At 45.3% G+C, this 288,358-nt stretch overlaps 2 protein-coding genes and 3 pseudogenes across 4 annotated transcripts in view; 1 reads left to right on the top strand and 4 right to left on the bottom strand.

The window, feature by feature from the left end:
• The first annotated feature begins 34,264 nt into the window (after nucleotides 1–34,264).
• On the top strand, nucleotides 34,265–133,407 carry LOC139274808 (augurin-like). Its single transcript, XM_070891500.1, has 5 exons — nucleotides 34,265–34,350; nucleotides 88,888–89,008; nucleotides 120,879–120,926; nucleotides 127,529–127,680; nucleotides 133,237–133,407. The coding sequence occupies exons 2-5, from the start codon at nucleotides 88,939–88,941 to the stop codon at nucleotides 133,405–133,407; spliced, it is 441 nt and encodes a 146-aa protein (XP_070747601.1). The 5' UTR covers nucleotides 34,265–34,350; nucleotides 88,888–88,938.
• Nucleotides 133,408–204,684: 71,277 nt separating this feature from the next.
• On the bottom strand, nucleotides 204,685–204,917 carry LOC139275375 (U2 spliceosomal RNA; annotated as a pseudogene).
• Nucleotides 204,918–205,047: 130 nt separating this feature from the next.
• Nucleotides 205,048–205,283, bottom strand: LOC139275356 (U2 spliceosomal RNA; annotated as a pseudogene).
• A 142-nt stretch (nucleotides 205,284–205,425) lies between these two features.
• On the bottom strand, nucleotides 205,426–205,656 carry LOC139275412 (U2 spliceosomal RNA; annotated as a pseudogene).
• Nucleotides 205,657–209,459: 3,803 nt separating this feature from the next.
• Nucleotides 209,460–288,358, bottom strand: part of uxs1 (UDP-glucuronate decarboxylase 1) — a 142,902-nt gene continuing 64,003 nt past the window's right edge. For 2 of the 3 annotated variants that reach the window (XM_070892116.1, XM_070892115.1), the window contains exons 7-15: nucleotides 275,852–275,956; nucleotides 274,005–274,064; nucleotides 263,186–263,307; nucleotides 261,926–262,045; nucleotides 243,400–243,443; nucleotides 235,249–235,309; nucleotides 226,034–226,091; nucleotides 223,462–223,565; nucleotides 209,460–211,501 (exon numbers count right to left, since the gene is read on the bottom strand). In XM_070892116.1, the coding sequence (XP_070748217.1) occupies nucleotides 211,370–211,501; nucleotides 223,462–223,565; nucleotides 226,034–226,091; nucleotides 235,249–235,309; nucleotides 243,400–243,443; nucleotides 261,926–262,045; nucleotides 263,186–263,307; nucleotides 274,005–274,064; nucleotides 275,852–275,956 (806 nt within the window). In that variant the 3' untranslated portion in view covers nucleotides 209,460–211,369. Of the gene's footprint in view, nucleotides 211,502–223,461; nucleotides 223,566–226,033; nucleotides 226,092–235,248; nucleotides 235,310–243,399; nucleotides 243,444–261,925; nucleotides 262,046–263,185; nucleotides 263,308–274,004; nucleotides 274,065–275,851; nucleotides 275,957–283,678; nucleotides 283,962–288,358 lie in introns of those variants that run through there. The other variant, XM_070892118.1, reaches the window with a different exon arrangement.

A 288,358-nucleotide genomic window follows, 5' to 3' on the forward strand; every position in this document is an offset into this window, starting at 1 on the left:
AGATGACAGGAGGGAAGACATTCACCAAGTTGGACCTGACCTTGGCCTACATGACGCAGGAGCTGGCGGAATCTTCGAAAGGCCTCACCTGCATCAACACGCACAAAGGTCTGTTCATCTACAATAGATGCCCGTTTGGGATTCGATTGGCCGCAACTATTTTTCAAAGGAACATGGAGAGTCTGCTAAAGTCTATTCCGCGCACCATGGTTTTCCAGGACGACATAGTGATCACAGGTCGGGACACTATCGAACACTTGCAGAACATAGAAGAGGTTCTAAGTCGCCTAGGTCGTGTAGGACTCAGGGTGAAACACTCGAAGTGTGTTTTCCTGGCACCAGAGGTCGAGTTCTTAGGGAGAAGAATCGTGGCAGAATGCATCAGACCCACCGATGCCAAGACGGAAGCCATCAAGAATGTGACGGAGCTGTGGTCATTCCTGGGACTCTTCAATTATTTTGGCAATTTCCTACCCGGGTTAAGCACCTTGCTGGAACCTCTACATGTGTTGCTACGCAAAGGAGATGACTGGGTATGGGGGAAATCACAAGAGACTGCTTTTGAGAAAGCCAGAAATCTGTTAGGTTCCAACAAACTGCTTGTTCTGTATGACCCATGTAAATGTTTAGTGCTAGCTTGCGATGCGTCTTCTTACCTGGTCGGGTGTGTGTTACAACAAGCAAATGAATCGGGAACATTGCAACCGGTCGCTTATGCGTCCTGGAGTTTCTCCAAGGCCGAAAGGGCCGACAGAATGATTGAAAAAGAAGCTCTGGCATGTGTTTACGGGGTGAAGAAAATGCACCAGTATCTGTTTGGGCTTAAGTTTGAGTTAGAAACTGACCATAAGCAGCTCATATTGCTATTCTCAGAGAGCGAAGGTATTAATACCAATTCCTCTGCTCGCATCCAAAGATGGGCGCTCACGCTGTCTGCATATAACTATGTAATTCGTCACAGGCCAGGCACAGGGAACTGCGCTGATGCTCTCAGTCGGCTACCATTGCCCACCACCGGGGTAGAAATGGCACAGCCTGCAGACTTGCTCTAGGTGATGGATGCATTTGAAAATGAAAAGTTACCCGTTGCGGCCCGCCAGTTCAGGACCTGGTCCAGCCAGGATCCTTTACTGTCACTTGTAAAAAAACTGTGTCCACCATGGAGCTGGTCCAGTGTCCCAGCGGAGATGCATGAAGAGAGCAAGCCGTTCCAGCGGCGCAAAGACGAAATGTCCATACGGGCGGACTGTCTTTTGTGGGGTAATCGCGTGGTTTTGTCTAAGAAAGTCAGGAAAACATTCATACATGACCTACACAGTACCCACCCAGGCATAGTAATGATGAAAGCTATAGCCAGATCTCACGTGTGGTAGCCCGGCATCGATTCAGATTTGGAGTCTTGCGTGCGCCAATGTAACACTTGCACTCAACTGAGCAATGCACCCAGGGAGGCACCACTAAGTTTGTGGTCATGGCCCTCCAAACCGTGGTCTAGGATCCACGTTGACTTCGCTGGCCCGTTTCTAGGCAAAATGTTTTTGGTTGTTGTGGATGCTTATTCAAAATGGATTGAGTGTGTAATAATGTCTGTAAGCACGTTCACCGTCACCATTGAAAGCCTACGAGCCATGTTAGCCATGTACGGCCTGCTGATGTCCTTGTTAGCGACAATGGACTGTGCTTCACCAGTGCTGAATTCAAGGAATTCATGACCCGCAATGGGATCAAGCACGTCACATCTGCCCTGTTCAAACCCGCATCCAAAGGCCAGGCAGAACGGGCAGTCCAAATCATCAAACAAAGCTTGAAATGCATGTCGGAAGGCTCCCTGCAGACCCGACTGTCCCGAGTCCTGCTCAGCTACCGCACAAGACCCCACTTGCTCATTGGGGTTCCCCCTGCCGAACTGCTCATGAAAAGGGCACTCAAAACAAGTCTCTCTAGTCCACCCTGATCTCCATGATAATGTCGAGGACAGGCGGCATCAACAAAGCATGCACCATGATCGCGCAAATTTGTCACGCGATATTGAAGTCAATGACCCTGTGTTTGTACTCAACTATGGACATGGTCCCAAATGGCTTGCTGGCGCTGTCGTAGGCAAAGAAGGGAGTAGGGTGTTTGAGGTCAAACTTGCAAATGGACTAACTTGCAGAAAGCATTTAGACCAAACCTGTTGTGCATCTGTAAAGCATGCACTCCCATGTTCTGCCACCAGGGAGCGCATCTCCTGAAGTCCCAAGAGATCCCAGCATCCCTTGGGAGCACTGTATATAAGCCGGCCCCAAAGGCCTGTTACTCACTCTGGAGTGTCTTAATAAAGACTGAGGTCACTGTTACTTTAACCTCCCTGTGTGCAGTCTCATCTGTGTTAGGAACACAACAACTGGCGACGAGTACACAAATCCAACGCAAAGATGCAGCAAACTGTGGGCATCCTGGAGAAGTTCTCGGAGGGTGAGGACTGGTAAGCCTATGTCGAACGGCTAGACCAGTACTTTGTAGCCAACGAACTGGACGGAGAAGGAAGCGCTGCAAAAAGGTCCTCCTCACGGTCTGCGGGGCACCGACCTACAGCCTCATGAAGAATCTTCTGGCTCCGGTGAAACCCACAGATAAGTCATATGAGGAGCTGTGTACACTGGTTCAGGAGCATCTTAACCCGAGGGAGAGCGTGCTGATGGCGAGGTATCAGTTCTATATACGTACTAGCGATCTGAAGGTCAGGAAGTGGCGAGCTACATCGCCAAGCTAAGGCGACTTGCAGGACAATGTGAGTTTGATGGCTATTGGAGCAAATGCTCAGAGGATTTTTTGTACTGGGCATTGGCCACAAGACCATCCTGCGAAAACTTTTGACTGTGGAGACACCGACCCTCAGTAAGACCATTGCGATAGCACAGGCGTTTATGTTCACCAGTGATAACACCAAACAAATCTCTCAGCACACAAGTGCTAGCAATGTTCATAAATTAACTGGAACAGTGTTTGCGAGCAGAAATGTACAGAGCAGAACCCACGAGTCTGCAACTGCCAGCAGGCCTCAGGTGACCCAGATGACTCAGAGTCTGCAACAAAGGATGAATGCAAGGCAATTCACACCTTGTTGGCGTTGTGGAGGCTTCCATTCAGCCTATTCATGCCGCTTCAAAGGGTATGTTTGCAAGAGCTGTGGAACAATGGGGCACCTCCAACGAGCTTGCAGACGAGCTACAAGCTCTGCAAAACCTGCTAACCACTATGTGGCAGAGGAAGATTGGTCCATGGTGGATCAAAGCAATTTTGAGCCTCAGAGAGAGGAGGCAGATGCCGAAGTACACGGGGTGCACACATTTTTGACAAAATGTCCACCGATAATGCTAAACGTAAAATTGAATGGTTTACCCGTAGTCATGGAACTGGACACTGGCGCTAGCCAATCCATCATGAGTAAAAAGATGTTTGAGAGACTATGGCACTCGGACCAGCCCTGAGCCCCATCCACACAAAACTGAGAACGTACACCAAAGAGCTTGTTACTGTCCTGGGCAGCGCCATAGTCAAGGTCACCTACGAGGGCACAGTGCATGAACTGCCACTCTGGATTGTTCCGGACGATGACCCCACACTGCTTGGAAGGAGCTGGCTGGGCAAAATCTGCTGGAACTGGGATGACATCCGAGCACTATCACATGTCGATGAGGCCTCATGTACCCAGGTTCTCAACAAATTTCCTTCCCTTTTTGAGCCAGGCATTGGAAACTTTTCCGGGGCGAAGGTGCGGATCCACTTGGTCCCAGAGGCACGACCCATTCACTACAAAGCGCGAGCGGTACCTCACATGATGAGGGAGAGAGTGGAAATCGAGCTGGACAGGCTGCAAAGTGAAGGCATCATCTCCCCAGTGGAATTCAGCAAGTGGGCCAGCCCGATTGTTCCAGTACTCAAACGTGATGGCACGGTCAGGATTTGCGGCGATTATAAAGTAACTATTAATCGTTTCTCGCTACAGGACCAATACCCGCTACCTATGGCAGACGACCTATTTGCGACGCTGGCAGGAGACAAGACGTTTGCCAAGCTCGACCCGACTTCGACCTACATGACGCCGGAGCTGGAGCAGTCTTCGAAGGGCCTCACCTGCATCAACACGCAGAAGGGACTGTTCATCTACAACAGATGACCGTTTGGAATTCGGTCGGCTGCAGCGATCTTCCAGAGAAACATGGAGAGCCTTATCAAGTCGGTACCACGCACGGTAGTTTTTCAGGACGACTTTTGGTCACGGGTCGGGACACCGTCGAGCACCTACAAAACCTGGAGGAGGTCCTCCAGCGACTGGATCCAGCGTAGGGCTGTGGCTGAAGAGTTCGAAAGGCACCTTCATGGCAACAGGAGTGGAGTTTTTGGTGAGAAAGATTGCGGCGGATGGCATTCGGCCCACAGACGCCAAGACAGAGACTATCAGGAACGCGCCCAGGCCACAGAATGTTACGGAGCTGCTGGGACTCCTCAACTATTTTGGTAACGTCCTACCGGGGTTAAGCACCCTCTTAGAGCCCCTACATGTGTTATTGCGTAAAGGTGAGAACTGGGTATGGGGAAAAATCCAAGTAATTGCTTTTGAGAAAGCCAGAAACATTTTATGCTCTAACAAGCTGCTTGTATTGTATAAGACGCGTGCTAGCATGTTATGCTACGTCGTATGGAGTCGGGTGTGTATTACAACAAGCTAACGTTGCGGGGAAGTTGCAATCTGTCGCCTATGCTTCCAGGAGCTTGTCTAAGGCCGAGAGGGCCTATAGCATGATTGAGAAAGAGGCATTAGCATGTGTGTTCGGGGTAAAGAAAATGCATCGGTACCTGTTTGGCTTCAAATTTGAGCTGGAAACTGATCACAAGCTCCTCATATCCCTGTTCACTGAAAACAAGGGGATAAATACTAATGCCTCAGCCCGCATACGAAGGTGGGCACTCGCGCTATCAGCATATAACTATACCATCCGCCACAGGCCAGGCACCGAGAACTGTGCGAATGCTTTCAGTCGGCTACCATTGCCCACCACGGGGGTGGAAATGGCGCAGCCTGCAAACTTGTTGATGGTGGCACAGCCTGCAGACTTGTTGATGGTCATAGAAGTGTTTGAAAATGATAAATCACCTGTCACGGCCCGCCAGATTAGGACTTGGACCAGCCAAGATCCTCTGCTGTCCCTAGTACAAAACTGTGTACTGCATGGGAGCTGGGCCAGCATCCCCGTTGAAATGCAAGAGCTAATCAAGACGTTCCAGCGGTGAAAAGACGAGCTGTCCATTCAGGCAGACTGCCTGTTGTGGGGTAACTGCGTAGTGCTACCCAAAAAGGGTAGGGAGACGTTCATCTCGGATCTCCACAGTACACACCCGGGTATAGTAATAATGAAAGCGATAGCCAGATCCCACGTGTGGTGGCCCGGTATCGACTCTGACTTCGAGTCCTGTGTACGGCAATGCAGCGTATGTGCTCAGTTGAGCAATGTGCCCAGAGACGCACCACTAAGTTTGTGATCCTGGCCCTCCAGACCATAGTCGAGGATCCATGTCGACTATGCGGGCCCGTTTCTCGGTAAAATGTTCCTGGTGGTGGTGGATGCTTTTTCAAAATGGATTGAACGTGAAATAATGTCGGGAAGCACCGCCACCGCCACCATTGAAAGCCTGAGGGCCATGTTTGCCACCCACGGCCTGCCTGACATACTGGTCAGTGACAACGGGCCATGTTTCACCAGTACCAATTTAAAGAATTCATGAACCGCAATGGGATCAAACATGTCACCTCGGTCCCGTTCAAACCAGCCTCCAATGGGCAGGCAGAGCGGGCAATACAAACAATCAAACAGAGCCTCAAACGTTTCACAGAAGGCTCACTACAAACCCGCCTGTCCCGAGTACTGCTCAGCTACCGCATGAGACCTCACTTGCTCACGGGTGCCCCCGGTTGAGCTACTCATGAAAAGGACGCTTAAAACCAGACTCTCGCTGGTTCACCCCAACCTGCATGATCAGGTAGAGAGCAGGCGGCAGCAACAAAATGTAAACGATGATCGCGCCACTGTGTCACGGGAAATTGATCTGAATGACCCTGTGTATGTGCTAAACTATGGACATGGTCCCAAATGGATCGCGAGCACGGTGATAGCTAAAGAAGGGAGTAGGGTGTTTGTAGTCAAACTCGACATTGGACAAATTTGCAGAAAGCACCTGGACCAAACGAGGCTGCGGTTCACAGACTGCCCTGAACAACCCACAGCAGACAACACCTTTTTCGAGCCCACAACACACACCCAAAGGATCAACGACACCACGCCGGACCAGGAAATTGAACCTATCACGCCCAACAGCCCAGCAAGGCCAGGATCACCCAACAGCTCTGCAGGGCCAACAACACGCCAGCCCAGCGAGGGCACAGCCAACACACCAGAACAGACATTTGTACCGAGGCGGTCCACCAGGGAAAGAAAGGCTCCCGACCGCCTCACCTTGTAAATAGTTTTCACTTTGACTTTGCGGGGAGTGATGTTGTGTATCTGTAAAGCATGCACTCCCATGTTCCGCCACCAGGGAGTGCATCCCCTGAAGTCCCAAGGGATCCCAGCATCCCTCAGGAGCACTGTATATAAGCCGGTCCCTAAGGCCTGTTTCTCACTCTGGAGTGTCTTAATAAAGACTGAGGTCACTGTTACTTTAACCTCCTTGTGGGCAGTCTCATTTGTGTTAGGAACACAACAAAACCAAACTGTGATTCACAGACAGCCACGAGCAACTTGAAGAGGACATCATCAACTTCGACCCTCCGATACACACACAAGTGGCAACCAACATCACGGCTGACCACAAAGCTGAACTCATCATCCCCAGCAGCCCAGCAAGGCCAACTGCGCAGCAGCCCAGCGAAGGCCCAACCAACTCACCTACACCTGTGTTTGTACCGAGACGATCGACTAGGGAGCGGAAAGCCCCAGATCATCTCACCCTGTAAATAAGTGTACTATTGACTTTGCGGTGGGGGGGGCAGGGAAGTGTTGTTATGTATGCAACACCTTGTAACCAGCATTCTACCACCACCTGAGGGCACATCTGTTGGAGTCCCAAGGGATCCCAGCATCCCTTTGGAGCACTGCATGTAAGCAGGCCTCCCATGCTGTGCCGGCACTCTGGAGTCAGAATAAAGAGACTAAGGTCACACTTACTCAAGTCTACAGTATTCAGTCACATTGCTTTATTTGAGACACAACAACTATGACTTGGAGTTCAGTCTCTGAATGTGCTCAGATGCAAGCATCATCCGTGTACTGTAGCTCGATAACAGTGGTTGGGACGGTCTTAGATCTAGCCTGGAGACGACGAAGTTTGAACAGGTTCCCACTGGTTCTGTAGTTTAGTTCCACTCCAGCGGGGAGCTTGTTGAGTGTGAGGTGGAGCATTGCAGTGAGGAAGATCGAGAAGAGGGTTGGTGCGATGACACAGCCCTGCTTGACCCTGGTCCGGATGTGGAATGGGTCTGTGATGGATCTATTGGTCAGGATCACGTCTTGCATGTCATCGTGGAGCAGGCGGAGGATGGCGACAAACTTTTGGGGGCAGCCAAAACGGAGGAGAACGCTCCCTCGCGATTGATAGTGTCAAAAGCCTTTGTAAATTAAAGAAGGCCATGTACAAGGGTTGGTGTTGTTCCCTGCATTTCTCTTGCAGTTGTCGCGCCGTAAAGATCATGTCAGTTGTACCCCAGTAGTGGACGAAATCCACACTGTGACTCCGTGAGGAGCTCCTCAGCTACAAGGAGAAGGCGGTTGAGGAGGATTCTAGCGATGACTTTCCCAGTGGCTGATAATGGGGAGATTCCTCTGTCGTTGCCTCAGTCGCACTTGCCCCCTTTTTTAAAGATGGTCTCTGAGATCTCCCGGCATGCTCTCCTCCTTCCAGATGAGAGAGAGATGAGGTCATGCATTCGTGCCAATAGTGCCTCTCCACCATACTTTAGTGCCTCAGCGGGTATTCCATCTGCTCCCGTTACCTTTTTGTTCTTGAACTGGCAGATGGCCTTTTCTACCTTGTGCAATGTTGGGGTGTTACTGAGGTGGTGGCGGGTAGCTTGCTGCGGGATGGAGTCGAGGACACTCGAGTCAAAGGCAGAGTCTCGGTTAAGGAGATCTTTGAAGTGCTCCTTCCAGTGGGTCATGACTGCCTCTGTGTCCTTGAAGGGTGACTCCCCGTTCTTGGCCAGCAGCAGGGTGGGGCCTTGGGTGCTTGGGTCATAGGTGGCCTTGACTGCGGTGAAGAATCTTCGCACATCACGGCTGTCGGCCAGCTGCTGAATCTCCTGCACTTTCTCACCCACCATCTATTCTTTAGGTCGTGGGTTTTTTGTTGGACCTCAACCTTAAGCCGTCTGTAATGCTGCTTTGCTGCTCCCGAGTTGGGTTGTTGTTTTAGGTTCAGAAATGCTCTGTGCTTGCAATTTATTAGCTCTTGGATCTCCTGGTCATTCTCATCAAACCAGTCCTGGTGTTTCCTGGTTGAGTGACTGGGCATTTCTTCGCAGGCACTGGTTATGGAATCCTGGAGGGCAGACTAAGCGCTGTGGGCACTCTGTGTCTCGGGGTCATCAAGGGTCGCCAGGTTAGCAGTGAAGCACTGGCTGTATAGGACTCTCTTAGCTGGGTCTTTGAGTGCCCTGGCATTGATATTTTTGTGGCCTGCTTCTGCTGCCGTCGCCACTTTGGGGCTATGTTGATGTTGATAATGGAACGGATTAGACGGTGGTCTGTCCAGCAGTCGTCAGCTCCTGTCATGGTGCGGGTGATATTGTGTTCAGTTTTGGTCTCCAAATCTGAGGAAGGACGTTCTTGCTATTGAGGGAGTGCAGCGAAGGTTCACCAGACTGATTCCAGGGATGGCAGGACTGACACATGAGGAGAGACTGGATTGACTGGGCCTGGATCCACTGGAGTTTAGAAGAATGAGAGGGGATCTCATAGAAACATATAAAATTATGACGGGACTGGACAGGTGAGAGGCAGGAAGAATGTTCCCGTTGCTGGGAAGTTCCAGAACCAGGGGTCACAGTCTAAGAATAAGGGGTAAACCATTTAGGACAGAGATGAGGAGAAACTTCTTCACTCAGAGAGTGGTTAACCTGTGGAATTCTCTACCGCAGAGAGTTGTTGAGGCCAGTTCGTTAGATGTATTCAAAATGGAGTTAGATATGGCCCTTACAGCCAAAGCGATCAAGGGGTATGGAGAGAAAGCAGGAAACGGGTATTGAGGTTGAATGATCACCCATGATCATATTGAATGGCGGTGCAGGCTTGAAGGGCCGAATGGCCTGCTCCTGCACCTAATTTCTATGTTTCTACATCCTTGCGATCCCTGGCTCGAACGATGACATAGTCGAGCAGGTGCCAGTGTTTGGAGCGAGGGTTATTAATTAGCCCCCCCCCCCCCCCTAACAAGAGAACACCAGAGATATAGTTTCAATTAATTTGACTGTTTTTTCTTCCGGCACTTCGTCCTGCTTTTTGTGACAATGGTAGCACTTGATGAATTAAATATTGTGCTCAGGAGCCTGTCACATACCATTACTTCAAAAGCAAAGTACAGTCAAGATACTTTAAGTACATTGAAAACTGATGTCATTGTGCCATGGGTACGGCATGCAAATGATGACCATTTTAAAATGCATGTTCCTATACAGAGCCTGATATAAGCGTTTCAATGCATTTTGAAATGGAATGTTGTGATCCACTCATCAATTTTAATGTATAGTAGTTTAGCTGATTTACAGAAGCAAAGATATTGACAAAATACTGTGTAGCACAATTAATAATGTACAATACATCCAAGTAGGATGAACATTTAACAGTCCATTGTTGTCCCAGCTCTGGTTGACAAACTCTTGAAATTGCTGTGTCTTGTAAAACATAAATTCAATGCACCCAAATATATATTCGGCAATGAAACCTTAAAAACTAACAGCTAGCCCTGCGATATTTACCCATCTAAATGGAAGGTGGTTTCTCTGTATGCTTAGACCTAGATTGCAGCTGATCAAAGGAAGGGAAGGAATGACGAAAATGAACATTTGAAGAAGGAAAATCAACTCGTGGAATAAGTTTTAACCAGAGGAATTCTGTTGCATATTATTTAAGCACAAAGTATTCATCCGAATTCCAAGGTAAAACATTAATATACATTTTAAAAGAATGATAATAAAATTGAACATTCTTTTTCCCTATGGCTGAGCTCATTAATCTAGTGAGTAACAGAGACATACATACTAGGAAGATTCAAAGTTTGATCTCTGTGCTGCGGTAGTTAATCTCAGCTGGGTTGTTCGGTGCTAAACTTTTCTCCAGTTAGGGAGGGAGAAATTCATCCAGTGTTCCTGCTCCTGTGAACTATTTAGTGATCCATACTGGAACCAGGCCTATTGAACATAGGACAAGGACAGGATCAAGCCTGGTTGTGATAGCTCATATGATAGAATAGCCTTCTGACACTCACTGTCAAGGCACACGTCAATAATATTCACTCGAATGAGGGAGCAGAGGGAGATGGAAACCAGTATTCCATATGAGAAGAGGAGGAAATAATTTTAACTTTTTAACATCCTTTGTGTTCTGTTGATTTGTTTTTTGAATATTTGTTTAAAGTGTGAATGCTGTTGATGCCATTGGTGCAAATGGCTTTGAGGAGTTACTGAGTAAGAGGGAGTCAATTGAATATAACAACGTTTAAAAAATATGATAAAAAGTTGGTTGAATTTACTCAAGCTCAGCAATTGATCCTGTTCCTCCAATAATATCATCCTTCATCATAGTCAATAATAAAAACACAGAGAAATGAATGTTAAAGTTAATTCTAACTCTGCAATCATTTAATTTTAAATAGGGGTCATGGTCGTATGACTCAATCTTTTGAGGAGATTGATGCATTCTTTTCCAGTAGGATAAGAAATATACTTGTATATGACTATTTTATTAGGTGGAATGTGCTATATATAAATAAGTTAATAGTACATTTGTATGCAAAGTGTAATTTGAAAGATAAAACAAAAAAGTTCACCATTGTCATGATCCCCAAACTATTCAGTTAGAAGCAGACCTACAACATGTAATCTCTGTTTATTAACTGACCGTGGAGGAGGGTAATGACAGAAGGAAGCACAAAGCTGCAAAGTAATAAAGCAGATTAGCAATACATGATTACCCAGCAGCCCATGTCAATTTAGAATGCCAAGGTACCAAAATGAAGCTCCCTCACAACTTGCAATCCCAACCACCTTCACCATAATTCAAAATTAGTAAATGCTTAGGGCAGTAAAATCTCCTGGGTCATATGATCAGCTCTGACAGTTTGGTAGTGAATTTATTAGACCTGAAGAGGTGCCAATGTGCAAAATATTGATGGAGACCACCGTTAGAAATCAGGGATGCCTAAAAATGTATAAAACTGTTACAAATGTATAAAACTGAAAAGAATGCTATGTTTAAAACATTGTTTTGAACTGGAGACGCATTGTCTATTGAAGATGCTCATAAATGCTAATGTCTTGGTACCCTGCTGAGATGTTATAGTATTTTGCACTATGGCCACCATTAACTGTGGTTTTCAAGTTAAAGCTTTAGTGTGTTCCTGTATCTTGAAGACAATTTGTGTAGAAAAGGCTTAGAATTGATGGAAATTGTAAGTTAACATAAACATGTTGCTACGTCGTAAAGACTGGTTGAGGTGACAAAGCTCTGGTTTGGACCTGTTAGTTCTTGTATTGAGGGAATAGGGACAAGATAGATGAAATGTTTTCCACAGGAATAAACGCTGGGTTAGAATAAATAGAGAGATATCAAAGGAATTCTACAGAAAAGCGACTTCGATAAGATATAAACAATGACACATGGCCAAAATTGGAAGACATGTTTGCCGTGGGTTTTTGAAACAAGGATCGAGACAAAGAACTAGAAGTCTTATTGGATATTAAGGTTTTAGGGGAACCTCTATAGGTCAAAAGGTCTTGTCAATATCCAGGGTCAGGCCCACCCCTAAAGATAGGTTAAAAGTGACCTCCCGGAAGCTTGTAGTCACAGACAGCGGAGGAGAGAGCGGATCAGAAGTCAAGCTGGTCAAACACTCTTCGAGAGTGATCCCATGCTTTACTGAAGGAATCCCTACACAGAGAAATGAGACTGCAAAGCTAAAGAGAACGTCTTACATGCGCGAGCCGTTTGTCCGATCGGAATCGGAATCAACTACCTATTACGGTTGTATGTTTTTGCTATACAGCTATTGTGTTATATTGTGTCTTAAACTCTGATTAAACACAATATATCCACAAGATTGGTTTTACAGTCAATCCTGATTATTAAAGTGAATAAAGATAGCCTTAACCTGGCATATTTCTAATACCACATCATTGGAAAAACCGAGTTTCTTCACTATAACTATCTGAGGCTCCGACCCCATATTCTCTCTCTCACCTACCACCTGCTTCCACTGCCACAACAACTCTTCTCCTATCTCAGTCCATCTTTTGCTGCAGCCCTTTTATATTCCTTTGTCAATTCCAGACTATATAACTCGATGTTCTCCTGGGAAGCCTCCTCCCATCCTCCACTATCCATAAAGTTCACCTCATCCCATATCCTATTCTGTATCAATCCCAATAGTCCATCACCTCTGTCCTCACTGACCTACCTTGGTTCTTGATTCTCTAATGCCTCAAATTAAAATTTTTATCCTTGTTTTAAATTCCTCCATTGTTTATCGTTTCTTATCTCTCTAACCTCTTCCAGCTAAATAATGCCCCCCTGAATTTCAGCCTCTTGTTCAATTCTCTTTTATGCCCTGCCTCTGGAGGCCCTGCCTTCAGCCACCCAGGTATCTTAACCCCTCTGCCTCTCCACCTCCCTCTCTTCCTTTATGACCCACCTTAAAATCCAAGCTTTTGGTCACCCTTCCTAATCTTCCCTTCTTTCGGTCAGCATCCATTTTCCTTGCACCTCTGAAGTATCTTGGAAAGTTTTTCACGATAAAGGTGCTGTATAAATGTATGGTGTTTACAGTCTTGGAGTTTCCACCAATCTTCCGCTGAAGTTACAGCAGCTGCTCGGGAGTAAGCTTGAGGAAATGTATTTTGTGTACTATGCATACAGCCTTTTGAAGTTCTCCAGCTCACCCTGTATCACATTGCAGCACCTTTTGTTACGTATTGTCCAGGTACATTAAATGTATAAGTACAATAGTGCGCCACAGAGGGCGCTGTGGTGGGAGACCTGAAAGTACCTGCAAGACAGAGTATAAAAGGCTGGCCACCACACCTGAGAGGCACTCTGGAGTTGCACAATAAAGGACTAAGGTCACAGCAGTTACTACAACACCAGACTGTGTGGAGTCAGTGATTTGAGTGCTACATACATCACACCTTTAGTATGTTATTCTGAATACAAACTTACTGAGTAGATTCATGTGGAACATTTATAAGGAGGATAAAATTATATATTCACAAATAGCACCAGGCAAGGCATCCTAATATAATGTGCTCAGGCCCTAGAAGAAAAGAGCACCAAACATTCCGGAAGTAGTGGCAGTTTCATTCAGAAAGATGAAGAAGCATAATGCTGAAAGATTCACTACACTATAAGACTGGTATGGAGCAGGAAAAGAAGATACTTAAGATATAAGCAAAAAGAATAAACATATTTTATTTTGAATATTACAAGTCAACAAAACAATTGCTCAGTAGAAAAACTGCTACAACTGTACAGGGTATTGGTGAGGCCACACCTAGAGTACTGCGTACAGTTTTGGTCTCCTTATTTAAGGAAGGACATACTTGCATTGGAGGCAGTTCAGAGAAGGTTCACTAGGTTGATTCCAGAGATGAGGGAGTTGACTTATGAAGATAGGTTGGGCCTATACTCATTGGAGTTCAGAAGGATGAGAGGTGATTTTATTGAAACATATAAGATACTGAGTGGGCTCGACAAGGTAGATTCAGAGAGGATATTTCCAATCATAGGGGAATCTAGAACTAGGGAGCATAGTTTCAGAATAAGGGGCTGCCCATTCAAAACTGAGATGAGGAGGATTGTAAATCTGTGGAATTCTCTGCCCCAGAGAGCTGTGGAGGCTGGGTCATTGAATATATTTACGGCAGCGATAGACAAATTTTTGAGCGATAAGGGAGTAAAGGGTTATGGGGAGCAGGCAGGGAAGTGGTGCTGATTCCATGATCAGATCAGCCATTATCTTATTAAATGGTGGAGCAGGCTCGAGGGGCCAAATGGCCGACTCCTGTTCCTATTTCTTATGTTCTTATTAAAATAACACAAATAAACTGTAATTATCCCCACTACAATCACTCAATTCACTGTGGTGTACAAATGCTACTGCAGTTTTCAAAGGATTTGCATCAATTGAACAATTTTGCAATGTCTCCTTCTCTAAAAACGGGTTGTCGGTGATTCCATTCCTTTCCATTCTTCCAGAATATGTTAACAGATTTAGAAAAAGATGACATAGATGTACGACAAATTCAGTTTGTAAAATTGCTTTTAACTTATATTTGATATGTTGAAATAATATAAATAACACAGGAATTTAAAAAAATCATGTCTTTCAGTTTCAAAAAAGTGTTCTTGTCCATGGAATCCTTAAAAAAAAATTATTTGACATAACCATATTACCCATAGCTGGAGCAGATTTAAATGAAAGGTAAAAATCTGATAGTGAATCATAAATGGTAGTGTAATGCCAGATGTTTATGTATGACACAATATTAGATCAACATTATAGTATTACATGCTCTGCTGTTTAGAATAATGTTAAGATTAAATATGAGGCTATGGCTGGTTTATAGCACGGTGAAATATGGCAAGCTACATTATAAAAATATAGGGCTCAAGTTTCAGACCCCCCGCTAGAACGGCGCACATCGGAGAGGCCCGCCTAATTTGTAGAACAAAAATTGCACCGAATACTTACCTCGCGATTCTCCGATAGCTGTAGGCCCATTTCTAGCTCGGCGCGCGGCACAGCAGGAACTGCTGGGGGCGGAGCTACAGCTTTGCGCCAAAAACAGTGCCAGCAGCTGCGCGCGTGCGCAGTAGCTCCTGGCCCTCCCAGCTCGTCCTGTCTCCGGGCGACGACCCTATCCATGGCCGAAGGGACATCGCCCCTATCCCCGGCCGAGTGGCCTGACACCGTTTACCTCGTCAGTGGCGGGGCCTGTCTGCCCGGCATCTCACTGGGTGCTGGACTCGCCCGAAGAGTCGGCGATGGCCCAGCATCGGCTGCGTGCGGGGCGGGGCCCTTTCAGCTCCCCACCTGTTCAGCTTCTTCTCCCCCCACCTCCCCTCCCCCCCCACGTTCAGCATCTTCTCCCCCCACCCCCCCCGTTCAGCATCTTCTCCCCCCACCCCCCCGTTCAGCATCTTCTCTCCCCCCCCCGTTCATCTTCTCCCCCCACCCCCCCCCGTTCAGCATCTTCTCTCCCCCCCCCGTTCATCTTCTCCCCCATTCATCTTCTATACCCCTTTCTTTCCCCCCTCTCTTTTCTCCCCCTGTCTTTTCTCCCCCTGTCTTTTCTCCCCCCTCTCTTTACCCCCCTCTCTCTCCCCCCCCCTCTTCTCCCCTCCTCCCTCCCCCCACGCTGTTAGAAACACAGAGAGACACTGACAGAGAGAGAGAGACACTGACAGAGACAGAGAGAGAGTCACTGGGGGCCCCCGTCCCAGCATGCTGTTGGAGGGCTCCCGGTGCTACAGTAGGTGAGTAAAAATATTTTTTTATTTATTGAATGATTTTTAATTTTTTTAAATTTTTAAAATTTTTTTTGATTGCTTTATTGATTTATTTATCATTTATTATTGATGATGGCTCTTTATTTGTAAAAGTGATGTGTTTAATGTTTGTAAACTTCCCTACCCCCGCCACCCCCCCCCATCTCTCGTTCCCTACGCCTGATTTATAAGTGTAGGCAAGGTTTCTCTGAGCGTACAAAAATCTACACTTACTCCATTCTAAGTTAGTTTGGAGTAAGTTTTCGCTGCCTAAACATGCAAAACAGGCGTAAGTGGCTGGACTTGCCCCATCCAAATGTTTCTATAAGATCAATTCTATTAGCTTCCAAATTTTGATGAAATGAAAACAAAATGTCAATAATCTGCTCGAAATAGGACTAAGCCATTGAGCCCCTCGAGCCTGTTCAGCCATTCAATGAGATCATGGCTAATCTGCGACCTAACTTCATATACCCACCTTTGCCCCATATCTCGATACCTTTGGTTAACAAAAATCTATCAATCTCAGATTTAAGATTAACAATTGATCTAACATCAATTGCTGTTTGCAGAAGAGAGTTCCAAACGTCTACCTCTATGCGTAGAAGTGTTTCTTATTTCACTACTGAAAGGTCTGGCCCTAATTTTTAACCCCCAAGTCCTAGACTCCCCAAGCAGCGGAAATAATTTCACTCCACTCTATCTGTTCCCCTTAATATCTTGAAAACTTCGATCAAATCACCCCTTAACCTGAAAATTCTAGTGAATATAATCCTAATTTGTGTAATCTCTCCTGGCAATTTAACCCTTGGATATAATTCTGGTAAACCTATGCTGCACTCCCTTCAAGGCCAATATATTCTTCCTAAGGTATGGTGCCCAGAATTCCTCACAGTACTCCAAGTGTGGTCTAACCAGGGTTTTGTACAGCTGCAGCATAACTTCTACCCCCTTGTATTCTAGTCCTCTAGATATAAAGGCCAGTATTCCATTAGCCTTTTTGATTATTTTCGGTACCTGTTCATAACATTTTAATGAACTATGTACCTGGACCGGAAGTCTCTTTGTACCGCCACTAATTTTAGTTTTTCAACATTTAGGAAGTACTCTGTTCTATTCTTTTTAGGTCCAAAGTAGATGACCTCACATTTAAATAAAAATCATCTACCAAATCCTCCAACCATATGTTGGATGTCCCATTACCACAGTCAACAGCAATTAATTACTTCAGCTATCAGCCATCTTGATGAAATAGATACTTTCTAGTATATTATTTTAGTAGCCTGTACTTAGTACCTGGAGTGTGAGACTACATTACAAGATTAATTTTGCATTCCCAGGGAGGAAGGTGGGTGTGAAAATGGAAATATCAGAGTGAAGTAGTAAAGGTTGAGCCAAAGACATTGGTTTGGTGTAGTAGAAGAACTACTCTTCATCTATTTTAAATTTGTTCCTGCATGTGGACATTGCTAGCAAGGCCAGCATTTATTGCCCATCTCTAATTGCCCTTGAAAAGATGGTGGTGAGCTGCTGCCTTGAACTGCTGCAGTCTGCGTGGTGAAGGTACTTCCATAGTGCTGTTAGGGAGGGAGTTTCAGGATTTTTGCGCAGCAACTATGAAGGAACAGCCATATATTTCCAAGTCAGGATGGTGTGTGACTTGGGGTGATAGTGTTCCCATGCGCCTGCTGCCCTTGTCCTTCCAGGAGGTAGAGGTCATGGGTTTGGGAGGTTCTGTCGAAGATGTTGTTATGTATGTAATAACTCAATAGAGTGAATACTGTAAACTCACTCAGGTGCAAACCTGGTTCAACTTTATTCAGGGCCAAAATGCCCGCATTACATGGTCGCTTCCTTTATATACCTGGCCCGCACACCACGTGCATGCAGTCCAATGACCTCCGACAGTGACGCTCCCTGGTGGTTAGTAACCTCAAGCATACATACATGACAACATCCCCCTTCAAGATCTTAGTATCAGTCTTTTTACAAGTTAGGACGGTCTGGGGCTTTCCGCTCACGAATTGATCGTCTCAGTTCAACTCCAGTTCTGGGCAAGCGTTATGACTGGAGGCTGGGTCGCCGATCTGATGGGAGTGGCAATGACTATGTCAGAGATTGAAAGTCCAGATTCATTGATGACGGCGGAGTCCTCTGATGAATGAATATAGGTTGGTTGGTCACTGATCGTATCTTCCTCAACTTGTTCCAGTTCATCCGTGTGCCGCAGCTTTATCTGATCAACATTTTCCTGCATGTTTACCCATTCTTGAGCCTAACAATAAACACTCTGTTACCCTCCTTGGCCGTAACAGTACCAGCGACCCACTTGGGATCTTGACCATAATTTAGCACGTAGAGATGTCACGTGGCACAGCAGCACGATCATGATACCACTGCTGATTTTGACATCTGTTTTCAACATGATTGTTCAAGTCAGGATGGACGAGAGAGAGTTTGGTCTTGAGACCTCTCTTCATCAATAGTTCAGCAGGGGAGACCCCGATAAGCGTGTGGGGTCTTGTCCTGTAACTAAGCAATACGCATGACAAGTGAGTCTGCAGTGAACCCTGAGTTACGTGTTTCATATTCTGCTTGATTGTTTAGACAGCACGCTCTGCTTGACCATTAGAAGCAGGTTTGAATGGTGCTGACCTCACATGTTTAATACCATTGAGTTTCATGAACTCTTGAAACTCCAGACTTGTGAAGTAAGATCTGTTGTCACTCACAACGATGTCAGGCAGACCATGAGTAGCAAACATGACACGAAGGCTCTCAATGGTAGCTGTGGATGTGCTGGATGACATGATTATACACTCTATCCACTTGGAATATGCATCCACCACAACAAAAAACATCTTACCCAGGAAAGGACCTGCAAAGTCGATGTGGATCCTCGACCATGGTTTGGATGGCCACGACCACCGACTCAGCGGAGATTCCGCTGGTACTTTGCTTAGCTGCATGCAAGTGTTGCACTGATGCACGCATGATTCCAGATCAGAGTCAATTCCAGGCCACCATACATAAAACCTGGCGATGGCTCTCATCATGACAATACCGGGATGAGTGCTGTGTAGATCATGTACATATTTCTCTCTGCCTTTCTTAGGCATAACAACACGATTACCCCACAGTAAACAATCTGACTGAATGGATAGTACGTCTTTGCGACGGTTGTAAGGTTTAGTCTCATCACACATTTCCATAGGTATAGCAGACCAATCACCACTAAGGACACAACGTTTTATAACCAAATAAAATCGGGTCCTGTCTGGTCCAGATCCTAACTTGTTGAGCAGTGACAGGGGTTCCTTCACTCTCAAAAACATCCATAACTAACAGTAGATCTGCAGGTTGTGGCGTCTCCACCTCCGGTGTGGGCAAAGGCAGACGGCTCAGTGCATCGGCACAATTCTCACTGCCAGGTCTATGGCAAATGACATAATCATAGGCAAATAATGTCAGCGCCCACCTCTGGATGCGGGACGATGCATTGGTATTGATACCTTTGTTTTCCAAAAACAATGAAATGAGTGGCTTGTGTTCCGTTTCAAGTTCAAAACGAAGACTAAACAGGTACTGATGCATCTTTTTAACCCCATGCACACAAGCGAATGCTTCTTTTTCAACCATGCTGTAGGCTCTTTCCTCCTTTGACAACAGGTTGTAGTTTACCCAACTCTCATTAGCTTGTTGAAGCACGCAGCCAACCCCATATGATGAAGCATCACAGGTCAATGCTAGATGCTTACATGGATCATAATGTACCAGCAACTTGTTAGAGCAAAGCAGATTTGTAGCTTTCTCGAAAGCTCTATCTTGAGACACACCCCAAACCCAGTTGTCGCCTTTTCTGAGCAGCATGTGCAGTGGCTCTAATAAAGTGCTCAATCTAGGTAAGAAATTACCGAAGTAGTTGAGTAGACCAAGGAACAAATGCAGCTCCATCACATTCTGAGGCCTGAGTGCATTTTTGATGGCTTTGGATTTCGAGTCCATAGACCTGATGCCATCAGCAGCAATCTTCCTCCCCAGAAATTCGAATTACGGTGCCATGAAGACGCATTCCAAACATTTCAGCCTGAGTCTCACTTTGTCCAGACGATGTAGAACCTCTTCAAAGTTGTTCAAGTGTTCAGCAGTGTCATGACCTGTGACCAGAATGTCATCTTCAAACACAATGGTTCTAGGGACAGACTTCAGTAGACTCTCCATGTTCCTCTGAAATATGGCTGCAGCTGAGCGAATTCCAAAAGGACACCTGTTGTAGATAAACAGTCTTTTCTGAGTGTTGATGCACGTAAGTTTCTTCGACGTATCAACGAACTCCTGTGTCATATAGGCCGATGTCAGATCCAGTTCAGTGAACGACTTCCCACCGACTAGCGTTGCAAACAGGCCATCAGCCTTCGGTAATGGGTACTGATCCTGTTTCGAAAATTGGTTGATCGTGACCTTGTAGTCTCCACAAATCGTGACAGTGCCATCACTCTTCAACACAGAAACAATGGGATTGGCCCATTCGTTAAATTCGACCGGTGATATGACCCCTTCACGTTGGAGGCTGTCCAACTCAATTTTGACCTTCTCTCTCATCATATACGGAATAGCCCAAGCTTTGTGATGGACGAGTCTTGCACCCGAGTCCAGGTGAATCTGCACCTTGGCTCCCATGAAATTGCCAATGCCCGGTTCAAACAGCGAGGGAAACTTGCTCAGCACTTGAGCACATGAAGTGTCATCCACCGATGACAACGCTTTGATATCGTTCCAATTCCATTTGATTTTTTTTGAGCCAATTCCTGCCGAACAGCGTTGGACCATTTCCTGGAACGATTCATAACAGTAGATCATAGAACATAGAAACATAGAAAATAGGTGCAGGAGTAGGCCATTCGGTCCTTCGAGCCTGCACCACCATTCAATATGATCATGGCTGATCATGCAACTTCAGTACTCCATTCCTGCTTTTTCTCCATACTCCTTGATCCCGTTAGCCACATCTAACTCCCTTTTGAATATATGTAACGAACTGGCCTCAACAACTTTGTGTGGTAGAGAATTCCACAGGTTCACAATTCTCTGAGTGAAGAAGTTTCTCTTCATCTCAGTCCTAAATGGCTTATCCCTTATCCTTAGACTGTGACCCCTGTTTCTGGACTTCCCCAACATTGGGAACATTTTTCCTGCATCTAACCTGTCCAATCCCGTCAGAATTTTATACGTTTCTATGAGATCCCCTCTCATTCTTCTAAATTCCAGTGAATATAAGCCTAGTCGATCCAGTCTTTCTTCATATGTCAGTCCTACCATCCCGGGAATCAGTCTGGTGAACCTTCGCTGCACTCCCTCAATAGCAAAAATGTCCTTCCTCGGATTAGGAGACCAAAACTGTACATAATATTCAAGATGTGGCCTCACCATGACCCTGTACAATGTAAGGTTCAAAAATCCACAGCCGCATTTTATTGGAACACCCTAAGGACAAGAAAACTAAAAGGGATTATCCTATACATTTTAAAATGAACATTTTTGGCCAAGTAGTGCACTATTGTTTTAACTCTATGTATTTTAAATGAACATTTTTGGCCAAGTCAAACCCTCAAACCAGGCAGGCTGGGAAACGTATGGGCGGATACAGACATTGTGGAGTCTGGCTCACAAGCGAGACAGAGGCACTGGCCAATGGGGGAAAAGTGCATTCTGGCAGGCCAATCAGGGGTTGAGTCAGGCCTGAAGCGGGGAAATCCTCAACCAATGGGACTACCCGGCTCAGTTTGAAAATATGACTCACCCATAATCAAATTATGAATGTGGACCATTATCTACCTAATTAATATGGACAATGGACAATAGCCCGGAGATCACTGTGGTAATTGACTCCCGGGACATTACAATGGACCAACAGATGTTGAGGCACCAATGTGCACTGAAACAATACCCCGGTCCTCACACCTACCTGTGACATCTTCTGATTACATTGTGGAGTCTGGCTCAAAAGCGGGCCAATGGGGGAAAAGTGCATTATGGCAGGCCAATCAGGGGTCAAGTCGGGCCTGAAGCGGGGAAATCCTCAACCAATGGGCACTACCCGGCCCAGTTTGAATAAAGTAGAAAAAGCAGCTGGAGGAGTAGGACATAGAGAACCACAGACAACAACAGAGAGGAAGCAACATACCATCGTACGGGCCCTGGACTCGACTTGTGTGCAGAATATACAACCCAACTACTGAAAGGCCCAACATCATCTCAAGAAGCTGAGCCGCACACCGAACAACGCTCCGAGGCCAACCAGCTGAAGAACCGGAGACCGAAGTAACTGGGAGAGGCAACATTCACTCCAGCTACCCTGTAAACCAACCATCCTAAGGCTAAAAAGTTAACTGTCAAAAGGGATCGTAAGTATTATCCTGGGGTTTTCTTTTCCCAACTGTCAGGTAAAAAGGGGGGTGGGGGTGGTGTTGGAACTGTCTAGTAAAGATAAAATTGTGTAAGGTTTTCGTTGTGTCCGTTTCTTCCCATAGATTTTCATAGTTTATAAGTGTGTGTCAGATATGTGTTTTGATGAAGTTTGACCTTGTTGGAAACTTACCGTGGTTAGTAAATTGGACTTACCCGGGTTTTTTTGTTCCAAGTACCACTTGTCTCTGAGTGTTTTGTTTTTCCTTGTGGAAGCTCATAATCCACCAAAATTCTGAGGTTAGAACCAGATAGGGGTGCTAGGGCACTTCGAAACTGCCAGTTTAGTGGTCAGCGAGCCATAAGCTGTTGGACCGTCCCCTGGAAGGGACAGAGAGGCCCAATACACCAACAGCCACCAAAGACCCCCATAATTGGGCAGAGCAAAAACCCCCTACAACAACTGCAGTAAGACCTCCCTGCTCCTGTACTCAAATCCTCTTGCTATGAAGGCCAACATGCCATTTGCCTTCTTCACCGCCTACTGTACTTGCATGCCAACTTTCAATGACCCATGTACCATGCACCTTCCATTTTCCTAATCTGTCACCATTCAGATAATATTCTGCCTTCCTATTTTTGCCACCAAAGTGGATAACCTCACATTTATTATACTGCATCTGTCATGCATTTACCCACTCACCTAACCTGTCCAAGTCACCCTGCATCCTCATAGCATCCTCATCACAGCTCACACCGCCACCCAGCTTAGTGTCATCTGCAAACTTGGAGATATTACATTCAATTCCTTCGTCTCAATCATTAATGTATATTGTAAATAGCTGGGGTCCCAGCACTGAACCTTGCGGTACCCCACACCTTCATACGACACCATCATACGACACCTTGACTATTACACTGCCAATCACCGGTATGAGTTCTTTGGTGTAAGTACACACTTGGTATTGACTGGACTCAGCTTAGGCTTCACAGCCTTAGTGTCCCACAGCTGGTCGAATGTCCTTTGGCTCATTATCGACTGACTTGCACCTGTGTCTAATTCCATCGATACCGGCACGCCATTTAGTTTCACATTAATCATTATCAGTTGGCTCTTTGTCAGGAACGAATACAGTCCATACACTTCCTCGGGTATCTCGGGTTGCATATCCAGGTCCGCGCTGGACTGGTTGTCATCTTCCATGTGGTGAGTAGCAGCACGCTTGCTCAGTTGTGGACACATTCGCTGAAGATGCCCCAATTTTGAACAGCCTTTACAGATGTACTGTTTAAAACGACATTGATGATGCCGATGATTTGCCCCCACAATGCCAACAGGGTGAAATCGGATTCTTACCCGTTGGCGGACTTTGAGCAGCTACAGGTTTCGCATACGCAGTCAAGTAGGTCCTGCCATAAGCAGCTCTGCCATACGACAACACAATCTTGTTTACAGTACTTGCCGTGGAGCTCCGACTCTTCGATGATATCTGCTTTAAATTATCATCTGTTGTCATCCATGCCTGGGCAATCGCGATGACCTTGCTCAAATCCAGCATCTCTGCAGCCAATAACTTCCAGAGGATCAGCTCGCAGCATGTCTCCCAACGTGCCTTCGAACTTACATGGCCCAGCAAGACGTCTTAGGTCAGCGACGAATTCCGACACATCCTGGCCCTCAGTATGAACATGCGTGTAGAATCAATAGCGTGAGATGATGAGGCCTTCTTTTGGTTTAAGATGGTCACGTATCAGAGCACACAATTTCTCATAGTCCTTTTCCGTTGGACGTGCAGGCGAGAGGAGATTCTTTATGAGACCATAGATTTTCGGACCGCAAACAGTGAGGAAAACCGCCCTGCGCCTAACTGCGTCAGTAGCTGCCTCCATTTTGTTGGCCATGAAGTACTGGTCCAGGCGATCGATAAAATCCAACCAGTCCTCTCCCTCCACAAATCTCTCCAGAATTGCAATGGTGCTCATTTTGCATGCAAGGGTTCTTGAGTTACCTCGTCGCCAAATGTTATGTATGTAATAACTCGATAGACTGAATACTGTAAACTCACTCAGGTACAAACCTGGCTTAACTTTATTCAGGCCCAAAGTGCCTGCATTACATGGTGGCTTCCTTTATATACCCAGCCCGCACACCACGTGCGTGCAACCCAATGACCGCCGACAGTGGCGACCCCTGGTGGCTAGTAACCCCAAGCATACATACATGATTGATGTCTTGGCGAGTTGCTGCAGTGCATCTTGTAGATGGTAAACACTGCAACCACGGTGCACTTGTGGTGGAGGGTATGAATGTTTAAGGTGGTGGATGGGGTGCCAATCAAGCAGGCTGCTTTGTCCTGGATGGTGTCGAGCTCCTTGAGTGTTGTTGGAGCTGCACTCATCCAGGCAAGTGGAGAGTATTCCATTACGCTCCTGAATTGTGTCTTGTAGAAGGTGGGAAGTCTTTGAGGAGTCGGGAGGTGAGTCACTCACTGCAGAATACCCAGCCTCTGACCTGCTCTTGTAGCCACAGTATTTATGTGGCTGATCCAGTTAAGTTTCTGGTCAATGATGACCCTCAGGATGTTGATGGGGCATTCAGTGATGGTAATACCATTGAATTTTAAGGGGTGATGGTTAGCTGCTCTCTTGTTGGAAATAGTTATTGCCTGGCACTTGAATGGCACGAATGTTACTTGCCACTTATCAGCCCAAGCCTTAATGTGGTCCAGGTCTTGGTGCACGCGGGCATAGACTGCTTTATTCTCTGAGGAGTTGTGAATGGAACTAAACACTGCAATCATCAATGAGCATTCCGACTTCTGACCTTATAATGGAGGGAAGGTCATTGAACCAGCTGAAGATGGTTAGGCCTCGGACACTGCCCTGAGGAACACCTGCAATGATATGCTGGGACTGAGATGATTGGCCTTCAACAACCACAACCATCTTCCTATGTGCTGGCATATATCTTACTCAGTGGGTGGTGAGGTGGGGGTCGGGGGGAAGATTTCCTCTGTGTGCTATGTAACCTCATCCAACCTCAGAACTCTGCATTCCTCCTATTCCGGCCTTTTGTCCATCCCTGATTTTCTTCGCCCCACCATTGACGGTTGTGCCTTCATCTGTTCAGGCTTCAAGTTCTGGAATTCCCTCCCTAAATAGCTCCGTCTCTCTACCTCTCTCCTTCTTTAAGATGCTTCTTAAAACCTACCTCTTTGACCAAGCTTTTGTCTGATAATCCTCCTGTGAAGTGCCTTGGGACATTTTACTACATTAAAGGCGCTATAGAAATGCTAGTTGTTGGTGCTACATCTAGCACACGAAGGAACTGTCCCACCACCACTGCAAATATCAAATGTCAAAAATAATTCCATTCATTTATCCCTTACTTTGAACAGCATACACATTTACTGGACGTTCTATAGAGTCATGGAAATTGCAGCATAGAAGGAAGTAATTGAGTCCATCGTGCCTGTACCAGTGCTAACTCTTTTCCCATGTTGTTTGATCTTCCTTTTCCAATACATCTCCAATTCCTTTTAAAATGATGTTGAAATTTTTCCCTCACTAACCATTCATGATAAACCATTCCTATTCTAATAACCTTCTGTGTGGAAAAAATTCAAGCTTTTCTTCATATCTATAACTTCTAATTTCTGGTATCATTCTATTGAAACTTGATTGTATTCTTTCCATGACTCTTCTATCCCTCCTATAACAGGGTGCCCAGAATGGCATACAGTAATCCACTGTGGGCCTAACAAACATCATGTACAAATTCAACATCACTTACTTCACATCCAATGCCCACTGTATAAAACCCAGATTCCTATTTGCATTTATTATGGCTTTTTCTACCTGCACTCCTACTCCTTGAAGATATATATATATATATCTGCACACCCACATCTCTCTGTTTCTCCACTCTGGTAAGAATCCTATGATTTAGGGTATACTTCCTTTCATAGCTCTCTTTCCCAAAATATACTATTTCATATTTATTTGCAATGAACAGCACCTACCACCTTTTTGCCCACTGTGCTAACGTATTTCTTCTTGAATTCCTTTTCAGTGGGATTACAGTAGATTGCTTCTGTTGAAGAGTTCAACACTGGTACAGACACGATGGACTCAATGACTTCCTCTATGCTGCAACTTCTATGAATCTATAATAACACCAGTAAATGTTTATGCTGTTCACAGTTTACTATGCCAGCAGTAAAACCAGGGAGAGAGGCCCTGAAGGAGGGAGGGAGAGGGTCAGTAGGAACATGCGTGTGTGCGTGTGCGCTAGTCCCATGCAGCAGAGCCTGGTCTCCAATCATCTTGGATCCCCTTATCATTGAACCAAGACCTTGCTCTGTCATGTTTGCGTGGTGTCTAGTGTTCAACGGCCACCCACATTCAAAAAATTCACGCATAGGCATCTTCAACCCTTTAAAATGAAGTTCGGGTCCTGGAACATTAGGACCCTCATGAACAACCCTAACAGCGACAGACCGGAACGTCGTACTGCTATTATTGCCGGGGAACTCAGATGCTTCGACATCGCCGCCCTGAGCGAGACACGGCGGGCAGGAGAAGGTCAGCTCAAGGAACAAGGTCGTGGATACACCTTCTTCTAGAAAGGCAAACCAGAAGAAGAACGCCGTCTCCATGGGGCTGGCTTCACCATCAAAAATGAACTAGTTTGGCATCTTAGAGATTCCCCGTATGGGATAAACGAACGTCTCATGATCCTTCGGCTCATTCTAACCCGGAATCAGCATGCTACGGTCATCGGTGGAGGTTATATAAAGTCATAGAAATTGCAGCATAGACTGGAAGCTACAGACGAGGCCAAAGAGGAATTCTACTCCAGCCTTGAACAATCCCTGTCCCGAGTCCCAATGGCGACAAGCTGATCCTCATGTCAACTTTAATGCCAGAGTTGGAAAGGACACAGAGCTCTGGAGAGGGGTGATTGGCAGGGAATGGATAGGGAAAGCCAACTCCAATGTTATCCTCCTCCTGACGAAATGCTTAGAACATGGTCTTGTCATAACCAGCATCTTGTTTCATCAGAAAGACAAGTACAAGGCCTCCTGGCAACACTGTCACTCCAGGCACTGGCATCTGCGTCCAAGCAAGGAGCTGCAAGGACGTCCGCATCACCCGTGCCATGACAGGAGCTGACAACTGCTGGACTGACCACCGCTTAATCCACTCTGTTATCTCCATCAACGGCGCCTCAAAACTGAGAGGACATCAGAAATGCTGCCACAGAAAAATCAACACTGAAGCACTCAAAGACCCTGCAAAGAAAGCTCTATTCAGCCAACACCTCACAGCCAACCTGACGACCTCCAATGAACCGGAGCTGCAGTGTGTCCATAGTGCCTGGTCTGCCCTCAAGTCCATCATAATTAGCACCTGCAAAGAGACTCTTGGTTACTCTACCAGAAAACATCAAGACTGGTCCGATGAGAACGACCAGGAGAACCAGGAGCTAATAAACCGCAAACGCAAGGCATTTTTGAATTGGAAATAACGCCATAACTCGTGAAAGAAAGCAGATCTACAGACAACTGAAGATTCAACAAAAAACTCGTAACCTAAAGAGCAGATGGTGGGTGGAAAAAGTGCAGGCGGTTCAGCAACTAGCCGACAATCACAGCGTGCGTGGATTTTTTAGCGCAGTTAAGACCACCTATGGCCCAAGCACTCAAGGTCCTATTCCACCAAGAGCCAAGAATGGAGAGGTGCTCATCAAGAACAGAGAGGCAGTCAGTGTCCGCTGGAAGGGGCACTTCGAGGGTCTCCTTAACCAAGACTCAGTTTTTGACGTGAGTGTCCTTGACTCCATCCCACAGCATGTTACCAGTCACCATCTCGGCACAATCTCAGCGCAGCATGAGGTTGAAAAGGCCATCCGACAACTGAAAAACAACAAGGCCTCAGGAGCAGATGTAATCCCCACCAAAGTAATAAAGCATGGTGGAGAAGTACTCTTGGCACGAATCCATGAACTCATCCCCCTTACATGGAAGAAGGAGAGCATGCCAGGGAATCTCAGAGACGCCATAATCGTGACCATCTTCAATAAGGTGACAAGTCTGTTTGCGGTAATTACAGTGGAGTTTGCCTGCTGCAGGGAAAATCATTGCAAGAATCCTCCTCAATCATCTCCTCTCAGTGGCTGAAGAGCTCATCCCAAAATCGCAATGCGAATTCTGTCCACTAAGAGGCTCAACGGACATGTTCTTCACCACTCGACAAATCCAAGAAAAATGTAGGGATCAACCTCTGTACGTGGCTTTCTTTGACCTCACAAAAGCCTTCGACTCTGTCAACCGTGAGGGTATAAGGAGTGTCCTTCTCAAATTCTTGAGTGACATTAATTTATTGGGGAAATTACGGTCGGAGGCTTCCTTTGTACGAACGCCTCTGACCTGAAGAAAATCTACGAAAGTACCTGGTGGTCCCGGAGGAACATAGGATTCTGGACGGAGGCCTAGATTCACTGTGCAGCACATGGGGAGATGTCTTTCAGGTATGTATGTACATGCTGGAGTCACGTGGGCCTGGACTACCAATCACTATGCAGTATTCTCATTGATAAAAATGGGAACTTGGTTTGTACGTGTTCCCATTACTATCAATGAGAATAACCCCCTAAAACACTGAAACATAGCATGATAAATAAGTAAAACACCTCACATATTTAAAATGAATTGTAATTAAATGTTTTAGAAAAAAATATATTCAAAAAAAAATTCAGATGTGTTTTAATAAGGTTAAAAATAAACTTATCTTAATGCACAGGGTTTTTAATATAAAAGAGTGTTTACATTTAATTTTTATATGATTTAAAAGTGTTATGCTGGTAAAAGTAAGCCATCATCATAGGCAGTCCCTCGGAATCGAGGAGGACTTGCTTCCACTCCCTAAGTGAATTCTTTGATGGCTGAACAGTCCGATATGAGAGCCACAGACCATGTTACAGGTGGAACAGACATTCGTCGGGGGAAGGGGTCGGTAGGGCTGGTTTGCCGCACGCTCCTTCCGATGCCTGCGCCTGGCCTCTTTATGCTCCTTGCGTCGAGACTCAAAGAACTCAACACCCTCCCGGGTGGACTTTCTCCACCTCGGGCGGTCTGCGGCCAGGGTCTCCCAGGTGTCAGTGGTGATGTCGCACTTTACCAGGGAGTCTTTAAGGGTGTCGCTATAACGTTTCCGCTGTCCTCCTTTGGCTCGTTTACCATGAAGGAGCTCCGCATAAAGCATTTGCTTCGGGAGTCTCGTATCTGGCATTCATACTATGTGGCCTGCCCAGCAAAGCTGATCGAGTGTGACCGGTGCTTCAATACTGGGGATGTTAGCCTGGTCAAGGACACTGATGTTGGTGCGCCTGTCCCCCCAGGAGATTTGCAGGATCTTGCGGAGACATCGTTGGTGATATATCTCCAGCGACCTGAGGTGCCTTCTGTACATCGTCCATGCCTCAGACCCATACAGGAGGGGCGGGTATTACTACAGCCCTGTAGACCACGAGTTTGGTGGTAGATTTGAGGGCCTGGTCTTCAAACACTCTTTTCCGCAGGCGGCCAAAGGCTGCACTGACGCACTGGAGGTGATGCTGAATCTCCGCATCAATGTCTGCCTTTGTTGATAAGAGGCTCCCGAGGTATGGGAAATGATCTACGTTGTCCAGGGCCGCGCCGTGGATCTTGATGATTGGAGGGCAGTGCTGTGTGGCGGTGACAGGCTGGTGAAGGACCATTGTTTTACAGATGCTTTCATATGCCTCAGTGAATACATTGACTATATCCTGGAGTTCAGCTTCTGAAAGTGCACAGACGCAGGCATTGTCCGCATACTGTAGCTCAACGACAGAGGTTGGAGTGATCTTGGACCTGGCCTGGATGCAGTGTAGGTGAAACAGCTTCCCACTGGTTCTGTAGTTTAATTCCACTCCAGTGGGGAGCTTGATGATTGTGAGGTGGAGCATGGCGGCGAGGACTATTGGGAAGAGGTTGGGGCGATGACGCAGCCCTGTTTGACCCCGGTCTGAACGTGGATTGCGTCTGTAATGGATCCGTTGGTAAGGATCAGGTCTGCACGGCCTGGATGTCCCCAAAAGTTTGTCAAAAGTAAGCTATGCGCCTGCTTTTACCAGGCGTAAAAATTTGAAGGATATTCGCTGGGCATGTGTTGGGCAAATAGCCCAATCACTCCCGCGCAAATGTTTTTCCTGCGGGGATGTGGAGGATCTGCCAAGAGAAATATTGACAGATTGGAAAAGCCGGTGTTCGGCGCATGCGCTGCCCGGAAAACTGGCTTTTGCGAGGCCTCACCGGGTCCGTACGCACTTTGTACGGACCCGGCGCGGACGGAATTTTTGGCCCATTGACTATTGTGCCCATGTCCAAATCATTTGTCTAAGTTGAAACAGAAAAGGTCTCAGCACATATCTCTGGGGCACATCATTACCCACACCCAAAGAGCTTCCATTTAGCCCTACTCTGCTTTCTGTGCCCACCCACCCTTCTGCCCATGGCTACATTATCTTTAATATCACGTGTCTCAATCTTTGTAACAAATCTCTAATGTGGCATCTTATCAAACATCTTCTGAAAATCCATACATACACTCTCTGATTTCTTTTTAAAAAATAATTTAAATTAGGCAATCTCTACATTCCCTTTGGAAATCAATGCTGACAGGCCCTGATTTGCCCTATATATAGGGCCCAAAATTGGTAAAAGCTAAGTTCCACCCAAGTACCGTCCAAAGTACCGCTGAGATCCTAACAGTACTTTGGGCGGAAGTTTCATGGAAAAATCTGGGAAAGGCCACCCGGCGGCAAAAATGGGACTTGTGTGCCGACTCTGGGTGGCAGCGGGTGGATAGCTCCCATTCTCGGCGGCAAATACAATCCTCAGCAAAGTACCGCCGAGGATTGAATCGGGCCCAGGGAGGGGGGAGCTGATGAGATAAAAAAAATTCAAAACATAAAAAAAAAAACAACTAGAAATCCTTCAAGGGACCCCATCCACATGAATCCCTGAAAAAAAAAGAAAAGTGGACTAACCTTTTTTTGCAGGTCTTCATACTTACCGTTGAGGTTAGACCTGCCTCCACACAGCAGTCTTTTCCCCTGCTACAGCGGAGGACTGCACGGACCAAACTGGCAGCTCGGTGGGCAGGAGGACTCTTCTGGGCGGCGCATACCGGCGGATGTCAACAGACGGTACCCAGCGGTCTTCTCTCGCCACTGGCTGGAGGCCTCTACCAAACTCGCTCAGAGGGGAGACCACCCAGAAACCAGGGAGACCATTGAGAAAACTTGGCGGCAGCAGAAGGTAAGTTCACCAATCTTGGGCCCTATAATTATCTACAGCTGAGTGAGACTAATTGGCTTAATATTTCCTGGCTGGAACAGAGGTGTAACATTTGATGTCCTACATTGTTCACATGCCTGACACGCCAAAACAAGCGCTCAACTCGGAACTCCTTCACGACAAATGAGCCAAAGGTGGGCAGAGGAAACCTTTCAAAGATACTCTCAAAACCTCCCAGATAAAGTGCAACATCCTCACCAACACCTGGGAGTCCCTGGCCAAAGACTGCCCTAAGTGGGGGAAGTGCACCCAGGAGGGCGCTGAGCACCTTGAGTCTCATCGCCGACAGCATGCAGAAATCAAGTGCAGGCAGCGGAAAGAGCGTGCGGCAAATCAGTCCCACCCACCCTTTCCCTCAATGACTGTCGGTCCCACCTGTGACAGGAATTGTGGTTCTCGTATTGGACTGTTCAGTCACCTAAGACCTCATGTTTAGTGGGGAAGCAAGTCTTCCTCGATTCTGAGAGACTGTCTATGATGATGATGACAGCCTTATGACAACATTCTTCCATTTCCAAAGGTTCATGGAAACATTATAATACATAGTATCCAGTGTCTTTTCTACTTTAAGTTCCATTAAATGTTTTAATAGTTTCCTGATTATTTAATATCCAGTGATTGGCCTCACCCCTTCTTCACTGGATGCAGAGTAACTGTGCAAAGCTATTGCCCAGCCAATCTTTTTACAACCCGGATTGCAATCATTGGCAAATTTCAATGGTGGCTTTCAAACCATCTAGATTGAAGTGTTAAACCAAACCAGAAAACACTTTTATTTTCTAATCGATATTGCTGTATATAAATTGAAAATATATTTTAATTATAACTGTTTGAAACCACATGACCTAAATAGCATTGAAATACATTGCTGCATCACTTGTGTGTAACATTCTTGTGGAGAACATTATGCATTTTTCTGCCAGTTCTAATCTTAAACAAAGAAAAAATCGTGTAGCAGAAACTTTTCTCAAGGAGACGTGCACTTTTGAATCTAGATTTTATGTTCTCCTTGAAATTAAAATACTTTACCAGAAATGTACATTATCATCAGGTGAACATATAATGTGGAGTCATTTTTTGTTCTCCTTGTCCAGTTAAGACTTTAAGATGCTCCTTAAAATGCTCTTTGACCAAGCTTTTAGTCCGATCAATTTGATCAGATCAGATCCGCTGGGCAGGCCACATCACCCACATGCCCATCACGAGACTCCCAAAGCAAGCGCTCTACTTGGAGCTTCGTCACAGCAAGCGAGCCAAAGGTGGGCAGAGGAAACGTTTCAAGGACATCCTCAAAGCCTCCTTGATAAAGTGCAACATCCACATGAGCACCTGGGAATCGCTAGTCCAAGAACACCCAAAGTGGAGGAAGAGCGTCCGGGAGGGCGCTGAGCACGTCGAGTCTCATCGCCGAGAGCAAGTAGAAACCAAGCGCAGACAGCGGAAGGAGCGTGCGTCAACTCCCCACCCTCCCTTTCCTTCAACCACTGTCTGCCCCACCTATGACAGAGACTGTGGGTTCCACATTTGACTCTTCAGCCACCTGAGAACTCATTTTAGAGTGGAAGCAAGTCATCCTCGACTCTGAAGGACTGCCTATGATGATGTTGATGATGGTGATGAGTCATCTGCTGTAATTTCTTCTTATGTGGTTCGGTGTCAAATGTATTTGTTTTGTCATAATACTGTTGTGAAGCACCTTGGGACATTTTACTACGTTAAAGGCGCTATATAAATACAAGTTGTTGTTGTTAAAGTGTGAATCGTACTCTCCCTGATGTATCTGTATTCTGCAGTCAGATGTTTCTATATTGATGAGCAATACAATTCGGATCCTATGAAGATGCAATATATGCAAGATATTCCAATTAACCCCACAAGATTGTTTAAAATGAAATTGTTATCCAGTGATAGCTTACTGACATTAATGAGCATGGTGATCTATAGGGCTGACTAAGCATTAGATTCTGCATGTTCAGTTTTCAGAGAAACTGGAGATTTTTCTGTGCAAATTGCAGCCCGCCACATGATCGAATATCCCTTTTGACCTAATCTAATGCAGTTTATGTCTGATAATGAGAAACCATTTTGTGAACAAAAGAATTAAACAATTTAAATAGCACAGCCAAGTGGCAATTGTATGTTAAATTTGAATTATCAGACAATTTGCATTAAGAGGAGTAGACTGCATGTGTTTAACTTAGTGTAGGTATCTTCATATTTGTGTCGCTGTGTGTTTGTTTATTTGAATGTTAATTAAAGACCACAGTTAAGCAAAGCTAGAAAAATTAAAAATGGGATATTTTGCTGACAATTCATATATTCAGCGAACGTTCATTTCAGACTGCAAATCTGTTACTGATTTTTGTTAATAGAAACCACTTGGTGTGTGTCAAATTCTTTATGGTACACATCACACAGACATCTGTTTGCAATCTATAGCAGCTTGAAAAGTATTCTGTTTAAATTGAAAGCATTCCCAATTCCGTCAGCCTTATTTAATGCTTATTGTCAGACTCCTAATGTAAGATTTGTTAGATGACTAATAAAAGTTCCTTTCCATATGACATCATTAGCCTAACTGATTCAGCTGTTGAATTTTTGTTCCACCTCTAGATTCAGTGCTCACTTCAGAGTCAGCTTGCTAGGCTAAGTTAGACTGCACTGTGCTAGACAGAATAAGGAACTGTCTGTTCTCTTCTGCTGCAGCTGAATATCTGTTTTTCTCCACACTTGGAAGGGGAAAGAAAAGAACGCTTGTCTTGTCAAAGGTAAACTGAATGTATTGAAAGGAAAACTTATTTTAGGGGTTTAAGGCTTCCACCTGGTCAAAGTATGACTTTTCTTCTGTTTACAATAAAACTGTAAAATTATTTTATGCTTAGCTCACAAAGGACATTATCTCTAGGAAATGAACATTGTGTTGTCTTTCTAGAAAGCTGATGGACCAGTAGAAGATTTATAAAGAATGTAATTTGTAGATGTACTATCCTAAAGTTCTTCTATTTAAGATCACCATGTACTTTTGAGCTACCTTGATGCTTTTGTAAAATTGTGTATCTTGCATTTTTTTTAAATACTTAATAATACATGCACTATTATTTGTTTAATTGTGTTTAACACTTCAACTGTTTAACAGAATATCTTTAAAGTGCACAAAGAAAATGTTTTAAGTGTTAATAAAAGCTTATTCAAATATGTTGAGAGTTCTCTTAGCTGAATTTTAACATTTTGTTTTTTTTAACCCAATACATAGATAAAAGAAACTACTGAATTAATTTTCCATGACATGTATTTAATTTCCCGAGCTGTAAACTTGCCAAGCTTAACTATTTACTTAGACATGTCGATGTTTGGATTAAGTAAATCCAAATTCTGAAGCCTTCACATCAAAATGTATAATAGAGTTGGTTGTATTGTTTGTTCTCCAATGAAATTATTTCAGTAAGCTACTCCAGGTTGAACCTCCCTTATCCGGAACCCCCGGGACCTGGCCAGTTCTGGACGAGGGGCGGTCACGTTAAATTGGATGGTACAGATACTGAGCAAGGTGATATCGGGGCTGGCTGGCTTGGGGCTGGGAGTGCGGCAGAGAGATCACAGGGAGGGGGGTGGTGGCGGTGAATCGCAGGGTCAGGCCAGCGATTGCGGAAGTCGGCGGCGAGGAAGGACTTCAATTTGTTCATGTCGGAGTTCTGCGCATGCGCCACCCAGTGGCCGGGAATGTTTCTGGATGAGGGGTTGTTCTGGATAAGGAGGTTCGACCTGTGGCACTTATTTCCTTTAGTTGCATGTTTGATTATATTTATTTTGACCTCATCTGAAGTCTGTGATACAATCCACAGTAGAGAGAATAGAATTTTCTTTTAGCATGTGGTTCACACATGTCTCTAATATAGAGCAGCAGAAGGTTAAGATGTTGCATTTATATGGTGCCTGTCAATCGGATCCACAGGATGTCCCAAAGCACTTAACAAAACCTAGCAACAGGGATAAACAAAAACAAAGAAAAAGACATTTGCTATTAATTGTTACATTTGCAGAGGTCTAGGAACAGCTTTTATGTCAATCCTCTTGTGCGAAGTTTCATGTTACCAGATAAACTAAAGAATGGGTGAAAAGATAGCAAAACATTGGGGCAAGGAAATAACATGATATAAATGTATAGGTAGATTAACTATTCAAAACAAATGTCTTCCTAATTCAGTTTATTTTAGTGTGTCCCTTTTTTTCATTTTTGCTCTTGTGATATGAAACTTGGCCAATGTAGATGATGCATGGAGAGGATGCACAGGAATCGGATGAAGGTAAACTTAACACACGGACAGTTCCTAACCTACTTAGCAAACTGATTAAAGGAAAAAACTATTTAACTCCAGCCCACTATAGAATATTTGCTGGAATGTTTGCCCTATGTTAAAACTAATGGTCCAGAAATTCCTCTGGGGTCTTCCCGCAGGCAATTACCTCCTCGCTGGAGATTTTTTACGAATTTACATGGTGGTTTAGGAGGCGCCCTGATTTCCGATGGGGAGGCCTTCTCCTCCAGCGCTGCAAAGCGGGCTCCCTTGCAGAGGGTCCCGACACACAAGATGCAGTCAATGTGTGACTGCTCAGCCAATCAGGTAAGTATTTCACAGGTTCCCATTAATAGCACTGAGACTCGCGTATCTACGAGTTCTCAGTGCTATTAATGGGAACAAAAGCAATCACACAAAATAATAAAAAACAGACCACACATATTTAAAATTAATTTGAAATTAAAGTTATTATGTCTTATAAAAATAAAATATTTTCCTGATTTTTTTTTAATAAGTTTTTTAAATTATGGTTAAAAATAAACTTACTGTAGTGGGGAGGGTTTTTAACAATAAACTATCTGTTTTTAATTTTATTTTACAATTCTTTTTGTGTGTTTTAAAACACTTGCGCCTGTAAAAGTAGGCTATGCACCTGCTTTTTCAGGCGCAAAGTTTTTGAGGACATTTGCCAGGCAAGATATGGGTAAATAGCCCAATCTTGCCCGTACAAATGTCCTCGCTCCCGATCTGGCTATGATCTGTCAAACTCCAGCTTGACAGATCGGAAAAGCCGGTTTTCAGCGCATGCACATTGCGTGCTGAAAGCCGGCTTTTCCGATGCCTTCCTGGGTCCGTAGAAACTTTGTGTGGGCCCGGGACATCGGAAACTCTGCCCCATTGTAATGTTCACATTTTATGGAGCCTTTTCCATTCCAGTAACACTAGTATGGAACAGGTACTGTAACATTGGGTGATAACATGTGCAATTCCCCATGGATTTCTGCCAATTGCATACCATATGTCATCTTTTGATCTTTTTATGAGCAAGATCCTAATTCAGCATGAAAATCTATGCGAATGATCTTGAGGATGGTGCAGGCGTGTTTCTGTGGCATACTTGTAGGGAATGCAGTAAGTTCAGATCATTTATTTGAAATGAAATTGACACTCTGGATGACACATTTGGACAGAGAAGTGACATTTAAATGGACCACTTTCTTTGGAACATAGATGAAAATGGACTTGAACTCCAAGTTTGAAACAGCTCAATTATTCATAAAGATTTTTTGCATTTTGTTTATTTTTAGAGGTTTTGTCCCAGATTGTTGCCAGCAACTGATACAATCAAAATTATAGATATGGGAGTTTTGATTGAGATTCTTCTTTTCTGGCATTCAGAGAAGAAAAGAGAATGAAAGGAGGTGTGAGAAGCTGGTTTTACTGCGTGACGGCAAGCTGGTCTTATTGACGCAGATACAACAGTTTGGAAATTTCTGAGGAATGCTGCCTTTGCAGGTTCTGTTAATAGGGAGGTAGTGACAGTTGTTTGCCAACTCGGAGCTGATCTTCAGACCATTTTCATCACGGGACTAGCACTGCAGTAGAAATAGTCTGTAATGAGATACCCATATAATCAACAGAGTCAAACACGTTATAGGTATCTTCAAGCCGTGCTTCATGTTTGTCTGGACAAACAGTGTCCAACAGTAAAACCCTGCCATGGTCTCCAAATATTATTGTAATCTGCTGCAAACTTGACCATCCAGAAAGAACTAACCATACAGCAAGTGGAGAAGGGGGAGACACAATTACAGCCAAGGACACGGCATGACACTGATGGTGAGCTTGAACATATCCCTGTTGAAACACTGTTGCAGGCAGGATCTCTTGGAGGAGACCTTCAGCCAAGAACCACATCTGCCCAGTATACTCCACACATATATAATAAAATGGCCTTTAGAAATCAGCAGCAACATTTGCCACTGCACCAACTCAATTATCAATCTCCCATACCATTCTCCTGACACTGTTAAAATAAAATACAATCAAATTGAATTTCCTGCAAGTGATTTAGTGTATATATAACTAGATTTTTTTTGTGGTGATTAGTGCATTTTGTGTGATTTTCATCCTAATCTTATGTTCCTTCTGACTCTTTCCTCATTGGCAGTAATAAGTGAGAGTCTCTTGGAATTGAGTTGGCCTTGTACTTCCTTGTGCTGCCTTGCAACTGGTGCCAGCATGTCTCATGTTGTTGTGGCTGGCTGGTGTGCCTACTTGTTGGCATGTCTTCTGTCATTTTGAGCAGGAGGGCAATATGAATTCAGCTTAGGTTGCATGCGGCTTTGCCCTGAGGTAGCAGCTTCCTATTTACTTACTCTAGCCATGCCCTCAGTGTGTCCACAAATTTGTATGGGAGCAGACCCCTAAGCAGCAAGCCTTATGTAATGGCTTTCTCTATCCAATTCCACCACCATGATGAAGCTGAACAACATGCCATTGCATTGGAGCCCAAGCCTTTGTAGGAGCCGTCTGGACATTTATGAGACATATGTAACTGGGACTCTGTCCTTGGCTGCACTGCAGATGGTTCTGGAGTTGACATGTCCATGGCTGTTAAACTGTCACAGTAGGCCATTACTAAGAATTGGAGGATGTGTATAGAAACACAGGAAAATAAACTAATAGAACTTGATGACCAATGTGATTGGAATGTAGGCTGTGATGCGGTGTATGACAAAGACACTCAACACAGGCCTGTTGTGGAGAAAATAATTGTTTAATTGCTTGATCAAGGGAGACACGGCTATACCAGTTCCTCAACTGGGTGTGTTACCAACAGTTCTCGTCGAACACTTTCGGAGGAGTTCCTTTATAGAGAATTCTTTGCAAAGTCATCATTTATATTGGTCAGTCTTTATACCATGTGACAATCTTTGCTTTGTTACAGATTGTTTTATTTTAACTTTGCTGATTGTTCCAGTTTGAACGGATACATCCTGCATCCTGCCAACAACATGAACCCACTCCCCAGGCCTAAGACCCTCGTTCTGAATAACAGGAACTTACACCATTGTTCTGGGTTGCATCTGATAATTTTGCTACATCATCAAATTGTGTTTTTGTCTTACTAACATAATACGTGCTTAACTCTTTAATCCCCACTTCAATCCCCCCTTTGGTCATATGGTTATTCTATTAACACACCGTGACCAATTATTTTACCTTACTAGACTCGTGTGTCTCCCGCCCTGATTTCGTTGATCAGGCGACAGGAATGGGACACTCACGACTCATATCAGTTATTCATGTTGGTTTGGTTCGCCTCTCCTGTTACCTACTTTCAGTAAAGGCTTCCTTTCATATTTCTGAGCGGCTTTTACCAGCGCGTTCATCCTTTTCCTCCTACATCTAAAGGACCATTCAAACAGTAACATAAGTACAACCAACATCTGCACTATCACTAATACATGTGATATAATTCTTATCCAAGGGTGTACATGAACATTAAGTCCAAAATTCCATTTGCCAACACTTTCTTTGTGTCCTTTTGCAGCTTAACAATCTTTTTCATCAGGATGATGTATTTTGTCATTGCTCACGGACACTCTTCTCCAACGCTGTCTGCTCCTCACTTAGTTTGGGAATGGGTTTTCCCTCAGGCTCTTCAAAGCCCTCATACCCCACCTTTATAGTGTCTACCACCGTTCCATTGATAGTTTCTGCTCTTAATTCGGAGTATATAATATGACCCTCTTCTCTGGTCGTGAAGCAAAAGTTGGTGATAGTGATGGGGCAGTGCGTTACTCCTCCCACAGTCATGTTAGTGGCTGTGGTGCTGACACACCATTGCCCGTTACTTCGTGGTGCTGCTGTTGTCTCGAAATCCAGTGGGGTTATGCTCAGGACGCATCCTTCTGTGTGGCCGTTTCCACAGTCATTTTGATCAAATTTGGGATGTTCTCGACACAAAACAACCTGGTTATTCTCATAACAATCTTTAATGCACACATCCTTGGTATCATCTCCCTTCTTAACGTATTGGTACAGTTTGTGGTATCTGACCCTTGTTTGGTTTCTTATTTCTCCTATATTATCAACTTTATACAGGAGGTTTCTCTTGGTCACATCAGATTGTGGTATTGACAGTACAAATCTGATTATATTCTGATGACCAGTTACACATTTAGTTTTAGGAACCCATGCATGGTTGTTTCGCCTGATTTCACAGGCATCTGTTTCCCATTTTCTCAAGATCCATTCCCTGAATACATCATTGGTTATCCAATTTTGGACCTCCCCATTTTGTAGCTGTTCTAAGTTATGTTCTACTGTACTTACTATCCATGCTCCATACCCGGCACATACTGCGGCATTTCGTCCGCTTTCACAATTGTACTTTTGTTTCGCGTTTATTAAGTTAATTGTCTTGGCATGATCCCTTAGTGTGTGGGCCACTTATAACAATTTTCATTTGGCCCCATCTCCCAATTGGGCCTGCATTTTCTCATTATCATCTCCCCTCTCCAGCAACCCTCTTGCGGTTTGGGTGAGTGTGTCAACCTGCTCTTCTACCATCTGGAGATCTATAGTGTTTGCTACTCCCACTGCATAACCCATGCCTATCATGTGATAAACATCAGGGTTTTAGACTCTGGTCCATCTAAGGCCCGCAGTGTCAGATTTTTATACTTACTTGTTTTTGACTCGCAGAAACTGGGGATCGTTAGTTAGGTCAAACTTAGAAATATCGTGATTATCCTCTGACGTACTCCAAAGTGTAACTTTTCCTTCGTGTATTTCATTACTAATCCCCCTCCGTTGGTCCCCTTTGTTATATGAGGGCACCTTGGAGTTCTCCTCTTACACAGGATCATCATTCCCCCTTCTGTATGATTGTCACAACTTGTTCCCTCTGGGACAGGTGATGGGCTACTAGTTTCTTCCTTGTCCTTGTAGAATCATAAGGGGGGTGGTGATCACATTTATATACATTCTGTTGATGAAACACATCCTGGATATTCCAGTCTTTTAGTTAGATTCTTACCATTTCTACTCCTACCGGATTGTTTGCACCATTTCTCTGGGCATGTGACCTTTCCCAGATACATTTTATTATGGCAAGTACCTCTAGTATTGCAAATATTAATCCTAGTCCCCCAAAAAGTCCATCTATCAATGCACCCCTCCTCTCCTTATATTCTTTCAGCTGGGACCAATGTTTCCATCGGCCCCCACCTTTCATATTTATACATGCACATGTGTCACCACTGATTAATACCTCATATTCTTTAACCATTACCTTCGCTCCTACCTCCGTTACTACCGGGGTTTTTGTTCCTTTATCCTCGTCTTCCTCTCCCTGCTTATCTCGCACTTCCTGTCGCATACCTTTCAACTGCCTACTCAGTTCCATCACATACTTCCTAATTCTATCGCGTAAAGGTCCTAACTCTATTCCTCCTGTAACTATTCCCTCAGGGAATTTCATTGCTCGCCCTTAGTTCGTAAGGGGTGAGTCCTGTTGTGCGGTTCGGTGTAGCACGCAGTCTCATCAATATGGTGGGCAGGAGTTCCGGCTATGCCTGTCTGGTTCCCTGGATTGCTTTACTCAGGGAGGTTTTGAGGGTTCTATTCATTGTTTCTACCATTCCTGAACTCTGGGAACAGTAGGAGATGTGGAATTTCTGCTTAATGTTCAGTATTTTACAAGTTTCCTTCATTACCTTTTCTGTGAGATAAGTCCCTTGGTCCTAATCTATCTAAATGGGAATCGCCCATCTAGGAATTACCTCTTCCGCTAGTATACTGGCTACCGTGGTTGCAGTGCAATTGCGGGTGGCGAATGCTTCCACCCACCTTGTAAACTGGTCAATAATCACCAAGCAGTACTTCCTTCCCCTGAAGTTTATTAGGGGCCCAGTAAAATCAATCTATGTTTTCCTCTGGTCTCCGTGGGTGGGGTTGGTGCACCATCCTTATTTTTATAATTTTTTCCAGATTATGTTGGGTGCATGTAACACAGTGCTGACAACGTTTAGCAACGTCATGCCCAATTCCCGGCCACCACCAATCCTGTGAGATATTGGATATCATGGCGTTATGCCCAGCATGGTTAATGTCGTGGTGTAACTCTATGATCATTTGCCGAATGCAGGAAGGGGCCAACACCTTTTCGTCCTTTCTCCACATGGAGTCTATACCAGGTGATCCTCCCTTTCTCTCCCATTCTGCTCTTTCTTCCTTATTCGTATCTGTGTGCAGTTTAACTATGTTTATGTTCTCCTCTGTGGTAATGCTACAGACTGACTCTTTTTATGTCTGCGTATGTGGCCGCTTCTCGAGCGGCAGTGTCCGCAGCCTCATTTCCACGCTGTATTTCGTCCACTACTTGTTGATGGGCCTTTTCCTTTATCACTGCTGCTTTAGTTGGTTTGCTGGCTGTGTCTAATGGTAATTTTATACGTTCATCATGTTTGATGGCCTTGTCGCCAGAGGTAACAAAACCCTCTCCTTCCCCATGCTACCATGTAGTCATGTACTACCCCAAAGGCATACCTACTATCTGTGTATATATATTTTCACTGTCTTTCCCTCTGCCAGTAATAAGGCTTCCGTCAGTGCGGTTAATTATGCTACTTTGACTGAAAGGCCTTCGTCCAGCGCTCCCTGCATCACTACCTCAAGATGCTAGTTTAATACCGCCCATCCCGTAAGTGGGTGGCCGTCGACATACCATTGGGATCCATCCACATACAATGTGAAGTCTGAGTTTTCAAGAGCTACCTTACTTACATTCCCTGGAGAATCTTCCCATTCTAATGCGTTACACTTGTGGGGCTCCCCCCTCCCCCCCCCCCCCCCCCCCCCACCACCCAGCGAGGATTCCTTCTGACGGGTTTTCCCTGTGTCTCTGACTATCTTTACTGATCCACTTTGCTCGGTGGAGATTGGAGATGGCCCGGAGCTTTCCAGTGTTCAACATTTCGCCTGTCATCACGACAGGTTCGCTGTCCTTGACTGCCCATGTGGCGCAGTCTAGTGCAGCCACACATCTGGACAAGCCCGCGACTACTGGTGATTGTTGGGTTGAATAGTAAGCTATGGGTCTCATTCTGTCCCCGATCATTTCTGTCTCTCATCAGAGAAAATGGCATTTTTAGATTCTTTCCAAACTTTTTAGTATTTCTTTTACTAACTGTTTAGTATTATTTCTTTTAAAAAGGTTTCAAACCCAAGATTTTCCAATACAACCAAAATGTTTATCAAGGAGAATATCTCAAAATCTCAATTCAAATACTGTACTGCCAATCTTTTTATTTAAATCTCTTTTACTAAACTAGAAGCTTTCACATCATTTACAATAAGATTCTACACAAAGGAAATGAGGGGGGAGCTTCCCCCAGCCAGTTGCCTCGAGAAACCCACGGAGACTTTTTAAAAAAAAGACATTACACTCTCCCTTCTCCTTTCTTTATCTCACTCATAGACTAAATTTATTATCTTTCAACCAAATGTAATCAATGATTACGTGTTTTTTTTTAAAACAAGTAATTGGGTGTCTCGGCTTGCAATAACCAAATTGAAAAGACAGCACTTTGTTACAATTCTCATTGATTCAAAATGTGACCACCCATTTTTATTTGCAGTTTTCTCTTTTGTTAAACAAACCCATCCTTTGTGCATTTCCTAGCTCCGTAACTTATCATCAAAATAAATCCACATCTGTGTTTCTAACTTAAAGTGTCATTCAATTCTCGGTACACAATTCAACTTCTTCACATTTCTTAAACTTCTCACATCTAGGACAACACTACAAAGGTTAAAAACATTCAGCTCACTGCCTGGAAAAGTGGGTGTAGCAAAAACAAAGATACAGATGCAGCATTTCTCTTTTAAAAGACTGGCTTTCAGACAACTAGAAAATTCATTAACTCTCACCTCAAATATTTTACAGTCAAGAAAACTTCCACGCAACCACTTTCATTCAACAAAGCTTATTTTTCTCTTCCTCGGCATAAAAGCTGAAGCTTCTGTGTTGGTGTTATATTCTTCTTAGATCTACCCACTCTATCTTCTATTCTTAATTTGTGCAATTCCTCTAATTGAGACCTGGCCATGGCCTTATATTGCAAACATTGACTGACCACCATCAAACCTGCTTTGCGCGTCTTTTTATTTGCCTTTCTCCCACCATCATTTTTGTTTTGCGGGGGTCTTTGGGATCCCATCCATCACTTAATATGGTAACTATCAATGTTTTATGGTCGTGGGTAAAATAACTACTTAGCGAACCTTCTGGCCCCCTAATCTAGCATATCTTTGCACGCCATCTATGTTTGGTACGTCTACCCTCTATCGGTTCATTGTCCCCTTTAACCTGGTTTCCTCAAACCTAGGGTCTGCAATTACAAACCTACGAAGCCGATCCTACTTTGATAATTACTATTGTGACTTGTTAACTACCCTCAAGTCTTTTACACCATTACAGACCTTTCTCAAGTTCAGACACCCCAGGCGACCGACACATTTCACAGCAAATTACATCAGATTTATGAGTGGTATTTAAAATATACTCACCCGTGATGATCTGCAAACATCCGTCTGTCTTTTGCCCAGGTGCGTCCTGCCAGACTATACCATTTGATGTGGCGTATGACAAAGAATCTCAACACAGGCCTGTTGTGGAGAAAAGAATTGTTTAATTGCTTGATCAAGGGAAACATGGCTACACCAGTTCCTCAACTGGGTGCGTTACCAATCGTTCTCGTCGAACACTTTAAAAATAGAGAAACATAGAAAACAGGTGCAGGAGTTGACCATTCAGCCCTTCGAGCCTGCACCACCATTCAATAAGATCATGGCTGATCATTCCCTCGGTACCCCTTTCCTGCTTTCTCTCCATATCCCTTGATCCCCTTAGCCATAAGGGTCATACCTAACTCCCTCTTGAATATATCCAATGAACTGGCATCAACAACTCTCTGCGGCAGGGAATTTCACAGGTTAACAACTCTCTGAATGAAGATGTTTCTCCTCATCTCACTCCTAAATGGCCTACCTCTTATTCTAAGACTGTGTCCCCTGGTTCTGGACTTCCCCATCATCGGCAACATTCTTCGTGCATCTAACCTGTCCAGTCCCGTCAGAATCTTGTATGTTTCTATGAGATCCCCTCTCATCCTTCTAAACTCCAATGTATAAAGGCCCAGTTGATCCAGTCCAGCCATCCCAGGAATCAGTCTGCTGAACCTTCGCTGCACTCCCTCAATAGCAAGAATGTTCTTCCTCAGATTAGGAGACCAAAACTAACACAATAGTCGAGGTGAGGCCTCACCAAGACCCTGTACAACTGCAGTAAGACCTCCCTGCCCCTATACTCAAATCCCCTAGCTATGAAGGCCAACATACCATTTGCCTGCTTCACCGCCTGCTGTACCGATATGCCAACTTTCAATGACTGATGAACCATGACACCCAGGTCTTGTTGCACCTCCCCTTTTACTAATCTGCCACCATTCAGATAATATTTTGTCTTCGCGTTTTTGCCACCAAAGTGGACAACCTCACATTTATCTACAAGGATAAATGTGAGGTTGCTCCTTTACAGAGAATTCTTTGCAAAGTCATCATTTACATTATCATTGGTCAGTCTTTCTACCGCATGACAATCTTTGCTTTGTTACAGATGGTTTAATTTTAACTTTGCTGCTTGTTCCAGTATGAACAAATGCATTTTGCATCCTGCCAACAACAGGAACCCACTCCCCAGGCCCAAGACCCTAGTTCTAAATAACAGGAACTTACACCATTGTTCTGGGTTGCACCTAATAATTTTACTACATCATCAAATTGTGTTTTTTTTCTTACTAACATAATACATGTTTAACTCTTTAATCCCCGCTTCAGGCCATAACGCAGGTGAGGACCTAGGTGACTGCATTTTGTGATGATTTGCGATTTATGAATGGTAAAAGTTGAACAGTTTATAAAAAATAAAAAGTTCAGACACAAGTTGTAGATAAGAGTTTTGATGGCAGGAGGGAAGAGGCAGTGGTTGAGGTAGGTGACATTGTGGAGCTGAAAGTGGCCTTGGTGACTGTGTGTGGGGAAGGAAACTGAGCTCAGGGCCAAGATGGTGTAAGCTCTGCACCTGTGGGCAGCCAGGGAGTGGGATGGTATTGAGGCATGGGGCAAAAGGTGTTTACTGGAGTGCAAAGGATAGCCTTGATTTTGTGGACTTTAAGCTAGCATCAAAGCCTTAATGTCAGGTAGGGACAGTTGGTAATGGTGGTAACGCCTGTGAGGGCAAACTAAAGTGTCTTCTGCATACATGTGAAAGTTAAACCAGGCATATTTCAGGCAGTGCAACAGATAGTAATGAAATTGAGAGAGAGCAGTGCTCTAAAGGGGAATTGTTGAGAGGCATTTGGGGTGAATGAAATGGTTAAGTGTTGAAGACAACGGAGAGGTCAAGGAATAATAAGGAGGGACAGCAATTCACAGTTATGTAATATGTTGTAGGTGACTTTGACGAATGAGATCTCCATGCTCTGGAGGGCTTCACACAGGGAGTGGGCGAATGTGCAGATCCACTTGATTCTCGGTACACGACCCATCAACCACAAGGCACGTGCGGTGCCATATATGATGCAAGAGAAAGTGGAGATCGAGCTAGACAGGCTGCAACAAGAGGGCATCATCGCGCCTGTGGAGTTCAACAAGTGAGCCAGTCTGATTGATCCGGTTCTCAAGGGCGATGGCACGGTCAGAATTTGCGGGGACTATAAAGTAACGATTAACTGTTTTTCGCTGCAGGACCAGTACCCGCTACCCAAGGCAGACGATCTATTTACGACGCTGGCAGGAGGAAAGACGTTCACCAAGTTGGACCTGACCTCGGCCCACATGATGCAGGAGCTGGCGGAATCTTCGAAAGGCCTCACCTGCATCAACACGCACAAAGGTCTGTTCATCTACAATAAATGCCTGTTTGGGATTCGATCGGCCACGGCAATTTTTCAAAGGAACATGGAGAGTCTGATAACGTCGGTTCTGCGCACCGTGGTTTTCCAGGACATCATATTGATCACAGGTCGGAACACCATCGAACACTTGCAGAACCTGGAAGAGGTTCTAAGTCGGCTAGATCATGTGGGACTCAGGTTGAAATGCTCGAAGTGTGTTTTCCTGGTGCCAGAGGTCGAGTTCTTAGGGAAAAGAATCTGGGTAGATGGCATCAGACCCACCGATGCCAAGACGGAGGCCATCAAGAACGTGCCGAGACCACAGAACATGACGGAGCTGCAGTCGTTCCTGGGACTCCTCAATTATTTTGGTAATTTCCTACCCGGGTTAAGCACCATGCCAGAACCTCTACACGTGTAGCTACGCAAGGGAGATGACTGGGTATGGGGGAAATCACAAGAGACAGCTTTTGAGAGACCCCGAAATCTGTTCTGTTCCAACAAACTGCTTGTCCTGTATGATCCTTGTAAACGTTTAGTGCTAGCTTGCGATGTGTCTTCGTATCGGGTCGGGTGTGTGTTACAACAAGCAAACGAATTGGGAACATTGCTTATGCATCCAGGAGCTTGTCCAAGGCCGAAAGGGCCCACAGCATGATTGAAAAAGAAGCCCTGGCATGCGCTTAAGGGGGAAAAAAATGCATCAGTATCTGTTTGGGCTTAAATTTGATTTAGAAACTGACCATAAGCCGCTCATATCGCTATTCTCAGAGAGCAAAGGTATCACTACCAATACCTCTGCTCACATCCAAAGATGGGCGCTCACGCTGTCTGCATTTAACTATATAATTCGCCACAGGCCAGGCACAGAGAACTGCGCTGATGCTCTCAGTCGGCTACCATTGCCCACCACCGGGGTGGAAATGGCACAGCCTGCAGACTTGCTCTTGGTGATGGATGCATTTAAAAATGAAAACTCACCCGTTACAGCCCGCCAGATCAGGACCTGGACCAGCCAGGATCCTTTACTGTCCCTTGAAAAAAAAACTCTGTTCTCCATGGGAGCTGGTCCAGCGTCCCAGCGGAGATGCATGAAAAGATCAAGCCATTCCAGTGGTGTAAAGATAAAATGTCCATACAGGCGGACTGTCTTTTGTGGGGTAATCGCATGGTTTTTGGCCAAGAAAGGCAGGGAAATGTTCAGACGCGACCTACACAGTACCCACCCAGGCATCGTAATGATGAAAGCTATAGCCAGAGCCCATGTGTAGTGGCCCGGCCTCAACGCATATTTGGAGTCTTGCGTGTGCCAATGCAACACTTGCTCTCAACTGAGCAATGCACCCAGGGAGGCACCGCTACGTTTGGTCATGGCCCTCCAAACCGTGGTCTAGGATCTATGTTGACTTTGCTGGCCCGTTTCTAGGCAAAATGTTCTTGGTTGTTGTGGATGCTTATTCAAAGTGGATTGAGTGTGTAATAATGTCTGTAAGCACGTCCACTGCCGCCATCGAAAGCCTACGAGCCATGTTTCCCACGCATGACCTGCTTGATGTCCTTGTCAGCGACTATGGGCCGTGTTTCACCAGTGTTGAATTCAAGGAATTCATGACCCGCAATGGGATCAAGCACGTCACATCTTCCCCGTTCAAGCCCGCATCCAACGGCCAGGCAAAATGGGCAGTCCAAATCATCAAGCAAAGCTTGAAACGTGTGTCGGAATGCTCCCTGCAGATCCGCCTGTCCCGAGTCCTGCTGAACTACCGCACAAGACCCCACTTGCTCACCAGGGTTGCCCCAGCCGAGCTGCTCATGAAAAGGGTGCTCAAAACAAGGCTCTCTCTTGTCCACCCTGATCTCCATGATCACGTCGAGGGCAGGCGACATCAACAAAGCATGTACCATGATCGCGCAAATTTGTCACGCGATATTGAAGTCAATGACCCTGTATTTGTGCTCAACTATGGACATGGTCCCAAATGGCTTGCTGGCACTGTCATAGCCAAAGAAGGGAGTCGGGTGTTTGAGGTTAAACTTGCAAATGGACTAACTTGCAGAAAGCATTTGGACCAAACTAAACTGTGATTCACAGACAGCCTGAAGAGGACACCACCAACTTCGACCCTCCAACACACACACACAAGTGGCAACCGACATCACGATTGACCACGAAGCTGAACTCTTCATCCCCAGCAGCCCAGCAAGACCAGCTGCGCAGCAGCCCAGCGAAGGCCCAACCAACTCACCTGCACCTGCATTTGTTACCGAGATGATCAACTAGGGAGCGAAAAGCCCCAGGTCGTCTCACTCTATAAATAAGTGTACTATTGTCTTTGGGAGGGAGTGATGTTATGTATGCAACCCTATGTAACCAGCATTCTACCACCACCAGAGAGCATATCTGTTGGAGTCCCAAGGGATTCCAGCATCCCTTGGGAACACTATATAAGCAGGTCTCCCATGCTGTACCAACACTCTGGAGTTAGAATAAAGAGAATAAGGTCACACTCACGTCTACAGTACTCAATCACATTACTTTATTCCGGACATAACAGTTACCCAGCTTACGGGGGCAATAAACATGAAAAATTTTACAATTCTTAAAAATGACTCTCTCCATATTCTCACCATTTGCTCCACACACTAACACCTGCAATATATCTGTCAAAATGTAACTGTATGTGGAGTTTCTCTTAACTTTCCTAGTAGTTGAAATGTATTCTAAATAGTCAGATGGCAAAGTTCCAGTCCATGCTAATTGTTTCAGATTTTGCTAACAGTAGTTGGTCCAATGTACAGCTGTTTTTGCTTGACTCGTATGCTATTTAGTTTATTAAAACAGTACTGGATTTGTGTATCAATTCAGGCCAATCTGATGTCCATTTGTAAGCTCCAAACTGGCCTGGGCCCATAACCAGTTCAGCCTTTTGCACAATGGTTTTCCCTTTATCTATCGTTGGCTGCTGGATAGGAGGGAAAAAGCTGCTGTGAGTGAGGAAAGCAGGAACAGATCAGGGAAGTGGCATCCTCTTTTTTTTTTTCTTTTTCCCTTCCTATTTGCTGACTTGTGAAATTTATGAACTGGCAGTAACTGAGTTCCCCAGAGAGTAGGAGTCAGGCAGCTGAACGTTCTGTCAATGGTGGGGCAAATAGAAGAGAGGCAGCTTGAGACCCGAGTCAGAGGAACAAGTGTGTTTCGGGAGTGTGGGGTGAAGAGAGAATATAGGGCTGGAGAAGATTGGGCTGGATGAGACCATGGAGGGAATTAAAGATAAGGGCCTAGAAATTCGATACCTGTGCGCCAGCTGTTACCGCTGGGTTGCTGCAAAGTAATGGTGGCCGCCTCACTTCCTGCTGCCTCCGGCGGAAGAGACAGCAGCCGCTATTTTGGTAAGGGCTATAGCACTGCCGTTGACACTGCTGGCCCCTGAAATGTAAATGAGCAGAAGGCGATGTTAATCGGCGAGCAACACCAACTTGACGCCGCATCTGCAAACTTTGCCGTTTTTGCTCTGGTTAACGCCAGGTCCTAAGCACACTCAGATAGGTGTACATGAAGCAGACCTGCAGAGATGCCATCAGCGCTTCTTAAAGGGACACACATATCTTTCAGGTAAGTTTGGATTTAAGCTTTTGGACTTAAATTTTTTTTTTATTGGCTTGGTGCAATAAAGTTTTTTAAGTGTGGAAAGAGTGCTGCTGGATGCTTGCAAGACTTCATATGGTAAAGGTAGGCCTCGAAGAAGTCAAAAAATGCTGGAAATACTCAACAGGTCAGGCAGCATCCGTAGAGAAAGAAACAGAGTTCACATCTCGGGTCGAGATGCTGCCTGACCTGCTAAGTATTTCCAGCAATTTCTGCTTTTATTTCAGATTTCCAACATCTGCACGGCGAGAGAAGAGGGGGCAGCAGAAGGACGGATGCAACCCAGAAAGTTCCTTTCTGGCTGGGATATCTGGGATGGAATCATCCGCCTGCGGTCCCTGGGACCACACCCCCAATTCCCCTTTCAACATTTTTTGACTTCTCTTGGCCACAATGCTGAAATAAAAGCCACCACATTGGAAAATCACCCTTGTACATTCCCTTAGTGACTGTCTTGTGCATGCCTTTGCCTATCCTACTGATGTCATGCAGTGCTACCCCAGTGACTGCAGCATAGCTGGTGGAAGGCTGCTGATTTTCAGTGGGGGACACTGTAGGATGGCCTTGCAGGATGACCTCGCGGAGCTGGTGGCTGGGAGTGTGAAATCGAGTGACGGTGTTCCTTCGCTGCCTTCACCTTCTCCTCCTATTTCTCCATCCTCGAGCAAGAGCTGCATGTTTACACCATGCGCACCTTGTGGGATGAGGGGTTAAGTGGGATGCGAGAACTAGTATAATGTATGAGGATACCAGCATTTTGTATCCTTTCGTACCGCCACTGACGAGGGCTCAGCCATCCCCCTGCCAAGGAGATGAGGTGAAGCTAGGAATTGGAGGTGTGCCTTGTGGTTGCTACTGATTGTTGGTAGGTGTGTGTGGGGAGTGGGGGGTTGTGCAATGCATAGTGCTGAAGTTGGTAGGAGATATTAGCCTGAGATCATGAAGCTTCTTTGGGCACTGGAGTCAGGTCTTGACGGACTCGGTGATATTTTTTTAATTTTATGGGATGTGCGTGTCGCTGGCAAGGCCAGCATTTATTGCCCATCCCTAATTGCCCTTGAGAAGGTGGTGGTGAGCTACCTTCTTGAACCGTTGCAGTCCATGTGGTGAGGATACTCTCATAGTGCTGTTACGGAAAGAGTTCCAGGATTTTGATACAGCAATGGTGAAGGAGCAGGTGATATACTGCCAAGTTAGGATGGAGTGTAACTTGAGGGGAACTTGCAGGTGATGGTGTTCCCATGTGCCTGCTGCCCTTATCCTTCTAGGTGGTAGAGGTTGCGGGTTTGGAAAGTGTTGCCGAAGAAACCTTGGCGGGTTGCTGCAGTGCATCTTGTGCACCGGTGGTAGAAGGAGTGAATGTTTCGGCGCAATGGCCCCGACCTGCAAGGACCATCAGCAAGTTGGGCCTTCAAAGGAGCAGACTACTTTAGGGTACAGAGCGTGCCGGAGAGCGACAGCTGTGAAGAGGGTGACTGGATTGGACATCATCAAGGTCCAGGTCGCTGATTGGAGCGTGGGCAGGTACAGCAGGAGAGGCAAGTGATCATGGAGCAATGTGGTCGGGGCCCAGGAGAGGCATGAGTTTGGGGCCCAGAAGGCAAGGACCCAGGGTCAGCAATATGTGTGCGCACTAGGTCCATGCAGCAAAGCTGGTCTCCAGTCGTCTTGATTAATCCTTACCACTGGACCAAGACCTAGCTATGTCAAGCCCATGTGGTGGCTGGTCATGCAACGGCCACCACATGTTTAAAAACATCTACCCGCAGGCATCTTCCACCCTTTAACATGTAATTCGGGACGTGGAATATTAGGTCCTTCATTGAAACACCTGTGAACTCATCCCTTTTTCACTTGGAAGCAAGTCATCCTCGATACAAGGGACCACCTATGTTCATGATGAATGTTTAAGGTGGTGGATGGGGTGCCAATCAAGCGAGCTGCTTTGTCCTTGGTATTGAGCTTCTTGCGTGATGTTTGGAGCTGCACTCATCCAGGCAAGTGGAGAGTATTCCATCACACTCCTGACTTATTCCTTGTAGATGGTGGAAAGGCTTTGGGGGAGTCAGGTGGTGAGACACTTGCTACAGAATATCCAGCCTCTGACTTGCTCTTGTTGCCACAGTATTTATGTGGCTGATCCAGTTAAGTTTCTGGTCAATGATGATCCCCAGGATGTTGTTGATGGGGGATTCAACGATGGTAATGCCGGTGAATGTCAAGGGGCAGTGGTTAAACTCTCGCTTGTTGGAGATGGGCATTGCCTGGTACTTGTGTGGCACAAATGTTAATTGCCACTTATCAGTCCAAGCCTGAATGTCGTCCAGATCTTGCTGCATGTGGGCACTGAGCACTGTGCAGTCATCAGCAAACATCCCCACTTCTGACCTTGTAACGGAGGGAAGGCCATTGATGAAGCAGCTGATGGTGGTTGGGCCAAGGACACTGCCCTGAAGAACTCCTGCAGCAATGCCCTGGGGCTGTTATGATTGCCTCCAACAACCACAGCCATCTTCATGCTTTGTATGACTGCAGCTAGTGGAGAGTTTCTCTCCTGATTCCTGTTGACTTCAGTTTTATTGGGGCTCCTTGATGCCACACTTGGTCAAATCCTATCTTGATGTCGAGGGCAGTCACTCTCAACTCACCTCTGGAATTCAGCTCTTTTGTCCATATTTGGACCAATGCTGTAATGAGGTCTGGAGCCAAGTGGTCTTGGCAGAATCCAACTGAGCATTGGTGAGCAGGTTATTGGTGAGTAAGTGTCGCTTGATAGCACTGTCAACGACACCTTCCATCACTTTTCTGATGATTGAGAGTAGACTGATGGGGTGGTAATTGGTCGGATTGGATTTGTCCTGCTTTTTGTGGACTGGACATACCTGGGCAATTTTCCACATTATTAGATAAATGCCAGTGTTGTAGCTGTACTGGAACAGCTTTACTAGAGGCGCAGCTGGTTCTGGAGCACAGGTCTTCAGCCACACAGCTGGGATGTTTTCGGGGCCCGTAGCCGTTGCTGTATCCAGTGCACTCAGCCACTTCTTGATATCACGTGGAGTGAATCAAATTGGCTGAAGACTAGATTCTGTGATCTTCATTCTGGAGGGCCTCCTGGCTCCTCGGGATAGAGGATCTCTCTTACAGTGATGTAACCCTGCAGAGTGCTGTGTGGGATACACTGTGTGTCCCTTCCCTGGCTTGTTGAGCCATTTGTGTTAATAGTGAAGCACTTTTACCATTTTTTTTTTACATCCAGAAGTTATTTCAGCTTTAAGACTTCCATTTCAGAATTATTTTTAATGTTGTTTTTTCAGAATAAAGGGTCAAACAGGACTGAGGTTGTGAACGGTCTAGTACAGTCTGCAACAATGGCTTGGGAGGGAGATTGGAATAGATGGCAAGGAACCGGCTGAAGACGATGGCTTCGATCTTCCGATTGGATGAGGAATCGGAGATAGTTGGGGAAATAGACCTGTGTGTCATTGGTATACACTTGGAAAACACTTTTTTGTTCATTAGATGTGGACGTTGCCGGCAAAGCCAGCATTTATTGCCATTGAGGATAATGGTGAATGGCTTGGTTTGTCATTTCAGATGACAGTTATGAGTCAACCACATTGCTGTGGGTCTGGAGTTACATATAGGCCAGACCAGGTAAGGACAGCAGATTTCCTTCCCTAAAGGACATTAGTGAACCTGATGGGTTTTTACAACAATCGGGTAGTTTCATGGGGCTAGAACCTCCACTTTTGAGCTTATCGCACAAAAATGGGCGTTATTTCCAGCATGGGCATTGAAAAAGGGCTTTCAGATTGCCGGCTTCTCGCCCATTCTCAAAACACCTAGTTTACATTTTTGAAAATGGCCGTTACTGCGAGCGATATCAAATGGGTGGTAACGTTAAATTTTTCTGACCTTCTGCCGTAAAGTGTGGCTGTCCTTAGCAACGGCATGGCAACTGTCGATTCCTGCAATTCAGGAGGTCAAGGGTCATCAGGACGTGCAGAAGAGGAGACAGAGAGAGCGAGGGAGCTCCGAGGCACTGAAAGCGTGTGTGGCTGTGGTGTGTGCTTGTCTGGCTGTATTGGGAGGAACGACGTAGATTCACCAGCAGCAAAAAAGCCCACTAAGCACCAAGAACATAGTTGGCACAGAGTTTTTGTCCAACAAATAACATACAAAATGGAAGGGATGGAGGAGGCCCTGGAGCTGATAGCCAGGAACACTGGTGCCAGAGGGCTTCCAGTAGTCCCGGAGCGTCGCACTGCACCCCAAGGTGACGTACCCCCATTGCCAACCACACGAGAGCCAGCAGCAACATTTTGCTTATGGCTCAGAGCACACTTCTACCTTGGGACCGTCCTCTCCCGTATCCGTCCAAGCAGTGCATCGGCCGTCACCACCACACCCCCACCCCCCCCCCCCCCCCCAATGAAGCATCGCCTGATGACCTCTTCAGCCAGGCGGCTTGGAGTCAGGAGGGTAAGGGTAAGGGGTAGAGGTGGGGAGGAGAAGCGTGGGGGGGCGGGGGGAAGGATTGGTTTGTACAGAAATATTGATGATTTCAGAATAATGTTCGGTTTAAATGTTTTTTATTTAACAAAACCTTGCAGCACATTGGCTCAGATTGCTGCATCATTACATGCTGGAAATTCCTTAACATCAAAGGGTTGAATTTAAGTGTAATTATATCAACATAAACTTTAACTGTCACCAAGGTGATGCCCACCTTTGATGTATGACCTGCACATCCAGCAGTGTGTCAGCCTTGTAAATAACACCAACGTTCTTTCAGGCAAAGTGATCATTGATGAGCTCCTGATGTAAGGCTCTTGCAGCTATCATGCCACCACGGGCCCTTTCATGCAGTCTACAGAGGGGCGGGGGCATGACTTCAATGTCAGCCTCATTGTCTGGCCTGATGTCAGCGTCCGCCTCCTCGTCCTCCTCTTCCTCTCTCTAGTGAGATAGACTGTCAGACTCATCGGGCAATTCTTGTCCCCTCCTGATAGCCAAGTTGTGTAGCATGGAGCAGACCACCACAAATTGAGCTACCTGATTAGTGTAGTATTGGAGTTCGCCTCCTGAGTGGTCCAGGCATCTGAAGCGCTGCTTCAGCACTCCAATGGTTTCCTCCGCGATATTGCGAGTTGCTCTGTGGCTCTCGTTGTATCGCCTCTCGGCCTCGGTGTGGATGTCACGCAGGGGGGTCATCAACCAGGTGGCAAGGCCATATCCTTTGTCACCAAGCATCCAGCATTGACCTTGTGGCTCATTGTTAAACAAGTCAGATACTGTGCTCCCTCGCAGGATGTGCGCATCATGGATGTTGTCCGGAAATTGAGCATTCACTGCCAGTATAATTTGCTGGTGGTCGACAACCAGCTGGACATTCAGGGAGTGGAATCCCTTGCAGTTCCTGAAAACCTCAGCATCCTGAAAAGATGCCCGCATTACGATGTGTGTACATCTATTGCTCCCTGCACCTTGGGGAAGTTTGCAATTCTGGAGAGACCTAGAGCCCTCTCACTCTGTGCCTCCCTGGTCATAGGGAAGCTGATCAAATCCCTCCTGCGTGCGTACAGGGCTTCATTGACCTGTCTAATGCAGCGATGTGTGGCATGCTAAGAAAGTCCGCAAATGTTGCCAGCTGTGGCCTGAAACAAACCCGAGGCATAGAACAACAGTGCCGTGGTGACTTTGACCTTGACAGACAGTGCAGTTCTGATGGTGCTGGCAGGCTGCAGATCTGCCCTTATCAGTTGGCATACCTCAGTGATAACCTCTTTGTGGAAGAGCAGTCTCTGAAGACAGGTGGTGTCGGGGCAAGTCGAGGTAAGAATGCTTCTCCTTGTACTTGTGGGGGTGTAACGTCTTGTCTTCCTCATCTGTCTGTCACTTCGTACATTGGGCCCATAATGCAATGCAGCGTTCCTTCGGCGATGTCGAGTCTGCTGCATGTAGTTGGTCATTCAGGGTGAGAAAGGACAGGCTCCATTGCAGTAGCTCTCTGTTTGCTCACAAACAAGGAATGTCCTGACGAGCACACCTCTTCAATTCCAAACGGTCACAGTATGGTCAAGATGTTTTTACAGATGTTCACATCAACTCCAACGACCGGCAGAGTACATCTGAACTTCGTCGAGGTTGAAGCACATCAGCCTTTTAAAGGACGCCACATGTGATCTACAACATGGCGTCCATAACACTGTGATTCGTCCCCGTTAGTTCCACTTTTTGTGGGCGGTTTTTTGAGCGAGCGATGTTGTGGACGAAATGTGTGCGAGGTGGTGAAATTGATGATGGGCAATCTCCATGGCCGCTAGTTTGGCTAAATATGTTCTTTACGACAAAAAACAGTCGCCGGGTGTTAATATTGAATCTCGGCATTAATTCCGTGCGGAAAGTAACGCTGGGTGATATTATTGCCGTTGAATTCGCCCATCCTGCTGATTCCGCCCCCAAAAAAGTGGGTACACGGTAATATTTTTTCCGGCGTTAAGTAGATGGGGAAAGTAATACTTGCCGATAAGTTTACGAAAAATGCCCGCCAGTTTCCATTTTGTGCCAAAATGGGCATTATACGTCATTTCAACAGTAAAATGGGCGTCAAGTGGGCGTTAAGCAGACAAAAAAAGTGGAGGTTCTAGCCCCAGGTCACCATTACTAATGCTAGTTTTTAAAAATTTAATTAACTAAATTTAAATTCCCCAGCTGCTATGGTGGGATTTGAGCTCATGCCTCTGGATCATTATTCCAGGCCTCTGGATTACTTGTTCAGTAACATAACCAGCATGGTGCCATACCCACCATATCTGTAGAAGATGTTGCTTAGGATCAGCATTTAGACAAGGATGAGAATGGGTCAAAGACAGATGTTTGGTGGGACTTGGAGGCGAGAGGAAGAGAAAAATAGCCATTTCTGGAGATGCTTTGGCTATATATAAGTAGGTAGAAGTGGAACAATACCAGAATATCCCATGAAGCTGGGCAACAGAGGAGAGGTATTGAAGAAAAATTAGATGGTTGATTATTGAATGCTGTGGAGAAGTCAACGGCAATGAGAAGTGATAATGCAGCAATGTCACAATTATGGAGACACAATTATGGGGAATGTCATTCATTGATTAGTGTCATTTCAGTACTATGGAAAGAAAGAACTTGCATTTATATAGCACCTTTCACAACCACAGAAGGGCGGGAAAGGGTTGGGGGGATTCAAGTGCTTTGAATTGGAAGTTACGAGATCATTGAGCCATGAACTGGGAAACAATGGCTTGTTCAAAGACCTTGGAAAGGGGATGGTGGTTAGCAATGATATCTTTCATTGTACAACTCCTTACTTTCTATTTCCTCTCTATCATCACCCCAACTCCCGCTGATCCCCCAAAATATGGACAGAGATCAGCTCGGGGGGGGGAAACTGAGATGCCATGTCCTAAAACCCTTTGTGCCCTTAGGTTACAGAGAGGTAAAGGTAGTCATGTTTCATGAGGTCAGTAAAGGTGAGTACAATGCCACACTTACCTACATCTTGATGTGCGTGTCACTTCAACCCCATCACTCTGCCTTACCGAGTCTACTCTTGCACATCACTCCTCACAGCAACCTTCCTTGCAGGTGCACCCATCCCTCACTGTCTATGCATGTACTCCCATCCCCATCTGACTATCCACCACTGACACTCACCCTCAGCCTAATGCAATCACAGAAAGTAACACCACAGAGGCAGGCTATTTAGCAACATCATGCCACTCTCTCATAGTCTCCCTCGACAGATGTAGCCCATCCATTCCTTACACTCATTCCATCACTCTCACTCAAAAGTCTCTTGTTCTTGCAGAAGAGAGCCCAGAACACCGAGACACCACTGAATGCAGCAGGGGAGGAGGCGCTGGACATAAGTGGAGTTGCGGAGCTGTTGGCGATGGGAGATGGAGACGGCTGACCTCCCAACTACCTGGTGAGAGAATTACTATCATACAGCCGCATGGCATACAACAGTCACTCATGTGACTGATGTCAGCAGCCAGTGAAATATGATAATGTGCCTAATGGTAACTTAAAACATTCTTATCTTAACACTTCTAACTCATGTCTTTTCTCTCCCACAGGTCCATCAAGTGCTCTTCCCACTGTCCAACCAGAGGAGTAAGACAACTCCTCAGAGGAAGCAGCAGTCTCTTAGGGTTCACTGTCTCACGACCCATTCGCACCCAGCAACAGCGCAGATACGCACAAATCGGTGGGTACAGCGAGACATAGAATAAAGTTCGGATATAAAAGGGGTCAGAGGGTCTAGTAAGGAGGAGGAACTGAGGGAAATCCTTATTAGTCGGGAAATTGTGTTGGGGAAATTGATGGGATTGAAGGCCGATAAATCCCCAGGGCCTGATGGACTGCATCCCAGAGTACTTAAGGAGGTGGCCTTGGAAATAGCGGATGCATTGACAGTCATTTTCCAACATTCCATTGACTCTGGATCAGTTCCTATCGAGTGGAGGGTAGCCAATGTAACCCCACTTTTTTAAAAAGGAGGGAGAGAGAAAACAGGGAATTATAGACCGGTCAGCCTGACATCGGTAGTGGGTAAAATGATGGAATCAATTATTAAGGATGTCATAGCAGCGCATTTGGAAAGAGGTGACATGATAGATCCAAGTCAGCATGGATTTGTGAAAGGGAAATTATGCTTGACAAATCTGGAATTTTTTGAGGATGTTTCCAGTAGAGTGGACAAGGGAGAACCAGTTGATGTAGTATATTTGGACTTTCAGAATGCTTTCGACAAGGTCCCACACAAGAGATTAATGTGCAAAGTTAAAGCACATGGGATTGGGGGTAGCGTGCTGACATGGATTGAGATCTGGTTGTCAGACAGGAAGCAAAGAGTAGGAGTAAATGTGGACTTTTCAGAATGGCAGGCAGTGACTAGTGGGGTACCGCAAGGTTCTGTGTTGGGGCCCCAGCTGTTTACACTGTACATTAATGATTTAGACGAGGGGATTAAATGTAGTAGCTCCAAATTTGCGGATGACACTAAGTTGGGTGGCACTTTGGTGGTAAAAACAGAGAGACAGACTATTTGAATGGTGCCAGATTAGGAAAAAGGGAGGTGCAACGAGACCTGGGTGTCATGGTACATCAGTCATTGAAGGTTGGCATGCAGGTACAGCAGGCGGTTAAGAAAGCAAATGGCATGTTGGCCTTCATAGCGAGGGGATTTGAGTACAGAGGCAGGGAGGTGTTGCTACAGTTGTACAGGGCCTTGGTGAGGCCACACCTGGAGTATTGTGTACAGTTTTGGTCTCCTAACCTGAGGAAGGACATTCTTGCTATTGAGGGAGTGCAGCGAAGGTTCGCCAGACTGATTCCCGGGATGGCGGGACTGACCTATCAAGAAAGACTGGATCAACTGGGCTTGTATTCACTGGAGTTCAGAAGATTGAGAGGGGACCTCATAGAAACGTTTAAAATTCTGTTGGGTTTAGACAGGTTAGATGCAGGAAGAATGTTCCCAATGTTGGGGAAGTCCACAACCAGGGGTCACAGTCTAAGGATAAGGGGTAAGCCATTTAGGACCGAGATGAGGAGAAAACTTCTTCACCCAGAGAGTGGTGAACCTGTGGAATTCTCTACCACAGAAAGTAGTTGAGGCCAATTCACTAAATATATTCAAAAAGGAGTTAGACGAAGTCCTTACTACTCGGGGGATCAAGGGGTATGGCGAGAAAGCAGGAATGAGGTACTGAAGTTGCATGTTCAGCCATGAACTCATTGAATGGCGGTGCAGGCTAGAAGGGCCGAATGGCCTGCTCCTGCACCTATTTTCTATGTTTCTATGTTTCTAAAGTTGTCACCTGGTGTTTCGCAGATCACAAGTGAGTAAGAGAAGATGGTGGAGATAGGGACAGCAGTGGAGACTCCTCACCAGAGGATGCAGGACACTCCACAAATTGCTCAGCTGGACGTGAATACTGAACTTCGGAGGCTATCGACAAAGAGGATGATTCTGTAGGAGAAGCAAAAACATGCAGGCGGCTTTGGCAGCTTTTCCAGCAGTGATGTGTATGATTGTAGGAAGAATGGAGGAGTCCATCTCCAACATGAGCAGCATCATGTCATAGGCGATGGCTACGATATGCGCTTCCATGGAAAGGATGGCCACTTGCATGGAGCATCAAATGCGCCAGTCAAACGAGTGCATGCTCGCTGTGAACAACAGCTTACGGACTCTGATTGCAATCATATCTAGGAAGGATACAAACTTAAACTTGGCCGTTCATCGCCCCACTGCTCTCCAGCTGCTTGCTAGCAGGGAATTGCCGGTGGCCCATGAGAAGAATGATAGCGAGAGGGGACATGGAAGTGAGGGCTCTGCTCAAAGTGCTCCCACTTCTCACCCATTGCCCCCTGTCCCCCTCAGTCAGAGCCCCACATGCTGCCTCAGATCCCGATGGCTGAGACTGCCCCTGCACAGGTGCAGGAGGAGCAGTCTTTGGCAGGGCCCTCACAGGATCCAAAACCCAGAGGATGTCTGCCAAAAATGTCTAAGCAGTCAGAGTAGGGAAGTGAGTAGCCTGCCTCTACCTCTGCTGAAGCCACATGATGCACATCATGGAAGCAGTAGAAGAAAACTGACACAATTGTAGATGCACATGGTAGTGTTCCAAAATGTTAGAGCGCTAAGTTTCATTCGTATTTATGAGCCACATAAATTAATTTATTCATATCACTTTCTCATCATGTCCATTTTTGACTGCTACCTGGGAAGTGGCCTCGTCAGTTGGAGTGAATGGTAAGACATTACTTAACCTCGAGCAATGGTTGTGAATGTGATAGGAATAGTTTGGTCATTTTAGGACAGCTTTGGTGTTCGGGGGGGCTGTGGGGGAAATGGTGGCTCAGCATCTGGGTGCACTGGTGCAAAGTATCTGAATCATGCCATGATGAGGCCATCCCTCCTGGGCTGCAATGTGTGTCGCAGCTGGTACCATCTCCACCTTAGCTTCCGCCTCCTCCTCATGTACCATCTGCTCTTCCTCCAAAGAGGCTCTGCGCCTTACTCCTCCTGCAGCTCTAATCCTCGCTGCACTTTGTTGTGCAGTACGCAGCATAAGGCAATCATTCTGGAGACACTGGCTGGTGCGTACTGAAGGGCTCCTCCAGATCTGTCCAGGCATCTGAAGTGCATCTTCAGCATCCCGACTGCTTGCTCTATTACACAGCTGGGCATTATGTGGCTTTGATTATAATGCTCCTCGTCCTCATTACTTGGCCTCCTCAAGGATGTCATCAACCACGTTTTCAATGGATAGTCTACTGCTGCTGATGTTGCTTTTGTTGTTGCTGCTGGGGCTCATCTTGGTCTAAATCTGAGATCAATCGCGAAACAGCATAAGCAGCACCCATGCTGCTTAGATGCCAGGTAAAGTGGAGATCAGAGGCACGATCCTCCAATATAGTGAGAGTGGCTTCCGAGGTTGTAGGAATCACCTGCAAACTCCTGAAAGCAAATTCTCAGCACAAATAGTGTCAGCAAGAGCTTTTTCCTTAGCCAAGGAAGCAAGTGTGAGTATTTGTGATTTTTTTTTCAACTGTCAATTGTTCCACTTGCACAATGGCCACTCAGCTCTCGCCTTGCTTTCACAGGTGAGGTTCAGGAAGCCCAGGAATCCCGTGCACAGCCAGTAAAAGCTGCAACATCAAGTTTAAAAAGCTCGTCAATGTTCTGTTAACACACTTTAAAATACTTTAATTAGGTCGCCCGCCTCTTCCGAGTGGGTCTCTGGCATGCTGAGAAACGGGGCTGAGTTAAAGGTGAAAGTCAGCAGGGTGAAGGCAGCTTCCCAACGTGCTGTCAATTTCAGTTCTTTTAACTGCCCAGCCACTCGCAAACCCACACTCTCTTCAAAGTGAAAATTCCAGCCAATGGGTCTATCCAAGTTTAGTCAAGCAGCACCAGGCAATTCATCTTGATTTCTGTACTCTACTGCAAATGAGTGTTCAATGTTAAGAATCTCTAACTGGACATTCTTTGTATATTGTTTGGACCAAGGTAACAACAAACAGGAACAGTAAGATGTCATTAATGCAGAGACAGTAAGAGTCTGTTTAGTAATGGACAGTAAAATTCCAGTTCATATAATCTATTTAACAATAATGTAAGATCCCATTTAAATTAAACATGGGGACCATGGCCCCAATATTGGTGGAAGTTTTGCCCACAGCTGCTGAGCTTCTGCCGGAAATGAAGTTTTTTTCCGGCGATTCCTCCGGTGCTGCCCACGTTCCGCCCGCCGCAAGATTGGTCCCAGTGGTTCCCCTGGCATGCCGGCCTGTCGCTCGCCCATGCCAGAGGCTGGAAATCTGACTTTTTCCTCATTTATGACTGTCTAAGTTCGCCCTTCCCCGCCTGCCAGAAGGACCGCTGGGGAAAAGCTGGTCTGAGCTGGCTGTGAGTCGGGCGGCAGGGAGAATCGTTGAGAGCTGCAGCGCTGCACTTCCCGGATATCGTTCAGATCGTTCAGATCCTGCAGCATTATCAGTGGCACATAAATAGTGAGGTGATGCACCTTAACTCGCCCAGAGCGAGTTCAGATATGTTACTCCCTATGATTCCGTTGAAGGGAAGGTGTGGTAGAGGAAGCGGCAATGAATTGCGAAAGATTGTAAAGGCTCAATGGAGATGAGTTTGGAGACCATTTCATGTGGAACCTATTTAGTGACTGATGTGACTGTGCAGATGGTATGAGCTTATGCCAGAGTTATTAAGTGAAAGTTATTAGGTGTCAATCGATGGCACATAACTGCTACTGATCCTGAGAACATCCTGACATGAGGTGTGGAAGAGGGGAAAATACATATAATGGACTGTAATGTAACTTAGAAACATAGAAAATAGGTGCAGGAGTAAGACCATTCGGCCCTTCTAGCCTGCACCGCCATTCAATGAGTTCATGGCTGAACATGCAACTTCAGTACCCCATTCCTGCTTTCTCACCTAACCCCTTGATCCCCCTAGTAGTAAGGACTTCATCTAACTCCTTTTTGAATATATTTAGTGAATTGGCCTCAACAACTTTCTGTGGTAGAGAATTCCACAGGTTCACCACTCTCTGGGTGAAGAAATTGCTCCTCATCTCGGTCCTAAATGGCTTACCCCTTATCCTTAGACTGTGTCCCCTGGTTCTGGACTTCCCCAACATTGGGAACATTCTTCCTGCATCTAACCTGTCTAACCCCGTCAGAATTTTAAACGTTTCTATGAGGTCCCCTCTCATTCTTCTGAACTCCAGTGAATACAAGCCCAGTTGATCCAGTCTTTCTTGATATATAGAAACAAATATAGTAACTGATGAATATGTCATCCCAGGGATGGCACTCCTTCATAATTGGCATCTTAAAAAGTGGCTTGACCTGCAAGCATTAACGTGTGACCTGCAAGTAGTTCAAGTGACTGACTGAATGGAAGCCTTTCTGCATTGGTTGCCCTTACGTGTTATGCTGCGATATCCTGATGACAGGATCCATTATACAGTGGAATCATATGTGGAGCGCAATATATTCCTAATGCAGCAGAACACCTGAGGGACAGCTGTGTGTTTCTCACAAGGCATCACACATCATGTGGAAATGAGACATTGACCAAGAGAGGGTGAACATTGTGACTATTTAAAAGTACATAGGTTATGTCACTTTTGTAACTAATAGAATTCACGTACATCTCCACCATCCACACCCACCCCTCTACCCGCTACCACCACCTCTCTTCTCCGCCCCCCCCCCCCTGATGTGAAGCCCATTGTCCTCTTCTTTGCCCTGCCTTCAAGATGGCGTCCCTCTCCCTCCCTGCCTCTGCTTGTGCAGGAGGGCAGCCGGATCTCTGCAGATGTGTACATCTTGAAGAGAAGGTAGAGGGTGTCACTGAAGGCACCGGCATCTCCAGCTCCTCTGGATCTGTGTGCCTTGAGGGTGTGGGGTCGAGGGCTTGCACGACCTGCCTAGAAGCCATCGCCTGCCTCATCGCCTCAGCAGACAGGATGTTGCGCTCCACAGCACTAATGAGCCGGTCCATTCAGTCAGGATGATGCTGAGTGAGAGATTCGATGCTGGCACCTATTCCAGCCATGGTCTGCAGCAGCTAGCGACCTAGGTCGACACTTGTCTTCGATAGCCGGACCATCTCATGAATTGCTGTGAGCTGTCCTGCAACCTCAGCAGCTTGTTGGGTCCTTGCAGGTGGACGCGCCTTGGTTGGGTCAGCTCCACAGCCTCTGCGCCTAGCAGCACTTGAAGGTGTTGCAACCGGTTCAAAGCCCATGAATTCTGAGCCCGACACCGAGGTTCTCCGGACAGGTGGCACACATGGCAGGAGGCTGGTGTCATCCTCTTCCAACTCCTCGGCCTCAAGGGGCTCAAACACAGGCCCTTCTCCCTCCTCTCTCTCCTGTTCTTCATTACTCTGGGTGGCGGAGTTGGGTGCAGTGGAAATGGGTGATCTTGTGATGGGCTGGAGGAATGAGCCCATGTCTTGGGATGGGAGACAACGTTGGGGTGGGAGACACTGGGGTCACACTCCTCCTTTGAGTGCCAGAGGTGGATGGCGTGCATTGATCGGTGCTGTCCGACTCATCATCTGCAAGTAGAGGGCAACATTTCAATCTACGGGAGGGCAGTGGTGGGGGAGGGTAGGTCAAGCTGACGTGAGCCATCTCATCTCACAATGAGAGAGTTCATTCTCTACATGGGCACACCAATAATGGGCGACAAACTGTGCATTAAAACGCATTTGCCTTGACATTGCAAGACCTTTCATGCCATGAGCGTTACTCACACTGGAGATTATTATACCCTTGCCATGCTCCAACACGGGATCTGCACCACCCTTTGTGGTTGCACGGTAGCGGTCACCCACCAATGTCAGGGCACACACCTTCAGGCTGCTCAACTCGATCACCTCTGCTGGGTCCTCTGCCATGGCAATGAAACTTGCTGCCTTGGAAGTTTGTTTCTTCTGCAGAAAGAAATGTTGCAGCCTTTACCCCCTTTGCTCATGCCCCCCACACACACACACACAAAAAAGGCCATAATCTTTTTCAGTTGCATGGGAGGCGTCCCATAAATGTTTACTCACTCTTGCTCATGCCACCACATCGTTCCAACGTTTCCTACAGTGGTCTCCATCTTGCTCAGTGTTGCCCATTGAGGACACGGCCTCACCAGCCTCCCTTCAGATGTGTCAGTATTGGGGTGGTGGAGGCTTACCACAACCATCCCGGGTGAGGTCTTTATACCTGCGCTCCACCTCTGATACAAACTCCTCCAGTTCCTCATCATTAAACTAGGGAGCTCTGGGCTTGGTCTTGACAGTCTATCTTGAAGCTTTTTTTCCACTCATCACTTAAGGAATGGATAATGAAATGTTTGCAGTTCTGTGTCTTCTAAACTCTCCCCTCTACAACTGGCAGGTGCAGGAGAGTGTTCACCATTTAAGCACATGCGCAGATGCCCCAGCAGCTTCAATCGTGGCAAAAATGACATCGGTGTGCTGATAGAACTATAAAAAAAAAATCTTGCACATGCGAGGTGCAGCGCATCCGAAGTGCTTCGATTCGAGAGGACTGCACCTCCCGCCCACTGATGCTGATGCCCGCAACCGCCTGCTGCTGCCCACAATACCGAGCCGAAAATGGTTCCCGGCGGGACACAGCGGCAGCGGGTGCCAAAAGGATAGGTGCTGCCCGGTGACCACTGAAAAATGAGTGGGCCTTACAGCTCATCAATATTGGGGCCATGAACGTAAAGAATATCACCATTAAAATATTTTTGAACTTTTGAATTTTGATTTTTTTTTTTGGAGTGAGTGCAGCTACAGTTTAGGTTAATTTTATTTATATTCCTCAGAGCCTTGACTGTGCGGACTTTGCCTGCAGCTGTTACGTAACACCTCAACAGGTTCCGAACTGGGTTCATTAGCATTTAATTAATGAGCCTTCTACAAAGTGCTGGATAAGAGGAACTAACATTTTCAAATGATGGCCTGGATTTATTAGTTAACAGTGATGGTGTGAATTAGAAATCTTCATTTGTTTGCAAAGTACAACAAAAATCCTTGTAATACTAGATGCAGTTACCTCTCGGTAAAATGTGATGATATATCAACAGATTAATGCTTTAATCTTTGACTGCATCTGAACCCTGATGTTTGCAATGTGATAACTATGTCAAAAAGCACAATGTGTTATTTTTACGATATGTTTCAATGCTACACCTCAACCTTATTTAATATGGCCCATTAGTGGGTAATTTCTCAACTTAAATGGTCGGTAAATAATGTGCAGCATGAGTTTGAGTTTCTGATCTGCACTACAATTGGGCAAGACTCACACTGACACCTTGAAGTTGGAAAATCGTCTCATGTATGTCCTTGAGTACTAGCCAATAAAGCTTTTACTTCAACTCTTTACTGATGAGTAATAAACTTCTGAGAAGTGGACTCATCATTTTATGACCAGTTCAAAATGGCCTGGATAATGTCTTGACAACTGCTTTAGAACATCTACTATGTGGAGAGAGAGAGACACACACAGGAGAGGACAAGAAAGTCTTCAGTGCAACTGGGTTAAAACATTTATAGCGGCAGCCTGCCAGCATTAAAACCTTTGTAGAGTTATATGATCTATTGGCAGAGACTTTACTGCACTGAGCCTGCTCTAGTCAAAGTCACCAACAACCTTTGTGATTCGGAGTGTGGTGTGTTATTCCCTTCACCCTTGACCTTTCAACTCTGTTGCACAGTGTTACATCCTCCTCTATTTCTCCTCTGTGACATTGCCTACTTGGTTCTATTCATACCTGCCCCATCAAAGCTAGGACACCTCCTATAGAGGCTTCTACTCCTGCTCCCACAGTCATCTTGGATTTACCCCAATGATTCATCCCTGGCCATTTCTTTTCTTCAACTGCATTACTGCCACTTGGCAATATTGTGGGCATGTCATTAGCTTTCCACATATATGCTGATGACATGCAGTTCTATCTTTCCCCTTGACTATCTTTTGACTCCTTCACCACCACTGTGCTATCTAACTACTTAGCCAACATTAAGTCCTGAATGAGAAATAACTCAACATTGACAAGACCAAAGGCATCCTGTTTTAGTCCTACCAAATACTTCTTCGCCACTGACCCAACTGTCTCACTTGCAGCTTTCTCAAGCTGAGCCAGATAGTGTGCAAGCTCAATGTGTTGCTTGACCCTGAGCCACTCTTCAAACCCCATACCATTTCCACCTCTGCAACATCACCAGCCTCTGCCCTTGCCTAATGCCCACAAACAATGCAAAGCTCATCCATACTTTTCTCATCACCGAGCTTAATGTTCTTGTTGGTCTCACAAGTCCCACTTTTCACAATGGAATCTTCTTTAAAACTTTTCAACGAGCATCTTGCCCCACCAAAAAAGCTTCATGGCACTCCATTACATAGAATGTTTTAGGATACAAAGCTTGCTTTCTTTGTCCATGTGCCAGGAATGAGAGCCCCAGATGCTTATAGATTTATTAGAGGAAATGATACTCAACAGACAACACATACAGTGATGCAAAGGATGTAGCTTGCTCTGGAAGACCTCATGTTAGAGTCACTGAGCTCCGTAGTCGGGTGATCAGGCCTTGAATTCCTAACTTTGCATTCCAGTACTCACATTTATCACTTAGCCGCGCCAGTCCTGCGTTCCATGAACTTTCTCCATTAGCTGAGCATTGCAGAGACTTGCTGTCTCTATGGTACCAGTGGGTGAGATCCATGACCTTCTACATCTATGGTGGGCTTAAAACACAGCATAAGTTGCCTGTCTGATTACATTTAGAGGAAATGTAACAGCAACTCCGTACATGGTTGTAAAATAGATTTATCTACTAGAACGTTAAAACTACACAAAGAACAGGCAACTGTCTTTACAACTCCAGTTTGTACCATCCATGGAAGGGCCTTCAGGGTCGAGGCTGTTTTGAACGTGTTCCAGAAGTCTGCTGCTGCAGTTTCCTGAAGCAGCCATTTATTTGCAGCAAATTACAGTCTTTATGGAAAATGGATTCCTTAATACAACTTTTCTCATCAGTGCTCCTAACGGTCTGCAAGAGCTTGCAATGCCAAGTTGCTGAAATGAGATTGTCACTTATTTATTCGTTCAGTAGATGTGGGTGCCACTGGCAAAGCAAGCATTTATTGCCCATCCGTAATTGTCTTAAGAACCATTGCAGTCCGTGTGGTGAAGGTACTCCCACAGTGTTGTTGGGGCTAACAAAACTGGCAGCAATACGGTGGAGGAGGAGTTCCTGGAGTGTATAAGGGATGGTTTTCTAGACCAATATGTCAAGGAACCAACTGGAGAGCAGGCCATCTTAAACTGTGTCTTGTGTAACGAGAGAGGATTAATTAGTAATCTGGTTGTGTGAGGTCCCTTGGGGAAGAGTGACCATAATATGGTAGAATTATTCATTAAGATGGAGAGTGACAGTGATTCAGAGACTAGGGTCCTGAACTTAAAGAAAGGAAACTTTGACGGTATGATACGTGAATTGGCTAGGATAGACTGGCGAATGATACTTAAAGGGTTGAAGGTGGATAGGCAATGGCAGACATTTAAAGATCACATGGATGAACTTCAACAATTGTACATCCCTGTCTGGCGTAAAAATAAAACTGTGAAGGTGGTTCAACCGTAGCTAACCAGGGAAATTAAGGATAGTGTTAAATCCAAGGAAGAGACATATAAATTGGCCAGAAAAAGCAGCAAACCTGAGGACTGGGAGAAATTTAGAATTCAGCAGAGGAGGACTAAGGGTTTAATTAGGAGGGGAAAATAGAGTACGAGAGTAAGCTTGCAGGGAATATAAAAACTGACTGCAAAAGCTTCTATAGATATGTGAAGAGAAAAAGATTAGTGAAAACTAATGTAGGTCCCTTGCAGTCAGAATCTGGTGAATTTATAATGGGGGGGGAAAAAGGAATTGGCAGACCAATTGAACAAATACTTTGGTTCTGTCTTCACTAAGAAAAACACGAATAACCTCCCGAAAATACTTGGGGACCAAGGGTCTAGCGTGAAGGGGGAACTGAGGGAACTCCTTATTAGTCAGGAAATGGTGTTAGAGAAAATGAAGGGACTGAAGGCCGATTAAATTCCCAGGACCTGATAGTCTGCATCCCAGAGTACTTAAGAAAGTGGCCCTAGAAATAGTAGATGCATTGGTGGTTATTTTCTAACATTCCATGGACTCTGGATCAGTTCCTATGGATTGGAGGATAGCTAATGTAACCCCACTTTTTAGAAAGGAGGGAGAGAGAAAACGGAATTATAGACCAGTTAGCCTGACATCGGTGGTGGGGAAAATGCTGGAGTCAATTATTAAAGCTTAATAGCAGCACATTTGGAAAGCAGTGACAGGATCGGTCCAATTCAGCATGGATTTATGAAAGTGAAATCATGCTTGACAAATCTTCTAGAGTTTTTTGAGGGTGTAACTAGTAGAGTGGATAAGGGAGAACCAGTAGATGTGGTGTAATTGGACTTTCAAAAGGCTTTTGACAAGGTCCCAGACAATAGATTAGTGTGCAAAATTAAGGCACATGGTATTAGGGGTAATGTATTGACATGGATAGAGAAATGGTTGGCAGACAGGAAGCAAAGAGTGGGAATAAACAGGTCCTTTTCAGAATGGCAGGCAGTGACTAGTGGGGTGCCGCAGGGTTCAGTGCTGGGACCCCAGTTATTTACAATATATATTCATGATTTAGACGAAGGAATTGAATGTAATATCTCCAAGTTTGCAGATAACACTAAGCTGGGTGGCAGTGCGAGCTGCGAGGAGGAAGCTAAGAGGCTGCAGGGGGACTTGGACAGGTTAGGTGATTGGGCAAATCCATGGCAGATACAGTATAATGTGGATAAATGTGAGTTTATCCACTTTGGTGGCAAAAACAGGAAGGCAGATTATTATCTGAATGGTGATAGATTAGTAAAGGGGGAGGTGCAACGAGACCTGGGTGTCATGGTACATCAATCATTGAAGGTAGGCATGCAGGTACATAGAAACATAGAAACATAGAAAATAGGTGCAGGAGCAGGCCATTCAGCCCTTCTAGCCTGCACCGCCATTCAATGAGTTCATGGCTGAACATGAAACTTCAGTACCCCCTTCCTGCTTTCTCGCCATAACCCTTGATCCCCCGAGTAGTAAGGACTTCATCTAACTCCCTTTTGAATATATTTAGTGAATTGGCCTCAACTACTTTCTGTGGTAGAGAATTCCACAGGTTCACCACTCTCTGGGTGAAGAAGTTTCTCCTCATCTCGGTCCTAAATGGCTTACCCCTTATCCTCAGACTGTGACCCCTGGTTCTGGACTTCCCCAACATTGGGAACATTCTTTCTGCATCTAACCTGTCTAAACCCGTCAGAATTTTAAACGTTTCTATGAGGTCCCCTCTCATTCTTCTGAACTCCAGTGAATACAATCCCAATTGATCCAATCTTTCTTGATAGGTCAGTCCCGCCATCCCGGGAATCAGTCTGGTGAACCTTCGCTGCACTCCCTCAATAGCAAGAATGTCCTTCCTCAAGTTAGGAGACCAAAACTGTACACAATACTCCAGGTGTGGCCTCACCAAGGCCCTGTACAACTGTAGCAACACCTCCCTGCCCCTGTATTCAAATCCCCTCGCTATGAAGGCCAACATGCCATTTGCTTTCTTAACCGCCTGCTGTACCTGCATGCCAACCTTCAATGACTGATGTACCATGACACCCAGGTCTCGTTGCACCTTCCCTTTTCCTAATCTGTCACCATTCAGATAATAGTCTGTCTCTCTGTTTTTACCACCAAAGTGGATAACCTCACATTTATCCACATTATACTTCATCTGCCATGCATTTGCCCACTCACCTAACCTATCCAAGTCACTCTGCAGCCTAATAGCATCCTCCTCGCAGCTCACACTGCCACCCAACTTAGTATCATCCGCAAATTTGGAGATACTGCATTTAACCCCCTCGTCTAAATCATTAATGTACAATGTAAACAGCTGGGGCCCCAGCACAGAACCTTGCGGCACTCCACTAGTCACTGCCTGCCATTCTGAAAAGTACCCGTTTACTCCTACTCTTTGCTTCCTGTCTGACAACCAGTTCTCAATCCACGTCAGCACACTACCCCCAATCCCATGTGCTTTAACTTTGCACATTAATCTCTTGTGTGGGACCTTGTCGAAAGCCTTCTGAAAGTCCAAATATACCACATCAACTGGTTCTCCCTTGTCCACTTTACTGGAAACATCCTCAAAAAATTCCAGAAGATTTGTCAAGCATGATTTCCCTTTCACAAATCCATGCTGACTTGGACCTATCATGTCACCATTTTCCAGATGCACTGCTATGACATCCTTAATAATTGATTCCATCACTTTACCCACTACTGAGGTCAGGCTGACCGGTCTATAATTCCCTGTTTTCTCTCTCCCTCCTTTTTTAAGGCGATGAAGAAGGCAAATGGCATGCTGGCCTTCAGAGCTAGGGGATTTGAGTATAGGAGCAGGGAGGTCTTGCTGCAGTTGTACAGGGCCTTGGTGAGACCACACCTTGAGTATTGTATGCAGTTTAGGTCTCCTAATCTGAGGAAGGACGTGCTTGCTATTGAGGGAGTGCAGCGAAGGTTCACCAGACTGATTCCCGGGATGGCGGGACTGACATATGAGGAAAGATTGGCTCGGCTAGGCTTATACTCACTGGAATTTAGAAGAATGAGAGTGGACCTCATAGAAACGTATAAAATTCTGACGGGACTGGACAAGTTAGATGCAGGAAGAATGTTCCCGATGTTGGGGTAGTCCAGAACCAGGGGACACAGTCTAAGGAGCGAGATGAGGAGAAACTTTTTCACCCAGGGAGTTGTGAACCTGTGGAATTCTCTGCCACAGAAAGTTGTTCAGTCCAGTTCGTTGGACATATTCAGAAGGGAGTTAGATGTGACCCTTACAGCTAAAGGGATCAGGGGGTATAGAGAGAAGGCTGGGGTGGGGTACTGAGGTTGAATGATCAGCCATGATCATATTGAATGGCGGTCCAGACTCGAAGGGCCGAATGGCCTGCTCCTGCACCTATTTTCTATGTTAGGAGGGAGTTCTAGGATTTTGATCCAGTAACAATAAAGGAACAGTGAATATTTCCAAGTCAGAATGGTATGAGATTTGGAAGGGAACTTGGAGGTGATGGTGTTCCCATGCGCCTGCTGCCCTTGTCTTTCTAAGCGGTAGAGGTTGCGGGCTTGGAAGATGCTGCCGAAGAAGCCTTACCGTAGTCCATCTTGTAGATGGTAAATACTGTAGCCACGATGTTCTGGTGGTGGAGAGAGTGAATGTTTAAGGTGGTGGATGGGGTGTCACTCAAGTGGGCTGCTTTGTCCTGGGTGGCATTGAGCTGCTTGATTGTTGTTGGAGCTGCACTCATCCAGGCAAGTGAAGAGTATTTTATCACACTCCTGATTTGTGTCTTGTAAATTGTAGAACGGTTTTGGGAAGTAAGGAGGTGGGGCACTTGCCACAGAATACCCAGCCTCTGGCCTGCTCTTGTAGCCACAGTATTTATGTGGCTGGTCCAGTTAAGTTTCTGGTCAATGGTGACCCCCAGGATGTTGATGGTGGGGGATTCAGCGATGATAATGCTGTTGAATGTCAAGGGGCAGTGGTTAAACTCTCTTTTGTTGGAGATGGCCGTTGCTTGGGTAGGATAGGCTGTTTTTTTTCTTTGGAACAGAGGAGGCTGAGTGTATAAAATTATGAGGGGCCTAGATAAAGTCCATAGGAAGGACCTGTTTCCCTTAGCAGAGGGGTCAACAACCAGGGGGCATACATTTACAGTAATTGGTAGGAGGTTTAGAGTGGATTTGAAGGGAAATTTCTTCACCCAGACTGATTCATTTTCTAAAGAGTTGCTAATGGAACTGAACACTATGTAATCATCAGCGAACATCCCCACTTCTGACCTTATGGTGAAGGAAAGTTCATTGATGAAGCAACTGATGATGATTGGGCCTAGGTTACTGCCCTTAGGAGCGCCTGCAGCGATGTCCTGGGGCTGAGATGGTTGATCTCCAACAACCACAGCCTTCTTCCTTTGTGCTAGGTATGACTCCAGCTGGTGGAGAGTTTTCCCCTTGATTCCCATTTACTTCAATTTCACTAGGGCACGTTGATGCCACATTCGGTCAAATGCTGCCTTGAAGTCGTAGCAGTCACTCTCGCCTCACCTCTGGAATTTAGTGTTTTTTTTCCATGTTTGGACCAAGACAGTAATTAGGTCTGGAGCCAAATGGTCATAGAATAGAAATTTACAGCACGGAAGGAGGTCTTTTCGGCCCATCATGTCTGCGCCGGCCGACAAAGAGCTATCCAGCCTAAGCCCACTTTCCAGCTTTTGGTCCTTAGCCCAGTAGGTTACGGCACTTCAAGTGCACATCCAAGTACTATTTAAATGTGGTGAGGGTTTTGCCTCTGCCACCCTTTCAGGCAGTCAGTTCCAGACCCCCACCACTCTCTGGGTGAAGAAATTTTCCCTCAAATCCACTCTAAAGCTCCTACAATTATTGTAAATGTATGCCCCCTGGTTGTTGACCCCTCTGCTAAGGGAAATAGATCCTTCCTATGGACTTTATCTAGGTCCCTCATAATTTTATACACTCAGCCTCCTCTGTTCCAAAGAAAAAAAAACAGCCTATCCAATCTTACATCATAGCTAAAATTCTCCAGTCCAGGCAACATCCTCTTAAATCACCTCTGTACCCTCTCTAATGCAATCAATTCTGTCCTGTAATGTGGTGACCAGAACTGCACGCAGTACTCTAGCTGTGGCCTAACTAGTCTTTCATACAGTTAGAGCATAACCTCCCTACTCTTGTATTCTATTCCTCGGCTAATAAAGGCAATTATTCTGTATGCCTTCTTAACCACCTTATCTCCTAGCCTACTACCTTCAGAGATCTGTGGACATGCATTCCAAGGTCTTTGTTCATCTACACTGTTAAGTGTTCTACCATTTAATGTGTATGCCCTTGCCTTGTTAGACCTCCCCAAATGCATTATCTCACACTTTTCCGGATTGAATTCCATTTGCCACTGTTCTGTCCACCTGACCAATTAATTGAAATCTTCCTGCAGTCTACAGCTTTCTTCTTCATTATCAACCACACAGTCGATTTTAGTATCATTTGCAAACTTCTTAATCATAGCCCCTACATTCAAGTCTAAATCATTGATAGATACCACAAAAAGCAAGGGACCTAGTATTGAGCCCTGCAGAACCCCACTGGAAACACCTTCAGTGACAAAAGCACCCATCAACCATTACCGTTTGCTTACTGTCTCTGAGCCAATTTTGGATCCAACTTGTCACTTTGCCCTGGATCCCAAAGGGCTTTTACTTTTGTGACCAGTCTGCCATGTGGGAACTTATCAAAAGCCTTGCTAAAATCCATATACACTACATCAAACAACCCTCCTTGTTACCTCCTCAGAAAATTCAATCAAGTTAGTCAGACACGACCTTCCCTTAACAAATCCATGCTGACTGGCCTTGATTAATCCATGTATTTCTAAATGAAGATATATCCTGTCCCTCAGGATTTTTTCCAATAAGTTTCCAACCACCGAGGTTAGGCTGACTGGCCTGTAATTACTCGGTCTCTCCCTTTCTCCCTTTTTAAACAAAGGTACAATGTTAGCAGTCCACCAGTTCTCTGACACCACTGCTGTAGCCAGAGAGGATTGGAAGATGATGGTCAGAGCCTCTGCTATTTCTTTTTTTGCTTTTCCTAGAAATATAGAAACATATAAAATAGGTGCAGGAGTAGGCCATTCGGCCCTTTGAGCCTGCACCACCATTCAATATGATCATGGCTGACCATGCAACTTCAGTACCCCATTTCTGCTTTCTCTCCATACCCCTTGATCCCTTTAGCCTTATGGGCCACATCTAACTCCCTTTTGAATATATCTAATGAACTGGCCTCAACAACGTTCTGTGGTAGAGAATTCCACAGGTTCACAATTCTCTGAGTGAAGAAGGTTTTCCTCATCTCGGTCCTAAATGGCATACCCATTATCCTTAGACTGTGACCCCTGGTTCTGGACTTCCCCAACATCGGGATCATTCTTCAAACATCTAACCTGTCCAAGTCACCCTGTAGCCTTTTAGCATCCTCCTCACAGCTCACACTGCCACCCAGCTTAGTGTCATCTGTAAACTTGGAGACATTACATTCAATTCCTTCATCTAAATCATTAATGTATATTGTAAATAGCTGGGGTCCCAGCACTAAACCTTGCAGTATCCCACTAGTCAATTCCTGCCATTCTGAAAAGGACCCGTTTATTCCTAATCTTTGCTTCCTGTCTGCCAACCAGTTCTCTATCCACGTCAATACATTACCCCCAATACCATGTGCTTTAATTTTGCACATTAATCTCTTGTATGAGACCTTGTCAAAAGCCTTTATGAATGTCCAAATACACCACATCCACTGGTTCTCCCTTGTCCACTCTACTAGTTACATCCTTAAAAAATTCTAGAAGATTTGTTAAGCATGATTTCACTTTCATAAATCCATGCTGACTTGGACCGATCCTGTACTGCTTTCCAAATGCGCTGCTATTACATCTTTAGTAATTGATTCCAATATTTTCCCCACTACCGATGTCAGGCTAACCAGTCTATAATTCCCTGTTTTCTCTCTCCCTCCTTCTTTTTAAAAAGTGGGATTACATTAGCTACCCTCCAATCCATAGGAACTGATCCAAAGTCTATAGAATGTTGGCAAATGCCCACCAATGCATCCACTATTTCTAGGGCCGCTTCCTTAAGTACTCTGGGATACAGACTGTCAGGCCCTGGGGATTTATAGGCCTTCAATCCCATCAATTTCCTTAACACAATTTCCTGACTAATAAGGATTTCCTTCAGTTGTTCCTTCTTGCTAGACCCTCGGTCCCCTAGTATTTCTGGAAGGTTATTTGTGTCTTCCTTAGTGAAGACAGAACCAAAGTATTTGTTCAATTGATCTGCCATTTCTTTGTTCCCCATTATAAATTCACCAGATTCTGACTGCAAGGGACCTACATTTGTCTTCACTAATCTTTTTCTCTTCACATATCTATAGAGGCTTTTGTAGTCAGTTTTTATGTTCCCTGCAAGCTTACTCTCATACTCTATTTCCCCCCTCCTAATTAAACCCTTTGTCCTCCTCTGCTGAATTCTAAATTTCTCCCAGTCCTCAGGTTTGCTGCTTTTTCTGGCCAATTTATATGTCTCTTCCTTGGATTTAACACTATCCTTAATTTCCCTTGTTAGCCACCGTTGATCCACCTTCCCTGTTTTATTTTGACGCCAGACAGGGATGTACAATTGTTGAAGTTCATCCATGTGATCTTTAAATGTCTGCCATTGCCTATCCATGGCCAACCCTTTAATTATCATTCGCCAGTCTATCCTAGCCAATTCATGTCTCATACCATTGAAGTTACCTAACAGCCTGGGATACATTTCATCCGGGTCTCAGGATATCTCCACTTTCAAAGCTGCTAAACCCCTTTATACTTCCTCTCTCACTGTTTATTTCATCTAATATTTCACACTCTTCCTCCCTGATTGCAAGGTTTGCATCGCCCCTCTCTTGTATGAAAACAGACACAAGGTATTCATAAAGAATCATATCCACATCTTCTGCCTCCACACACACATTACTTTTATGGTCTCTAATAGGCCCTATGCTTTCTTTAGTTATCCTCTTGCTCTTTATGTATTTTTAAAACATCTTTGGGTTTTCCTTGATTTTATTTGAAAATGTTTTACGATCTCTCTTTGCTTTCCTAATTACCTTTTTAATTGCACCCCTGCACTTTCTATACTTTAGAGTTTCTGCAGTATTGAGCCCTCGGTATCTGTCATAAGCCTCCCTTTTTTTTCTTTATCCTACCCTGTACTTTCCTTGACATCCAGGGGGCTCTAGGTTTGTTAGTCCCACCCTTTTTCTTTAAGGGAACATACTTTGCTCTGAACCCTCAGGATCTCCTCCTTGAATGCCTCCCACTGCTCTGACACTGATTTACCTTCGAGTAGCTGTTTCCAGTCCATTTTGGCTAAATCCCATCTCGACTCACCACAATTGGCTTTTCCCCAATTGAGAACTTCTATTCCCAGTCTATCTTTGTCCTTTTCCATAACTACCCTAAATCTAATTGAATTATGATCACTATCACTAAAATGCTCTCCCACTGATACCTCTTCCACCTGGCCAGCTTCATCCCCTAAAACTAAGTCCAGAACTGCCCCTCTCTTGTTGGGCTTGCTACATACTGTCTAAAAAAAGATCTACCAAATGCATTTTAGGAATTCTGCACTCTCTGTATCTTTTACACTAATTTTATTCCAGTTAATATTAGGGTAGTTGAAATTCCCTACAATTACTGCCCTATAGTTTTTGCACTTCTCAGAAACTTGACTACATATTTGCTCTTCTATCTCCCTCTGATTGTTTGGAGGTCGACAGTACACTGCCAGCAGTATTATCACCCCTTTTCTGTTCTTCAATTCAACCCATAAGGCCTCATTTGATGATTCTTCTAACATATATCATCCTTCCTCACAGCTGTAATTGTTTCTTTAATCAATACTGCGACCTCCCCTTCCTTTTTTATCCCCCTCTCTATCCTGTCTGAAAACCCAGTAACTAGGAATGTTGAGCTGCCAACCCACCCTTCTTTCAGCCATGTCTCAGTAATAGCTATAATATCATACTCCCAAGTGTCCATCTGTGTTCTCAGCTCATCAGCCTTATTCCCTATGTAAAGTCCTTACTCTACAGTATGAAACCACACGAGGCACATTCTGGGGACAAGGTCACTCTGTGACCTTAACTCTTTATTCACAGGACTCCAAAGACGATGACCCTTCGTGGGACCTCCCTTTTTATACCTGTGTGATCAGGTAAGGAGTGTCTCCCACAAGTTCACCCCTTGTGGTCAAGGTGTGCATCTAGGTTGAGTGTACATAGTAATACAGTGGTGTTACATTGTGGTTACATACATGACATCACCTCCCCCTCCCCACCCCAAAGTCTTATTGGGATCATAGGTTTAGTCTTTCAGGTAGTATACGCTCCCTCGTGGAGCGTCGCAGTTGGGGCTCTGGTTGTTGGACACTGACGTGAGTGTCTGTCACCTGTGGTGATTACTGTTGTTGCTCATTCACTGGTGGTGTTGTGAACTCCACCTCATAGTCTTCTTCAGGTTCCTCCATGTCGATGCTGAACCTTTTTTTTTTACTTGATCCAGATGCTTGCGGCATATCTGACCATTGTTGAGTTTTACCACGATGACCTTATTCCCCTCTTTCTCAATTACAGTGCCCTCAAACAATTTGGGCCCCATGGCGTGATTGAGGACGAATACAGGATCATTTATTTCCATACATCTCCTCCTCGAATTACGGTCATGGTACTCGTTTTGTGACTTGCGCTTGCCCTCAACTATGTCGGTCAGGACTGGGTGAATGAGGGACAACCGAGTTTTGAGTGTCCGTTTCATTAGTAGCTCTGCGGGCGGGACCCCCATGAGCAAGTGCGGTCGGGATCTATAGGCTAGCAGGAGGCACAATAGACGGCACTGTAGGGAGGGTTCTTGAATCCTGAGCATACCTTGCTTAATGATTTGGACCGCACGTTCCGCCTGGCCATTGGAGGCCGGCTTGAACGGCGCAGTCCTGACGTGGTTGATGCCATTGCCCGACATAAGCTCTCGGAATTCGTAGCTTGCGAAACATGGGCCATTATCACTAACCAGGATATCCGGCAAGCCATGGGTTGCAAAGATCGCACGTAGGCATTCCACGGTGGTGGATGATGTGCATGAATTCAGAATGATGCACTCGATCCATTTCGAGTACGCATCTACCACAATGAGGAACATCGTACCCATGAACGGGACCGCATAGTCAACATGAATGTATGACCATGGCCTGGTGGGCCAGGGCCACGGGCTGAGCGGGGCCTCCCTGGGGGCATTACCTAGCTGGGCACACGTCGTGCACCTGCAAACACAGTGTTCCAGGTCTGAATCAATTCCAGGCCACCAAACGTGTAACCAGGCAATGGCCTTCATCAGCACAATGCCTGGGTGCTAGCTGTGGAGTTCCCTGATGAATGCCTCCTTGCCCTTCTGGGGCATAACTACCCGGCTGCCCCATAGTAGGCAGTCGGCTTCGATGGAGAACTCATCCATCCATCGGTGGAACGGTCTGACCTCCTTAGGGCATGCTCCGTGTGCGGGCGCCCAATCGCCAGTCAGGACACATTTATTAATCAGGGATAGGAGGGGATCTCTGTTTGTCCAGATTTTGATCTGGTGGGCTGTGATGGGGGAGCCTGCACTGTCAAAGGCATCGACAGCCATGACCATCTTAGCGCTTTGCTCCGCTGCCCCCTCAGTGGTGGCCAGTGGAAGCCTGCTGAGCGCGTCAGCGCAATTTTCAGTGCCGGGCCGGTGCCGGATGGAGTAGTCATAAGCAGCCAGCGTGAGAGCCCATCGCTGATGCGTTGGCATTGACAGCCTTGCTGTCTGACAACAGGGATGTTAATGGCTTGTGGTCCGTCTCTAATTCAAACTTCCTACCGAAGAGGTACTGATGCATTTTTGTTACACCATAGACACATGCAAGAGCTTCCTTCTCGACCATCCCATATCCCCGTTCTGCTTGAGAGAGCGACCTAGAGGCATAAGCCACAGGTTGTAGTTGACCCTCAGCATTGCCCTGCTGCAACACGCACCCAACCCCATAGGATGATGCATCATATGTCAGAACCAACTTTTTACAGGGGTCGTACAGGGCCAACAACTTGTTTGAACAAAGTAGGTTTCGTGCCCGATCAAAAGCCCGTTCATGACAGTCCCCCCAAAACCAATCGCAATCTTTACGCAGGAGCACGTGTAGCGGCTCCAACAGCGTACTCAAGTTCAGCAGAAAGTTCCCGAAATAGTTCAACAGTCCCAGGAATGAACGCAACTCCGATGTGTTGCAGGGCCTGGGTGCTCGTCGAATCGCCTCTGTTTTGAATTTGGTGGGCCGAATCCCATCTGCAGCAACCCTACTGCCCAGAAACTCAACCTCAGGAGCTAAAAACACACGTTTAGACTTCTTGAGTCGCAGGCCTACCCATTCCAGTCAGCGTGGCACATCCTCCAGGTTATGGAGGTGTTCCTCTGTGTCTCGATCCATGATGAGGATGTCGTTCTAGAATATGATCGTTCCAGGAATGGATTTAAGCAGGCTTTCCATGTTTCATTGAAAAATCGCGGCCGCTGATCGATTGCCAAACAGGCACCTGTTATAAACGAACAGTCCCTTGTGCGTAGTGATGGTGGTCAGTAGTTTAGATTCGTCGGCCAGTTCCTGGGTCATATAGGCTGAAGTGAGGTCCAACTTGGTGAACAGCTTGCCGCCTGCCAGTGTGGCGAAGAGGTCCTCCGCTCTTGGGAGTGGGTATTGATCTTGTAGGGACACCCGATTGATAGTGGCCTTGTATTCGCCACAGATCCTGACAGAGCCATCCGCTTTTAGGACGGGAATGATGGGGCCCGCCCAGTCGCTGAATTCAACAGGCGAGATGATGCCCTCTCTCAACAGCCGGTCCAATTCGCTCTCGATCTTTTCCCGCATCACATACGGCACCGCTCTGGCTTTGTGGTGCACTGGCCTGGCGTCCGGGGTGATGTGTATCACTACTTTAGTGCTTTTGAAAGTCCCGATGCCAGGTTGGAATAGTGAATCGAATTGTTGTAGGAATAGTGAGCACGAATTTCGCTCCACAGATAACATTGCGTGAACATCCCTCCATTTCCAGTTCATCTCGGCTAACCAGCTCCTCCCCAACAGTGCGGGACCATTGCCCGGGACAATCCAGAGCGGCAACCAATTCACTGATCCATTGTGTGTGACAGCCAACATTGCACTGCCTAGCAGCGGAATGATTTCTTTAGTGTAAGTCCGTAATTGTGTCTCAATACGTGCTAATTTGGGTCTACTGGCTTTAAGTGGCCATAGCTTCTCAATTTGCTGAATGCCCATGAGTGACTGGCTGGCCCCAGTGTCCAGTTCCATGCATACTGGTATACCGTTTAATAAAACCCTCATCATCATTGGTGGCATTTTGGTGTATGAACTGTGAATATTCGCCACATGGACCCACTGAACCTCAGCGTCCATCAATTTGTCCCAAAAGTCATCCTGCCTCAAAGAACCCTCTTCTGGTCCATCCACCTCATATATTAGTCTGGTAGCAGACTTCCTGCACATTCGAGCTTAGTGGAAACTGAGATTGCAATTCCTGCAGACAAACTATTGAAATCTGCAAGATCTAGCTGAGTATTTTCCCCCACACCTCCAGCATGAGTTAAAATTTCTATTGTTGGGAACAAAGGGACTATGGCCAGGCATTCCATGCTGACTGTCCCTTTGACTGCTCTTAAGTACCCTATTGGTGGGTGTCAATGACCCCATCCCGGGCCGCATTGTCCACTGTGATGGCGTGAATGTCCGTTCAGCCTGCCATTGTCTCTGTTGAAGTCCTACTCTGAGGTCTATTGCTGCTTGGGGAGTGTCAGACTGCCCCTGCTTGCGGGACTCTGAGTCACATTGATGATGTTGACTCCCTGATCCATCACCGCGTTAGAGGCAGAATTGCGCGCGTATATTATTTTCGTCTCTTCCTCTCCCGCCATGAAAGTTTGAGCCATCAACGCCGCCGCTTCCAAGGTCAAATCCTTGGTTTCAATTACTTTGCGGAAAATTCCCGCATGACCGATGCCCTCGATAAAGAAGTCCCTTAGTATCTCCCCCCTGCAGGCGTCTGTGGACTTAGAGGCTGGCCAAACGCCGGAAGTCTGCTACGAAGTCCAGTATGCTCTGTCCTTCACGACGTCGGTGGGTGTAGAATCTGTGTCGGGCCATGTGTATGCTACTCGCTGGTTTGAGGTGCTCCCCGATCAATTTGCTGAGTTCTTTAAAGGTTTTCTCCGCCAGCTTTTCGGGTGCTAGTAAATCCTTCATGAGCGCGTAAGTCTTTGGTCCGCAGCTGGTCAAAAGATGAGCCCTTCACTTGTCGGCCACTGCATCCCCCAGCCATTCTTTCGTAACAAAGCTTTGCTGAAGCCTCTCGACAAAATCATCCAAGTCTTCCCCAACACAGTACCATTCCTCTGTGCTACCAGTGGCCATTCTCGTGGGTCACGAATTCCCATTTCTCGTCGCCAATGTAAATTCCTTATTCTACAGTATGAACAACACGAGGCACCTTCTGGGGACAAGGCCACTCTGTGACCTTAACTCTTTATTCACAGGAATCCAAAGACGATGAACCTGCATGGGACCTCCCTTTTTATACCTGTGTGATCAGGTAAGGAGTGTCTCCCATAAGTTCACCCCTTGTGGTCAAGGTGTGCATCTAGGTTGAGTGTATACAGTAATACAGTGGTGTTACATTGTGGTTACATACATGACACCCTATACTCCTTTCATCTGCTCTATCCTTCTATTTCTGTACTCACTAGCATGTGGGAGTAATCAGGAGATTAGGTCCTGGTAGAACCCGAACTGATTATCAGTGAGCAGGTTATTGGTTGAATAAGTGTTGCTTAATTATACTCTCGCTGGGACCTTTCATCGTTTGCTGATGATTGAGAGTAGACTGATGGGATGGTAATTTGCTGAATTGGATTTGTCCTGCTTTTTGATGACAGGACATACCTGGGCAGTTTTCCATTGTTGGGTAGATGCCAATGTTGTAGCTGTACTGGAACAGCTTGGCTAGAGGCACGGCTAATTCTGGAGCACAAGCCGTCAACACGACGGCCGGGATATTTTCAGGGTCCATAGCTTTTCTTGTATCCAGTGTGTTCAGTCATTTCTTCATAGCACATGGAGTGAATAGAATTGGCTGAAGACTGACTTCTGTGATGGTGAGGACCTTGGGAGGAGGCCGATATGGATCATCCACTCAGCATTTGTGGCTGCAGATGGTTTCAAACATCTCAGCCTTATCTTTTGCACTCACGTGCTGGGCTCCGCCATCATTCCAGATGGGAATATTCATGGAGCCTCCTCCTCCCATTAGTTGTTTAATTGTCCACCACCATTCACGACTGGATGTGGCAGTACTGCAGAGCATTGATCTGATCAGTTGGTTGTGGGATCGCTTAGCTCTGTTTATAACATGCTGCTTCCACTTTTTAGCATATATGTAGTCCTGTGTTGTAACTTCCCCAGGTTGGCACCTTATGTTTAGGTACACCAGGTGCTGCTCCTGGCGTGCTCTTCCACACTCTTCATTGAACCAGGGTTGGTCCCCTGGTTTGATGGTAATGGTAGAGTGAGGAATATGCTGAGCCATGAGGTTGAAGATGGTGGAATACAATTCTGTTGATGGCCCACAGCACCAGATTTGAGCTGCTAGATCTTTCCTGAATCTATCCCATTTAGCATGGTGGTAGTGCCACACAACACGATGGAGAGTGTCTTCAGTGTGAAGATGGGACTTCGTCTCCATAAGGACTGTGCGGTGTTTGCTCCTACCAACACTGTCATGAACAGATAGATTGGTGTGGACGAGATCAATTCAATTTTTCCTTCATGTTGGTTCTCTTTTCACTTGCCGAGTCTGGCAGCTATGTCCTTCAGGACTCGGCCAGCTCAGTCTGTAGTGGTGCTACCGAGCCACTCTTGGTGATGGACATTGAAATCGCCCACCCAGAGTATGTTCTGTACCCTCAATGTTTCTTCCAAGTGGTGTTCAACATGGATGAGTACTGATCCATCAGCTGAGGGATAGCGGTAGGTGTAATCAGCAGGAGGTTTCCTTGCCCATGTTTGACCTGATGCCATGGGACTTCAAGGGATCTAGAGTCAATGTTGAGGGCTCCCAGGGCCACTCCCTCCTAATTGTATACCACTGTGCTGCCACCTTTGGTGGGTCTGTCCTGCCAATGGGATGGTGATTGAGGAGTCTGGGATATTGGCTGAAGGGTCTGATTCTGTGAGTATGACTATGTCAGGCTGTTGCTTGACTAGTCTGTGGGGCAGCTCTCCCAATTTAGCATAGGTCCCCAAATGATAGTGAAGAGGATGTTGCAGGGTCAACTGGGCTAGGTGTGCCATTGTCGTGTCCGGTGCCTAGGTTGATGCCGGGTCTTCCATTTGGTTTTATTCTTTTTCTTAGTATTCTTCTTTGTAGCGGTTTGATGCAACTGAGTGGCTTGCTAGGCCTTTTCAGAGGGCAGTTAAGAGTCAACCACATTGCTGTGGGTCTGGAGTCACATGTAGGCCAGACCAGGTAAGGACAGCAGATTTCCTTCCCGAAAGGACATTAGTGAGTTTGTTGAGATATTTTGAAAGGCAATTGTGCAATCGACAACTGATGAACAAACCATTTGACATTTGCACCATTTAAGTGGATTGCTAACTGTGATATATTCTTTACCACATCACAAACACACAGCTTTCACAAGATGGATGTTAACTCAGGAACTTGTCAGGTGACCTGTCACCTGATGCTTTATTCTTGTAAACAGCAATGGCTGCATTACCAGCATTACAGCAGTAGTCCACTCGATGGAACTATATATTACACTTCTCTTTCCTTAATGAAGAAATAATTGTAACAAACAATCATCATACATAACTTGCATGTTTACACATAACAAAAGATATGGACATACTTTGCCATATTTACAAATCAAACTTAATCATTGGTTTTCTGTTTCGAAGAGGATACCTTCACTCTTGAATAGAACCTTCCAAACATGGTGTCGAACTTAGACTCATTCTAGGCTGATCCTGAGGAAAGTTTTCCTCCAAGGGATGCCCTTGATTTCCATTTGAACTCTCTAAAACTTCAGACTGTCTGTCTGCCTGACTCGGACTCAGACTTAAATTCTGACCTTCACTTGGACATGTTTCTAGTACATTTGATGTAGGATATGCTACTGGTACTGTACTTGTAATAAGACTATCTGATGAGTCAGAAATAATCGAATCATTCCAACTTTCAAATCTTTCTACATCTGTAGGTAAAATATGATTAATGTGAACAAATCTAACCTGTCCATGATCAAACATCTTGATCAAATATGTGTGAGGACCACATATCTTCACTACTCTTCCTGGTAACCATTTTGACCATTTATGGTGATGGTTCTTCACTCTCATTCTGAGTTCATTTCACACTTCTCTCTCTTACTCTACCTCTATCATGATTCTCTTTTAGATCCATCATAGTTAATGAACATGGTTCTCTTTACCAACTGGCTTCTACACTCCTTGAATACTGCATCGCATTCTTCTGACCACTTCCAATGGACCTGCTTTTTCAACAGCGCATTCAGTGGATATAATACCGTAGTCAACTTTGGTAGGAACTTCTCATAATAGTTCAAAAGACCCAAAAATGATCAAAGTTCAGTTGCATTCTTGGGAGTGGGAGCATTTCTGATTGCATCTAGCTTTCCCTTGGTTGGATGTAAACCACCTTTGTCTACTCTGTGCCCTAAATACTCCACTGAGTTTTGAAATAACTCCCACTTGTGAGCAGTCACTCGTACTCTGTGCTTCTCTAGCCGTTTGAGCACTTCATTCGATACGTTATTATAGATTTGCCTGTTTGGTGCTGAAACGAGTATGTCATCTAAATAACATACTACCCTTCAATGCCTTGCAAAATCTGGTTCATCACCCCTTGGAAGATGGTGGGGGCGTAAGGCACTCCAAACGATAGCCTATTAAATTGATATAGGCCTAGATCAGTATTTATAGTCAAGCATGACTTGGACTCCTCATCTAGTTCAAGTTGTAAGTAGGCATTTGTAAGATCCAACTTTGAGAAGATCTAACCACCTGTCAGTGTTGTAAACAACTCTTCTACATTTGGCAATGTATTGGGGAGATTACCCTCGAGAACTTGGTTACTTTATAATCACCACACAACCTTACCTTAACACATGACTTAGGTACAACAACAATGGGTGTAGCCCATTACAGAGATCTATCTTAGAGATAATGTTCTCAGTCTCTAGTCTTTTGAGTTCTTGCTCAACTTTCTCCTTGAGTGCATATGGTACGGGACGTGGCTTGTAGTAAACCGATCTAGCGTCCTTCTGTACCCTGACACTCGCCTTGAAGACTTGGAATCAGACTGCCTGTTTCACAGAACACCTTTGGATACTTCCTGATGACATCCTTTGATGCAAATCTCATTTCAACACGAAAAATCTCATTCCAATCCAGCTTCAGTGATCCCAACCAATTTCTTCCTAATAAGGCAGACTTGTCTCCTGCCACTACCAAGCTCTGAAATTGATCCTCGTATTTCACTGGTACGGTGATACGACCTACCACAAAATGTTCTCTCCTAAGTAGCCTCACAGCTCTACCTTGGATTTCTCCAATGGGAAATCGTACAATTTGTTGAGATATAGCTCACGGATGCACCAATGTCGATTTCCATGGGTATCTTGGTTACTGCAACATCTACTTGGATGATACTTTTCGAATCACTGTTAAATACACTTGTGCTCCTGATGACGTGTATCTCTTCATCCTTTTGCTTTTCTTAAAGAAGTCAGTTCAACCACCCTAGGCATAGGATAGGACTGGGGTAGAGGGCAAAATGGAACAAAATAATGCTGAGAGATGGTCAGTTGCATGTACCACTCAGAGCCCGTCTGAGATGAGTCGACAAATCAATGTAACTTTGCTGATAGCAATAGACCCATCGATGATTTTGTAGGAGGATAGCTGCTCTCCAAAACCTGTATAAATTGTGCTTGAAAACTCTTGTATTTCGGAGGTTCCACGACTGGGATTTCGTTTGTTTACTTCCGTGGTCGATATACAGTGAGAGATGGGCAGGTGTCGATTAACTATATCAGATAGTCCACCTTGAACGAGAGAAGTGTCCTTTTTACCCCAACCCAAGTGTGCTTATAATTTACCTTGGATTTTTAGCTGTTCTGCAAACAAAGGACCTCGCCAGTCTCTCTGTTTGGCTAGAATTATCCACCAACAAAAATTTCAGCTAGGGTATCCAGGAATCCTATCCTTCATCGCCAATGTGATATATTCTTTACTACATCACAAACACACAGCCTTGACAAGATGGCTGTTTACTTAGGAACTTGTCAGCTGACTTGTCACCTGATGCTTTATACTTGTAAACAGCAATGGCTGCATTACCAATATTACCACAGTAGTCCACTAGATGGAGCAGTAGTCCACTAGATGGCACTATATATTACACTAATGAAGCTTTAAAGGATAATTATTGCAGGTATGTCATGAATGTTTTATTTTTTTCCATTCCACTAACAAAATTTAATTTTCTGAAATCATATTTTCAATTGTGTTCATTCCTGCAATGTTATTGGCAGTTTATTTCATCAACTACATATTGCATTTTGGATAAATGAGTAGCTCAGTAATCTATAGCATTTGGAGCCTGTCTACAGTAGAACTGGGACAAATGGTTGTGTACCCAATTCAAGAAGTGTCCGTTCCTATTAATATTTCAGTGCTTACAAGACTGTGGCTTCAGGATAAGGTGCATTTAAAAGATACACTTTTAAGGTGCACTTCAAAGATAATTTTCTTCAAAAGTTTCAAGAGGCTACTGAAGATGGTTATTATCTTACCTTTTTTTTTCACTTTTGAGAATCATGAAAATGACCCTGTCATCATTTCTGTCAGTCTGCAAAATAAGGAAACCCAATTGGCTCATCCTAGTTTGTCAATCTAGTTTTCCATTACAGCAACCAACTTCATTAAATATTTCCCAAGGTTTCTTCCTCCACACCATTCCTAAATTTACCATATCCCACTGTGAACCTATATTCCCTTGTCTTTCTGTCACGGTTTACATTGAAGTAGTAGTTCAAAGTAAACCATAACATTGTGTTGTCTTATATATGCACAAATATCATTCATGCACAGTGCAGCAGTGTACATTTAGCCCATAACATTTTAATAATCTTGGTTTAGAAGGAATATATTTATAGATCTAGGCCAAGGAATTCAACAAAACATTACATGGTTGTAAGACATGGTTGTAAATTTCTTTAACTGTATTTTGCTATATAGTGTAGTTAAATTTGTTATACTTAAAATATAAGGTATGGCAGAATCTTTTCTGTTAGAGTTGAAAGTTATATTATCACAAATAATGTTTGAACACCCACCCAGCCTAAAGCTAACTGGATAAGTGTTTGCTGTGTCTTATTATTATTCTCTTGTTCTCTTTAGCCACCTGAGTCTTCACAATAATTCTACTGAGAAAACTTTCATCTGCAAGCAATGTCTCTTCAACTATTCCGACTTTCTCTTGCGATTCTTTGTGTACTTATGGTGACTTTCACATTCCCAGGTAGGTAAAAGAATTTCAACTTCTTTAGGTACTTAATTTGTACAATATCTTGCATTTTATTTTGCACAAAGAATTTTTTTTCAGCAGTTTGAAATACATTTGCGCAGTATATCAGAGGTGTTTTTCATATTTACATATCCCTGCAATAGAAGAAAGCCATCAATGCTGAAATTCTATTTAATAATGTACAAAGTATCTTCAACTCATCATTTTGAGGGCCACACCATTATTTTGGAACAAATATGCATACATTAGTGCTTAGTTAACTGGTATATTTTTTTATCAAATAGAATAAATGAAGGTGTTTGTGAGAACTCAAAGCTCATGGGTTCCAAAGCAATCTTGAAATCCAGCAAATTTTGGCTGCAACTTCCACCCTGAATGCTTGACTGAGTGTTCACTCTCATTTGTCTCGGATTGGATGGTTTGTATCTACACTAAGTAAAACCCCCTACTGGAAGCACACATTCAAAAAATAATCTCATTCATTTGAAAATAGGAAGTTAATTAAAAATAAACTGTGCAAAGTTGAATAAGTTCACAGTTGGCAGTGCCAAATCTAAATATAAGCCTTTGCTGGTTTTAAATGCGAAGAAAATATGAATGACTGGAGATTAACTTTTTTTCTCAGCTATTTTTATTGACTTGGTTTCAATGCAAGTATTTTGTAAGTATTTGAATGTGAATAGAATGACAGATACTAAACATCCCTCTTGGATGAGAATCTAAAATAAAACCTCCCAAAATTAAAATTGGTGGCTCAAATGGCTCAAAATGTTTGTATTTATTTTGTGATTTTTCACTGTCTTAAATTACTCAAGCTGAAACCATTTTACAATAACATGTTTAGGCTTTTTCTAGAAATATTGCTCAGAGAAAATGATCATCAATGAAACTTCAATGTAGCTCCTCACAAGCCTAGAGATTATTGATGATGTTATTAGCAGACAAAAACTTAACGTGTCTGTATAACGTTCCTCTGCTATTTTAATGTAGATGTCAAGTAACATTTGCGCAACACAAGTGCCAAGCATGATTATAAAAACGTAACTGTTATATATGTATACTTGCATTTACTCTGTACAGCCACCAGAGGGCTCAGCCCCTGGAGTCCCAAGGGATCCCATAATCCCTTGGGAGCAAAGGTATATAAAGAGGCTTCACAGGTTGGAGAGGCACTCTGGAGACCTGCAATAAAAGACTAAGGTCACACTTTACTTTGAACTCACAGTGCTCAGTCTGACTCTTTCTCCATACACTACAGTAACGACATAAGAAATAGGAGCAGGAGTAGGCCATTTGGCCCCTTGAGCCAGCCCCAGAATTCAATAAGATCATGGCTGATCTGATCTTGGTCTCAACACCACTTCCGTGCCCGCTCCCCATAACCCTTGACTCCCATATCGCTCAAACATCTGTTTCTCTCCACCTTAAATATATTCAATGACCCAGCCTCCACGGGGGTAGAGAATTCCACAGATTCCAGACTCTCAGAGAAGAAATTCCTCATCATCTCCATTTTAAATGGGTGACTAAATGGGTATGTGGGATTAGACTGGATAACCTCTTGTTGGCTGGCACAGATACAATGGTAAGTACTGCAGGGAATCGAATACGGCCAGGGTGATCTCCTGGACTAGCTTCGATCACCTGGATGGGTCGGAGTGGAATTTTCCCAGATTTTTTTTTTCCCAATTGGCTTGGGTTTTTATCTGTTTTTTGCCTCTCCGAGGAGATCACAAGGCTCCGGTTGGGGTGGAGTGTAGAATGTTTCGGTGCAAGGGGTGTCGCAGTTGTGTGGGATGGACTGGTTAGGCCGGGTGCTCGCTACCTTTCCACCATTATTCATTGTTCATAGGTTTATATGTAATCTTCAGGGCTGCTGACCGTGGGCCGTGTGGCTCTGTTGGTCGGCGTGGGCATGATGGGTCGAAATGGCCTCCTGCGCTGTAGATGTTTCTATGACGTCTTATTCTGAAACTATGCCGCCTAGTTCTAGATTCCTCCATGAGGGGAAACATCCTCTTTGTATTTAACCTGTCGAGCCACCTCATTATCTTATATGTTTCAATAAGATCACCTCTCATCCTTCTAAATTCCAATAAGTATAGACCCAACCATTCTTCATAAGACAACCCTTCATCTCATATATCAACCGAGTGAACCTTCTCTGAATTGCGTTCAATGCAAGTATATCGCTCCTTAAATAAGGAAACCAAAACAGTATGCAGTACTCCAGTGTGGTCTCGCCAATACTCTGTACAGTTGTAGCAAGACTTCCCTACTTTTACACTCCATCCCCCTTGCAATAAAGGCCAACATTCCATTTGCCTTCCTATCATCATCATAGGCAGTCCCTCGGAATCAAGGAAGACTTGCTTCCACTCTTAACATGAGTTCTTAGGTGGCTGTACAGTCCAATATGAGAACCACAGTCTCTGTCACAGGTGGGGCACATAGTCGTTGAGGGAAGGGCTGGGTGGGACTGGTTTGCCGCACGCTCTTTCCGCTGCCTGCGCTTGATTTTTGCACGCTCTCAACGACGAGACTCGAGGTGCTCAGTGCCCTCCCGGATGCGCTTCCTCCACTTAGGGCGGTCTTTGGCCAGGGTCTCCCAGGTATCAGTGGGGATGTTGCACTTTATCAGGGAGGCTTTGAAGGTGTCCTTGTAATGTTTCTGCTGCCCACCTTTAGCTCGTTTGCCGTGAAGGAGTTCCAAGTAGAGCACTTGCTTTGGGAGTCTCGTGTCTGGCATGCGAACTATGTGGCCTGCCCAGCGGAGCTGATCAAGTAATCATAATTACTTTATGTACCTGCATGTTATCTTTTTGTATTTCATGTACAAGGATCCCCAGATCCCTTTGGATAACAGCATTTTGTAATCTCTCTCCATTTAAATAATTTGCTTTTTTATTTTTTCTCCCAAAGTGCATAACCTCACATTTTCCCACATTATACTCACTTAACCTGTCTATATTCTATTTGCGGATTCTTTGTGTCCTCCTCACAACTTGCTTTCCTATCTATCTTTGTATCATCAGCAAATTGGGCTTCAGTGCACTCTGTCCCTTTATCCAAGTTATTAATATAGATTGTAAATAGTTGAGGCCCCAGCACTGATCCCTGTTGTACCTCACTAGTTACAGTTTACCAACCTAAAAATGATCCATTAATTCCAACTCTCTATTTTCTGTTAGTAAGCCAATCTTCTATCTGTGCTAATATATTACCCTCAACATCATGAGCTCTTATCTTGTGCAGTAACCTTTTATATGGTACCTTATCGAATGCCTTCTGGAAATCCAAATAAACCACATCTACTGGTTTCCCTTTATCCACCCTGCTCGTTACATCCTCAAAGAACTCCAGCAAATTTGTCAAACATGATTTCCCTTTCATAAAACCATGATGATTCTGCTTGACTGCATTATGATTTTCTAAATATCCTGCTACTACTTCCTTAATAATGGACTCCAGCATTTTCCCAATGACAGGTTATGTTAACTGGTCGAGAGTTTCCTGCTTTCTGTCTCCCTCTCTTTTTATTAAGGGCATTAAATTTGCGATTTTCCAATCTGCTGGGACCTCTCCAGAATCCAGGGAATTTTGGTAGATTACAACCAATGCATCCACTATCTCTGCAGCCACGTCTTTTAAGACCCTAGGATGCAAGCCATCAGGTCTAGGGAACTTGTCCACCTTTATTCCCTTAGGTTGCCAAGTCATTTTTCTCTAGTGATAGTAATTGTTTTAAGTTCTTCCCTCCTAATAACCTCTCGAGTATCTATTGTTGGGATGCTTTTAGTGTTTTCTACCATGAAGACTAATTTAAAATATTTGTTCAAAGTCTACCATTCCCCTATTTCCCATTATTAATTCTCCAGTCCCATCCTCTAAGGAACCAATGTTTACTTTAGCTACGCCCTTCATTTTTATATACCTGTAGAAGCTCTTACTGTCTGTTTTTATATTTCTTGCTAGTTTACGTTCATAATCTATCTTCTCTCTCTTTATTATTTTTTTAGTTCTTTGCTGGTTTCTAAAAATATCCCAATCCTCTGGCCTACAATAATCTTCACAAAATTGTATGCCTTTGTTTTCAGTTTGATACCATCCTTTACTTCCTTAGTTAGCCACAGATGGTTCACCCTTCTCTTAGAGTTTTTCTTTCTCACACAAATATATTTTTGCTCAGAGTTATGAAATATCTCCTTAAATGTCTGCCACTGCTTATCTACCTTCTTACCTTTGAATCTATTTTCCCAGTCCACATTAGTCAACTCTGTCTTCATACCTTTAGAATTGCATTTATTTAAGTTCAGGGCACTAGTTTGAGACCCAATTTGAAATTCTGACATGCTATGATCACTCTTCCCTAGAGGATCCTTTACGATGAGAACATTAATTAATCCTGACTCATTACACATTACCAGATCTAAAATAGGCTGCTTCCTGGTTGGTTCCACACATATTGTTCCAAAAAAACATCCTGAATACACTCTATGAACTCTTCATGAAGGCTACCTTTATCAATTTGATTTGTCCAATCTATATGAAGATTAAAATTGCCCATGATTATTGCAGTACCTTTCTTGCAAGCCTTCATTATTTCTTGATTTATACTCTGTCCTATAGTGTAAGGGAACCTTTGGACTACTCCTGTCAGTGACTTTTTTCCCTTATTATTTCTTATCTCCACCCAAACTGATTCTACATCTTGATCTTCTGAGCCAATATTACTTCTCACTACTGCACTGATCTCATCCTTTATTAACAGAGCTACCCCACCTCATTTTCCTTTCCACCTATGCTTCCAAAATGTCTCATACCCCTGAATATTCAATCCCCAGCCTTGATCCCCTTGCAACCATGTCTCTGTATTGGCTATCAGATCATATCCATTTATTTCTATTTGTGCCATCAACTCATCTATCTTGTTGCGAATGCTACATGCATTCAGGTAAAAAGAGCTTTTCATTTTTGTCTTTTTACCATTTTTCCCTACTCTGACCCCACTTTCTGATACACTTTCTTAGACGCTCTCCAACTATCTCCAACAAGCGAGAGTCTAACCATCGCCCCATAACATTTAACAATATTACCATCACCGAAACCCCCACCATCAATATCCATAGGGTCACCATTGATCAGAAATTTAACTGGAAAGGCATCAATCGGTTGGGATTGATGCCTTTCTTGTCTATAGCTGGGTTACTGATACTGACTTAATTTCCCTCCTGTGCTTGTCTACATTCTCCTGGGAAGTGTACAAAACTTTGATTCCTCAGCTGCATGGATGAAAGCCTAAGGCAATTATAATTGCTTAAACTGCCGAGTACATTGTAGGAAAAAATTCTTAGGCCTCTCTGGACTTGTTTCTGTTTTCTCTTAACAGAGTTGGCCTTGCCAGGTGGCAGATTTTGTTTTGATTTTTGTTATTGTTCCTGTGATACCTTGAGACAGAGTAAACACACACAACTGCACAACATGGCTTGCGGAAAAGAACTGTGCAGAGCACGTGGCTTTATTGTTATTACATCAGTAGTCCACTTCTCCCTCATTGAAGAAGTTAATCATAGCAAATCATCATTATACATAACTTGCATGGTATCATCATCATGGGCAGTCCCTTGGGATCGAGGAAGACTTGCTTCCATTCTTAGCATGAGTTCTTAGTTAGCTGTACAGTCCAATACGAGAACCATCGTCTCTGTCACAGGTGGGACAGATAGTCATTAAGGGAAGGGGTGGGTGGGACTGGTTTGCCACATGCTCTTTCCACTGCCTGCGCTTGATTTCTGCACACTCTCGGCGATGACTCAAGGTGCTCAGCGCCCTCCCGGATGCGCTTCCTCCACTTAGGGCGATCTTTGGCCAGGGTCTCCCAGGTGTCAGTAGGGATGTTGCACTTTATCAGGGAGATTTTGAGGGTGTCCTTGTAACGTTTCTGCTGCCCACTTTTGGCTCATTTGCCGTGAAGGAGTTCCGAGTAGAGCGCTTGCTTTGGGAGTCTCGTGTCTGGCATGCGAACTATATGGCCTGTCCAGTGGAGCTGATCAAGTGTGGTCAATGTTTCGATGCTGGGGATGTTGGTCGAGGATGCTAATATTGGTGTGTCTGTCTTCCCAGGAGATTTGTAGGATCTTGTGGCGACATCGTTGGTGATATTTCTCCAGCGACTTGAGGTGTCTACTGTACATGGTCCATGTTTCTGAGCCATACAGGAGGGCGGGTATTTCTACAGCTCTGTAAACCATGGTGGCAGTTTTGAGGGTCTGGTCTTCAAACTTTCTTTTCCTCAGGCGGCCGATGGCTGTACTGGCGCACTGGAGGCGGTGTTGGATCTCGTTGTCAAAGCCTGCTCTTGTTGATAGGAGGCCCCCGAGATATGCGAAGTGGTCCACATTGTTCAGGGCCGCGCCGTGGATCTTGATGACTGGGAGACAGTGCTGTGCGGTGAGGACAGGCTGGTGGAGGACCTTTGTCTTACTGATGTTTAGCGTAAGGCCCATGCTTTTGTACGCCTCAGTAAATACGTCAACTATGTCCTGGAGTTCAACCTCTGTATGTGCGCAGACGCAGGCATCATCCGCATACTGTAGCTCGACGACAGAGGTTGGGGTGGTCTTGGATCTGACCTGGAGATGGTGTAGGTTAAACAGCTTCCCACTGGTTCTGTAGTTCAATTCCACTCCAGCGGGGAGCTTGTCAACTGTGAGGTGGAGCATGGCAGCGAGGAAGATTGAGAAGAGGGTTGGGGCGATGACGCAGCCCTGTTTGACCCTGGATTGGGTCTATAATGGATCCGTTGGTAAGGATCATGGCCTGCATGTCGTCGTGGAGCAGGCGGAGGATGGTGATAAACTTTTGGGGGCATCCGAAATGGAGGAGGACGCTCCATCGACCCTCGCAATTGACAGTGTCAAAGGCCTTTCCTAGATTGGGTATTGTGCAATGAGAAGGGGTTAAGTAACAGTCTTGTTGTGCGGGGTTCTTTAGGGAAGAGTGACCATAACATGATTAAATTTCTTATTAAGATGGAAAGTGAAGTGGTCTAATCCAAAACTAGGGTTCTAAATCTAAACAAGGGAAACTATGAAGGTATGAGGAATGAATTGGGTATGATAGATTGGGAAGATTCATTAAAAGACATGACGGTGGATGGGCAATGGCTAATATTTAAGGAGTGAATGCATGAAGTGCAACAATTTACATTCCTTTCTGGCGTAAAAACACAAAAGGAAAAGCGGCCCAACCATGGCTAACAAAAGAAATTAAGGATAGTATTAGATCCAAAGAGGAGTTATACAAAGTTGCCAGAAAACGTAGCAAGCTTGAGGATTGGGAGCAGATTAGAATTCAGCAAAAAAGGACCAAGAGCTTGATTAAGAGGGGAAAAATAAAGTATGAGAGTAAACTTGCAAGGAACATAAAAACTGACTGTAAAGGTTGTATGTACGTTCAAAGAAAAAGATTAGTGAAGACAAATGTAGGTCCTTTACAGACAGAAACAGGAGAATTTGTAATGGGGAACAAGGAAATAGCAAAACAATTAAATAAATACTTCGGTTCTGTCTTCATGGAAGAGGACACAAATAACGTCCCAGAAATGCTAGGGAACCAAGGGTCTAGTGAGCAAGAGGAATTAAAGGAAATGATAATTAGTAAGAAAATAGTGCTGGAGAAACTAATGGGACTGAAGGCAGTTAAATCCCCAGAGCCTGATGATCTGCATCCCAGAGTACTAAAAGAGGTAGTCATGGAAATAGTAGATGCATTGGTTGTCATCTTCTAAAATTCTATAGATTATGGAACAGTTCCTGCAGATTGGAGGGTGGCAAATGTAACCCCACTATTTAAAAAAAGGACGGAGAGAGAAAACGGGGAACTACAGACCGGTTAGCCTGACATCAGTAGTAGGGAAAATGCTGGAGTCTATTATAAAGGATGTGATAACGGCACATTTCGATAATATCAACGGGATAAAGCAAAGGACCATTTAGGACTGAGATGAAGAGAAACTTCTTCACTCAGATAGTTGTTAACCTGTGGAATTCCCTGCCGCAGAGAGTTGTTGATGCCAGTTCATTGGATGTGTTCAAGAGGGAGTTAGATATGGCCCTTATGGCTAAAGGGATCAAGGGATATGGAGAGAAAGCGGGAAAGGGGTACTGAGGTGAAGGATCAGCCATGATCTTATTGAATGGTGGTGCAGGCTCGAAGGGCCGAATGGCCTACTCCTGCACCTATTTTCTATGTTTCTATGTTAAATCAACATGGATTTATGAAAGGAAAATAATGTTTGACAAACCTACTGAAGTGTTTTGAAGATGTAACTGATAAAATAGATAAGGGAGAACCAGTGGATGTAGTGTCTACACAATATATATAAATGATTATATATATTGTAGTATTCACAATATATATAAATGATTTGGATGAGGGAACAAAATATAATATTTCAAAAGGCCTTTGATAAAGTCCCACATAAGAGGTTATTGTGCAAAATTAAAGCACATAGGATTGGGGGAAATGTATTGGCATGGATTGAAAATTGGCTAGCTGACAGTAAACGGAGAGTGGGAATAAACGGTTCTTTTTCGGGGTGGCGGGCAGTGGCTAGTGTGGTACCACAGGGATCAGTGCTTGGGCCCCAGCTATTCACAATATATATAAATGATTTGGATGAGGGAACAAAATATAATATTTCCAAGTTTGCTGACGACACAAAACTAGGTTGGATTGTGAGTTGTGAGGAGGATGCAAAGACGCTGCAAGGAGATTTAGATAGGTTGAGTAACGGGGCAAACACATGGCAGATGCAGTATAACGTGGATAAATGTTGTGGTGTATGTAACATACAAATCACTGACTCCACACAGTCTGGTGTTGATCCAACTGCTGTGACCTTAGTCCTTTATTGAACAGCTCCAGAGTGCTCCACAGGTGTGGTGGGCAGCCTTTTATACTGCCTCGTGCAGATACTTTCAGATCTCCCACCACAGCGCCCTCTGTGGTGCACCATTGTACTTATCATACATTTAATGTACCAGAGCAATACACAACAAATGTGACGTTATCCACTTTGGTAGGAAAAACATAAGGACAAAGTATTATTTAAATGGTGATGGCTTGGGAAGTGTCGATGTACAGAGGGACCAGGGTGTCCTTGTACACCAGTCATTGAAAGCAAACATGCAGGTGCAACAAGCAGTTAGGAAGGCAAATGGTATGTTGGCCTTCATTGCAAGAGGATTTGAGTACAGGAGCAAGGATGTCTTACTATAGTTATATACGGCCTTGATGAGACCGCACCTGAAATAATGTGTGCAGTTTTGGTCTCCTTACCTAAGAAAGGATATACTTGCCATAGAGGGAGTGCAGCGAATGTTCACCAGACTGATTCCTGGGATGGCAGGACTGTCATATGAGGAGAGATTGGGTCGACTAGGCCTGTATTCACTAGAGTTTAGGGGATCTCATTGAAACGTATAAAATTCTGACTGGATTGGATGCAGGGAGGATGTTTCCCCTGGCTGGGAAGCTAGAACAAGGGGTCACAGTCTCAGGATACTGGGATTTTAAAATAAAAATATTTAGGACCGAGATGCGGAGACATTTTTTCATTCAGAGGGTGGTGAACCTGTGGAATTCTCTACCACAGAATGCTGTGGGGGCCAAGTCACTGAATATATATAAGCGGGAGATAGATTTCTAGAAACAAAAGGCATCAAGGGGTATGGAGAACAAGCGGGAATATGGTGTTGAGATCGAGGATCAGCCATGATCATATTGAATGGTGGTGCAGACTCGAAGGGCCGAATGGCCTACTACTGCTCCTATTTTCTATGTTTCTATGTTTGTAAGGTCGAAGAAGGCCATGTATAAGGGCTGGTGCTGTTTCCTGCATTTTTCCTGCAGCTGTCGCGCTGCAAAAATAATGTCCGTTGTGCCCCATAGTGGACGAAATCCGCAGTGTGACTCCGGGAGGAGCTCCTCGGCCACAGGGAGAAGACAGTTGCAGAGGACTCTAGCGACGACCTTCCCAGTGGCTGATAACAGGGAGATTCCTCTGTAGTTGCCGCAGCCGGACTTGTCCCCTTTTTAAAAGATGGTCACGATCACTGCATCTCTGAGATCTTCCAGCATGCTCTCCTCCCTCCAGATGAGAGTATTCGTGCCAGTAGTGCCTCTCTGCCATACTTCAGTGTCTCATCAGGGATTCCATCCGCTCCTGAAGCCTTGTTGTTCTTAAGCTGCCTTATGGCTTTTTCTACCTCGTGTAGTGTTGGGGTTTTACTGAGGTAGTGGCGAGTAGCATGCTGTGGGATGGAGTCGAGAACACTCGAGTCAAAGGCAGAGTCTCGGATGAGGAGGTCTTCGAAGTGCTCCTTCCAGCGGGCTCTGATTGCCTCGGTGTCTTTGTTGGGTGTTTCCCTGTTCTTGGCCAGCAGTGGGGTGAGGCCTTAGGTATTTGGGCCATAGGTGACCTTGACTGCGATGAAGAATCCTCGCACCTCATGGCTGTTGGCCAGCTGCTGTATCTCCTGTGCTTTCTCCATCCACCACCTGTTCTTTAGGTCCCAGATTTTTTGTTGGACCTCAGCCTTGAGCTGTCTCTAATGCTGTTTTGCTGCTCCGGATTTCGATTGTTGCTTAAGGCTCAGAAATGCCCTGCATTTGCGATCTATTAGCTCTTGAATCTCCTGATCATTCTCATCAAACCAATTCTGGTGTTTCCTGCTCGAGTGACTGAGTATCTCTTTGCAGGCACATAGAAACATAGAAAATAGGTGCAGGAGTTGACCATTCAGCCCTTCGAGCCTGCACCACCATTCAATAAGATCATGGCTGATCATTCCCTCAGTACCCCTTTCCTGCTTTCTCTCCATACCCCTTGATCCCCTTAGCTGTAAGGGCCACATCTAACTCCCTCTTGAATATATCCAATGAACTGGCATCAACAACTCTCTGCGGCAGGGAATTCCACAGATTAACAACTCTCTGTGTGAAGAAATTTCTCCTCATCTCAGTCCTAAATGGCCTACCCCTTATCCTAAGTCCCCTGGTTCTGGACTTCCCCAACATCGGGAACATTCTTCCCGCATCTATCTGTCCAGTCCCATCAGAATCAGTTTCTATGAGCTCCCCTCTCATCCTTCTAAACTCCAGTGAATAAAGGCCCAGTTGATCCAATCTCTCATATGACAGCCCAGCCATCCCTGGAATCAGTCTGGTGAACCTTTGCTGCACTCCCTCAATAGCAAGAACGTCCTTCCTCAGATTAGGAGACCAAAACTGAACACAATATTCCAGGTGAGGCCTCACTAAGGCCCTGTACAACTGCAGTAAGACCTCCCTGCTCCTATACTCAAATCCCCTAGCTATGAAAGCCAACATATCATTTGCCTTCTTCACCGTCTGTTGTACCTGCATGCCCACTTTCAGTGACAAACCATGACACCCAGGTCTCGTTGCACCTCCCCTTTTCCTAATCTGCCGCCATCCAGATAATATTCTGCCTTCGTGTTTTTGCCCCCAAAATGGATAACCTCACATTTATCCACATTATACTGCATCTGCCATGCATTTGCCCACTCACCTAACCTGTCCAAGTCCCCCTGCAGCCTCTTAGCATCCTCCTCACAGCTCACACCACCACTTAGTTTAGTGTCATCCGCAAACTTCGAGATATTACACTCAATTCCTTCATCTAAATCGTTAATGTATATTGTAAATAGCTGAGGTCCCAGCACTGAGCCCTGCGGCACTCCACTAGTCACTGCCTGCCATTCTGAAAAGGACCCGTTTATCCCGACTCTCTGCTTCCTGTCTGCCAACCAGTTCTCTATCCAGTTCAGTACATTACCCCCAGTACCATGCGCTTTGATTTTGCACACCAATCTCTTGTGCGGGACATTGTCAAAAGCCTTTTGAATGTCCAAATACACCACATCCACTGATTCTCCCTTGTCCACTCTGCTAGTTACATCCTCAAAAAATTCCAGAAGATTCGTCAAACATGATTTCCCTTTCATAAATCCATGCTGACTTGGTCCAATCCTGTCACTACTGTCCAAATGTGCTGCTATTTCATCCTTAATGATTGATTCCAACATTTTCCCCACTACTGATGTCAGGCTCACCGGTCTATAATTACCCGTTTTCTCTCTCCCTCCTTTTTTAAAAAGTGGGGTTACATTAGCTACCCTCCTGCCTGATAAGGATATCCTTCAGTTCCTCCTTCTCACTAGACCTACTGTCCCCTAGTACATTTGGTAGGTTATTTGTGTCTTCCTTCGTGAAGACAGAACCAAAGTATTTGTTCAATTAGTCTGCCATTTCTTTGTTCCCCATTATAAATTCACCTGAATCCGACTGCAAGGGGCCTACGTTTGCCTTCACTAATCTTTTTCTCTTCACGTATTTATAGAAGCTTTTGCAGTCAGTTTTTATGTTCCCTGCAAGCTTCCTTTCGTACTCTATTTTCCCCCTCTTAATTAAACCCTTAGCCTGTTGAATTCTAATTTTCTCCCAGTCTTCAGGTTTGTTGCTTTTTCTAGCCAAATTGTATGCCTCTTCCTTGGCTTTAACACTATCCTTGATTTCCCTTGTTAGCCATGGTTGAGCCACCTTCCCTGTTTTATTTTTATTCCAGACAGGGATGTACAATTGCTGAAGTTCATCCATGTGATCTTTAAATGTTTGCCATTGCTTATCCACCGTCAACCCTTTAAGTATCCTTTGCCAGTCTATTCTAGCCAATTCACGCCTCATACCGTCAAAGTTACCTTTCCTTAAGTTCAGGACCCTAGTTTCCGAATTAACTGTGTCACTCTCCATCTTAATAAAAAATTCTACTATATTATGGTCACTCTTCCCCAAGGGGCCTCGCAGAACAAGATTGCTAATTAGTCCCTTCTCATTACACATCACCCAGTCTAGGATGGCCAGCTCCCTAGTTGGTTGCTCGACATATTGGTCTAGAATGATTATGGAGGCCTGGAGGGCAGACTAGCGCTGTGGGCATTCTGCATCTCGGGGTCATCAAGGCACGCTAGGTTAACTGTGAGGCGCTGGTGCATAGGGCTCTCTTCGCTGGGTCTTTAAGTGCCCCGGCATTAACTTTTTTGGGGCACTGCTTCTGCTGTCCCCTCCGCTTTGGGGCTATGTTGATGTCAATGACGTATCTGATTAGGCAGTGGTCTGTCCAGCAGTCATCAGATGCTGTCATGGCGTGGGTGATGCACACATCCTTGTGATCCCTAGCTCGGACGATGACATAGTCGAGCAGGTGCCATTTTTTGGAGCGAGGTGTTGCCACGATGCCTTGTATTTGTCCCTCTGGCGGAACAAGGTGTTGGTGATGACAAGTTCATGTTCTAGACATTTTGTCAGGAGTAGGGTACCACTGGAGTTGGCTTTCCCTACTCCCTTTCTACCAATGATGCCTCCCCAGAGGGCTGTGTCCTTGCCAACCCTGGTGTTGAAGTCACCGAGGAGGATCAATTTGTCGTCTGCGAGGATGCAGGACAGGGATTTTGAGAGGTTGGAGTAGAAACCCTTCTTGGTCTCATCTGTTTCATTGAGTGTTGGGGTGTATGCACTGATGACTGTGAAGCATTTATTCCGGGATAGGGTGAGTCGAAGAGTCATGAGGCGTTCGTTAACCCCGCAGGGGGAGTCTTTGAGGCAGTCGACCAGCTTGTTTTTGATGGCGAAGCCAACTCCGTGGAGGCAGCATTCTTCCTCTGGTTTCCCTTTCCAGAAGAAGGTGTAACCTCCACCTTGTTCCTCGAGCTGGCCCTCCCCTGCCCATCGGGTCTTGCTTAGGACGGCGATGTCGCTATCAAAGCGTCTAAGTTCCCGGGCAACTATGGCGGTGCGGCGTTCCAGCCTGTCACTGTTGGGGTTGTCGATGAGGGTCCTGATGTTCCAGGTCGCGAACTTCATGATAGAGGAGTGGGAGATGCCTGTGCATGAGTTCTTTTAACGTGGGGTGGTCGTTGCACACTGGCAACCACATGGGCTTAGCTGAGCAAGGTCTTGATCCAGTGGCAAGGGGGTCCAAGACGACTGGAGACCAGGCACTGCTGTATGGGCCTAATTTCCTACGGCAAGTTGTTGGCTGCAGGCTTGACGCTGAGTAGCACCCTTGATGGTAGGCGGTCCGAGGCTTGGCTGGGGGCAGGCATTGGGAGGGTCAGTGTCCCACTCGGGTTCAGAGTGGGAGATCGGGGGTCACAGCCATGATGCTCACCACGTGCTGGAGGAGAAGGAGAGCTCCTGTCGTCGCTGAAGGAGGAGGTCACCTGTGGGGAAGGTGAGGTCCAGCTGTCGTCGAGGAGTGAAAGCCCACCGCTGGAGGAGTGAAGGCCCGCCTTTGGAGGAGTGAAGGACCACCACCACTGGAGGAGAAGGCCTGCCTCCACTGGGGAAGTGAAGGCCCGTACACCTGGTCGGAGTCTCAACTGCTCGCAGGGCGTCGTCATGGATCATTGTTGCCGATGGGCGGTGTGGTGGGAAGCCCGAGGTAGGCCTGATCTTGTGGGATTCGCAGGGTTGGGTTTAGTGTAGGGGTTTAAGTGTTTAAACCCCCTATTAGGGTCTATTAGGGCTAGGGGAAGTTTAGACAGTGGGAGAGGGGAGGTTGAGAGTGGAAAGTTGCCAGATGGTAGCAAATGGTGGTTGTTCAGCAGGGGAGCTCCCTAGGGAGCTGCCACCCCGGCAGCCATTTTGGCGGGTATGGTATATACAATTCTTGGTATACATTTCTCAAATGGAACCCATTTTATGTTTCCAAATTCTACTACAGAATTCTATAACACAAACAAAAAATATGAACTTATATTCCATATTTACAGATTAAACGTAACCACTGGTTTTCTGTTTCGCAGAGGATACCTTCTTTCTTGAACAGAACATTCCAATCTTGTTGTAGGGCTTTAACTCATTCTAGGCTGAGACTGAGGGGAGTTTTTCTCCAAGGGCTGACCTTGATCTACATTTGGACTCTACACATTCAGACTGTTTGTCTGGCTGACGCAGACTCGGACTTAAATTCCAACTTTCTCTTGGACTTGTTTCTGGTACAGCTGATGTAGGATTTGCTACTGGTACTTGACTTGTAACATGATTACCTGACTCATCAGAATCAAGTGAATCATCCCAACTTTAAACTCCTTCCACATCTTTACGTAATATATGATCAATGTGAACAAACCTAACCTTTCCATCATCAAACACCTTGACCAAATATGTGCGAGAGCCACATATCATTACTCTTCCCAGCGACCACTTTGACCATTTATGGTGATGGTTCTTCACTCTAACCTCCTGAATAAATTTTACACTTCTCTCTCTTAGTCTACCTGTATCATGACTCTCTTTCTGCCTTGATTGTTTCTCTTCTACTGAATGTGCCAAGTTTGGCTTTAACAATGAGAAGCTGTTTTGTGACTGTTGTTTGAGAAGCAACTCTGCTGGTTTTCTACCAGTGGTGGTATGAGGAATAGTCTGATAGGTCATCATAAAATTTAGCAGTTTGTGGTCCAAGGACAGCTGACATTTCTTTGAATTTGCATCCAACCTTTGCTTGATGCGGGCACGTTTTACAAGTTGTGCTCTGCTGCACCATTTGAAGCAGGGTGATACGGTGGAACTTTGGTTTGTTTCACACAATTTCTGCTCATGAAATGTGCAAAGTCTTCTGAACAAAATTGCGGCCCATTATCAGACACAATTTCTTCTGGGAGGCCATATGAAGAAAACAATCTTCAGAAATTGTCCAGTGTTTTGCTTATTATTATCTGCACCTGAAACACCTCTACCCACTTTGAATGACTATCTATCACTATGAACAATTACTGTTCTTCTAGCTCAGCAAAATCTACATGTAACCTTTGCCATACCTTGGGAGGCCATTTCCATGGATGTAAAGGTACTGATTGTGATTTCTTGTTCACTGATTAGCATGTTGTACACTGACTAACTATGTACTCTATCAGCAGAGCAGGTCTCCAGTCGCCCTGGTTAACCCTTGCCACTGGATAAAGGCCTAGCTCTGTCAAGCCCGTGTGGTGGTTGATGTGCAACGGTCACCACACATTAAAAAAATCCACGCACAGGCATCTTCCACTCCCTCAACTGAAGTTCAGGACTGGAACATCGGGTCCTTCATTGAAACCTCTGTGAACTCTCATGGAAGCAAATCATCCTCGTTCGAGGGACCGCCTATGATGATGATGATGACTCTATCTCTTTATTGAAACCTGGCCACCATAAGTAACTGTGTGCAAAACTCTTGATCAAGCACATTCCCAGGTGTTGATCATGAAGATCGCCTAACATTCTTGGGAGTGGACGCATTTTTGATTGCATCCAGTTTTCCCTTGGTTGTATGTAAACCATCTTTGTCTACTCTGTGCATAAGTACACCACTGAGTTTTGAAACATTTCACACTTGTGAGCAGTCACTTGTACTCTGTGCTTTTCTAGCTGTTTGAGAAAAGAAAAAGGAAAGACTTGGATTTATATAGTGTCTTTTCACGACTACTGGACGTCTCAAAGCACTTGCAGAAAATGAATTACTTTTGAAGTGTAGTCACTGTTGTAATGTAGGAAACACAGCAGCCAATTTGCACACAAGCAAGCTCTCACAAACAGCAAAGTGATAATGAGCTGATAATCTGTTTTTTGTTGATTGAGGAATCAATAGTAGCCAGGACACCGGGGATAACTCCCCTGCTCCTCTTCGAAATAGTGACATGGGATCTTTTATGTCCACGTAAGAAAGCAGACGTCTTAACCTCAGCACTGCACTGGAGTGTCAGCCTAGATTTTTTTGGTGCTCAAGTCCTTGAAGTGGGACTTGAACCCACAACCATTTCTGACTCAGAGACAAGAGTGCTACATACTGAGCCACAGCTGACACTTCATTCAACACCTTATCATGGATTTGTCTGTTTGGTGCAGAAATTAGTATGTCATCTAAATAATACACTACTCCTTGAATCTCTTGCAAAATTTGGTGCATCACCCCCTGGAATGTATTGGAGGCGGAAGACACTCCAAATGGTAGCCTATTGAACTGATATAGGCCTAGGTAAATATTTATATTCAAGCATGACTTGGACTCTTCATCTAACTCAAGTTGTAGGTTGGCGTTTGTTAGATCTAACTTTGAAAAGATCAGTCATTGAAAGTTGGCATGCAGGTACAGCAGGCGGTGAAGAAGGCAAATGGCATGTTGGCCTTCATAGCGAGAAAATTTGAGTATAGGAGCAGGGAGTTCTTACTGCAGTTGTACAGGGCCTTGGTGAGGTCACACCTTGAATATTGTGTTCAGTTTTGGTCTCCTAATCTGAGAAAGGACATAAGAACATAACATAAGAATTAGGAACAGGAGTAGGCCATCTAGCCCCTCAAGCCTGCTCCGCCATTCAATAAGATCATGGCTGATCTGGTCGTGGACTCAGCTCCGCTTACCCGCCCTCTCCCCGTAACACTTAATTCCCTTATTGCTTAAAAATCTATCTATCTTTGACTTGAAAACATTCAATGAGCCAGCCTCAACTGCTTCCTTGGGCAGAGAATTCCACAGATTCACAATCCTCTGGGAGAAGAAATTCTTTCTCAACTCGTTTTAAATTGTCTCCTCCGTATTTTGAGGCTGTGCCCCCTAGTTCTAGTCTCCCCGACCAGTGGAAACAACCTCTCTGCCTCAATCTTGTCTATCTCTTTCATGATTTTAAATGTTTCTATAAGATCACCCCTCATCCTTCTGAACTCCAAGGAGTAAAGACCCAGTCTACTCAATCTATCATCATAAGGTAACCCCCTCATTTCTCGAACCAGCCTAGTGAATCGTTTCTGTACCCCTTCCAAAGCTAGTATATCCTTCCTTAAGTAAGGTGACCAAAACTGCACGCAGTACTCCAGGTGCGGCCTTACCAATACCTTATACAGTTGCAGCAACACCTCCCTGCTTTTGTACTCCATCCCTTTCGCAATGAAGGCCAACATTCCGTTTGCCTTCCTGATTACCTGCTGCACCTGCAAACTAACCTTTTTGGGATTCATGCACAAGGACGCCTCACAACTTGAGCCGCCTCGGGGAAATCCCCTCCGTGCCTTTCAGTTCCGCGCGGAGGGGTTTCCTGTACGGGCTGCTCCTGCACACCCTCAACTTTGCCATCCTCGCCGGCCGTCCGGACACGCCATGGCGTACCATCTTGCCGTCCGGAGGAGGCGGGGGTCCCCGATGGAGGGCACTCTACGCAGGGGTCCTCCCACTATTCATCGGGGACTTGGCCTGGAGGGTGGTGCACGGAGCAGTGCCGTGCAACAAATTTTTAAGCCGGTTCACGGACTCCCAGGCCGCCTGCAATTTCTGCGGTCTGGAGGAGTCCGTGTTCCATGTTTTTATTGAGTGCACAAGGTTGCAGCCCCTGTTCCATTATTTGAAGGGGCTGCTCCTGAAATTCTGGCTGCACTTCAGTCCCACTCTCCTGATCTTTGGGCACCCTGTGCGGAGGGGAGCGGGTAGGTCCGAGGGCCTCCTCGTAGGACTGCTCCTGGGCACGGCCAAGGGTGCCATCAGCCGGTCCAGGCAGCGGGCGGTCGAGGGGGTCGTTCAACCTGACTGCCTGCCTCTCTTCCGCTCTTACATCCGGTCCAGGGTGGCCTTGGAGATGGAGCACGTGGTGTCCACCGGTACGCTCGCGGCCTTCCGCGAGAGGTGGGCACCGAAGGGACTGGAGTGCAGCATCACGCCCGGCAACCAAATTTTAATTTGATTTTACGTTTTAAAGTTTAATTTGTTTTCATTGCCAGTGCTTTTAGTGTCCCCCTTCCCTTTTATAGGGGGCACTGGGGAAAATTGTGATTTTAGTGCCCCAAAAAAAAAACCAAAAAATAGAAAAACACTAAAAAAAACAAAAAAAAGGGGGGAAAAAAAAAAAAGGGCCTTGTAAATGTCTGGAGTGTCACCCAGGTCGGGTGGCACCGTTTAATGTTTAATGTTTTTGCAGGTGAACTCCAAAAGAGTTTCATGCACAAGGACCCCCAGGTCCCTCTGCACCACAGCATGTTGTAATTTCTCTCCATTCAAATAATATTCCCTTTTACTGTTTTTTTTCCCAAGGTGGATGACCTCACACTTTCCGACATTGTATTCCATCTGCCAAACCTTAGCCCATTCGCTTAACCTATCCAAATCTCCTTGCAGCCTCTCTGAGTCCTCTACACAACCCGCTTTCCCACGAATCTTAGTGTCATCTGCAAATTTTGTTGCACTACGCTCTGTCCCCTCTTCTAGGTCATCTATGTATATTGTAAACAGTTGTGGTCCCAGTACTGATCCCTGTGGCACACCACTAACCACTGATTTCCAACCGGAAAAGGACCCATTTATCCTAACTCTCTGCTTTCTGTTCGCCAGCCAATTCTCTATCCATGCTAATACATTTCCTCTGACTTCGCGTAACTTTATCTTCTGCAGTAACCTTTTGTGTGGCACCTTATCGAATGCCTTTTGGAAATCTAAATATACCACATCCATCGGTACACCTCTATCCACCATGCTCGTTATATCAAAGAATTCCAGTAAGTTAGTTAAACATGATTTCCCTTTCATGAATCCATGCTGCGTCTGCTTGATTGCACTATTCCTATCCAGATGTCCCGCTATTTCTTCCTTAATGATAGTTTCAAGCATTTTCCCCACTACAGATGTTAAACTAACCGGCCTATAGTTATCTGCCTTTTGCCTGCCCCCTTTTTTAAACAGAGGCGTTACATTAGCTGCTCTCCAATCCGCTGGTACCTCCCCAGAGTCCAGAGAATTTTGGTAGATTATAACAAATGCATCTGCTATAACTTCCGCCATCTCTTTTAATACCCTGGGATGCATTTCATCAGGATCGGGGGACTTGTCTACCTTCAGTCCCATTAGTCTGTCCAGCACTACCTCCCTAGTGATAGTGATCATCTCAAGGTCCTCCCTTCCCACATTCCTATGACCAGCAATTTTTGGCATGGTTTTTGTGTCTTCCACTGTGAAGACGGAAGCAAAATAATTGTTTAAGGTCTCAGCCATTTCCACATTTCCCATTATTAAATCCCCCTTTTCATCTTCTAAGGGACCAACAATTACTTTAGTCACTCTTTTCCGTTTTATATATCTGTAAAAGCTTTTACTATCTGTTTTTATGTTTTGCGCAAGTTTACCTTCGTAATCTATCTTCCCTTTCTTTGTTGCTTTTTTAGTCATTCTTTGCTGTTGCTTAAAATCTTCACAATCCTCTAGTTTCCCACGAACCTTGGCCACCTTATATGCATTGGTCTTTGATTTGATACTTTCCTTTATTTCCTTGGTTGTCCACGGCTGGTTATCTCTTCTCTTGCCGCCCTTCTTTTTCACTGGAATATATTTTTGTTGCGCATTATGAAAGAGCTCCTTAAAAGTCCTCCACTGTTCCTCAATTGGGCCACCGTTTAGTCCTTGTTTCCAGTCTACTTTAGCCAACTCTGCCCTCATCCCACTGTAGTCCCCTTTGTTTAAGCATAGTACGCTCGATTCTGACACAACTTCCTCATCCTCAATCTGTATTACAAATTCAACCATATTGTGATCACTCATTCCGAGAGGATCTTTTACGAGGAGATCGTTTATTTTTCCTGTCTCGTTACACAGGACTAGATCCAAAATGGCTTGCTCCCTTGTAGGCTCTGTTACATACTGTTCTAAGAAACAATCTCGTATGCATTCTATGAATTCCTCCTCCAGGCTACCCCCTGCGATTTGATCAATCGATATGTAAGTTAAAATCCCCCATAACTACTGCCGTTCCTTTTTCACATGCCTCCATTATTCCCTTGATTATTGCCCGCCCCACCATGAAGTTATTATTTGGGGGCCTATAAACTACGCCGACCAGTGACTTTTTCCCCTTACTATCTCTAATCTCCACCCACAATGATTCAACATTTTGTTCATTGGAGCCAATATCATCCCTCACAACTGCCCTGATATCATCCCTTATTAACAAAGCTACCTCACCTCCCTTCCCTTCCTGCCTATCTTTCCGAATTGTCAGATACCCCTGTACGTTTAATTCCCAGTCCTGGCCACCTTGCAACCATGTCTCTGTAATGGCCACCAAATCATACCCATTTGTAATGATTTGTGCCGTCAACTCATTTACTTTATTTCTAATGCTGCGTGCATTTAGGTAGAGTGTTTTCATCCTAGTTTTTAAACCATGATTTTTAGTTTTTATCCCTCCTGCAGCCCTTTTATATTCAGTGGCCCTTTTTGTTTCTTGCCTTTGGTTTCTCTGCCCTCCACTTTTACTCATCTCTTTTCTGTCTTTTGTTTTTGTCTCCATTTTGTTTCCCTCTGTCTCCCTGTATTGGTTCCCATCCCCCTGCCATATTAGTTTAACTCCTCACCAACAGCACTAGCAAACACTCCCCCTAGGACATTGGTTCCGTTCCTGCCCAAGTGCAGACCGTCCGGTTTGTACTGATCCCACCTCCCCCAGAACCTGTTACAATGCCCCACGAATTTGAATCCCTCCCTGCTGCACCACTGCTCAAGCCACGTATTCATCTGTGCTATCCTGCGATTCCTACTCTGACTAGCACGTGGCACTGGTAGCAATCCCGAGATTACTACTTTTGAGGTCCTACTTTTTAATTTAACTCCTAGCTCCTTAAATTCGTCTCGTAGGACCTTATCCCTTTTTTTACCTATGTCGTTGGTACCAATGTGCACCATGACAACTGGCTGTTCTCCCTCCCTTTTCAGAATGTCCTGCACTCGCTCGGAGTCATCCTTGACCCTTGCACCAAGGAGGCAACATACCATCCTGGATTCTCGCTTGCTGCCGCAGAAACGCCTATCTATTCCCCTTATGATTGAATCCCCTATCACTATCGCTCTCCCACTCTTTTTTATGCCCTCCTGTACAACAGAGCCAGCCACGGTGCCATGAACTTGGCTGCTGTTGCTCTCCCCTAATGAGTCATCTCCCTCAACAGCACTCAAAACAGTGTATCTGTTTTGCAGGGGGATGACCAGATGGGACCCCTACACTACCTTCTTTGTACTACTCTTCCTGCTGGTCTTCCATTCCCTAGCTGGCTGTGGATCCTTCTCATGCGGTAAGACCAACTCACCACACGTGCCACTTATGTCATTCTCAGCATCGTGGATGCTCCAGAGTGAATCCACCCTTAGCTCCAATTCCGCAACGCGGTCTATCAGGAGATGGAGGCGGATACACTTCTTACACACGTAGTCGTCAGGGACACCGGAAGCGTCCCTGAGTTCCCACATGGCACAGGAGGAGCATATCACGTGACCGATCTCTCCTGCCATGCCTTAACCCTTAGATACCCTTAAATTGGTAATAACAATGTTACAGTTTACTTACTGATATAAAAATAAAGAAAAGCTACTCACCAATCACTTACCCCATTGGCTGTGACGTCACCTTTTGATTCCTTTCTACTTCTTTTTTGCTTTCTCTCCCGCTGTAGCTGCACCGGTACGCCTTTTATAGGCCGCTCCAACACTGCTCCCATCTCTCGCCAACTGCCGCTGACTCTCGAGCTCCCGCTGGGCCTTTTATAGGCCGCTCCGACGCTGCTCCCACCTCTCACCAAGGACATTCTTGCTATTGAGGGAGTGCAGCGAAGGTTCACCATACTGATTCCCGGGATGGCAGGACTGACATATGAGGAGAGACTTGATCGACTAGGCTTATATTCACTGGAATTTAGAAGAATGAGAGGGGATCTCATAGAAACATATAAAATTCTGACGGGATTGGACAGGTTAGATGCAGGAAGAATGTTCCCGATGTTGGCGAAGTCCAGAACCAGGGGTCACAGTCTAAGGATAAGGGGTAAGCCATTTAGGACCGAGATGAGGAGAAACTTCTTCACTCAGAAAATTGTGAACCTGTGGAATTCTTTACCAGAGAAAGTTGTTGAGGCCAGTTCATTAGATATATTCAAAAGGGAGTTAGATGTGGCCCTTACAGCTAAAGGGATCAAGGGGTATGGAGAGAAAGCAGGAATGGGGTACTGAATTTGCATGATCAGCCATGATCATATTGAATGGTGGTGCAGGCTCGAAGGGTTGAGTGGCCTACACCTGCACCTATTTTCTATGTTTCTATGGCCACCTGTCAGCATTGTGGACAAATCTTCCACTTTTGGCAACATATTGGGTAGATTATACTCTAGAAGCTGATTTACAGTAACCTTATCACCGCTCAACCTTATTTTACCATCTGACTTAGGTATAGGTGTAGCCCAATTACTCAGAACTACATTAAGGATAATGTTCTCAGTTTCTAGTCTTTGAGTTCTTGCTCAACTTCTCAGTGAATGCATATGGTACGGGCCTTGCATCCGTCTGCATTTTGACACTCACCTTGAAGTCTTGGATCGGACTGCCTGTTTTGTGGAACACTTTCAGCTACTGCTTAATGATATCATCTTTCGATGCAAATTTTGCTTCCACGTGAAAAATCTAAATTCCAATCCAGCTTCAGTGATCCCAACCAATTTCTTCTTATCAAGGCAGGCTTGTCTCCTGTCACTATTATGACAGGCAAGCTCTGATACTGATCCTTCTATTACACTGGTACGGTGACACTTCCTACAACAGGGATTTGCTCTCCTGAGTAGCCTCGCAACTCTATCTTCAACTTCTCTAGTTGAAAATCATGCCACTTGTCACGATATAGCGATTCTGGTACTATGTTGACCGATGTTGCACCGGTGTTGATTTCCATAGGTATCCTGGTTCCTGCGACATCTACTTGGACAACAATACTTCGCAAATCACTGTTAGATACCTTTGCGCTCCTGATGACGTGAATCTCCAGAAACTCCTCATCCTGCTGCTTCTCTTCAACGCTATGTAGTGTCTGCCGATTTCTACCTCGAGCATTGCCAGTCAGTTTACTCTTCTGTTGACAAGCCTTCGCAAGATGCCCAGTTTTCTTGCAGTAAAAACACTCTGCCAACACATATGGACAGCTTTGAGCGAGGTGTTGTACCAGGCACCAATAGCACAACTTCAGGGCCAGTTGCTGAGGCCTTTTGGCCCAACTGCCTTTTATTTTTAGGCTGCAGCCTATTCACCTCAGTTGTCTGATGATTGGAAATGGCGCAAAATTCTCGGGAGTATTGGTCGGCCATATCCATCAACATAGCTGTCTGACAAGCTAATTCAAAAGTCAAGTTAATGATTGTCGACAATTTTCTTCTGATTTGTTCATTTTTCAACCCACAAACAAAGAGGTCACACAAAGCTCTGTCATTTAATTGATCAGTTGTTCCAAAATGATAACTTTCACCAATTTTCAGGTGTTCAGGATTGTAGTGCTATTCCAACTTTATTAGAATCTCCTTCAGTGGCCTGTGTTTCGGCTTGGCAGGGACCAGAAGATTTTTCAAGGTTTCATACACCTCAGGGCCTCAGGTTAAGAAAATAGTCCGTTTCATTTCTAAAACCGTCCGGTTACGGATTACATCATCACAGACTTCGTCAATAATATTTGCGGTGAAAAACATTTCTAGCCACTCCAAATATGATCCGAAAGTCTCTCGGTCTCGATGGAATTGACTTCAGCACCCTATTATTCCCAGAGGTGTGGCCATCTAGACTCTGGCAACATCGACAGTTCAATCACGTGTGCTCAAAAATTACTTTGGATTTTTAAGCTTTTCTGCAAAATGAAGAACCTCTAACAGTCTCTCCATCGGTTGGTAGGATTATCCTCCAACAAAAATTTAGGCCTGGGAATCCAAAAGTTACATCCTCATCGCCAATCTGTGCTATTTTGAGACACAGTAAACACAGAGACCTGTGCCACATGGCTCCCAGGTAGAACTATGCAAAGCACATGGCATTATTGTTATTACATCAGTAGTCCACTAGGTGGCTGTACAAACATTCCTGCACCTTATATTCCCTTTGGGACTATGTAGTAAAGATTTTGCTTGCCAACAATGATGGGTCCAATATTCTGTAAGCTTAACTGTCGATAACAATCCTGAGTCAAAGATATATACATATGCCAACCATCGGCATTTTAAGCAATCATTAACGTTTTGAGGGTTGGACTGCGGGATAATGCTTGCTGACAAAAGTCAGCCTGGACCCCACCCTCTCCCCAACACTGCTACCATTAATAGAAACATAGAAAATAGGTGCAGGAGTAGGCCATTCGGCCCTTCGAGCCTGCACCACCATTGAATAAGATCATGGCTGATCATTCACCTCAGTACCCCTTTCCTGCTTTCTCTCCATACCCCTTGATCCCTTTAGCCATAAGGGCCGTATCTAACTCCCTCTTGAATATATCCAATGAACTGGCATCAACAACTCTCTGCGGTAGGGAATTCCACAGGTTAACAACTCTGAGTGAAGAAGTTTCTCCTCATCTCAGTCCTAAATAGCTTACCTTTATCCTTAGACTATGTCCCCTGGTTCTGGACTTCCCCAACATCGGGAACATTCTTCCTGCATCTAATCTGTCCAGTCCCGTCAGAATTTTCTATGTTTCTATGAGATCCCCTCTCATCCTTCAAAACTTCAGCGAATACAGGCCCAGTCGATCCAGTCTCTCCTCATATGTCAGTCCTGCCATCCGGGAATCAGTCTGGTGAATCTTCACCGCACTCCCTCAATTGCAAGAATGTCCTTCCTCAGATTAGGAGACCAAAACTGAACACAATATTCCAGGTGAGGCCTCACTAAGGCCCTGTACAACTGCAGTAACACCTTCCTGCTTCTATACTCAAATCCCCTAGCTATGAAGGCCAACTTACCATTTGCTTTCTTCACCGCCTGCTGTACCAACTTTCAATGACTGATGTACCATGACACCCAGGTCTCGTTGCACCTCCCCTTTTCCTAATCTGCCGCCATTCAGATAATATTCTGCCTTCGTGTTTTTGCCACCAAAGTGGATAAGCTCACATTTATCCCCATTATACTGCTTCTGCCATGTGTTTGCCCACTCACCTAACCTATCCAAGTCAACCTGCAGCCTCTTAGCGTCCTCCTCACAGCTCAGACTGCCACCCAGCTTAGTGTCATCTGCAAACTTGGAGATATTACACTCAATTCCTTTATCTAAATCATTAATGTATATTGTAAATACCTGGGGTCCCAGCACTGAGCCATGCGGCACCCCACTAGTCACTGCCTGCCATTCTGAAAAGGACCAGTTTATTCCGACTCTCTGCTTCCTGTCTGCCAACCAGTTCTCTATCCACGTCAGTACATTACCCCCAATACCATGTGCTTTAATTTTGCACACCAATCTCTTGTGTGGGACCTTGTCAAAAGCCTTTTGAAAGTCCAAATACACCACATCCACTGGTTCTCCCTTGTCCACTCTATGAGTTACATCCTCAAAAAAGTCTAGAAGATTTGTCAAGCAGGATTTCCATTTCATAAAGCCATGCTGACTTGGACCAATCCTGTTACTGCTTTCCAAATGCCCTGCTATTTCATCTTCAATAATTGATTCCAACATTTTCCCCACTACTGATGTCAGGCTAACCGCTCTATAATTACCCGTTTTCTCTCTCCCTCCTTTCTTAAAAAGTGGTGTTACATTAGCTACCCTCCAGTCCATAGGAACCAATCCAGAATTGATAGACTGTTGGAAAATGATCATCAATGCATCCACTATTTCTAGGCTTATTTCCTTAATACTCTGGGATGCCGACTATCAGGCCCCGGGGATTTATCGGCCTTCTATCCCATCAATTTCCCTAACACAATTTGCCGCCGAATAAGGATTTCCTTCAGTTCCTCCTTCTCACTAGACCCTTGGTCCCCTAGTATATCCGGGAGGTTATTTGTGTCTTCCTTCGTGAAGACAGAACCAAAGTATTTGTTTAACTGGTCTGCCATTTCTTTGTTCCCCATTATAAATTCACCTGAATCTGACTGCAAGGGACCTACGTTTGTTTTCACTAATCTTTTTCTCTTTACGTCTCTATGGAAGCTTTTGCAGTCAGTTTTTATGTTCCCAGCAAGCTTCCTCTCATACTTTATTTTCCCCCTCCTAATTAAACCCTTTGTCGTCCTCTGTTGTATTATAAAATTCTCCCAGTTCTCAGGTTTGCTGCTTTTTCTGGCCAATATATATGCCTCTTCCTTGGATTTAACACGATCCTTAATTTCCCTTGTTAGCCACGGTTGAGCCACCTTCCCTGCTTTATTTTTACTCCAGACAGGGATGTACAATTGTTGAAGTTCATCCATGTGATCTTTAAATGTTTGCCATTGCCTATCTACCGTCAACCTTTTAAGTACCAGTCTACTCTAGCCAATTCACGTCTCATACCATCGAAGTTACCTTTCCTTAAGTTCAGGACGCTAGTCTCTGAATTAACTGTGTCACTCTCCATCTTAATAAAGAATTCTACCATATTATGGTTACTCTTCCCCAAGGGGCCTCGCACAACAAGATTGCAAATTAGTCCTTTCTCATTACACATCACCCAGTCTAGGATGGCCAGCCCTCTAGTTGGTTCCTCGACATATAGGTCTAGAAAACCATCCCTAATACACTCCAGGAAGTCCTCCTCCTCCGTATTGCTACCAGTTTGGTTAGCCCAATCTATATGCAGATTAAAGTCACCCGTGATAACTGCTGTACCTTTATTGCACGCATCCCTAATTTCCTGTTTGATGCCATCCCCAACCTCTCTATTACTGTTTGGTGGTCTGTACACAACTCCCACTAGTGTTTTCTGCCCTTTGGTATTCCGTAGCTCCACCCATACCGATTCCACCTTATCCAAGCTAATGTCCTTCCTTACTATTGCATTAATTTCCTCTTTAACCAGCAATGCCACCACACCTCCTTTTCCTTTCTCTCTATCCTTCCTGAATATTGAATACCCCTGGATGATGAGTTCCCAGCCTTGGTCACCCTGGATCCATGTCTCCGTGATGCCAGTTACGTCATATCCGTTAACTGCTATCTGTGCAGTTAATTTGTCCACTTTATTACGAATATTCCTCGCATTGAGGCACAGAGCTTTAAGACTTGTCTTTCTAACACACTTTGCCCCTTTAGAAGTGGCATCGCCCTTTATGTACCATAAGTGGGAATTCTCATGAGAATCCTATTAACAATATACAGTGGCCAGAATCACCTTAAGTAACTGTAGAGGGACGTGATCAGGGCCCAGGAGAGGCACAAGTTCGGGGCTCAGAAGAGGTGAGGGCCCTGGGGCAGCACTGGCCAGCCCACACTGTGATATGTGTGCGCACTAGGTCCATGCAGCAGAGCAGGTCTCCAGTTGTCCTGGTTCATCCTTGCTACTGGTCCAAGACCTAGCTCTGTCAAGCCCGTGTGGTGGCTGGTATGCAACGGTCACCACACTTTAAAAAAATCCAAGTACAGGCATCTTCCACCCTTCCAGATTTAGTTCGGATCTGGAATTTTAGGTTAATCATTGAAACACCTGTGAACTTTTTGACGTGGAAGCAAGTCATCCTCGGTTCAAGGGACTGCCTATGATGATGATGAAGTAACAGCAGGCCACAAATAGGAGCAGTGTTGAGAGAAGGAAGAAAGGCAAAAGGGTAGAGGCAAGGAGTGGAGCTTTGAGAGGGGAAGGAGTGCCGGCATAAACTGGAGTGGGCAAAGAGCCTCATTAGCTCATTAACTGAGAAGGGGAAAAATATCACCATTAACTGTGAGCTGAAAAAGGGGAGGGGAGAGAGAAAATGAACAAACATTTATTTATATAGCACCTTTCACATCCTCACGATGTTCCATTGCACTTCAGTCAGCTAATTACTTTTGTAACTAGATTATGTGCTCAAGTCCTGGTTTGGGGCATCAACCCACAACTTTCTCACTCAGAGCCGAGAGTTCTATCAACTGAGCCAAACTGAACCCATCTGGCATTAACTGAACGGATGAAGGAAGAATGCTAGCATTAATTGAGGAAGGCAGGAAAATCATAGTGGCATGAACTGAGGTATGATGGGAAGAAACAGAATGCCAGTTTGAAGGGATGGGTGCAAAGTACCAGTAGAAATTTGGGAGGCTAGGAGAAGGAGAATGTGTCTCAGAAATAGTGGGGAGCTGTATGGGGCAGAATATCTCTGTGAACTGGGCGGGAGAGGGTTGGAAATCGGAGACTGACTGTTGATGTAATTTTTTGGTGATTATTGGTTTAAGAACATTTTTAAGTGACATTTCAATTTAAGATGAAAAATATATTTTGGAAAAAACAGCCAGATGGTGCTATGTGCCCAGATCTACTTACAAATATAACAACAATTTTGTGGATTTTCTCCGAATGCTTAAGTTATAAGCTTGTGCTACTGTTTCACGTGATACTCTTGATAATCAGCTGTTAGCTGTTTTGTGTCTATCATCTTTTGCTGGGTTGAAGTACGGAAAAAAAGATTACCCAATTTGTGGGAGTGTCCGAGACAATGGCTAATTATTTGCAATACCAAATTTCTGATTGGTCCCCTTGGAGGACAAGACACAGCCAACAGTTTGTTTGGAATGTGTAATTCGATCCTGCCTGCCTGAGTAATCGAGATCTTCTTTGCAATTCGATCCATTCATTGTGACAGCCAGGATCTAGAGATTTCAAAGAACAGATAGGGCTCACCCTCCAGGACCTCCTACCCCACCGCACCTCCCCCCCTCCTACTACCCCACAAACAAGTTCCTGACCACCACCCCCACCACCCGAGTTCCTGACCTTCGCTTTTCCCCCACCTCCAGAACTTCCTGGTCTCTCTTGGACGCATTCTAATTAGTTAGAAAAAATTGTATACTTTGATTATAACTAGTATTATGCTCAGCAGCTGAAGCAAGAGACTCATATCTTTTTCAGTTGGAGGAACTTAAAACAGTAGCATTAGTAAATTAGAAATGGTGTGTGTGAACAAACATATGCTTTGGCTGATCTTATTTCAACAATCATAAGATTATAAGAACATAAGAATTAGGAACAGGAGTAGGCCATCTAGCCCCTCGAGCCTGCTCCGCCATTCAACAAGATCATGGCTGATCTGGCCGTGGACTCAGCTCCACTTACCCGCCCGTTCCCCATAACCCTTAATTCCCTTATTGGTTAAAAATCTAGCTATCTGTGATTTGAATACGTTCAATGAGCTAGCCTCAACTGCTTCCTTGGGCAGAGAATTCCACAGATTCACAACCCTCTGGGAGACTAAATTCCTTCTCAACTCGGTTTTAAATTGGCTCCCCCGTATTTTGAGGCTGTGCCCCCTAGTTCTAGTCTCCCCGACCAGTGGAAACAACCTCTCTGCCTCGATCTTGTCTATCCCTTTCATTATTTTAAATGTTTCTATAAGATCACCCCTCATCCTTTTGAACTCCAACGAGTAAAGACCCAGTCTACTCAATCTATCATCATAAGGTAACCCCCTCATCTCCGGAATCAGCCTAGTAAATCGTCTCTGTACCCCCTCCAAAGCTAGTATATTCTTGGTGACAAAAACTGCACGCAGTACTCCAGGTGCGGCCTCACCAATACCCTATACAGTTGGAGAAGGACCTCCCTGCTTTTGTACTCCATCCCTCTCGCAATGAAGGCCAACATTCCATTCGCCTTCCTGATTACCTGCTGCACCTGTAAACTAACTTTGTGGGATTCATGCACAAGGACCCCCAGGTCCCTCTGCATTGCAGCATGTTGTAATTTCTCCCCATTCAAATAATATTCCCTTTTACTGTTTTTTTTTCCCAAGGTGGATGACCTCACACTTTCCGACATTGTAATCCATCTACCAAACCTTAGCCCATTCGCTTAACCTATCTAAATCTCTTTGCAGCCTCTCTGTGTCCTCTACACAACCCACTTTCCCACTAATCTTTGTGTCATCTGCAAATTTTGTTACACTACACTCTGTCCCCTCTTCCAGGTCATCTATGTATATTGTAAACAGTTGTGGTCCCAGCACCAATCCCTGTGGCACACCACTAACAACCGATTTCCAACCCGAAAAGGACCCATTTATCCCAACTCTCTGCTTTCTGTTCGCCAGCCAATTCTCTATCCATGCTAATACATTTCCACTGACTACGCGTACATTTATCTTCTGCAGTAACCTTTTGTGTGGTACCTTATTGAATGCCTTTTGAAAATCTAAATACACCACATCCATCGGTACACCTCTATCCACCATGCTCGTTATATCCTCAAAGAATTCCAGTAAATTAGTTAAACATGATTTCCCCTTCATGAATCAATGCTGCGTCTGCTTGATTGCACTATTCCTATCTAGATGTCCCGCTATTTCTTCCTTAATAGTTTCAAGCATTTTCCCCACTACAGATGTTAAACTAACCAGCCTATAGTTACCTGCCTTTTGCCTGCCCCCTTTTTTAAACAGAGGCGTTACATTAGCTGCTTTCCAATCCGCTGGTACCTCCCCAGAGTCCAGAGAATTTTGGTAGATTATAACGAATGCATCTGCTATAACTTCCACCATCTCTTTTAATACCCTGGGATGCATTTCATCAGGACCAGGGGACTTGTCTACCTTGAGTCCCATTAGCCTGTCCAGCACTACCCCCCTCGTGATAATGATTGTCTCAAGGTCCTCCCTTCCCACATTCCTGTGACCAGCAATTTCTGGCATGGTTTCTGTGTCTTCCACTGTGAAGACCGAAGCAAAATAATTGTTTAAGGTCTCAGCCATTTCCACATTTCCCATTATTAAATCCCCCTTCTCATCTTCTAAGGGACCAATCATCTGCCCCTTGTAACTTTGTTCTATTATTTTATCTAAGCAAAAGGATCTTCAACTTATTTCCTTTTTCAGATGGGTCAAGTGGAAATAAACTGCGCAAGATGATTGAGAAAAGAAATGGTAAGGAAAATAATTTTGGTGTTTCTTGCATGCTTTATGTAGGAGGCCAAAGAACAAACCATTTCTCAGATGGGGCCATTGAAATCCTAATGGAGGAACTGAGGGGTTGAATAGTCTAATCACTCTCTGAGCTCATCTTGTGAAGAATAGACATGTGGGAAAGGTATTAGAGGGCTGCTGCATTTCTGAAGTTTGCTCATCACATGATCTGGATCTGGGATGGAATACACCTGCGGCCGAAGTTACCCATTGTTGGGTAGGAAATCAGGAGTTGTTGCAAGATTTATAGGTCTGCAGCTGCTTCAAGGGGTAGGCATGGTGATTAACAGATTTGGAAGTAGGCAAACTTCTTTAAAAAAGCCACAATGTTCGAGAACAGACAAATTTCCAGTACTTGTTTTCCAGAAATGATCCATGGAACTCGAGGACCTAAGTAGGGTTGTGAAAATATTGTATAATCAGGGAACAATCCTTCTCCATGAGATATTTAGTTATCCTTCTCTTAGAAGTCAATGAGTGTATTAGGGATGGTTTTCTAGACCAATATGTTGAGGAACCAATGAGAGAGCTGGCCATCCTCGACTGGGTGATGTGTAACAAGAAGGGACTAATTAGCAATCTTGTTGTGCGAGGCCCCTTGGGGAAGAGTGACCATAATGTGGTTGAATTCTTTATTAAGATGGAGAGACACAGTTAATTCAGAAACTAGGCTCCTGAACTTATGGAAAGGTAACTTCGATGGTATGAGGCGTGAATTGGCGAGAATAGACTGGCAAAGGACACTTAAAGGGTTGATGGTGGATAAGCAATGGCAAACATTTAAAGATCACATGGATGAACTTCAGCAATTGTACATCCCTGTCTGGAGTAAAAATAAAACGGGGAAGGTGGCTCAACCGTGGCTAACAAGGGAAATTAAGGATAGTGTTAAAACCAAGGAAGAGGCATATAAATTGGCTAAAAAAAGCAACAAACCTGAGGACTGGGAGAAATTTAGTATTCAACAGAGAAGGACAAAGGGTTTAATTAAGAGGGGGAAATAGAGTATGAGAGGAAGCTTGCAGAGAACATAAAAACTGACTGCAAAAGCTTCTATAATTATGTGAAGAGAAAAAGATTAGTAAAGGCAAACGTAGGTCCCTTGCAGTCGGAGTCAGGTGAATTTATAATAGGGAACAAAGAAATGGCAGACCAATTGAACAAATACTTTGGTTCTGTCTTCACGAAGGAAGACACAAATAACCTTCCGAATGTACTCTGGGTCAATGGGTCTAGTGAGAAGGAGGAACTGAAGGATATCCTTATTAGGCGGGAAATTGTGTTAGGGAAATTGATGGGATTGAAGGCCGATAAATCCTTGGGGCCTGATAGTCTGCATCACAGAGTACTTAAGGAAGTGGCTCTAGAAATAGTGGATGCATTGGTGGTCATTTTCCAACAGTCTATCGACTCTGGATCTGTTCCTATGGACTGGAGGGTAGCTAATGTCACACCACTTTTTAAAAAAGGAGGGAGAGAGAAAACGGGTAATTATAGACCGGTAAGCCTGACATCAGTCATGGGGAAAAATGTTGGAATCAATCATTAAGGATGAAATAGCAACGCATTTGGAAAGCAGTGACAGGATCGGTCCAAGTCAGCATGGATTTATGACAGGGAAATCATGCTTGACGAATCTTCTGGAATTTTTTGAGGATGTAACTAGCAGAGTGGACAAGGGAGAACCAGTGGATGTGGTGCATTTGGACTTTCAAAAGGCTTTTGACAAGGTCCCGCACAAGAGATTGGTGTGCAAAATCAAAGTATTGGGGGTAATGTACTGATGTGGATAGAGAACTGGTTGGCAGACAGGAAGCAGAGAGTCGGGATAAATGGGTCCTTTTCAGAATGGCAGACAGTGACTAGTGGAGTGTCGCAGGGCTCAGTGCTGTAACCCCAGCTCTTTACAATATACATTAACGATTTAGATGAAGGAATAGAGTGTAATATCTCCAAGTTTGCAGATGACACTAAACTGGGTGGCGGTGTGAGCTGTGAGGAGGACGCCAAGAGGCTGCAGGGTGACTTGGACAGGTTAGGTGACTGGGCAGATGCAGTATAATGTGAATAAATGTGAGATTATCCATTTTGGGAGCAAAAACACGAAGGCAGAATATTATCTGAATGGCGGCAGATTAGGAAAAGGGGAGGTGCAACGAAACCTGGGTGTCATGGTTCATCAGTCTTTGAAAGTTGGCATGCAGGTACAGCAGGTGGTGAAGAAGGCAAATGGTATGTTGGCCTTCATAGCTAGGGGATTTGAGTATAGGAGCAGAGAGGTCTTACTGCAGTTGTACAGGGCCTTAGTGAGGCCTCACCTGGAATATTGTGTTCAGTTTTGGTCTCCTAATCTGAGGAAGGACGTTCTTGTTATTGAGTGAGTGCAGCCAAGGTTCATCAGACTGATTCCAGGATGGCTGGACTGTCATATGAGGAGAAACTGGATCAACTGGGCCTTTATTCGCTGGAGTTTAGAAGGATGAGAGGGGATCTCATAGAAACGTATAAGATTCTGACGGAACTGGACAGATTAGAACTGGGAAGAATGTTCCCGATGTTGGGGAAGTCCAGAACCAGGGGACATAGTCTTAGGATAAGAGGTAGGCCATTTAGGACTGAGATGAGGAGAAACTTCTTCACTCAGAGAGTTGTTAACCTGTGGAATTCCCTGCCGCAGAGAGTTATTGATGCCAGTTCCTTGGATATATTCAAAAGGGAGTTAGATATGGCCCTTACGGCTAAAGGGATCAACGGGTATGGAGAGAAAGCAGGAACTGGGTACTGAGGGAATGATCAGCCATGATCTTATTGAATGGCGGTGCAGGCTCGAAGGGCCGAATGGCCTACTCCTGCACCTATTTTCTATGTTTCTATGATCACATTATATTCCTAATTTTCAATGTAAATATATAAATATGAACATCACTTTTGAGAGTCCATCACAATACCTAGCAGGAGGTTTATGTATTCAATTGAGTGTTCCTTAGTAGTTATTGTACAATCTTAAAAGATACAGAAGATTCCAAAACATGTCATTTTTGATTTATCTAATCTGCTCTTTACTGACCCCTGATCTATACCTAAGTTATCCACAGTTCCACTGCCTGTACCCTGTCCTGTGTGTCTGTTTCCCCGCCATCTTTGGTGGCCTACGGTGGCTCCTTGTCCCACAAAGCACTGAATTTAAATTCCTCTGACATCTACAGATCTCTCCAGCCTTGCATTCCCTCCTGTGCCCGCAAATCTTCAGATTCCAGCCTTCTGTGTATTTTCCTCTTCTCTCCACTCCATGATTGGTGGCAGATCTTCAACCAAATGAGTCACCTCCCTGAGCCCCTCCACCTCCATTCTTGACTTTAAAATCTTCTCAAAAAAACCATCTCTTCTATCATGCTTTTGGTTATCTCTTCTAACTCTCCCGCAAAAGGTTTGACATTGATTTATTTTCCTCCCCTGATAAATATTTTGGTGGTGTTCTTGTTCCTTTATTCACCTTTTTCATCCATGTTCACATGTCCTATATTGATTATTTTGGATTCTAGTTCAACAATTCCCATAAGATTTAAAATGTCTCAATATCATTTCTAAGCCATCTTTTTCCCCCCAATATACACACCCTTAGTACCTTGAACATTTCCTTAATTTAATAAATAGGATTGGGCAACTGAACTAACAGCCCTTCTTGGTACCTCCTGAAAGGATTACAAATCCTCCCTGTTGTACAGTGTCCAGGAGTGCACCCAATGCTCAAAGTGGGGGTAGGACAGTGCATTTTACAAGGTAACTATTCATTTCTGGAATATACAAAGCATTGAGTTTGTTGCAAACAGTCACAACGCAACAAAACATCGTGACTACCAATTTTTCCTCCCACTAGCAGTCCTAATCACCCGGAGTGAAGCAAAAATAAATATTTTTAAAAACCTAGGCCAACGCCAGGGGAAGAAAATCTGGGAAATTCTTCTCTGATCCCCTAAGGAACTCAAAAACAAGTTCCAGGAGATCACCGTGGCCATGAGGTATAAACTCTAGTCTGATCTTTTGTTCTACATACTTCTATTAGCCATGGCAAGGAACTCCTGTTCCTTTCTGAACTATTGCAGCGAATCCGAGCCGACAACGTATTCCAGGCGTCAACACCTTTCTGTGTAAAGAAAAACTTCCTGACATCTAACTGAGTCCTATGTTTGTATAGCTTATTTTCCTTAACTTATCGAGCTCACATATTCTATCCACACAGATACAGACGAATCCAATCAACATCTTAAATACTTCAATTAAATTTCTCCAAAGTCTGCTTTGCTGGAGTAAAAGACCCCAGTTCTCTGTTAATCATGATAACTAAGGAGTTTTAGCCTAGGGATCATTTTGGTATTCCTCTTTTGAGGGCCTCAATATTACTCACCATGTAACTGAACCAAAACTGTGCATAGTATTTCAGATGAGGCCTAACCAGTGCCTTGGACAAGGGCACTATAGTTCTTTTAGTTTGATACTAAATTCTCCTCGCTGTGCATCCTAATACAGAGGAAAATTGTTAAGTGAATTATTTTGCCAAGTAATTGTATTCCTTTAACTGTTTGTATCAAGTTTGGCAAGAAACATACAAACATAGAAACATAGAAAATAGGTGCAGGAGTAGTCCATTCGGCCCTTCGAGCCTGCATCACCATTCAATAAGATCATGGCTGATCATTCACCTCAGTACCCCCCTCCTGCTTTCTCTCCATACCCCTTGATCCCTTTAGCTGTAAGGGCCATATCCAACTCCCTCTTGAATATATCTAACGAACTGGCATCAACAATTCTCTGTGGAAGAGAATTCCACAGGTTAACAACTCTCTGAATGAAGACGTTTTTCCTAATCTCAGTCCTAAATGGCTTACCCCTTATTCTTAGATTGTGACCCCTGGTTCTGGACTCCGCCAACATTGGGAACATTCTTCCTGTATCTAACCTGTCCAGTCCCATCAGAATTTTATGTTTCTATGAGATCCCCTCTCATTCTTCTAAATTCCAGTGAAGACAGGCCCAGTCAATCCAGTGTCTCCTCATATGTTAGTCCTGCCATCCTGGGAATCAGTCTGATGAACCTTCGCTGCACTCCCTCAATAGCAAGAATGTCCTTCCTCAGATTAGGAGACCAAAACTGAACACAATATTCCAGGTGAGGCCTCACCAAGGCCTGTACAGCTACAGCAAGACCTCCATGCTCCTATACTCTCATCCTCTAGCTATGAAGGTCAACATGCCATTTGCCGCCTTCACCACCTGCTGCACCTGCATGCCAACCTTCAATGACTGATGTACCATGACACCCAGGTCTCGTGCACCTCCCCTTTTCCTTATCTGCCACCATTCAGATAATATTCTGCCTTCATGTTTTTGCCATCAAAGTGGTAACCTCACATTTATCCACATTCTACTGCATCTGCCATGCATTTGCCCACTAAGAAACTAACAATGGAATGCAAACTGGATTGCAATTGCAATACTGTAAACATGTTCAGTTATTATGGATAACTGTGTATTTAAGTAATTTGTTTCATTACAAGATAGACATTTTTGCTACTACCCTATGTTCAAGATGCTACTATTAGAAAGCTGATGTCAGAAAAGCCCACTTGATATTGGTTGTATTTGTTTAGAATTGCCATGTCAACAATGTGGTCCCAAACTCCAGCCTAAAGGAACCAGTATCCCGAGTTACAACACATTATTGGGTGATATTACTGAAGATTAACAAATGCAACAAACATCATATGATTATGTCAGCATTCAATTGAATTGGGAGACTTTTTCCTTTACTATTGTGACTGTAGCTATGGCTGATAAAGTCTCAATTCTTTACAGAGCTGTTGTACAAAGTACTCAATTGGTCCAGATTTTGCGGTCAGTGGCGAAACAAATTTGCCCATAGACTTTTTAAGGGCTTTTGCACTGGAAGTTCCTCTCAGCCAATGATCATAAAAAAACGGACATCAAGGATCTGTGTGAACAGGGCAAGCAATTGTGTAGCTCCTTAACCAACCAGATTGAAGAATAATTAATGAGCAGTGCAGTGTCTGAAGCAGGAAGTGTCAGTTAGAATATTTAATTCAATGTCAATTCAGGTACAGAAAGCAAAATAAAAAGAGGCAAAGAAAGATTGGATTAAGAGACAAAGACATTTTTTTTACATTTCCAACAATCATTGAAATCTGAAGGAATGAGACTCTGTTTGTAAAAGTAATTTTTCAGTGCCAGAGAGGTTGTTTGGCAGTAATTAAGACTTATCACACCGTTAAAAATGTACTTACAATGGAACGTACAAGCTCTAACTTTTCTGATGAATTTAATATGCATATATCAAGTAAATACAGCAACTTCATGTATTTCAATGGCGAGTCTCTCTGCAAAATACTGGTACAGCAATTATATAGAACTAGTACATAGCAGTTACATAACTTTAAAAGTAAATCAGTGAATGTTATGTGGTTTGGGTTACAAGGTGCTGTGTAAATGCAAGTTCTTACTAATTTGGATGGCTCAAAAACATTTTCACTGTTTTCAACATCTTCCAGCCGATGAGAAATTGGCTGTTTCATTTCCTGAATCCAAGGCTAAAGAGTTTTTGAACAGCTTGAAGCGTTCAAAACGGCAGCTGTGGGATAGGTCTCGTGATGATGTTCAGCAATGGTATCAGCAGTTTATCAACATGGGTTTTACTGAAGCTGTGAGTATGCACCACAATTGTTTGTCAAACTCCATTCACATCATTTTCTCAATCATCAACTTAAATATATAATTTTACCTGCTCGACAATTTTGTTCCCTCACCACCTCTCCTGCCCTGAAGGCATTAACTTACTGGAGATCGGGTGGGCGGGGCGGGGCGGGGGGGTAGGGAGAAAGAGAAACACTGCTGAGCTTATTGCTGTGATTCTGTTATTTGAAGGGGAGGATTGGGAACTAATATTCCTGGCTACAAGATATTCAGAAAAGATAGGGAAGAAAAGAAATGGACAGGTATTAGGTGGCAGTATTGATCAAATAAACTATTATAGTACTGGAAAGGGATGATGTCGTTGAGGGGTCAAAGAAAGAATCTATTTGGTTAGAGTTAAGGAACAACGGAGGAGCTATTACACTACTGCGTGTATACTTATAGGCCACCAAATAGTGGGAAGGAGATAGAGAAGCAAATTACAGAAATATGTAAGAACTATAGAGTAGTGATAATGGGGAACTTCAATTATCCCAATATAGACTGGGATAGTAACAGTATAAAGGACAAAGCGAGGAGCAATTTCTGAAACATGTACAAGAGAACTTTCTTGATCAGCGTGTTTCCAGCTCAATGAAGAAGGAAACAGTATTGGATCTAGTTCTGGGGAATGAAGTGGGGCAAGTGGAGCATGTTTCAGTGGGGAAGCATTTGGGGAATTGTGATCATAATATTCGGTATAGAATAATTATGGAAAAGGACAAGAAACAATAAAGCATAAAAAATTCTTAACTGGAGAAGGGCTAATTTCAGAGAGTTAAAAAGAGATCTTGCCCAGGTCGATTGCAATCAAAAATTGGTAGGCAAAATAGTAATTGAACAATGGGAAGCCTTCAAGGAGGAGATGGTTTAGGTACAGAGTAGACACATTCCAGTGAGGGGGGAAAGAAAGAAAGTGCATCCAAAGCTAGAACTCCCTGGATGACTAAAGATTTTGGGCTGGATATTCGGTTGTCTAACTCCTCAGTTAGCAGCCAGAGGTGGTGTTAATGGGAGCGTAAGAGTTTACTGACTGGGAGCACAGCGTTTAGCCCCCTGACCGAAAATTCATTAGAGGCTCACTGGGGGCGCAAATCAGTAGCGCCCGGCTGCTGATGATCATGCCATATTCCTGGTGCAACGCCCACGCTTGCGCCCCGGTCAGGAAATGAGGTGTGGCTGCCTCATTTAGCGGCTGCCAGGAACTAGACAAACAGTCAATATAGGCTTGCAGAGTCATTAACTGGTGACTACTTAAAGGGATGAGGAAGCGCTTCCGTCAGAGGTCACCGTCAGTGCAACGTTTACACACAGCACGTTGGTGAGCTTCCGAGTTTGCAGCAGCAGACAGAAATAAGAGGTCAGCTTGAGAAAAAGTGATTTTGAAAACTTTAATGAGTACATTACTATGCCACACCTTTTAAGATTCAGCTTTTCCTGGGATCTGAATCGGAATTCGGCGCATGCGCAATGACTCGGTTAAATTTAGCACCGGCATTTTCGTTAGCATCCCCGCAGCTCTGGTGTGCAACGACAGATTTAGTGCCCCTGTCGTCAGCTCTTCGACCGATTCTGACAAATTTCTGGGCAGAGGCCGCAAACATTCTCACATTACCACTCTGCCTGGGTTCCCACCCCAAATGAGGCACGACTGAATATCAGCCATGATCTTATTGAATGGCGGAGCAGGCTTGAGGGGCTGTATGACCTACTCCTGCTTCTAATTCTTATTGTTTGATAAGACCATAAGAACATAACAAATAAAATTCATCAGCCATTGATGCCACAGTTTGTGGACACTGCAGGAATTTGTGCTTTTCTTCAAAGTCCTGAGAGTAACAAATCAAGCTGCAATTCTATAGTTTTGTTTGAGCTGAAATGCACACTTCCATCTGATCATCTTTTATTCACTGGATAAGACTAGTACGTGTGATCAAATTTTTTGCAGCTCAGTGTATTTAATTGAACAACTATTTTCACCTCTGAAGAGCAATGCATAATGGTGTTACTCAGTGCAAAAAGAAATGGCCATCAAAAATTAAAATTTTGATAATGGTAAATTTCAAGATCTGTGTTTCAGCTCCCCTCCTTTTGAGGGGGGGGGGGGAGTGTGGAACAGCAATCAATAAATAAGTCAACAGCTTTGTAATGAAAATCAAGTATAACATAATCAGATAATGTGTGTCATTTACCACTTCTAAGGGAAAATTGGAGTCAGTATGGCAACCTTATAAAATATGAGGTTAAAATGAATGCCAGACAATTCTAAATCTTGGATATACCTTTGATTGCAGAGTTGGCAGCTGGGAAGATGCTGATCCAGACTTTTGGTAGCGAGCCATTGAGTAGATCTTCCAAGGTTGCTTTTTGACCTGTACCAATTTAAGTTTTTCCTCTCAACAAAAGTACTGATCCCTCTTTAGTGCCATTCTACAAAACCACATCTATACATTTTCTCTTGACAACTTTATTAAGTCTTTATTACAGGAGATTCTCAAGAAAGGGACAGCATCATAATAAGAATATCCCATGCTGTATAAAAGCCCTTGAAACTGTTTTCTTCCCACTACTTGTAATTTATCCACTAGACATGGCTGCTTGCAGTCTCTCTCTACAAATGCTTGAGTGTCCTTATTCTCAGGAGACAATGGGAACAACTATTTTTAAAGTCGGCGTAAGCTGCATAAAATTTTCTGTACCCATATCTAGGTTAATGGCTGGTGGCCATTCAGCCAGCTACTCTGAATTAGATGTCCTATTAAGAATAGGATATGAAGGACGTGCAACATGAGGCAGCAACAACTTGCATTTATATAACAGATTTAACATGGGAAAACATCCCATGACACTTCACACAAGCAGCATCAGACAAAAATGACAGAGCCAAAGCAGGCGATATGAGGTGCTTAAAGAGAGGTTTTAAGGAGGACCTTAAGACAGTGGTGTGCAGAGGCACAGAGGTGTAGGGTAATACAGAGCTTGGGGTGTAGATAGCTGAGACAGTGCCACCAATAGTTGGGCAAAGGTAGTGGTGAATAGGGGATGCACAAGAGGGCAGATTTGAAGTAATGCACAGACCTCAGAGATTTTTACAACTAGAGAAGGGAACCGAGATGGGGTGGGGCAAGGCCATAGTGGCCTTCCTGATTAGTAGAGCACAGCAACAGATCGAGTATAGCAACAGACGAGTGAGGAGCAGTGGGAGTGAAACCCAAGGGCTGAGAACAGTAAAGCCAAAGAATGGTGAAATAAATCCTCAGGATCAGTGCAGATGAGGGAGTTTCTCCAAGGTAATAAGCAATGGGGAGGTGAGGATAACACACAATCATGAGCACGAGTAGGAGCTTGAAGAGCCAGTCCAGTGAATGGTGACTGAGGCATTCTGGAGGATGAGTAGAGCCATGGCCATGGAAAGTTATATAAGAACATAAGAAATAGGAACAGGAGTAGGCCATATGGCCCCTCGAGCCTGCTCCGCCATTCAATAAGATCATCATGGACTCAGCTTCATTTCTCTGCCTGCTCCCCATAACCCCTTATCGATTAGGGAACTGTCTATTTCTGTCTTAAATTTATTCAATGTCCCAGCTTCCACAGCTCTCTGAGGCAGCGAATTCCACAGATTCACAACCCTCTGAGAGAAGAAATTTCTCCTCCTCTCTGTTTTAAATGGGCGGCCCCTTATTATCAGATCGTGCCCTCTAGTTCTAGTCTCCCCCATCAGTGGAAACATCCTCTCTGCATCCACTCTGTCAAGACCCCTCATAATCTTATATGTTTCGATAAGATCACCTCTCATTCTTCTGAATTCCAATGAGTAGAGGCTCAACCTACTCAACCTTTCCTCATGTCAACCCCCTCATCCCCAGAATCAACCTAGTAAACCTTCTCTGAACTGCCTCCAAAGCAATTATATCCTTTCGTAAATATGGAAACCAAAACTGCACGCAGTATTCCAGGTGTGGCCTCACCAATACCTTATGTAGCTGTAGCTAGACTTCCCTGCTTTTATACTCCATCCCCTTTGCAATAAAGGCCAAGATACCATTGACCTTCCTGAACACTTGCGGTACCTGCATACTATCCTTTTGTGTTTCATGCACAAGTACCCCCAGGTCCCGCTGTACTGCGGCACTTTGCAATCTTTCTCCATTTAAGTAATAACTTGCTCTTTGATTTTTTTTCTGCCAAAGAGCATGACCTCACACTTTCCAACATTATACTCCATCTGCCAAATTTTTGCCCACTCACTTAGCCTGTCTATGTCCTTTTGCAGATTTTTTGTGTCCTCCTCACATATTGCTTTTCTTCCCATCTTTGTATTGTCAGCAAACTTGGCTACGTTACACTCAGTCCCTTCTTCCAAGTCGTTAATATAGATTGTAACTAGTTGGGGTCCCAGCACTGATCCTTGTGGCACCCCACTAGTTACTGGTTGCCAACCAGAGAATTAACCATTTATCCCTACTCTCTGTTTTCTGTTTGTTAGCCAATCCTCTATCCATGCTAATATATTACCCCCAACCCTGTGAACTTTTATTTTGTGCAGGAACCTTTTATGTGGCACCTTGTCAAAGGCCTTCTGGAAGTCCAAATACACCACATCCACTGGTTCCCCTTAATCCACCCTGTTCGTTACATCCTCAAAGAACTCCAGCAAATTTGTCAAACATAACTTCCCCTTCATAAATCCATGCTGACTCTGCCTGACCGAATTTTGCTTTTCCAAATGTCCTGCTACTGCTTCTTTCATAATGGACTCTAACATTTTCCCAACCACAGATGTTAGACTAACTGGTCTATGGTTTCCCGCTTTTTGTCTGCCTCCTTTTTTAAATAGGGGCGTTATATTTACAGTTTTCCAATCTGCTGGGACCTCCCCAGAATCCAGGGAATTTTGGTAAATTACAACCAATGCATCCACAATCCCTGCTGCTACTTCTCTTAAGACGCTAGGATTAAGTTCCAAAGTAAAAAAGTCATGCAGCATTGGAGTAGAATCCGGAGGAAGATGGGAAGAGCAGGAACAATTCACAGCTAGCTCAGCGAGTGTGTGAAAAATTCCCAGCAGCGGAGTGGAGAACTGAGGACCCAGGAGCTGGTCGGGCTCGAGATTACGGACATCCCAGCAGAAACTATGGCCATATAAAACTGCTCTGACGGTGGAGATCCAATTATAATTCCAGATTACACCGTGGTAATATTTTGCAGAAAGAAATAAAAGAATATGTTTGAGATGCTATTTATTGGCATCATCATATATTTCAAAACTAGCACATTTTCTGAAAAACATTTCACTAAAGAGTGATTCCTGTGAAGGTTTTGGCAAATCATTAAAGAATGGACACATGCTTTGAGCTCTTCAATCTTCTTGAAATGAGCTGCAGGGGTTGACTAAACTATCTTTCCCTTTTTAATTTAATTTAATTTATAGCATGACGGTGCTCTCTCCTTTCATTTTACAGTTAATTTTTGATACATAATCATTTTAAAGAGTCAATTAATATATTTTTTAATTATCCTGCAGAAATTTGAAGAAGCTGTTGCGTACTGGATGAGCGTGTACCAAGGCACTCGCACTCACGATGATCACTCCCGGTATTACAATCAACACCATTATGATGAGAATTCTCCAATTGGCTCTTATTATCCCCAATCTATGCGCTATGGTGCGAATGTCAACTACGATGACTATTAAAGCAATAAGATATAATCAATAAGTAGTATGTTATATAGCTTTTTCTCACCTGTTGGCACATCTTTTTCGATTATCGATTCATAATTTGGAAATGCAGGAATCTGACTTTTGTATTTGCTTCATAAACAATTACAAACGCAAATAGTTTCTCACATCCAAATACTTCATTCTTCTAAAACTTGGTATATGTTAATCATCTAGAAGCAATTTCCTACATATTACAAACTGAATGTTGTAACTATAGTAAACAACTTCATGTGGATTATTTAGAACACAACAAATTACAGAAATAAAGGTTATTGAATACTGGGATAATTCCTTGAATGTGTATCTACAGTTTCTGAAATTTGTTTTCTATGCTTTCTAAAATGGTATTCTGTATTTTCTGATTAAACTTTTTTTTAAAAAGTGCATATTTTAGCAATACAAGTCTTCATGACAAAGTATTAATAGTTTTCCTCGGGTGAACATTAGGCTCAATAATCTCATCCCTTTTGAATCCTTGCCATCTACATGAGGAAATATTTATTTACCCACTCTGTTCTTTCATCTACCTATTCAATCTAATCTTAAATGTTAACATACTTTCTGCCTTAACCACTAGCCCTAGAAATGAACTCCACAGCCTCACAGTGTGTGAAGTTTCTCTGACACTCAGTTCTCTTGCATTTAATTTCTTATCTATGGTCATATGTAGTCCCTCGGAATCGAGGAAGACTTGCTTCCACTATTAAAATGAGTCCTGAGGTGGCTGAACAGTCCAATACGAGAACCACAGTCCCTGTCACAGGTGGGACAGATAGTTGTTGAGGGTAAGGGAGGGTGGGACAGGTTTGCCACACGCACTTTCTGCTGCCTGCGCTTGATTTCTGCATGCTGTAGGCGATGAGAGTCGAGGTGCTCGGTGCCCTCCCGAATGCACTGCCTCCACTTAGGGTGGAATTTGGCCAAGGACTCCCAGATGCCAGTGGGCATGTTGCACTTTATCAGGGAGGCTTTGAGTGTGTCCTTGGAATGTTTCCTCTGCCCACCTTTGGCTCGTTTGCCGTGAAGGAGTTCCGAGTAGAGCACTTGCTTTGGAAGTCTCGTGTCTGGCATGTGGACAATGTGGCTGTCATGTATGTTACCACAATGTAACACCACTGTATTACTGTATACGTGCAACCTAGATGCATACCTTGACCACTAGGGGTGAACTTGTGGGAGACACTCCTTACCTGAACACACAGGTATAAAAAGGGAGGTCCCACGCAGGGTCATTGTCTTTGGAGTCCTGTGAATAAAGAGTTAAGGTCACAGAGTGACCTTGTCCCCAGAAGGTGCCTCATGTGGTTTCATACTGTAGAGTAAGGACTTTACATTGGCGACGAGAAACGGGAATTCAGGGCCCACGAGAATGGCCACCGGGAGCACAGAGGAACGGTACTGTGCTGGGGAAGACTGGGCCGATTTTGTTGAGAGGCTTCAGCAAAGCTTCGTTACAAAAGAATGGCTGGGGGATGCAGCGGCCGACAAGCGAAGGGCTCAACTTTTGACCAGCTGCGGACCAAAGATTTACGCGCTCATGAAGGACTTACTAGCACCCGAAAAGCTGGCGGACAAAACCTTTGAAGAACTTAGCAAATTGATCGGGGAGCACCTCAAACCGGCGAGTAGCATACATATGGCCCGACACAGATTCTACACCCACCGACGTCGTGAAGGACAGAGCATACCGGACTTCGTAGCGGACCTCCGGCATTTGGCATGCCTCTAAGTTCACAGACGCCTGCTGGGGGGAGATGCTAAGGGACTTCTTTATCGAGGGTATCGGTCATGAGGGAATTTTCCGCAAATTAATTGAGACCAAGGATTTGATCATGGAAGCAGCGGCGTTGATGGCTCAAACGTTCATGGCGGGGGAGGAAGAGATGAAAATAATATACGCGCGCAATTCTGCCTCTAATGCAGCGATGGATCAGGGAGTCAACATCATCAATGCGACTCAGAGCAGGCAGACAGGCAGGGGAAGTCTGACTCTCCCCAAGCAGCAATAGACCCCAGAGTAGGATTTCAAAAGAGGCAATGGCAGGCTGAACGGACATTCACGCCATCACAGTGGACAATGCGGTCCGGGATTGGGCCATTGACACCCACTAATAGGGTACTTAAGAGCAGTCAATAGGACAGTCAGCGTGGAATGCCTGGCCATAGTCCCTTTGTCCCCAACAATGGAAACTTTAACTCATGCTGAAGGTGTGGGGGAAAACACTCAGCTAGATCTTGCAGATTTCAACAGTTTGTCTGCAGGAACTGCAATCTCAGTGGCCAATTAGCTCGAATGTGCAGGAAGTCTGCTACCAGACTAATATATGAGGTGGATGGACCAGAAAAGAGTTCTTTGAGGGCAAATCGATGGACGCCGAGGTTCAGCGGTCCATGTGGCGAATATTCACAGTTCATACACCAGAATGCCACCAATGATGATGAGGGTTTTATTAAACGGTATCGCTGTACGCATGGAGCTGGACACTGGGGCCAGCCAGTCACTCATGGGCGTTCAGCAATTTGAGAAGCTATGGCCACTTGAAGCCAATTGACCCAAATTAGCACATATTGAGACACAATTACGGACTTACACTAAAGAAATCATTCCGGTGCTAGGCAGTGCAATGTTGGCTGTCACACACAATGGGTTAGTGAATCGGTTGCCACTCTGGATTGTCCCGGGCAATGGTCCCGCACTGTTGGGGAGGAGCTGGTTAGCCGAGATGAACTGGAAATAGAGGGATGTTCACGCAATGTCATCTGTGGAGCGAAGTTCGTGCTCACAAGTCCTACAACAATTCGATTCACTATTCCAACCTGGCATTGGGACTTTCAAAGGCACTAAAATAGTGATACACATCACACTGGATGCCAGGCCAGTGCACCACAAAGCCTGAGCGGTGCCCTATGTGATGCGGGAAAAGATAGAGAGCGAATTGGGCTGGCTGTTGAGAGAGGGCATCATCTCGCCTGTTGAATTCAGCGACTGGGCGAGCCCCATCGTTCCCGTCCTAAAAGCCGATGGCTCTGTCAGGATCTGTGGCGACTACAAGGTCACCATCAATCGGGTGTCCCTACAAGATCAATACCCGCTCCCGTGAGTGGGGGACCTATTCACCACGCTGGCAGGCGGCAAGCTGTTCACCAAGTTGGACCTCACTTCAGCCTATATGACCCAGAAACTGGCCGCCAAATCTAAACTACTGACCACCATCACCACGCACAAAAGATTGTTCGTTTATAACAGATGCCCGTTTGGCATTTGATCAGCGGCCGCGATTTTTCAACGAAACATGGAAAGCCTGCTTAAATCCATTCCTGGAACGATCGTATTCCAGGACGACATCCTCATCACGGGTCGAGAGACCGAGGAACACCTCCACAACCTGGAGGAGGTGCTACGCCGACTGCACCGGGTAGGCCTGCGACTCAAGAAGTCTAAATGTGTGATCTTAGCTCCTGAGGTTGAGTTTCTGGACAGGAGGGTTGCAGCAGATGGGATTCAGCCCACCGAATCCAAAACAGAGGTGATTCGATGAGCACCCAGGCCCTCCAATACATCGGAGTTGCGTTCATTCCTGGGACTGTTGAACTATTTCGGGAACTTTCTGCCGAACTTGAGCACGTTGTTGGAGCCACTGCACGTGCTCCTGCGTAAGGGTTGCGATTGATTTTGGGGGGACTGTCAGGATTGGGCTTTTGATCTGGCGGGAAACCTACTTTGTTCAAACAAGTTGTTGGCCCTGTACGACCCCTATAAAAAATTGGTTCTGACATGTGATGCATCGTCCTATGGGGTTGGGTGCATGTTGCAGCAGGGCAATGCTGAGGGTCAATTACAACCTGTAGCTTATGCCTCCAGGTCGTGCTCTCAAGCAGAACGGGGATATGGGATGATCGAGCAGGAAGCGCTTGCGTGTGTCTATGGTGTAAAAAAAATGCATCAGTACCTCTTTGGTAGAAAGTTTGAATTAGAGACGGACCACAATCCATTAACATCCCTGTTGTCAGACAGCAAGGCTATCAATGCCAACGCATCAGCTCGCATACAGCGATGGGCTCTCACGCAGGCTGCTTATGACTATTCCATCTGGCACCGGCCTGGCACAGAAAATTGTGCTGACGTGCTCAGCAGGCTTCCACTGGCCACCACTGAGGGGGCAGCGGAGCAAAGCACCGAGATGGTCATGGCTGTCGATGCCTTTGACAGCGCAGGCTCCCCCATCACAGCCCGCCAGATCAAAATCTGGACAAACAGAGATCCCCTCCTATCCATGATTAAGAAATGTGTCCTGACTGGGGATTCAGCGCCCGCACACAGAACATGCCCTGAGGCAGTCAGACCGTTCCACAGACGGATGGATGAGCTCTCCATCCAAGCCGACTGCCTACTATGGGGCAGCCGGGTAGTTATGCCCCAGAAGGGCAGGGAGGCATTCATCAGGGAACTCCACAGCGAGCACCCAGGCATTGTGCTGATGAAGGCCATTGCCCGGTCACACGTTTGGTGGCCTGGAATTGATTCAGACCTGGAACACTGTGTTCGCAGGTGCACGACGTGTGCCCAGCTGGGTAATGCCCCCAGAGAGGCCCCGCTCAGCCCGTGGCCCTGGCCCACCAGGTCATGGTCACGCATTCATGTTGACTACGTGGGCCCGTTCATGGGAAAGATGTTATTGTAGTAGATGCATACTCGAAATGGATCGAGTGCAACATTCTGAATTCATGCACGTCATCCACCACCGTGGAAAGCCTACGTGCGATCTTTGCAACCCATGGCTTGCCGGACATTCTGGTTAGTGATAATGGCCCATGTTTCACAAGCTACGAATTCCAAGAGTTTATCTCGGGCAATGGCATCAACCATGTCAGGACTGCGCCGTTCAAGCTGGCCTCCAATGGCTAGTGGAACGTGCGGTCCAAATCATTAAGCAAGGTATGCTCAGGATTCAAGGACCCTCCCTACAATGCCGCATATCGCATCTCCTGCTGGCCTATAGATCCTGACTGCACTCGCTCACGGGGGTCCCGCCCGCAGAGCTACTAATGAAACGGACGCTCAAAACTCGGTTGTCCCTCATTCACCCAGTCCTGACCGATATAATTGAGGGTAAGCGCAAGTCACAAAATGAGTACCATGACCGTAATTCGAGGGGGAGATGTATAGAAATAAATGATCCTGTATTCATCCTCAATCAAGCCATGGGGCTCAAATGGCTTGAGGGCACTGTAATTGACAAAGAAGGGAATAGGGTCATCGTGGTAAAACTCAACAATGGTCAGATATGCCGTAAGCATCTGGACCAAGTAAAAAAAAAAGGTTCAGCATCGACACGGAGGAACCTGAAGAAGACCATGAGATGGAGCTCACCACACCACCAATGAACAAGCAACAAGAGCAATCAGAAGAATGCACAGTCCCTGCGGTCAGCCCGGACAGGCCAGAATCACCACAGGTGACAGACGCTCACATCAGTGTCCAACAACCAGAGCCCGAACTGCGGCGCTCCACGGGGGAGCGTAAACCACCTGAAAGAATAAACCTATGATCCCAATAAGACTTTGGGGGGGAAGGTGATGTCATGTATGTAACCACAATGTAACACCACTGTATTACTGTCTACTCTCAACCTAGATGCACACCTTGACCACAAGGGGTGAACTTGTGGGAGACACTCCTTACCTGATCACACAGGTATAAAAAGGGAGGTCCCACACAGGGTCATCGTCTTTGGAGTTCTGTGAATAAAGAGTTAAGGTCACAGAGTGACCTTGTCCCCAGAATGTGCCTCGTGTGGTTTCATGTTGTGTTGTCGGAACTGGAAAATTTTAGCTATAAAGAAAGTTTGGATAGGCTGGCTTTGTTTTCTTTGGAACAAAGGAGGCTGAAGGGAGACCTTATTAAGGTGTATAAAATGATGAGGAGCCTGGATAGAGTGGATAGGAAGGACCCATTCCCCTTAGCAGAGGGGTCAACAATCAGGGGGCATAAATTTAAAGTAATTGGTAGAAGGTTTAGAAGGGATTTGAGGAGACATTTCTTCACCCAAAGGGTGATGGGGGTCTGGAACTCACTGCCTGAAAGGGTGGTAGAGGCAGAAAACCTCACCACATTTAACACGTCCAACAAATGTCAAATCCTTCAGGAGAGCAGGGGCTACACTGAAGGGGAGAGGGGTTCATGGGAAGCAACAGTAATATTAAAATTAAAGTGATAGAAAGAACTTGCTTTAATATAGCAACCTCAGGACGTTCCAAAGCACTTTACAGCCATTGAAGTACTTTTGAAGTTTTTGAAGAGGTGGTTGCAGAGATAGTGGCCTGCCCAGCAGAGCAGATCAAGTGTGGTCAGTGCTTCAATGCTGGGGATGTTGGCCTGGTCGAGGACACTAATGTTGGTCTGTCCTCCCCGGGGATTTGTAGGATCTTGCGGAGACATCGTTGGTGGTATTTCTCCAGCGACTTGAGGTGTCTACTGTACATGGTCCATGTCTCTGAGCCATATACGAGGGCAGGTATTACTATAGACTATGAGCTTGATGGCAGATTTGAGGACCTGGTCTTTGACCAATCCTTTCCTCAGGTGGCCGAAGACTGCACTGACGTACTGGAGGCGGTGTTGAATCTCATCGTCAATGTCTGCTCTTGTTGATAAGAGGCTTCCGAGGTATGGAACATGGGCCATGTCCGTTGTGCCCTGTAGGGGACGAAATCCGCACTGTGACTCCGGGAGGAGCTCCTTGGCCACAGGGAGAAGACGGTTGAAGAGGACTCTAGCGACGACTTTCCCAGTGGCTGATAACGGAGATTTTTCTGTAGTTGCCGCAGTTGGACTTGTCCCCCCTTTTAAAGATGGTCACAATTACTGCATCTCTGAGATCTCCCGGCATGCTCTCCTCCTTCCAGATGAGAGAGATGAGGTCATGTATTCGCGCCAACAGTGCCTCTCCGCCATACTTCAGTGCCTCAGCAGGGATTCCATCCGCTCCCGTAGCCTTGTTGTTCTTAAGCTGTCTTATGGCTTTTCCTACCTCGTGCAGTTTTGGGGTTTTCCACGACGCCGTCTGGGCCTCCTCCTCTTCTATGACAGCAGTTGGCCTTTCCTCCTCCTTCAGAGATGACTGGGCCTCTACTTCCCCACTGGTGACCTGGCCTCTTTTGACTGGTGAGCATCATGGCTGTGACCTTCCACTCGGAACTCCAGTGTTATCTATGGTACCTTGGCCTTGACCCCCCCTAACTACTGGAAACAGTCTGCATCTATCTACCCTGCCCCATCCTTTCAAACTTTTTAATAGTTCTATTATATAACCTGTACTGTGTGTTGTTCTAATCAAAAATGATCCAATTTTTCAGGTCTTTCTTCATATTGTATCATGCCAGGCAGCAACTGTAATGCACCCTCTCCAGATCTCCAGGTTTTATAGATTTGTCATTATCTTTTGCCCTTTTTATTCTAAACCTCAAGATAAAACATATAATTCTATCAGCCTTCACTAGTCTGTGAACTATTCCGCTGCTCCAAATCCTCCTGCTCTTCTACAGCACTCAGCCTACTTCTATGTAGTATAATTACTGCTGCTGTTTGTAAACCAAAATGCACCACCTTGTACTTACTGATACTGAATGCCATCTGCCATTATCTTATAAATATCCTTTTGCAGTTTCTTTTGGTCTACTAAATAATTAACTATACCTGCTATTTTAGTATCATATGCAAGTTTTACATAGGCTTACATAGGATATACAGCCATTCAGCCTAACCAGTCCATGCCGGCGTTATTGCTCCACTCGAGCCTCCTTCCATCTTTCCTCATTTAACTCCATCAGCAAAACCCTTTATTCCCTTCTCCCTCGTATGTTATCCACCAGTGGTATAGCTGTACTTATGAGGGATAACATATTGGTGGTATAAAAAGGTGACACAGCTATCAGTTAGACAGAAATAAACTCCATATGGATAGTGATAAAAGATAATAAAGGATCAATCACACTAATAGGTGTAGTCTACAGACCACCTAATACTGGAAGGGAGGTGGAGGAAGAAATATGCAGACAAATTTGGGAAATTAGTAAAAAAAACATAGAATAATCATGGGGGATTTCAACTACCCCAAAATTAATTGGCCAGAAGATGTAGGTAAAGCGGATAAGGGAATAGCGTTCCTACAATGTGTAAAGGACTCTTTTCTAACCCAATATGTAAAAAGCCAAATAAGGGAGGATTCACTGCTGGATCTTGTAATGAGGAATGAACTAGAGCAAATAAGAGAAGTAAAAGTAGGGAAACATCTGGGCAAAAGTGACTATAATATTAATATCCTTCAGGATAATAATCGAGAAGGAGATAAGTATTACGAAAATCAGAGTAGTAGATTGGAGAAAATCAGCTTTTGAGGGGCTGAGAATAGAACTTGAGAAAATAAAATGGATGACAATATTGGCAAACAAAGATGTGGAACAGCAATGGGAAACATTTAAAACAGTGTTCAATGGAGTCCAGCAAAAATATATTCCGCTAAAAAAACAAGAAGATAAACCTTAATGAGACACCATAGATGAATAAAGACATAAGGGAGAATTTGAGGACAAGGAAAGAGGCATACACTAAATACATGGATAGCAGGGGAGAGCATGACATTAGAGAAGAGATTAGGAGATAAGGCAAAAAACAATTAGGAAGGCAAAGAGGGACTATGAAATTAAATTATTAAGGAACATAAAACAAAATAGTAAAATATTCTAAAGGCACATACATTTTTTTTTAAAGTTGGGATGGGAATAGGGCTACTAGGGGATGGACAGGCCAAAATCACAGGCAGCAATAGTGAAATGGCAGAAATATTAAATAATTATTTTGCTTCAGTATTTACCAGGGAGACCGATCAGGTGGACATGACATTGAATGATGAGATTAGAAATACGATAACATATTTAAAATAAAAAGAGGAGATATATTAAATAAACTAATCAAATTCAAAGAGGATAAATCCCTGGTCCGGACAGACTACATCCACGCATTTTAAAAGAATCTAGGGCAGAGATAGCAGAGGCACTATTACATATATTTAATAATTCATAAGAAAAAGGTGTGGTGCCAGAGGACTAGTGGATAATTAATGTAATATCTATATTTAAGAAGGGAGATAGAATATGTCCAAGGTACTATAGACCAGTCAGCTTAACATCGGTGGTAGGAAAAATAATAGAGTCCCTACTAAAGGAGAAAATAAAAGAACATCTAGGAATCAAAAATATAATAGTCAGCATGGATTTAAAAAGGGAAAGTCTTGCTTGACCAACCTCATAGAATTTTTTGAAGCAGTAACATAGAAAGTGGACACAGATAATGCAGTAGATGCAATTTATCTAGATTTCCAAAAGGCCTTAGGTAAGGTGCCACATAATAGACTCCAATCACCGACCTGGATTATAATGACGTCCAATCCAGTCGCCCTCTTCACTGCCGTCGCTCTCCTGTACCAGCTCGCGCTGCTCCCTGGAGTGGTATGCTCCTTTTAAGGTCCCGACCTGCTGCAGATGTACCTCGCTGGTCATCGTAATCCAGGTTGGTGATTGGAGCATGGGCAGATATAGCACGAGAGGCGGCAAACAGCAGAGGAGCGGCGAGAGCGATGTGATTGGGGCTCAGGAGAGGTGTAAGTTCGGGATCCAGAAGAAGTGAGGGCCCAGGGGCAGCACGGGCCAGCCCACACTGCGATATGTGTGCGCGCTACGTCCATGCAGCAGAGCTGGTCTCCAGTCGTCTTGGATAATCCTTGCCATTGGACCAAGATCTAGCTCTGTCAAGCCCATGTGGTGGCTGGTGTGCAACGGCCACCGCACTTTAAAAAAAATCCACACACAGGCATCTTCCACCCTTCAACATGTAGTTCTGGACCTGGAATATTAGGTCCTTCATTGAAACACCTGTGAACTCATCCCTTTTTGGCGTGGAAGCAAGTCATCCTCGATACGAGGGACTGCCTAAGAAGAAGAAGAACATAATGGACTAATGAATAAGGTCAGAGAATGTGGAGTCAGGAGACAAGTAGTAGAATGGATAACTAGCTGGCTTCAAGACAGAAAGCAGAGAGCAGGGGTAAAGGGCCACTATTCAGAGTGGCAGAAGGTGGGAAATGGTGTTCCACAAGGATCAGTGCTGGAACCACTGTTGTTCATAATTTATATTAATGATTTAGAAGTTGGAATCAAATTTTGTCATCACTTCCTGTAGATCTATATTCAATTCATTAACATACAGAGTAACCAGAAGTGACCCCCTCTAAGGGCCACTACTACCCACTTCCAACCACTACAAAACTGACCTTCATACAGTTTTTACACTTCTAACCAATTTTTAATCCAGTTTGCTATCCTTTCCATAATACCTTACCCATTAATCTTCTTCAATAATCTTCTGTGTGGTACCTTGTCAAAGACTTTTCTAAAGTCCATATACACTACATCCGTTACACTTTCCCCATCTACCTTGGCTGTTACCTCCTCAAAAAATTCTGAGGTTTGGCAAGTACTATCATCCCTTTTGAAATCTGTGCTGGTTGGTTTTAACTATTTTCTCTGGATGGAAGTTCATCCTTAAAGATTCTTCCCTATTGAGCTAACTGGCCTGTAATTACCTGTATCAGCTCCATCTCCATTTTTAAAAATGGGTACTGCACTTTACACTCTCCGGTCCTCTACACACAATAGAGCTGTGAAATATAATTTCTAATGCCTTTATAAATTCCTTCAAGATCCTAGGATGTATCAGGCAGGTCATCGTGTTAGCTTAAATAACATCTAAAATCCTTTTATCCATCATATCACTCATCTCGCACTCAACCACTGCAGGATTCACTTCCTCTCCGATATCCTTCTGTTAAATTACTTATTAATACATCTGCCATTTTTTGATCATCCCCTACAAATTGACTATATATATTCAGTGAACATTAGCTGAGGCTGGTGAAGGAGTAGTCTGCCTAGATTGTAGCACAATACAATAGAACCGCTTAACACATTTTCATCTTTGTTTTGAATAAAAGTTAAAAATAAATCGGAGGATAGAAATTACTGTCGGCAGTGTTACTTCCAAACGCTTTGACCAATCTCTCTGCTCATCCAATGAAATTATTAATTCCTCTATTCTGTTGGGATGAGGAATATAGTGTAATTTCTACCCTGTTGTCTTGATTAAAAATATTTATTTATTTTAATTTGAAAATGCAGATCCATGTTGGAGCAGTGAAAGGGATTAAAGCCAGTGGGAGAGAATCAGTGGCCTCCTGTCTTCTTCCATGCAGTGTGACTCCTCATCCTCATCTTCCCCAGCAGCGCCTGCCTCTGTCTTCAACCACTCAGAGAAAAAGTAGCAAAGAGGGATATAGAAACACTTTCAGAGACAGTACCAGAGAGAGAGAAACAGAGAGCGGGGGGGAAAAAAACACCTGCCGGGCTAGAGAGGAGAAAACTACAAATATAGAGGTCATTGAGTAAGGAAATAATGAGAATTATACATGCAGGCATATATATGTGTAGGTAGATGGACAGATAAGAAGAAGAAAAATAAATAAAAGCAACCCACAGCCACACATGAGGCCAGGCTTTGTGTTTGGTCATTTACAGCCATGAATTAAAGTGCTGCACATGTGGAGCTGCCCAGGATTGGTCCAAGTCAGCATGGATTTATGAAAGGGAAATCATGCTTGACAAATCTTCGGGAATTTTTTGAGGATGTAACTAGTAGAGTGGACAAGGAAGAACCAGTGGATGTGGTGTATTTGGACTTTCAAAAGGCTTTTCACAAGGCCCCACACAAGAGATTGATGTACAAAATTAAAGCACATGGTACTGGGGGTAATGTACTGACATGGATAGAGAACTGGTTGGCAGACAGGAAGCAGAGAGTCAGGATAAACGGGTCCTTTCCAGAATGGCAGGCAGTGACTAGTAGGATGCCGCAGGGCTCAGTGCTGGGACCCCAGCTATTTACAATATACATTAATGATTTAGATGAAGGAATTGAGTGTAATATCTCCAAGCTTGCAGACGACACTAAGCTGGTTGGCAGTGTGAGCTGTGAGGAGGATGCTAAGAGGCTGCAGAGTGCCTTGAATAGGTTAGGTGAGTGGACAAATGCATGGCAGATGCAGTATACTGTGGATAAATGTGAGGTTATCCACTTTGGTGGCAAAAACACGAAGGCAGAATATTATCTGAATGGCGGCAGATTAGGAAAAGGGGAGGTGCAACGAGATCTGGGTGTCATGGTACATCAGTCATTGAAAGTTGGCATGCAGGTACAGCAGGCGGTGAAGAAAGCAAATGGTAAGTTGGCCTTCATAGCTAGGGGATTTGAGTATAGGAGCAGGGAGGTCTTACTGCAGTTATACAGGGTCTTGGTGAGGCCTCACCTGGAATAATGTGTTCTGTTTTGGTCTCCTAATCTGAGGAAGAATGTTCTTGCTATTGAGGGAGTGCAGCGAAGGTTCACCAGACTGATTCCCGGGACGACAGGACTAACATATGAGGAGAGACTGGATCGACTGGGCCTGTATTCACTGGAGTTTAGAAGAATGAGAGGGGATCTCATAGAAACATATAAAATACTGACGGGACTGGACAGGTTAGATGCAGGAAGAATGTTCCCGATGTTGGGGAAGTCCAGAACCAGGGGACACAGTCTAAGGATAAGGGGTAAGCCATTTAGGACCGAGATGAGGAGAAACTTCTTCACTCAGAGAGTTGTTAACCTGTGGTTTTCCCTGCCGCAGAGAGTTGTTGATGCCAGTTCGTTGGATATATTCAAGAGGGAGTTAGATGTGGCCCTTACGATTAAAGGGATCAAGGGGTGTGGAGAGAAAGCAGGGAAGAGGTACTGAGGTGATGATCAGCCATGATCTTATTGAAAGGTGGTGCAGGCTCAAAGGGCTGAATGGACTACTCCTGCACCTATTTCCATGTTTCTATGTTTCTATGAATATGTGTTTACTGCAAAATATGAAAATAAAAATCAGTTTGCTCCAATAAAAATATGACCACCCCTGAAACATCACAGGAGATTCTCCTGAGGTCCCCATCATAGCTGTCAGTGTTCAACCAATTCAGTTCACTCCACGTGACATTGAATTAATACACTAGAGGAGGACTAATTTAAGTAAGTTGAAAAGGGATCTGGCCCAATTGGATTAGAATGAAAGGTTAGAAAGTAAAATGGTAAATGAGCAATGGGAGACTTTCGAAGAAGAGATATTTTGGATACAGAATGGACACATTCTCTCAAGGTGAAAAGGAAGAACATCCAAAGCTAGAGCTCCCTGGATGACTAAAGATATTAGCCTAGAAATTTGTGACCACCACAAAAGCTGCAGGTGACAACGTAGTCGGGTGTCAACGGCCGCTGAAAATGGTGGCGCTGGCAGGACTGAAAAACTGGTGCTGGGGACTAGTTAACATTAGCCCAGCGCTTAACTCACAGTGCAATGCTGTCCCGGTGGTGTTGGTCCCAGTGGTGTTTGTCCTGGTAGGATCAAATGTAGCATGGCCAAAGCATTATTGCAGCTGGAACAGCTTCTCTGAAAGCGAGGCTGTCATTTCAGAAAGCATTGTTGGTTTCTTAAAGGGGCAATGCCTTCTGAAATAAAAAAAAATAAAAATGATGTAAAAATATGCAGTTTTTAGCCCTTGCATCTCAACTTCCTTCTGAAGAAAACATTAAAAATAATTCATAAATGGGAGTCTTCAGCATTTAAAGTACCTAAAATAATGGGAAAAGTGCTTCGGCACCAACACAAGTGGCCCCTCAAGCCAGGGAACGAGCACCCAGAGTCTCGCACTCAGCACTTCAGCTTTGTACAGGGGTCAACACTGCAAGAGAGATCCTCTACCCACAGGGGCCAGGAGGCCCTCCAGAAAGAACGATGTGGGACCACATCACCGAAGCAGTCACTGCCAGCAGTTGCCAAAGCTGCTGCATGATCTCAGACTAGTGGTCAAGGTCAGTGAATGCATCTTCAAAAGCCGTCTCCTACCAACTGCACCACAAGCTTCACACACTTTTCAATGTACAACTCCCCTGCCTCCCCCCAAAATCATTCACCTACTAACAATCTGTTCTGAACATGAGGCACACCTCACATTCCTAGTTTCATTTCACCCTCTTGGAGGAGATGGTGCTGGCCATTCTTGGCAGGGGCATGTCTGAGCCCTTGGCTAGCGACGGGGCTGAAAGGATATAAGATGCTCACTTGCACCTCTTGCTTTCTCACCCTCCCCTCACCACAAGTGCACCCTTGTGCCTTCAACATTTCACACACCCAAGAAATGCAGCCTGCCCAGTGAGGGATGCAGAGGAAGAGGAGGAGGAACACTGACAGTCGATTTTACACTCACAGCCACCAGCTCCTCGAGGTCGTTCTGCAAGGCCAACTGTAGTGTCCCCCATTAAATCAGCAGCCTTCCATCAGCCATGCTGCAGCCAGTGTGGTAGCACTGTGTGACATCAGTAGGATAGGCTAAGGCACATACAAGATAGTCTCCACCAGTTGCACCCTCTAGTGGTGCCAGCATGTATGTACACGGTGTGAGGGAATGTACAAGGATACTGAGTTGATTTCTTGATGTAATATTGGATGGAAATATGTATAAAGGTGGATTGGAACATTTGCTTTGTGGTGGCTTTTATTTCAGCATTGGGGCCAAAAGGATGCTGTGATGGTCAGTAACGGAGGGAAGGTAAGGTGTAGGACAAATATTGAAAGGGGAATTGAGGTTGTGGTCACTGGTACTGGAGGCAGATGATTCCATCCAGATTATCCTGGCCAGAAAGGGCCTGTCTGGGTTGCTTGCTCCTCTTCTGTTAAAAAAGCAAGCCTGAAGGCTTTGTGTCTTAATGCAAGGAGTATCCGCAATAAGGTGGATGAATTAAGTGTGCAAATAGATGTTAACAAATATGATGTGATTGGGATTACGGAGACGTGGCTCCAGGATGATCAGGGCTGGGAACTCAACATCCAGGGATATTCAACATTCAGGAAGGATAGAATAAAAGGAAAAGGAGGTGGGGTAGCATTGCTGGTTAAAGAGGAGATTAATGCGATAGTTAGGGAAAACATTAGCTTGGATGATGTGGAATCTATATGGGTAGAGCTGCAGAACACTAAAGGGCAAAAAACGTTAGTGGGAGTTGTGTACAGACCTCCAAACAGTAGTAGTGATGTTGGGGAGGGCATCAAACAGGAAATTAGGAGTGCATGCAATAAAGGAGTAGCAGTTATAATGGGTGACTTTAATATGCACATAGATTGGGCTAGCCAAACTGGAAGCAATACGGTGGAGGAGGATTTCCTGGAGTGCATAAGGGATGGTTTTCGAGACCAATATGTCGAGGAACCAACTAGGGGGGAGGCCATCTTAGACTGGGTGTTGTGTAATGAGAGAGGATTAATTAACAATCTCATTGTGCGAGGCCCCTTGGGGAAGAGTGACCATAATATGGTGGAATTCTGCATTAGGATGGAGAATGAAACAGTTAATTCAGAGACCATGGTCCAGAACTTAAAGAAGGGTAACTTTGAAGGTATGAGGCGTGAATTGGCTAAGATAGATTGGCGAATGATACTTAAGGGGTTGACTGTGGATGGGCAATGGCAGACATTTAGAGACCGCATGGATGAATTACAACAATTGTACATTCCTGTCTGGCATAAAAATAAAAAAGGGAAGGTGGCTCAACCGTGGCTATCAAGGGAAATCAGGGATAGTATTAAAGCCAAGGAAGTGGCATACAAATTGGCCAGAAATAGCAGCGAACCTGGGGACTGGGAGAAATTTAGAACTCAGCAGAGGAGGACAAAGGGTTTGATTAGGGCAGGGAAAATGGAGTACGAGAAGAAGCTTGCAGGGAACATTAAGGCGGATTGCAAAAGTTTCTATAGGTATGTAAAGAAAAAAAGGTTAGTAAAGACAAACGTAGGTCCCCTGCAGTCAGAATCAGGGGAAGTCATAACGGGGAACAAAGAAATGGCAGACCAATTGAACAAGTACTTTGGTTCAGTATTCACTAAGGAGGACACAAACAACCTTCTGGATATAAAAGGGGTCAGAGGGTCTAGTAAGGAGGAGGAACTGAGGGAAATCTTTATTAGTCAGGAAATTGTGTTGGGGAAATTGATGGGATTGAAGGCCGATAAATCCCCAGGGCCTGATGGACTGCATCCCAGAGTACTTAAGGAGGTGGCCTTGGAAATAGCGGATGCATTGACAGTAATTTTCCAACATTCCATTGACTCTGGATCAGTTCCTATCGAGTGGAGGGTAGCCAATGTAACCCCACTTTTTAAAAAAGGAGGGAGAGAGAAATCAGGGAATTATAGACCGGTCAGCCTGACCTCAGTAGTGGGTAAAATGATGGAATCAATTATTAAGGATGTCATAGCAGCGCATTTGGAAAATGGTGACTTGATAGGTCCAAGTCAGCATGGATTTGTGAAAGGGAGATCATGCTTGACAAATCTTCTGGAATTTTTTGAGGATGTTTCCAATAAAGTGGACAAAGGAGAACCAGTTGATGTGGTACATTTGGACTTTCAGAAGGCTTTCGACAAGGTCCCACACAGGAGATTAATGTGCAAAGTTAAAGCACATGGGATTGGGGGTAGTGTGCTGACGTGGATTGAGAACTGGTTGTCAGACAGGAAGCAAAGAGTAGGAGTAAATGGGTACTTTTCAGAATGGCAGGCAGTGACTAGTGGGGTACCGCAAGGTTCTGTGCTGGGGCCCCAGCTGTTTACACTGTACATTAATGATTTAGACGAGGGGATTAAATGTAGTATCTCCAAATTTGCGGATGACACTAAGTTGGGTGGCAGTGTGAGCTGCGAGGAGGATGCTATGAGGCTGCAGAGTGACTTGGATAGGTTAGATGAGTGGGCAAATGCGTGGCAGATGAAGTATAATGTGGATAAATGTGAGGTTATCCACTTTGGTGGTAAAAACAGAGAGACAGACTATTATCTGAATGGTGACAGATTAGGAAGGGGGAAGGTGCAGTGAGACCTGGGTGTCATGGTACATCAGTCATTGAAGGTTGGCATGCAGGTACAGCAGGCGGTTAAGAAAGCAAATGGCATGTTGGCCTTCATAGCGAGGGGATTTGAGTACAGGGGCAGGGAGGTGTTGCTACAGTTGTATAGGGCCTTGGTGAGGCCACACCTGGAGTATTGTGTACAGTTTTGGTCTCCTAACTTGAGGAAGGACGTTATTGCTATTGAGGGAGTGCAGCGAAGATTCACCAGACTGATTCCCGGGATGGTGGGACTGACCTATCAAGAAAGACTGGATCAACTGGGCTTGTACTCACTGGAGTTCAGAAGAGTGAGAGGGGACCTCATAGAAACGTTTAAAATTCTGACGGGTTTGGACAGGTTGGATGCAGGAAGAATGTTCCCAATGTTGGGGAAGTCCAGAACCAGGGGACACAGTCTAAGGATAAGGGGTAAGCCATTTAGGACCGAGATGAGGAGAAACTTCTTCACCCAGAGAGTGGTGAACCTGCGAAATTCTCTACCACAGAAAGTAGTTGAGGCCAATTCACTAAATATATTCAAAAGGGAGTTAGATGAAGTCCTTACTACTCGGGGGATCAAGGGGTATGGCGAGAAAGCAGGAAGGGGGTACTGAAGTTTCATGTTCAGCCATGAATTCATTGAATGGCGGTGCAGGCTAGAAGGGCTGAATGGCCTGCTCCTGCACCTATTTTCTATGTTTCTATGTTTCTGTGTCTTCCTTTTTCATCCATGAGAAAATAATGTAAATCTGAAACAAAAGCATAAAATGCTGGAAAAATTCAGCAGGTCAGGCAGCATCTTGACCCTAAACGTACAGAACAGAATCATAGAATGTTTACAGCACAGAAGGAGGCCATGCAAATTGTCGAGCGTGTACAAAATTTGCAGACAACAATAATTTGCTCAGATGAAACCATTCCTTTTTTTTTTAAACTCTGGTTATTTCATATTCCATCCGTTTCTATCTGAATTGATAGCATATTGAAAACAAGCAGCAACCAAGCGAAAAAGCAAATCCCTTACATCACAGAACTCTTCCTGGACAGAAATTTCAAACTAAGAAAATATAACAAAATCTTTCCACTCAGTGATATGGTGCCAGTCATCTGATGCCTCACTAAATTTATCTGATGAATAGCTGAGACATGCACTCCAGGGTGCTTCCAGTTTCAATCACTGTCTGTTGTAGCTTGTCCTGCCCAGTTAGCTCTCAGCCCAGGGAATGCAACAGGTACTAAAATTAGCATCAGTGCTCCTGATTTGAGGAAAGAATAATGCAGGTTTCTGTTGTATGCTGACTATGGATGTACTCTGTGTGTAGTCACTGTGAGATTGTATAAGATGGAGACTTGTTTACCTGATGTATGATCAATAAGGTTCACACCGTGTACATACATGCTGGCACCACTAGAGGGTGCAACAGGTGGGGACCGGGGGTTTCCTGCCCTGATGGCAGGGCCCTGTATAAAAGGCTGCACACCGTGCTTGCACAGTACTCTGGAGTTTGGAATAAAGATCACTACAGTTTGAGTACAACACATTGCCTTGTGGAGTCATTCATAAGTACGTTATAGACATAACAGTTTCCTGGTCTTAAATGTTATTAAGCAACCCCTCCTGAAAGTGCATGCCTGAGAACATGTGAACTTGATTCTCTCTCCACAGATGTTGCCTAACCTGCTGAGTATTTCCAGCATTTTCTGTCTTCTCAGAGGCCTTCCTTTACTATCCAAGGCCTTGCAAGCATCCAGTAGCACTCACTGCACACTTCAACATTTTTTAACATGTATTGCACCGTACTTCAATAAAATAAAAAAAATCCAGTCCAAAAGCTTAAATGCAAACTTAACTCAAAGGTGTGTGTGTGTCCCTTTAAGAGATGCTGACCTTGTTTCTGTCAGTCTGTTGAATGCTGGGTTTTCATGGCGAGCTTAGGATCCGATGCTGAACTCAGCGTTAAGGTCGAAGTTCGCTGAGGTGCCATTAAGTCGGAATGCACGTCACCCTCGCTTCATTTACATTTACAGGGCTAACACTATTGGCACCGAGGCTCTCACCAAAATTGAGGACGTCGAGTTCCGCGCCAGAGAAGGGCGCTAGAGTGGCGGCTGCCATTTTTCAACCAGGTTAGAAACATAGAAACATAAAAATATAGAAATTTACAGCGCAAAAGGAGGCCATTTCGGCCCATCGTGTCCACACCGGCCGACAAAGAGCCGCACGGCCCTAGGTCAGCAGCCCTGAAGGTTACATATAAACCTATGAACAATGAACAATGGCGGAAAGGCAAAGAGCACCCAGCCCAACCAGTCCACCTCACACAACTGCGACACCCTTTATACTGAAACCTTCTACACTCCACCCCAACCGGAGCCATATGATCTCCTAAGAGAGGCAAAAAATAGATAAAAACCCAGCCCAATTTAGAGAGAAACAAACTTGGGAAAATTCCTCTCTGACCCATCCAGGCGATCAAAACTAGTCCAGGAGATCACCCTGGCCGTATTTGAATCCCTGCAGTATTTACCATTCTATCTGCGCCTGCCAACAAAAGGTTATCCAGTCGAATCCCAATTACCAGCTCCAGGTCCGTAACCCTACAGGTTACGGCACTTTAAGTTTCCATCCAACCATCACTTAAAAATGGTGAAGGTTTCTGCATCCACCACTCTTCCAGGCAGTGAGTTCCAGATCCCCACAACCCTCTGGTAAAGAAGCCCCCCCTCAAATCCCCTCCAAACCTTTGTCTAACCACTTAAAAATTATGCCCCCTCGTAACACACCCCTCCACCAATGGAAATAGGCCTTTGCTATCCACCATGTCCAGGCCCCTCAATATTTTGTACACCTCAATGAGGTCTCCTCTCAACCTCCTCTGTTCCAATGAGAACAAACCCAGCCTATCCAATTTGTCCTTATAATTAAGATTATCCATTCCAGGCAGCATCCTAGTAAATCTCCTCTGCACCCTCTCCAGTGCAATCACGTCCTTCCTATAATACGGCGACCAGAACTGCATGCAGTACTCCAGCTGTGGCCTAACCAAAGTATACAATTTAAGCATAACCTCCCTGCTCTTATATTCTATGCCTCGGCCAATAAAGGCAAGCATTCCATATGCCTTCTTAACCACCTTATCCACCTGGCCTGCAACTTTCAAGGATCTGTGGACAAGCACTCCAAGGTCCCTTTGTTCATCTACATGATTAAGTGGCCTACCACTTAATGTGTATACCCTTTCCTTATTAGCCCTCCAAAAATGCATCACCTCACACTTCTCTGAATTAAATTCCATTTGCCATTGCTCTGCCCACCTGACCAGCAGATTGATATCCTCCTGCAGCCCATGACATAGCCAATTTTAGTATTGTCTGCAAACTTCTTAATCATACTCCCTATATTAAAATCTAAATCATTGATATATACCACAAAAAGCAAGGGACCCAGTATTGAGCCCTGCGAAACCCCACTGGAAACATCCTTCCAATCACAAACACATCCATTAATTATTACCCTTTGTTTCCTACCTCCAAGCCAATTTTGGATCTAACTAGCCACTTTGCCCTGGATCCCATGGGCTTTAACCTTCATGACCAATCTATGTTGTGAGACCCTATCAAAAGCTTTGATAAAGTCCATATACACTACATCGTACACACTACCCTCATTGACCCTGTTGGTTACCTCCTCAAAAAATTCAATCAGGTTAGTCAAACATGATCTTCCCTTAACAAATCCGTGCTGACTGTCCCTAATTAATCCTGGCCTTTCCAAATGTAGATTTATCCTGTCATTCAGGATTTTTTCCAATAATTTTCCCACCACTGAGGTTAGGCTGACAGGCCTGTAATTACTCGGCCTATCTTTTTTCCGTTCTTAAACAAGGGTACTACATTAGCAGTCCTCCAATCCTCCAGTACCATGTCCAAATCCAAAGAAGACTGGAAAATGATGGTCAAGGCCTCTGCTATTTCCGCTTTTACTTCGCTAAACCCTTTAATACTTCCTCTCTCACTATATTTATTTCATCCAGAATATCACATTCCTCCTCAATAGCAGTATCTGCTTTGCCCCTTTCCTTTGTGAAAACAGATGCAAAGTATTAATTAAGAATCTTCCCAACATTTTCTGCCTCCACACAAAATTTACCCTTGTTAAGCTCATAAATAAATTAATGTAACTGAATACTGTAGACAATGAGTAAGTGTGAACTTAGCTCCTTTATTCAGACTCCAGAGTGCCGGTACAGCATGGGAGGCCTGCTTATATACAGTGCTCCGAAGGAATGCTGGGATCCCTTGGGACTCCAACAGGTATGCCCTCTGGTGGCGGTGTGATACAGGTTGCTTAGAGTTACATACATAACATCACTCCCTCCCAAAGTCAATAGTATATTTATTTACAGGGTGAGACGATCTGGGGGTTTTCGCTCCCTTGTCGATCGTCTCGGTACAAATGCAGGTGTGGGTGAGTTGGTTGGTTCTTCGCTGGGCTGTTGGGCAGCTGGCCTTGCCGGGCTGCTGGGGATGGTGAGTTCAGCTTTGTGGTCGACCGTGATGTCAGTTGCCACTTGTGTGTGTGTTGGAGGGTCGAAGTTGGTGGTGTCCTCTTCGGGTTGCTCGTGGCTGTTTGTGAATCGCAGTTTGGTTTGGTCCAAATGCTTTCTGTAAGTTAGTCCATTAGCCAGTTTGACCTGAAACACCCTACTCCCTTCTTTGGCTGTGACTATGCCAGCAAGCCATTTGGGACCATGTCCATAGTTGAGTACAAATACAGGATCATTGACTTCAATATCGCGTGACAAATTTGCGCGATCTTGGTACATGCTTTGTTGATGCCACCTGCCCTTGACGTGATCATGGAGATTGGGGTGGACAAGAGAGAGCCTTGTTTTGAGCGCCCTTTTCATGAGCAGCTCGGTTGGGGGACCTGGTGAGTGAGTGGGGTCTGGTGCGGTAGCTGAGCAGGACAGGTGGGTCTGCAGGGAGCCTTCCGACACATGTTTCAAGCTTTGCTTGATGGTTTGGACTGCCCATTCTGCCTGGTCGTTGGATGCGGGCTTGAACGGGGCATATGTAATGTGCTTGATCCCATTGCGGGTCATGAATTCCTTGAATTCAGCACTGGTGAAGCACGGCCCATTGTCGCTGACTAGGACATCAGGCAGGCCGTGTGTGGCGAACATGGCTCGTCGGCTTTCGATGGTGGCAGTGGACGTGCTTACAGACATTATTACACACTCAAACCATTTTGAATAAGCATCCGCAACAACCAAAAACATTTTGCCGAGGAACGGGCCCCCAAAGTCCACTTGGATCCTACACCATGGTTTGGAGGGCCATGATCACAAACTTAGCGGTGCCTCTCTGGGTGCTTTGCTCAGTTGAGAGCAAGTGTTGCATTTGCGCATGCATGACTCCAAATCTGAGTCGATGCCGGGCCACCACACATGGAATCTGGCTATAGCTTTCATCATTCCTGTGGTGTATGTAACATACAAATCACTGACTCCACACCGTCTGGTGTTGATCTAACTGCTGTGACCTTAGTCCTTTTTTGAACAGCTCCAGAGTGGCCTTCAGGTGTGGTTGGCAGCCTTTTATACTGCCTCATGCAGGTACTTTCAGGTCTCCCACCACAGCGCCCTCTGTGGTGCACCATTGTACTTATCATACATTTATTGTACCAGAGCAATACACAACATCTCACTCCCCCCCCAGTTCAAAAAGCCGTTGCTTGAATCTCCTAAATCGAAAATCACGTTAGCCCATGGATCCATGTCTCTTTTTCTGGAACCTCGTGGTATCAACTCTTCCCGTGATTCATGTCCATGATTTAAAGCACAGTGACCATTCAGCATTGAAATATTAACTCTTATCAAGTTTCGGAATTCCTATCCATTGTTTTAAACGCAGTAACCATTCAGCATTGAAATATAATCTCTTATCGTAATTCACAGTTCATATCCATTATTTTAAACACGGTAACCATCCAGCATTAAAATATTAATACTTATCATAAATCCATCATCCTACATTCACATGGCACATTTAAACTCGCTCTTGCCTTACAAAAGTCTTTACGTGGGGACCGCCAATGGTGTAAGGCCCTTTTCAGACTCCTGGGAGCATTTCCCTTTTAAGACGCCATCTTGTGGCTTCCCACGAGGCGCCGCCATCTTCGGTGTTCTGCTGGCCTTTGTCTGCAGAGCTCCGTTGTCACGAGGCTCACCGCCATCTTGAGCTCGCTGGCGAAGAAAGAAGAGGGGACAAGGAAGCAGGAAAGGGGAACACGAGAGAGAAGAAAAAAAACGGCCCATCTTACAGAAGTCGGTCTGGACTCGATCAGTCACAGTCCCGATGAGTCGCTCCGTGCCTGCTGCCGCATCCGCTGCTCTGACTCGCGTTCCCCCAAGTCACGCCCGCCGCCGCGCAGCTTCCGCTCCTGCCATTGTCGCCACACTTGTCACCTCTCCTGCGGCCGCTGTGGCCGCCTCTCCTGCGGCCACCGTGACCGCCACCATCGCAGCCGCTGCCGCCGCCCGCTTGTTCCGCTGCGTGGGCCCCCCCCGATCCGCCGGCCATCGATAGGCCTCCCGCTTCTCGCCCGCAGCGCCCCACCAGCCCGCACCCCAGCAATAGGCCCGCACCTCAGCAATACTTGTTCTTCCAGGGTGGAGGCTGAGGCTGCAGGATTGCTTGGGGCCAGGAGTTCTGGGCTGCTGTCGCCTATGTGTGGAGTTAGGCTGCAGCTCCAGCTCGGTTGGCGCTGCTCTTTGGGGACCTGGGGAGCAGCAGTCTGTGGAAGAGTGAAGTCTTCCCAGCTCCCACGGACTTTTCCCATCCATCTTCTGCCGAGGAGCGTTGGCCCATCGCCTGCAATGACCCACAAAGGTAAACCGTGCGTCTCGCCCCCGTGAAATACCTGCACATCCGCTCTGTCGAGAACGGGTATCAGTTCCTTGGTGTAGGTACGCAGCTTTGCCGTGACCGGGACCAGCTTGGGTCGTGCAGCCAGGTTGTCCCACAGTTTCTCAAAAATTCTCTGACTCATCAACGACGGACCCGATCCTGTATCCACTGCCATACTCACTGGGACTCCGTCAATTTTTACTTCCATTATCACTGGGGACGAATCGTCGGTACACGTATACAGTCCCAACCCCTCATCTTCTTCTACCTGTTCCTCGCTGAACAGTGGATCATCCCCCATCTCCTCAACCACATGGTGAGTCCGATTTCTTTTACACATACGCTGAAGGTGGCCTTTAACGTGGCAGGTAGTGCACGTGTACTCCGCAAACCTGCACCGGTGAGCCCCATGGCTTCCTCCACAGCGCCAGCATGGTGCTGCTTGATTGGCCCCCCTCAGCGAACTCTGAGTTCCAGGACCTCGAGGTCCGTGCTCTCTGCCCCGGGCAGAGCCACGTTCTGCAGTTCTGTCCATGGTGGGCGTTATCCTGTGGACAGTGCCTGCCGGGTTCGAGACTGTGTGGATCATTTGCTTGGTGCTGCAAGTCGAGGTCATATATGCCCGACTGAGGGTGATGGCCTTTGTCAGGGTGACTGTGGGTTCCGTGGCCAGCAGCTTGTGAAGGAGGCCCTCGTGGCCAATCCCCATAATGAAAACATTCCACAAAGCCTCGTCAAGGTGTGCGCCAAAATCACACGGCGCCGCAAGTCTCCTGAGGTCCGCAGCATATTTGGTGACATCCTGGCCCTCAGGTCTGCCGTGATGGTAAAATTTGTATCTGGCCATGAGGATGCTCTCCTTCGGTTTCAACTGGTCACGAATGAGTTCAGTCAGCTCCTCATATGCCTTGTCCCTGGCGCTCACAGGTTCCAGCAAATCCCTGATGAGACAGTAAACCTCATCGCCACAACTGGAAAGCAATATCGCGTTACGCTTATCTCTCATTGCGTCTGTGCTTCCCGTCAGGTCGTTTGCTGTGAAGTAGTACTCAAGCCTTTCCGTAAAGGCCTCCCAATCATTGCCCACAGTAAAATCCTTTAGCGAGCCGAGTAGCCATGGTTGCGTGGAGTTCGTCCGCTTCCTCGTTGCCAATGTGGTGTATGTAGCACACAAATCACTGACTCCACACGGTCTGGTGTAAGTCTAACTGCTGTGACCTTCGTCCTTTATTGTTCAGCTCCAGAGTGCCTCCCAGGTGTGGTGGGCAGCCTTTTATACTGCCTCGTGCAGGTACTTTCAGGTCTCCCACCACAGCGCCCTCTGTGGTGCACCATTGTACTTATCATACATTTATTGTACCAGAGCAATACACAACAATTCCTGTGCCTGGGTGGGTACTGTGTAGGTCACATATGAATATTTCCCTACCTTTCTTCGGCAAAACCATGCAATTGCCCCACAAAAGACATTCCGCCTGTATGGACATTTCGTCTTTGCGCCGCTGGAACAGTTTGATCTCTTCATGCATCTCCGCTGGGACGCTGGACCAGCTCCCATGGAGGACACAGTTATTTACAAGGGACAGTAGAGGATCCTAGCTGGTCCAGGTCCTGATCTGGCGGGCTGTAACGGGTGACTTTTCGTTTTCAAATGCATCCATCACCAAAAGCAAGTCTGCAGGCTGTGCAATTTCCACACCGATGGTGGGCAAAGGTAGCCGACTGAGAGCATCAGCGCAGTTCTCTGTGCCTGGTCTGTGGCGGATTACACAGTTATATGCAGTCAGCATCAGCGCCCATCTTTGGATGTGGACAGAGGCATTAGTATTAATCCCGTTGCTCTCTGAGAATAGCGATATGAGCTTATGGTCAGTTTCTAACTCAAACTTGAGACCAAACAGGTACTGATGCATTTTTTTCACCCCGGAAATACATGCCAGAGCTTCTTTTTCAATCATGCTGTAGGCCCTTTCAGCTTTGGACAAACTCCTGGATGCATAGGCGACCGGTTGCAATGTTCCTGATTCGTTACCCGATTCGGGTAACACACACCCGACCCCATACGAAGACACATCGTAAGCTAGCACTAAGTGTTTACATGGGATATACAGAACAAGTAGTTTGTTAGAACATAACAGATTTCTGGCTTTCTCAAAAGCAGCCTCTTGTGATTTCCTCCATACTCAGTCATCTCCCATGCATAGCAACACATGTCAATGTTCTAGCAAGGTGCTTAACCCGGGTAGGAAATTACTGAAATAGTTAAGGAGACCCAGGAACGACCGCAGCTCCGTCACGAGCTGTGGTCTCAGCGCGTTCTTGATGGCCTCCATCTTGGCGTCGGTGGGTCTGATGCTGTCTGCCGCGATTCTTCTGCCTAAGAACTCAACCTCTGGCACCAGGAAAACACACTTTGAGCGTTTCAACCTGAGTCCCATGCGATCTAACCGACTTAGAACCTCTTCCAGGTTCTTCAAATGTTCGATGGTGTCCTGACCTGTGATCAGTATGTCATCCTGAAAAACCATGGTGCGTGGAACCAACTTTAGCAGGCTTTCCATGTTCCTTTGAAAAATTGCTGTGGCCGATCGAATCCCAAACGGGCATCTATTGTAGATGAACAGACCTTTGTGTGTGTTGATACAGGTGAGGCCTTTCGAAGATTCCGCCAGCTCCTGCGTCATGTAGGCCGAGGTCAGGTCCAACTTGGTGAACGTCTTTCCTCCAGCCAGCGTCGCAAATAGGTTGTCTGCCTTGGGTAGCGGGTACTGGTCCTGCAGCGAAAAACGGTTAATTGTTACTTTATAGTCCTCACAAATTCTGACCGTGCCATCGCATTTGAGAACCGGAATGATCGGACGAGCCCACTTGTTGAACCCCACCGGCATGATGATGCCTTCTCGCTGCAGCCTGTCTAGCTCAATTTCCACTTCCTCTCGCATCATGTATGGCACTGCACGTGCCTTGTGGTGCATGCGTCGTGTACTGGGAACATAAGAAAATAAGAATTAGGAACAGGAGTAGGCCATCTAGCCCCTCGAGCCTGCTCCGCCATTCAACAAGATCATGGCTGATCTGGCCGTGGACTCAGTTCCACTAACCCGCCCGCTCCCCATAACCCTTAATTCCCTTATTGGTTCAAAATCTATCTATCTGTGATTTGAATACATTCAATGAGCTAGCCTCAACTGCTTCCTTGGGCAGAGAATTCCACAGATTCACAACCCTCTGGGAGAAGAAATTCCTTCACAACTCAGTTTTAAATTGGCTCCCCCCGTATTTTGAGGCTGTGCCCCCTAGTTCTCGTCTCCCTGATCAGTGGAAACAACTTCTCTGCCTCTATCTTGTCTATCCCTTTCATTATTTTAAATGTTTCTATAAGATCACCCCTCATCCTTCTGAACTCCAACGAGTAAAGACCCTCATCTCCGGAATCAGCCGAGTGAATCGTCTCTGTACCCCCTCCAAAGCTAGTATATCCTTCCTAAAGTAAGGTGACCAAAACTGCATGCAGTACTCCAGGTGCGGCCTCACCAATACCCTATACAGTTGCAGAAGGACCTCCCTGCTTTTGTACTCCATCCCTCTCGCAATGAAGGCCAACATTCCATTCGCCTTCCTGATTACCTGCTGCACCTGGGCCAATTGTGGAGCAGTGGAGGCGTGGCCTAAACAGTTGGAGCTGAGCTGCAGTGAGAGAAGGAGCTGCTGCTTTTGCTCCTGGCTGGGCCTGTGAATCAGCCCAGGAAGAGAAGGAAGGAAGGAAGGGGCTTCACCACCAACTTTCACCCAGAGGGAGAGGAGGAAAAAGCAGAAAACTTGAACAACTTCACCATTTCTACAAAGAGTTGGAGAGAGGGGGAAAGACCAACAACAACATCCAGTGTGGAAGGAGGGAGACTCCACCATTCTACAGGTGGGTGTATTGGTGCAGTCCCTAAAAGACTTTGCTGTATCGGTGGGGGGAGGAAAGAAGACCAGTCGGGGGCCGGAACATCGCGGGGGGTGTGTGTGTGTGGAAGTGTGTGTGGGGGCCTTGTTACAACTAAGCCCCACACACCTTTGAAGCACCCCTCCCCCATTGCCTAGCCTGGGATAGCTGGAGCTACCAGGCTGAAGAAACAATTAATCCACCCTAATTAAACATCGTTGGGAGTGTGTGCCTGTGTGGCTCCAGCTGCACCAGGTGAAGACATCTTCTCCCCTCACCCGAAGACCACCCCAAAGACTATTTTTGTTTGCCATCTGGGGATTGCACCCACCCACAGCTGCGAGGGGAGACCTGCCCTCGCAGTTTCCCCCCTTCCCACCCCCCGCTCTCTTTCTCTGTTACTCTCTGTCTCTCCCCTCTCTCTCTGAGAGCCCTTTTCCTCCCAAATTGATTGGAAAAATATAAAACAATTAAGACAACTGAGCAGAGGGAGCAAGGCCTCTCCCCAATTGTCAACTAGGGGAGAGGTGTGCCTCGTTAAGAGCTCCTCTGCTCAGTCTATTAAACGAGGCCATTTAAAGACCATTAAGGCCTGTGACTTTGGGGTGGGTGTAGCCCTTAAAGGGACCCCGTGATGGCGACCCCATCTACGCCGGTGGCAGGGCCAGCTAGGACTTATGCGCAGGCGGCATCCACATCCACGGCACCTCCTGCGCCACCTGCTGCCCTGCCACCATTCAGACTTATAACTAAGAAACACGGGGTCAAGAGCTACACTCACCCCACAATGAGCATCGAGGAGTGCGTGCGGGCGATGGCTGGGGTCGTCGGCCCCTCGGCCATTGTCGCAGCCTCCAAGATGTCTGGGAAGGCCGTGTTCTTCCTGGGGTCGGAGCGGGCGGTGCCCCTGGCCATTGAAAAGGGGCTCACGGTGGGCGGGGCGTTCCTGCCAGTGGACCCTCTCGAGGCCACCGCGCAGAGGGTCATTCTATCAAACGTCCCGCCCTTTGTTCCCGCTGAGCTCCTCCTCCCTCACCTACACCAACTGGGGGAGGTAAGGTCGGGGATCAACCCCATACCGCTTGGCCTCAGGGAGAACAGCCTGCGCCATGTGTTCTCCTTCCGCCGCCAGCTCTTTGTCCGGCTGGCGCGGGAAGAGACGACAGAGGGCAATTTTAATGTGGTGCACGAGGGGACTGCCTACCGCGTCTTTTGGACATCGGACGGCGTGCGGTGCCATGCTTGCAGGGAGGTGGGGCACGTTCGCAAGAACTGCCCCGCCTCCAAAGCCGCCAAACCACCGAGGGCGGACAAGGCTGGCGCCGCCGCCACCCCTCCCCCTAGTAGCGTCCGTGTGCCGGGAGCTGTGGGTGCGCGGGCATCGTCGGGGGCCTTTGTTTTCACGGCCCCCGGTGGGGGGGAGGGAGAGCGTCCGGCCGGAAAGAAGGCGCGGAACAAGGCGAAACATCTAGAGGCGGGTCCCCTTAGTGCGCCAGACAAGCTGTTCACCGCGCTCGGCCCAACCCCGTCACCAGCGAGCGCGGGGTGCCCTGAGCCCGTGCCCGAGCCCTTGACTAATACCGCAGAGGGGTTCGGGCGCGGGCAAGATAAGAAAAAGGGGGGAGTGGAGCGGGAGGCCTCGGCAGACACGGGTATCTCCCTGTCTCCGTGCCCCCCCAGGAAAAAAAGGAGGCGCCGCTCCAATGAGGCGGGGGGGGAACAACATCCCTCCGTGGAGGAATCGGTGCCCGCCGCGTGTCCCGCGTCCCCCACCGGCGCCCCCAAACTGCGCCGTAGGCACGAGGAATCTGTCCCCGGGGAGGGTGAGGCAGTCGAGGCTGCCCAGCCGCTGCCTCCAGGGGATGGCGTGAAAGATCTGCCTGTCGTGGGGGGCGTGGGGCCACCGGAAGAATGCGTAGCCGCCGGGTCGAGCATCCCGGGGTCTGAGGCGGGCGGGGCCGAAAAGGCCGAACCTGAGCCCGCCCAGCCAATACCCAACTTCCCCCGAGATTTGCTCGACTCGGCACAAATACAAAGTATTAACACTTTTAATGAATCTGTACATGCTGGGCCGAGGGGTGGCGGCGGGGAGGGGGAGGAACACCCACCCTCGCCCCCTACTTTGGAGCTGGAGCGCTTGGAGGGCCTGGGGATTTTCTATGGCCGGGTCTCTCCTTGTTCCCCGGTTCCTGGGGCGGAGGAGGAACCCCTTCCGCTGTCGCTTCCCGACCCAGCACCAATTCTAAAAGAGCCCAGTGGGGACTCCTCTGCCGACGATCCTGGGGGTGGGATCGGGGCAGAGCCAGGGCCGGATGGAGCGGCCGGGCCGTTTGCCGTACCTCGTGCGGTAGACAGGCCGGCTGCTAGCGGCGACCTCCCGGAGGAGGACGGGGACTCAGTGGAGGATGCGGGTGAAGATCTCGAGTCCATCGCCAGTGATGCGGTGGATCTCCTCGTGCCCGCCGCTGAGTCCCCCCTCATTCCCGTAGAGGATCTCCGGGACTTTTTGGTCGAGAGCCAGGGTCGCCGCAACCGAGCCCATCTGGCCCGGGAAAGATGGTCCGAGCCGGGGCTGCTCATCGCTTCCGTCCGCGTCGCCGCTAAAACCATGGCCGCGGGCGGGCCCTTATCAAGGGCGCAAGGCCTTGAGCTGCGCCGGCTCAAAAAGTTCCTCGCTGGGCTGCTGATGGAGTGGAGGTCAACAAAAGACTCCGCTCCCTCCCCGCAATAGGTTAAGGTAGAGGTTGCACTATGCTTTTGCCATGAAGATAACCATAGCCAGGCTCAACATCAACGGCGGCAGAGGGGCACGTCGTAGATTTGACAATTTTTCGCTCCTGCGGGAGGGGAAATATGTGGTGTGCTTCCTGCAAGAAACCCACACCGTTCCGGGAGACGAAGCCACGTGGCTCCTGGAATGGCAAGGAGAGGTCCGCATGAGCCACCTCACCGCCACTTCTAGTGGGGTGGCCATCTTGCTGGGCCCGCATTTTCAGCCGGAGATCTTGGGGGTCGAGGAGCCCGTGCCAGGCCGCTTGCTGCACGTAACGGTTCGCCTGGGGGACGTGCCGCTCCATCTCGTGAACGTGTACGCCCCTCAGCCCGGCCCGCAGCAGGCGCGCTTCTTCGAAGAAGTGTCCGCTCTTTTTGGCTCCGTCGACGTCGGCGACTGCATTCTCCTCGGGGGGGATTTTAACTGCACCCTCGAGGCGAGGGACTGCTCCGGTGCCCCGCAGAGCATGACGGCGATGGAGAAGTTGAGGGACCTGGTCGGGTCCTTCGACTTGGTGGACGTCTGGCGAAATCTCCACCCCGACTCCAGCGCCTTTACTTGGGTGAGGCCTGGAGTAGGATGGTCCAGAGTCGACCGCCTTTACGTGTCTCGGGCGGACGTTTCCTGCGTCCCGGCGGCCTCCATGCGGCCGGTGCCGTGTTCGGACCACCACCTGGTGTGGGCGGAGCTCGCTTCGCTCCGCGCGAGGACGGGGTCCGGGTACTGGCACTTTAACAACCGTCTGCTGGAGGACGTGCGGTTCCAGGACTCGTTCCGTCGATTCTGGTCCGACTGGAGAAGGAAGCAGGGGGGCTTCCCCTCCTTGAGGCTATGGTGGGACATGGGCAAGGCTCACGTCCGCGTCTTCTGTCAAGAGTACGCGAGGGGGTCGACCAAGAGGCGGGCGGCCAGGGTCGGGCGCCTAGAAAAAGAGGTGCTCGACCTCGAATCCCGTCTCGGTCAAGTCGTCCAGGACCCGGCCCTGCGGACGGTGTACGAAGCGAAGAAGGCCGCGCTGAAGGACCTGCAGCTCGTCGGGTCCCGAGGCGCGTTCGTGAGGTCGCGGATCCGGTTCCAGCGGGATCTGGACCGCGGCTCCCCCTTCTTCTACTCGCTGGAAAAAAGACAGAGTGTCCGTAAGCAGCTCTTGACGCTGCTGGCCGACGACGGCTCTCTCGTCTCGGATCCGGAGGGCGTCAACAACAGGGCCCGTGAATATTACGGGACTCTGTTCTCTCCGGATCCGTCCAGCGAGGAAGCGCGTAGAGTTTTGTGGGAGGACCTGCCGAAAGTCAGCCCGGAGGGCGGTGAAAATTTGGAAGCTCCGCTAAGCCTGGCGGAGCTGACCGGTGCCCTCGACCGGCTCTCGAGGGGAAAATCCCCGGGGCTGGACGGGCTGACCGTGGAGTTCCACAGGGCGTTCTGGGACGTCCTGGGGAGCGACTACGCGCGGGTCCTGGGGGAATGTCTGGCGACTGGGGAGATGCCCCTCTCTTGGCGCAGGGCAGTCATCGTCCTGCTGCCTAAGAAGGGCGATCTCCGCCTCCTTAAGAACTGGCGCCCGGTCTCCCTCCTCAGCACGGACTACAAAATCTTCGCCAGGGCGATGTCTGCTCGCCTTGGCACCGTGCTGGACCACATGATCCACCCCGACCAGTCCTACACGGTCCCGGGCCGGACAATCCACGATAACATCCATCTGGTCTGGGACCTCATCCATCATTCCCAGGAGGCTGGTCTGTCGGTCGCCTTCCTATTTCTCGACCAAGAGAAGGCGTTCGACAGGGTGGATCACGACTATCTGCTCGGAACTCTGCGCGCTTTTGGGTTCGGGACGCATTTCGTCGCCCGGATCCGACTTTTGTACGCCGCCGCGGAGTGTCTGATTAAGGTTAACGGGTCCTTGACGGCGGCCCTTCGCTTTAGGAGAGGGGTGCGCCAGGGATGCCCCATGTCCGGCTAGTTATATGCCATCTGCGTGGAGCCTTTCCTGCGCCTCCTGCGGACGAGGTTGACGGGACTGGCTCTGCAAGGGCCGGGCATGGAGGTCGTCCTCTCGGCTTACGCCGATGACGTGCTCCTCGCGGTAGAGGATCCCGCTGACCTGCGGAGGATGCGTGAGTGCCAGGAGATTTACTCGGCCGCATCCTCCGCCAGAATCAACTGGGAAAAATGTTCCGGATTCCTGGTCGGTCAGTGGCGGGTGGACTCCCTGCCGGAGGAGCTCAGGCCTTTTGCCTGGAGCACGACCCATCTCCTCTATCTGGGAGTCTACCTTAGCCCCGACGAGGAAGCCTGGCCGGCGAACTGGCAGGAGCTGGATGCCAAGGTCGCCGCTCGCCTAGGGCGCTGGACAGGACTGCTCCGAGTGCTGTCCTACAGGGGTCGAGCGCTAGTCATAAACCAGCTGGTGGCCGCAATGTTGTGGTACCGGCTGGTCACTTTGACCCCTCCTCCTGCGTTTGTCGCCAAGATACAGAAGAAGCTGGTGGACTTCTTCTGGAACAACAGGAAGCACTGGGTCTCTGCCGCGGTCTTGAGTCTCCCGCTTGAGGAAGGCGGTCAGTCGTTGGTGTGCGTCAGCGCCCTGCTCGCGACTTTCCGTCTTCAGACCTTGCAGAGATACCTTTACGTCGAGCCCCCTCCTAGGTGGTGTGCTCTGGCGACGTATTTCTTCCGCCAGCAGCGCGACCTTAATTACGACACGCAGCTCCTGTTTGTGAACTTGGGGGGTGTCAGGACTGCCCTCCAGGAGCTGCCTGTCTTTTACAAGGAACTCATCAGGGTCTGGAACAAAGTCTCCACCAAGCGCAGCTCTCCGCTGGCTGGAGTGGCGGCTGTCCTGCAGGAGCCGCTGCTCGGGAATCCGTACCTCCACGACCGAGGTTTTATGTGGCGGTCGGAAGAGAGGGCTGTGGCTGGTGAGGTGACCAGGGTCAGGGACCTGCTCGATGGCGGAGGAGCGGGCTGGATGGCGCCTAAATTCAGCCAACGTCTGCCGCGCGGCCGAAGCCATCGAGTCGCTAAAAACAGCTTTGGGTCCTGACTCTGTTAGCTGCATCGAGGAGGCTCAAGCACGTGGAGAGATCCCGTCCGAACTGACCCCCGTCCGGACGGAATTCCTCATCGGCGCCAAACCCCGGAAGCTCCCTCGGGAGCTGGCGCCTCACAACTTGAGCCGCCTCGAGGAAATCCCCTCCGTGCCTTTCAGTTCCGCGCAGAGGGGTTTCCTGTACGGGCTGCTCCTGCACACTCTCAACTTTGCCATCCTCGCCGGCCGTCCGGACACGCCATGGCGTACCATCTTGCCGTCCGGAGGAGGCGGGGGTCCCCGATGGAGGGCACTCTATGCGGGAGTCCTCCCACTATTCATCGGGGACTTGGCCTGGAGGGTGGTGCACGGAGCAGTGCCGTGCAACAAATTTTTAAGCCGGTTCACGGACTCCCAGGCCGCCTGCAATTTCTGCGGTCTGGAGGAGTCCGTGTTCCATGTTTTTATGGAATGCACGAGGTTGCAGCCCCTGTTTTATTATTTAAAGGGGCTGCTCCTGAAATTCTGGCTGCACTTCAGTCCCACTCTCCTGATCTTTGGGCACACTGTGCAGTGGGGAGCGGGTAGGTCCGAGGGCCTCCTCGTAGGACTGCCATCAGCCGGTCCAGGCAGCGGGCGGTCGAGGGGATCGTTCAACCTGACAGCCTGCCTCTCTTCCGCGCGTACATCCGCGCCAGGGTGTCCTTGGAGATGGAGCATGCGGTGTCCACCGGTACGCTCGCGGCCTTCCGCGAGAGGTGGGCACCGGAGGGACTTGAGTGCATCGTCACACCCGGCAACCAAATTTTAATTTGATTTTATGTTTTAAAGTTTAATTTGTTTTAATTGCCGGTGCTTTTATTGTCCCCCTCCCCTTTTATAGGGGACACTGGAGGAAAAAATTTGATTTTAGTGCCCAAAAAAAAACAAAAAAAAAAAGAAAAACACAAAAAAAAACACAAAAAAGAAAAAAAGGGCCTTGTAAATGTCTGGTGTGTCATCCAGGGCGGGTGGCACGGTTTAATGTTTATGTTTTTTCAGGTAAACTCCAAGAGTTTCATGCACAAGGACCCCCAGGTCCCTCTGCACCGCAGCATGTTATAATTTCTCCCCATTCAAATAATATTCCCTTTTACTGTTTTTTTTCCCCAAGGTGGATGACCTCACATTTTCCGACATTGTATTCCATCTACCAAACCTTAGCCCATTCGCTTAACCTATCTAAATCTCTTTGCAGCCTCTGTGTCCTCAACACAACCCGCTTTCTGACTAATCTTTGTGTCATCTGCAAATTTTGTTACATTACACTCTGTCCCCTCTTCCAGGTCATCTATGTATATTGTAAACAGTTGTGGTCCCAGCACCAATCCCTGTGGCACACCACGAACCACCGATTTCCAACCCGAAAAGGACCCATTTATCCCGACTCTCTGCTTTCTGTTAGCCAGCCAATTCTCTATCCGTGCTAATACATTTCCTCTGACTCCGCGCACCTTTATCTTCTGCAGTAACCTTTCGTGTGGCATCTTATCGAATGCCTTTTGGAAATCTAAATACACCATTGCGAGAGGGATGGAGTACAAAAGCAGGGAGGTCCTGCTGTAACTGTATAGGGTATTGGTAAGGCCGCACCTGGAGTATTGCGTGCAGTTTTGGTCACCTTACTTAAGGAAGGATATACTGGCTTTGGAAAGGGTACAGAGACGATTCATTAGGCTAATTCCGGAGATGAGGGGGTTACCTTATAATGATAGATTGAGTAGACTAGATCTTTACTCGTTGGAGTTCAGAAGGATGAGGGGTGATCTTATAGAAACATTTAAAATAATGAAAGGGATAGACAAGATAGAGGCGGAGAGGTTGTTCCCACTGGTCGGGGAGACTAGAACTAGGGGGCACAGCCTCAAAATACGGGAGAGCCCATTTAAAACTGAGTTGAGAAGGAATTTCTTCTCCCAGAGGGTTGTGAATCTGTGGAATTCTCTGCCCAAGGAAGCAGTTGAGACTAGCTCATTGAATGTATTCAAATCACAGATAGATAGATTTTTAACCAATAAGGGAATTAAAGGTTACGGGGAGCGGGCGGGTAAGTGGAGCTGAGTCCACGGCCAGATCAGCCATGATCTTATTGAATGGCGGAGCAGGCTCGAGGGGCTAGATGGCCTACTTCTGTTCCTAATTCTTATGTTCTTATGTTCTTATGTACCACATCCATCCCACTAATCTTTGTGTCATCTGCAAATTTTGCTACACTACACTCTGTCCCCTCTTCCAGGTCATCTATGTATATTGTAAACAGTTGTGGTCCCAGCACCGATTTCCACCCCGAAAAGGACCCATTTATCCCGACTCGCTGCTTTCTGTTCGCCAGCCAATTCTCTATCCATGCTAATACATTTCCTCTGACTCCGCGTACCTCTATCTTCTGCAGTAACCTTTTGTGTGGCACCTTATCGAATGCCTTCATATTCATACATATTGTCCCTTCCTATCAGCTTGTGGTTTACACTTACCCCAGTGCTACTCTGCTCTGTTGCCTCCTGCCTTTTGCATTCTTTCTTGGGGTCCTGTTCATCTGTACTCTCACCCACTCTAACTAGCTCAGAGCCCTCTCCTGGGTTCCGAATACTCCTTGCATTGAGGCACCGAGCTTTCATGCTTGCCTTTTTATTACACTTTGACCCTTTAGAATTTTGCTGTAGTGGCCCTTTTTTTTTTTGCCTTGGGTTTCTCTGCCCTCCACTTTTACTCATCTCCTTTCTGTCTTTTGCTTTTGTCTCCATTTTGTTTCCCTCTGTCTCCCTGCATTGGTTCCCATCCCCCTGCCATGTTAGTTTAACTCCCCCGCAACAGCACTCGCAAACACTTCCCCTCGGACATTGGTTCCGGTCCTGCCCAGGTGCAGACCGTCCGGTTTGTACTGGTCCCACCTCCCCCAGAACCGGTTCTAATGCCCCAGGAATTTGAATCCCTCCCTGCTGCACCACTGCTCAAGCCACGTATTCATCTGAGCTATCCTGCGATTCCTACTTTGACTAGCTTGTGGCACTGGTAGCAATCCCGAGATTACTACTTTTGAGGTTCTATGTTTTAATTTAGCTCCTAGCTCCTTAAATTTGTCTCGTAGGACCTCATCCCTTTTTTTTATCTATATCGTTGGTACCAATGTGCACCACGACAACTGGCTGTTCACCCTCCCTTTTCAGAATGTCCTGCAACCTCTCCAAGACATCCTTGACCCTTGCAGCAGGAGGCAACATACCATCCTGGAGTCTCGGTTGCGGCCGCAGAAACGCCTATCTATTCCCCTTACCATTGACTCCCCTTTCACTATTGTTCTCCCACTCTTTTTCCTGCCCTCCTGTGCAGCAGAGCCAGCCACGGTGCCATGAACTTGGCTGCTGCTGCCCTCCCCTGATGAGTCATCCCCCTCAACAGTACTCAAAGCGGTGTATCTGATTTGCAAGGGGATGACTGCAGGGGACCCCTGCACTACCTTCCTTGCACTGCTCTTTCTGCTGTCTTCACTCCCTATCTGGCTGTGGACCCTTCACCTGCGGTAAGACCAACTCGCTACATGTGCTACCCACGTCATTCTCAGCATCGTGGATGCTCCAGAGTAAATCCACCCTCAGCTCCAATTCCGCTACGCGGACCGTCAGGAGCTGGAGTCGGATACACTTCCCGCACACATAGTCGTCAGGGACACCGGAAGTGTCCCTGAGTTCCCACATGGTACAGGAGGAGCATATCACGTGACCGAGCTCTCCTGCCATGACTTAACCTTTAGATACACTTAAATTGGCAACAACAATGCTAAAGTTTACTCCCTGTTTTCGAAGAGAAAAAAGAAAAACTACTCACCAATCACCAGCCAATCACTTACCCCCTTGGCTGTGACATCACCTTTCTGTTTCTTTCTACTTCTTTTTTGTCTTCTCCCTGTAGCTGCACCAGCTGGGCCTTTATAGGCCTCTCGCCGACCCCACGCCTCAGCGACGCACTTCCCGACTGCTGAACTCGCGCCTTTATAGGCCTCTCGCCGACCCCGGACTCACACCTCAGCGACGCACCTCCCGACTGCTGAACTCGCGGCCTTTATAGGCCTCTCGCCGACCCCACGCCTCAGCGACGCACCTCCCGACTGCTGAACTCGCGCCTTTATAGGCCTCTCGCCGACCCCGGACTCACACCTCAGCGACGCACCTCCCGACTGCTGAACTCGCGGCCTTTATAGGCCTCTCGCCGACCCCAGACTCACGCCTCAGCGACACACCTCCCGACTGCTGAACTCGCGGCCTTTATAGGCCTCTCGCCGACTCCGGACTCACGCCTGAGCGACACACCTCCCGAATGCTGAACTCGCGCCTTTATAGGCCTCTCGCCGACTCCGGACTCACGCCTGAGCGACACACCTCCCGACTGCTGAACTCGCGGCCTTTATAGGCCTCTCGCCGACTCCGGACTCACGCCTCAGCGACACACCTCCCGACTGCTGAACTCGCGGCCTTTATAGGCCTCTCGCCGACCCCAGAATCACGCCTCAGCGACACACCTCCCGACTGCTGAACTCGCGGCCTTTATAGACCTCTCGCCGACCCCGGACTCACACCTCAGCGACAACCAAGTGGATCTGTACCTTCACCCCCAAAAAACATCCGATGCCCGGCTCAAACAGCAACGGGAACTTGCTCAGAACCTGGGCATATGAAGCATCGTCGACAGTGGAAAGTGCTCGGATGTCGTCCCAGTTCCAGTGGATTCTTCTCAGCCAGCTTCTGCTGAACAGTTTGGGGCCATCTCCTGATGGGACTGCTCCATCATAGAGACTTTTACTGCTGTGCTACCAATAACAGGGATCAGCTCTTTAGTGTACGTTCTTAGCTTGGTGTGAATGGGGTTAAGCTTGGGCCTGTGTGCCTTGTTGCACCACAGCCTGTTGAAGGCATTTTTTTTCATGATAGACTGACTCGCACCCGTGTCCAGTTCCATGGATATTGGAATTCCGTCCAGTTCAACTTTTAACATGATCGGTGGACATTTTGTGTTGAAGGTGTATACTCTGTATACCTCTGCCTCCTCGGTTCGAGTCTCTAGTTCAGCCTGATCCGCCATGGATCGATCCTCCTCTGCAATGTGGTGGTTTGTAGGGTTTGCAGCTCGTCTGCACATTCGCTGGAGGTGTCCCATTGTTCCACAGCCTTTGCACACATAGTGTTTGAAGTGGCATTGATGGGCTTGATCACCTCCGCAGCGCCAACAAGGTTGATAGAGAATTCAAACAGGCTGCAAAGTTGAGAAAACACAGACTCCATGTCTACGTGCGAATGAGCACATTGCATTGAGTCATCAATCAACTTGACATTTCAGGACCTTTGGCAGCGAGCCAATTAGGGGTTAAGAATATATCAATTGAGCCAATAAAGTCAAAGGAAGCGAGTTCTGTAAATTGATCCAGGATAAGAACAGTCATGTTTTGCCATGTGTTCTCAGAAGGACAAAGGAACTGGCAATCAGCCAAAAGCTTGTATGCTGCTGTTGGAATAAAATTATGTTAAAATATCACCGGAGTTCGCATCTCATTGAAAATTAAGAGACCTAAGGAAGATGTTAACTGCCTCACATTAACGTTTGATGGCGGACTCTGGGTCATCTGAGATCATGCAGCTGCCGTTCTGCCATATGCATTCCTGCCTGAAAACGACGTTACTTTGTGTACAGTTCTTGCCGAAACCTCTTTATGCTGCAAAATTTGTTTTGTGTTTTCGCTGGTGGACATAAATGCCTGGGCTATCGTTATGGCTTTGCTCAGGTTCGGTGTTTCAACAGTCAATAGCTTAAGAAGGATAACCTCATGGCCAATGCCAAGCACAAAGAAGTCTCTTAGCATTTGCTCAAGGAATCCATTGAATTCGCAATGTCCTGCAAGATGCCTTAGCTCAGCGACGTAGCTCGCCACTTCCTGGCCTTCAGACCTTTGACACGTGTAGAATCGATACCTTGTCATCAGAATGCATTCCTTCAAATTTAGGTGCTCCCGGACCAGCGTACACAGTTCTTCATATGATTTGGTTGTTGGTTTCACCGGAGCTAGAAGATTCTTCATGAGGCCATAGGTTGTTGCCCCGCAGACAGTTAGGAGGATCGCCCTTCGTTTGGCAGTGTTCTTGTCCCCTTCCAGCTCGTAGGCCATGAAGTTTTGGTTGAGTCGCTCCATGAAGGCCTCCCAATCATCCCCTTCTGAAAATTTCTCCAGGATACCAACAGTTCTTTGCATTTTCGCGTGATTGTTCATTATCTCATCACCAGTTGTTAAGCTCATAAATAAAGTAATATAACTGAGTACTGTAGACAATGAGTAAGTGTGACCTTAGCTCCTTTATTCAGACTTCAAAGTGCCAGTACATGTTTGCCTTCAAGTGGCGGTGTGATACAGGTTGCCTCGGGTTGCATGTATAACAATCCCTATCGTCTCTAATAGGCCCTACCTTTTCTTTAGTTACCCTCTTACTCTTAATGTATTTATAGAACATCTTAGGCGTTCCTTAATTTTACTAGCCAAGAATTTTTCATGCTCTCTCTTAGCATTCATAATATCTTAATTTTACCTCTTAACTTTCTATATTCCGCTAAAGATTCTATAATATTTAGCCATTGGTGTATGACATAAGCATCCCTTTTTTTTCTTTATCCTCCCCTGTAAGTCCCTAGCCATCCATGGGGCTCTAGAATTATTTTTCCCAGATTTTTTCTTTAAGGGCACATTTTTGGCCTGAGCCTTCCGGATCGCCTCCTTGAATGCCTCCCACTGTTCCAACACGGATTTATCCACAAGTAGCTGTTTCCAGTCCACTATGGCCAAATCACTCCTTAACTTAGCAAAATTAGCTTTTCCCCAATTCAGGACTTTTATTCGAGGCCTATCCTTGTCCTTATCCATAACCAACTTGAATCTGACTGAATTATGGTCACTGGCACCCAAGTGCTTTCCCACTAATACCCCTTCAACCTGCCCAGCTTCATTCCCCAAAACTAAATCCAAAACCGCCCCTTCTCGTATTGGGCTTGCTACATACTGACTAAAAAAGTTCTCTTGAATGCATTTCAAGAATTCCGCACCCTCTATACCCTTCACACTATATTTGTCCCAATCAATATTCGGTTAAAATCCCCTACTTTACTACCCTATGGTTTTTGGACCACAGCAATTTGCCTACATACTTGCTCCTCTGTCTTCCTCCCACTGTTTGGGGATCTATAATACACGGCCAGCAGTGTGATCGGCCCTTTTTTATTTTTCAATTCGACCCATAGGACCTCATTTGATGATCCCTCTAACATATCATCCCTCCTCACCGCTGTAATAGTTTCTTTAATCAGTACTGCAACCCCGCCCCCCCCCGCCGACCTTTTACCCCCCTCTTTATCTTGGCTAAAAATCCTGTAACCAGGAATATTGATCTGCCAAACCTGCCCCTTTTTCAGCCATGTTTCTATAATGGCTATAATGTCATACTCCCAAGTATCTATCTGTGCTCTTAGCTCATCTGCCTTATTCGCTATACTCCTTGCATTAAAGTATATACCATTTAGCAAAGGAAGACCTCCTTGCTTACTACTTACTAAGCCTTGTTTCCTCTGTCTTACAGATTCACTTCCTAGATTCTTGCTGTCCAATTTCTGCTTTACATCCTTCCCTATTGAATTTGTTCTCAGGTCCCCATCCCCCTGCCAAGCTAGTTTAAACTCCCCAACAGCACTAGCAAAACTCCCTGTGAGGATATTGGTCCCAGTGCTATTCTGGTGCAACCCGTCCGGTTTGTACAGGCCCCATCCGGTCCCAATGCCTCAAGAATTTAAAGCCCTCCCTCCTACACCAACTCTCCAGCCACATGTTCATCCTCTCTATCCTTCTATTCTTGTACTCCTTAGAACGTGGCACCGATAGTAACCTGGAGATTACTATCTTTGAGGTTGTACCCTTGAATTTTCTTCCGAGCTTCTTGAATTCTGCCTGTAGGAACTCAACCCTCTTTTTACCTATGTCGTTGGTCCCAATATGGACCACGACCTCTCGCTGTTTACCTTCCCCCCCAGAATGCCCTGCGTCTCTGTGACATCCTTGACCCTGGCACCAGGGAGGCACCAAACCATTTGGAAGTCACGTCTACGGCCACAGAAACGCCTGTCTGTTCCCCTATCACTAGAGCTCTTTTATTCTTTGTCCCTCCCCACTGTGCCTTGGAATTGGTTCTAGCTGCGCTCCTCAGTGGCACCAGAGTCCGAGTTCGGGAGAGTCTGAATTTGGGGGAGTCCGAGAGTGGAAGTGTCCGAGTTCGGGGGAGTCCGTGAGTTCAGGAGATCCGGGAGGTCGGTGAGTTCAGGAAGTGTAAGCAGTTTTGAACCAAGCCCAATGGCTAGCTGGACGGTTCGAATCGCCCCCACCTTACGAGAATTCTATACCCGGGGATTATTATTCAGAGTGTAAATGGAATAAGTCACGGACAGGAATGCTTCGGTGAAAAATTGCACTTATTAATTTGGTTTAACATACACTGGCTAAAACATGCATTACTAAATGAAATCACTGTCTCTGTGGAGAATAAGATGCAGGTTAAAACAACATACAGTACAACACTGAGGACCGGTGACATGCAGTAATTTCCTTGGTGCTATGGTGGAGTCTAACTCCCTCCTACCAGCATATTACCCAGTCGCATGAAGCTCCCTCCCCAGAATAGCCCGAAAAAGCTTCACTTCCAAGAAAACTCTGAGCCCTTTACACCCCATACAGCTTGCCTGGCGCTCTGGTTACCGGCTTGGGACACTCGTGACTATGCTCACCAGTTGGTCTTCATCGCTTAGCTGGTCCTTCTTCTTATCACGTCGGTCTTGGTGGAGCGAGAGAGAGAGGGGGAATGCTCAAACGCTGGAGAATGCTCCAGAATGCTAGAGAATGGTGGAAAAGAGTTTATCTTTAAAGGAGTCCTGCTGCCCTTATCTCTCCCGCCAATCTTTGAAATCCTTTTGCTTCTAAGTACTCCAGTGCTTAGTCGGTGATGGGCCATCAGACCCATGTGTATTGGACTGATGGCCCTGGGTCTGGAACATCTCTTGGCTTTGGTGTAGGGAAGAACTGGCCCCTCTTGGTCTGGCCAGGCTAGTGGGTCCATTGTTCTACTTCTTTTCTGAGATAGAGGTGAGAGTGCCTTTGCATATTAGAGTGGTTTTCCAATAGTTTATGCATGCCATAGATATCTGAGCCCCTTTCCTTTTGCTACAGCGAAATCATACATTCTGGATGATTGACAGTTCTTTGTCACAGCCAACTGCCATGCGGTCCCTGGAGTTTTAACAAACCAGCCTTTTCACGTATCTGCACAGGGTGACCCCATCACAGGGAAAGTACCCTCACAGAAAAAAACCCATAAAGTCCACAAAATATTCTTGACTGAGTCCATTCTTTAAATAGAGACTTTGCGATCTCTTCAGTCCCCCATTTGATGCTTTTTTCTTTCCATAAAACATCACTTGACAAGAGAGCAAAGGCCAAAGTCTCCCACAAGTGAAGCTCTTGCCCTGATTTTACATTTTAAAACCCCAGAACTATACCTCTTACGGTGTGTCACAGTTCCCTTCTACAGAGTCAAAACATAAGAAAGCAGCTTCTTCACACATAAGATCCAGAAGACGTTACCAAAAAAAAACATAATCACCGCGCACATCACACAGTACAGCATTGACAGGTGGTGACACATTACAAAAACTACAACAGCGCACATTGCGCAACACAGAGTGTGAAACTGTAACCAGAATATAATACAGTTGCTTACAGAACTTTGGTACGTTACAAGTTTTGGCAGGGAGAAACCTTCATCAACAATTACACCTCTCCGAGTCGATGTAACATCCCTTGCCACTGCATTCAGAGCCTCTGGCTCTGTCGCCTGCAGCTGGTGTACAACAAATAGCTTACAAGCAATAATTGTATGATGACTAATGCATGGGAACAGATGCGGATCAAGGGGGGAATCTCCACACTCAGACCGATGTCCCACCACGGTGGCGAGACAATCCCCTTGATCTCCTTCCCCACTTCCACTGTCTTTTGCTCTAAAGTGTAAAAATGTTTCTGGGAGAGATCAACAGCCTTTATTAACTCAGTCTGGTGTTCCGGCAGAAAAGGAAGCGGGTACCCGAAATGTTCCACATAGTCCTGGAGATGTCGTTTACTGTGAGGTGAATGGTCGAGGGATCGGGGATGGAAGCAATGCACTCCTCCACGAATGACCCCGATATTCTCAAACCTGTATACTGGTGCTGGCCGGGATGACCTGCCCTTTACCGGTATCCTCACTACAATTCCCATCACTGTATGGTTGGACCGCCCGCAATCTACAGGGACAGGGTAGGCTTCAAAGGCTAAACGAAGCTGACACGGGCTCAACGAATTGCTATACGGGTGCAGCGCAGCGAGATGCTTGTTGCTTATCCATGAAGGGATGCAACCTTGCCTCAGGTCCTCCAGGTTGCTGCGGCCCTCACCCAGCAACCATACTCCATAACCACACACACCTCATTCTGTGCAGCCTGCTCCGAGGCGTTCCTGTCCTCCCATATCAAATCATTAACAGTTTTAGCGTGCCGCAAAAACCTCCTATAAATGAACGGTCATTGCCTGGTCCTCATGAAGCTCTGAACCCACCACTGTGTTCTCTTCCCCTAGAATCTTACGCAGTTGGTTCTTTAACCCAGTGATCTGCATCTGGAGTTGTACATCATCCATACTATTAACAATACCCCTTCCTGTACTGAACGCTGTGGCTACATCGTTCCAGGTCCCTCTTCTCTGCCTCCTGGACCCCACAGTATTACCAACATAATTCTAAAAGGACAGAGTGTTAAAAAAAAAAGCCTGAAGGCTGTGTCTCTCAATGCAAGGAGCATTCGTAATAAGGTGGATGAATTAACTGCGCAGATAGCTGTTAATGGATATGATGTAATTGGGATTACGGAGACATGGCTCCAGGGTGACCAAGACTGGGAACTCAACATCCAGGGGTATTCAATATTCAGGAAGGATAGACACAAAGGAAAAGGAGGTGGGGTAACGTTGCTGGTTAAAGAGGAGATTAACGCAATAGTAAGGAAGGACATTAGCTTGGATGATGTGGAATCTGTATGGGTAGAACTGCAGAACACCAAAGGGCAGAAAACGCTAGTTGGAGTTGTGTACAGACCACCAAGCAGTAGTAGAGAGGGTGGGGATGGCATCAAACAGGAAATTAGGGATGCGTGCAATAAAGGTACAGCAGTTATCATGGGTGACTTTAATCTGCATATAGATTGGGCTAATCAAACTGGTAGCAATTCGGTGGAGGAGGATTTCCTGCAGTATATAAGGGATGGTTTTCTAGACCAAAATGTCGAGGAATCAACAAGAGAGCTGGCCATCCTAGACTGGGTGATGTGTAATGAGAGAGGATTAATCCCATCCCCGGCGTCCTGCCACCACCTGCTAAATGCGATCGACATACCAGTTGGACAGATCTTTTCCGACATCCACGTACACACATAAATCCCTTCCTCGGATTCCCACCACTTATCCCAACACACATTCCCTCCTCCCTTAGAACCCCATGATCGTCCGGTACGTGTCGTTACTTAGTCTTTCCCAGTCAGCTGTTCGGTCCCCTGTGTCTGCGCTCAGTTTCCTGAGTCACCACCACCTTCCCAGTGGAATGTGTCCCCTACAGCTAAGACACACCCGCTTACCCTCCGCTACCCTAACCCGGGAAGTGGTAACCCCTATTCTCAGGCATGGAATGGATGCTTCATCATAGGTGAACTTGTCATGGCTGGAATACTGGGTGGAATTTGACCCCAGCCACCCTGGCCATCTCCCCTTGTGGAGATAGACGCTCGCCCCATCCTTCGAGCCACCTCCGGTGGTCACGGTCGGTCCGTCTCCGCCGGTGCAGCCGAAGACAACCGATTCCTCGGTGTTGCCCCTGCGACTCGTGCTGGTTTCAATCATGATGATCAGGATTACTATGACTGACTTCATCTTGTTCTTAAGCGTTTCCTGAAAACACATAGAAGACAACGTTGTCCTTGGGGTGATGCCTCACCTTTCCAGACGCAGCTACACACGATTACCTTTGGTAACCGGAATATACAGACAAGCTAAGGCAACAGATAGGAGAGAAAGAAGTTATGTACAGCGCTACCCGTCTCCCGGTTTCCACACTAGGTCTCCTCGACCCTGGGCCTCTTACGACTCTGGCTTCCTTCATTCACCCATGTGTAAGGAGGCGTCCACAGCACCCTGGGCCGTGGGATCCTGGCACTCCTCCTCACACCTGCCCCCACAGGTGGAATGGCTGGTCCCTCTGTGGGCTCCTCACAGTCTCAGATTATGGGCTGGAGACCCACACCTGTAGCGCAGCTCACCATTCCCTGCTGCTTCCTCCTCTTATCAGCTCTTTCCCCAGGGTTTGAAAGCTTGCACAGATTGACATGGAACCACTTAGCGCGTCAGGGCATTTTGACCGCATATACCATCGGACTTGCCTTATCCACGATACTGTACGGTCCCATGTATAGCGGTTCAAAAGTCCCGACCCTGGTGAAGTTTCTGACCATTACTTGATTTCCGACCTTCCACTCGTGGTACCTCTGAGGCTCAAGCAATGAACAATTTCTATGATGTTGCTTCCCCATGTTGCAGGCAGCCTGCCAATGGATCTGTTTGAGATGCTCAAACAAATTCTTAACAAACCTTTCCCGGTTCACCTCTCTCAACTGACCTTCCGTGACAACCGGTGCCAGTACATGGCTGGGCGTTCTCATGACCCTGCCAGTCACAAGCTCATGCGGGGAACACCCTGTGCTTCTAGAAAGGCTGGCTCCGACCCCCTTCAGAACTAACGGCAAGACCTCCACCCATTTTCTAGGCGAGTCTCCAGTTTCCTTTCGTAACCTTTCCTATTCATCCGCTCCACAATCCCCGATGACTGCGGGTTGTGGGCGACGTGCCAGTTACCCTCTACACCTAGCATCTTCAGAGTCGCCTGCATGACTGCCCCCGTGAAGTAACTCCCCTGATCAGATTCCACATACTGTGGTAGTCCCCACTGAGAGAACACTTCTCTCACTAGAATCCTTGCGGTCCCCAAAGCTGTGGCTGTTCGGCAAGGGAAGGCTTCTACCCATTTAGCGAACACATCTACCAGGACCAGGCAGTACTTGTAACCCCCCCTTTGTGGTGGGCAGTGGCCCGATACAATCGACCTGTATGGACTGCCATGGTCCCCCCACTCTCCTAGTGTGTCCCATGGATATCTTCCTATTCTGGGGGTGAGGATTGTTTGCAGCGCACATCAAGCAATCCACGCAGAAGTCGCGGACGTCCTCCCTCAGTTGCGGCCACCACCCTGCCTGTTCCACCCGTTGCCAGATAGTCTCCAACCTGGGGTGTCCTGCTCCTGGACCCCTGTGGGCCATGTCATGTCATGTATCTCACATTACTGTATATAACTGTATCTTACCACGCTATATATGACTGTAACTGGATATGACCTGTAACAATAAGCATACCTTACCACCAGAGGTGCACTTACAGGAGACACTCCATACCTGTCCCACTGAGGTATATAAAGAGAGGTCTCAGGCAAGTGCAGCACTGGAGAGCTGGAATTAAACGTGCAGGTCCTGAGTGACCTTGACTTCAGCATGTGTCTCGTGTAAGTCAGTACATTAGAGTCAGGACTTAACAGTGGCGATGAGTTACGGGATCACAGAATCCACAGAATGGCTACCAACAGCTCAGATGAGAAATACAATGCTGGAGACAATTGGGATGACTTTATAGAAAGCCTCCAGCAAAGCTTTATGACCAAAGACTGGCTGGGCGATGATAAGGCAGACAAGAGAAGAGCCCATCTCTTGACCAGCTGTGGCTCGAAAACATACGCTTTAATGAAAGACCTGCTGGCACCCAAGAAACCAGCAAGTAAGTCGTTTGAGGAGTTGAGCACACTGGTGAGAGATCACCTGAAGCCAGCGAGCAGCCTACACATGGCCAGACACAGGTTCTACAACTGCAGACGCTGTGTGGGCCAAAGCATACCCGACTTCGTGGCGGATCTTCGGAGGCTGGCTAGTTCATGTGAGTTCCCCGATGAATTAAGGAGAGAAGTACTGAGAGACTTTTTTATTGAAGGAATAGGCCACGCAGACATATTCTGAAAGCTTATAGAGACTAAGAACTTGACTCTAGAGGCAGCAGCACTGGTCGCACAGACGTTCTTGGCAGGCGAAGAAGAAACGAGGCTGATCTATACTTCGGGTACGACAACCAACGAGACATCGGAACAAGGAGTTCACACAGACAAAGGCAGGAGAGCAGGCCTTCAACAGCAGACAGTGGCGCCAGAAGCCATCAAAATCAAGGGCCACATGAACGGCCGATCACACCTCATCAACCCACAATTTGAGCAATCAACAACAGATTGAGAGAAGCTCAAGGGAGATCAGCCAGACGCAGCTCATCCTTCAGAAACAATGGAAACGGTCTGTGTTGGAGATGTGGGGGAAGGCACTCAACCAGGGTGTGTTGATTTCAGCATGCCGTTTGCAGAAACTGCAACTACACAGGGCATCTGGCTCACATGTGCAGAAAAACAGCAGCTCAGCTGGTATACGAATTGGAAGGGTCGGAAAGCGGACCAGAAGATGGTTGGAACAGTGCACAAGACTGAGGTACAGCGGGTTAACACGATCAGTGTCCACTGTTCTTACACCAAGACGCCTCCAATTATGATGAGGGTTCTACTCAACGGGATACCCGTCAACATGGAACTGGACACGGGGGCCAGTCAATCCCTCATGAGCATTCAACAATTTGAACAGCTGTGGCCGCACAAAAGCAACAAACCAAAACTCACAAGGATCGACACCAAACTAAGGACCTATACTAAAGAAATCGTCCCAGTCCTTGGCAGCGCCATGCTCTCAGTCACACACAAAGGGATGGTGCACCGACTTTCCCTGTGGATTGTCCCCGGGGATCTCCCAGCCCTGTTGGGGAGAAGCTGGCGAGCAGAACTTAATTGGAATGGGATGATGTTCACGCCATGTCGTCAGAGGAACGAACCTCCTGCTCAACAGTTCTAAGCCGTTTTGAAGATCTCTTTCAGCCAGCTGTGGGCACCTTCAAAGGGGCTAAGGTTAGAATCTACATAACACAGAATGCCAGACCGGTCCATCACAAGGCTAGAGCTGTGCCTTATGTGATGAAGGAAAAGATTGAAAATGAACTGGACTGGCTTCTGCGGGAAGGCATAATTTCTCCCGTGGAATTCAGCGACTGGGCAAGCCCCATCGTCCCCGTCATGAAGCCTGATGGATCCGTGCGAATCTGTGGGGATTACAAGTCTACCATAAACAGAGTCTCCCTACAGAATCAATACCCGCTGCCCAGAGCGGAGGACCTATTTGCCACGTTGGCTGGAGGAAAACTTTTCTCGAAACTTGATCTCACATCTGCGTATATGACGCAAGAACTGACCGAAGAGTCTAAGTACTCACCACCATCAACACACATCGAGGCCTTTTTGTGTACAATCGATGCCCATTCGGCATCAGGTCGGCAGCTGCTATATTCCAGCACAACATGGAAAGTCTGCTCAAGTCTATCCTGGGGACGGTTGTGTTTCAAGATGACATACTCATCACGGGCAGGGACACCGACTCTCATCTCCGCAATCTTGAGGAAGTACTAAGTCGATTGGATCAGGTAGGCCTAAGAGTTAAGAAATCCAAGTGTCTGTTTCTCGTGCCTCAGGTTGAATTTTTGGGCAGAAGGATTGCCGCTGATGGAATCCGCCCAACCGAATCCAAAACCGAAGTTATTCGCCTGGCAGCCAGGCCCCGGAATGTCTCGGAACTCCTTTCTAGGGCTACTCAATTACTTTGGGAACTTTATGCAGAACTTGAGCACGCTGCTCCACGTGCTACTCAAAGGGGTGCGATTGGTTTTGGGGGTACGCCCAAGAACGCGCCTTCAATAAGGCACGCAACCTTCTATGTTCCACGAGTGTTTTAGCCTTTTTTGACCCAGGTAAAAAGTTAGTCCTTACGTGTGATGCGTCAGCGTACGGGGTCAGGTGTGTTTTACAGCACGTCAGTGATGCGGATAAATTGCAGCCCGTTGCTTATGCCTCCAGGTCACTTTCGCGGGCGGAGCGCGGGTACGGTATGGTTGAGAAGGAGGCGCTCGTGTGCGTGTACGGTGTCAAAAAGATGCCCCAATACCTTTTCGGGGCCAAGTTTGCATTAAAAACCAACCACAAACACTTATGCCCTTACGAGGCAGGGAGGCGTTTGTCCGGGAGCTCCATCGCGAGCACCCGGGGATCGTCCTTATGAAGGCTATAGCCAGATCTCATTTCTGGTGGCCTGGCATTGACGCGGACTTGGAGCTCTGCGTCCATCGGTGCACCATTTGTGCCCAACTCAGTAATGTCCCTAGGGAGGCCCCCCTAAGCCCCTGGTCCTGGCCCACCAAACCGTGGTTGCGGGTGCATGTAGACTATGCGGGCCCACTCATGGGCAAAATGTTCCTTGTAGTCGTTGATGTATTTTCAAAATGGATCGAGTGCACCATTTTAAACTCGAGCACCACCTCCACCACTGTGGAGAGCCTAAGAACCATGTTTGCAACGCATGGCATTCCTGACATATTGGTCATTGATAATGGTCTGTGCTTCACCAACGCAGAATTTCACGATTTTAGAGTTGACCACGGTATAAATCACGTTAAGACTGCACCTTTCAAGCCGGCCTCCAATGGCCAGGCGAAGCAAGCAGTGCAGATCATTAAACAAGGCATGCTCAGAATCCAAGGTCCCACGCTGCAGAGTCGCCTGTCGTGACTGCTGCTGGCATACAGAGCTCGTCTGTATTCGTTGACTGTGGTTCCCCCCACGCAACTATTGATGAAACGAATCTTACAGACCAGGCTCTCGTTAATCCTCCCAGACATGCATGAAATGGTTGAGGCTAAGTGTCAAAAGCTAACTGAGTGCTATGACCGAAATTCGAGGGGGAGGTGGAATGAGGTAGGGGACAAAGTGCTTGTGCTAAACTATGGCCGAGGTCCCAAATGGCTTGCAGCGACAGTAACAGACAAAGGGAAACAGGTTATTGGTTGTACAAATGGACAATGGTCAAACCTGCCGGAGGCATGTAGACCAAGTAAAAAGTAGATTCACTGATAACACTGAAGAACCAGAGGCAGACTACAATGTGGAACTCACACCACACCTGGTGGACAGACAGGTGGAACAACCTGAGGAAAGGGCAGTCTCAACAGACAGCCCAGGCGAGATACCAGCAATCACACCGAACGAAACAGACAGCCCAGGCGAGATACCAGCAATCACACTGAACGTAAAACAGGCACCAAGGCAAACAACTGAACCACAACTAAGACGCTCCACGCGAGAGCGTAGACCACCTAAGAGACTGAATCTATAAAGGCAATAAGACCTTGGGGGAGGGTGATGTCATGTATCTCACATTACTGTATATAACTGTATCTTACCATGCTATACATGACTGTAACTGGATATGACCTGTAACAATAAGCATACCTTACCACCAGGGGTGCACTTGTAGGAGACACTCCATACCTGTCCCACTGAGGTATATAAAGGGAGGTCTCAGGCAAGTGCAGCACTGGAGAGCTGGAATTAAAGGTGCAGGTCCTGAGTGACCTTGACTTCAGCATGTGTCCCGTGTAAGTCAGTACATTAGAGTCAGGACTTAACAGGCCAACTGAAGGAATTCTCTCCGGTGCTGCTGCGGGACTACCCAATGTTCCCCTTTGAAAACCATCTCTTCCTTTACCATAATGCCTGCCACTCCGTATGGACCCTCTACCTTAATTCCCTTAGGCAACATCTTTAGGACAGGATCACGTGTCTGGACCATATTTAGGTCTGGGGCCAATGCTACCCCTGCACTCCCTTGTGTCCCACCTCTGTCACTGATCGCTGCTATTGGACTCGACCCATATGGATCCCAAAACACCTTCTTTGGCCAATACATCGGCCTGCTAATTGCCTTCCGCACTGGGTTCTGTCTTAGAATGGGCCTTGACTTTGTGGATATAGAAATCCCCCTGGGTTCCTATCGATGTTATGATCTGTCGCAATATGATTGCTAGGGGTTTCCCATCTGCAGATGTGAATCCGCGACGAGACCAAATGGCTAAATATTCTGTACACGAATTGCAAGTGAACATGTTGTCCGAGCAAAACATGTAGGGTGTAGGGAACTCTTCGGGGTGGGTAACCACATATACCACCAGCGACAGTTTAGCGTGCTGGGCGCTCATGGTGCTCGGGAGTTTAATGGCCTTCGTAATGCCTGCCTTTGGGTCAAAAATCCCGCATCCAGTGAATCGCTCCCCTGACACCACTGTATTGGACCTGTCTACATAGATCTCACAGTCTGTAGGATGGATCCCAGCCCGAAACCCTATGTCTACGTCCCATACTCCTTCAACAGAACATTCATGGGCCACCCCTGGGTAGATCAAATTTGCGGCGAGCTTGGACTCAGGGGCCTTTCACGCTCAAATTCATCTGCGAGCCCAATAAAGTCCAGCGAGCAATGCGTGCACTGCTCACCATGCCATCCTTTAGCCTCACATCCAGAAGCAGCTGAGTGCGCGTATGATGGGTTAAGAGAGTTATGGGGGACACCCCCGTAAAGATTTGTGATCTCTTCACAGCCCGATGTGTGGCAAGCAGGTGCCTCTCACAATTGGAGTACCCGCTCTCTACATCTGTGAGGATTCTTGATGAGTATACCACAGGCCTCAGCTTGCCATGCTGCTCCTGGAGCAGCACTGCGCTCAAACTGCCCCCTGTGGCAGCTACCTCCAAAAAGAACTCCTCTCCCCCATCAATCGCCCCTAAAGCCGGTGCGGTCTGCAGATCTCTCTTCAGACGACTAAAAGCTGCCATGCAGTCCTCATCCCACTCCCAGCCCACTCCCTTGTGGAGGAGCTGGAGTAGAGGGGCTGCTGTAGCGGCATAGTCCTCTATGAAATCCCTGCAATACCCTGTGAGTCCCAGGAAGGATATTACCCCCGTTACCGAGGTCGGGGCAGGTAGCTCCTGTACCACCTTCCTCCTCGCCTCATCGATGGCCCTCTCCCCAGCACGCACGGTCAGCCTGAGGAATTTTACTTCCTGCTGGCCGATCTGTGCTTTCCTGGGATTAACCTTGAACCCAGCTTCCTTTAACAGACTCAGCAGCTCAGCCAGCAATGGGCCATGCTCCTCCCCCTTGTCGGAGAACAAAAGCAGGTCGTCCATGTTATAAATGTGGACTTGTATTTACTCTGTACAGCCACCAGAGGGCTCATTCCCGGAGTCCCAAGGGATCCCATAATCCCTTGGGAGCACAGGTATTTAACAAGGCTTCACAGGTTGGAGAGGCACACTGGAGACCTGCAATAAAAGACTACGGTCACACTTTATTTTGAGCTCACAGTGTTCAGTCTGACTCTTTCTCCATACACTACAGTCCACGTACTGCACACGCTGCTGCGGTCTGCTGAAGCCTTTTAAACAGTTGGCCATACATTGGTGGAAAATAGAAGGACTGTTATGAAACCCTTGGGGAAGGCAGGTCCAAGTGTACTGCTGACCCTTGAAAGTGAATACGAACTTATACTGGTCCTCCTTTTTGAGAGGGATAGACCAGAATCCGTTCGAAATGTCCAGTACCGTGAATGTTTTCGCGGGGCTGGAATACTCCCGATCAGGTCGGCTACAACTGCGACGGTGGGGACACAGGCTGGGATGTTCTTGTTAAGAACCCGATAGTCCACAGTTGCTCTCCACGAATTGTCCGGTTTTCTAACCGGCCAAATCGGAGAGTTCACATGTCGTTATGGGTCTCAACACACCCTGTTCAACCAGTGATACCAACCCCGTCTCTAAATCTGCCTCTGCCTCTCTGGGGAAGTTGTACTGTTTCTGTGGTCGGGCCATGGGGTCTCCTCCTACTCTGAACTCCACCCTGCTATCCTCCCGCAGTCGTGCTTGTGTGTAGTGAATGCCACGAGGCTGGTTCGCACATCCGCTCTGTACTCCGCCAAGGTAGAAGTGACCAAAAGTTCAAGGTCATAACTACTTTTGGGCTTCATCATACACACGGTTCCCTTGCCTTGCTTCCCTGGTATAACTACCACCTCCCTCTCCTTTCCCATGCATACTGCCCCCCATAGACAGTGATTCCAGAAATCCACCAATATCTTGTGGGCCAGTATGGAGTCTGCCCCCAGAATGCCAATTCCCTCCCGCTTCCACCGCATCAGGACACATTTCCACTCCGTATGGAGTGTACCCAGATCGATGGCAAGTGGGATGGGGAAAGACCCAATTCATTCGTTCCCGGTAAACCCTACTAAGTTATATGGGACCCCGTTCGATAGAGATGATGTGGTCGGGTTATCCACATAGACAATAGTGCTTGAAGCTCTAGTGTCCAGCAGATAGGTCCCTTGCAGCTTCTTCACCCCCATCTTCCCACACGGTCTTTTCCAAGCATTATAACTTAGTGACACAGGTAAACGGGCTGAGAAGCCCCGAGTCATGGGTCGGGATTGTTCAGGGTGGATGGGAGTACGCTGCCTGCTGCCACGTCCACCCTACCCTGCCCTGCCGGAAAGACTGAACGGAGAGCAGCCACTAATACCGCGAACGGATAAGTGCTGCTTCCCGTCACTGCTGCGGCTTTCCGCACTGGCGCTAGAGGATCCCCTTTCCCGCTCCCTTTGTCAGGGACTGGGCAGTCTTTCCTCCAGTGCCCTTTACTCCCGCACCCATAACAACCCTGCTTCTTCTTTGAGCTATCCCCTTCCTGGCGCCACTCTTTTCTAATGTTGCTTCCACTGGACTTTAACTCATGCACTCTGCCCTTTGGTTTGTCATCCTCACACTTACCATTCTTAAAAGAGAGAGTTAACTGCCGGATCACCCCCTCTTCTGTGGTCTGGGGATCCCTGGAATTGAACCACCTCTCTGCTTTGGCCTTGATCCTGGGCAGGTTGTTCGCCATCAGGGTCCTCAGCCAGTGAGCCCTCGGCTCCCCCTACAGCTGCGCCCGGTCGGGCACCCCCAAGCGGGCACTCCGGTAGATGGGCCAAAGCCTGCCCGCGAAAGCCTGTGAGTCTCCCCAGCTAACTGCAGTGTCCTTTCCACTCGGGAGAAGGGACTTCCATCATTAAGGCTATAGCCTCTAGGATGTCATCCTTTATCCCCTCTAATGTACCCTGCCCCCTATTGCTGCCCGGTGAGAGCGACTGCTACAACCTACTATCCAGGGAAAGCAAAAGTAATTTGGCTGCCTCAGCTTCATTACAATTATTGATCCCCCTACCTGCTCCACATCCGTAAAATGGACAGATGGGTCCCCTTTGCTGGTCAGTTTGGTCAGGTTAGAGACCATTGCCTGCAGCTGGGAGGTTGTATACGGGACCACGAAGTCACTCTGCAGTGGTCCTCGCTCTTGACCGCCTACGGGCGCACCGTATTTCCCCTGCCAGGCAGGACACATGGGTCCTGGTCCCGGCACTTCGGGCAGTGGTCGAGCGTCCTCCTCTGCCTCACAGTCCACCTTATCTACCCAGGCCATTCCCGGAGCTACCAAGCAGACCATCTCTTTGGCCTTAGATAGAGCATCACTTAAATTCCGGATCTGCTCCTGGCAAGGACCATGATTACCCGGATCAAACCCTCTTGTGCTGACGACTCTGTATGCCACCTGAATATCCTTCAACTGCTCTTCCAGTGCCTTTACCTCACTCGACAAGCGAGCGTTCTCCTCCCGAACCGACCTCTTGTTCCCCTTTGCCTCAGTTACCTGGCATTTCAGGAACTCTTTATGGTTACGAAAGGTTTCCTCCTGGCTTATTATTCCCCTCTTCTCATCCCTTAGCTGCGTGCATAACCTGCTCCCTACTACAGCCCTTGCGTCTGACTATGCCTCGGACTCCCTGAGCTCTGCCTCTAACTTACCAACCTGCTCATTTAGCAGTTGGACTTGTCTTTGTCGACAGACGAGCCATATCGCCTTTTCAATACTGCGCCTATGCTCCTTGCCCTCTGTCCATTCTGTCGCTGCGTCCACTGGATGCTCAGCACGCAATAAGCCTTAGCACCCGTTTCTTAGTGACCTTCTTAAATACATATGAAGAAATCCCTTCCTCCATTTGGGATTTTTCACCAGAAGAGCTGTCCATGACTGATTTACACTCTTTTAACCCAGGTCCCTTCATGGTCGCCATGAGATGTAAGCGATTTTGATCCTAACCCAATGGCTAGATGGACGGTTCGAATCACCCCGGCCTTATGAGAATTCTATACCCGGGGATTATTATTCAGAGCGTAATTGGAATAAGCCACATACAGGAATGCTTCAGTGAAAAATCGCACTTATTTATTTGATCTAACATACACTGGCTAAAACATGCATTACTAAACAAAATTACTGTCTCTGTGGAGAATAAGATGCAGGTTAAAACAATATACAGTACAACACTGAGGACCGGTGACATGCAGTAATTTCCTTGTTGCTATGATGGAGTCTAACTCCCACCTACCAGCGAATTACCTAGTCGCATCAAGCTCGCTCCCCAGAATAGCCCGAAAAAGCTTCACTTCCAAGAAAACTCTGAGCCCTTTACACCCCACACAGTTCACCTGGCGCTCTGGTTACTGGCTTGGGACACTCATGACCATGCTCACCAGTTGGTCTCCGTCGTTCAGCTGGTCCTTCTTCTTGTCACGTCGGTCTTGGTGGAGCGAGAGAGGGGGAATGCTCGAAAGCTCCAGAATGGTGGAAAAGAGTCTATCTTTAAAGGAGTCCTGTTGCCCTCATCTCTCCCGCCAATTTAAAAAATCTTTTTGCTTCTAAGTACTCCAGTGCTTAGTCGGTGATGGACCATCAGACCCATGTGTATTGGACTGATGGCCCTGGGTCTGGGACATCTCTCGGCTTTTGTGTAGGGAAAAACTGGCCCCTCTTGGTCTGGCCAGGCTAGTGGGTCCATTGTTCTGCTTCTCTTCTGAGATGGAGCTGAGAAGTGCCTTTGCATATTAGAGTGGTTTTCCAATAGTTTACGCATGCCTCAGATATCTGAGCCCCTTTCCTTTTGCTAGGGCGAACCCGTACATTCTGGATGACTGACAGTTCTTTGTCACAGCCAACTGCCATGCGGTCTCTGGAATTTTAACAAACCAGCCTTTTCACGTATCTGCACAGGGTGACCCCATCACAGGGAAAGTACCCTCAGAGAAAAAACCCATAAAGTCCATGAAATATTCTCGACTGAGTCCATTCTTTAAAAAGAGACTTTGCGATCTCTTCAGGAAGCCCCAGAGGTCGGTGAATTCAGGACGCCATAGAGGTTGGTGAGTTCGGGAGGCCAGAGAGGTCGGTGAAGTGAGTTGGTAAGTATCTCTCTTTTCTCTATTTCTTTTTAATTAGATTTTAAACTAGATAAGTCTAACTAGAGAGATGGCAGGGCAGCTCAGTCCCGTGGAGTGCACATCCTGCGGCATGTGGGAAGTCCTGGGTGCTTCGCGTGGCCCAGTCTCCAGCTTGAACTACTCGAGCTCCGTGTTTCGGAGCTGGAGTCAATATGGTGCATCTGCGAGGCTGAGAGCTACGTGGATAGTACGTTTCAAGAGGTGGTCATCCCGCAGCTTAAAAGTGTGCAGGTAGAGAGGAAGTGGGTGACCACCAGATGAAGTACGAATGCTAGGCAGGTAGTGCAAGAGTCCCCTCGTGAGTCCATCTCGCTTTCAAACTGATATTCACTTCTGAGTATCGATGAGTTGCGGGGTAACCCGCGGCAATACATGCCCCAATTTCTATGCCATAGAAATTTAAGTGAAATGGAAAAAGGAGGCTTATGACATAGAATCATAGAAATTTACAGCTCATCGTATCTGCGCCGGTCGAGCAAGAGTTATCCAACTTAATCCCACCTTCCAGCTCTTGGGTCCATAGTCCTGTAGGTTACGGCACTTTCATTGCACATCCAAGTATTTTTTAAATGTGGTGAGGCTTTTGGCCTCTACCACCCTTTCAGGCAGTGAGCTCTAGACCCCACCACCCTCTGGGTAAAGACATTTCCCCTCATATCTCCTCTATACCTCCCCCAATTACTTTAAATGCCCCCTGGTTGTTGACACCCCTGCCAAGGGAAACAGGTCCTTCCTATCCACTCTATCCAGGCCCTTCATAACTTTATACACCTCAATCAGGTCTCCCCTCAGCCTCCTCTGTTCCAAAGAAAAGAGACCCAGCATCTCCAATCTTTCCTCATAGCCAAAATTCTCCAGTCCAGGCAACATTCTTGTAAATCTCCTCTGCACCCTTTCCAGTGCAATCACATCTTTCCTGTAATGAGGTAACCAGAACTGCACAGTACTCCAGCTGTGGCCTTACCAGTGTTTTATACAGTTCAAGCACAACGTCATTGCTCTTGTATTCCATGCCTTGACTAATAAAGGCAAGCATTCCATATGCCTTCTTAACCACCTTTTCTACCTGGCCTGCTACCTTCAGGGATCTGTGGACATGCACTCCAAGGTCCCTTTATTCCTCTACACTTTTCAGTGTCGTATCATTTAATGTGTATTCCCTTGCATTATTAGACCTCCCCAAATGCATTACCTCACATTTATCCGGATTGAATTCCATTTGCCATTGTTCTGCCCACCTGACCAGTACATTGATATCTTCCTGCAATCTGCAGCTTTCTTCTTCATTATCAACCACACAGCCTATTTTAGTGTCATCTGCAAACTTCTTAATCATACCCCCAACATTCAAGTCCAAGTTATTGATACATACCACAAAAAGCAAGGGACCCAGCACTGAGCGCCGTGGAACCCCATTGGATACAGCCTTCCAGTAACAAAAACACCCATCAACCATTACCCTTTGCTTCCTGCCTCTGAGCCAATTTTGGATCCAACTTGCCACTTTGCCCTGGATCCCATGGACTTTTACTTTCGTGACCACTTTGCCATGTGGGACCTTATCAAAAGCTTTGCTAAAATCCATATACACTACATCATATGCACTGCCCTCATCAACCCGCTATGCTTTATGCAGTGCACTCAACCACTTAGAATCATGGAATGATACTGCACAGAAGGAGACCATTCGACCCAACATGCCTGTTCTGGTGTTTTGAAAGAGCTATCCAATTAGTCTTACTCCCCTACTCCTTCCCCATAGCCCAGTAAATTTTTCCTTTAATGCAGCAATCCCTCAGTAACAGCACTGAAGTGTCAATGTAGACTGTCGTGCTCAGGTCTCTAGAGTGGGGCTTGAACCCACAACCTTCTGACTCAGAGGTGAGAATACTACCACACATAATGCGTCCCAAAGCACTTCACAGCAGTGTAATTGGACAAAAATTGACATGGATCCAAAAACAAAGACATTAGCACAGGTGACCAAATATTTAGTCAAAGAGGTCATTTTTAAGGAGGGTCTTAATGAAGGAGAGGTGGAAAGGCAGAAAGGTTTAGGGAGGGAATTCCAGAGCTTAGGGCCTAGACTGCTGAAGGCACGGCCGCCAATGGGGAGTGGGAATGAACAAGAAGCCAGTTGGAGGAGCTTGAGATCTTGGAGGGTTGTAGGGCTAGAGGAGGTCACAGCAATCATGGAATAATGCTGGTTCTTTGGTAGTTATCTAATTAGTCCCTTTATACCTGGATCCAGGGTCCCTGCCTAACCCACCTCCCGTGATTGTAGACCACTCCCCCTGCCCGCAACAAGGCCTTCGATTGCTTTCCTGAACTCTCTTCTCCGCCCCCAACACCGATGATCTTGATGCTGACCATGATCCTCTTGTACATTCTTTGCTCCCCCCCCAGACCAGGTTCCACAACGTTCCTGATCTTTTCTCCCCTTCCCGTCCTACATCTCTGAACTCTCCTCCCCGCGCCCTGGCCCAACCATCTTCAGCTGCTTTGTCAATGACCTACTCTCCATTATAAGATGAGGAGTGAGGTTATTCACTGACGATTCCACAGTGTTCAGCTCCATTCACATTCTGATAATATAGCAGCCTATGCCAGTCTACAGCAGGACTTGAATTAAGTCCAGCATTGTACTGATAAATGATATGTGGCATGAATGTTACCCAAGTGCCAGGTAATGACTACCTTGAACAAGAGAAAGCCCAGCATTTCCTCCTGACCTTCACAAGCACCATCACCTCAATTTTTCATGATTGAAATTAAAAATACGGTTGAACCATTCTACGGTGGCAGCTCATTTACCCCTTTACAGAGAAGCTGGCTCACTGAACATTACCAACTGACCATTTTATGGCCATTTTAATAGTATCGCTACAGATGCATCAGGAAATCTGGAAGCTATTACATGCCTGCTTCATTGCTGAAATACTTTGCTAATTACAGATACATTTAATTCCTGAAAATATGCTCTTCTTCAGTCTGCCAGTTGCTGCAGCAGCAATGGCTGTCCCATCTTTCTCCTCCGAACTGCAAGCTTCTAATGACTGCAATATACAGCACCGAGAGCTCAGTTTGAATATGTAATGAGGAGGTTTGACTGAAGATGATTTGGTGGGGTTAGGTGTGTGTGACTCCGGTGGCTGAATGCCCACACCTAGGGCCCAAGTTTCCACATGATTTGCGCCTGATTTTTTAGGAGCAACTGGTGGAGAATGAACTATCTTAGAAATCGCAATTCTCCACATTTTTTTTTCTGCAGTTCTAGTGAGGTAGAACAGTTCTACTTTGGAACAGAATTTTGTCTTCAAAAGGGGGCATATCCGGCCACTGACGCCTGATTTCAAAGTTTCCACAGTGAAAATGTACTCCAAACTAAAGTAGAATGGAGCAAGTGAAGATTTTTGTAGAACTGAAAAAACCTGTTCTACACATTAAAAAATCAGGCGCAGGTTACAAATTAGGCGTCCAGAACGAGGTGGGGGGGGGAGGGGAGGGAAGTCATTAAATTCTACAATAAATTCTTATTTATACTTCTACAAATATTATACAAATAAATCCAACCTGAATAAACATTTATAAGCAAAGAAAAGATTAAATAAACCATCTTCCTACCTGTGTGAAAGTGCTTCACCCATCGTTCGTTCCCGCGGGGGCGGGAGCCATTCCGTGCGTTCCCGCCGGAGCGGGGGAGAGCCGTTCAGTGCGTTCCCGCGGGGGCGGGGGGAGAGCCGTTCAGTGCATTCCCGCGGGGGCGGGAGAGTGGGGTGGGGGGGGGGGGGGGGAGAGCCGTTTAGTGAGTTCCCGACGGCGGGCGGGGGTGGGGAGGGAAACGGCTGCCTCAACTTTCTGAGGCTTTCTCACTGCTGCAAGAAGCCTCAGTGCTGATGGCAATGTGCTTTTATTAAAAAATGTTCAAAAATTAAACAGCTACAAAGAACTACAAAAATGGCTGAGTGCCAATGTTTCCTTCACACTGCGCGTGCGCGAACGCTCCAACGCGCACGCGCAGCGTTGCCGGCAGGAAAAAAACTAATTTAAATAGTAACCGTCCCCTCCCACTTACAAAATCGGCGCGAGTGTAGGCTCCGCCCCCCTGCACGCCACGCCAGGCAGACAAGGAGCTGCAGGGCGCTCAAGAATAGCGTGGTTTTTTTTAGGCGCCGTTTTAGGCGCGAAAAACGGGCACCCAGCTCAGAGGGGGCCCGTTTATTTTCGTGTGGAAACTTGGGCCCCTAGTACCTACCAGTTCTGTGATATTTCTAGAAAATGTAGGCTTTGACAGTATTGGCCTTGTACTGGAGCAAGTTAAAAATAATCAGATATAATGTCCTACCACAGTGGATATGGTCTTCGTTGAAGTCAATGAACCTGATATGGCAGCATCTCTGCCCTATAGCGAGCAGCTCCAGATATGTCACAAAGCTGTCGTAACGGACCATATTCAAAGTAGGATATGGCAACTTCAGTGACGATTGTGGTTTTTTTTGCCTTCTGACACTTACACAATTATGTGCTAAAAAGATTATCAAGGAGAAGAAAAACTGGTGAAATAATAAAATCTGTTAGATGAATATCCGCTTATAGTTGACATTTTTGATCATACCAGCACTAAGCCTTCTCTGCTGCTCCTAAAGAGTAGATGGCAATTCAAGCTACCAAACATGGTTTTGCCCACATGCTATCCATTTCACTCTCATTCGTATCCCAGTGACCTGATATTTGTTTCAAAACTTTCATCCAAAGTGTGGTTGGAACATTCTGGTTGCTCCCTACCTTTCTGTCCATGCCTAATACAGTTGTATATAATCGGTCTTACTCTTAAAGTTTCCTTCTAATTTATAAAACAGTATACACAGATTCTGTGATCATTGCATCAGAAACTAAAAGTGAGGGCCACCAGTGTGGTTCCCTGAGCACCTACATTAAATGTTGGCCTCATTAATTAAATGCCTCAATTTAAAATTCTCATTCTTCTTTTCAAATCCCTCCATGGCCTCCTTCCTCCCAATCTTTATAGCCTCCTCCAGCCCTATAAGCCTTTGAGATCTCTGCGCTTTTCCCAGTCTGGCCTCTTGTGCATTCCCGATTTTAATCGCCCCACTACTGGAGGCCATCCCTTCAGCTGCCTAGGCCTAAAAGCTCTGGAATTCCCTCCCTAAACCTCTCCGCCTCTCTATCCACCTTTACGACACTCCTTAAAATCTGCCTTTGTTCATCTGTCCCAATATCTCCTTATGTGGCTCGGTCAAATTTTTCAGAATCCAAAAAGCAGAAAATTACAAAAAAAACATTGTATTCAAAAACTTGGAAACATTTTGACAAATATAATTTTAGAATACTTATTTGTCATAAAGTAGAGAGATATACTTATGTAGAAAACTAATGCCTGAAATTATAAATGTCTCATGCTACACGAGGGTGAACGAGAAACATTATCACATTATTTACAAAATAGCAGAGGATTCCATTTTGAATATGTATTACAACAATAACTTGTATTTATATAGCACCTTTAACATAGTGAAATGTCCCAAGGTTCCGGTGAAGCACCTTGGAATGTTTTATATTAAAGGTGCTGTATAAATGCAAGTTGTTGTTATTGTGGGTAGGGATTCCTAGATATTTAATTTGAGAGTTATTTTACCTGAACGGTTAGGTTTGTATTAGCACCTGCACCCTTACTGCTAGAATGAGGAGTTCTGTTTTAGTCATGAATTGCTTTTTCATTTCTGCTTTTCTTGAAAATCTGGGCACAATTACCAGGTTATGAACTGGTGTCTCAGTGGGATACACCAGAGAGATTCAATGTCTGTTGGCAGCTGGGAAAGATTTCTATATTTGATGCAGAATCCAACAAGCAGAAAATTACAAAAAAAACATTGTATTCAAAAACTTGGAAACATTTTGACAAATATAATTTTAGAATACTTATTTGTCATAAAGTAGAGAGATATACTTATGTAGAAAACTGATGCCTGAAATTATAAATGTCTCATGCTACACAAGGGTGAACGAGAAACATTATCACATTATTTACAAAAAAGCAGAGGATTCCATTTTGAATATGTATTACAACAATAACTTGTATTTATATAGCACCTTTAACATAGTGAAATGTCCCAAGGCACTTCACAGGAGTATTATGCGATACAAATTTGACACCGAGTCGCATAAGTAGAAATTATCGCAGGAGCTTGGTCAAAGAGATATGTTTTAAGGAGCATCTTTAAGGAGGAAAGAGAGGTTGAAAGGTTTAGGCAGGGAGTTCCAGAGCTTCGGACATAGGCAATAGAAGGCATGGCCACCAATGGTTGAGCGATTACAATCTGGGGTGCTCAAGAGGACAGAATTAGAGGAGCGAAGACATCTCGGGGGGGGTTGTGGGGCTGGAGGAGATTACAGAGACAGGGAGGGATGAGGCCATGGAGGGATTTGAAAATAAGGAGGAGAATTTTGAAATCGAAGCGTTGCTTAACTGGAAGCCAATGTAGGTCAACGAGCACAAGGGTGATGGGTGAGCGGGACTTGGTGCGAGTTAGGACATAGGCAGCTGAGTTTTGGATCACTTCCAGTTTACATAGGGTATAATGTGGGAGGTCAGCTAGGAGTGAGTTCGAATAGTCAAGTCTAGAGGTAACAAAACCATGGATGAGGGCTTCAGCAGCGGATGAGCTGAGGCAAGGGCAGAGACGGGCGATGTTACGGAGGTGGAAATAGGCGGTATTAGTTATGCTGTGGATATGTGGTCGAAAGCTCATTGCAGGGTCAAATATGACACCAAGGTTGTGAACAGTCTGGTTCAGCCTCAGACAGGAGTTGGGGAGAGGGATGGAGTCAGTGTCTAGGGAATGGAGTTTGTGGTGGGGACAGAAAACAATGGCTTCAGTCTTCCCCATATTCAATTGGAGAAAATTTCTGCTCATCCAAAACTGGATGTCGGACAAGCAGTCTGACAATTTTGAGACGTAGAGGGGTCGAGAGAAGTGGTATTAAGTTGGGTGTCATCAGCTGGGTACATGTGGAAACTGACGCTGTGTTTCCAGATGATGTCGCCAAGGGACAACGTGTAGATGAAAAATAGGAGGCACCAAGGATAGATCCTTGGGGAACACCAGAGGTAATGATACGGGGATGGGAAGAGAAGCCGTTGCAGGCGATTCTCTGGCTACGATTAGATAGATAAGAATTGGCCATAATATGAGGGGCATAACCAAATGGGAAGGAACTAGTCTCACATTTATTAGTTCATAAATAACTCAACAAACTGTAAAATTGAAACCCTAATAAAAGTTTCATTCTGTAATTTATTGGCTACAATTTGTTAATTAAAATACAATGAAGATTTCCTGTTATATTGTCCACTGACAAACTTAACACAGTGGGACCCACTTATAGAAAACTCAATTTACACAAAAAAATTCAACACTTCATTTATGTACAATGGATCTGAAGGTTATAATTATTACAATAAACATGTACAGAAAATCCAAACACGAATCTTCCATTATTCAGTTTATAAGGGGCAAAGGAGTTTGCCTCACATCTATGGAAATCAATGACTTCAGTTGGGTTTACTTTTGCTGTTCAGCTCAAAAAAAATGTTCACATTATCTTAATCAGGAGACATTAGTTCAATTGCAATGTTTTAAGAACAACATTTCACATCAGGACCCGAAGCAAATTGTATTTCATTAAAAGGTCCGATTCAGTGGGTCAGAACAGTAACCTTTCATTTTGGGACCTGGGTTTGTTTCAACCCTGTTGCTGACGTCTGTGATCACAGCACAAATAAACTGCCCACTATTTTGCACTAAACCCAAACATCACTCAAAAGCTATATGGACAGTTAGCGTGGGAAATGGAAATATTCACACTGAGGCATTTAGAGTCCTTGTGTAAAGTTGGGGTTAAGGCACTTTGTTTAGGGAACAATAGAACAAACATTACTCTTAGTCAAGCTATGCTGTACCTCATCTGGAAGTACTTGAAACCAATACTGATATCCTGAACTTGAACCTTATGCAAATATAAATGTTAAAACGTCTGCATCTGTAACTACCTTTTGTTATTTCAGTGAAACAGTCAGTATCACAGCTAACTCAATGTTCCAGACAGTGATAAGCAGCCACGGCAAACAGGATTTCTTTATAAAAGGATTTCTTTATAAAAGGATTCCATTGTAATGCAATATGATCAAGAAAAAGGCATTACCTTCATTATACTGCACACAGACTCTTGCTGCTAATTACCAGGTTTCCAAGCAATTTAGAGCTTTTTTTCTACGTTTAAAGTGTAAATTGTGTAATTCTAGATTCAGTTCCTGTAAAAAGTTCAATATCAGTAGTATTTTAATTAAAGGAGGATGTTGCCGGACATTTTATTCAGGAGTCATGATCATTCCAAGCAACCTGGCCTACTCCTGTTCCTAATTCTTATGTTCTTATGTAACCTGATTAAACTGTACTTTGACATATTTAACAAGTGAGAAACGGTTCCATTAGATAGGCAGAATAGTTAACAATACATGATATGGTCTTCCTTACTCATTGAAACAACTCCAAATTACACATACAAGCGAGAATGGTTATAGCACAGTACAGGGAGGGAGAATTGTTTAGGGGCTGTCCTTTCAAGAAATTCTAGTCATTTTGGTCACGCATTGTCTGCATTCCATTATAATAAAGATCTCATCTAAATCTCAGTTAATTCTGTAGAGCAGGCAGAACTGAGACCTTGAGATCAACAAAGTAACAAAGACTAAAGCAGCAGCAATCAGAAAACAAATCAAAAGGAAGACTATACCACAGTATGTAATCCAATGTTTCTTCTTATCCGTTCAACTTGTAGATAGAAATATAACAAAGCAGCATTGAAACTGGCGGTGGTTGTAATTATCCCTCAAATACTCCAAGTGATATGCCCAGGGGATGGGCTTACAGACATAGATTTCAAGGATACATATTTTCATGTAAGGATAATGTCAACCATGAAAATTGCAGATGCGCAAGTCATTATTTCCCAAAGCTGTCGGGATTCAGAAACAGAAACTTTAGATTGGAAAATTGAGAATTGAAAAGGAAATAAATACAGTTTAACATGAATTGTGGGGAGTTACTGGAATCTCAGGGGAGCTGATTGGTGAGTCAGCATGGATTTAGAAGTGTAAGTTATAGCCGACTAATCTAGCTGAATATTTTGAGGTCACTAGCATGGTGGATAGGAGTGTCCATACATGTTATCTACATGGACTTCCAGAAGTCATTTGATAATGTTTACACAAGAGATTATTAGTAATAACAAGAGCTCAAGGAATCAAGAGGTAACCTTGGTGATATGGGTTGGTAATTATTGAGAGATAGGAGACAGAGTAGAGATAAAGGGAACATTCCCTCATTGGCGGGATGCAACAAGTTGTGCTCTCAAGTGATCTGTGCAGAGGTCTCTGCTTTTTACTCCATATATTAATGACTTGAATGAAGAAAGAGAGAGTTGTACATCCAAGTTTGGAGATGATACTAGGTTAGGAGGCACAGTAAGTTGTATAGATGAGAAATGGAAGTTACAAATTAACAGTCAGACTGAGCGACTAAAACTAAAGCAGATGAGAATTCAAAAGAGGGGAAAATTGTGAAGCCATCCACTTTGGATCTGAGAAAGACAAATCTAAATTATTTTCATAATGATGTAAAACTAGGAGCTGTGGTGGAGCAAAGGGATGTGTCCATGTATACACATCACTAAATGTTAGTGCACAGGTACAAAGTCATCAAAAAAGCTCATGGAATGTTGGCCTTCATCTCAAGGGGGTTGAAATGCAAGTAAGGAAGTCCTAGTTCAGTTGTACAGAGCATTGGTCAAACCCCATCTGGTGTACTGCATTCAGTTTTAGGCACTGAGCCTCAACGAAGATATAAAGGCCCTAAAGGGTGGTGATGGTAGTGGTGGTGGTGCTGGTGGTGGTGACGGTGGGGGTTGATGGTGATAGGAGGGTATTGCGTAGATTCACCAGAATTATATCAGGGCTGAATTATGAGGACAACTTGCATAATCTTGGTTTGTATTCTCGAGTTTAGAAAGTTGAGGGGTGATCTGATCAAGGTATTTAAAATGATGAAGGGATTTGATAGGGTAAATACAGATATTTCCTCTGGTGAGGGAATCCAGAACAAGAGGGCATAGTCTTAAAATTAGAGTTAGATTATGTGGCAGTGAAATCAGGAAGATATTTTTCACACAAAGGATAGTGAAAACTAGGAACCCCCAAGGTCTGTGAATGCTGGGTCGATTGAAATTCATATGTGGATTTGTATTTACTCTGTACAGCCACCAGAGGGCTCTTCCCCTGGAATCCCAAGGGATCCCATAATCCCTTGGGAGCACAGGTATTTAAGGAGGCTTCAAAGGTTGGAGAGGCACTCTGGAGACCTGCAATAAAAGACTAAGGTCACACTTTACTTTGAGCTCACAGTGTTCAGTCTGACTCTTTCTCCATACACAACAAATGGCGACGAGATACAGATAGCGAACCCAAAGATGCAGAGAACAGTGGGCATCCTCGAGAAATTTTCGGAGGCAGATGATTGGGAAACTTCTGTGGAGCGACTCAACCAATGCTTCATGGCCAACGAGCTAGATGGGGAAGAGAGCACTGCCAAACGAAGGGCGATCCTCCTCACCGTCTGTGGGGCATCAATGTATGGCCTCATGAAGAATCTGCTCACTCCAGCAAAACCCATGGAGAAATCGTATGACGATTTATGCACACTGGTCCGAGAGCATTTGAACCCGAAGGAAAGCATTCTGATGGCGAGGTACCGGTTCTACACCTATAAAAAGGTCTGAAGACCAGGAAGTGGCGAGTTATGTCGACGAGCTGAGACGCCTTGCAGGACATTGTGAATTTGCAGGACATTTGGAGCACATGCTCAGAGACTTTTTCGTACTTGGCATTGGCCACGAAAACATACTTTGCAAACTTTTGACTGTAGAGACCCCAACCTTGAGTAAAGCCATAGCGATAGCCCAGGCATTCATTGCCACCAGTGATAATACAAAGCAAATCTTTCAGTACACAAGTGCTGCTACAAGTACTGTGAATAAAGTGATGTTGTTCGTAACGTACAGAGCAGGTCCCACATACCTGCAGCTGCACGTCCGCAGATGACTCAGAATCCACCATCAAGGGTGATGAATGCAAGGCCATTAACACCTTGTTGGCGCTGCGGAGGTGATCATCGTTTCCAATCATGCCGATTCAAAGAGTACATTTGTAAGGACTGTGGAACAATCGGATACCTCCGAGTGGGCAGGCGAGCTGCTACGCCTGTTAAACCTGCAAACCACTATGTTGCAGAGGAGGACAGATCCATGAAGGATCATGACGACCCAGAGCCTTGGATCGAGGAGGCAGAGGTATATGGGGTGCACACATTCACCACAAATTGTCCCCCGATAATGCTGAATGATGAACTAAATGGACTTCCAGTGTCAATGGAACTGGACACGGGCGCGAGCCAGTCCATCATGGACAAAAAGACTTTCGAAAGATTGTGGTGCAACAAAGCCTCAAGGCCAGTCTTAACTCCAGTTCGCACAAAACTAAGAACTTACACGAAAAAAATGATTCCTGTAATTGGCAGTGTTACCGTAAAGGTCTGCTACGACGGAGCGGTGCACAAGCTACCACTCCGGGTGGTACCGGGTGATGGTTCCACGCTGCTCGGCAGGAACTGGCTGGGAAAGATACGCTGGAACTGGGACGACGTCCGAGCGCTATCGCCCGCCGATGACACTTCGTGTACCCAGGTCTTAAACAAATTTCCTTCGCTGTTCGAACCAAGCATCGGGAAATTCCAAGGAGCAAAAGTGCAGATCCACCTAATTCCGGGGGTGCAACCCATCCATCACAAGGCAAGAGCAGTACCATACATAATGAGAGAAAGGATAGAGATCGAGCTTGACCGGCTGCAAAGAGAGGGCATCATTACACCGATCGAGTTCAGCGAGTAGGCCAGTCCTATTGTCCCAGTTCTCAAGTGAGATGGCACCGTCAGAATCTGTGGTGATTACAAACTAACTATCAATCGTTTCTCCCTGCAGGACCAATACGCACTACCAAAGGCCAATGACCTCTTTGCAACGCTGGCGGGAGGAAAGACGTTGACGAAGCTGGATCTGACTTCAGCCTACATGATGCAGGAACTGGAGGAATCATCGAAGGCCCTCACCTGCATCGACACGCACAAGGGCCTTTTTGTTTATATCAGATGCCCGTTTGGAAACAGATCAGCGGCGGCGATATTCCAGAGAAAGTTTACTGAAGGCGATCCCGCACACCGTGGTCTTCCAGGACGACAATTTGGTCACAGGTCGGAACACAGTCAAGCACCTGCAGAACGTGGAGGAGGTTCTTAGTCGACTCAACCGCGTGGGGCTCAGGTTAAAATGTTCGAAGTGTGTTTTCCTGGCGCCTGAAGTGGAGTTCTTGGGAAGGAGGATTGCGGCGGACGGCATCAGGCCCACCAACGCTAAGACGGAGGCAATCGAGAACGCACCAAGGCCACAGAATGTGACGGAGCTGCGGTCGTTTCTGGGAGTCTTGAACTACATTGGTAACTTCTTACCGGGTCTCAGCACACTGTTAGAACCACTGCATGTCTTACTACGAAAAAGGGGCGAATGGGTTTGGGGCAAAAGTCAATAAAATGCCTTTGTAAAAGCGAGAAAATTGTTATGCTCAAACAATTGCTTGTGTTGTATGATCCATGTAAGCGTTTGGTACTAGCATGTGATGCGTTGTCATATGGCTTCAGGTGTGTATTGCAACAAGCTAATGATTTTGGGAAACTGCAACTGGTTGCTTATGCATCCAGGAGTCAGTCTAAGGCTGAGAGAGCCGACAGCATGTTCGAGAAAGAAGCGTTAGCGTGTGTCTATGGGGTAAAGAAAATGCATCAATACCTGTTTGGGCTAAAATTCGAATTGGAAACTGACCATAAGCCACTTATAACCCTGTTTTCCGAGAGTAAATGGATAAATACCAATGCATTGAACCGCATCCAGAGATGGGCGCTCACGTTTTTTTTTTTAATTTTTCGTGCCAATCTTTCCAATTCTTTGTCAAATCACAAACGCCAGAGATCATCTTGCACACATCAAGGATCACTCTGCGCCAATGCTCTTAGCCAAAAGGCCGAGAGCCACTGCACCGTTCCTGGAAGTACTGCAATACCAGGTTCGTGCCATGGAGGTGGATGGGTCAGGCCCCCCACACACCTCCGTGGAGGTGGATGGGTCAATTCACCCCACCCACCTCCTATTTCGCCGAGAAGCATTGTTTTTTTTTTTGAAATTCGTAGCCAATCGTTCCAATTCTTTGTCAAATCACAAACGCCAGAGGTCACCTTGGGCCCATTCAAGGATCACTCTGCGCCAATGCTCTTAGCCAAAAGGCCTAGAGCCACTGCACCGTTCCTGGAAGTACTGCAATACCAGGTTCGTGCCATGGAGGTGGATGGGTCAGGTCCCCCACACACCTCCGTGGAGGTGGATGGGTCAAGCCACCCCACCCACCTCCCCCTTGTGTTTCCACAGCAAAAGGAGTGATGCACTCTATTCGGTGTTAGTCAAGATAAAACCATGGATAATGATAGAATGTAGTACAGGTACTTCATTACATTTTATATTTGAGCAGGCAAAGACTTAACTTTTTTTTTTAGTGTTGATCACTATGGTCTTTCAGTGCAACTACTAGATGTTGCCTGTGTGCTTGATTTTTGCAATTATGTACCGTTGTGGAATCATGACCTCACTAATGTTAGAGAAGCATTGTTTTTTTTTTTGAAATTCGTAGCCAATCGTTCCAATTCTTTGTCAAATCACAAACGCCAGAGGTCACCTTGCACATGCCAAGGATCACTCTGCGCCAATGCTCTTAGCCAAAAGGCCTAGAGCCACTGCACCGTTCCTGGAAGTACTGCAATACCAGGTTCGTGCCATGGAGGTGGATGGGTCAAGCCACCCCACACACCTCCGTGGAGGTGGATGGGTCAAGCCACCCCACCCACCTCCTGTTTCCAAAAAAGCAAGCATATATCTTCCTGACCAGGGAGAAACCACCCGGAAGTCATGGTGGCTGGTCAGGTCAGTTATGCATGATCTTAGCCAAAAGGCCGAGAAGCGATAGAGAAGCATTGTTTTTTTTTTAAATTCGTAGCCAATCGTTCCAATTCTTTGTCAAATCACAAACGCCAGAGGTCACCTTGCACATGCCAAGGATCACTCTGCGCCAATGCTCTTAGCCAAAAGGCCTAGAGCCACTGCACCGTTCCTGGAAGTACTGCAATACCAGGTTCGTGCCATGGAGGTGGATGGGTCAGGTCCCCCACACACCTCCGTGGAGGTGGATGGGTCAACCCTCCCCACCCACCTCCTGTTTCCAAAAAAGCAAGCATATACCTTCCTGACCAGGGAGAAACCACCCGGAGGTCATGGTGGCTGGTCAGAAACGGTACTACACTTGATCTTAGCCAAAAGGCCGAGATAGAGAAGCATTGTTTTTTTTTTAATTTTTTTTTTTTTATAAATTCGTAGCCAATCGTTTCCAATTCTTTGTCAAGTCACAAACGCCAGAGGTCACCCTGCACCAGTCAAGGATCACTCTGCGCCAATGCTCTTAGCCAAAAGGCCTAGAGCCACTGCACCGTTCCTGGAAGTACTGCAATACCAGGTTCGTGCCATGGAGGTGGATGGGTCAGGTCCCCCACACACCTCCGTGGAGGTGGATGGGTCAAGCCATCCCACCCACCTCCTGTTTACAAAAATGTAAGCATATACCTTCCTGACCAGGGAGAAACCACCCGGAAGTCATGGTGGCTGGTCAGGTTAGTTATGCAGATCTTAGCCAAAAGGCCGAGAAGCGATCCCACCCACCTCCTGATAGAGCATTTTTTTATTTATTTATTTTTTTTATTTTTTAAAATTCATGTCCAATCGTTATCCAATCGTTACAATTCTTTGTCAAACGCCAGAGGTCACCCTGCACCAGATCTTTTTGGCACAGAGCAAGACTCCACCCCAAAACTAAAGGACAGGTTAGGCTGTGCCAAAATGAAGAAATCAAACGGGGAAATTTAGAACATTTTTTTTTGGTGTACTTGGGCCCCCAAAAAACGGGCATAACTCTTCAAGTACGCCATAAAAAAGCTTTGGGGAAAATTGAGCCCTAGATCTTGTTAGTAGCAGTATGATCTGGAACCTGGTGAGCTAAATGAGGAATGTTGGCATTGGATTCATCAAAAGAAATTTAGTGTAAATGGGTAAGTAGATATTGCCTGAGGGGCCTTCCCTAATAAGAACATAAAAAATAGGAACAGATGTAGGTCATGTGGCCCCTTGAGCCTGCTCTGCCATTCAATAAGATCATGGCTGATCTGATCATGGACTCAGCTCCACTTCCCTGCCCGCTCCGCATAACCCCTTATCATTTAAGAAACTGTCTATTTCTGTCTTAAATTTATTCAATGTCCCAGCTTCCACAGCTCTCTGAGACAGTGAATTCCACAGATTTACAACCTTCAGAAGAAATTTCTCCTCATCTCAGTTTTAAATGGACAGCCCCTTATTCTAAGATCATGCTCTCTAGTTTTAGTCTCCCCTATCAATGGAAACATCCTCTCTGCATCCACCTTGTCAGCCCGCTCATAATCTTATACGTTTCGAAAAGACCACCTCTCATTCTTCGGAATTCCAATGAGTAAAGGCCCAACCTATCCTATAAGTCAACCCCCTCATCTCCGGAATCAACCTAGTGAACCTTCTCTGAACTTCCTCCAAAGCAAGTATATCCTTTTGTAAATATGGAAACCAAAACAGCACGCAGTATTCTGGGTGTGGCCTCACCAACACCCTGTACAGCTGTAGCAAGATTTCCCTGCTTTTATGCTCCATCCCCTTTGCAATAAAGGCCAAGATTCCACTGGCCTTCCTGATCACTTGCTGTACCTGCATACTATCCTTTTATGTTTCATGCATAAGTATCCCCAGGTCCCGCTGTATGGCAGCACTTTGCAATCTTTCTCCATTTAAATAATAACTTGCTCTTTGATTTTTTTCTGCCAAAGTGCATGACCTCACATTTTCCAACATTATACTCAATCTGACAAATTTTTGCCCACTTAGCCTAGGTTCTTTTGCAGATTTTTTGTGTCCTTCTCACACATTGCTTTTTCTCCCATTTTTGTATCGTCAGCAAATTTGGCTATGTTACACTCAATCCCTTCTTCCAAGTTTGCAGATGACACTAAGCTGGGTGGCAGTGTGAGCTGTGAGGAGAATGCTAAGAGGCTGCAGGGTGACTTGGACAGGTTAGTTGAGTGGGCAAATGCATGGCAGATGCAGTATAAATGTAGATAAATGTGAGGTTATCCACTTTGATGGCAAAAACAGGAAGGCAGATTATCTGAATGGTGACAGATTAGGAAAAGGGGAGATGCAACGAAATCTGGATGTCATGGTACATCAGTCATTGAAAGTTGGCATGCAGGTACAGCAGGTGGTAAAGAAGGCAAATGGCATGTTGACCTTCATAGTGAGAGGATTTGAGTATTTGAGCAGGGAGGTCTTACTACAGTTGTACAGGGCCTTGGTGAGGCCACACCTTGAATATTATGTACAGTTTTGGTCTCCTAATCTGAGGAAGGACATTCTTGCTATTGAGGGAGTGCAGTGAAGTTTCAGCAGACTGATTCCCGGGATGGCAGGACTGACATATGAAGAAAGACTGGATTGACTAGGCTTATATTCACTGGAATTTAGAAGAATGAGAGGGGGTCACATAGAAACATATAAAATTCTGATGGAATTGAACAGGTTAGATGCAGGAAAAATGTTCCCGCTGTTGGGGAAGTCCAGAACCAGGGGTCACAATCTAAGAATAAGGGGTAAGCCATTTAGGACCGAGATGAGGAGAAACTTCTTCATTCAGAATTGTGAACCTGTGGAACTCTCTACCACAGAAAGTTGTTGAGGCCAGTTCGTTAGATGTATTCAAGAGGGAGTTAGATGTGGCACTTACGGCTAAAGGGATCAAGGGGTATGGAGAGAAAGCAGGAGTGGGGTACTGAAGTTGCATGATCAGCCATGATCATATTGAATGGTGGTGCAGGCTCGAAGGGCCGAATGGCCTACTCCTGCACCTATTTTCTATGTTAATATAGATTATAAATAGTTGGGGTCCCAGCACCGATCCCTGTGGCACCCCACTAATTACTTGTTGCCAACCAGAGAATGATGGCTCAGAGAGTCACCATCTCCAAGCCATATAAGAGCACAGGTGACCCCCATTTCAAATCTTGGTGTGTGGTAAGGTAGCTGATTTCAACCTGGATGGTCGTAGGGGCGCCACAGAGCCTTGTGGGCTAGGGTATGAAAATTCAGCCACGGTTCTTACTCCTAATTATTAACATCACTTGATAGAAGTGAATGCCAAGTGAGGAAAGGATTATGTGCAGCAGTGACATCCGCTACAGCTGGACAGTCTGTCAACGTTCACTGTGAAACGCGGGCATTTGGATTAAATACTGGCTGGAGAATGCTGCCCGGGTAACCATTAATCAAGTGAGGAGATCATGAGTGGAAAGGAGAACATTTTGGAAAAAAAAAATCAATGCTGGAGTAGTTTCCTACATCTCCAAAGCCTCAGGAGGGTATTCTCCTTCCTCCTCCCTAGTTCAATCAAAAAAGATGGAATATTATATCCTTTGCTGCATTGGCTTCACTCAGATTGATTATTACTGCTGGGACAATCAAATCAAACAAGATCTTTAGCTTATACCAGTGCCAGCAAAGGCTAGTATCATACACTGTGCAATATTACGATAGAGGGTACACCTGTACATTCTCCACCATTTACTATTTTGTTTTTAAAGCTGATGTGAAGCAGGAATTCCAACATTCCTTGCTAATGGTGACTGAAGGAAAATATGCTCCATAGTACTGAAGAAATTCAGTATGGAGGGATAGAAAGGGTGGTACAGGTATCCAGGAATGTCTCAGTTGACACTATTCTCTTGCAAAAAAAAAAAATGCTGTAAGAGTTAGCAGCTACGACCAAATTTGTCTGTATTTCATCAGTGTTCATTTCCAATAGAAGGTGGAAGTTTGAGCTACCTGCATTTAACAGTGATAATGACAACTTGAGTGTTTGGTGAGGCGGAGGTTGTGTCAGTACTGAACACTCTTTGGCCAGTGTATATTTTAAGGAATGTTCCTGAAAGATCTCTGTTTAAAAAGGCACTTTGTTGAATTACCTGACATTGTAAATATGTTTCCAAGCAGAGTTAGCACCAGACCTGTAGGAATTCACCAAAATAGCCCAACAGTGAACAAGACAGTGATAATGAGCCCATCTGCTAAGTCTGCAGTAAATTTCACACTTTTGAAAGTTATGCACCATCACAACTCAAGAAATAGGATCAGAAGTAGGGCATACAGTCCCTCGAGCCTGCTCCGAAGACTGACAACCACAACATCTGTTTATACCATCGCTGGAAACGGTCATGTATTTAATGCAAATTTTAAAACTAGGATATTATATTGACTAGAGGTAGGAGGTAGGAGTCAACCAGAAATAAAACTGAACAGAAAAGGCCAAATGGGCAGATGTTGAGATGCAATGAAGTACTGGCTAAAGAAAAAGAAAATACTTTTATTTATATAGCGCCTTTCACGACCACCAGACATCCCAAAGCACTTTACAGTCATTGAAGTACTTTTGAAGTGTAGTCACTGTTGTAATGTAGGAAACGCGGCGGCCAATTTGTGCACAGCAAACTCCCACAAACAGCAATGTGATAATGACCAGATAATCTATTTTATTGATGTTGATTGAGGGATCAATATTGGCCAGGACAGCAGGGATAACTCCCTTGCTCTTTTTCGAAATAGTGCCATGGGATCTTTTACGTCCACCTGAAGCTGGCGTGGCTGACGGTTTAACGTCTCATTCGAAAGAAGGCATCTCCAACAGAGCAGCACTCCCTCAGTACTGCACTGGAGTGTCAGCCTAGATTATGTACTCGAGTGGGACTTGAATCCACAACCTTCTGACTCAGGGGAGAGGGTGCTACCAACTGAGCCACAGCTGACGCTCAAAGAACACTGAATTAATTAAGGACAGCAAAACTCCAAAAAAAATTCAAAACAGCTTTTAGAGAAGCTGTCAGACTAGAGCACAGACAATAGTTCAAATTACAGACAAGAGAAAAATTCTACGTGCTTAGCTCAGTACGAGGCCTTACATTTGTCCTGGAGGTCAGCGACTCATGCTTGAGTAATGTCTGTGCCCGTCTGGTACCTTTTCCAAGTGGTAATTGCAATCTGTTTCGGATCATGAACAGTGAACATCAGTAAGGTATTTGCCTTTGGGAGGGTATTACAACAGAGCTAGATCTTGTCCTCATCAGACATTCAGACAGATGCACTTCCACTGGGGCGACTGGTAGTGATCAGGAGTGGAAAATTGGCTGATTAATTTCTTCCCCAGCTTATGGGCAATGCCCTGCCCAGCTGCTGAGATGATCTAATGCAGCACAGACCAGAGAATTAATGCAGCTCAGCAGCACACCACAAGATGCATTAATCCACTGAGCCAGAATTGAATTGCTGTAAATTTCTTAGTGTTTCTGGGTGATTTTTTTCTTTGTAGGATTACAATTCCTTTTATTTATTGGTCGAAGGAATGAGAAGAATGACAGTAATCATCATTGGGTTTGTAATTTTAATTTAAACTGGGAGGGTATTTAATTGAACGGAGTAAGTAAAAGGACACATGTCTGATTTTAATAATTGTTTTAGGGAGCTATATACATACGTTACCATACAAGACATTTGAATTACTGAGTACATCAAAGACGATTCTTTTATGTAATCCTCAATGATGTAAAAATAGTTTTATATGATAGCCCCACCCCAACAAAACTTTATTAAATCAGCACAATTAAAACACATATCTAGTTATACACATCCCCCTCCAAGCACATACACAATGTAGCTGTGATTCAGGCAATGAATACCTCTTTTTTAAAAAACTCTTATATAACAAATAGATTCTTACAAAAAGAAATATATTCCCTAATTTCAAAACATCAATTATATAACTCTCTTGAAAATGAATAGCTGAGGAACCACTTACATGGCAGATCAACCACCAGGTGTCACCGTGTTACTCACCTGACAACATTGTTAGACAGCCTGGTTGAAGATTAATGCATACAGTAATGATAAAATTAAAGTAGTACCCTTTATTATAAATAATCCCATTTTCAACAGTTCTGCTCTTGTGAAATGGTTCATAAGGAAATCCTTCACAGCAATGAATAACAGTCTCATGACAAATATAATAAACAAAAGCAAAAGTACAAAAAAACAGCCACTCAACATTGCTATGCTACTTTAAATAAAACAGATTAAAAAGTGCAAGGCAAGATCTGAAGTTTTTTTTTTAGGCACATCCATCTGTAGAAGCAAGCTTGAAGAACAAATTCCAGTTCAATTTTAGTATTTTTTCGAGGTTCTTGAAAAGCTAAGTTTTCATTCTATTCCCTGTGATGTGGAAGGCTTATTTTGCTCTAGTGCATTAGGTGTGTCTCAGTCTGCCTTTCTTTGTTTTAGCAGGTTTTGGTTTTGGGATGTATTGATTATTTGCCTGATATTCTAGTTCTTTACGGAAGTAATCAATTGTTTTGTTTAGGCCTTCTTCCAAGGGAACCTGTTTAAAGAAAGAAAGAAAGAGATATGTAAAAAATAGTCAGTGAAATATTTCTTCAATGTTTATGCATTATAATGAAACCCGAAAAATATTTTTTAAACATACATCATTAAAACCACATATCTGATGCATGTTACGCCCTTAAGGATAGTAACATTTTCATCGATCAGAATGGCACCTCCCTTACTGAAAGTAAAAGACACAAGTACAGCATGTTTTCTGGGGAAAGGACGGCTGGAGGGTCTTCTAAAAATGCACTGTTGGCAATGGGGGGGATTTGAGAGCGTGATAAGATATTTTTGGTAACACACTATCATCAGCCCCTAATTCCTGCATTTATTGCTGTTAAGATATTTATTCAGGATATTTCTGCTCAATATCACAAATTTTCTGCTCAATATCACAAACTTTTAAGCAAGAGCTCTAGATTTAAAGTCCTAATGCTAGATTTGGTTAGCTAGATTAGGTGCTAGTCCCAAACATTGGTCTATTTATAATTTTACATTAATTTAATGCCATGTAAGTTGCATTTCAACACCTATATGTTTTATCTACAGTGCTACGTTCTCCAGCTCTGTACTATAAACAATTTAAAAAAACCTATTATAGTGCCTGTATACAGCAGCTACACCTGTGGGTGGCACTGTGATAGAGGAATTTTCAATGCCAAGAATGTCATGTAATCCTTACAGCCCACAAACAGACCATTCGGCCCAACAGGTCTGTACCAGTGTTTATGTTCCACACGAGCCTTCTCCCACCTTACTTCATCTATCCCTTCAACATATTCTTTTCTCCTTCGTGTGTTTATCTAGCTTTCCCTTAAATGCATCTATATTAATCGCCTCATCTACTCCTTGTGGTAGCAAGTTCCATATCTGAACTAGTCTCTGGGGTAAAGATGTTTTTCTTGAATTCCCAATTGGATTTTTTTTAGTGACTATCCTATTGATTCCTCTTAGTTCTGGTCTTTTCTGGAGAAAAGAGCCCGAACCTGTTAAATCTTTCATGATAGATATAACCTTTTAGTTCTGGCATCATCCTGGTAAATCTTTTTTGCACCTTCTCCAGTGCTTTTAAGTGGAGGAAGAACATCCGGGAGGGCGCTGAGCACCTCGAGCCTAGTCACTGAGAGCATGCAGAAACCAAACACAGACAGCGGAAGGAGCGTGCAGAAAACCAGGCTACCCACCCACCCTTTCCTTCAACCACTGTCTGTCCCACCTGTGACAGAGACTGTAATTCCCGTATTGGACTGTAGTCACCCGAGAACTCATTTTTAGAGTGGAAGCAAGTCTTCCTCGATTTTGAGAGACTGCCTAGGATGATGATACCTTTGATAAGGAGAGCAGAACTCTTCACAGTACTCCAAATGTGGTCTAACCAAGGCTCTATACAAGTTTAACAACTTCTATGCTTTTCAATTCGATACCTCTAGAAATGAACTCCAGTGCTTTGTTTGCATTTTTATGGCCTTATCATTGGTTGCTACTTTGTGATTTGTGTATCTGTACCTCCAGATCCCTCTGTTCCTCTATCCCATTTAGACACTTATTTTCCAAGGAGAATGTGGCCTCCTTATTCTTCCTACCAAAATGTACTACCTCATACTTATCTATAATTGGCAAATGTACTTCAATACACACCTATTCTACAAGTTTATTAATGTCTCTATATTTTGTTGCAGTCCTCCTCTCTATTTCCGACACAATTTTGTGTCATCAGCAAATTTTGAAACTGTACTACTGATTCCCGAGTCCAAATCGTTTACGTAAATAGTGAACAACAGTGGTCCCAGCACGAATCCTTGTGGAACGTGCTGTTAACCCCTACTTTCTGTTTAGTAGTCAGCTTGCTATCCACTTTCCTGCTTGTCCCGACTCCACGTCACAGATTCATCCACCCGGGTGTCCCAAGTAGTCGGTGCTTTTTCATAGTGCGGTTATATGGTACAAATACATTTAACAATTTTTATTTCTTAGTAACTTTTTACATGATTTTTAAAACCATTAAAAAAAAAATGCCAGCTATCCACCTCCCTATCTGTTTCTTGGCACCCAGATTATCTAGCAGTTAATCAATTTGTTTCCGTTAACCTTTGGGTTTTCTGCCCTCTCTTCCCATGGCTCCGACACCTCTTTTCTTGAAATTCTTATTTTAATTATGATTTTTTTTTAAAGTGGTGCCATTACACTACTAGGTGTATTCTATAGGCCACCTACTAGTGGGAAAGATATAAAGGAGCAAAAGGAGGGAAATTACAGAGAGGTGCAAGAACTAGAGCAGTGATAATGGGGGACTTCAATTATCCTAATATAGACTGGGATAGCAATAGTGTAAAGGGCAGAGGGGGGAAACATTTCTGAAGAGTGTTCAGGAGAACTTTCTTGATGAGTACATTTCAAGCCCAACAAGGAAGGAGGCATGGCTGGATTCTGGTTCTGGGGAATGAAGTGGGTCAGGTGGATCAAGTTTCAGTAGCAGAACATTCAGGGAATAATGATTATAATATAAGTTTAGGTTAGCTATGGAAAAGGACAAAGAGCAAATCTAGAGTCAAAATACTTAACTGGAGGAGGACTAGAGGACAGGGTGCTAATTGGATCAAGTTGGAGAAAAGGGCAAGAGGGGGAAGTGATGGACCAATAGGATGAAAGAGAGGCAAGGGAGAGGAGTGAAGGGCTGTTATCAGGTGGAGAGTTCAGGGATTAAACGTGGCAGGAGAATGGAGGTGTTGCAGGGTTGTAGTGCCTCAGATAGAGAGTAAGATAAAGCAGAAAAAAGGGGCGTATACTAGGTGTTGGGTTGAGAATACAAGGGAGAACCAGATAGGAAGTTCAGAGGTGAAGTGAAAAAGGAAATGAGGGGAGCAAAGAGGGAGTATGAGAATAGACTGGTAGTTAACAGAAAAGAGAATCCAAAAGCTTTCTACAGGCAAATAAATAATAAACAGGTAGTAAGAGGAGGAATGGGGAGAATTGGGGACCAAAAAGGAGACCTACGCATGAAGGCAGAGGGCATGGCTGAGATACTAAATGAGTATTTTGCATCAGTCTTTGCCAAGGAAGATGATGCTGCCAAAGTCATAGTGAAAGAGGAGGTACTTGGATGGGATAACACCTTATAAAGGAGCGACTAGAAAGGCTGGCTGTACTTAAAGTAGGTAAGTCACCAGGACCATGTTGCTATAGATAGACACCTTGGGCCCAAGTTTCCACACGATAAAAAACGGGCGCAACTCCGAGCTGGCGCCCGTTTTTCGCGCCTAAAACGGCGTCTAAAAAAAAAATCGCGATTCTGGAGCATTCTGCAGCTCCTTGTCTGCCTGGCGTGGCGCCCAGGGGGGCGGAGCCTACACTCGCGCCGATTTTGTAAGTGGGAGGGGGCGGGTACTATTTAAATTCGTTTTTTTCCTGCCGGCAACGCTGCGCGTGCGCGTTGGAGCGTTCGCGCACGCGCAGTGTGAAAAAAACATTGGCACTCGGCCATTTTTGTAGTTGTTTGTAGCTGTTTAATTTTTGAAATTTTTTTTAATAAAAGCACATTGCCATCAGCACATCAGCACTTGCAGCCTTCTCACTGTTTCTTCCTCCCCCCCCCCGCGGGAAGAACGGGCGCCTCCTCTCCCCCCCGCGGGAAAGAACGGGCGCCTCCTCTCCCTCTCTTTCCCCCCCCCCCCCCCGCGGGAAGAACGGGCGCCTCCCACCCCCCCCCCGCGGGAAGAACGGGCGCCCCCCCCCCCCCGCGGGAAAGAACGGGCGCCTCCTCTTCCCCCCCCCCTCCCGCGGGAAGAACTGCGCCTCCCCCCCCCGCGGGAAAAAACGGGCGCCTCCTCTCTCCTTCCCCGCCTCCCCCCCGCGCGGGCAGAACGAGCGCCGGGCGCCTCAGGCTGACTGCAGCATTCTCTGTGCCTGAAGCACTTTCACACAGGTAGGAAGATGGTTTATTTAATCTTTTCTTTGCTTATAAATGTTTATTCAGGTTGGATTCATTTGTATAATATTTGTAGAAGTATAAATAAGGATTTATTGTAGAAGTTAATGAGTTCCCTCCCCTCCCCTCCCCCCCACCTCGTTCTGGACGCCCAATTTGTAACCTGCGCCTGATTTTTTAATGTGTAGAACAGGTTTTTTCAGTTCTACAAAAATCTTCACTTGCTCCATTCTACTTTAGTTTGGAGTACGTTTTCACTGTGGAAACTTTGAAATCAGGCGTCAGTGGCCGGACACGCCCCCTCTTGAAGAAAAAATTCTGTTCCAAAGTAGAACTGTTCTACCTGACTAGAACTGCAGAAAAAAAAATGTGGAGAATTGCGATTTTTAAGATAGTCCGTTCTCCACCAGTTGCTCCTAAAAATCAGGCGCAAATCATGTGGAAACTTGGGCCCCTTATTTGCCATGAATAATCTTTACATAGAAACATAGAAAATAGGTGCAGGAGTAGGCCATTCGGCCTCGAGCCTGCATCGCCATTCAATGAGTTCATGGCTGAACATGCAACTTCAGTACCCCATTCCTGCTTACTCGCCATACTACTAGGGGGATCAAGGGGTAAGGATTACATCTAACTCCCTTTTGAATATATTTAGTGAATTGGCCTCAACAACTTCCTGTGGTAGAGAATTCCACAGGTTCACCACTCTCTGGGTGAAGAAGTTTCTCCTCATCTCGGTCCTAAATGGCTTATCCTTAGACTGTGACCCCTGGTTCTGGACTTCCCCAACATTGGGAACATTCTTCCTGCATCGAACCTGTCTAAACTCGTCAGAATTTTAAACGTTTCTATGAGATCCCCTCTCATTCTTCTGAACTCCAGTGAATACAAGCCCAGTTGATCCAGTCTTTCTTGATATGTCAGTCCTGCCATCCCAGGAATCAGTCTGGTGAACCTTCGCTGCACTCCCTCAACAGCAAGAATGTCCTTCCTCAAGTTAGGAGACCAAAACTGTACACAATACTCCAGGTGTGGCCTCACCAAGGCCCTGTACAACTGTAGTAACACCTCCCTGCTCCTGTACTCAAATCCCCTCGCTATGAAGGCCAACATGCCATTTGCTTTCTGAACCGCCTGCTGTACCTGCATGCCAACCTTCAATGACTGATGTACCATGACACCCAGGTCTCGTTGCACCTACCCTTTTCCTAATCTGTCGCCATTCAGATAATAGTCTGTATCTGTTTTTACCACCAAAGTGGATAACCTCACATTTATCCACATTATACTTCATCTGCCATGCATTTGCCCACTCACCTAACCTATCCATCCAAGTCACTCTGCAGCCTCATAGCATCCTCCTTGCAGCTCACACTGCCACCCAACTTAATGTCATCCGCAAATTTGGAGATACTACATTTAATCCCCTCGTCTAAATCATTAATGTACAATGTAAACAGCTGGGGCCCCAGCACAGAACTTTGCGGAACCCCACTAGTCACTGCCTGCCATTCTGAAAAGTACCTATTTACTCCTACTCTTTGCTTCCTGTCTGCCAACCAGTTCTCAATCCAAGTCAGCACACTAACCCCAATCCCATGTGATTTAACTTTGCACATTAATCTCTTGTGTGGGACCTTGTCAAAAGCCTTCTGAAAGTCCAAATACACCACATCAACTGGTTCTCCCTTGTCCACTCTACTGGAAACATCCTCAAAAAATTCCAGAAGATTTGTCAAGCATAATTTCCCTTTCACAAATCCATGCTGACTTGAACCTATCATGTCACCTCTTTCCAAATGCGCTGCTATGACATCCTTAATAATTGATTCCATCATTTTACCCACTACCGACGTCAGGTTGACCGGTCTATAATTCCCTGTTTTCTCTCCCTCCTTTTTTAAAAAAGTGGGGTTACATTGGCTACCCTCCACTCCATAGGAACTGATCCAGAGTCTATGGAATGTTGGAAAATGACTGTCAATGCATCCGCTATTTCCAAGGCCACCTCTTTAAGTACTCTGGGATGCAGTCCATCAGGCCCTGGGGATTTATCAGCCTTAAATCCCATAAATTTCCCCAACACAATTTCCCGACTAATAAAGATTTCCCTCAGTTCCTCCTTCTTACGAGACCCTCTGACCCCTTTTATATCCGGAAGGTTGTTTGAGTCCTCCTTAATGAATACCGAACCAAAGTACTTGTTCAATTGGTCTGCCATTTCTTTGTTCCCAGTTATGACTTCCCCTGATTCTGACTGCAGGGGACCTACGTTTGTCTTTACTAACCTTTTTCTCTTCACATATCTATTGAAGCTTTTGCAGTCCGTCTTAATGTTCCCTGCAAGCTTCCTCTTGTACTCTATTTTCCCTGCCCTGATCAAACCCTTTGTCCTCCTCTGCTGAGTTCTAAATTTCTCCGTCCCTGGGTTCACTGCTATTTCTGGCCAATTTGTATGTCACTTCCTTGGCTTTAATACTATCCCTGATTTCCCTTGATAGCCACGTTGAGCCACCTTCTCTTTTTTATTTTTACGCCAGACAGGGATGTACAATTGTTGTAGTTCATCCATGCGGTCTCGAAATGTCTGGCATTGCCCATCCACAGTCAACCCCTTAAGTATCATTCGCCAATCTATCCTAGCCAATTCACGCCTCATATCTTCAAAGTTACCCTTCTTTAAGTTCTGGACCATGGTCTCTGAATTAACTGTTTCATTCTCCATCCTAATGTAGAATTCCACCATATTATGATCACTCTTCCCCAAAGGGCCTTGCACAACGAGATTGCTAATTAATCCTCTCTCATTACACAACACCCAGTCTAAAGATGGCCTCCCCCCAGTTGGTTCCTCGGCATATTGGTCTAGAAAACCATCCCTTATGCACTCCATGAAATCCTCCTCTACCGTATTGCTTCCAGTTTGGTTAGCCCAATTTATATGCATATTAAAGTCACCCATGATAACTGCTGCACCTTTATTGCATGCACCCCTAATTTCCTGTTTGATGCCCTCCCCAACATCACTACTACTGTTTGGAGGTCAGTACACAACTCCCACTAACCGTTTTTGCCCTTTGGTGTTCTGCAGCTCTACCCATATAGATTCCACATCATCCAAGCTAATGTCCTTCCTAACTATTGCATTAATCTCCTCTTTAACCAGCAATGCTACCCCACCTCCTTTTCCTTTTATTCTATCTTTCCTGAATGTTGAATACCCTTGAATGTTGAGTTCCCAGCCCTGATCATCCTGGAGCCACGTCTCTGTAATCCCAATCACATCATATCTGTTAACATCTATTTGCACAGTTAATTCATCCACCTTATTATGGATACTCCTTGCATTAAGACACAAAGTCTTCAGACTTGTTTTTTTAACACCCTTTGTCCTTTTAGAATTATGATGTAGTGTGGCCCTTTTTGTTTCTTGCCTTCATTTTCTCAGCCTTCCACTGTTGCTTTTAACCTTTCTACCATCTGTTTCTGACTCCATATTACTTCGCCCTGTTTCGCTGCATAGGTTCCCATCCCCCTGCCATATTAGTTTAAACACTCCCAAACTACACATTACCAAGACTGCTTTCTGCACTTCGATATCTTCCATATGAACCATGTGCAGCTTCCAGGGCCATTAAACAGAGGACTGTATTAAATGCACACAGTATGATATAAGTGTTTTGATGGCTATGTGTGTGTGCCACAAGAGCAGAAGGGCACTCTGGTTACCATTGCTGTTGTCATTTTTGCAGAAAAAGCCATCACACAATCGGGTTCATGTAATGTGATGCAGTGTCTCTCAACAACATATAATGCAGTAGTGGTGGTCCTTCAAATAAGCCTGCATTATGTGACCTTACTCATGTCACTCTGCCCCCTCCCCTGCTGCTAACCACTCATCTGTTGTTTTCTATATTGCAGATGAGGATTCTGAGGAACCACATCATCCTATGCTAGCCTCCATCTCAGCCCATCATGTGTGGGTCGAAGAGGAAGCTGTTGCGGGGGGGGAGGGGGGGGGGTGTTGTTCGTGGGGTGGAGGAGGTGTTGGGGGTGGAGAGTGTGATGCAGTCAGCATGTCTTTTAGCTGTGGCCACATGTTCCTCGGAGGAAGCCACATTTACAGGCTTTGTCCCATCCAAGGCAGCGGGTCCAAGTCGTGTGCAGCAACCCACCCCCAGGGTAGAACCCCGTATGCCGTCTTTGCGGAGGTTGAGTCAGCAAAGCCGGTCTGCTGAAAGACAGGCTCGCGCACACCTGGACATGGTGGGACTGTCAAGGGAGAGCGTCGGTTGAGAGCTCCTCCAGGCCCTGGGTGGCATTTCCGGCAACATCGCCACACAATCTGCGACACAATCTGCAGACATGTCACAGATTGCTATTGCGATCCGGGAGAACACCGAGGCTGTCAATGTCCTGCGGCAATTGATGATCTTAAATTCCGGCACTATAGTCCCCAGTGTCATACCACGCAGACCGGCGGCACCTGTGAATGGGGAGGCAGAACAAGAGGCTCCTGACTCAGAAGTCAGGCCTTCCATATCCCGAGCTTCTCCAGGGGATCCAATGGCGTCTCCAATGTCTCTGCCCCAACACCAGCAGTGCCTTGTGTACCTTGCTGCACACCATCTTGGCAAGGTGATTGCAGTTAAATAGAAGTTCAGTGCAGGGGAGTTGTTGTTTTGTTGCTGTTTGTTTTGGTTATTTTATAAAAGTTTTACAAATTGTTTCAAGTAAAGCATTTATTTAAGTTTCACAATTAAAATTTATCAAGATTCAACAATGTACAAATGTTTCATAAATTTAACAATGTTTCATCAATTATTTTGTTCAATGGAATCATTCTTGTGCAGTGTCTTATTTGCAGAATAAGATGGGGTAATAGTCAACATGGTGGGATATAGTGGGCAGGCAAAGGTGAATCGTAACTTTCACTGTTCAAGCAAAGTGTTGCTTTATGAGCTGCTGATGTTAAGACTTTTGCAATAACGATAGCTCCATAAGGCCGCCCCTGTCGTGGTGGTGGGGGTGGTGGCATGGGTTCATCGCCAGCCTCCTCATCCTCCTTCCCACCACTTCCTCCTCTCCTCAGGTGGTCCTGCAGTCCTCAGTGGCAATTCCTGTCCCCACATGATGGCTAAATTGTGTAAGAATTCGGCAAAAACAAACTTTTTGGACATTGCTACTATATTTCACTGTACAGCAGAAGAGCTGACAGCATGGTTGGAGCAGGCCCAAACATGTTTAACTTGAATACACATCAGCTGGGCGGGGATGGGTCAATGGCTGAAAGCAGGAACATCATGGTTGATGGTCGCCTTTTGTCATGAAATGGGAACCCATCAGTGAGACATTAAGTAAAGTGGCCGGTGTTCAGGCCATCAAAAGACAAAGGAAACGATGTGGTCACCTCGACTTTTCGGAGGCAGATCCACAGAAAGAGGCCCAGTAACAAAGAGACAGGCTGGAGAAGTGTCTTGCTTTTCAGTTGGACTGCCTCAGGCAAACGAACAGTTGCATTTTGCAAGTATGAGAGACGGCAGTTTGCAGCCATCTCTATCTCTCCCCACTTCTACACCTGCTTGCGTCGTTCAACGCACAAGGACCTGAGCACTCCGTCTGGGACGGAGCGAAGAAACACCATCTACGAGCAGAGAGCCTCGCTATTTTGACTGGGAAGCTGACCTTGAAACTGGACTTGAATACCACAGATTGGTACAGAACCAGAAGATATGCCAGAGGGATCATTGGTGAGCATTTATCACAGCCCACACATCCTTAAGACCACCGCATAGTGTGAAAGGGTGTTGTGTGTCCCAACCAAGTCTTAGGGGTTTTAGTGGGGAGGTTTTTGCAAGGATCGTAAGCATACGCTCAATTCTGTTGGACAGATTTCAGAGGTGCACTTTTGAATCCGAGCAGGGGTGTTTTAGACGTGGGTACTTCACGTTAGGGGTCTGTTTAGATGGGCCAGAACTGTGTGCTGTACTGTGTTTGTTGGTTTTACACGACCAGGATCTGTTTTACTTGGGAGCAGGTGTGTGCTTTAACTTGAATAAAAGCATTGTGACGGATGAGACCGAAAGATCTGGCTGTAACTGTGTATTTCTGTTCACTACTGTAATTCCAGGATCTAGAACTGTTGTAAGGGGGGTGATTTGAAAGGGCAAAACCACTTACAGAATCAGGCCGCAGCAAGACTCCGGTTTGAGTGAACAGACAGTTATGGCCCTTGGTAGTTTCGAATCACCCCTCTTACAGTTGTGTAGCATGCAGCACATCATAATGAACTCAGCAACCTGCTGAGCGGATGATTACAGACTGCCTCCAGAGCGGTCCAGGGATGGGAAGTGCTGCTTGAGTACTCCAATTGTCTTTTTGACGATATTGCTTGTGGCTATATGGCTGTTATTGTAACAATGCTCGGCTTCTGTCTGAGGATTCTGGAGGAGGGTCATGAGCCAGGTGGCGAGGCCGTAACCTTTGTCCCCCAGCATCCAGCTGTGGTCTTGTGGCTGATGCTCAAACACAAGATGAATGCATCATGGATGCTCCCTGAAAACTGGGCGTTGACTGCCATGGTGAGCTCCGTATGGTCGCAGACGATCTGTATGTTCAGCGAGTGGAATCCCTTTCAGTTTCGGTAAACCTCTGGCTCCTCTAAAGGTGCTCGCAGGGTAATGTGTGTACGGTCAATGGCACTCTGAGCCTTGGGGAAGCGAGCAATTCGTGCAAAATCCACAGCCCTCTCATTCTGTGCCTCCGGGTCATTGGGAACTTTATAAAGTCCATCCTGCGTACGTACAGTGTAGTAGTCACCTGGCGAATGCAGCTATGTGTAGTGAACTGCGAGATGCAGCATATGTCCCCTACTGATGCCTAATAGGAGCCAGAAACATAGAAGGCAAGTGCTACAGTCACCTTCACCTCAATGGGTAGGTCAGTCCTCCTGTTCCCGCTGGTAGGCTGTAGGTCTGCCTTTATGAGATGGCATATCACTGTGACCGCCTATTTTTGACTTCGAACACACTGTGCCTCAGACAGCTGCAGGTATGAACACGTGCGCATGCACACCTTTGTGGAACATCAATTCAGTGTCGACTTTCATTTGATACATTTCTGAGAGAAGGCTGAAGATGCTGTGCTTAATCCAATCTAACAATTGAATCAGGTAAAACAAGATTTAGAGTACAAAGGGTGAGAAATTCAGGAGTGCTCCGTTTGGGGTACTAACTTTGAAAAGTAGAAAAAATTAGCGCCAGGCACTAATCTTTTTTGGCTTTAAAAGAATCCGGGGGTAGCATGCCAGGAAGGAAGTGGAGCTCTAAATCAGGCACTCCACTTCCTTTCTGGAGTGCAAGAGGCAGCAGGCAGGATGGTAAGTTGAGCAGCACTGCACACTGGGCCTTGCAGCATTCCCACGTTGAAAGGCTCCTTCCCTCCCTTAAAGGGAAGGGCCATCGCTACAGGCTCTGCAAAATAAAAACTTACCTTGCCCCCGAAGGCAGCCGTGATCTGGCCCGATCAGCCCGATGCACTGAAGCAGAATGCTGGGCTGATTGATCGCGGGCAAAGAGTGGCAACAAACCTGAAAGAGAGCAGGTATATTTTTTTGAACTCTGCCACTTCACCTTTAATCATCGCCCCCGAAGCACCCAGCCTCCTGATGGATGCCTCCTGCAGTTTTCGCCCGGTGATGCTGTGGGGTGGCGGAATGCAAGTTCGGGTCCGGGGTGCTACTGGGGCCATGCGCACGGCGATGATGTCACAATCTCCAGGCGAAGAAGATCGGGGCGCAATACCGTACCGCCGCCGCAAATCTCCTGCCGAATATGGTTAACACCCCGTTAACGCCCCCCGGAGACGATAACGGGAGGCGCGAAGGAGGTCAATTTCTAGGCCTAACACTTTACCCAGCCAATAAAATCAAAACATTTAAAGGAAACATTTGCCTTGATCGTAGTTTGATGCTACATGATTTGGCATTCCATCCCATTGTAAATGTTGTGTGTGCAGAATGTCCTTACCACAGGCTCCCATCCCAGTAATAGTTTGGCTTTCTTGATATCCGGATTTCTTCGTTGGGGATCATCTTGTGCTTCTGGAAGAGAGAGAATTTCACTTTTGCTCCCTGTTGGTACAGAGGAAGAAAATATTATTTAAAACAGAAACAATAATAAACCATCAAAGAATACTATAGATTTTGTATTAATAGAGTAGACTAATTAAATAACCACTATTTTGGGGAAAAATGTAAGGGAGAAAATATGCTTCAGCTCTGGAAATGGCTCCTTTTTAAACTTTATGCTCAAATGTTCCAAAACATGTTACAACTTTCTGCCTAGCCTTTTCTATTCCAAATGGTTTCATTAGCCAATACCTAAATTCTCTTCCCCAAGGCCAGAACCTTCACCCGTGAGTCAGGACAGATGTCATTTTCTGTGCTTTTAACTGCTGACCCATCCCCAAACCCGCATGCTCTCCAATGTGAATATTCCGGCCCAAATGTTTGGCATAGCATTTACTGAACTTACTGCAAATATGTACACAGCAATATCAATAAATCTAAAGTACCAACATAATTGCCTACAAGCAATATAAATTAAAGTTCACAATGATTCCTCTAAAATAGGTATGTATATTGAAATTGTAGAAAAACCTGCTTATTAAAAAGAGAAAATCCAATACAAAAAATGTTGATAGATAAGAATGGACCCAGGTGAATTAATGGGTGAATGATGGGAATACATAAAGGCAGAAATACATAATGGGGGGAAAATTGCGGTCGGTGGCTTCCTTTGGACAAACTCCTCCGACCCGGAAAAAATCTACGAAAATAGCTGGTGGTCCCGGAGGAACGTGGGATTCCGGTCAGAGGCCTTCATTCGCTGCGAAGCGTACGGGGACATGTCTTCCAGATATGCAAATGTATCCTGGAATCACGTGGGCCTGGACCACCAATCACCATCTCACTGATAATAATGGGAGCTCTGATTTTACTATCAATGTGAAAACCCCCCTAAAACAAGAAACATTAACACAATAAATGAAAAAAAGCACCTCGCATATTTAAAATTAATTGAAATTGAATGTAATTAAATGTATTAGAAAAAAAATTATTTGGCGGAATTTTTGTGTTTTAATAGTGTTAAAAATAAACTTACCTTAATAGACAGGGTTTTTAATATAAAAATGAATGATTCAATTACATTTTTCTATGTTTTAAAGCTCTTAATTTGGTAAAAGTAAGAATATGCCTGCTTTTACCAGGTGTAAGAGTTTGAAGGACATTCGCTGGGCAAGAGCTGGCCAAATAACCCAATCTCTGCCCCACGGATGTCCTTCCTGCGGGAATGCGTAAAATCTGTCAAAAGAAATTTTGACAGATCGGAAAAGCCGCTTCTCGGCGCATGTGCATCACGCAGCGAGAACAGGCTTTAGCGAGCCCTCGCCGGGTGCACATCGTACGTACCCAGAGAGGCCCCAATTTTCGGCCCAATATTATGCATGTGCACACATAAAAAGCAAGCAAATTCATTTCTGCTGTACTGAAAACATCTTAGTAATTCATCAGACATTAGCCAAAGGATTTACAGAGGTTCCTATTGATCAAATGGTACAAATCTCGACACCTCTGGGACCTGGGTTTGAATCCAAACTAACCTAATGGGATACTAGTCACTGCACTCTGTTATTGCTGAGTTTCCTAAACAATTGAGAAATCTCAGCAGCTACTGGTTATGGCAAAACGCTCACAATTTTGATTGGATGGGAAGTAGAAAAGCTCACCGTGATTAGTAAGCTTATTCTTCTCCGAGGTTAAGTTTAAGGCTATATTGGAGAAACAGTAGGAACCCTGGATGTCGACAGCTTACAAGGAGGCCATTCGCTCCATTGCGTTTGTGTCAGCTCTTTGCCAGAACATTTCAAATTTAATCTTACTGCCTGATCTCTCTCCAGAATCTTGCTTCGTCCTCTGCTTCAAATATTTATCCAATTGTTCTCTAAAAGATACAACAGTCGCTACCTGAACCATTCCCTTAGCAAAACGCTTCATAATTTAAAAATCCTTTATTAAATACCCTCGAAGCTGGGAACGTCCAATGCAAATACTTTTATAAGTATAAGAAAAAGGATACAATGCTAAGGTGGGAACACTAAAATATTTAGATATGACAATAGTAGAAAATAAGGAAATGGCAGAATTGTTAAGTGAACATTTCACTTCGGTTTTCACAGCAGAATAAAATAAGACAGTTTCAGAGAAAGATGAGCAATTAGTGAAGTGGAAGAATTTACAGGTATCAATACAAAGAAAAACTGCAATCGATAAACTAATGGGATTGAAGCCACACAAATTTCCAAACCACAAAGAAATAGGTGAGAAAATTGGGAGAGCATTAGTTAAAATTTTCAAATGCTCACTATATTTGAGGATACTAGAGGATTTGAAGGCAGAAATTGTTACATTATTCAAAAGAAGGAAGCAGATTTGATGAGCCAAATGGCATACCCCTGTTCCTATAAAAGTATTTTATTCCCCAAGACTGACATCCCTTCCCTTTCCAGTTTACCAAAATACATTAAAGAAAATCTTACCAACAAGGCCACGAATTAATTTGGCAAATTCTAGAATAGTGTGTTCTTCTGGGTTTCCCTGTGAAAAGTAAAGTTTGTTTTTAAACAGAATGGATAATTTTTTTTAAAGCTTAGGCACAACTGGTGATTTAGATGAAAAATTCCACACTTGCTACAATTTCAAAATTTAACACAATTGGGATTGTGGTTTTAACTACTTTGGGCTAGAATTTCCAAACAATCCACCAGCGCCCGATTGCCGCCCAAAAGACTGCGAAGATTCCCAACATTATCGCCGGTGAAAAATGCCCCCCAAAAAAGAAGTGCATCCAGCGAAAGAAATGGCCATTGCACCCCGATTCTCGGCGAAAAAGTGGAATCTTGGGCCGATTGGGCGGTTCTTAAAGAAAATGGGCGATAATTAATAAATTTACTAAAAATTTACAATGAGGCTGCAGGTTGGCCTAGGAGGAGAAAAACAAAATATTTTTTAAAAAACATAAAATAAAAAAAATCATAAAAACATTCTCAGACCATTTTCACTTAAATCACTACAAGAGAATTTAAAAATAATTAGTAAAAAACTAATTACCTTTTTCTTTCAGAGATACTCACCTACCGCCCAGCTCCGCTGATTCTAGTTGGTGTTTTTTTTTTTAAATACTTACCTACGGGTCACCACTGAGCCAAAAACCGTGCCATAGCGATCTGTGGACGGTGCACGCCAGCAGTCTGCTCCCCAGCGGTACTTCGAAACCGCCGGCGGAACTCAGCTGGAGAATTTCTTGCCAACCCGGTTCTCGCCCAAAACCGCCGAGAAACCAGGCAGTGAACCAGTGGAAATTCTAGTCCTTTGTGAATATACTTGCCAAAATATTTAGATTACACAAATATTTAAAATCTTTCTAGGGCAAGTATGAATTCATGTTGACTATTGTATTTTGAAGCCTTGATCACACATTTATATACACATATAAATCTCCAGCGGTGCTCCTCTCAATAAGTCTCAGGATGCACTATTTATATTGATAGAAACATTACACCATGCAAAATACAATGCATTATTGTGCAATAAAAATGTAGATTGGAATGACCAGACTGTACAATGAACCCAGGAAGACCAAAGTCATTGGGGCCAAGTTTCGGCCTGAGTTGCTCCTGTTTTTTTGGAGCAACTGGTTTAGAATGGAATATCTTAGAAATTTGAATTCTCGGCATTTAGTTTGCTCCAGTTCTAGTCAGTTAGAACAGTTTCACTTTGGAACAGAATTTTTTCAAAAAGGGGGCGTGTCCGGCCACTTACACCTGTTTTCAAAGTTTAGGCAGTGAAAACTTACTCCAAACTAACTTAGAATGGAGTAAGTGAAGATTTTTGTACGTTCGAAAAAACCTTGTCTACACTTTGGAAAATCAGGCGTAGGTTACAAATTAGGCGTAGGGAATGGGGGGGGGGGGGGGTTTAAAAGGGAAGTTTAGAAACATTAAACACTTCAGTTTTACAAATAAAGAGCCATCATCAATAATAAATGATAAATATATCAATAAATCAATCAAAAAAAAATAACAAATAAATAAAAAAATAAAAAATCAATAAAACATTTTCTACTTACCGACTGCAGCACCGGGAGTCCTCCAACAGCGTGCTGGGAGTCCTCCAACAGCGTGCTGGGATGCGCCCCCCACCCCCTGCCAGTGTGTCTCTATGTGTGTGTGTGTGTGTGTGTGTGTGTGTGTGTGTGTGTGTGTCTCTGTCTGTCAGTGTCTGTTTCTGACAGCGAGGGGAAGGAGAGAAGGGGGGAGGGGGAAGGAGAGAAGGGGGGAGGGGGAAGGAGCGAAGGGGGGAGGGGGAAGGAGCGAAGGGGGGAGGGGGAAGGAGAGAAGGGGGGAGGGGAGGGGAAGGAGAGAAGGGGGGGAGGGGAAGGAGAGAAGGGGGGGAGGGGAAGGAGAGAAGGGGGGGAGGGGAAGGAGAGAAGGGGGGGAGGGGAAGGAGAGAAGGGGGGGAGGGGAAGGAGAGAAGGGGGGGAGGGGAAGGAGAGAAGGGGGGGAGGGGAAGGAGAGAAGGGGGGGAGGGGAAGGAGAGAAGGGGGGGAGGGGAAGGAGAGGGGAAGGAGAGAAAAAGAGGGGAAGGAGAGAAGAAGGAGGGAGTGGGGGTGAGGGGGGGGGAGGAGGAGGGAGGAAGGGGGGAGGAGGAGGGAGGAAGGGGGGAGGAGAGGAGGGAGGGAGGGAGGAAGGGGGGAGGAGAGGAGGGAGGAAGGGAAGGGAGGGGAGGAGAGAAGGAGGAGGAGAGGAGAGGAGAGGAGGGAGGAGGAGAGGAGGGAGGGAGGGAGGAGGAGAGAGGAGGAGAGGAGGGATGGAGGGAGGGAGGGGAGGGAGGGAGGGAAGGAGGGAGGGAGGGAGGGAGGGAGGGAGGGAGGGATGGAGGGAGGGATGGAGAGGGGAGGGAGGGAGGGAAGGAGAGGGGAGGGAGGGAGGGAAGGAGAGGGGAGGGAGGGAGGGAAGGAGAGGGGAGGGAGGGAGGGAAGGAGAGGGGAGGGAGGGAGGGATGGATGGATGGAGGGAGGGAGGGAAGGAGAGGGGAGGGAGGGAGGGAAGGAGAGGGGAGGGGAGGGGAGGGAGGGAAGGAGAGGGGAGGGAGGGAGGGAAGGAGAGGGGAGGGAGGAAGGGAGGGAGGGAGGGAAGGAGAGGGGAGGGAGGGAGGGAGGGAGGGAGGAGGAGAGAGGGAAGGATGGGGAGAGGAGGGAGGAGGGGAGAGAGGAAGGAGGGAGGGAGGAGAGGAGGGAGGGAGTGGAGAGAGGAGGGAGCGAAGGAGGCTGAACGGCCGGGCCCAAGACTTTGGGCTGGATTTACAGGTAGGTGGCGTCGGGTCTCGGAGGAAAGAGTCGCGGAGGTCCGGGGGGGGGGGGGGTGGAAAGAGCGGGGGTCGGGTCGGGTCAGGTGGGAGGTGAGCCTTATCCACGCAGCCCCAGTGAGGCCATTCGGCCAGGGCTAGGGGCTGCGTGCTTCGGGCCCCTCCCACAGTTTTGGGCACCTGGAGCTACTGCACATGCGCGCCCACTGTAGTGCGCATGTGCAGAGGTCCCGGCACTGTTTTCAGCGCAGGGACCTGGCTCCGCCCCCCACAGCTTGTGCTGCGCTGCGCCCAGCTCCAGAGGACCTCCAGGGAGCCGGTGAATCGGTGAGTTTTTTTTAGGCACACTTTGTGGTGCGAAAAACGGGCGTCCAGGTCCGGGCCGCGCCAACTTGGGCCCATTATTTTGGCCACTGCCATAAACATTCCTTGCTACAGACCCATCCCCTTCTGCAGTTATTTGTCCGGGCTAAACCAGGCTGTGTACAACCTTAATATTACGTTTTGACTCAAGAGTTGAGCTTCAAATCCAACTTCATATCTAATCACCAAGTCTACTCACTTTCACAACAATCGCCAGCTTCTCATCTTTATTGCTGCCAAAATCCTCATTTTAAAATTTCTGAATGTATGCAACATGAATTCAATCACAAATTTGTTCCATGCATTAATTTCCAAATACACCAATTACCTTTCTGTTCCAGGGACTATCAGTGAATAATTTGAAAATAACAAGGGTCCAACTACTTAGCTTTATATAACGTCTTTAAATGTAAAATAAAATCCCAAGGCACGTCACAGAGATATAATCAGATAGAAATTGATGCTGAGCCAAACAACGAGATAAAAGGAGGGGCGATCAAAAGCTTGGTCAAGGAGAGGGTGGGGGTTTAAGGAAGGTCTTAAAGGAGGAGACACATGTGCAGAGGCGTAAGGGTTTAGTGAGCGGAATTTCAAAGCATAAGACATAGGTGTGTGATGAACAATGGAGGATGCACAAGAGGCCAGAGTCAGAGGAATATCATAGGCAGTCCCTCGGAATCGAGGAAGAATTGCTTCCACTCTTAAAATGAGTCCTTAGGTGGCTGAACAGTCCAATACGAAATCCACAGTCCTTGTCACAGGTGGGACATATAGTCGTTGAGGATAAGGGATGGGTGGGACTGGTTTGCCGCACGCTCTTTCCGTTGTCTGCGCTTGATTTCTGCATGCTCTCGGCGACGAGACTCGAGGTTCTCAGAGCCCTTCCGGATGTACTTCCTCCACTTAGGGCGGTCTTTGGCCAGGGACTCCCAAGTGTCAGTGGGGATGTTGCCGTGAAGGAGTTCCGAGCAGAGCGCTTGCTTTGAGAGTCTCGTGTCTGGCATGCGGACAATGTGGCCTGCCCAGCGGAGCTGATCAAGTGTGGTCAGTGCTTCAATGCTGGGAATGTTGGCCTGGTCGAGGACGCCAATGATGGTGCGTCTGTCCTCCCAGGGGATTTGTAGGATCTTGTGGAGACATCGTTGGTGGTATTTCTCCAGCGACTTGAGGTGTCTACTGTACATGGTCCATGTCTCTGAGCCATACAGAAGGGCGGGTATTACTACAGCACTGTAGACTATGAACTTGGTGGCAGATTTGAGGGCCTGGTCTTCGAACACTTTTCTTCAGGCGGCTGAAGGCTGCACTGGCGCACTGGAGATGGTGTTGAATCTCGTCGTCAACGTCTGCTCTTGTTGATAAAAGGCTCCACGTTGTCCAGGGCTGCGCCGTGGATCTTGATGACTGGGGGGCAGTGCTGTGCAGCGAGGACAGGCTGGTGGAGGACCTTTGTCTTTCGGATGTTTAGCGTAAGGCCCATGCTTTCGTACGCCTCAGTAAATTGTCGACTATGTCCTAGAGTTCAGCCTCTGTATGTGCGCATACACAGGTGTCGTCCGCGTACTGTAGCTCGACGAGAGGTTGGGGTGGTCTTGGACCTGGCCTGGAGATGGCGAAGGTTGAACAGGTTCCCACTGGTTCTGTAGTTTAGTTCCACTCCAGTGAGGAGCTTGCTGACTGAGTGGAGCATAGCAGTGAGGAAGATTGAGAAACGGGTGGGGTGATGACGCAGCCCTGTTTGACCCCGGTCCGGACGTGGATTGGGTCTATAGTGGATCCGTTGGTCAGGATCACGGCTTGCACGTCGTCGTGGAGCAGGCGAAGGATGGTGACAAACTTTTGGGACATCCGAAACGGAGGAAGACGCTCCATAGCCCCTCGCAGTTGACAGTGTCAAAGGCCTTTGTAAGGTCGAAGAAGGCCATGTATAAGTGCTGGCGCTGTTCCCTGCATTTTCCCTGCAGCTGTCGCGCTGCAAAAATCATTTCCATTGTGCCTCGTAGGGGATGAAATCCACACTGTGACTCTGGGAGGAGTTCCTCGGCCACAGGGAGAAGACGGTTGAGGAGGACTCTAGCGACGACCTTCCCAGTGGCTGATAGCAGGGAGATTCCTCTGTAGTTGCCGCAGTCAGACTTGTCCCCTTTCTTAAAGATGGTCACAATCATTGCATCTCTGAGATTTCCCGGCATGCTCTCCTCCCTCCAAATGAGAGAGATGAGGTCATGTATTCGCGCCAACAGTGCCTCTCCGCCATACCTCAGTGCCTCAGCAGGGATTCCATCCGCTCCCGTAGCCTTGCTGTTCTTAAGCTGTCTCATGGCTTTTTCTACCTCGTGCAGTGTTGGGGTTTTACTGAGGTGGTGGCGGGTAGTGGTGCGGCTGCAGGATTGAGTCAAGAACACTCGAGTCAAAGGCAGAGTCTCGATTGAGGATGCACAGGAGGAATATAGTGTTCTGGGGAAGGGGTGAAGGGCTGGTAGGAGGTTACAGAGATAGGGAGGATAGCACTACTTTTGGAAAGTAGAGGGAAAATACTAAAATATCTACATTGGGGAAGGAAACAATTAGATAATTTTGTTCAAAATAATTTTTTTAAACAGCAAACATAAGCCGTTCAAGCTCATTGAATCTGTACTGGCTTTCTGAAAAAGCTATCCACTTAGTCCTATTCCACTGCCCTTTCAAAGCTACTCTTTTATAAGTTATTATGTATTCTGTTTCCACAATCGTTTCTGATAAGGCATTCTAAGTCTTAATAACCTTCTGCGCAAACGAAAAATCTACTAGCCCTTCATTCCATTCTTGATAATTTCTAATTTATACCCTCTATTCCTGATTCACTGACTAGTGAAAATAGTTTTTTCTTTTAACTTTATCAAAACTCTTCATAATTTTAAACACGTCAATCAGATCTCCTCCTAGCGTCCTTTGCTCTATGGCAAAGTGATCCCCTAGTTGCTCTAGTCTCTTCTCATAAGGCCTCTCATCCCTTGTTGAACCTTTTGTGAACCCTCTCCATGGTCTGGACATCCTTTCAAAAGTAGGGTGTCCAAAAGTGATTACATACTAACTGCAACGTAATCAATTTTTTGTACAACTTCTGGTTTTGTACTCGATATCCTTATTTATAAAATCTAGGATCACATATGCATTTCATTAAAAAAATGATGACTTTATCAACTTGTCCTTTCACTTTTAAATATCTGCGCATCTGAACGCTTAAGTCTCTCTACTCCTTTGAACGTTTTACGATGTAGTGCATATTTCTCTCCATCTTGTACCTCCTAAAATGCATGACATCACATTTCTCTGCAATAAATTTAATCTGACATCCATCTGCCCAACCCAATAACCTACCTATGTCCTGTTATTTCTTCAAAGATCTCAAATTTGTCAAACACAGCTAACCCTTTACAGATTATTAACTTCATCCTGTCGTCATCTGCTTCCAGATGTTTACCCACTAACAATAGTAGATTGACTGGACCATATTAACCCATTTTATCCTTTTTTGAACAGAATTGGCAATCCTCCAGTACTTTATCACCCCTCCATATCCAAGGATGTTTCAATGACTGGTTAGAGCCTCTGCTATTTCCTCTGTCATACTTCAGCATTCTAGGATGCATGCCATCTGGGCCAGGTGCCTTTCCACTTTGCTTTCTACCATTGTTATTTCCCTTACCTATAGTTATCCTCACCTCCTCCTTGTGCATCCTTTCATTCCCACTACCACACACTTCTGTGAAAACCAAGACAAGTATGTTCAACGAGTATCTCTGACAATCTTTCATTCTCCAGAAAAAGATTTATTTTTCATCTCTAATTGGCACCACCTGTGTGTCCATTTAGTGGCCATCACGCAATATTAGGTCTGACCCCACTGTAATCAATTGGTCAACTTTATGCTTACAGCACTATCTATTATCAGATCGCCTCGAAGCTTGAGACCACGGTTTTTAAAATATTGGCCCAGAATTTGCGATCGGGACGATGGCAAACTGGCAGCATTTGCCATCATTCTGTGTTTGAAACTGATAAGGTGCCACACAAAAGGTTACTGTAGAAGATAAAGGTACGCTGAGTCAGAGGAAATGTATTAGCATGGATAGAGAATTGGCTGGCTAACAGAAAGCAGAGAGTCAGGATAAATGGGTCCTTTTCGGGTTGGAAATTGGTGGTGCGTGGTATGCCACAGGGATCAGTGCTGGGACCACAACTGTTTACAATATACATAGATGACCTGGAAGAGGGGACAGAGTATAGTGTAACAAAATTTGCAGATGACACAAAGATTAGTGGGAAAGCGGGTTGTGTAGAGGACACAGAGAGGCTGCAAAGAGATTTAGATAGGTTAAGCGAATGGGCTAAGGTTTGGCAGATGGAATACAACGTCAGAAAATGTGAGGTCATCCACCTTGGGAAAAAAAAACAGTAAAAGGGAATATTATTTGAATGGGGAGAAATTACAACATGCTGAGGTGCAGAGGGACCTGGGGGTCCTTGTGCATGAATCCCAAAAAGTTAGTTTGCAGATGCAGCAGGTAATCAGGAAGGCGAATGGAATGTTGGCCTTCATTGCGAGAGGGATGGAGTACGAAAGCAGGGAGGTCCTGCTGCAACTGTACAAGATATTGGTGAGGCCGCACCTGGAGTACTGCGTGCAGTTTTGGTCACCTTACTTAAGGAAGGATATACTAGCCTTGGATAGGGTACAGAGACGATTCACTAGGCTGATTCCGGAGATGAGGGGGTTACCTTATGATAGATTGAGTAGACTGGGTCTTTACTCGTTGGAATTCAGAAGGATGAGGGGTGATCTTATAGAAACATTTAAAATAATGAAAGGGATAGACAAGATAGAGGCAGAGAGGTTGTTTCCACTGTCGGGGAGACTAGAACTAGGGAGCACAGCCTCAAAATACGGGGGAGTCAATTTAAAACCGAGTTGAGAAGGAATTTCTTCTCCCAGAGGGTTGTGAATCTGTGGAATTCTCTGCCCAAGGAAGCAGTCGAGGCTAGCTCATTGAATGTATTCAAATCACAGATAGATAGATTTTTAACCAATAAGGGAATTAAGGGTTATGGGGAGCGGGCGGGTAAGTGGAGCTGAGTGCACAGCCAGATCAGCCATGATGTTTTGAATGGCGGAGCAGGCTAGAGGGGCTAGATGGCCTACTCCTGTTCCTAATTCTTATGTTCTTATGACCACAACTTCGGGATCTGGCACAAAATACTGAAGTTGCGGTCTGTTATTGATAGCTCCGAAACAGGCTACGCTGTTCTCCCCCCCCCACCGCCCCCTGCCGCCGAGCCAGCAATCTGTGTAATCGCCCAGATCAGGAAAACTGTCAAAAGCTTTGGCTCTTTTGCAGTAAGTATGCTGTTAAATTCCCCATTGAAAGTTAGACCCAAAGGGATTCAGTGTAACTGGGATTTTAACAGCGTTATTACTGCTAAACAGATGTTAAGGACCTGAAAAACTAATTTTAATTGTGTGCAGTGTGAAATTTGCCCATTTTAATAAAAATAAAGATTTAAGAAACTTTAAAAAAATATATTTTTTTAAAAGTTTGTCAATATTGCAGGTTTGCTTTTTTTCCCCCCCATGTGAGAGCCCCAATCTTTGTTTTGCTCTCGCTAGCATTTTTAAAAAGTTAGAATTTTAAGAGCTTACTCACTTTTCGCTGTCTGTGAGAATTCTGTGTTTTGATTGGCTGCTTAGACAGCATGTTGACATCACACTAGTTCACACAAGGAAATCCCCACTGTACTTTGATTTGAATTAAATGTTGAAAAACCCCAACTTCTTGACACCGGGATCGTGAGATCTTTGTCTGAAGTTTACTTCACTGCCAGAGGCGAATGCCTTTGCTTCGCTGCTGAGCGCAAATTCTGGGCCATTATAGATTGATTACAAAACTTCTAATTAAGCCATTATCCATTTATAATGCCAAATATACATGTGATTTTAAATGAACAGTTGGAACAGGAATTGCTAGAACATAGAAAGTTTACATACCACATTCACAGGGCTGCTGACATTACTGTTCATCAAAACCACTAATCCATTCACAAGGTCGCTGCAAAGAGAATTTAAATATTAAAACGAACATACACTACATTTTTATACGTGATCTGTATTAACGATCTAAAAATCTGCAGTACTATCAGTACAAAAATGTATTTAAATTGAACATAAGAATTAAACTATGTAAATTTAGGATTATAATAGGCAAGAGGCTACCTAAGAAATTCAACACTTTTCATAACTTCTCAATTCTATGTAAACATCTCCTGACTTGCTGACTGTGTTTAGTGGGCATATAATGCTATGACAAAGGTAGTTGAATACTTCAAAAATACAGGAATAAAATACTTTCCGAGTATATTTGAACCACTTTCATAGTTTTAATGGGGTCAAGTTTCGGGCCTTGCCTAGAATGGCGCAGCCCCGAGAGCCACGTCTGAATTCCGCGCTCAAAAGCGCGTCAAAAACTTACGGAGCAATTCTCCGGTTCCCTGCTGCTCCTGTCCAGCTCGGCACGGCGTGGCGAGATCTGCGGGGGGGGGGGGGGGGGGGGGCGGCGGGGCCAAAGCGGGGCGCCAATTCTGAGACTGCAGGGGGGGCGGCGCTACATCCGAGAATACGACATCGTGCCGGCAGCCCTGCGCACGCGCGCTGGAGCGTGCGCAGTGAGACACAACTTGCTGTCGTCTCACCCGTCTCCTGGCCGAATGGCCTGATGCTCCGCCGCAGCTCGAAGGCTGCTTGCTGCCGTCCCGCTCCTATCTCCTGGATGAAAGGCCTGAAGCTCCGCAGCTTGAAGGCTGCTGCTTCACACAGGTAGGAAAATTAATGTACTTTTTATTTGCTTTATTTATAATTTTTTAATTCAGGATGGCTCTTTATTTGTATAAGTGGAATGCTTGTAAAATGTAATTACTTCCCTCTCCACCCCCCCCCCCCCTCGTTCCCTATGCCTGATTTGTAACCTATGCTTGATTTGTAAGTGTAGGCAAGGTTTTTCTGAGCTTACAAAAATCTACACTTACTCCATTCTAAGTTAGTTTGGAGTAAGTTTTTGCTGCCTAAACTTAAAAAACAGGCATAAGTGGCCGACATGCCCCCTTTTGAAAAAAAAAATCTGTTCTAAAATGAAACTGTTCTAAGTGACTAGAACTGGAGCAAACTAAATGCCGAGAATTGCAATTTCTAAGATACTCCATTCTTAACTAGTTGCTCCAAAAAAATAGGGCAACTCAGGCCGAAACTTGACCCCAATATTTCACGGGAATTTTCGGGTTTTATTAAAAAGGTAAATCCAGATGAAATATTGCAAACATATTCCCACACTTATTCACTTAGTCTCATTTACTGATCAATATGCATTATATAACCTTTCCTTTAGCAACATACCATGTTACTTGCCATACTTACTTCCTGTAACACTTCCCGATCACTGTCAGTAACACTTATAAAACAGAAAATTCTCTGGTTCATCATGAGCAATGCCACTGGAGATCCGCTAATTATATATCAATTATATATTAAACATGGTAGAATGATCACAATGTTCTATTTCAAAATGTGTTGCATATTCGCATGGTAATTTGATCCCATAAATAATCCTATTTAAAAATTTGTCATATTTATCTGCAATACCTCTCAAACATGTGGGTGGCACTGTGATAGTAGTTTTCAATGTTAAGCTTTACTTATGTTAGTATACCATAAAACTTCATCTCAGAATTAAACCGTCAAAATATGCTGCCTGTTCAGAAATGAGGAATTCTCACCAGTATTATTTTTTTTTTTTTTTTAATTGGTGCCTCTTCAAACTTGAAAAACACTTCGGGTCATTTTTTTTTTTAAATCGGGGTTTATTAAAAGTAATAAAATCAGTAGCTGTGCAGTTTTTGGAATATTGGAATCTCTTAAATGTTAGAAAAATTAGGGTCTCCTCATCCATACACTCCATGAGGAACTTTTACAACACTCACCGTCCTTCTGAGGGAGCTATTCAACTCTCCCCAGTTGGGGTAGGAGATTCCTTCAACTGTACTCAAGTACTTTCCCAACCACACAACTGAAGTACTTCCCCCGCTCCCCCAATTTCCCACCCCTCACTGAGAAACTTCTCCAAACCTCACTAATGACACATTTTCCCGACTACACAAGGTACTTTTCCATACTCACCCTTCCTAGATACAACCCTCCCCAGCACTGAGATATTCTTTACCCCTGCCCCTTTCTCCAATCTACCTCTCTCAGCACCCACCTCTCTTAGAAACATAGAAATTTACAGCGCAGGAGGTCATTTCGGCCCATCGTGTCCGCGCCGGCCGACAAAGAGCCGCACGGCCCTTGGTCAGCATATAGGTTACAAATAAACCTATGAACAATGATGGAAAGGCAAATAGCACCCATCCCAACCAGTCCGCTTCACAACTGCGACACCCCTTTTACTGAAACAGTCTACACTCCATCCAACCGGAGCCATGTGATCTCCTGGGAGGCGCAAAAACCAGATAAAAACCCAGCCCAATTTAGGGAGAAAAAATCTGGGAAAATTCCTCTCTGACCCATCCAGCCGATCACCCTGGCGGTATGTAATTCCCTGCAGTACTTACCATTAATATTGTGTCAGCCAACAAAAGGTCATCCAGTCTAATCCCAATTACCAGCTCTCGGTCTGTAACCCTGCAGGTTACTGCACTTTAAGTGCCCATCCAACCATCTCATAAAAGTGGTGAGGGTTTCTGCATCCACCACTCTTCCAGGCAGCGAGTTCCAGATCCCCACAACCCTCTGCGCAAAGAAGCCCCCCCTCAAATCCCCTTGAAACCTTCCACCACCCACCTTAAAACTATGCCCCCTCGTAATAGACCCCTCCACCAATGGAAATTGGCCCTTACTATCCACTACGTCCAGGCCCCTCAATATTTTGTACGCCTCAATGAGGTCTCCTCTCAACCTCCTCTGTTCCAATGAGAACAAACCCAGCCTATCCAATCTGTCCTCATAATTAAGATTCCCCATTCCAGGCAGCATCCTAGTAAATCTCCTCTGCACCCTCTCTAGTGCAATCATGTCCTTCCTATAATACGGCGACCAGAACTGCATGCAGTACTCCAGTTGTTGCCTAACCAAAGTATACAATTTAAGCATAAACTCCCTGCTCTTATATTGTATGCATCGGCCAATAAAGGCAAGCATTCCGTATGCCTTCTTAACCACCTGGCCTGCTAGTTTCAGGGATTTGTGGATAAGCACTCCAAGGTCCCTTTGTTCATTTACATTATTAAGTGGCCTACCGCCTAATGTGTATACCCTTTCCTTATTCGCCCTAATAAGGTACATCACCTCACACTTCTCTGAATTAAATTCCAATTGCCATTGCTCTGCCCACCTGACCAGTAGATTGATATCCTCCTGCAGCCCATGACTTCCTTCTTCATTATCAACCACACAGCCAATTTTAGTGTCGTCTGCAAACTTCTTAATCATGTTCCCTATATTAAAATCTAAATCGTTGATATATACCACAAAAAGCAAGGGACCCAGCACTGAGCCCTGCGGAACCCCACTGGAAACATCCTTCCATTCACAAAAACATCCATCAACCATTACCCTTTGCTGCCTACCTCCAAGCCAATTTTGGATCCAACTTGCCACTTTGCCCTAGATCCAATGGGCTTTAACCTTCTTGACCAGTCTACCATGTGGGACCTTATCAAAAGCTTTGCTAAGTCCATATACACTACATCGTACGCACTACCCTCATCGACCCGCTTGGTTACTTCCTCAAAAAATTCAATCAGGTTAGTCAGACATGATCTTTCCTTAACAAATCCGTGCTGACTGTCCCTAATTAATCCCTGCCTTTCTAAATGTAGATTTATCCTGTCTTTCAGGAAACTTTCCAATAATTTTCCCACCACTGAGGTTAGGCTGACAGGCCTGTAATTTCTCGGCCTATCCTTTTCTCCCTTCTTAAACAAGAGTACTACATTAGCAGTCCTCCAGTCCTCCGGCACCATGTCCAAATCCAAAGAGGACTGAAAAATGGTGGTCAAGGCCTCTGCTATTTCATAGAAAATAGGTGCAGGAGTAGGCCATTCGGCCCTTCTAGCCTGCACCGCCATTCAATGAGTTCATGGCTGAACATGCAACTTCAGTACCCCATTCCTGCTTCCTCGCTATACCCCTTGATCCCCCTAGTAGTAAGGACTTCATCCAACTCCTTTTTGAAAATATTTAGTGAATTGGCCTCAACAACTTTCTGGAGTAGAGAATTCCACAGGTTCACCACTCTCTGGGTGAAGAAGTTTCTCCTCATCTCGGTCCTAAATGGCTTACCCCTTATCCTTAGACTGTGACCCCTGGTTCTGGACTTTGCTCAACAGCCCGAGATGCATTTCATCCAGGCCTGGGGACTTATCTACTTTCAAAGCTGCTAAACCCCTTACTATTTCCTCTCTCACTATAATTTATTTCTTCCAGAATATCACATTCCTCCTCAATAGCAGCATCTGCATTGACCCTTTCCTTTGTGAAAACAGATGCAAAGTATTCGTTAAGAACCTTAATAACATCTTCCACCTCCACACAAAGATTACCCTCACGGTCTCAAATAGGCCCTACCCTTTCTTTAGTTACCCTCTTACTCTTAATATATTTATAGAACATCTTAGGGTTTTCCTTAATTTTACTAGCCAAGAATTTCTCGTGCTCTCTCTTAGCATTCCTAATATCCTTTTTAATTTTGCCTCTTAACTTTCTATATTCCTCTAAAGATTCTATAGTAATGAGCTGTTGTTATATGACATAAGCTTCCCTTTTTTTCTTTATCCTCCCCTGTAAGTCCCTAGACATCCATGGGGCTCTAGAATTATTATTCCCAACCTTTTTCTTTAAGGGCACATGTTTGGCCTGCACCTTCCGGATCTCCTCCTTGAATGCCTCCCACTGTTCCGGTCCACTATGGCCAAATCACTCCTTAACTTAGCAAATTAGCTTTTCCACAATTCGGGACTTTTATTCCAGGCCTATCCTTGCCTTTTATCCATACCCAATTTGAATCTGACTGAATTATGGTCACTGGCACCCAAGTGCTCCCTTACTAATACCCCTTCAACCTGCCCAGCTTCATTCCCCAAAACTAAATCCAAGACCACCCCCTCTCGTGTTGGGCTTGTTACATTACTGACTAAAAAAGTTCTCTTGAATGCATTTCAAGAATTCTGCATCCTCTATACCCTTCACGCTAAATTTGTCCCAATCAATATTTGGATAGTTAAAATCCCCTACTATTACTACCCGATGGTTTTTGGACCACAGCAATTTGCTTACATATTTGCTCCTCTATCTCCCTCCCACTGTTTGGGGATCTGTAATACACGCCCAGCAGTGTGATCGCCCCTTTTTTATTTTTCAATTTGACCCATATGGCCCCATTTGATGATCCCTCTAACATATCATCCCTCCTCACCGCTGTAATAGTTTCTTTAATCAATACTGCGATACCCACTCGCCCCCCCCCCCCACTCCTCCTTTTTACAACCCCCTCTCTATCTGGTCTAAAAATCCTATAACCAGGAATATTGAACTGCCAAATCTGCCCCTCTTTCAGCCATGTTTCTGTAATGACTATAATGTCATACTCCCAAGTGTCTAGCTGTGCTCTTAGCTCATCCGCCTTATTCGCTATACTCCTTGCATTAAAGTATATACCATTCAGCAGAGGAAGACTTCCTTGCTTACTACTTACTAAGCCTTGTTTCCTCAGTCTAACAGATTCGCTTTCTAGATTCTTGCTATCTAATTTCTGTTTTACTTCCTTCCCTCTTGAATTTGTTCTCGGGTTCCCATCACCCTGCCAAGCTAGCTTAAACTCTCCCCAATAGCACTAGCAAAACTCCCCGCGAGGATATTGGTCCCGGCTCTGTTGAGGTGCAACCCGTCCGGTTTGTACAGGTCCCATCTCCCCCAGAAGCGGTCCCAATGCCTCAAGAATTTAAAGCCCTCCCTGCTGCACCAATTTTCCAGGCGCGTATTTATCCTCTCTATCCTTCTATTCTTGTACTCATTAGCACGTGGCACCGGTAGTAACCCGGAGATAACTACCTTTGAGGTCCTATCCTTTAATTTTCTTCCTAGCTCCCTGAATTCTGCCTGTAGGACCTCAACCCCCTTTTTACCCATGTTGTTGGTCCCGATATGGACCACAACCTCTAGCTGTTTACCCTCCCCCCCCCCCCCCCCAGAATGCCCTGCGTCCGCTCTGTGACATCCTCGACCCTCGCACCAGGGAGGCACAAAACCATTCAGGAGTCACGTCTATGGTCGCAGAAACGCCTGTCTGTTCCCCTAACTATAGAATCCCCCAGCACTAGAGCTCTTTATTCTTCGTCCTTCCCCCTGTGCAGCTGAGCCACCAGTGTTGTCTTGGAATTGGCTCTGGCTGCACTCCCCAGAGGCACCATCATCCTTATCGATACTCAAAAGTGAATATCGAGTCATCACCCCTCCCCTCTTCCTCCCTACCTACACCTCTCCCTCTATATACCGCTCCTTCATTTCTCCCTTTCTCTTACCTACCCTACAGCTCGTCTCCAGTTCATCCCACACCTCTGCCAAAAAATATCTGCAACAATATCAGAACATGGTTATTATTCTCCTCTCCCAAGCAGACTTTTAAAAAAAAAAGATGCTATATAAATTTTACCTCAGAAAAAGTTTTTGAAATTTGTCCTCTTGTTTAAGTTATTTGAAGATAAGCTACTGAGCAGAAAGTACTAGAAGCTGAATAATAAATGCCATTAGCTGGCTGAATGGTATAGATGCATCCTGAAAAATTACATACAAAATATGTGCTCAGAATGCACAATATAAATTCAGTTCAGTCACAGATCTGGGGAAAAAGAAAATCAAGTCCAGGCCCAGACTTTTTGGAGAGGACGAGGCCTTCAAGTAAAAATTTTAGAGCAGGCATTAAAGGCCACAAAAACATACAACGGATAAATGTCATGATATTGTAAAGTATGTAATTGTTTGAATTTTCTACATCGCTTATATCCTTATTTTTTGGACACTGGAAATTTCAGTTAAAAAAATGGTGGATGAAAAAATTGTTCAGAAAATGAAGTAATTTGTAGGAACCTGTGATTATATTGTACAATCACAATAATCAAGCTACGTTGGCAAAACCAATGATAAGTGTGGCTGTAGGAATTCATAATGAGAAAAGGTTGACAGAGCGCGACAAAAATGTAACAGGATATCAAAATGTACAAGGTGGGCACATGGATGCAAAATATTAACGCATATACTCTTTGTTAAAAATGGTGACTGGTCTCCAGATTCTAGTGGTACTGCACCAGTAGGTGGTGCTGTAAACAATGTTGAAAATAATGGAAAGACACCCAGCCTCAAATGGAACCAAGTAACCTTAATGGCCTTCAAGAGAGCAGCAAAATCAAAGTGCAGTCGTAAAGTAGCAACCGAGCCCACAATCTCCCTATCCACTAAGGAAAAAGTATCCAGCCATCAACACTTCCTTACTGCTGCTGACAACAGATGTTTGGCAACCTGTATTGTGCCATATTGCTAATGTCACTTGCTCCCCCATCGCTTCAACTGAAAGCCTGTGATCGCAGGAGGATTATTTCTCTGCACTGAATTGGACATTACTAATGCTCTTGCAGAATGAGCACCCCTTCCTTCAGCTAACTTTATTGGGACTTACTGAAACTTCCTTTAGAGCAAAATTGAGGCCTGGGAGGCATTTGATTTGTTCTCACTTCCCCTCCTTTCATTGAGAACAAATGAGTGTCCAATAATATGGATGGGATGCTTCCCCAAATCTGTCCACTTGGAGGACCATTCTTCAGCCACTACCCACCCGCTGTGATAATAATTTGGATTCCAAGCCTGCTAAAAGTTTTCCAGCCATTCCTGTATTCAGTCTTTCCTTCTCTCTCTTCTCTACATCTCTTCCTCCTCTTCCTTTCCCCACCTGGATCCAAATTTAACCTCCATGGTAAAATAGGTTTCATATATTAACTCAGCTGATATAGAGCATGACAAAATAATCTGTTTCTGAAAACAAAAAAGAGATAGGTGTGTGTGTGCGTATAGATTATATCCTCGGAGTCACACATATCTTACCTTACATATTGGAAAGATCTAGTCTGAGACCCTGAACCATAAACCTGTGAAGACAGAGGGAAAAAAATGAAGTATATTTGTATACCAACCATTTAAAAAAAATATAACAGCACATCCAGAAATTGTGAATACAGTAACCTGAAGATATTTTACCAGCCAATAAGAATTCAGAAAAAATGTTACTGCACTGCCATACAATACCAGCCTTGGAACAATATTATCCGAGTACTTTATATATTACAGCTGAGTTTTGAGGAAAGATTGCCCACTTTACTCTCTGGAGTGGAGGAAGATGAGGGAGACTTGATAAGTGATCTTTAAGATTTTTAAAGATTAGAGAAATTAGATCCAGGAAAGTTTGTGCCTGGTGCAGGAATTGAGGACTAGGGGACACAGTTTAAAGTGTCGACAGAAAATAAGAAGTTTAGACAAATTCTTATTTAAAGGGCAACGGAATTGTAGAAAGAAAGAACAAAAAAAATGAAAGGGTTTAAAAAAAGGACTAGATGAATTTCTATTAGTAAAGAGTTTCATGGCCATTAGTTCCAGAATCAAGCAAGGAAACTGATGATTGATTTGGAAGGACAAGCTAGATGGATCAAAGATCTTTTCCTGCACAAAATGTTACTTTCAATAAACATTTGAATTTATACAATTGGGACCAAAAATTGCCAACATGGTTGGCTGAGTGGCAGAGAAATGGGAATGAACAGATTTCAATATTTTTTAGACCGTGGGCAGAGTCTCAAAAGACTGCTTTTCCGTAGTCCCCTCTGTGGAAGTACTTCATATTCACACCAATATTAGTTTAGGGACCACTTATCACAAAAATCAATGTTCCATCTTCAAAAAGTGAACATTTTGCAGATATTTTCATTAGGAAATCATGTTAAAACCCAGAGTGATGACGTCATTGCGAGTTACTTAAATGACCAATCATAACTGCTGTATTTGTCCGTACCGCGAAATCAGCCAATCACGATCTCTGTACTAGACCAATTAGAGTCAGTTGCGGAAGCCAAAGGCAACATAATTTATTTTTCGGATTCTAGCTGAATAACATTTTTCACGAATGTTCATCAGTGGAAACTTACTGGAATTAGAGAAGCTAAAATTGCAGAGGAGTGTGAGAACTCACAAGATAGTGTGTGAAGCTCTGCAGAGATTGAGATGGCAGGCTTACACAGACACTCTACCAGACGAGGAACAAGACCTTGCTTACAATCTTGCAGTTGATCTTCAGACTGCCTTCCCCAATGATGATTTCAAGGACATACTCAACTCAGAGATTGCAGACACTCATCAGCAGCTACAGGAACTTTGTTAGTAACAACAAAAACAATCTAACATTTCAGTTCTGGAGCAGTTTCATCAGTATGGTTGAAAAATTGCTGCTATTTATCAGAGCAACCAGCTGGGATCTTCATCCGTCAAGTGTTCATTTCATGATGCCATGGTTCGTCTCGTATGACTGGGTCAACTATTCCAGGTATCTTTCAGCTTATTGGCTCGAGATGTGCAGCTTGAAAGAAAGTCATCCCGATATCAATGCAGAGCTACAAGCAGGAGAGCTTGTTGCTCAGAGACAGCAGGAATATGGCTTCTCTCAGACTGCATGTGATTAAGTTATAGAACAGACGGCAAACCGCGACTCCAAGACAAAGGGAGGTTTGACAGGATTTACTCTCAACAAGGGAGTTGTGTAAAGATGGACCTTGTCACAGCATGAGAGGGCTGCTATAAGCAGAGAATGTCAAGAGATGGCTTGTCATAGAACGTCAACAAGATTTCACGTTGACTTGGACAAGACAAAAAGGGAGCGTGATGAAAAGGATGTGAGGAATGTCATGGAGACCATTCAGAATATGGTTAATCCTTTTGACCCTTCCTTGGAGATAGGTCAGTTGTATCACATTACAGCAGGCCAAGTTACATCAGCATCTGTAGTCAAAGATCTTAGAGGCAAAGGAAAAGGGAGAGCAAGCATTCATGACTTTTGTCCGAATGTGACGATAAAATCAAGATGTCAGTTTTCATGATCCTGTCAAGAAGATGAAATAGAAGATTTTCAAGGACTCAGGAAAATCTACCATAACAAAAGTAAAGGGTAGAGAGGTTGCCCTGAAAGCAGATCAGAACTTATTTGCCAGACTAACAGTTGTTGGAACAGTGAGAAAAGTGGACATAGACGAGATGCTGGTTCATACATTAAAGCCATTGCCCTTGCCTCTAGCCAATCATGATGGATCCCTCATCAAGACAAATAAAGCCAGGCTCTTACACTTTCTCGAGGGGTCAATCAACCTACCCCCAACCATTGATGGGATCCCAAGTGGTTCAACATGGGTGTGGGATACTATGGCACTGATTCAAGTCATAAAACCACAATCAACATTTGGACAGTTTGCTGACCAAATACTGAAAGTTCTTGAGACAAGCAAAGATGGATAAGTCCAGAGTGATCCACTTTGTTCCAGACAGATACAAGACCAACAGCATCTAAAGTGGTGAAAGGGGACAAAAAGTTAGTATGCAGGTGAAGCAAGTAATTTAAAAGGCAAATAGAATGTTAGCCTTTATTGCAAGGGGGTTGGAGTATAAAACTAGGGAAATCCTACTACAACTGTACAGGGCGTTGGTGAGACTACACCTGGAATACTGCATACAGTTTTAGTCTCCTTATTTAAGAAGGGATATACTTGCATTGGAGGCAGTTGGGGAGAAGGTTCACGAGGTTGATTCCTGAGATGAAGGGGTTGTCTTACGAAGAAAGGTTGAGCAGGTTGGGCCTATACTCATTGGAGTTTAGAAGAATGAGAGAGGAGCTTATTGAAACATATAGAACCTGAAGGGCTTGACAGAATAGACGCAGCGAGGATGTTTTCCTCGTGGGGGAATCTAGAATTAGGGGGCATAATTTCAGAATAAAGGGTCGCCCATTTAAAGCAGAAATGAGGAGGAATTTCTTCTCTCAGAGGGTCGTGAATCTTTGAAATTCTTTTCCCCAGAGAGCTGTGGAGGCTGGGTCATTGAATATATTTTAAGGTGGAGATAGACAGCTTTTTGAATAAGGGAGTCAAAGGTTATGGGGAGCGGACAGGGAAGTGGAGGTGAAGCCAAGATCAGATCAGCCATGATCTTATTGAATAGCGGAGCATGATTGAGGGGCCAAATGGCCTGCTCCTGCTCCTATTTCTTATGTAAGTCAGTTGGAGAAATGCAAATTACCAAAATCTTCTCTCATAACTAGAAAATTCCAAAGCAGTGTACAAAATTTCTGTCTTGCGTGACAAGGAAAATCTTCTACAATTCCTCTATGAAAGATGAACATCTATTGTACGCATGTTGTTTCCTCTTCCTGTGCGAAAGTAGAGCTCGGCATCCATGTCCTTGCAGAACACCAAGCACAGTACTGTTTATGATGACATGCTCACTGGAACTGGCAGCAAATGCGCTGTGAAGCAGTAGTTGTCTGCAAAGGAGATTATTGATGATATAACACTCTTTATTGGACATGGAAGTGAGTGTTAAGCTATACGTCAGAATGACAGCAAAACAGATCTGAAGATGGTACCAATCCCAGTACTGTTCTCCAACCAGGAAGAAGCCGACACACAACTACTGCTTCACAGCGCATTTGTTGCCAGTTCCAGGGAGCATGTCATCATAAACAGTACTGTGTTTGGTGTTCTGCAAGGACATGGATGCCGAGCTCTACTTTCGCACAGGAAGAGGAAACAACATGCGTACGATAGATGTTCGTCGTATCTTTGATCACTTTGGGAAAGATGTATGTGCTGCTCTCAGGGTTTCATTATTTTTCAGGTTGTGATTCAGTGAGTGCTCTGTATGGAATGGGGAAGGTGAAATCAGCGAAATTTCTGATTGCCGGCAAAGAGCACTGTTTGACATTTGAGAAGTTAGGAACCTTGTTTGCTGTTTCACAATCCCTTCGTGAAGAACTAGAGCTATACACTTGTGAACTCTACAGGCAGAATGGATGCAGGGATGTGAACCTGGGCAGATGTCAAATGTTCAAGACCGGAAGTTATACAGAGAAGTGCTTGGCACCAACTAAAGATTCACTGTACAAGCATATACAGCGTGCCAATTACCAGTCTGTAATTCACAAGCATGTCTTGAGAACATGCCAGAAATCCTATCTCCAAAGGACCATGGGTGGAAACTTGAAGATGATGTACTTGTCACAGACTGGATGACACTTCCTCCAGCACCAGCAAGTATAATGGAGCTTGAACATTGTTCATGCAACAAGGAAGGTGCTCTTGTCTTCTCAACAAACTACCTTGCACCGACATCTGCTCATGTGTAGGTTGTGAAAATGTTGCATCTTTGCCTGAGATTTCTACGGTTGAAGAAACAGATACCCTTGTTTCTGATGATGATTCATGGATATGCATTCCTTTACAGCCTCTAACTTTTTTCAGATCTATTTTGTTCTTTCAGTACTATCTTAAAAAAAAACATATTCCAACAATCCTGAGTTTATTCCCTTTAGTTCCCAATAAGTCAACCAATGTAAACAATCTATATAGGATTACATAGGATATACATCACTGAAACAGGCCATTCAGCCCAACTAGTCCATGCCGGCGTTTATGCTACACTCCTCATCTAAATCTATCAGCATAATCCCCCATTCCCATCTCCCTCATATGTTGTCTACTTTCCCCTTGAATGCATCTATACTATTCACTTCAACCACTCCTTGTGGTAGCGAGTTCCACATTCTTATCACCTTTTGGGTAAAGAAGTTTCTGCTGATTCCCTATTGAATTTCTTGGTGACTATCTTATATTGATGGTTTCTAGTTATGCTCATCCTCATAAGTGGAAATGTTCTCTCTCTATCCACTCTTAACAAAACTTTCATAATTTTAAAGATCTCTATTAGGTCACCCCTCAGCCTACATTCTTCAAGAGACCCAACCTGTATACCCTTGCATTTCTGGTATCATCCTTGTAAATCTTCTCTGCACCATCTCCAGTGCCTCTATATCCTTTTTATAATATGGTGACCAGAACTGTACACAGTACTCTAAGTGTGGTCTAACCAAGGTTCGATACAGGTTTAGCATAACTCCCCTACTTTTCAATTCTATACATCTAGAAATAAACCCTGGTGCTTGGTTTGCTTTTTTAATGGCCTTGTCCAACCTATGTCACAACTTTGTGATTTATGCATTTGTACTCCGAGATCCCTTTGTTCCTCTACCCCACCTAGACTCGCACTCGCCAAGTAATAAGTGACCTCCCTATTCTTCCTACCAAAATGTAATAGCTCACATTTATCTGTGTTGATCTTCATTTGCCAATTACATGCACATTCTTCAAGTTTATTAATGTCCTCCTGTAATTTGTTGCAGGAGACAACTCTGCTTTCTCTCCACAGTTGCTGCCTGGCCCGCTGAGATTTCCAGCATTTTCTGTTTTTATTCCAGATTCCAGTATCTTGCTTTTATATTAATGCCTATTAGTATGATTTATCTTTTATTATCTTTTAGCTCAATCCATATGAATTCTATTTTTGTCTTGCTGATAGCTGCTTCACTTTATTCTACTGCCATTATGTTATGTACAGCTATGCCGCCTCCCATTTCCCCCCCTCTGTCTTTCCTAAATATGTTGTACCCTGCAATGTTTAATTCCCAGTCCTGATCTTTTATTATTTCTTTCAAAAGCTCAGAATTTTGAAAATCTTAGTTCCTTTCTTAATATTCTATATTCCAAAGCAGCAAAAAAATTATGAGCTTTTCATAATAATCTCTTATTTCTGATGAGTGTATGGAATGACTTGGGTTGGAAATTGATTGGAAGATAGGAGTGGGGATAAAGGGTATGTACTCAGATTGGCAGGATATGACAAGTGGTGCTATCAGGGATCTGTTCTGGAGCCTCAACTATTCACCATATTTATTAATGATTTGGATGACGGAATACAGTTCTATATCCAAGTTTGCTGATGGCACTAAATTAGAAGGAACAGTAAGTAGTATAGATGGAAGGAATAAGTTGCAAGGGGACATAGACTGATCAAGTGAGTGGGCAAAACTATGGCAGGTGGAGTTCAATGTGGGCAAGTGTGAGGTCATCCACTTTGGACCCAAGAAAGATAAATCGGAGTATTTTCTAAACGGTGAGAAACTAGGAGCTGTAGAGATGCAGAGAGATGTGGGGTCCAAGTAAACAAATCACTTAAAGCTAGCAGAGTGATTCAAAAAGAAACCAAAAACGCTAACAGAATGTTGGCCTTCATCTCAAGAGGGCTGGGTTAGAAAAGGGAGGCAGTTATGCTTCAGTTGTATAATAATCTTCATAGGCGGTCCCTCATATCGAGGATGACTTGCTTCTATGCCAAAAAGGGATGAGTTCACAGGTGTTTCAATGAAGGACCTAATATTCCAGGTCCTGAACTACTTGTTGAACTCTGACCTGCGAGGACCATCAGCAGCAGGTTGGGGCCTTAAAGGAGGAGCATCGTGGAGCACACAACTTCAAGGTACAGCACGTGCTGGTGCAGGAGTGCGACGGCTGTGAAGAGGGCGACTGGATTGGACGTCACTAAAATCCACGTCACTGATTGAATCCGCCCGCGTTTTCAGTTGTATACAACCTTGCTCAGACCCCATCTGAAGTACTGTTTTCAATTTGGGCACTGCACCTCAGGACGGAGATGTTGGTCTTGGAGAGGGTGCCGTACAGATTCACCAGAAGGATACTGGAGATTAAAGAGTGAAATTAAATTCTGGTCTGCAGCTTCAATAATTGTTAAACATAAATTATCTGTAATTTGAATAAATGCTGCAGATTCCCAGTGTGTGAGACCCAGTCAGCAGGTGAATTTTCCATTTGTTTGCAGTTTACAAGACAAATGAGAACGTACAGAATATAGGTTTGTAATAAGGCAAAACAAAATGTAGATTTTTATGCTCGTCACTCACAACACGATAATTCATGTGTAAAAATCTATAAATTACCAGTGTCTGGGAGAGCAGATCCTGTTTCTCCCTGCCACCATCAAGAGTAGTCAAATTCTTAACAGATTCAGTAATTTTAGCCTTTCTCCAGCAACATTTCTCAAAAGTTGGTAAAAGGATGAGCTAATCATAACAAGCCCATACAGCAGGAACCATTGACCAGACATGGTTAGTCTAGAGTGGGTAACCCGAGGAACTGGGTCTCTACCCGGCGATGTATCAGGAGAACACCCGGTTTGCCATGTGACAACAGCACTGGGGCCGATAAATGTTCTAGTCAGGAGGATCATATCTGCTCCATGCCTGTCTCGTACAGCCTGGTGCCTTACTCATACATGGATTTCTCAACTCACCATCATCTTGTGCATTGAGAGCATGAAATCAAGAATGTGGCATTGCAGACTGCTCAGATGATTTCCATTGCCTCTGCCTACTTCACCGATAAGGCAGTTTTCAAAATGTTCAAGTTTCCTGTGCTCCAGTATCAATGCTGCCCCATCAATCAATGTAGCTGTGTGCTATGCACTGAATAAAATGTTGTATCTTACTTAGTTCTAATGATATCCTGACCAGATTAATGTTAGTGATGCTAGTGTTTATTGACTGACTTCAACTATTTTTTTTTAAAAACACAGGTTCTGGATCTTTGTTTTGACATAATGGGGCATCAATTTAAACTGGCACTCCAGTGGTTACCCTACCCTTCCCTCTAACAGTGCATGTGACCACCCCAGGGGTTATAACCCACAAGTTCAGAACCATTGGTATATCACTGTAACCTTGATGGAAATTCTAAATCAAATTGACTGACGAGCAATTACATAGGATATACAGCACAGAAACAGGCCATTTGGCCCAACCAGTCCATGTCGGCATTTATGCTACGTTCGAGCCTCCTCCGATCTTTCCTCATCTATCAACATAACCCTCTATTCCGTACTTTGTGATTTGTGTATTTGTATTCCGAGATCCCTTTATCTTCTACCCCATTTAGATTCTTATCTCTCAAGTAATATGTGACCTCCTTATTTTTCTTACCAAAATGTAATACCTCACATTTATCTGTGTTGAAATTCATTTTGTCAATTATATGTCCGTTCTGCCAATTTATTAAATGAAATATAAACATTACATGCCAATTGACACAAGTGCCAAAATGATGTTAGGTAGCAAAAACAACATTCTACAATAAATATGATTGTTAAAGTGGAGTGTGAGCAGCATAACAAAGAAAAATAATTATTTTAAATTCAAACATTTTAATATTCAAATATATTTTGATAAATATTCTCTTGGAGTTATTGCTGTAATTAATTTCAAGAACAAATCATATGCTTGGTGGCTTTTATATTTATGCATAAAGCACAAGACTGAGGAGTACATCATGCGGTCAAAAAAAAAGTTAAGAGCCCTAATTAATTAGAGCCCAAAATAGGGTTATTATTTTAAAATAGGTTGATGAGTAGACCTTTCAAACTCTATATTTAAAACAGTCGGTGATTGTTTAATATTTTTTTTAATGGAAATTGTGGTGAATGTAAGTGATTCCTAGTGAATGAATTGATCTCTCTGAATAAAGAAATCTTTAATCAGGTTATGCATTTTAAGATTTCCATTTACATTAGAATTTCAGTTATTACTTTGTCTCAATTTTCAAAGTAATTAAGAATACAGCAACATAGCAGTCTAGTTACAGAACAGAAAAAAGAATATTTTAGCATGGACAAATTTATAGAAAATACTGTTATATAACCTTCAACAGTAACGATATAGGTAGAACCTCCAACACTGTTGATGCCTCACAACTCTCATATCACATTAAAAGACGTTACTTAAATTTCAAACTGCAATAATGCAAAAGAAATAACTAGCTATTAGCCACACTATTTACATACAATTCATATTCAGGATTTCTGATAAGTTTAAAAAAATCAGTTTTCAAGCTTATGTGCCCACAATGCAAAAATACAACTCCAATATGTATATATGCAAACAATGTACCAAATATTCCTGGAAAAATATCAGCGAGTTTAAAACATACGTCATTATTAATGTGCAAACCGACCAGCAAGTTCAAAGGAAGAAGAGATACGCTGTAAGTTGCGAATCTCCAGAACTTGCTGGTTGATTTACGCTGCTCCGCCATATGCCCTGCACGAGCGGTAGCTCGCCCTTAGCTTCCTCGTTAATTTTAATAACTTGCTGGATTTGCACATTAATTCCCCATTAAACATGCCAAAGAAAGCTAGGGCCCATAATTAACAGCATAAGTACCCTTTTAACGATGTGATAATTGTTAATGCAATGCCAAGCAATCTCTCTGGTCCAATGCGCGATACCTTTAAATTTGTTGCATGCCGCGCATTATTTTAGAGGAAAGAGCTTGAGAGCAGCTGCACAGTACCTTCCCAATTGCTGCTGCTGCTCCTTCTGCACCCAGTGATCTCCAGAATTTCATTGTTGGCTTCTTCCTTTTCATCATTTGCATGCTAACCCTCAGCAATGTTGCACCCTCCATTGACCCCCATGATTTCTAACCGACATTAAGATCTTTTGTGACAAAAATGAAGCAATTTTCAGTTCCTTCCACTCCATTCACTCCAATCCTGAGGCACCAACCATTGATGTACTGCTCCACCTGAGCTCAGTTTCCTCTCCAACATCAGATCCTCCATAAACTTCAACTTATGCAAAACTCCACGGCCCATATCCTGACTTGCAATAAGTCCCATTCACTCATCGCCCCTGTACTTGCTGACCTACATTGACTCCCAGTCTGATAACTCCACAAATTCAAATCCCTCCCCATCTCTATAACCTCCTCCAGCCCTACAACCAATGTACCCGTAATTTATTTTTGGGTGCACGACCCCTTTAAGGGGCTGCATGACCTACATTGTAAAAGCCGGTCGCAGGCTGTGTAGGACCGGCAGAGAGCTGCGCAGCTTAGAGGGAACATTGCCTCCGACCCTCTTGTATCTCTGCACTCCTCCAATTCTGGCCTCTTGCGCACCTCCAATTTCTATCGCTTTACCATTGATGACTGTGCTTTCAGCTGCCTAGACCCCAAGCTCTGGCATTCCCTCCCGAAATCTCTCCGCCTCTCTACATCTCTCTCCTCCTTTAAGACATTTCCTTAAAACCTACCTCCTTGAACAAGCTTTTGGTCAACTGCCCTAATCTCTCTGTGGCTTGTTGTCAAATTTTGTGTTTAGCACTCCTGTGAAGCACCTTGGGACATTTTAGTGTTATAGGTGCTATATAAATGTAAGTTGTTGTCACCAAGAATGCTTTCATACATCTCTGCAACATCGCCTGCCTCTACCCCTCAGTCAATGAAACCTAATCCACACTATTACCACCTCGTGGCTAGACTGCTGCAATGCTCCTTTCCAGTCACTATTGCCACCATTCATGAACTACAAATCATCCAGAATATAGCATCCAGTGTACTCAGCAAGCTCCCAGTGTTTAAGATTTTCATCCTCACCTTCAAATACCCCTTGGCCTCACCCAGCCCTTCATCCATGATCTGTGCTAGCCCTGTCATGACACCTACCCGCCAGTCCTCCAACACCTGACAGACGTTGCCTGCCCTGCTGAGCATCTCCAATTTTTTCTGTTTTTGTTTCAGATTTCCCGTATCTGCAGTATTCTGCTTTTCTGGCATACTTCCTCTTCCCCACTCTCTCCACCTCATCGTCGAAAGCTGCTCCTTCAACCATCTTGCCCCATCCTTTGGAATGTCTCCCTCAAAATCCCCCTTCTGCTTCAGGATCCTGCTCTCCTGATCCTCTTCCATTATTTTACACTCGCTATCCACTGACTTGTAAAGTATTCTTAAGACATCTCTCGGTGCATAATGAATGTTATAAAAATTAAAGTTATTGTTATTTATAAATACATTTGACTATTAGCTTTAATCGGAGAGCGAAAGAAATCGAGCAAGAACGAGAGATAGAGGGAAAGTAAAATAAAATAAAATCGTACTTTCAAATATCCAAGGCAGCAAAAGAGATGACAGCTTTAGGGCTGTGGAGAGTAAATAAAGGACAGATGCCAGGAAGTATTTTACACAAAAGGTGATCAACAAATTGATTAGGTTGCCAAGAAGGATGGTTGGGCTAGGATACTGGACTCATTTAAGAAGCAGCTGGATGATATAATGGGAAGGTATGTTAGGTTGACATTTTGGGAAGATCGGATCAAATGAACAAGAGATTTCTTTCAAATTTATCTTGCAATCAAATTGTGGCATGAATTGACTCAATAGGATTGAATAGTAGACCTTTCCATCTATAACGAAGTGCAAACTTTTGCAGTTTAAAGCAAAAACCAGATTAGCGAGTTTAAAACCAGCATGTTTTAGACGGTAAGCAAAATTTGCATCTGAAATAGTTTTGTAAAGGAGTGTATTATATTGAGGGACAGCTGTATTTACTATGCAGGTAAAATATCTTTTCTACTCTCTAGACCTACATGTATTTTGCTACTTTATATTCGTGTCCTCTCATTGTTTAATCACAGATTAATGTCATAATCTGCCCACACCCATCATTATTTCATCACTTGAATGACCTAACTCGCACCCTCCGCAATCATATTTTATATAATGAGAAGCCCAAATTCTATTTTGTGTACTGGAATTACTGCTCTTACCATAATTACTGCTCTCGTCAGAGCCCTCTCCATTTTTTTAAAGTTAAGGTACCTAAACTTTCATGCAGCATTCAATTGTGGTCTTTCAATTGTTATTGAAGGTCAAAATAACCTGTTTCACATACTCACATATCTTGACATGATCAGCACATTTAATAGTTGGTATTATCTTTCTCTATATTCTTTGCAGAATGTGAACAGTAGAGGCCCAATAACAAGCATGAGCACCATGCAGAACACTACTTGGAATTATTCCTTAGATGGAGTCTCACTGTGCATAAACTCAAAATAATTTTTACTCTACAGGGTGATTCTGCAATCCAGTATTCAAAGAAAACACATCTTGAGTGAGCAGCCTATGAATTTTGATGTTACTTTTGAGATTTTTTTTCACGATTTTTCAACAGAAATGAGTTGGAAATAAGAAACTACTTTAAAATATTTAAATTTTAAATCAAGTTGATAAATAAGCACCGAGATGATAGGTGGTTAAAATGCTCATGGCCCAAGCCATTTGATGTTGTTTACCTACAGATTATAGGAAAGTAAGCAATTCATTCAACAACATCACAGCAATCAATAAACACTTCATATCAAGTGTGTTACGAAACATTGTTCCTTTCTGGCTTTAAAAAAAAAATCTCCCTCTGTTCAGAGACAGGTTTTGAAAACAGAAAACAAGCTTTGGCCACACCCAGATGAAAATGCAGATTATTTTGTTTAAGTCAAGGAAGCTGACCCACTGATGCGGGGAAGCATGGCATGTACTGCAAGGGTCCAAAAGACCAGCTAAATATTAAGGCGAAACGTTTTTTCCTCAATAGATCATCTGTCAAATGTACGTATAAGGCCTTAGGGTGCAATTTTCCTCTTTGCTGATTTTTGATGCCCAGGAGGATTAACGGCCGATTTTTTTGTGCCCGATTGCGGCGAAAAAAAAAGATGGAACTTTCGCCAAAGTAAAATTTGGCACTGCAGTACCCGAAGTTAAATCTGGGGGTGGAACTTCAAGTCTGCGCCAAAAGCTGAGGTTGCCAGGGTAACGAGAGACACACCGAGGGCTGAAGCTCCATCTACCTGCGAGTTGAAGTTCCATGGCCAGAGTTTGCAGTGGCAGGGGAGTGGGGTGGGGTTGCAGCAGGACCAGGGGGGCGGGGGGTTGCAGTAGGGCCGGGATTGAAGCGGGACCGGGAGGGGGGACCATTCGGCCCGGGATTGCAGCGGGACTGGGAGCGGGGTCCTTTCAGCCCGGGATTGCAGCGGGGGCCAAACACCAGAACAAGTAATTTTTTATGTAAAGAGATGCAAGGAACATACTCAACATGATTATAAACTATTTTTATGAAGACTAAACTGCAAAGAAACAGCTCCAATACAGACCTGAGCGCCGATTTCCTTAACTTAATGTAGGGTTTTTCTGATCAATACTGAAGGCCATCCTGAGTCATCCTTAAAAAAAAAAATCGGTGTTGGGGAAAATCGCTTTAATGCCCAAAAACGGCGCAGAAATCAGTTTTCACCCAGACCTGTGCCGAAAAATCTGGCGTACAAAAGATCTGCCGCTGACAGTTGCCGCTGGTGTACAAACTTTGAGGAAAATTGCAAAATCAAGATTGCTCAAAAAAAAATCAATCAACGGAGGCCAAAAAAACAGCATTCACTGGTGGCGAAAATTGTGCCCAATAAAACAGCTTTTGTGCTCCAATTTTCCTAGAACTAGAGGACATGTAGAGGCTAAATATATAATGAACATATAATAGTTTTTTGCTGCATATACCATACTTCTTCCTCACAAAGTAATACTCTAAGACATCTTTCAGACCTAGAGTGTGTGATCTGGAGCTTGGAAATCATAGTTAAGCTGCTGGCATAGGACTGCATTGTTCCAAGGGACAAAGAACACAGAGAGCTCTGCTCACCAGTTGGTGAAATTTTCACATTAGAATAGGCGTGATATTTTTTGGGATTGTGTCCTTGTTCAGAAATGCAAAAATTCATACAATCTTACCAAAATTTGTAATCCAATCCAAGCAAACAATAGCATGACAAAATATAAGTGGATTGATTTACATTGCAACTTTACATGTATCATCAAAAGGTTAACTCACTTATTAACTATTGATCTGATGCAATAGGTTGGCCTTCTTGAAGAATCTTAATAAATTAATGGCATCTCTGGATAAATGCTGCCTGACCAGCACTTTGTTGCAGAAGGCAAAGAAAAGGCTAGATTTAAACAGCTTTTGCCCTGTCCATATAATGATATGATCATGTTTTCAAACTTTTTTTCTTTTTCTGGTAATAAGAGGGGAGTTGGATTGAAGGAATTACTTTTTCCTGACAGATGGGATGTTTGTTAAAGCCTCAGATAGCACTCACTATTCTATGTACACCCATCATCCAAGTACACATAGCCGTTTTTCAGGATGAGGGTTTGAGGCCCAAAGATAACAACATGAAATGATGGGTACAAGTTTAAGAAGGACCAAGTCTGATTCTGATGCAATGTTGAACTTTTATTTTGAGGGGTGAGGGGTGTGAAAGAGATATTCATTTAATTCCCTCGTATACCTCAGGCCAGGGAATGGAAGGAGCAGCGTGGAGGCGTATCACTCCGGGGAGCAGCACGTGCTGGAGCAGGAGAGCAATGGCAGTGAAGAGTGACATCATCAAGATCCAGGTCAGTGATTGGAGCATGGGCAGTTACAGCAGGAGTGGTGAGGTCGGGGTGAATGAACGGCAAGAGATTGTAGAGGGATGTGATCAGGGCCTGGGAGAGGCGAGAGTTCGGGACCAGAAGAGGCGAGGGCCCAGGGGCCAGCCCACATTGCAATATGTGTGCACACTAGGTCCATGCAGCAAAGCTGATCTCCAGTCATCTGGATTAATCCTTGCCACTGGACCAAGACCGAGCTCTGTCAAGCCCATGTGGTGGCTGGTGTGCAACGGTCACCACACGTTAAAAAAATCCATGCGCAGGCATCTTCCACCCCTCAAGATTTAGTTCGAGACCTGGAATTTTAGGTTCTTCGTTGAAACACCTGTGAACTTTTTTGACTTGGAAGCAAGACATCCTCGATTCGAGGGGCTGCCTATGATGATGATGATGATGGTAACATGAAATATCAAGTGTACAGGTATGCATCTTGTTGAACATACACGTGATATCAGGCTCCAAGTAAAATACTTGTTAAACATCTCGATGTTAGATAACTCATAGTGGCAAGTTTTTGAACATGTCAGGATAGTATAATCAACAATTTTGATACTCTGAGCAATCACCTTACATATGGGATGAAGGGAGCAGGGTGGTAATACTCTTATGTGAATCTAAGAGGGCAGTTTAGAGAGAACCAGGTCTGACAATCAAGTTCCCTGAAACCAGTTGATGCTATGTCCTGCTCGCTCCCTTGCTTTTAAGAAAGCTCAGAAGATTGCATACAAGTGACAAATATACAAGTAATATATTGCTCCTCCAATAGATGGACAATTAATCTGAACCCATGGATCTCTATTTTGAACATGAAAAATAGAAACTTTGTCATCTGCAACAAACTGGTCTATTTCAGGCCATCCGAATCACTAGACAATGTGGTCATCAATTTCCTAGAAGTACAATAGTACAACTCATGCATTGTACCATGATCCTGATGAGATCTACCAGAATATTTTCTTGACTAACATACTGAGCAATGAGATTGCATACTGGATTCTAGACCAGTTCCAGATCTTCAGTGTGTTCTTGGAGGGGACTGACAATCTGGTCCAGGCTAGCTTGCTGAGAAACTTATATTGTCTATCCAAAATATTATTTATTGACAGAAAATAAACAGGTGAAAATGCCAGAAGCCTGACCTGTTGACAAACCATTTTGTGCTCAACAGGAACTAACCTCTCTGTTTAGCATGCATCTCAAGTTGCCACCCCATCTAGTGCGAGACACAACACTATACTAAGTGGTGGCTTAAGCAGTAGTTGTAATCCAACATCCTGAGGACATTGTTGCTGACTTTTTATCACTGAAGTATCAATAGGACACCTGTATTAATATTGCTAGCAATTTTGTAAGAATACAATTCTCAACTTAATATAAACTCTTACTCTATTGTTTAAAAAATAATCTACATCCATTAAAAAAAACATCTGATAGAACTTTGTGCTACACAGCAACGTCCCTGAAAAATATTACCCTTTCCCACACTGTTCATATCTTCTCTCCTTTTTCCTGTCACTCATGGGTACAGGAGATAAGTTATCTGAGGACAAACAAACTGCATCTCCTACAGTCATAAATCTGCACCTTCCTCAGGTAAGTAAGCTCGGCCCAACCCCATTCAGCTGCTTTCTCAATGACCGTATCTCCGTTATAAGGTCAGGAGTGGGACTGGTGGATGACAGTTCTAGTGTTCAGCTATATTCATAATTTCTATGATATTAAAGCAGCCCATGCCACCCTAGAGCAGGACCTGGGCAACATCCAGGCTTATGCTGACAAGTGGCAAGTAAACATTCGTGCCACATAGTTGCTAGGCAATGATGACTTTCAAAGAAAAGGCTCAGACCGCCCCACCCCAACCAACAATGGCAATATCACTGAAATGCCCACCATCAACACCTTGGGAGTCACGACCAACCAAAAACCTAACTGGATCAGCGACATCATGCTATGGCTACAAGAACAGGTCAGATGCTAGATATTCCAATGAGTGGTTCATCTTCTGACCCTCAAAGCCTCTCCACCATCTAACAAGGCTCAAGTCAGGATTATAATAGAATACGCACCACTTGCCCAGATGGAAACAGCTACAACAACGCCCAAAAAGCTTAACACTATCCAGGCCAGAGCAGTTGTTTGATTGGCGCCCTTGCTGCTGGACCTAATATCTAACCTCTCCATCATCAGCACCAATGTAGCTGCAATATGCACTGTCTACAGGATGCAGTGCAGCAACTGACCAAGCTTACGCTGATAGCACCTCCCAGCCCCCACGATCTCTACCACCAAGAAGGATAAGAGCAACAATATCATGGCATATAATCACCTCCAAATCTCACAATACCCTGACTTGGATGCATATCCTTCATCGTCACGGAGTCAAAATCCTGGAATATTCTACCCAACACCATCGTAGGAGCACCACCACCATAAGGACTTGAGCAGTTCAAGGAGGCAACCCAACACCATCTTCTTAGGGAAACCATGGATGAGTAATAAAAGTAGCCTCACAAGAGTCAGCTACATTCCGAGAACAAAAAATAAATGCCTACTTAAGGAAACTGGGGAGCAATGACAGACTTGCCAGTGACATCCACAGTCCAAGAATGATTAAAAATTGCTCCTCCAATGATGATGTTTGAGGGTATAATACACCCCCAGCACAATGATCTGCAATTCAGTGTTTTAAATATGCCAGAACAATTTGAGATGGCATTCTGGCCTCTTCACCATCTACCTGATTGAGTTGCCATATTAATGGAAGATTTGCAAATACAACCATTTTGTTCTCCATTGGCCATTTCCATGACAGCTGCTGAAAGACTTGAGGGGTATGTGATCTGAGTTTTTACAAGTCTTTTAGCATGTCTCGCAGTATTGTTAGTGTTATAAATGTAAACCTGTAAATACCGTGTTTAACCACCAGAGGGCTCATCCCCTGGAGTCCCAAAGGATCCCACAATCCCTTGGGAGCACCGGTACTTAAGGAGGCCTCACAGGCTGGAGAGATACTCTGGAGACCTGCAATAAAAGACTACGGTCACACTTTACTTTGAGCTCACGGTATCTGGTCAGACTCTTTATTCATACATAACAGTTAGTAGTCCAGCATGTGTGTGACATACTCTTGCCTCAGCAATATGCAACTGCTAACTGAGATTTGGTCTCTGCTGTGGATAAGTTTGCTTTATATACACAACAGGTTTGGGTTAGAGCTAACCGCGTGTACAGTTTTTGTGTTGTTCTAGCCCAGCACCTTTGGCTGTCTATCAGTGCTGTGAAACTGACCTCAGCGCCATGCTGGGAAACCACAGAAACAGAAAGGGGGTGGGGAAAGCTGCCAATGACACTTACCCGCCAGGTCTGATGGTGCCTCAGTCCTGCTCCCCCAATGCTGCATATGAGTTGGCACCTATGCCCACAGTATCAAATTTAACTTCCCTTGTCTGGAAGGTGCGGGAGACAGGGCTGAAAAAGAGAGGTGGCCACCTAGACAGCAAGCGGGAGAAAGGTGTGTTTATTTTGAGTGGGGAGAACTATCAGCAAACTGGATTATTCAACACGTTATTGTGGCAGTGCAGCAAAATGTATTGTTTAGATGAAGGGATTTTTTTTTTTAAGTTGGAAAATGTAGATTGTATGGATTCTAGTAATTCCTCTATTAAAAGGCTAGGGCAAATATCACTCTTTTCACCAAAATGAAAATTTGAAAATAGAAGGTTCGTTCTACAATCTCCAGTATTTGCAAGAGACCTCTTAGCATCGTGTCCTGATTGGGTCTGATTTCCCTAAAAAGACTCAAATTACCACCAATGCTTACAACATTAAACATGCATGTCTATGTCTATTAGTTCACAAGGCCCCATTTGGCAATAAACTGTTCATATCATTAGAAGTTGTAAATAATTTAGTTTTGGCAAAAGCTGTAAACAAGGTTACTGTCACGTGAAAAATAGCTCAGTTCTAACCTGAACTAAGATAAAAATGCAGCAGAAACCTAGTACCTTCTATATATCTTTATACTATGAAAGATAATAGATACCTGGAAAAGAACAATAATTCAATAAGGTATTCTAAAGTGCAAGCACAAAGCTCAAGGCATATTTCATATTTTGAAATATGAAGTATAAATTTAATGACAAATTTGTACTCACTGTCAGACCTTCTCCCTGGAGAGCTTGCAGAATAAAGTTACTCACTACCCGGCCATCATTCATATGCATTCGAGGACCAAATGTATTGAATATTCTTGCAACCCGAACTTCTACTCCTTCCTGCAACAAGTAGATGTAGATCACGTGCTTTAAAATCAACATATTATCAAGGAAATAAATGAGATTAAAGTACACCATATAGATTGAACAAAATTCATTAAATCCACATTAGCTTGTTTAGATTAACTATCAGTTCATTTATAGATGATTTCATAAATTGGACACTAAATAACTTCAAACACAGTCATTGCAAGGAAAATCACGTTGCAGATTGAACAATGTACAAAATAATGTGGATTGCCAGGAAAAGAAACTATCTGAATGAGCCATGACTCAGTTGAAGGATGCAGTATGACTATAACTAAAGGGGCTATATTCACAGTGTGAAACCTTAAGGCACTTTAGACAGTTTTAAGTGCTCTGTAGGTTGTGTATTCCAATTCCAAAGACCTTCAGTTACTACTGGGCACAAAACACCAATTTGGATGTTAGTTAAAATTATTCGAATCCACTGCCTCAACAAGGTGATTAGGATTTCTGAAGTAAAAGGATTTTTCCCACCGAAAGATATAAAGCTGCATGACTGATGATGCAGAAAAAAACAGTGCGTTATGTTTAGTGGAAATGGGGAGTCACAAAACTTCAATGCTTAAAACTACACATTAGCCCATTCAAATTGGGAACCATCTACAAATTTATATTCCTGAAATCACTGGCACCATATATGAACATAGTTACAACATCTTTAAATGCCGGTGGCATTTGCACTGTCAAAGTTCTACGAACATCACTGTGAAGGTGAAATTATCTTCAATGATGGTTTTCAAAAATTGTGAAGCACAGAATACAAGACAAATAACTTCAGTAATTTTTATAAATGCTTTCCAGGATTAATCTGCAGTGCTTTAAACTTAATCTCTGTAGCAAAAATGTCATTAAAAACATAGGTAAAATAGCACCAAGCCTTCTAAATAGTCTACAGAAATCTGATCTGGCACCAGGATAACCAAATATGTTAAATAAGGATAAAAATCTACTCATACAAACTAAGAACTCCCAAATTATCGCAGTGTTATACGTATACTTATTTGTTTAAAAAAAGTTACTACTCTTAAAATGTACTGCCCAGTTCAAAATGTAACATATTCGTAACAACCTAGTTTCCTGGTCAGCTAACGTATATCTGAAGTATGAACTAACCTGCTTCATGTAGGCATAACACATAGTTTCAGCTACTCTTTTCCCCTCATCATAGCAGGCTCTTGGACCAATAGGATTTACATGGCCCCAGTAATCTTCACGTTGTGGGTGAACTTCTGGATCTTTAAATTTAAAAAAAAAAGTAGCTTTTTAATTAAAAATAGCATAATAAATAACTATAATATTTTATAAAAATCATGGCTAAGTTCACACATATACCTAACAAGCAACTCTCTCCTGGACTTAAGTTCTTATGAATGACCCAGACAGCATCAAGAAAGTCAAAGGAGCTACACTATTTGGTAATGGGGACCAAAATAACTTTCAATCAGACTTGGGAAACAGCACAGGCACGTACCATTCAACCTGATGCCCTCAACTAAGCATAAATAAATTACCTTGAAATAATGCAGCCAGAATGTGCAGTCAATCAGCAGGGGTCAAGTAGGACAGTATCACACTTATTCTAACTGTCCCCAATCTTTCACACATACAGGCACTCTGTCATTCACTAGCTTAGCATTGACCATAGCGCCACGTCAAACCACATATTGGCAAGTCACATTTGTTACAGAGAGTGTATGTGTATTCTGCTGTAATATTTACTCATCTTACCTTTCTATCACGTTCTGAAAGAGCCAGCTGTAGCCCAACCTACCATCTCACAACCAAGCGTCACTTATTGCACGTGCAGCACGCATCAACAGAGGTAGAACGACTCTTGGGGGAATTAGGTTTAAACTTTGAGGACAGAGCATCAAGTGAAGCACAGGAGTGAAAATGAGCAAAGTATTTACCCATGCTGAGCCACAATGACGATAAATCCTAACAGCCACTACAGTATCAACTGCGATAAAAGGTTGCCCTGCTCTAAGGACCAGTGACGTTCATCAGCAATCCATTCCATTATCTTCATTCATTTTGATTAGCACCTACAAGGAGTTCTAACTTAGACAGCAGGATACGTTCCACATACAAGGCGAGCACCATAAAAGGTGAGCACCAAGGAAAAAGTACTAATTTATAGAACAATTACTGTTGGGGCAATAACTTAATGTACATTCTCACTTTGCTCTGAGAATTCATTTTTACTGGGATAATGGTGAGCATACTGCTTGGAGAGCTAGTTCATTGGGAATGAGTATACAGCAATGCTTTTGTTGGGGCAACTTTGACATTTAATTAAATTCCCAGATTCGTCTTCCTGGCTGCAGCTCGAGATCATTGTTATTGTTCTCATCGGGGACCTTCTCTTCCACTTCCTGCATGGTGACTCTTCTGATAGCAACATTGTGTAGCATGCAACACACCACTAACATTTTGAAGACTTTTTGGAGGGGCTGTAGAACAGAGACTTTCAGATCTGTCCAAGCAGCAGAATCTTTATTTCAGTTTGCCATTAATTGGATCGGTTTAATCTTTATTAAAGGCACGAGTCTCACTTTTGTTTACAGACTTGAACTGATATGGTGGACAACTGGTTTAGCCATTCGCCGCCAGATCTGACTGTACCACAAAGTATTATCATGTCCTGCTCGCGTCTGCTAAAATTACTCACAACTCTAGAATCATTCTGGAATGCAAAGATAAACCCTGGCTTCTATTCTCCACTGCTAACCGTCTTCGTAAACCCCTCTCCACTGTCTCCTCCACCCTCACTGAAGTGGGACAAGTGGGGCTAGGCTAACATTATAATAGCTAGGCTAACAGTATAATAGCAATGCTAGAATTGTTAGTAAAATGTGTTATGTCCTTGGATGCTCGGATAATGACTCCACGAGGCAATGTGTTGTACTTGAACTGTAGTGACCTTAGTCCTTTATTGATAACTTCAGAGTGAGGATCACACCTGGTGGCCTGCCTTTTATACTAGGCCAGACACACCTGTACAGGTAACCTACAAGTCTCCTACTGCTGTGCCCTCTAATAGTACCAACAGTAGCCATGTAGCATACATGACATCACTTTCCCCCAAGCCTTTAGTGCATAGAAACATAGAAAATAGGTGCAGGAGTAGGCCATTCGGCCCTTTGAGCCTGCACCGCCATTCAATAAGATCATAGATGATCATTCCCTCAGTACCCCTTTCCTGCTCTCTCTCTCTACCCCTTGATCTCTTTAGCTGCAAGGGCCATATCTAACTCCCTCTTGAATATATCCAATGAACTGGCATCAACAACACTCTGTGGCAGGGAATTCCACAGGTTAATCGCCTCTTCATTGACTGTGCTCTGGGATTAGCTTTATCTGGTTGACCCTTGGCGGGTCGTTTCAATTTTGGGCGTGTGATTGGTGTTTCATTGGCAGTAGAATGCTGGTGGTTGCTGTGTGTGTCCCCATGCCCACTCCATTCTCCTCCTGCCACATATAGATTATGATGGAGGCTCATTGCATTCATGTACATTAAAGTCCAGAAATACAAGTTTGCATTACATTTGTGGTTCAGTTGTGAGACAAGTACAATAGACTGGTGAGATACATTATCGATGCGTACTGGGGATCGGTAACCGGTGCGTAAGGACAAGCTAGTTCCAGAACTGCTGGATGGTGTCCAGGTAGTCTGGTGGCGGCGCGGTGCCCAGTGCTGGCAGTGGGAACCCGGTTGGCTCAAATTTCCTGCTCTTGGGGTTGTTGCCGTTGCTCCTAGCGGCGCGGTGCCCAGTGCTGGCAGTGGGAACCCGGTTGGCTCAAATTTCCTGCTCTTGGGGTTGTTGCCGTTGCTCCTAGCGTCGGGCAGGTTCACAGATGCCTATGACCTCCCTGTCCTTCCTTTGCGCCCTGGGTCGCTGCTGCTCCGAGGAGCTGTCGTCTAGCAGTGAACAGGGAACTGCTGACTCACTAGCCTGGGCGTTGTTTGGTTTGGGATCATGGCTGGTCCCGGTCCCCTTTGGGAGGATTGTTGCGCATGACCCTTCGTTCCCGGGTATCGCCTTGGTGGCGATAGGGTCTGGGGGCTGCCTTAGCACAGTTTGCTCTTTCAGGCTCATGGCGGTTGGTGCCATCGGGTGCCCGAGATGCGGAACCGATCAGGGGCAGGGTATTGATACCGGTGCCGTTGCCCTCCTGAGATCGCTTGCTCTGCAGCTTGTATGTATTGGCTGCTTGCGGCCACATTCCATGGTGCATAACTCTGATCCCAGGGACGCAGACTACAGCGTTGGGTAGCTCACTGGACCCGTGTGCTCCCGGTGGGTGTTTGCCCGCTGCATTGGCTTGTGTGCAGTTGAAATCCTACATCGCACAACGTTTCATTACTTATTGTGTACATTCTAAGCTCCAATCACAATCGTGCGACCTTTCCTTGCTGTTTGCATGTACACAACTCTGATCATCAGTTACACATTTTATCTCTAACTCACAGTTGCTATTACATCACTTGAGTATGTGGAACTATCCCTTGAAGTGTGGTGGGTTGCAGGCCTCCTTTAAGCGAGCCTTGCTTTCTTTACCCCAACCCTCTTCTCCATTTGGTGCCACGTGTTGCTCCATCAGCGCTGCACCTCGTGGTCTAGCCGCCGCCATCTTTTTCTTCAGCGCATCACCTCGTGGTTTGGGCGCCATCTTTCCTCCATCTACGATGTCGACTGTGGTGATCCTGTTCTCCCCGGGATCAGCCTCCGAAGTTGGGAAGTCGCCTCTGGATCCGATTTTCTTTCTCCGGAGTTCTGCCACTGGAGCCTGGAAGGTGCGCTCGGGTCGTCCCAACTGGATCATCTCCACGCAGTCATGCTGGGCGGTTTGTGCCTTGGGTGCTGTGCTGGTCTGCTATCTGGTGCCGAATCCAACCTCAGGTGAGGGCTTGCTTTGCCTCTGAGCGCAGAGGACATCAATCGTTGGAGGGGTGAAGTTTTCCCACTTCCAATGGGTCTTCTCCATCCACCTTTTTCAGAGTAGAGTTGGTCCATCACCTGCAACAATCCACAGAGGTAACTTGTGCACCGCTCCATCATGGAGTACCTTAACATCCGCACTACCAACGACTGGGATAAGTTCATCGGTGTAGGTGCGCAGCTTTGCCTGAACCGGAACCAACTTGGGTCGTTCAACTTGATTGTCCCATAGCTTCTCAAAGACTTCTTGATTCATTACTGACTGGCTCACCTCCGTGTCCACTTCCATGAAGACTGGAACGCCATCTATCTCGACTTCCATCCTCAACAGGGAACACTCGGTGGTGCAGATAAACATGCTGCTGCAGGTAAACATGCTATATACCTCGTCGTGTAGCTAAGCTGCCTCTCTGCCTATCGTTTCATAATCCACACTGGATTCATTGACACAGTGAGTCGTATTTCTCTTACACATTCACTGGAGGTGGCCCTTTGTGCTGCAGCCTTTGCATACATAGTCTTTAAAACGGCACTGATGAGAGCCCTGTGATTCCCTCCACAACACCAGCATGGAGCTACTCGATTAGCCCCCCTTGGCGGACTCTGAGTTAAGGGACTCGGGGTCCTGTGCTCTCTTGCGAGAAAGTTCGCATTCTACAGTCCAGCCTCTAAAAGGCGCCACTCTGTGCACAGTACTTGCCGGGTTTGAGTCCTGAGGGCGAGTCATCTGCCTAGAGCCGCAGGTCGAGGTTATGAATGCCTGGCTCACAGAGATGGCCTTCTGCAGTGTGACTGTGGTAGCCGCTGACAGTAGCTTATGAAGGCGGCCCTCATGGCCGATTCCAATGACAAAAATGTCCCACAGCGCTTCGTTGAGGTGGTCGCAGAAATCACACGGTGCCGCCAGCCTCCTGAGGTCTGCAGCGTATTTCGTGATTTCCTGGCCTTCGGGTCGTCGGTGGGTGTAGAATCGGTGTCTGGCTGTGAGGATGCTCTCCTTGGGCTTGAGTTGCTCATGGATCAGTGTTACGAGCTCCTCGTACGTATTGGTCGTTGTCTTTGCTGGTGCCAGCAAGTCCCTGATGAGGGACTAGACGGTGCGCCCACAACTGGTTGGCAGGATAGCTCTGCGCTTGCCAGCCAGTGTGGCCGGGTTGTCTCCTGCCAGGTCGTTTGCTGTGAAGAAATGGTCGAGCCGCTCCACAAAGGCGTCCCAATCATCACCATCGGCGAACTTCTGCAATGTACCAAGGGTAGCCACTTTCACATGAAAGTCCGTAATCTCTCCAATTGTTTTGTCCTTGGATGCTCTGATAATGACTCCACGAGGCAATGTGTTGTATTTGAACTGTAGTGACCTTAGTTCTTTATTGATAATTCCAGAGGATCACACCTGGTGGCCTGCCTTTTATACTAGACCAGGCACACCTGTACAGGTAACCTACAAGTCTTCCACTGCTGTGCCCTCTAGTGGCACACCTTGTGATAGTACAAATAGTAGTCATGTAGGATACATGACAAAGTATATCTTTGAAATAAATGCTGTAGATGGTAATAGTTCTTCACCACGGCATGCTGGGATACTTGACCACAGGTATATTTAGAGACAGCTAGTTTATTTATAAGCTTGGAAAAATAAAGTGTTATTTAGAAGTTTGGGAAAATTACTCATTGTTATGTTCAGAACAAGATAAGGAAAATGAAGGCCAGACAGGGTGCCATGGGAACGGAAGACCCAGGCTAGAAGGAGTTAAGATAACAGGGGACCACCTGCCAGACTTGAATAACTCCATTGATGTAGTATAAGTGTTGAAACAGTGTTTACTGATTTATGACTGTTGCAAAACAATCCAAATTACAGTAACTTGTGTATTATAAAAGTATGCTACAAACTCTGTTGTTGAGTGTGGTATCTCAGGCAACTGAGGATCACTCCCTTGAATGTGCTTGAATAAACTCTTTACTTGTTGAACTCAGTAGACTTGAGTGATTATTTTTCCCACAACACTCATCAAATAGTGTGAGGAATTCATGGACTTCAAGATTGAGACTATCCGTTCAGCTGCCTCTGCCCCTTCCCTTCCTTCCCCTAGTCCACCGGGCCAAACTTCCTCTAAGATTCCCCCCTGCCCTAGCCCTGAATCATCTGCAATGGCTTCTTTTCCAGCTCCCGCATCGTTACCTCTGGTGTCCCCCAATGATCCATCCTTGGTCCCCTCCAATTTCTTACCTACATACTGCTCCTTTGTGACATCATCGAAAAATACAGCGTCAGTTTTCACATGTACGCTGATAACACCCAGCTCTATGGTCTCTAAATTGTCAGACTGTTTGTCCGACACCAGTTCTGGATCATCAGAAATTTTCTCCAATTAAATATTGGGAAGACAGAAGTCATTGTTTTCGGTCCCCGCCACAAACTTCATTCCCTAGCCACTGATTCCATCCCTTTCCCTAATATCTGTCTGTGGTTGAACCACACTGTTTGCAACCTGTGTCATATATGAACCTGAAATGAGCTTCCGACCACATATCCATGGCATAACTAAGACCTACTGTCACCTCCGTAAGACTGCCCGTCTCCGCCCTTGCCTCAGCTTATCTGCTACTGAAACTCTGAACCATGTCTTGTTACCTCTAGACTTGACTATTCCAACAAACTCGTGGCTGGCCTCCCACATTCTACCCTACATAAACTTGGTCATCCAAAATTTGTCTGCCCATGTCCAAACTCGTTCCAAGTCCCATTAATCCATCACTCCTGTGCTCGTTGACCTACACTGGCTCCCGGTTAATCAACGCATTGATTTCAAAATTCTCATCCTTGTTTTCAAATCCCCCCCATGGCCTTGCTCCTCCCTATCTCTGTAATCTCCTCCAGCCCCACAACACTCCCTAATTTCTCCTTATGTGGCAAATTATTTGTCTTATAATACTCCTGTTAAGTGCCGTGGGATGTTTTACTATGTTAAAGGCGCTCTATAAATACAAGTTATTGTAGTAAGTTGCAGTTGATTGGTTTTATGCTGGCATCACAGGCCACAAGAGTGTATCATTGGTCCCATGGATCTATCCAACTCATTTTGATTTACTGTTAAATAATGCTGGCAATGTAGACTGGCACAAGAAAAATACTCAGACAAATCACAAATATCTAGCATCCACCTCCACAATATGATGTAGACTTCACATACAATTTGTAAGTTGATTGAATGGAATCCTTTATTTATAAAAGCTATACCATGAATGAAAGATGACGGGAAGGCTTCACAACTCACCAATGAGGCCCTGCCCTCTTGGGAATCCAACCATCTTAAAAGCAGTGCAAAGCCTTCTCCTGCTGTTGGCAGAAAGCATTTCAAAAAGTGAAACCATTTGGTCTGGTAAACAAGGCTTCAGATGTTTGTAGTGGTGCAGCATTGATTGGCTGTTTGAAAGAAGGCAGTTGCATAGAAGGCAACAGTGACTTTCACTGGAAGAATTATCTCAGTTCTAGATGATATTTGCAAGTCAGATGACAGAAGATATTGTTGCAAGAGTTCCTCAGGGCAGTATCCTAGGCCCAACTATCTTTAGCTGCTTCATCAATGATCTTCCCTCCATCATAAGGTCAGAAGTGGGGATGTTTGCTGATGCAGTGTTCAGTTCTGTTCACAACTCCTCAGATAATGAAGCAGTCCATGCCCACATGCAGCAAGACCTGGGCAACAGTCAGGCTTAGGCTGATAAGCGGCAAGTAACATTCACACCACACAAATGCCAGACAATGACTATCTCCAAAGAGAGACAGTCTAACCATCTCCCCCTTAATATTCAATGGCATTACCATTGTCAAATCCCCCACCACCAACATTTAGGGCGTCACCATTGACCAGAAACTCAACTAGGCCAGCCTCATAAATATTGTGGCTACAAGGGCAGGTCAGAGGCTGGCTATTCTGCGACGAGTGACTCACCTCCTGACTCCCCAAAGCCTTTCCACCATCTATAAGGCACAAGTCAGGAGTGTTCTGAAATACTCTCCACTTGCCTGGATGAGTGCAGCTCCAATAACACTTAAGAAGCTCAATACTATCCAGGCTAAAGCAACCAATGTGATTGGCAGCCCCATCCACTACCTTAAACATTCACTCCATCCACACCCGCCAACCATGTCTGCAGTGTGTACCATATGCAAGATGCATTGCAGCAACTCGCCAAGGGTTCTTCGACAGCACTTTCCAAATCTACCTAGAATGATAAGGGCAGCAGGGAACACCATCACCTCCAAGTTCCCCTCCAAGTCACACACCATTTTTCATCGTTGGTGCGCCAAAATCCTCATATTCCCTACCTAACAGCACTGTAGGAGCACCTTCACGGCACTGACTGCAGCGGTTCAAGGCGGCAGCTCACGACCACCCTCTCAAAAGCAATTAGGGATGGGCAATAAATGCTGCCCTTGCCAGCAAAGCCCACATCCCATGAATAAATACAAAAAAAGTTAGTAAAGTCCTGAGAATGTAACCTTGACAGTGGAGAAAGATGACCTCAGACATACCCAAGTAACTGACAGAATCTAGAGACTCATTTTCTCAGGACAACAGTGGTTGGGGCACAAATGGCCTCAGCGGACATGCTTCAGTACATTCCTTTAGAATATCTTCTTGTCTTCCAGTTCCCAGTTGGCAAGAGGAGTTCCCAGGGGAATGCCATCATAGTGGTTTAGAGTGCTCAAAGGAGGTAATGAAAGGTAAGGAACAAACAAACATGTAAAATAAGACTAAATTTTAAAAAAAAATGTAGCAAACAAAAAGACCAAAATTAATGTTGTTACTCCCAAAACAAGTTAACTGCTGTAAAAGTCTAAGAAGTGAGGTCTGAAGTGTACCTGCTTCTTACTTGCCTAGAAAGATTTTCTTTGCTTCTCAGCTACAGAATTTTTCGATCTCTAATGAGGCTGAACTACAATCAAGCAGCTCCACTGACAGCAGCACAGCCCACTGGGTAAACAGTCTGTGCAATCCTGGCACTGAGACTCGAGGGATTTTCTGCCTGCAATGTCTGTGACATTTACTTATTCTGAATTTTAATATGTAGATATAGAGAATGGTCATGCATTTAAAATGTCAAGTTTGACAATATTCTTTTCCCAGCTTCCTGCACCTGTCCAATCTAATACTTTCCCGTAAAATCGTAAAGGTCCACAGTACTCCTAGAGATTTCTACGGATTTTGCAAAGTATCTTTGAGCAGAGATTCCAGCAAACTTAAATAAACCTTTGGACCAACAGACCAAAAACAGCCTGAATTTGGACAGAAGTGCCTCACACAAGAGAGCAAACGGCAAGGAGACTGATGCCAGCAGCAGAAAAAGTGAAAATGACACCAAATATGTGAGATGGTCATGTTAATTCCAGCACATGACATCATAAATGAAAGTGCTGCTCATAATCCACTATCTCCATGCACATCATGGTAAGGTGCTACAGTTGATAGAAAATCTCTACTTAGACTTCCTCTGACCAACAATCGTAATGCACAAAACAGGGTAAAATGAGGGGACTGAGAGATGCTGACCAGTGTACAGGTATCTTTCTTTAATATTTAGGATTAGCAGACGATTCATAACAATTGAATTCTCCATTAAGATTAAAGTATTATTGGATGAGTATATCCATGACTGCACGACATGGCATTCTGATACTACTGAACAACACTTGTGCTTCATACACTGAGTATAGCGTTACTTAAGAACATAAGAATTAGGAGCAGGAGTAGGAGAAGGCCAAACGACCCCTCGAGCTTGCTCTGCCATTCAATATGATCACGGCTGATCTTCGACCTCAACTCCACTTTCTCGCCCAATCCCCATAATCCCTTGATTCCTCCAGAGTCCAAAATCTCAGCCTTAAATATACTCAACGATTCACCATCCACAGCCCTTTGAGGTAGAGAATTCCAAAGATTCACAACCTTCTAAGTGAAGAAATTCCTCCTCATCTTAGTCTTAAATGGCCAACCACTTATCCTGAGACTATGCCCCCTAGTTCTAGAGTCTCCAGCCAGGAGAAACTACCTCTCAGCATGTACCCTGTCATGCCCCCTCAGAATTTTATATGTTTCAATGAGATCACCTCTCATTCTTCTAAACTCCAGAGAGTATAGGCCCAATCTGCTCAATCTTTCCTCATAGGACAACCCTCTCATCCCAGGAATCAATCTGGTGAACCTTCGTTGCACCGCCACTATGGTAAGTTTATCCTTCCTCAGGTAAGGAGACCAAAACTGTGCACAGTACTCCAGGTGCAGTCTCACCAAAGTCCTGTACAATTGTAGTAAGACTTCCTTACTCTTGTACTCCAACCCCCTTGCAATAAAGGCCAACATGCCATTTGCCTTCTTAATTGCTTGCTGTACCTGCATGCTAACTTTCTGTTTCTTGTACGCGAACACCTAAATCTCTCTGAACACCAACATTTAATAGTTTCTCACTATTTAAAAAAGTGTTTTTCTATTCTTCCTACCAAAGTGAATAACCTCACATTTCTCCACATTATACTCCATCTGCCACATAATTGCCCACTCGCTTCATCGGTCTATATCCTCTGCGTCCCCCACCTAGCTTTGTATTGTCAGCAAACTTGGATACATTACACTCGGTCCCTTCACTTAAGTAACGAATATAGATTTTATATAGCTGAGGCCCTAGCAGTGATCCTTGCGGCACCCCACTATTTACAGTCTGCTAATCTGAAAATGACCCGTTTATCCCCACTCTTTGTTTTCTGTCAGTTAACCAATTCTCTATCCATGCTAATATATTACCCCATGAGCCCTCATCTTGGACAAAAACGTTTTATATGACACCTTATCGAATGACTTGGTGAAAGGTGTGAAGGACAAAAGCCTTGAATATTGCAGAATTGAATTAAACATACATTTTACATAAAAAGGTAAAGATTACTCGTTATAAAGACAGTGAAAGAGCAACTATACATTGGATCTTACCTCCATAGACCTCAGAAGTGGAAGCTAATAGGAGACGTGCACCAACGCGCTTTGCTAAACCTGCAGAAAAACAGAAACCCATTTGTTCATTTTATTTAATTTGGCAATTATCAAAATAGAGAATATTGTTGATTGCCACTGGCTTTCCTTCTTTATATTCAGAAAGGCATATATAATCTATTGTCCAATTTTTATTTTACAAGTAAAAGACCCACAGGATGTCCCAAAGTGCTTTACAGACAATGAAGTATTTTTTTTGATGTGTCATTCTGTTATAATATAGGAAACATGGCTGCCAATTTGCGCACAGCAAAATCTGACAAACAGAAATGAAATTATGACTAATCTGCTTGAGTGGTGTTGATTGAGGGATAAATATTGGCCAGGATTCTCTTGCTCTTACTTGAAATAATGTCACGGGATATTTTATGTCCAACTGAGAAGGACCACTGGAAGCCATCATCAAAAAGATAAGTTTCTTAAAAAATTCTTACCTGAATGTGGAGCCAAGAACACTCTTGCTCCTGGTTTCACAGCAGTCTCGAAAATCATTTAAGGGTCACTGTCGGCATCACAGAAATTGATGTCTGCTTTGCCAGCAAGCTGCCTGGGTCGCACTGCAGACATCTGCAGCTCGCTGGTCTAATTTAAATGAGGCCTGAAGTCAAATTTTGATTGGATCTTGGGCTCACATGTTCCAGTGCAGGGATTGTTCCTGCGCAGCAGGCCAGCACTCCCCAATTTCTAGTCCTAGAGGTCTGAATAACTATTATTGGGACTGTGGTCTATATTTCAAAAAGGAAAAATTTGCAGGGCTATTGGGAAAGAGCGGCATAGTGGGACTTATTGAATAACTCTTTTAAAGAGTCGGCACAGGAACAATGAACCGAATGGCCTTCCTCTATGCTGTACCACTATGATCCGATGACTAATATGGGAGGTCACTACAGATTTTGATTTACTAGGAAACGCAGTTAACTTTACAGATTAAGATCAAAAGTATAACGGTATGATAATGCTAAAAAAAAGGATTTTAAGAATTAAAATATGCTGTCATTTTTGTTTCCAGGCCAATTTCCCTCTCTCCACCTTTTCTGAAGTCATTAAGTTCTTGCTGGAGTACAGCTCCATAGGTGATGGTTGCCTAAGCAGTCAGGCATTGAATTTCATGTTTGAGCTTTGACAATCAGTTGGCAGGCTACTTGACATTGGGAGGCATTATATTCGAGCTTCATCCGGTCCTTGCCAATGTCTATAAATGCACATTCTCAAAAGAGGAACCTGGCAGATTACCTCATTCCTAATTAAGGGCTTGTATGTCAACAGCAGCACCCTTACTTCCACCATGGCCGAGATCAGTTAATTAGCAGAAAGATGAGAATGAATCTGGGACCGTTTTGGTGTGTATAACTCAGCTCTTTAGCTAAACTGGCTGAGCCACTGCAGAAGTTTATTACAATATCTTAAAAAATATTGCACCTTGATGTATAGTTCTTCTATTTTGGAAATCTAAAGTTTAGTGCTAAATGGGCAATGTTTCCATACTATGCTTGACAAGAAGGATTTCTCGCTTACACAAATTTGATACAATTTTGAAATGAATACTTCAAATATTCTATATCTTTATACATTTTTGGCAGCAAATAGGATATTCCACACTGATATCAACCTACTTTGTCATTGGCCAAATGCAACAAAGTCAACTTTACAATTTTTTTTATTGCTGCACTCTATGAAATCAATCTAATCATAAAAATAATACATTTTCCCTTTGGTTAAAAACAAACTATTAAATATATTTTAATGCATGATAAATAAAAGTAATGAAAGATCAAACAACGTCTTACCCAACATGTTTAAGGTCCCAATGGTATTTGTCTTCAGTGTCTTGATTGGGTTATACATATAATTTGGAGGTGATGCTGGTGAAGCCAGATGATAAATCTGATCCACTATTTTAAATAGAAAAGGAAGAAACTGATTCATTATAAAGCAAACTGCAATACATATTTAACGATACAGATCTCACTTTAAAAAAAATCTACATTGATATTGCATTTTGGTCATGTAATCGTTCCCCAATCATAAGGCCACCTTCTGAACTACATGATTACTTTTCAAACTAAAAATCAAATGCAACTGGAGCAATGCCGCAGAAGTTAAAGAAATCTCGAGCAGCATCTGGTTGGAAATGGAATCAAATTATGTGCTTTGTAAATAAGGGTGACCACCTTTAAAGAATAAAGGCAGGTTATCGAACACTTTTCCTCATTTATTCAATCTCATTAAAACAGGTGAATATCAATGTGGTGTAGAAATTGCAGTGGGGCTTTTAAGGTTTACATATTCATGATGACTCTAGCTCTGCAGCACCAAAAGCTCTCATCACCTTGACCTGTCTGATCAAGATAGTAATCCTTGGTGAAACCGGATATATTGTTCTATGTAGCTGCCTAATAGGTGCTTCCAGAGAAATAAATACTGGTATTTACAAAGTGTCTATGTGAAAATGTCTCAAAGCACTTCACCATCAATCATTTTTGAATCATTGCTGCTGTGTCAGAAACAGTCATTCTGTGCCAGCAAACGTCCTACAAATGCCACTGAAATGAATGATCAGTCAATTAATTTTTTGGTGGCATTGATTGAGGGCAGAATGTTGGCCAGAACACCTGAAGAACTCCCTGCTTTTCAAATAATGCCCTGGGATCTATAACACCCACCTGAACCATCAGGGAAATGGAGCATCAGATTAAAGTATCATCTTAAGGATGGCACCTCTGCTTTGGGGGCGGGGGTGGGGGGGAATGTCCAAGAACTACTTTACCCACTTTGCCAGACTAATCTACCACTGAAATTGCAGTGCTGCAATAAGGCTGGCAAAATAACTTCAGATCGCATGAACATGAAATTGATATAAGCTTGTACAGCATCATCATGAGCCTTGTCTGATCACTAGCCTATGGTGGTCAGTTCTCTATCACACAGGAGCTCCTTACAGATGATTAGTTTTTTTTTTAAATCATTGTTTCTACATTGAAATCTGTGGAATTCTCTGCCCCAGAGAGCTGTGGAAGCTGGGTCATTGAATATATTTAAGGTGGAGATAGACAGATGTTTGAGCGATAAGGGTGGGAAGGGTTATGGAGAGCAGGCAGCCCAGGATCAGATCAGCCATGATCTTTTAAATGGCGGAGCAGGCTCAAGGGGCCAGGTAGCCTACTCCTGCTCCAATTTCTTATGTTCTTATGTTCTCCTGCACTGGTACTTCTCTCCTCCTTTTGTCAAATGCTTGTTTTTTTGATCTTGCTCATTAGTTACCTCCCAATTCTCAGCCATACTGTCTCAACTGCTAATCTACTTGCTGTTACTCCTCCGCTGACTTCTTCTCCCGCTGCTAGCCCGGGACTTAATTCTTTTTCAACAAGCTCATAGCTTCTTTTTACTCTAATTCAGGATCCTCAGCTGCAGCTACAGCTGGCTGTCTCAAAGCAGCAATCCATACTGCATCATGTCTGTTTCTTGGTGCACGACCATCCAGCTCCCTCAGAACAAACTTGTCTAATCCACTTCAATTTACTCTCCCTCTTTAACCTCTTTATTCCCTCCTGGCGAATAAAGCTCTCATTGTCCAAAACACCATTAAATCCAAGAGGTGCACAACTGTTCAGCAGATCTGGCTGAACTACATAAAGACCCACTGTGCCTCACTCTCTTTACCCAAAATCATCATTCTAGGATCAACCTGGAGAGCAAAAATAAAACCAGACCCCTTTTCTTCACAACCAACTGCTTCTTCAATTTCCTCTTCCATGCCCTCCCCATCTTCACATCTAAGCTCATGAATTTATTAGCCACCAAGATAGAAACCATTCAACTGTCTCTATTTTTCCCCCCTTTCCATGACCACTAATCCAAATCTACACCTTCGCCAATCAGTCCTCTCTAGTTTCTATCCCACCTCCACCCATGCCCTCACCGAGCTCCACTGAACTGCTGACTACCCAGCTTCCCTTCTTTGCCTCCATAACAGCTGATATCGTAAATGTTCCCTCTCTTCAAAATACCCACCCATTTCTCCTCTGTCCTTATAAACCCCAACTGAACCTCCATTTCCTCTCCAAACCCCTTCAATAGTCATCTCCCATATCTCCTGGAACTCTGAATCCCTCCAGTCGGGTTTTTGTGCACCGAAACGCCCTTAAAGTCAAAAATTACATTAACTGTGGCCATGGCGCATTATCCCTCCTTGATCTTTTTGTAGCCTGCAACACAGTTGACCACACCATTTCTCTCCACAGCCTCTCCGCCACTGTCCAGATGAGTGGCATGGCCCTCAATTGGTTCCAGCCTAAACTTTCTGACCACAGCCAAATCATCACTAACAATGGCTTCCCTTTCCACCCTGCATTCATTTCACAAATAATCTAAGGATCTATCCTCAACCCACTTTCTCATTCACCCAGAGCTATCCTTGATCTGTTTCCATTGGTATACTGCCTTTTGGAGACATTTTTTGCATGAATGGGGTTAGCTTCCACATATATGCTGATGACACACAGCTCAAACGCTCTACCATCTATTTCAACCCCTCACTGCCTCTGTGCTGTTAGACTGCTTGTCCAACATCCAGTCTTGGATGAGTCATAATTGCTTCCAACTAAATATCTTTGTTTTTGGTCTCAGTCACAAACTCCACCCCCTAATCACCAATGCCCACCCATTTGGGATCTCTTCCTACCCTATATTCTCTGCATCATAAATACCACCTATCTCCAATGTTATCACCCGCTTCCACCCCCTCCCATAATTCCACCACTCGCAGTTGTGCCTCCAGCCACCTGAGCCTCTCCACCACCCTCTCCTCTAAATCCATTGTTAAAACCCACCTCTTTAGCAAAGCTCTTGGCCACCCCTCCGAATATCTCCTCATTAAGCTTGTTGGCCATTATTTTTTTGATGTATCTGAAGCACCACATTAAAGGCAAATAAATGCAAGTCTTGTTATCCCATCAGCTCGTTTGAATTAATATGGACCAGTATGGTAGATTGGCTAAGTTTTAAATTCTTAATTTAGAGTATATAAATGTAGTCACGAGAGAAATTGAAATTCATTGGTTTAGTCAAATAAATGCTCAGACGGGGCATATTTAGTTTAGATTAAGAGCCATCCATCAGTATTTTTATAAACGGTTGAGAAAATGTACACATTCCATGTACTTTCTATAAAAAACTATTTTTTTTGTTCACTTGTGTAGAAGAAACACCTCTGGATTATGACAACCATATTACTTACCCAGTTCTTATTATTGCCTGTATGTAACATCCCTCTTACATAAGAACATAAGAATTAGGAACAGGAGTAGGCCATCTAGCCCCTCGAGCCTGCTCCACCATTCAACAAGATCATGGTTGATCTGGCTGTAGACTCAGCTCCACTTATCCGCCCGCTCCCCGTAACCCTCAATTCCCTCATTGGTTAAAAATCTATCTCTCTGTGATTTGAATACATTCAATGAGCTAGCCTCAACTGCTTCCTTGGGCAGAGAATTCCACAGATTCACAACCCTCTGGGAGAAGAAATTCCTTCTCAACTTGGTTTTAAATTGGCTCCCCCGTATTTTGAGGCTGTGCCCCCTAGTTCTAGTCTCCCCGACCAGTGGAAACAACCTCTCTGCCTCTATCTTGTCTATCCCTTTCATTATTTTAAATGTTTCTATAAGATCACCCCTCATCCTTCTGAACTCCAACGAGTAAAGACCCAGTCTACTCAATCTATCATCATAAGGTAACCCCCTCATCTCCGGAATCAGCCTCGTGAATCGTCTCTGTACCCCCTCCAAAGCTAGTATATCCTTCCTTAAGGTGACCAAAACTGCCCGCAGTACTCCAGGTGCGGCCTCACCAATACCCTATACAGTTGCAGCAGGACCTCCCTGCTTTTGTACTCCATCCCTCTCGCAATGAAGGACAACATTCCATTCGCCTTCCTGATTACCTGCTGCACCTGCAAACTAACTTTTTGGGATTTATGCACAAGGACCCCCAGGTCCCTCTGCACCGCAGCATGTTGTAATTTCCCCCCATTCAAATAATATTCTCTTTTATTGTTTTTTTTCTCCCCCTAAAGGTGGATGACCTCACATTTTCCGACATTGTATTCCATCTGTCAGACCTTAGCCCATTCGCTTAACCTATCTAAATCTCTTTGCAGCCTCTCTGTGTCCTTTACACAACCCACTTTCCCACTAATCTTTGTGTCATCTGCAAATTGTGTTACACTACACTCTGTCCCCTCTTCCAGGTCATCTATGCATATTGTAAACAGTTGTGGTCCCAGCACCGATCCCTGTGGCACACCACTAACCACCGATTTCCAACCCGAAAAAGGATCCATTTATCTCGACTCTCTGCTTTCTGTTAGCCAGCCAATTCTCGATCCATGCCAATACATTTCCTCCGACTCCACGTACCTTTATCTTCTGCAGTAACCTTTTGTGTGGCACCTTATCGAATGCCTTTTGGAAATCTAAATACACCACATCCATCGGTACACCTCTATCCACCATGCTCGTTATATCCTCAAAGAATTCCAGTAAATTAGTTAAACATGATTTCCCCTTCATGAATCCATGCTGCGTCTGCTTGATTTCACTATTCCTATCTAGATGTCCTGCTATTTCTTCCTTAATGATAGCTTCAAGCATTTTCCCCACTACAGATGTTAAACTAACCGGCCTATAGTCACCTGCCTTTTGTCTGCCCACTTTTTTTTTTTTAAACAGAGGCATTACATTAGCTGCTTTCCAATCCGCTGGTACCTCCCCAGAGTCCAGAGAATTTTGGTAGATTATAACGAATGCATTTGCTATAACTTCCGCCATCTCTTTTAATACCCTGGGATGCATTTCATCAGGACCAGGGGACTTGTCTACCTTGAGTCCCATTAGCCTGTCCAGCACTACCCCGCTAGTGATAGTGATTGTCCCATGACCAGCAATTTTTGGCATGGTTTTTGTGTCTTCCACTGTGAAGACCGAAGCAAAATAATTGTTTAAGGTCTCAGCCATTTCCACATTTCCCATTATTAAATCCCCCTTCTCATCTTCTAAGGGATCAACATTTACTTGAGTCACTCTTTTCCGTTTTATATATCTGTAAAAGCTTTTACTATCTGTTTTTATATTTTGCGCAAGTTTACTTTCATAATCTATCTTTCCTTTCTTTATTGCTTTCTTAGTCATTTTTTGCTGTCGTTTAAAATTTTTTCAATCTTCTAGTTTCCCACTAACCTTGGCCACCTTATACGCATTGGTTTTTAATTTGATACTCTCCTTTATTTCCTTGGTTATCCACGGCTGTATATCCCTTCTCTTACCGTCCTTCTTTTTCACTGGAATATATTTTTGTTGAGCACTATGAAAGAGCTCCTTAAAAGTCCTCCACTGTTCCTCAATTGTGCCACCGTTTAGTCTGTGTTTCCAGTCTACTTTAGCCAACTCTGCCCTCATCCCACTGTAGTCCCCTTTGTTTAAGCATAGTACGCTCGTTTGAGACACTACTTCCTCACCCTCAATCTGTATTACAAATTCAACCATACTGTGATCACTCATTCCGAGAGGATCTTTTACTAGGAGATCGTTTATTATTCCTGTCTCATTACACAGGACCAGATCTAAGATCGCTTGCTCCCTTGTAGGTTCTGTAACATACTGTTCTAAGAAACAATCCTGTATGCATTCTATGAATTCCTCCTCAAGACTACCCCGTGCGATTTGATTTGACCAATCGATATGTAGGTTAAAATCCCCCATTATTGCCGTTCCTTTTTCACATGCCTCCATTATTCTCTTGATTATTGCCCGCCCCACCGTGAAGTTATTATTTGGGGGCCTATAAACTACGCCCACCAGTGACCCTTACTATCTCTAATCTCCACCCACAATGATTCAACATTTTGTTCATTAGAGCCAATATCATCTCTCACAACTGCCCTGATATCTTCCTTTATTAACAGTACTACCCTACCTCCTTTCCCTTCTTGTCTATCTTTCCGAATGGTCAGATATCCCTGTATGTTTCATTCCCAGTCTTGGCCACCCTGCAACCACATTTCTGTAATGGCCACCAAATCATACCCATTTGTTATGATTTGTGCCGTCAACTCATTTACTTTATTTCGAATGCTGCGTGCGTTTAAGTAGAGTGTTTTAATACTAGTTTTTAAACCATGATTTTTAGTTTTGACCCCTCCTGCAGCCCCTTTATATTCATACATATTGTCCCTTCCTATCAGCTTGTGGTTTACACTTACCCCAGTGCTACTCTGCTCTGTTGCCTCCTGCCTTTTGCATTCTTTCTTGGGGTCCTGTTCATCTGTGCTCTCACCCACTCTAACTAGCTCAGAGCCCTCTCCTGGGTTCCGAATACTCCTTGCATTGAGGCACCGAGCTTTCATGCTTGCCTTTTTATTACACTTTGACCCTTTAGAATTTTGCTGTACAGTGGCCCTTTGGGTTTCTCTGCCCTCATCTCCTTTCTGTCTTTTGCTTTTGTCTCCAATTTGTTTCCCTCTGTCTCCCTGCATTGCTTCCCATGTTAGTTTAACTCCCCCCCAACAGCACTAGCAAACACTCCCCCTAGGACATTGGATCCGGTCTTGCCCAGGTGCAGATCGTCCGGTTTGTACTGGTCCCACCTCCCCCAGAACCAGTTCCAATGCTCCAGGAATTTGAATCACTCCCTGCTGCACCACTGCTCAAGCCACGTATTCATCTGAGCTATCCTGCGATTCGTACGCTGACTAGCACGTGGCACTGGTAGCAATCCCGAGATTACTACTTTTGAGGTCCTACGTTTTAATTTATCTCCTAGCTCCTTAAATTCGTCTCGTAGGACCTCATCCCTTTTTTTACCTATATCGTTGGTACCTATGTGCACCACGACAACTGGCTGTTCACCCTCCCTTTTCAGAATGTCCTGCACCCGCTCCGAGAGATCCTTGACCCTTGTACCAGGGAGGCAACATACCATCCTGGAGTCTCGGTTGCGGCCGCAGAAACGCCTATCTATTCCCCTTACGATTGAATCCCCCTATCACTATCGCTCTCCCACTCTTTTTCCTGCCCTCCTGTGCAGCAGAGCCAGCCATGGTGCCATGAACTTGGCTGCTGCTGCCCTCCCCTGATGAGTCATCTTCCTCAACAGTACTCAAAGCGGTGTATCTGTTTTGCAGGGGGATGACCGCAGGGGATCCCTGCACTAACTTCCTTGCACTGCTTTTTCTGCTGGTCTTCCATTCCCTCTCTGGCTGTGGACCCTTTACTTGCGGTAAGACCAACTCGCTACACGTGCTACTCACGTCATTCTCAGCATCGTGGATGCTCCAGAGTAAATCCACCCTCAGCTCCAATTCCGCAACGCGGACCGTCAGGAGTTGGAGGCGGATACACTTCCTGCACACGTAGTCGTCAGGGACACCGGAAGTGTCCCCGAGTTCCCACATGGTACAGGAGGAGCATATCACGTGACCGAGCTCTCCTGCCATGACTTAACCCTTAGATACACTTAAATTGGCAACAATTCTAAAGTTTACTCACTGTTATAGAAGAGAGAAAAGAAAAACTACTCACCAATCACCAGCCAATCACTTACCCCCTTGGTTGTGACGTTACCTTTCTGTTTCTTTCTATTTCTTTTTTGCCTTCTCCCTGTAGCTGCACAAGCCTCTCGCCGAACCCGCGCTGCTCCTGGTCTCACTGGCCTTTTGTAGGCCTCTCCGATCCCCGGAACTCCCGCCTCTCGCCGAACTCGCGCTGCTCCTGGTCTCGCTGGCCTTTTGTAGGCCTCTCCGATCCCCGGAACTCCCGCCTAACTCGCACTGCTCCTGGTCTCTCTGGCCTTTTGTAGGCCTCTCCGATCCCCGGAACTCCCGCCTCTCGCCGAACTCGCGCTGCTCCTGGTCTCACTGGCCTTTTGTAGGCCTCTCCGATCCCTGGAACTCCCGCCTCTCGCCGAACTCGCGCTGCTCCTGGTCTCACTGGCCTTTTGTAGGCCTCTCCGATCCCCGGAACTCCCGCCTCTCACTGAACAAGTAATGCAAGTATCATTTAGTGATGCAAGAACAAGGTTTCAGATAAAACAGTGCTGTAGAATGAAAAAGCAGGATGGCTGAACTCAAAATTAGGTTACATAATTGTCATAATCACTTATGAGGTGATTTTAGCAGACAAAATGTAGTCATCACTTTTGATCCTGATTGGGTTCCTACCACAGAATTTTCAGTGTTGAAATGTCGCTATTGAATTACAAAAAACACACATTCATCTTAAAGTTTATCTAAGCATTCAGACATTCAGGCTACTTGTATAGCTGTAAAAGGTCATATCTTAAAATCTAAATTAAAAAAAAAGAACCATGCAAAATTGGATTTTTTAAAGTCACATTTGACTGATCTATTAATTTCCATGAAATGGCAAATAAAAATGTAATTTTTGGGCGTCGAAGAGTAAAAGAACAGATTAAAAAGCAATTTACTGGTCATAATAATAAATGGTTTCCTTTTGTTCATTCCCGTCAACCCGTTATAAACAAGCCACCTGAAAAAAATCTACTGTGTTTTTCATGGAATGTGGAAAACACTGGCAGGACTGGGTCTGGGTCATTGAACATATTTAAGGTGGAGATAGACAGATTTTTGAACGATAAGGGAGTCAAGAGAGAGGGCAGGGAAGTGGAGTTGAGGCCAACATCAGATCAGCCATGATCTTATTGAATGGCGGAGCAGGCTCAAGGAGCCAAATGGCTGACTCTTGCTCCTATTTATGATGTTCTTATGTAGGACTGCATTTACTGTCCACGGTGAGGAGATGGTGGTCCTTCTTGAACAACAGTAATTATTGTGATAGTGCTCCCATAGTGATATTACTATTGTAATCTGACTCAGTGTCAACGAAGGAACAGTGATATATATCCAAGTGTGGGAGGGAAACGTGGAAGTGTCCTCATGATATCAGTGCTCTTGTCTTTCTCTGTGGTGGAGTGTGAGGTGCTGTTGGAGTAAGCCTTTGCAGTGTATTCTGTAGATGGTATATACTGCACCCAGTGTGTCGGTGATGGTGGGCGTGAATACTGATTTCAGTGGTAGGGGAGAAGTGAACTGCTTTGGCCTGGATGGTGCCAAGGTGCTTGACTGTTGTTGTGGCTGCACCCATCTAGACAAGTAGTGAGTATTCCATCGCACACCTGACCTGAGCCTTGTAGATGGGCGATTATGAGGAATCAGCAAATGAGCCACTCGTCACAGGATACCCATCCTCAGTCACGGTGTGGATATGTCTGGTCTCTGATGAAGTAACGGAGAGGGTTGATGAGAGTAGTGCGGCTGATATTGTGTATATGAACTGTCAAAAGGCTTTTGATAAAGTGCCATGTAATAGACTTGTTAGCAAAATTGAAGCCCATGTGATTAAAGGGGCAATAGCTTCATAGATACAATAGTGGTGAACAGTTGTTTTTCAGTCTGGAGGGAACTGTGCGATGGTGTCCCTCAGGGGTCGCTGTTGGGACCACTGCTATTGTTGATAGATATTAATAACCTGGACTTGCGTATACACAGCATAATTTCAAACTTGCAAGTGACACTAAACTTGAAAATGTAGCGAACAGTGAGGAGGATTGTAACAGATTTCAGGAGGGCATAGACTGGTAAAATGGGCAGACACGAGACAAATGACACTTTAATGCAAAGAAGTGTGAAGTGATTCATTTTGGTAGGAAGAATAAGGTGAGGCAACATAAACCAAATGGTAAAATTTTAGCTGGGAGTGTACGCACACAAGTCTTTGAAGGTGGCAGGATATGTTGCGATGTCTGTTAAAAAGGCATAGGGATACTTGGCTTTATTTATAAAGCCAGAGTACAAAAGCCAAACACTAATTGGGCTACATTTGGGGTAATGTGGCAAATTCTGGGCACCACACTTTAGGAAGGATGTCAAGGTCTTAGAGAGGGTGCAAAGGAGATTTACTAGAATGGTATCAAGGGATGAAAGACTTCAGTTATGTGGAGACTAGAGAAACTGGAATTCTTCTACTTCAAAGAACATTCAGGGAAGATTTGATAGAGGTGTTCAAACTCATGAAGGGTTTAGATAGAGTAAATAAGGAGAAACTGTTCCTAGTGGCAGAAGCGTCAGTAACCAGAGGACACAGATTTAAGGTCATTGGCAAAAAAAGAGGCGACATGAGAAAAATAAAATTTACACAGCGAGTTGTTGTGATCAGGAAGGCATTGCTTGAAAGGGTGTTGGAAGCAGATTCACTTTCGAAAGAGAATTAGATAAATACTTGAAGGGGAAACATTTGCAGGGCTTTGGAGAAAGAACAGGGAAGTAGGACTAATTGGATAGCTAGGATCCATCCTGCCTCCATCGCCGCCTCCTCCTCCTCCTCCCCCTCCTCCTCTGCCCCTGCGAGTGGATGTTGCAAGTCTGAAATGAGAGCATAAAATGCTGGAAACACTCAGCAGGTCAGGCAGCATTGCAACTCGAGACATGAACTCTGTTTCTCTCTCCATGGATGTCACCTGAACTGTTGAGTATTTGCAAAATGTTCTGTTTTTGCAGAGGCCTGCATTTTACCATCAGAGGCCTTGCAAACACCCCTTACAGACTTAAAAAAAACGTAACCATTGCAGCAAGCCACCACTACAATAAAATAAAAAATAGTCCAAAAGCTTAAATGCAAACTTATCTGAAAGATGTGTGTGTCCCTTTAAGAGGTGCTGACAATGCTACTGTCAGTCTCTTTGCATGCTGGGTTTCCCTGGCGTAGTTATGACCCAGCGCTGACCTCAGCGTTAGGAGCGAAACTAGCCGTGGTGACGTTAAGTCAGCGTTGACGTCACCAATCTGCCTTTTTTTTTTGCAGAGCATTAATACTTACCAGCAGTGCTACTGGGACGACGAAACTGGAGGATACTGCAGGAACCGCTCTTTCGCTATTTTTTAATGATAATGGTTGGCGTAAAGCCCTGAATGTTTTGCCCATTGTCTTTTCATTATGGGCATATAGTTCCTCTACAACTCAATTCCTTACCAGAAAGCCTGTGGGCCCTCCACTTAACCTTTGAACAGTGCAACCAGTCTCCATCCAAGACCACTTTCGTCTGCCTGGCAGAACTTCTTTTCACATTTAATAACTTCTCTTTTAATTCACTTGTTTCTGATAAAAGAGTCGCTATCGGACATCTGCTAATGTCCTAGCTACGTCTGTCTTTTTGAACAGTACGTTGAACACTCTTTGTTCCAGTCCTACTCAGGCCACCTCTTCTGCTGCATTGATGACGGTATGGTTGCTGCTTCTTGCTCTCACTCTGATCTTGTGAATTTTTATTAACTATGCTTCCAATTTCAACCTTCACAGGGCCTATCTTTGATCCCTCCCTTCCATTTCCAGAGTTCTTTATCTCCAATAATGGGCTTTCCATGGACATCTGTTACAAGCCCACTCGATTCCCACAGCAACCTCATCATCATAGGCAGCCCCTCGAAATCGAGGAAGACTTGCTTCCACTCTAAAAGTGAGTTCTTAGGTGATTGAACAGCCCAATACGGGAATTACAGTCTCTGTCACAGGTGGGACAGACAGTCGTTGAAGGAAGGGATGGGTGGGGAGTCTGGTTTGCCGCACACTCCTTCCGCTGCCTGCGCTTGATTTCTGCATGCTCTCGGTGATGAGACTCAAGGTGCTCAGCGCCCTCCCAGATGCACTTAGGGCGGTCTTTTGCCAGGGACTCCCAGTGTCATTGGGGACGTTGCATTTTATCAAGGAGGCTTTGAGGGTGTCCTTGAAACGTTTCCTCTGCCCACCTGGGGCTCGCTTGCCGTGTAGGAGTTCCGAATAGAGCGCTTGCTTTGGGAGTCTTGAGTCAGGCATGCGAACAATGTGGCCCGCCCAACAGAGCTGGTAGAGTGTGGTCAGTGCTTCGATGCTGGGGATGTTGGCCTAATCAAGGATGCTAACCTTGGTGCGTCTGTCCTCCCAGGGGATTTTCAGGATCTTGTGGAGACATCGTTGATGGTATTTCTCCAGCGATTTGAGGTGTCTACTATATATGGTCCACGTCTCTGAGCCATATAGCTACCTAGAGTATGCTTTGTTGCACTGCACCAGAATTTCTGAAAGGTCCTCCTTTCTCTTCAGCCAAGGATTTCCATGTGCAGTGATCATTAGGGCTCTTGAGAGGGTCTGTCCTATTTCCCATACTTTTGCCCTGACCTCTTCCTCTCCTCTTCAGAACTGACGCGGAGTCCCTCTGGTCTTCCAGCCCACCAGCCTCTGCAATCATCAGAT

Source organism: Pristiophorus japonicus, chromosome 10 (assembly GCF_044704955.1).
Source record: "Pristiophorus japonicus isolate sPriJap1 chromosome 10, sPriJap1.hap1, whole genome shotgun sequence".
In the NCBI taxonomy this organism is placed as follows: domain Eukaryota; kingdom Metazoa; phylum Chordata; class Chondrichthyes; family Pristiophoridae; genus Pristiophorus; species Pristiophorus japonicus.

What these genes read in the sequence shown, in the direction of transcription:
- LOC139274808 (XM_070891500.1), top strand. Translation starts at nt 88,939, where the DNA reads ATGTCTCTTCAACTATTCCGACTTTCTCTTGCGATTCTTTGTGTACTT. An exon ending in GATGATTGAGAAAAGAAATG is followed by an intron (nt 120,927 to 127,528) that starts GTAAGGAAAATA and finishes AACATCTTCCAG; the next exon opens with CCGATGAGAAATTGGCTGTT. An exon ending in ACATGGGTTTTACTGAAGCT is followed by an intron (nt 127,681 to 133,236) that starts GTGAGTATGCAC and finishes ATTATCCTGCAG; the next exon opens with AAATTTGAAGAAGCTGTTGC.